Below are 288173 nucleotides of genomic sequence, written 5' to 3' on the forward strand. Positions count from 1 at the left end.
CTGTATGAAAATGTAAACTGATGTTTATGAAGTTTTTAGGGTAAACTCTCCTTCCACTTAAGCAATAGCAGGGAACTGCAGGATCTCCTAAATCTAAATAAAATTAAATCCTAATTTTTAATTTGAAAGAAATTAGTCTTTTACTTCATTCTGCTCAAAAACGCTCAAGATGTCTTTAGTGCCAAGAGAGGTAACACTAAACACCAACGATGCCTAAAGAAGACATTTAGTTCTAAAAATTAAATTTTTATTTTTTGTACATATTTCCTGTATTTTCTGTTTGTATCTTAATAAAATAGATTGAAAAATAAATATGGATGGACATTAAAACTTCTTAAACAAGAAGTCTGGTGGTGGTGGCCCAGAGATGGGGACTCGAGTTTCAGACTCGGACTCGAGTGCGACTTAAGTCGCACACACAGTGACTTCAGACTCGACTTGAGACTCGACCCTCAAAGACTTCAGACTCGACTCGGATTCGAGCCGCGCGACTCGTGAACAATGTTTATTTTTAGGAAACGATGAGCTCGCTGTCATAGCTCCCTCCGTTACCTACAACCTGCCCACGACGTAACACGTCACGTGACGTATCTGCTCCGCGCCGCGGCCGCGAACATACATGAATGCACCGGCCGCTGCTGTGGCATTCATCTGAAGCTTTGGGTAGTGAGTGCTGTGACGGATCCGCGGTTCGGCTGGCATGTGATTTGCGGATTAATATGCAATTTAAATAGGGTAAGTTTATCATTGTTTCTAAGGCTTGCAATTGTTTAAATGGTTAAACAATTTAACCGCAAAAAGGTGCTCAAGTGAGCAGATTTCTGTACGCACATGCGGTTAAGTGTGTCCGGTCCAGCTCCAGTCAGGTCCAGAGTTGCGCTACTTTGTGTCATACTGTGTAATCCATTAACATACATTTGCTGAATAGAGCAATGAAAAACAACGTAAAGTTTTTATCTGAAGCGACTGCTGCATCTTCTTCCTGAAGCGCTCCGCCTGTGTTTGAGCACGTGTTTAGTGCCCTCAGTAGTGTACATACAGAGAGAAGTGTTTCAAAAGTTAAGCCAACATAAAATCTTTCTTTTCTGGACAAGGCACATACATACACGCAAAATGATCTCACAGTATTATTTTTCTAATAAAACATTTTTGTTTATGTCTTAAGAAACCAATCTGGGCTTATTTGTTCTTAATAAAAAGACAGTAACCTCAATTAACCTACTTAAGTCTGTGTCATTTATGTTAATCAAACAACCCAAGACAAACAGAAAATCACTTCTATTGCTCAATAATAATAATAATAATATTTAATTTGTACAATAAAGACAGTGTTATTATCCATTTAATTTATGTACATAATGCTAATTTTAGACCTTACTTAATGTGCAACTATGTTCTTTTTTATAAATGTTTATAATTTCTTTATTTGTTATTAGAGTTTTATTTGTTACAACGAGACTTGAGACTTGACTTGGACTCGAGCCCAGAGACTTCAGACTTGACTTGGACTCAAGCTCAAAGACTTCAGACTTGACTTGGACTCGAGCTCAAAGACTTCAGACTTGACTCGGACTCGAGCTCAGAGACTTGTGAACATCTCTGTGGTGGCCTAAGACTTTTGCACAGTACTGTATATATAAAAATAATATAGTTATTATTAATGCATTTTGGTTGGCCACACTGCTGGTCAGTAGCACTTTTGTTTGATGTTTATTCAATCACACAATAAAACGTGAAAGTTCGATTAACTTAAAAAATTATTTCAACTTAAATTTTCCAATTAAAGTGTTACCAATTAAAGTATTTTTCACCAAAAAATTTAAGTTGATAAAGCTTTTGTTTAATAATTGTTACCAATTGAAGTAATTTTTAAGTAGGTCAAACTAAATTACATTAAAAAAATCAATTACCTGCAATCATTGACCATATTTGTTGACAGAGAAACAAAATATCAACTGTGTACCTCTTCAGCCCAAAATTATTAAAATCATAATTTTATTTCCCTATACCTAATGCATTACAGTGCCAAACATTGATTTTACAGTATTTGATTAATCCCCCAACATTCCGAATCTTTGACAATCACATTTATTATCAGTTTAATAATAATAATAGTGTTTTTTTTACCAATGTTTGGGGACACCCACTGAGATTTGTTTTACTTAGCCTCTTTTCAGTCCCTTCTCTCATCTGCTTATGATTTCCTGTAATGGTATTTGCATGAGGAATTAGATACCATCTTTCTAATTAAGCTCATAAGCATAATCGCATTGCTCCTATCAATTCTGCTGTATACATGAGTTCAAAAAGCACACCAATATCAGTGGAAAGAAGCATCACAAAGCCCAAACCCATAATGCTTATCTTGCATCTGATAACGTTTATGTGCACATGAGAATTGCAAAGGCGTGTGGTTAATGTCAACGGTTCATACTTATGTAAGTCGAATTTTATTGCCACCAATTGCAAGTAGCAATTTATGTTTAAATGCTGTCAGTGCGCTCCAACAACAATAAACAGATGAGATGGAAGGTAAGGCCTTTAAATGCAGAGGATTTTGATATTTTTAAGTTAAACCAATCACTTAGGCTGTCTAAAAGTCAATTTTGTACAAATTTGCATACATTTGTTATCAATACCTTAGATAAGGTGTACGTTTTGAGAGAACATTATACAAACAGTGCATGCAGCCATGTGGTATCGTTCAGTTCCAGTCCTTGATTGGTCAATAACTGTTTTTTATCATAAATTAAACCATTGTACAGTCCTTCCAGAAAAAAGCGGAGTTTTTTGTGATTGTTGCGGCATGTTTTCTTAAAAAATGCGATGGAATATGCGGGATATTTATGCAATTTATGCAATGGAATTGCAGGAATTTGTGAAAATTGCGGAACTTGCAAAAACTGTGGAAACTTGCAATGATGTTCAAGTCACATAATCACGTCACTTCATAACGTTCCCATGGCAATAGAGGACACGGCTGCGCTTTTGGGAAGTAAATGCAACATTTTTCAACTTTCTGCTAATATATATGTGACTTTTTGCTACGAAAATGCGGAGATTATGAAATCATGCAAGCCTCACATATTTTGTGCACGGAAATATGTAATTAATGCGGCGAAAGTGCGTCGTATTTGGAAAAAATGCAGCCCTGCATAAATATGCGGACTTTGGCTGATTATGCAATATATCGCGCGATCGCACAATCCCGTTTTTCTGGAGGGACTGCATAATACCCAACAATGTGTTACTGTAGAGCATCCTTAGCATGTAACATAAACAGTTCTTAAACATTTTGTCGGTCAGAGACTTTATTTGTTCCAGCTGAAGAAAGGCTTTTAGTGATTTTACTTAATAAATTGTAGGAATTTTTTTTTTCAGATTGAGAAATACTCACACCGGCCAGTATGGCACCAACAACAATGCAACGCTCAAAATTGCTTAAATCACATTTATTTCCCATTCTGACATTCAGTTTGGAGTTCAAGAGATTGCCTTGAAATAGACCAGGTGTTCCTAATAATCCTTTAGGTGAGTGAATATATAATACACAATAAGATAATACATACAAATATTTCTGATAGACCTTTTTTGGTCTGATTGATTTTTTCAGTGTGCAGACAATCCCTACAATTTATTGGACTCAACAAACTTTTTGGTTCCACACACCCGAGCAAATTTTCTCTATGTTTTGAAAGCATTCTATATCTGTTTGACTAAAGTGATTTTACTTCATGAAAGTTGCATTCATTCATGTTTTTTTTTTTTTTTTGCTTTAATATTTGTATCGTGTGGTAACCATTTTGAAAAAGCAATAAGGTCGAGACTAGTGCTGTATGGTGAATAACTCAGCATGGGGGAAGAGGTTGCAGCCTGCAATTGCCTTCAGCCGTGACTTATTCACTATACAGCACAGTCTCTCGTTCCTTATTGCTTACATAGCTTCTCAGGCTTTTATCAAGAGAACAGAAAAGTCTCTATTTGCTTTATATTTCATCTCATTACTGTCTTAGAGAAACAGCTGACATAGTAATAGATCTCATTTGTCATTTTTTCCAGCGAGTAAAGAGAAATTCATCTTCTTTGTATTCAACCCACCTCACTGTCAACTTCCTCAGAAAGCTGTGATTCAAGGAAATGCTTAATGTTAACCATGTACAGTTAATGTATTACTTGGGTAAACCCCTTGAGATGAACCCTCGTTTTCACAGTTTTACTACACCACCTAAGTTTGAGTTTAAATGGTGAGCAATGCACAAATATAAAAATGTCAATTTGGTGATATATTTTAGTCAATTATAATGCAAAAAAGTGGCATCATAAAACAAACGAAGCTACTGCACATGTACCTGTAAAACACTCTGGCTTTCACTTTTATTTACATACCACAGAAGGCGGATTTCTTTATGTGGAAATTACTTACACAAACAATTTCACCCACGATTGGTTTGTGTCTGGATTATCTATTTATTGGTTCATTATTTTTGTCTTCACGAATAGCACCTCGCCTAAATCTGGATTAGTTCAGTTTTGCATTTTTCCCATAAACTGTGTGTTGTCACTCAACAAGTTTTTCACAGCCGTTGAAAACTAGGCTATTAAAAATAAACAATCTGTTTATCTACCGTGTCACTGACAGTATTCTCTCAGTATTCATTAATCTATTATGTATTGAATAATGAAAAAGCTAGTCATCCAACAAAAAAGTGTCTTTTCTTGTTTTGGTTTGGGCTGTGATTTGAATTCTGAAAGTTTCATTACCGGTTATCAGAAAATGACACTTTTTCCACTGTAAAGTTTCATTCTGTGGTAGTGCTAAAGCTCTTTGTAAAGAAGCCTTCAAGCTAATCGAAAAATGGAAGCAAGCAAACACGGCAGTGAGTAATTTGAAAGATACTGCGACTCATTTCAGTTGACGAAAACATTTCACATGTTGCTTCTGCATTCATTTTGGTTTCTGTTCAGCTCTGCCCGCATCTCCCACCAGCATCTGTTGGTCTAATCCCTGTAGTTTAGTGCTGTTGTACTCAGTGTAATGTTAGCGCCCCGCCTGAGGAAATATCCTGTGTTTATTAATAATATCATTACAGAGGAGGAATAATTTGCTCCTGTAGCTCGACTGGCAGAGCACTGTGTTAGTAGAGCAATGGGTTCAATTTAAAGGTATATTCCACTTTCACAAAAAACTTTAATGGACCTCAACAGTTTCAGTGCAGCTTCAAAGGGCTCTAAACCATCCCAACCGAGGCATGAGACTCTAAACTAGCAAAACATCAAAATAAAAAATAAGTAGGCTACTTTTAACGCACAATTTCTCATCTTGCACTAGCCTTGTGATGCGCCAGCGTAACTTTATAATCACGTCGAAAGGTTGCGCATGATGTATGCAAATGTATTAACAAGATGTTTGCTGTATGTAACAAAAAATTTTTTATGGTCTAAAACGCGTGAATTCGCTTAGAGAACCTTTAAAGACATTACACCCCAATCACGCTGATAAGCCGCTTGAGTTTTTTATTATTATTTATTGATTATATTTAATTAAAATTTTCAGTATCAAATGGTCAAAAAATATTATAGTTTAAATAAGGATTGATTTTTTGTATTTCAGGCAAATTGATGCATTTTTAAGTCTTTTCTGTTACAGACTAAAAAACAATGTTAATAAAGTTATTCTTTGTTGTAAGTTGATCGATATTTCTTTTTTTGTGTTTTCTTTAATGTTAATAAGGATACAATGTTTTGCAGATGTGCAATTTTATAGATTATTTGATAAAAAAGTAAATGCAAAGTAAGAGTATCAAAATAAGAAGCATACAGTTACAAACATCTCTTTACGTACTATTTTGCACATGATTTCAAATGACCAATTTTATTGTTTTCTTCACATTTAAGGGGAAACTTTTCATTACCGCAATGTGCATGACTGGATTTGGGTTTGACATGGAAATATTTATAATTAAAAAATCTAAATAAATAAAAAGCTTCAGTGCATGTTATACTATAAACATTTACAGTAAAGAAACATGTGGTATTTGGTGATCATTGTTAAACGTAGAGACAATAATAAGGAATATAAATCTGTCCAAGAAAAAAAAATGTCATCCTCCACAACAATTTTCAATCATTGTTTAAGCCTTCAAGGAACTAACATTTTCAAAAAAATTGTTGGAAGGGACATAATTGACTGTGACACTCAAGATGGCTACCAGGTAAGCAGTTCTTATTTTTTCTCTCCAGATAAAAGTAGAATTTTTGTTGTCATAGTACCTAGACAACTTTTTAGTTCTCATTACCGAAACGTGAGTTCGTAAATGCATATATTTAATGTAATATCATGTTGCAGTTATGATAATTTTTGATAATGATAACCTAAAAAATGTAAATAATTCTATAGGAAATATTTTTTAAATCCTCTAAAAATAATGGTTATAGTAAGTTCAGACCTTAATCTTATATGTGCAAAAAAAAAAAAAAAAATTGGCTTCAAGGGCTTTTTAAAAATTCTGATGCTGGACACCTGGATTTCGTGAGAATCACCCATTACCGTTTCATTTGGTTCCTCTATTGTAACATGCACATTTTCTTCAATTTCAGTCTTCAATCTTTAATCTGTTAATTTAAATTTATTTTAATAACTTAATTTTATATTCTAACTCCAACCTTTAATCACTTATTTTTTAGATATATGATTCATTTTTGTTCATATTTTTGCACTGTAAAAAGATTTGTTTTGTCAACTAAGCTTAATAAAGTTTTAAGGTACGAGCACTTACTTTTTAAGTTGAACCAACAAATCTTTTTTGTTCTGTATATATTTTCTAAAACGTTTGGTTGCACAGTCTACAGAGACGACCAGAATAACATCTTGCAATGTGTTGTAAATGAAAAATAAAAAACGTGTACGTGACAAAAATCTTGAAAACTTGATAAAAATGTATACCTTGAATCCACTGTAAGCTGCTTTGGATAAAAGCATCAACCAAAAGCATAAATGTAATGTAATGTAAATGTAATTAAGCGTGCTCTTCAAAAACGTTAACAGGCGTTCTAACAGCAAGACAGCAACAACAAAAATATATCCACCCAGGACTCTTTGTACATTACGTTCATATTTTCATGCCTCTTTCCCTCAGGAATAAAGATTGACTTGAGATTGAATATTAAGCTGTTGGTTGAACACGTGTTATGTTCTCACAAAATGAAAGGATCATTTGTTATGAGTTTGAAAGCCGACGGCTTACGCAAGATCAGTAGAGAGAGACGACGCAATAAGAGGACAAAACAAATTTGTCTCCAAATTAATGACAAAAAAACACCATTTGCCTTTTCAGTGCTCAAGTGGACATAATTGTTGATACACGGAGAGCCGCGGTTCATTTTTCATATTTAGACATAATGTCTTTACCCGTCACCCTAGGAGAATTAGCTGGAGGATTTGGGGTACAAATTTTGCTCGTCTATGAGCCAAGCACGATGAGAAACAGGCATCAGTGACACCCCGCTTTAATCTTTCTGCCGATTAACTCCAGCGAAAAACATCCTCACCTGAAAACATCAGCTAGTTAAGGAAACTTTTTTCCTCCCCTTTTGCGGTTTGAAAATAGCTGATGCAAAATAATGAGTCTGGGTCTAATTAGCAAGAGCTACTTCCACAGCAGATAAACAAGTAAATGATTAAATCCGTTGATGGTCTTGTTGGATAGAGAGGGTTGCCGCATCAGACTCTTCCGATCTCTGTTGCCATGGAGACAGACGGTGACTGGATGTTTCTATCCATTCAGCACGTTCGTTGGATCGTTTTAGGTGATAGAGATACCTGACTGTGATGCTCATGAAGCTGAAAACAGAAAGGGTTTGAAGCTCAACATTCATTGCGGTGTTGAAACATCAGCATGGCGAGGGACTCTCTAATCAAATGATGTAGGGTGACATGCAGATTTTATTGAGAAACTGCTGTTTTTTTCTCAAGACCTCAAGCAAAACAGACAAAAGACAGAGCTGGATTGAGCTTATAGAACAGCAAAATTATTGGACAAAAGCTCCTGCATTACCATGTTTTGCATCTTTATTTTCGTCACTCGGTATGTCATATATGACACACATATAATTTTGACATCTATTATATTTTTCTTTTTTACAGTAGAGAAACAACATTGAGATGACACACTATTTGGTTTCTAAATTGAAGCTTTTGTTAAATAGTGGCATATAAATCTTTTTCAGTACCTTTTTAAATCAGCATCTCAGCCATAGTCACCTTTCTCGCATTTCTATTCACATCGTGTCGTCAGTAATTCGGTCCTTTAAATTTTTGTTGTCCGTAGTTGTCTCTGTAGTTCACAATGCAGTAAAATAGTTCCAAAATGAAGTCTTTTGATGGTTGGTCAACACAAATGGGGTCCCATCCCTATCAACACCAACAACGTGACGTTTCCGAAACGATTTTTGCATTCATCCAATCAGCTCTTGGGATACGTGTGGCAGGCCACACCTCCAAACCCACCAGAAAAATCTGGAGTTTGTAAACCATCACCCTGCTCCTGTCCTGAAGTTTCTCCAAAAGCGGACCGAACGTGTCGATTCCCCTGTCCTCCAGACAGAAGACTGGCGGTATACTGTGTGGTTTTCACCCCTGATCCCAGTACAGTCATAGAAATGACAGTTTTTGCTCTCCCGGGGCCCGTGCCTGATCCCAAGGCTGTCGTGTAGGTAACAAGGCTTTTGTGTTTGATTTGGCCCCCTGACATCAGTAAAGACTCTGAGCAACTAAGTGTCTGTGGCTCCTGTACCATCACGGAGGAGGTGGCAAGTGATTGGCTGGAATTTGCCACCGACTCCGCCTCAGTCTCAGGATTAATTACGTTGTAGCTGGAAGAAATTCCACCACCGTCGATCCCGCCTTCTTCTCCAGGCCCCTCCCCATAATCAGGTCCCTGAACAGATGGGATTATGGGTACAGAGTGAGCTCGGTATGAAGGAGAAAGAAAGGCCGTTCCCTGGTCGAGACGAGTGCATGGAACGTCGGTGCCATCCATCTTTTCTCCAGAATGGGCGGAGACAACGATTTGCATATTCATATTTAAACCGCTTTGTTGATTAGTTTTCAAGTTTGACTGGAACCTAAAGGCAACAGAGGAGAGAAAGAGAGAGAGAGAGGGAATCAGTAATTACACTTCACTTCATTTTTCTTGTAACCAATGAAAGGAAGTACTCAGCCACTGAGAACATAGGGAGAACAATTTATTTCGAAAACAATCACAGCAGTGATAAAATTATTTCGAGGTAGCGGGAATTTAGGATCTCAGTGTAATTATTTATAATCCTCAGCATGGGCTGTTTGCCTTGTGGTTGCATTAGCGTTCACTAAAGCTATTTTCCTCTTGTGACAGCCTTATCATAGATTTAAGCCATTCCCTTCGAAGCCTGTATACGCCTCGCGCAGACCTATGAGGTTATAAAAACTACACTGCGTATTGGCTGCGGTTTTGATCCGAAGGAAGTGGCTGCTTATCAAATCCGGCACACCTTGCAGTGACAGATAGAGAAACCAAAATATCTTACAGAGCTTTTGCTGGGACAGTGATGCCAGTGAGAGATATTGCTTTTTTCGAGAGATCTATAAACAAGAAGTTTATTACTGAGTAACTTTCATTTTAGTCAAAGTGTGGCCAGTTTGCATGTTTTTCCACCAATGAACAACTTGCATAAAATACCAACGCATCAAATTCAGCGTGTGGCCAGAAAACATACAACTAAATGAAACAAAGTGTCCTGTAATCAAATTCACTCCAGGTTTTCCATTTCTTTTTCCCCTCTCAATGGCAGAGAAACTCCACTCGCTTTGATAGACAAAAAACAGACAAAATTTGACTTCATAAACTTGTTTTTGGGTGATTTACGCGAAATTAGACTTATGAGGTCATGAAACATTTTGTTAATAAAAGTAAATGCTATCAAAATAAGAAGTATACAGTTACAAACATCTCTTCATGTACTATTTTGCACATGATTTCAATTGATATCATACAAACCAATTTTGTTGTTTTTCCACATTTAAGGGGAATTTTTTCATTACCGCAACGTGTCCATGACTGGATTTGGGTTCTTTGACGTGTAAATATTTATATTAAAAAATCTAAAAAATAAAAAGCTTCAGTGCATGATAAATTATAAACATTTACAGTAAAGAAACATGTGGTATTTAGTAATCATTGGTAAATGTAGAGACAATAATAAGGAATATAAATGTGTCCAAGAAAAATTTTCTCATCCTCCGCAACAATTTTCAATCATTGTTTAAGCCCTTAAGGAACTAACATAAAAAAAAATTGTTGGAAGGGACATAATTGACTCTGACACTCAAGATGGCTACCAGGTAAGCAGTTCTTATTTTATCTCTCCAGATAAAAGTTGAAATTTTGTTTGTCATAGTACCTAGACAACTTTTTAGTTCTCATTACCGACACACAAGTTTGTAAATGCATATATTTAATGTAATATCATGTTGCGGTAATGATAATTTTTGATAATGATAATCTAAAATATATAAATATTTCTATAGGAAATATTTTTTAAATCCTCTAAAAATAATGGTTATAGTAAGTTCAGACCTTAATCTTATATGTGCAAAAAAATTGGCTTCAAGGGCTTTTTAAAAAATTCTGATGCTGGACACCTTCTAAGTCTGGATTTCATGAGAATCACCCAATTTGGTCTACACCTAGTATTAAGTTGCGTTTTGGTCGACTGGATTACAAGTGCTAAATACAGGTATAAACGGGGTTTAAACTGTTTTGAGCTCGTCCACTTTCAAAAATGCATTTGACCAGATTGCTTTTGTAGTGAAGACGCTCATGTGCTCAAATGTATTCGAGCAGCCACAAAAGACCGCCTAAACCCTGTCTACTGACCTTATGTGTAATGTATTTCTAACAAGAAACCAAAATGTAGCTATTATTGCTAAAACGAAAATTATTGATCTATGCCTCTTTCATTTTTTGTTTCATTTTGCAAGCATGTTAAAGTTGCACAATCTTTTTTCTTTTATTGCTCTGAAATATAAAAGCACTTACATATACAGTACAGTACTGTGCAAACGTCTTAGGCCACCATCACCAGCCTTGTAGTTTTAGCAAAGTTTTAATGTCCATCCATCCATATTTTTTTGTACTCTTTTTATTAAGATACAAACAGAAAATACAGGAAATATGTACACAAAATTAAAAACAAATCAATTTTCAGAACTAAATGTCTTCTTCAGGCATCAGATCATTGATATGTACACTGAAAAAAAAACTTCTGGACTTTGGTTGAACACGATTAAATTAGGTTTCTTAAAATTAAATTAACATAAATTAACATTAACATAATTAAATTTCGTAGATCCAACATTTTTTAAGAATTTATTTTTTTTAGAAAACTTTTAGAAAAATTTAATCATGTGCAACTGGAGATTTTTTCAGTGTAAAAAGGATCAGCTTAATAAGCATAAGCTTCAGCCGATACCTTTTCGGTCGATCAATCATCTGAAGAGTTTGGTTTCAAAATGCAATAAACGCCATTTTTTTTTTTAAAAGTTACCCCCAAAATCAGTATTGTATCAGGTCAGTATTTAAAAGTAAATTCTTAATTTTACGCAAAATACAATATCCGCCGTGATATTCTGTCATCTTTTCTCTTTTTTCCCAAAACGCGATAAACGCCACTCCTCCTTCTCTGCAGAATGCAATAAATCCGCTCAACCAATCACAGCGCACCATTCCATGCATTGTAAACAAAAATGCCGGGCGTTGAATACACACAGAACTGCGCAGGACCAAAATATTTTACAGCTGATTGCTGTCAAAAAAGTTCAGCGACTACGTCCCAAGGATGACAGCAGCAATGACAGTGTTCTTAAGTAAGTGTTTTGATTAATGCCATTAATGTTTAATCAGTGTATACCACTAGTCAACTAAATGAATATAACATGGCAAAGATGAATGCACATTTATATATTGAATCAATAGATTTATACCATTAAAAAAACTCGTCATGGATTTATTGCATTTTGCAGAAAAAATAATCAGTTTTTATAATAAATCTTCGAAAATCAAATTACGGATTTAATTTTTTTATGTTATTAAAACCTAAAGATGCTATGTGAAAGTCTGTAACAGAAAATAGTAGTTTACACTACTTTCACTTTCTTGGTATAGAAAACACATTTTTACCGAAATTAGTCAAAATGGATTTATTGCGTTTTGAAACCAAACTCTTCATATGTATATGAAAATTTGCAGCATGTTTACTAACAACAAAACCAGCGGTACTCTTATATAATATTAGTGTGCATCAATTTTAATCCATCATTTTTCCAGCTCACTCATAGACCATCCCCTCGAAATAATCAGGACAGAAGCGGCCGAAAGTGGACAAACGAGACACCAGGTGTGAACTGGAATGTGTCTCTCTCATCCACCTGTGATCCAATCGACCAAAACGCATCTTAATACCAGGTGTAAACAGAACTAATTGTCATATAAACCACTGCAGTCTGTAACTTCTCGGCTCATTAAACACCATCCTGTCTTAAACTCTGACATTCATTGCAAGAGGTTAAAATCACTCTGGCTTCTAATGGGAAAAGTGAAATAAATAAGCCACACATACAATGTTACATTTTGTCACTTCCCCAAACCCCACTTCATCTACCACCGAGTTACTGTTATTGTTTTACATCAAAGACTGGGCTTAAATAATTGAGCCCCTTATCACAATGCATGGGTATTAAAAGTGTATTCTTAGCTGCAGGTTAATCCGGCAGATCTAAACAAATCTAAATACGACTGCAACGATGGCACACACAGTTACAATCCATATTTCACTTTTGACAGGTATTGCAGATATTCTTGTGCAACTGACAACATTCTGGGGGTCCTGCTGTCGTGGGAAGGGGGGCAAGCAAGCTCTGCATGCCCATCTTCTCCGTTCTCTCTCTCCTCACTTCTACTTTCATTAGTCTGGAGGGTGTCTCCATGGCAACAAGAGAGAGGTTCAGGGATGGTGTTGGTGTTTTAAGACTGTTACATCTGGAAATAGGTCAGTTCAGCCAAGCCCGTCTCTCTCTGGTCTAGCCAAGACTGATTTGGCTTGAGAAAGGTTGCGATAGGCTTGTTAATATTTAATCACAAACAATAAAAACTATAGCTGAATACTGTAGCTCCCTTTAGAGGTATAACCCACTAATTGTGCCTTAAGACATGTGCTTCAATTAAAAAAGGAAATCAAAAAGAGCAGGAGACACATTGGGACTAAAAAAAAACTTGTCTCTGTCAATGTTTAAGTTGGTATGTCCATAATCACAGTTCATTACAGTGTTTAAGAATGTAAATTATGAAAATGGGTCAAATATAGAGACAGTTTGGCAGTGAGTCCACAAGTCAATGTGAAGCTGAATAAAGTTAGAAATGGCAATAAAACATCTCTACTTACGACTACTTGCTCATAGCCTGTACTTAACTGAAGGACAGTATTTCTCCATAAGACCCATTTTTTAACCTACAGTGCTGTATATTATTTTCTGTTTTAACATATTAACATATATTTAACGTATTATGGTGTTTCCATCACTGGCATCTTTGGGTGCAGTTTATATGTTAACAAATGTTCACTTTTTTTTGTTTAATAGCATTTTGTGGAAATTACATTTTAAACGTCAGATTTTTCTATTGCTGTTATGTGCCACATGCCTGATTTTTGAAGATTGCTCACCTTAAAGATTCTGGCATGATCTCTTTGTCTTCTACCTCTTGGAGATGTTTGTAGGAATGAAGAGAATCTCTAGATCCTCCACTAAGATGATGGCCTGCTCTAGAGATGGGCGGCGTCCACCTTGAGACAACTCGATAATTGGTTGGCTTTTGTTTTGGGGCGGGGCTTGTCGACAGAGAGCAGCTTCTGTAAAAGGGTCAATGACATGAGGATGCTTCATAAATAGAAAAAAATCACATGCACAACGTTTATAGAAATCTTATAGTTTTATTTGTTAATACATCATTTTTGATAAACATTCCCTCAATTTTTGAACCGTTATTGAGACTCAGAAATATGTGACCCTGCCTTTTGTGATTTACCATTTTCTACAAAAATTGTCCTGCATAATATAAAGAACATTCTGTGAAAATATAACCTTGATATCTTAAAGGGCACATATTATACAAAATCCACTTTTACAAGGTGTTTGGACATAAACTTGAATGATATTCTATGGGAAGTGAGCGTAGGTGCGCTGTTTATGGTCACAGCACGCGTTTTTGAAGGAGCGCTGAGAGCGGAAAAGTTGCCGAAGTCATTCAGGTCTTTCCATTGTCTAATCGAATGAGGGGAGAGGTGGCCTTACATGCCTAGCAATATGAAAAGCCGCGTCACACTGCTCTTTTTAAAAAGGGCGGTGTGTCGCGCCTTGCATTTCCAAGCGTTTAAAGCGTGTTTGGTGTGATTAGCCCCTTAAACTGAATTTACAGCAGTGCTTCTCAAATAGTGGGGCGGGACCCCCAGGGGGGGCTCGAAGCGACACCGGGGGGGGGGGGCGCAAGACCCCAGGGAAAATATTTTTTCAGGGAGTGATTTTTTTGCACCGTCACTTAAAGACATTACACCCCAATCACGCTGATAAGCCGCTTGAGTTTTTTATTATTATTTATTGATTATATTTAATTTAATTTTTCAGTATCCAATGGTCAAAAAATATTATACTTTAAATAAGGATTGATTTTTTTTTTTTAGGCAAATTAATGCATTTTTAAGTCTTTTCTGTTACAGATTAAAAAACAATGTTATATAATGTTAATAAGGATACAATGTTTTGCAGATGTGCAATTTTATAGACAAATTATACTATATACAGTTACGGCGGAGAGTTGGGGGGGGGCGCAAAATGTTTACTTCTTCCCCGGGGGGGGGGGGGGGGGTGACAGAAAATAATTGAGAAGCACTGATTTACAGGAATTATATCTATTTATAACCGAAAAGGCTTACTATATGTTAGTAAGGGAGTGAGGGCAGTAGCTAACTTGCATTTAAAGTTACATGAATTAAAACAGTGCTTTTTGCTCCTACTCAAATAGCAGTCCCTCCAGAAAAATGTGATTATGCGATCGCATGATTCTATGCATAATCAGCCAAAGTCTGCATATTTATGCAGTGGCTGCATTTATTTAAATACGCCGCACTTTCGCCGTATAAATTGCGAATTTCTCGCAAAATATGCGGGATTTGCATGATTTCATAATCCTCGCAAAAAGTCATATATATCTTAGCAGAAAGTTGAAAAATGTTGCATTTACTTCACACATGCGCAGCCATGTCCCCTGTTGTCATGGGACTGTTAGGAAGTGACGTAATTATGCGACGTGAACATCTATGAAAAGGTGCAAACTGTTTTTGCAAGTTCCCGCAATTTTGGCAAGTTCCTGCAATTTCACTGCATAAAATTGCATAAATATCCCGCATATTCCATCGCATAAAAAAAACATGCCGCAAGATCAAGGATTTTTGTACGGTGGCCTCGAGGTGCAAAAATAAATTACAATGGTAAATTACTTATTTACAAGATTAAAAACAAATTTACAATTTTTTTTTACAAATTTACAAGTTTTTTAACAAATGTACAAGTTTTTTAACAAATTTACAATGAGTGAATAAATTTACAAGTTTTTGAAACAAATTGACAATGAGTGAACAAATTTTCCAAGTTTTTTTTAACAAATTTACGACGAGTGAACAAATTTACAAGTTTTTTTAACAAATTTACCATGAGTGAACAAATATACACGCTTTTTAACAAATATACAATGAGTGAACAAATGTACAAGTTTTATAACAAATTTACAATGAGTGAACAAATGTACAAGTTTTTTTTGTTCGCTCATTGCAAATTTGTTAAAAAACTTGTAATTTTGTTCGCTCATTGTAAATTTGTTTAAACACTTGTACTTTTGTTCGCTCATTGTAAATTTGTTTAAACACTTGTACTTTTGTTCGCTCATTGTAAATTTGTTTAAACACTTGTACTTTTGTTCGCTCATTGTAAATTTGTTAAAAAACTTGTAAATTGTTAAAAAAACTTGTAAATTTGTTAAAAAAACGTGTAAATTTGTTTTTAATCTTGTAAATAAGTAATTTCCATTGTTGTTTATTTTTGCCTTTCCAGGCCATGGTATTTTTGCCCGCAACAATCACAATCAATTTTTTTCTGGAAGGACTGAAATAGGAGCATTTTGGACATGCTATAACAAATGATCTCTGTGGTATTTTGAGCTGAACCTTCACAGACACATTCTAGGCACACCTGAGACTTATATTACATCATGTAAAAATGTGCATAATATGTGCCCTTTAAAGTAAAAAGAATCACAGATCATTTCAAAGCTATTATACGAATACTAGTATTGTTACTAATACATGCAGGCCCCATTTTTAGCTTCATAAATGTTAGTTGTCATGGCTGTTACCAGTTACACATATTATAACTCCTTTAAGTGCTGTTTATTATTTTTTTGACGTTGACATATGGTGCCATAATGAAAGCTGATAAAATTTCCCCGGCTGCTTTTATTATAGAGTAAAGTACAGATGTCAGAAGTTTTCCAATGAAAGTAAAGCTTAAGAAAGGTACCTGCAGCGCTTCCCCGCGGAGAGGCTGCAATTATGATTTGGTGGGGAGACTTTAGAGCTGCTGAGCACCACGCCGACCGCCTGTGGAGAAGAGGAACCCTGGGTTCTTCTGCACTGTAGTGACGAACAAAAAAATAAGAGATGTTTTTACAGGGAAGCTTAGCTGTAACTATATAGTGGATCACCCAATTATCATTTTATCTTCACTACATCCAGAAGTATGCAGACCCCCCTAGTAAATGTGGATACAGGTCTGTGAAATCAAGCATGAAGTCAATCTTTATGTTTATAGTATACCATAAAGAAATGGTTTGCTGAGTCTGGTCGATACGGGTATGAGCTTTGCTTTTAGGTATAATGCACATACTGTATCATTATCATGCAGCATTTAATATTATCCTCTCACTTGTACAGACAGATACACACACAATGTAGACACATTTAAAGGTTTTTGATTGTGCAGTGACAAAGACTAAATTAAAGGATCATTAACACAAAAGAAAGTCAGGATTGATGTTCACTTTGCGATATACAGATGCTCAGTAAAGGAACGCTTTTTTAATTAGACTTCACATCTACACGGCAGATTAAGTGAGACACACTTTGATTATTCTCCTCCTGACGACTTCTGCAGCAGTCGGGAATTAATCCCAGACAAGATTATATTAATGAATTCCAAGTTTTTTCTTGCAATCCCTTTTCCTCTCTTAAAATTAAAACCATTATCTTACACCAGCCAAGCACTTGGAGAGCACTCTGAAATAAGTACTCCATGCCCCCCAACGTTCCCTGACTTTTAAAAGGCAGCCGATAATTCAGTTATTCCAGTTAGCCAAATCTCCCTCCCACTTCCCGTCCTGTGAAACATCATTAAAATGACTTTAAACTAGTTTGAGGCCTTATTGCTGAAAAGGCATGTCCTTCCAACACTGCTACATCCTCGGGGACCTGTTAGCATTGTTCTTTTCTCCAGCAGCAAAATTGGATGATTTCTGACCACCCTTTCACTGCCTCAGTGGGGTGAAAAACTCAAGGAAGAAAATCAGAACAGCAGGCGGACATGGCACTGTAATTATAACAAAACCGAGCCTGACAAGGGAAGAAACAAGCAGAAATGAAATCTGAACTGAATATTTGGAAAATGTATTTTTTCCTCAGGCTCCTCAGGCTATTCTTTACTTAATATTTTAGTCTTTTGCTGTCATTTCAGCTGTCATCTTCAGGGTTTTGTAAGGAGCATGTAAGGGCTTTACATGTTTAGATTGGCATGTGTAATATAGACATTGTGTTACAACCCAATGTGGCCATGTTTCCAAAAGCATTTTTTAGCCAATGAGAAGTTATATTATGAGAAGATATGTCTAAAGTCCACTTAAGACATTCTGCTAACTATAAATAACTTTAATGATGGTAATCAAACCCCCATTGACTTCTATAGTAGGGAAAACTACTTTCTTACCATAATTTATCAAAATATGAACAGCTCAGATAAATGAGATGCAAAATGAGATATTGAGCGAATGCTCTTGGCTTGTATTATACATTCATCAAATACGTTTGCTTCAAATCTGCTTAATTCTGGTCTCAGGATATTAAAAAAATGCTTTGTTTGGCAGAATACGTTAAATGCCATTATGATTTTTCAGCAAAGTGCACGGAAGAAAAATTGGATGAACAACGGTGCAGATACATCACGGTGCAACAGTTTTTTTAACCCAGTTAAAGGGGATTTACCGATATAGGAAGTGGATTGGAGATTTATGCATGTACTTAGAGGGTTTTGCATTGAAAGGCATTTTAATTACTGACTAATAACCTTTTCAATACCATTAAAGGAAATTCGTGTTATAGTCACAAAGTTTTATTTATTCGTGTCCATGGCACAAAATTCAGCTTTTTTGTGCCTTGAGCACAAATATCTATTTTACGGAGCCCATAAGGGGACATGGAGAAAAAATTAAATAGAGTTAAGTTTCGCGTGTGCACGTGAAACTATCGCATGCGCACATGAAAGCGAAAGTTTTAGCTCTTCAGCTTTTTTGTGCCTTGAGCACAAATGTCTATTTTACGGAGCCCCTAAGGGGAACATGGAGAAAAAATTAAATACAGTTTAGTTTTGCGTGTGCACGTGAAACTATCGCATGTGCACGTGAAAGCAAAAGTTTCATGTGCGCACATGAAACTAAACTTAAAAAAAAATCTGCACATGAAGGTTTCGCGTGCATGAGCACATAAAGTTTCACGTGAGCATGCAAAAGTTTCACGCGAGCATGCGAAAGTTTCACGCGAGCACGCGAAAGTTTCCCGTGAGCACGCGAAAGTTTCCCGCGAGCACATGAAACTAAACTTTTGATTTTTTTTACTCCAATGTCACCTTAGGGGCTCGGTACTACTTTGTGTCATTCAGCACAAATTTATATAGTTTTTCATGTCTGTGGCACGACTTTCTTTTTCATGTCATTTTAGGTATTGTTTCCTCTTTTTTATCCTATTTTTAAATCATTGTCGCTTGGGGTTGGGGTTAGATTTGGGGTTAGGATGTACTTTTTTTGTATGGGTTTCTACATGTTTTTCTTCCGCTTTTAAAACTATTCTCGCCTGGAGTTGGGGTTTGGGTTAGGATGTCTAAAAATGTAACAGAAAGTGATTCTAAACCCAGCCCCAATCGACAATGGTAAGAAAATAGTAAAAAACAATGAGAAAACAATACATAAAAAGACACGAAAAGGTAAGTCGTGCCACCGACACGAAAAAGACATTCGTTCTCAAGGCACGAAAAAAAAGCTTAATTTCGTGCAATGGACATGAATAAATAAATCAAATTTTTCGTGACTATAACACGACTTGCCGTGAGCTGAGTCTGACCTAAACATAAGAGCCTGATAAAAAATGCTCAAAATAAAAACTCAAAAAAGTAAATGATGACAGAATTAAATTTTTATTAAACTATTTCTTTAAAAAAACAGTCTAATACTCTTATGATTGACAGTTGACAAGTAGTTGCAAAGTAAAATGTCTTAAGTGGACTACTGAAAAAGTATTACGGTGGTTGGGTCTGCCACGAGCATTGTCGTAGAAATAGAAACCAAATGCCATTTGTCACAGTTGGTAATGACAAAAATTCCGATTTTCATAGAAAACACCTGGTTAGGACACGGTGTAATGCGCAGCTGATCTCTGTGCCAACTCCATAGATGCATGCACTTGTCTTGCAGTAGAAACTGCTTATGATGTGAAAGTATCTGCCAAGGAAATGAAATGTAAACCACAGGGAATAATTGAGACTTGATTCCTCATTCTTATTGGATACATGCACAGGGGAATTTAAACTTTCATAGTCTGTATTGCGTGAGAATGAACCGCTAAGTGGCAGCAGAGAGAGAGAGAGAGAGAGTGCTAGTTTTGATAATGCAACTCTAGTCATTTAGTTATTAAGCATCTAGGTACTTGGCTGCTTTGACTGTTGCATCAGATAGATGCAGTGTTTACTCCCCGAGCTGCATGCAGCGTTATTTCTGTCAGCTTGAGGGATCTTCGGAGCAGGTGGGAAAGCAGTAAAGCTGTGGAGGGCATCATTCCTCCAGCAGCCTGCTGGCCGATTGTATTCATTACCGGTGACTGTTATGCACAGGGGATTTCATTTGAATCTCTATAACAACACATGTGGGTGGCTTGATGCCTGCCCATATAAGTACATTTGGCATGCATGGATGTAAGTTTTTCTTGGTAAGGCATCATAATGTGCACAGTCAGCACAAATACAGACATCATGCAAATTTGCACTCCGAGACATAAACAAACCAGCTGGAGGACGTTACCTTTTGAAGCTGTAAGGTTCTCTCGGTTCTGTGGCTGGATTTAGACATGAGATCTGAGGCGTTGACAGTACAGTCCCTCAGGTTGCGGATTTCGGTCAGATGTGCCCGATGCTTCTCTCTTTGCCTCCTGTAAAGTGTCAATACATTAAAATTACTGACTGGTGGAATTGCACCTCCTGTTTACTTGCACGTGCTGTCTGGGCAGTTTTAGCACAGATTCACTAAAGGAATTATGCAAATAGGTAACCGTGAAAACAAATTTCCAAAAATATACGCTTAATGCAAAGCACACAGCTTGCAACTTTCCAGCTTGCATGCTGGTTCTGAATGCAACGTTTGTGCATTAGGCACAATTGATTATAGGCCTAATTTACATTGAAAAAATGCAGCTTTTAACTCTGGGTTAAAAATTACACAATGCTACCCAACCACTGGATGTAATAACCTAGCATTGGGTAATTTTTAACCCAGCAGTATTTATTTAGCATTTTTAAGAGTGTTGGTGCACCTGGGTAAACTGGATTTTAGGTGGTATAGGTAAGAGCGGCTCAAATTTTTAGTACATTTGCTTGTTTTTGTCTTTGAGACAAGTCTTTGATTTCCTTTAACACAATCACATACCCACAGTTTCCTTCTAAATGCAAAACCAACTCAAACACGATTGTATTTCACTGTTATTCCAGACACCAAGGATGGTTTGGACTCACTTGTTTTTGCAGTAAAGAGCCATGCAAGCCACTCCCAGCAAGCTGATCCCCATGGCTATGCTGAAGATGGACAGAATCTGTCTTTGATAGGTCTCTCCACTCTCTAAAAAGACAGGAAAACACACACATTTTTTTCCTGCGGTAATTATTACAATGGAAGTATTGACCAAAGAACAGAATGTTGTGGAGGTAATTGCCTCATAGGTTGTTAGAAAAAGTCAATGCTACAAGCGTAATGGAAAATACTCCCAATGCAACATAATATGAATTTTTAGAGATGATTGGTAAGGGATTGTCTCATATACTAATTGGCTATTACTGTCAGTTCGGTATATTTAACTGCCACACAATAGCATGCAGACAGATGTGTGCACAATGGCATTTGATTTGATAATCGGAGACGGAGAGCACAGAGTCATGCAGGGAGCTGTGAGACTAATGCATGGGCAGGCATTCATGTGTGTCACGGCTCTAGCAGGCTTGATGTGTTCTTGCAGTAAATACTAATAGAATCTGGCCTACGAGTGTTTAACAGGAAACCAGCACCCTTGTCAAAATCTGGTGTTCATCCCTGCTGAAAAGACAGGCTATGCATGAGCATGCAAACTTAACTGGTAAAGGTATTTAAACAGTGATGCAGTACTATTGAAAAATCTTAGGTCCCTATGCCACCATTAGATTTATTGCTTTTGCAATAATATAATAACTATTTATAATTAGTTCTCAGTCTCTTTATTAAAATACAACTGGAAAATGCACGAAACGTGGATGCAGTATAAAAAAATAAATAAATACAATAATAAGATAAAGTGTCAAGTGTTTAGTGCGAGTACACTTGAGCAATAGCAGGAACCTGCAGGCTCTCTTAAAACTTAAATGAAATGAAACCTAAATTTTAATCTAATGAATTCAGGACTGCAGTCTCCACAAAAAAGATGTGTTTAGTGCCAAAAGAGATCACACTAAATACAGACTTTTGCCTTAAAGGATTAGTCAATTTTCTTTAAAAAAAAATCCAGAAAATGTACTCACCACCATGTCATCCAAAATGCTGAGGTCTTCCCTTGATCAGTCGAGAAGAAATTATGTTTTTTGAGGAAAACATTCCAGGATTTTTCTCATTTTAATGGACCCCAACACGTAACCGTTGAAACTGCAATTTTATACTGCATTAAAACAAAGGACTCTAAACTATCCCAAACGAGGCTTACGGGTCTTATCTAGCGAAAAGATAAAAAATATGCACTTTTAAACCACAACTTCTCATCTATCTCTGGTCCTGTGGCACGCCAGCGCGACCTCACTCAATACGTCATCACGTCAAAAGGTCACGGATGACGAATGCGAAACTACGCCCCAGTGTTTACAAGTGTGGAGAAAGAGGACCGTTCCGACGTTGTTGAATGTCAAATGATACTAATTAATGTCTTTGTGTCAGTATATTGTTTAAAATGGTCCGCAAATGTGCCTTTCATATATGTAACGCGTGACCTTTCAACCGTCATTACGCAATTACGTGAGGTCGCGCTGGCGCGTCACAGGACTGGAGATAGACGAGAAGTTCTGGTTTAAAAGTGCATATTTTTTATTTTTCTTGCCAAAAATGACAATCGTTTAGCTCGATAAGACCCGTATGCCTCGTTTGGGATCTTTTAAACTCAGTTGAAACTCCAATTTTAAACTGCATTAAAACAGTAATGTGTTGGGGTCCATTAAAGTCCATTAAAATGAGAAAAATCCTGGAATGTTTTCCTCAAAAAACATAATTTCTTCTCGACTGAACAAAGATAGACATCAACATTTTGAATGACATGGTGGTGAGTAAATTATCTGTTTTGTTTTTTAAGACAATGGGCTAATCCTTTAAGAAGCTTGTAGTATCGTAAAATAATTCTGATAATTCACTGACCCCCGTGTCATTCAAGATGCCTGGAGCGGTAGCTTTGTATAAGTCATGTGTGACCTTTCGACGTGATTACGTAATACGTAAAGTCACATTGGCGCATCACACAGTTAGTGCAAGACGAGAAGTTGTGAGTAACCTGTAAACGGTCCACTAAAATCCATTATATGGAGAAAAATCCTGCATGATCTTTCGAAGTGATTATGTAATACGTAAGGTCACACGGCTAGTGCAAGACGAGAAGTTGTGGGTGACCTATAAACAGTCCACTAAAGTCCATTATATGGAGAAAAATCCTGGAATGTTTTCCCTCAAAAAACTTAATTTCTTCTCGACTAAACAAAGAAAGACATAAACATCTTGGATGACATGGGGTCAGGTAAATTATCAGAATTTTTTTATGAAAGTGGAATATTCCTTTCATAAAGAGAGTTAAATATGGTTAGTCAATAAAACGTTACTACACTGGTGGTCAAAATATGTACCCCAGCTGTCTTGGGTCAGTACCATTTAACATTAGTCATGTAACAGTAGGCACAGATATGTATAAATTTGGTAACATAAAAAAATGATTCATTCAATTTACTAAATTTTTTTAAGGTAAGTGGTTGCAATCAATCAATTTATTTAAGCTACATATTTTTTTGTTTAAATGTAGCTTAAATAAATTAATTGCAACCACTTACCTTAAAAAATACAGAGCCTCTAAGGTGACATTGGAGTAAAAAATCTAAAGTTTAGTTTCATGTGCTCACGTGAAACTTTTGCGTGCTCACGTGAAACTTTCATGTGCTCGCATGAAACTTTTATGTGCTCACGTGAAACCTTCATGTGCAAATTTTTTTTTTAAAGTTTTGTTTCGTGTGCGCACCTGAAACTTTCGTGTGCAGACGTGAAACTTTCGCAAGCGATAGTTTCACGCGCGCACGCAAACTAAACTAAACTTTATTTAATTTTTTTCTCCATGTCCCCTTAGGGGCTCCGTAATTTTTTTTTAAATTGAATGAATCATTTTTTTTCAGTGTATCCCTGAGGTAGTAATATAAACTTCCTCGGCAGTGGTTGAGTGGTTCATGTAGGTTGTCTACAAATTCGGAAGGTTGGTGGTTCAATCCCGGCTCCACCAGACCAAGTGTCGAGGTGTCCATGAGCAAAACACCTAACCCCAGCTGCTCCCGACGAGCTGGATGGCGCCTTGCATGGCTGGCACCACCGTTGGTGTATGAATGGGTAAATGTGAGGCAAATTGTAAAGCGCTTTGGATGGCCGGTCATTTTACCATTTACCATATACTCTTTAGGTGCAAAGTAAAAAAGTACAAAAAACTAGTGGTGGCCTAAGATTTTCCGCATAATACTGCATGCTGAAGACCATAGCATCATACCCTCTCCTTCTTTTCTATGAAATAAAAAGCAGATCTACTGGGATACCAAGAAATTTAGCCCTTTGCTTGGTGGAGAGTGCCTGACTTCAGCAGATGGCTAGACTGAAATACTCTCTAGCCACAAATGCACAGAGATGTCCATTCATGCACACGTGCATCCCTTGTCTCTCTCCCAGACACGCATATAAACACACACATACACACATGCTCACTCCATAATAGCCACAACTGGACTCATTCACCATCCAGATTAAAATCACCCAAGCAGTCATTTCAGAAAAGCAGAAATGCATATCTGTTCCACCACAACTATCTCTCCTTTGACAGTGTTTGGCGAAACCTTGAAGCAAGACTAATGGAAAACTTCACAGGATTCACTCATACACTTAAATAAACGCTTCCAGTTGTCAAACACACGAGAGAAGATGGCAGGGTGTGGATGCATCAGGAAAGAAAGCCGGCAGAAAATCCTTTTTCACACCGGTTATATGTTGACGCTGCTTTTAGTGCCTGGACATTGTGGTTTGTCGAGCTAAAGGCAGCTATTTAGCCCTTTATCCCTAGAGTCGCTCTACTCAATGTGCAACGTCAGCCTGAAACACACCTCGGGCTCTCGCAATAATTAACAGCGACATACACAGCGAATAACCGCACACACGCTGGTACGAGCACAAACCGTCACACGGTCTGCATCACCTATACAGATGCTGCCCTGCGCCTTTACAACACATTTCTTTGCCTCTGTTTCCATGGAGACACAAGAACATTAGGTTTCTATGAGGAACACAGAGAAACGTGTGAGCTTGTATACATTAACGCTGGTCAAGAAGGAGGAGACGATATACGTGTGTTTGTGTTTGAGTGAGTGAGTGAGAGAGAGAGAGAGCGAGAGAGAGAGAATGATGGAGATGTGAGAGGATAAATGCTTGTTAAAGAAATGGACAATCAATGTCTTTTTCTTACCCATAAACTCGATGCCCGGTTCATCTGCTGCTTCAAGGCAAACACAAACAAGAGAAAAGTGGTTAAATAGCAGGAGAGAGAGAGAGAGAGAGATAAAGAAAGAAAGACAGAGATTTTATCATATAAAGTCAAATCGGTACAAATGTGCCCAAGTGGTCACTGGGGCAGTATCCTTTACCAAGGTCCTAATAGGTACCATTAGCAGCACATACAGTATGTATAGATTTGGTACCAATATGTACCTCTGAGGTATATAACCCCTTTAGTAATTTTTTGAAAGGGTACAGCCCCAGTGACAGCTAGGGAACATAATTTTTGACAGTGAACATTTCCACAACAAAGACATATCAAATCACTCCAGTAATATGGTAAAAAATAAAAAAGCAAGACCAGTTTGGTGTCAACTAAACCCGCCTGCTGTTCAGTAAGAGAATAAAGATTCTGCAGAGAAAAGATTCAAGAATAAAAATAGCTTGCTTTTGATTACCCGAGATACCAGCAGAAACAATGCCGAAGATATTGAGAGAGTTTAAAACATAAAGCACAAAGACTGTTAGCTGCCCGTAGACTAGATATTCCCTAGATGTTGTCAGGGGCTTTAGAAAAGTCTCTATGTCATCTTTTAATGCCCGAGAGTTTCATATAATTGTCTTTGCTACTACTTCTAAGATTTTATTAATTCATCCCAAGCCTCCGAACCGACATGACTCCTCTTTAAGGGCGCTTTCTCCAGCAGCGCACTGCGCAGGCAAATCTCCTTTCTAAATGTAGTCAATGTCTCTCTCCTCCATCCTAGCAAAGCCTCAGAACTGCTGGTTCTGATAAAGAGACGAACGCGCGTGCCTTTTTCATCTGAACAGTCCCCCTTTTCACGCCACTGAAATATAATCTCATTTAAATTAAAATGAAACCCTCACACTTAATTGCTTTTCTGACAGAGGTGGTCTAAGGTTTTTAAATAGAGTGCGGCTCGCCCGAAAACGATTATTTTAGTGGACACACTTAAGGAAAAGCAGAACTCAAACGCAGCGACAGAAAACCCTCTGTCAAATGATGAATTGTCACATAGCAGACACGATTTTTCAATGCTGTGGGTTTTGCATATATTCATGCGGTAGTTTAAGTATGATCTGTGGGAAAATAATGAGCCATAATCTCTTTTGTCTCTCATAGAGGCAATGGAGCAGTAATGTTAGACTGTGCCGCAGTTTTTAATGAGAACGCAAGGAATCAGGTCTTAGTCTGAATAAGTACTGTTTATCATTTAAATTCATGCTGAATTCGGGGTGAATAGGGACAGAACCCCTGGTTCCAATAAATCCAATTACGCAAATGTCTTTTCTTCTCCAGTAGTTTTTTTTAAATATTAACATGATCATATTTTCATTCTGGTAAATGAATGCAACTGAACACAGTATGGACCTACAATGCATACAGTCAAGAGATTGTATAGTTGTATATGTATATATACACTCACTTAAAGTATTATTAGGAACACCTGTACAATTTCTCATTGATGCAATTATCTAATCAACCAATCACATGGCAGTTGCTTCAATGCATTTAGGGGTTTGGTCCTGGTCAAGACAATTTCCTGAACTCCAAACTGAATGTCAAAATGGGAAAGAAAGGTGATTTAAGCAATTTTAAGCGTGGCATGGTTGTTGGTGCCAGACGGGCCGGTCTGAGTATTTCACAATCTGCTCAATTACTGGGATTTTCACGCACAACCATTTCTACGGTTTACAAAGAATGATGTGAAAAGGGAAAAACATCCAGTATGCGGCAGTCATGTGGGCGAAAATGCCTTGTTGATGCTAGAGGTCAGAGGAGAATGAGTCGACTGATTCAAGCTGATAGAAGAGCAACTTCAACTGAAATAACCACTCGTTACAACCGAGGTATGCAGCAAAGCATTTGTGAAGCTACAAGATGCACAACCCTACAACAGCAGAAAACCCCACCGGGTACCACTCATCTCCACTACAAATAGGAAAAAGATGCTACAATTTGCACGAGCTCACCAAAATTGGACAGTTGAAGACTGGAAAAATGTTGCGTGGTCGGATGAGTCTCGATTTCTGTTGAGATATTCAGGTGGTAGAGTCAGAATGTCCATCGCTTTATGACCACCATGTACCCATCCTCTGATGGCTACTTCCAGCAGGATAATACACTATGTCACAAAGCTCGAATAATTTCAAATTGGTTTGTTGAACATGACAATGAGTTCACTGTACTAAAATGTCCCCCACAGCCACCAGATCTCAACCCAATAGAGCATCTTTGGGATGTGGTGGAACGGGGGCTTCATGCCCTGGATGTGCATCCCACAAATCTCCAACTGCAAGATGCTATCTTCTAAATATGGGCCAACATTTCTAAAGAATGCTTTCAGCACCTTGTTCAATCAATGCCACGTAGAATTAAGTCAGTTCTGAAGGCGAAAGGGGGTTAAATCACAGTATTAGTTTGGTGTTCCTAAAAATCCTTTAGGTGAGTTTATGTATGTATGTACTTTATTTATGTATGGTTCTACACAGGTGCTACACAGGTTTTACATAAATGATGTTTAGCACTAAAAATGGTTCCCCATATGATAACGAGCCAGTGAACCACTTTTAGTGCTATTTAGCACCATTTTTTAGAGTGTAAAAACCATTTTAAAAATATTTCATAGATTTCTTTATTTTAATGCTTAAATTAACGTTAAAGAAGTATTGGATGCTTTAACAAATAAGACATTTAATGAATATGATAGAGACGCGCATCTGTATCTAAAATAAAACAGACAGGAGATTAAGTGATTGAGTTTTGGACTTCTCATTACATTTACATTAGGCATTAAGCAGACCCTTTCATATAGAAATTTTAAAAAGTGAGGAAGGAAAGCGTGAAGATTTGTCAGTATGTGCATCCTCTTAGCCTATATGTGTAGAAAAAATAAGTAGGCTATAATAATGTATGATATAATGTATATAATAATATAGATTATGTATAATAAATATATAAATAATATAAAATATTATAATCTAAAGTATAATAATGGAAAATCAACATTATTACACACATTATAATTATAGCCTAGTATTTGATTAAAGCGTATGTGATTATTGCACATGAGTGGTTTTAGGTTTTCTTGAATTTTTGCGTACATTTAGAAGAATTTTTTGAGACAAAAGTTTTTGTTGAATCACGATTTGTTCGTAAAAACATCCGTACGCACATCTCACGCACAAATTTGTGCATAGTTACGCATGCTTAGTAAACGAGACCCATTGTTTAGATAAATACTTATACTTTCTTCACAGGCAAATTGGTGGAAATGTTTAGTATATGTTATATGTTGTGTTGCCGAGACTTTAGTCATGTGCCTATAGAGAAATTGACTGTCAAAAACTAAATAACCCTGTGAAATATTCACTGGGGGTAAAAAGCGTGGCAACCATCCCCTTTCTTTTCTACGTGCATCGCTCCGAGGTTGTTTTAAATGCTAATGTAAGCAGAAATGTTGGTAATGCTCCTACCCGAGATCTTGCACAGTGTTTCTCCTCTGGGTCCATTGAATTTGTAGTGTGTTGTGCAGTCGTGTATGACTTTTTTAAAAACAGAGCACAGTTCTGTGGAACAAAAGGCCCAGGCTATGATCCAGAGTCTGGATCATATTCCTGCTGCCAGCGTTGCCTGGCCCATTCAGACCGCTGCTGACTCTGATTGCCCACAATAACTGCCACATTCATCCAGTCATAATCGCTGTGCTGTCATGAGCCACACACGCAAAGTCATTAAGCACGGATATGCATGCATTCCTCGAATCTTGGCAGCACGGCCCTGATGTACTGCTACTATAAAACAAGGCTGCCCATCCGTTGTCCCGTCACCTTTTGGGAGACATTTGCGTCATCGCAGAGGAATGTAAGAGCACTGCTAAGATGAATCAAACCCTTAATCTTTCTGTTAGTCGCAGGAATATAGGAAGGCTCTTTTGTGCGGCTTACTTACACATCCTAATGCTCGAGAGATAAATACCCAGGGTTCCCACACCTTAGCTAACTTCAAAATCAAGGCCCGTTCAAGGATATTCCAGGTCCAATACCCTCAAATTCAAGGACTAATGTGGGGACACGTTTCAAGTAAGAGCAAGGTTACATTATGTTACCTTTTAAGATACATTGTTACAGTTCCCTTTTGAGGGAAGTCGCACTGCATTACTCCGGTGACACTTTGTGGACGCCTCCAGTGGTAAGTGCGTCTGAAGGTGTATATCAAATTTAACCAATGGTGAGGCTTAATGACAAAGACAGGGTGACGTCGGGTGCCAGGAAGTATATCGCTATCTGAAATATTGCCAAAGACGGCGTTACAGGGACGCAGAAAGTATGGCAAGGGAGATGCAGTGTTGCGTTCCCTTCTCAGGGAACAACAGTTACATACGTAACCCGAGACATTTTCATGTGTCAAACGCAATTATGCAAAAAAGCATTTTGGTATGAATCAACATTTGCATACATGAGATATAAGCATTGAAATTGAACAGTTTAGCACGTGTGCTTAAAAAGTCTAAAATGTTATTATATTATCCTACACTACACAGGGAATAATATGGATTTTTCCAGAAAACTTCTTGCATAAAATTGATTCAAGCACTTTCAATTACCTTTATCTATGTATGTATATTTTCAAAAACTTCCCAGGGCCTTGAATTTTTCCCCACAGATTCACAAACTTTCAAGGATTTCAAGGACCTGTGGGAACCCTGCATACCAAAATGAGAGGGGGTGGAGTGCCCCTCGAGTCACTGGATAAACTCTGATTATCCTTAACCCTATAAAATGCTTCACCAACTACACACCGGGCCCTATTTTAACGATCTAAGCGCATTGTCTAAAGCGCACAGCGCAACGTCTAAATGGGCGTGTCCGAATTCACTTTTGCTAATTTAACGACGGAAAAAATGGTTTGTGCGGCGAGCGCATGGTCGAAAAGGGTTGGTCCTATTTTTTTAATGATTAATGGGAGTATTTTGGGCGTAACGTGCAATAAACCAATGAGAGTCTCAGTTCTCATCCCCTTTAAAAGCTAGTTGCGCTGGCCCTATGTCTAATCCCTATTTAGATGACGGACTTTGTAAACTGAAAAACTAAGCGGAGGAAAAAGATCACCAGTTTAAGATTAATGTTAAATAATTGTGTTGTTTTTCACTTGTATTGAAATTGTTATTTTTTCATTAAAACCTTTAAAACCCGTTTTCTTTAATTCATGGAAGTAAAAAAGCAGGCTTTTAATTGCTTTAAACGTATGGCTATTCAATATCATCAAAATAATTTGCAAGTATGTAAGGAAAGGTTTGTACTGTAAAAATACTTTATTTGTAACAAACAGGAGATAAAGAATTTACAAACGGCTCTCTGCAAGGTTCAGCACTTGGACAGCGTCACAAGATTTTTTAAGCATTACTTAAAAATGTTTCTCATCTCAACATACCCACAGGTACAGAGTCATCATATACAATAAATCCGTGAGGTAGCATTTAAAAAAAACATTTAAAAACAGATGCATTTGTTTAAAGCAAAGCATTTATTTACTTACCAGGCTACAGGTGAAGCTGCTCTTTGGGCCTTCTAAACGTCTCATAATTAGTCCTCATTTATGTCCAAGAGACTCAATAATAATCTTTTACATTCAATCCTTTAATCTTTCATATTTAAAAACGTTTTTGTGCTGCTGCGCATTCATGTAGTGGTAAGCAAACCCGCGTTGTCGCCGGGTGTAAGATAGAGCCCACCATATTCTTAAAAGCGCAGTGTGCCCCCTTTCTAATACTTTTAAATCCTTTCCCTGTCTTAGTTTAATGTGCAGATACAAAGTTTGTCTGTTCAATGGCAAAAGGTTAAGGGACACTTTTTGGAAAACAATCCTTACTCTCTGGTTTTGTTTAGCTCATGCACTTCAGACAAAATAAGCACACAGCATTTCTTATATTGAGCAGTGAGGTTTCTTTAAAAGCGGACCCGCAGCGTTTTACTCCATACCAGGAGCCGGGAAGACAAGGGGGGCATTTAAAGGCAATGCCCTTTGGAGCGTCTCTCATGTGGCAGTCAATATGGAGACAAATACATTGGTCGGCGGATGATTTGTGCTTGTGTGTTGAGTAGAGATAGATCCTAAAAAGCTCAAGGGACAAAAGACTATGTGACAGATAAAGCCAAGCCGCCCCCAGGGGGTGATTTGTGGCTCATTTGTTGGGTTAGATGAATAAAGATGCACTGGGCCACACACATCAGACTCAAGCCAAGAAGGAGGAAACAATCACTGGCCTCAACAGGGTGAAATAAAGACACATTGAAAGCATAATGGGCTATGAAAATGGGTGTAAATTGACATGAGATATCGAGCGTTGCGATTTCTTCTAGTGCTGGTATAAAGTTTGTTTTCATAGCAGGAACGGATTGCAAATCGAGTACGTTATCTGTATTAACCGGCTTATCTCTTTCAGCAGTATATTGGTGGATGACAAACTATATATAGTAAGTGAAGACTTCCCCCAGATTTACAAGATTTGCAGCAGCAGTGGTCTAAAATTGCTTTATTCGCTAAACCGTGTCAATAGGAGGGTGGAGAAGAAAGGAATAGCAGGATCATGTAGGTGTTTTCTTGAAGATGACAAAAGTAGGCTCTATCTTCGGGCATGCTGGGTAGCAGGATATGAATGCTCTCATTGAGAAAATCAGATAGGAAATAGGAGTATCTGGAACGTAAAGTGGGCCCTGGCAAAAAAGGCTACAGCAAGAACCCATTACCAGCAAATCAGTGGGGTCGACAACTCGAAAACGGCTCTAAATGGGAGTTTAGGTTGCCGTCGAATCACTCCATAAAAGCAAGACAATTCATACTTAGATTTATCTTGTGCTGAACGCTTCTTTTTGTCTCTCTCTCTCATTCAAAGGCTTCATAGCTCACGTCTTACTACAGTGCTTTCATATCAGTGTAATAGCTTTCTTGGAAAGTTGAGTCACAGGAGGGTTTATGTGCTTTGTGAGGGTTTTAAATCAAGATGTGTTCGCTCGTACAATAGACGCTTGACCAGTATAAGTGGTGGCAGGGAGGAATTTCACAAATCTCTCCAAAAACAATCCTTAAGAGAGAGCGAACGCCGAAAGCTAACTTCGCTTTGGTTGCTTGCATTTCACTTTACTGCCAACTGTCTCTGTTTAACCTAGGTCATACCCACAAATAAACCAAGGCTCATCTAACACAGAAATGGCTAATGATTTTAGCATCAACCTAAAATTAGCTAAGCAATTACTTTCGTGCAGGGACTCTAGTGGCAGGGGAAATGTTCTCCTTGTGAAAAATAGCCGTGCGAAAACATTTCGTTTCTGCTTTGAACCTCATTACAATCAGCGAAATGATTAACTTGCATTGTGTAGTATGTACACAATAAATTCAAACAGGTTTTGCATTATATTTGATAGACGGAATGAAATCATGCACTAAAAGAGTTAGAGATCAGCTTTCCTTGAGAGAAAATAGCATATGCAAATGCTTCTGATTACACGTACAAGCCGGTTTTCTCGAGAGTGTGCTATTGTAAGGGTGATGCCAATTTTAGCACTTACAGAAAGAGGTATAATTAACTACTTAAGCAATATGTGGTTCTGAGAAATTGGTGGAGAACTCTTAGACCTGCATGCTAAGAGACTCACCTGATGCTGGATAATACTAATCTTCTGTAACTAAGAGTAGATGATGCTCTCTCTGGGTAGTTCAAAAAGGGTTGCTGTATTCATGAGACACTTTGTAACCAAAAACATTATGTGCTTTCTGGTATCTTGCGTTTATTGATACCATACTGATGTCTATGCTTCCCCAGTGTAAACATTTTCTGATGCAATTATAAGAATACTTACTTGGGTCGGATAAGATGGAGTCCGTCTTTGGGACAAACTGGTCACAACGAAGTCCTCGATAGCCCTCTTTACACCTGCAGTGAAAAAAGAATGAAAACATATCATTAGAGAAATTCCAAGAAATATGTACAACAAAAATAAATAATTAAATTTTCAGGACTAAATGTCTTCTTTAGGCATTGTCAGTGTTAAGTGTGACCTCTCTTGGCACTAAACACATCTTGAGCGTTTTGGGCAGAATAAACTGAAAAGACTAATTTCTTTAAAATTAGAAATAAGGATTTAATTTTATTTAGGTTTAAGATATTTTGCATTTTCCTGCTATTGCTCAATTGGAATGGGAGTTTACCCTAAAAACTTGACACATCAGTTTACATTTTAATACAGTTTTTAATACTACATACACATTTCCTGAGTCGTCATATGGATTGAATCTCCTGCCTGACTTTATTCACGTAATAGCAACACTTTGCATAATAATCTCCGCCTACAGCCTTGTCCACGGGAGAAACGAAAACTGTGACCTGCCCACAGCTAGTTAGTGTGTAAACATCATATCACTCTGTGTTTTCAGTTTGTGTTGTTTTCACTACAAAAGGATGAAGATATATGAAGAATCTGTGGTTAAAATTACTTTTTCACTGAGGGATTTACTAGACGTTTAGCAATGAAAGATGGTTCAGTACCCACTTTATTTGGAACAACATGCTTCTCCTAACCACAACCTGTAAGTATGATTATAGCTACATACTTGCTTAAATGAGTGTAAAAATTTTTATTGCTTGGATTAATGATGAATGATGTCGTTGTTTAAACTCTTAAAGGGACAATAAGTAGGATTTCCCATCTAGTGGTGAAATTGTATTTTGCATTCAAACGAATAGTGCTCTCTAGCGCCTCGCTTTTCCAAATGCGTGTTGCAACTATGGTAGCCGTTATGTAATCACTGAACTCCTTGTCTCATGTTCTGAATGAAAACGCATTGTGGAAACGCGTTGATAGGCTAGTTCTTTTTGTCCCTCTCTGCTATTATAGTTTATCAGTATGGCGAAACGACATGGGAGCCTCCTTGGACTTACCCGTTCAATGTAAGTAAAGAGAAGAAATTCTAAACTTACAAAGAAGTCAGATCACTGGCAGAGGTCATTTGACACCAACGAGGACATATTCATGAATAAAGACATTGATTTTGATTAATAAAACACTTAAAACCCTACGTACTGTCCCTTTAACATACTGTCAGGGAGTCATGTTAGCAAGCGGCTAATGCATGCTCACTTACGGTTTTGCTATGACCTGGTTAGCTTACATAAATGCTTAAATGAGTGTAAAATGTTAGTTTATATTGTCATTTTTATTGCTTGGATTAATGATGAATGATGTGTATTGATGTCGATAATGTCTTTTCAGTAAATCATGTTAGCACTAGGTCAACACTATTGTTGGTCTGTGCCACTGATCTGTGGTCTGAAGTTAAACATGCTATTCTGGGTTTACACGATATCTACAAGATATCATCTGGATTTTGACATAATCCATTTGAAATAGGGTGTAGTGATTTGTAAATGACAATGGCTGTCGGGGAGCGGATCGATTAAATTATCTTGTATAGCGTGTCAGTGGACGATATCGACCCTTCACATCTTCCCGACAGAAATACAAGCATTGTTGCTTTATTCAGTTCTCCACATGTGTTCCATCACATGTGTAATGTTGACCAATAGGAGCACAGAATTTCTTACGCTTTTAAACATGGCAAAGCCAAAGAGAGATGGCCGTATTGTTTTAGGAGGTTTGTGGAGCTATGGCAACAATAATCCTGCCTTTGTGATTGTTTTTACTCTTTTGTTCTGGCTTTCAGATGACAACACGCACACTGTTAAAGACTCCAAACGATGATTGGTTGGGAAGCAACATGCAGTCTGACATTTCAAACATTTAAGAGTCAAAATCCGACATGAACAGACAAAAACATTGTGTTGTTCCATATTAGTTTGAAAAGATTAATCTGAAGTATTGCATGTCAAACTGCTGGGTACTTATGTTGCTGCTTGACATGTCATGTAAACCATCCCTGCTAGAGTACAGATCTGGCATTTCAAACAGGCATTGTAATATCGCGCTGATGTGTCGATCCATCATTGTCATTGGCACAGAGATGCAGACAGACTCATCATTAGGAATCAACACAAAATGTTATAAATTAACCTAATGGAGAAAAGAAGATGATACAAACGGAATAAATATGGACGTCTGGATGGCTCTGGCCAGAGCTCAGCGGCGCCTGCATTTGTTCAGATAACACAGTCTTAACATTAAAGTCACATCTAATTTGAGCTATGATTCCTTATGGAAAAGAAGGAATGATTCAGCTTGACTCTTACTTGGAAAGCTATTGTAAAACAACAGTGATCTTTGCAATGTGAGCCCTTGTGCAGAACCAACAGTTTCCCTCCAGCAAAACCTATACAATTGATTTTACACACCTGCTAATCTCTTTCTCTCTCATTTTCTTCCTCAGACTTTATGCTTTGCTTTTGTGTTTATTTTTTTTAAACCGACAGCCGCCGTCTTTCTCTCTTTGTAAATGCAAGTATAACAATCTTCAGATTTTCTAAGCACAGACTCATCTACGTTTACCAGCCTTTTTTTGCCAAATGCTTTGTTGAAAATTGCCCAATTCTGTGATCGCGTCTCCGATGCATAACTCTAACATTATTCTGACAAAGCATACCACCGTAATGATGGCTCACAAAATGAAAAACAAGCATACGGGCCGAGAACCTTCAAATAAGCCATTAAAGGAATGGTGTATCTAAAAATAACATTCCTGTTATCATTTACCTACAGTCATGTTCAAAGCCTGTATGGGCGAACACAATTTCTGAACACTATGGAAATCGCTTGTAAAATGTTGGGTTGTTTTAACCCATGGTTGGGCCAAATATGGACAAACCCAACTGATTTGTTTACATAAACCTATGCTGGATTGTTTTAACCCAAAATGCCGGCTTGTGTCAAACCAAATAGGTCAGGGGTGGGCATTCCTGGTCCTGGAGGGCAACTTACCTGCAACCGAGGGGCAACCTTTCGATCTCTCTGATGAAGCCAATACGGAAGTGACTTAAACTGCAATTCATCGACTGGCCGCTTAAGGCAGGCTCTAAAAAGGAGTCAATTCCCATAGACCTCCATGTTAAAATGCCCAACTTTGGAGAAAATAATTTTTACAGCCTGGTAAAAAAGTGTTTTTGGTTTATACAGCTAATTTTGCCCTTCGTGACAACTGTGAGGGGGGTGATTTTTTTGTAACTAATTTGTTTAAATTATATTAAGCCTTAAAGTTCTGCATAATTAAAGGAATATTCAATTTTCTTAAAAGAAAAATCCAGATAATTTACTCACCACAATGTCGTCCAAAATGTTGATGTCTTTCTTTGTTCAGTCGAGGAGAAATTATGTTTTTTGAGGAAAACATTGCAAGATTTTTCTCATTTTAATGGACTTTAATAGACACCAACAATTAATACTTAACTCAACACTTAACAGTTTTTTTTCAACAGAGTTTCAAAGGACTATAAACAATCCCAAACGAGGCATAAGGGTCTTATCTAGCAAAACGATTGTCATTTTTGACAATAAAAATAACAAATATCCACTTTTAAAGCACAACTTCTCGTTTAGATCCAGTCGTCATGCGCTAGCGTGACCCGACGCAATACGTCATCACGTCAAGAGGTCACAGAGGACGAACACGAAACTCTGCCCCAGTGTTTACAAGTGGGGTGAAAGAGAACCGTTCCTACGTTGTTGTATGTCAACTGATACTAATTAATGTCTTTGTGTCAGTTTATTGTTTACAATGGTCCGCAAATGTGCGTTTTATATATGTAACATGTACGTCACTACGCATTTACGTTAGGTCGCGCTGGACCGGACCTAAACGAAAAGTTGTGCTTTAAAAGTGTATATTTGTTATTTTTCTTGTCAAAAAATGACAATCGTTTTGCTAGATAAGACCCTTATGCCTCGTTTGGGATTGTTGATAGTCCTTTGAAACTCCGTTGAAAAAAACTGTTAAGTGTTGAGTTAAGTATTAAATGTTGGTGTCTATTAAAGTCCATTAAAATGAGAAAAATCCTGCAATGTTTTCCTCAAAAAACATAATTTCTTCTTGACTGAACAAAGAAAGACATCAACATTTTGCATGACATTGTGGTGAGTAAATTATCTGGATTTTTCTTTTAAGAAAATGGAATATTCCTTTAAGGGTGTGGCCACTTGAGTGATGGGTGAACTGCCAATGCTGTCACTAGAATCGAGCTAGGCGGGCGTGGTTTGAGCAACCACCTACCTCAGCTTCACCCATGTCCCGCCTCTTTACCCATTTTCGGCTATCCGCGAGTGATTCGTGATGACGCGCGGCCAAGATGGCGACACCAGACAACTCCTACTTTAGCTTCAAAAACGATCTTTAAAAACCAATGGGTGACGTCACAGACACTACACGTCTTTTTTAAAGTCTATGGCTCCAACCCTAATCAAACACACATGAAAAATGTAATCAAAAGCTGCAGGATTGCTTGGAAATGACATTCGTGTTTGATAAGGGTTAAAGCTAAACTTTGCAGGGCCCTCCAGGACCAGGAATGCCCACCCCTGATATAGGTCAAATATGGACATTTCCCGTTACCTCAAACCATTTGTTGGGTTTATCCGTATTTTTCCTAATCATGGGTTAAAACAACCCAGTTTTAGTGCGCACAATGAATGAGGCTTTCAAACTTCTGAAAAAAAAACACCATAATAGAATCATTTAAGCATTTCATATCTTTAATGCATGTGAATACTTGAGTGTAAACTTTTTATCAGTATATGTGTTGCTTAAATCATACCTATAGAGCTCCATTATTTGCCCTTTCTCTTCTTAGCACATTTATGAGAGAGTAGAGTTTGATTTGTGAACAAATGATTCCTTTGATTCAGATGCTTTTATGGCTTCACTCTCCATTCATTGTAATTGAAAAGTAACAATGCATAGAATTTCTTTCTCTGCGTTTCCACAAAAGAAAGATAGTCACACAGGTTTGAAACAGCATGAGGCAAAGTAAATGACAACTAAATGTTCATTTTCCGATGAACTGTCACTTTCACAGGATAAACTCGCTGACTGAATTGATGATGTTTCACCTGGCTTCTTCTGCAGTGTGTTCTGGCATCGATGTGACAGCTGCCAAGACTCTCTAGTGTTTGCGTGTGTTCTGGCTGAGTTAGAGAAGCGTGATTGAGGTTTATGAAATAGAAAGAGAACAGGCTAAGAAATGACTGAAGAGAGAGAAATACACGGGTAGACTGTAATTACAGTCAGGGAAGCAGGTAAGCCTCACCCGCCTCCCTCGTGCCAAGTTTGCTCACCGCCTGGTTAACATTGACTCACATGCTGACGGCAGGATGACGGCCGTGTCTGTCGACATTCTGTTTGTTTCTCCCTTTCCCCCTTTCCTGCTAGACGCCACAGTACAGCTTTTATGAGTATGTAGAGAAAACAAGACTGGCTTGATTCATCATTGTTTACTTGGTATTGGAGGAAAGGGATAAGGTTTGCCAATGCATGTGTGTTTTAATGAAGATCCAGGTGCCTACAGAGAAAACAACGTGGTAAACTAGATTTTCTGCATCTGCCTTTGCGAGTTTTCATTATCATTCAAGGACATGTAACTTGGAATCATTGATTGTGTCCCTGTTACATATCAGAGAGAGAGAGAGAGAGAGAGAGAGAGAGAGAGAGAGAGAGAGAGAGAATGAAAGAGGATATATATTCCCCTGAAGGAGACCAAGGCAATGCGCAGGACTTTCATTTGACTACAAGCCAGCTTGTTAATTAAAGCTTAATGTGTAATTTTTTCAGTGTTAAAACACTTAATGCTATCTCAGTTTAAAAGGACATTCACTTAAAAAACAAAAAGTCTTGTCTTGTACTCACCCTCAAGTTGTGAAGAGTACATTACTGTAACCGTACTGGTTATTGTAGTCTTTACATTATGTGTGTTTTATGTCATTTCAACTGTGAAAATAATTGTCATTAGGTTTGTATTTAGATAATTATTTTCATAATGCTATTTAAGGAAGTATACAGATAACATTTTTTAAAAGACGAATATTTGTGATACCAAAGATATTGAATATAACAAGATGTGGCACTGCTATTAGGGGACAATGCAACGCTCAATAAGAGCACTCTGGTGAGAAACAATCAAAACAATCATCAATCGATAAAGAATGAAGATTTATTGGGAGAGACACTTAGTTGAGACGTGTGCCAATCTGCGCCCCGAAAAGGCGTTTTTAGCATAATTTGAGCTAAAAGGGACACTCCACTTTCTTGAAAAATGCTCATTTTCCAGCTCCCCTAGAGTTAAACATTTAATTTTTACCGTTTTGGAATCCATTTAGCCAATCTTCGGGTCTGGCAGGACTACTTTTAGCATAGCTTAGCATAATCCATTAAATCTGATTAGACCATTAGCATCGCGCTAAAAAAACCCAGAGTTTCCATATTTTTCCTATTTAAAACTTGACTCTTCTGTAGTTACATCGTGTACGAAGACCGACGGAAAATTAAAAGTTGCAAATTTTCTAGGCAGATATGGCTAGGAACTATACTCTCATTCTTTTGTAGTAATCAAGGACTTTGCTGCTGTAACATGGCTGCAGGAGACGCAATGATATTACGCAGTGGCCGAAAACAGTCCCCTGCTATTGAAAGTTACCAAGGGGAATATTTTCAGGCGCTTCGTAATATCATTGTGCCTGCTGAAGCCAGAATGAGAGTATAGTTCCTAGCCATATCGGCCTAGAAAATCCCAACTTTTAATTTTCCGTCGGTCTTAGCACACGATGTAACTACAAAAGACTCAAGTTTTAAATAAGAAAAATATCTAAACTCTTTGGTTATTTTTTAGCTCGATGCTAATGATCTAATCAGATTTAATGGATTGGGCTAAGCTATGCTAAAACTGGTAGCGCCAGACCCGGAGATCCGCTAAATGGATTCCAAAATGGTAAAAACCAAATGGATAACTCTGGAGGAGCTGGAAAATGAGCATATTTTCAAAAAAGTGGAGTGTCCCTTTAAGAAACAAAATGTGTGGTACACTTGATGTAAGGTTTAATTGTTGGTCAGAAACATGTTGTTTAATTGAATTTTAGCATGCGATTTTAGAAATATCTGTATTATCCCATTCAAGTAGATAAAACTGAAATAACTGCTCAGAGGAGTTGCAAACATGGCCGCCTAGTGGCACGACTTTCTCAAAGCGAATTTGGCAATACTAACTGTTCAAATTGTGGGGTAGTAATTGTAGCATTATATTCAAAGTGCTCTTAAAGAGATAGTTCACCCAAAAATGAAAATTATGTTGTTATTGATTCAGCATATGGTTGTTATAGACCTTTATATTTTTTGTTTTGCTGACCCCAATAGAAATCAAGCAGGAAACATGAGCACCATTGACTTCCATAGTAGGAAAAACAAATACTATGGAAGTCAATGGTGCTCAAAAACACTTTTTTTTACAATCCTTATCTTCCTTTTTGTTCAGTACAACACAGAAATGTATACAGGTCTGCAACAACTTGAGGGTAAATGATGACAAAATTTTCATTTTTGGGTGAACTATCCCTTTAAGCAAATAATCATATCAGATTTTTCATAAGACCAACTGTAGGCCTATATTAGCAATATTAACTGCAAATATTATTGTCTGGAGGCTTGAATTTTGTGGTGCATTCATACTGCTATCACTGTAAGCAAGTTCATGCATCAAATTGTCCATATGATGTAAATAACTGTAAAAATATTTGTCTGCAAGATTGTATTCGTTTCTAATAAAAATCATGACTGATGATGACTACATTCCTTTTAAACCATTTCAACAAATAGACGGGCATCAGAAACACCTGCCATTTCATCTGAAAGCTGGTACCTACCTCGATGCTTGATGCTACCTATGAGATGCTGTATCAAGATTTCTGACTGAAACTGTGACACATTTAGTAAATTAGCATGACAGATGACAGGTATCATATGCCAGACATGCCATTTCAGATTACATGGAAATGGGCCAAAGAAAATGATATAAAAACAGGAAAATGATAATGTACATGAAAAATTTGTAATAATACCATAAAATGTAAATAAACTTCACATTTGCATTACTAACCGAGGAAATAGCAGCGAAAGGTCTGAAAGGTCCATAAGAGTCTATAACCCATGACCTTTGCTCTGCCACGGCAGTGCTCTATTAATTGACCTACAGGAAGACTATACAATTATATGCAAATGCAATTAAACTGAATAATAATTCAAAAGTTATAGGACATAAAAACACCATGTAAATATTAAAGTTGTCCACATGGTCTGATGGTCCCTTTGGGTGTAAAATGTTAAGTCAATGATAATGTTCCTCTTCACTGAAATGTTAATTGATGTGACAAGATAATTGAGTTAGTGAGCTGAAGTCGAAAAACAGGTTCATGAACAAATCATTCAGACATTTATTTGTTTGGCTTAGAAGACTAAGATAAAGTGTGCTGCAGTCATTTGCACCACTTTTATGTTGATTTTACACCCTTAACAACCCGCCACAGATACAACGGCTCAACCAATAACCTTGACTTTGGGTGGGCTACAGTATCTGTTTGTCTGGCCAGTGACAAACAGGCAGAGTCCTTTTTAAAAGCAATGATTATTTTTGCAACTTCGTTTGATGATGCTGCCAGCACAGGAATGGCACATTTCACCTTTAGTTAATGGATATAGATTAGAAATAAACAGGTGTGCTTTGTTTGTGCAAGAAAGCATGCTTGTGAGTGGGATGTGAGTGGTGGTTCTTTCCTCCTTGTCAAACAGCACCCACATAACAGACTGAGCTCATAGCTTGCATGTGGGTGCATATATATACCCACATTACACACCCACATATTGCACAAGCACACATTCACACAGAGTTACTGTCTCAAGATCTCGTGACACACTCCCCTCTATAAATAAGGGCCAGTCTGATGCTGACACCCATCAAAATTATTGATAAATGTAGAGGCCAGTATTGGTATCTCTCCAGCATCAGTGTCAAAGCGTGCTGTTCAAGATAAACTTGATTTCTATGTTATCATTCATCCAATACATACGCATATCTGTCCAGGCGCCTTGGTTTAGGGGTGGGAGCAGGCGAGTATAAAAAAAGAGTGATTTATTTATTGAATGACATTGACTGATGCCCACTTCGCCGTTCTGGATGTTTGTATGCGAGACAACCTTGCAGTGTTACCGTGTTGTTTAAATTCAGACCAACTCTTCAAAAAGGAAGGACGACTATCCAACTCGAAGGTAAATATTTAATCTATGCATATTTTAATTTGTATGTTTCTTCGAAATTAACCTACTGTACGACCTTGGTGTTCTTATTCTACCAGTTCAACTACAGGAACTGAAAGTGTACATGGATCATTATACAAAACAGATTGCATTATACAAAAACAATTACATTAAAGTCCCTGTAAAGTCAGATGTTAAATGTATTCACACCGCAAAAAAATGAGATATTAACCACCCAACTGAATTTGAATGATGGAAAAATGGCAAGTAAATGAAACAAGTTATGAAAATCTCTGCTTGAAGCGGTGGGGGCATGTCCGCTGTCAGAGCTGAAACCAAGCCCACACGTGGAAAACCTGTCATCTCGTTCAACTTTCAAATAGCGCTACAACCTGAATGGATGCTTGCGATTGTGTTAGGGGCGGGGCCATGCGTGGTTGCTCAAGTGTGTCATCGAGCCACTGTTTTTGGCCTGCCTTAAAGGGACAATAAGTAGGATTTTCCCCATCTAGTGGTGAAATTGTATTTTGCATTAAAACGAATAGTGCTCTCTAGCGCCTCACTTTTCCAAATGCGTGTTGCATCTACGGTAGCCGTTATGTAATAACTAATCTCCTTGTCTGTTTCAGCTAGTTCACGTGTTCTGAATGAAAACGCATTGTGGAAACGCGTTGGTAGGCTAGTGCTTTTTGTCCCTCTCTGCTATTACAGTTTATAAATTCGGCGAAAGGACATGAAAGCCTCCTTGGACTTACCCAATAAAGACATTGATTTTGATCAATAAAACACTTAAAACCCTACTTACTGTCCCTTTAAAAAATCCTGCGAAAAATCCTGTTTTTAACTCTGCAATTTATATCAAATTCAACCAATGTAAAAGCTTAAAGACAAAGACAAGGTGATGCTGGAGCGAGGAAATATATCGCTATCTGAAATATTGCTAAAGACGGCGTTATAGGGATGCAGGAAGTATGGCAAGGAAGACGCAGCGTCTCGTTCCCTTCTCACGGAACAACAGTTACATACGTAACCAGAGACGTTTTCATGTGTCAAACACAACTACACCAAAAAGCATTTTGGTATGAATCATCATTCGCATACAGAAGATATAAGCATTTAAAGCGAACAGTTTAGCACGTGTGCTTATAAAGTCTACAACCCCAAAACAGAAAAAGTTGGGACACAGTAGAAATTGTGGGTAAAAAAGGAATGGAATAATTTACAAATCTCATAAACTTATATTTTATTCACAGTAGAATATAGATAACACATCAAATGTTGAAAGCAAGACACTCCGAAATGTCATGCCAAATATTGGCTCTTCCCGGACTTCACTAGAGCCACACATTCCAAAAAAAGCTGGGACAGGCAGCAACAAGAGGCCAGAAAAATTAAATGTACATATAAGGAACAGCTGGAGGAGGACCAATGTTTAGGAATAGGAATGTTGTCCTATTCTTGTCTAATACAGACTTCTAGTTGCTTATCTGTCTTAGGTCTTCTTTGTCGCATCTTCCTCTTTATGATGCACCAAATCTTTTCTATGGATGAAAGATCTGGACTGCAGGTTGGCCATTTCAGTACTCAGATCCTTCTTCTACACAGTCTTGACGTTGTAATTGATGCAGTATGTGGTCTGGCATTGTCATGTTGGAAAATGCAAGGTCTTCCCTGAAAGAGACGACGTCTGAATGGGATCATATGTATCTAGAACTTGGATAAAACTTTCAGCATTGATGGTGCCTTTCCAGATGTGTAAGCTGCCCATGCCACACGTACTCATGCAACCCCAAACCATCAGAGATGCAAGTTTCTGAAAAGATCGCTAATAACAACTTGGGTTGTCATTGTCCTCTTTAGTCCGGATGAAATGGCATCCCAGTTTTTCAAAAAGAACTTCAAATTTTGATTCGTTGGACCACAGAACAGTTTTCCACTTTGCCAAAGTCCATTTTAAATGAGTCTTGCCCAGAGAAAACGCCTGTGCTTCTGGATCATGTTTATATATGGCTTCTTTTTTGACCTACAGAGTTTTAGCTGGCAACAGCGAATGACACGGTGGATTGTGTTCACTGACAATGTTTTCTGGAAGTATTCCAGAGCCCATGTTGTGATTTCCATTACAGTAGCATTCCTGTATGTGATGCAGTGTCGTCTAAGGGCCCGAAGATCACGGGCATCCAGTATGGTTTTCCGATCTTGACCCTTACGCACAGAGATTGTTCCAGATTCTCTGAATCTTTGGATGATATTATGTACTGTAGATGATGATAACTTCAATCTCATTGCAATTTTTCTCTGAGAAGCTCAGAAAACTATTTTTCGCTGCAGCATTGGGGGAATTGGTGATTCTCTGCCCATCTTGACCTCTGAGAGACACTGACACTCTGACAGGCTCTTTTTATACCCAATCATGTTGCCAATTGACCTAATAAGTTGCAAATTGGTCTTTCAACTGTTCCTTATATGTACATTAAAATTTTCTGGCCTCTTATTGCTACCTGTCCCAACTTTTTTTGGAATGTGTAGCTCTCATGAAATCCAAAATGATCCAATATTTGACATGACATTTCAAAATATCTTACTTTCAACATTTGATATGTTATCTATATTCTACTGTGAATAAAATATAAATTTATGAGATTTGTAAATTATTCCATTCCTTTTTTACTCACAATTTCTACATTGTCCCAACTTTTTCTGTTTTGGGGTTGTAGAATTGTATGATGTTATTCTACACTACACACAGTGGCGGCTCCAGAGATTTTCTGATGCAGGTGCTAGGGGGATGCTCAACACTTAAGAGAAGGTGCTTTACATTTTGGGGCGTTTCATTAAGGAGGTCGCATCGGACCACCCTTTATACACGCATACACGCCCGCATTAACTAGCCTATACTTGTCCCACGACTATGTAAAAGTATTTAACACAAGGGCTATAGAAACAACATACATAAGCTTGCCAATGTAAACCTCTGAAAATATTTCACAGATCTGTCACAGTCTAGCCCTGAATACAACGGAGCAGCAAACGCAGCAACAGACACTGTGCACACTTCGGCTCAGATCCCGAAATCACACAGCCAGTTACCAACACTAGTGATAAATCAGCATTGTTTCTATTGTTGGAGCATCATAGGGTGACCATACGTGTCATTCTTACCGGACCCGGACGCGTCCTATCCAGGATTTCGGGTGCATCTTCTGGAAGTCGTATTTGTCTGCCGCATACGTCATACATAGAGGATTATTATTATTATTACAGAAAAGCATCCGTTACATTTTAAGGTAAGAATTAAACTACGATTGTATATCTTATGTTTTTAACTGAATGGCGTATGCGGTCAACAAATACGACTTCCGAAAGACGCACCGAAATCCTGGACAGGACGCGTATGGGCACCCTATAGATGTAACAATGCATAGCCAAGATTTATTCTTCAAACACCAAATTAATTCAATTTGTACTAGCCAACAGAGGGGAAAATCAAGCACTTATCATAGACGTCTTCACAACAAAACAGCATCATCACTGATGTTGACGCAGTCAAGGGTCCTCATTCTCTCCGTATTTATAGCCAAAAGTGCCAGATTACTGGTCCTAGTGTGTCCACTGCAGTTCCTCGGGTAGTTTTTGGTGTATCCATTTTGGTGTATTTTACTCGGCTAAATTTCTAAACTCGCTTTCAAAAACAAATTGCCGTGCGTTAAGGTCAAAAGTTCACCGAGCGCTGCACCCATTGGCCAAAGAAGATCACATGTTTGGGCGTCATGATATTTTAGCGAAATATATGTTTTTAAATTATTATTTAACTCCCTTTTTTAACAATATGAAAACACTATTCAAACATGACATTAAAATATAAATATAAAAAATTACAGACATTTCTTGGGGGTGCTGGGCGGGTGCTATGGATATTATAGCCGGAGCTACAGCACCACCTAGCTCCTCCCTGGCGCCGCCACTGACTACACAGGGAATAATATGGATTTTTTTTTAAGAAAAACGTCTTGCATAAAATAGATTCAAGCACTTTTAATGACCTGTATCTATGTATGTATATTTTCAAAAACTTCCCAGGGCCTTGAATTATTCCCCCAGATTTACAAACTTTCAAGAATTTCAAGGACTCGTGGGAACCCTGACACTTACAAGTTTAATGAATGGGAGAGTTCAAGATATGCTCTTATATTATTATGTAACTTTTGGTTTAAGTGTGTGAGAAATATAAAAAAGGTACTTTCTTTAAATCACCTCCTTACCCGTTTCCTAGAAATACACATATATACACACACAAGAAGAACACAGCGAAAGATAAATGAGTCTTCTTTCCATAGCCATACATTTGCCTTGAGCTTGTCAAACTAAGAGTTTCCACCTTTCACACGCTTTTTAAAACCACAAAAGCCTGACTTGAAAATAAACCTATTAAAATGGTAATCACGGGTGAGCAGATAAGTCCCCCTAAAGCTTTAACTCAAGGATGCGCAAATATTCGACCGGGAGTTCGCTCGACGGCGCCATTGTGAAAGCGGAGCGCCGGTTCGAGATAAGAGAAAGCGCAGCGTCAAGTTACAAAACAGTCTGCGTGGAGCCTATCAACCCATGTGAGAAACAGTGACTGTTTGAAGGCCAATATTACAACATGAGGAAGGGGGGGAGACAAGAGGAGTTAGAGACATTGAAGGCCATCTTTACATGTGAGTGAGTTTGTAGTTTTGACACGGATGCAGGTGCACTAGGAGCATCTCTGATAAAAGGCCGATCACACTTCAGTAAATAAAGACGGCTCTGTTGTCGTTTCCCGAACAAACCATTCCTGCAAGATATCAGCGGGGATAATGGTCACACCTTGCATCCTGCTATTGTTTTTCAGCCAGCAATGATGAATTCAGGTAAATTTAGGCACACAAAACGTGCATATGTTCACTGAGATCATCTCACAGACGCGCCCACACGGACACATTGCCACGCTGCGTTTTCATCAAGCCAACGCATGCACGCGTGCGCAGTGAATCACGGCCACTTCACTGCATGTCTCTTTACAATAAAAGCATGAATATCTCATTTTTCATCAGATATGGTGAGATAATCCAATGAAGGCCGTGAGAGCGGCAGTCTGTCTCAGAGGTGTTTAAAAGCTTATCCTCCTTAATATCATTTACATGGCCCATCTGCAGTCAGGGCAATAAGTGTAATTCCGTTAAATTGCGATATTGTCTTTCCTATCATTTCTCACACCCGTTCTTTATATAAATATTATATATAGACTCTGGTTAATCCGTATAATCGCTTCTTTTTAATCAAGTCGCTTTGATGTATTCATCACTCTAGTTTATTTAATTTGCCATTTCCCTGAAGGGGTGAACAGAGGTGGACACTGATGGAATCAAAGGGCGGATGAGGGGCGCATGCGATCGCAGGAATTACATTATTTTGTGGTAACATTCACCATGGTAACTCGGCAGAAACGTGTGAAAGAAAGGGTGATGGGTATTGTTGCTATAGCGAGATGCTAAAGAATGTAGAAGACTCTGAGTCTCTTAAATCCCTGAACTGAGAGCATTTATATGAAAAATCGTTTTGAAAGATTCGAAGATTTCTTAAAAATCAATGCTTTTGATTAACAACTCATTATAGGGTTGCCTGCTCTTTGCACATTTTCCCCCATGGGAACACAGCAAGTTTCTTATTAATTCATTCTTATTAAAGTGAAGACTGCTATCGGCGATTTCACATCTGAATTTCAGATCTAAAGAACTTTTCAATGCCCAAGGCTGTATTGATCACATTAAGGACGCAATTAAATACATTCATATCTTTACTTGACAACATGTTTGATCAAACAGACAAATGCTTCATCAGTAGCAATCTTATCTGATGGACTCCTCTTTCATTAACTTCACACTGGAATTACATTTTTTTTAAACAACACTGGTTGCTAGGCTAATATGTTTTCTCTCATTACACAACGATTAAACAATGTCTTCAAACATGCCAAGCATCCCCAGGGAAGCGTTTAACGAAATTACAGGTTTGATAGAGAACCCAATATGTTAGCAGTATGTTAACAACAACCTTTTCTAAGCACCACAAGCTGCTATCAAGGCCATCTTGGCTGAAATTAACAGGTGGCTAAGAATTCGTAATGTTTCCGACGTGATGATGAAACTATAGACATGTGTACTTTGCTATTGCTGAACAGCTCCAACATGGACATATCAGGGTTCCCACACATTAGTTAACTTCAAATTCAAGGACCTTTCAAGGACTTTCCAGGTTCAATACCCTCAAATTCAAGGACTAAATGTGGGGACACATTTCAAGAGAGAGCAAGGTTACATCGTGTTACCTTTTAAGATACATCGTTACAGTTCCCTTTCGAGGGAACTTGTGTTGCGTCACTGCGGTAACACTTTGGGGACGCCTCCAGGGGTAAGTGCGTCTGAACGTGTATATCAAATTCAACCAATGGTGAGGCTTAACGACAAAGAAAGGGTGAGGCGGGAGCCAGGAAGTATATCGCTATCTGAAAAATTGCCAATGACGGCAAGGGAGAAGCAGCGTCTCATTCCTTCTCAGGGAACAACAGTTAAATACGTAACCTGAGACGTTTTCATGTGTCAAACACAACTATGCAAAAAGCATTTTAGTATGAATCAACATTCGCATACAGAAGATATAAGCATTTAAAGTGAACATTTTAGCATGTGTGCTTAAAAAGTCTAGAATATTTATGATATTATCCTACACTACACAGGGAATAATATTCCAGAAAACTTCTTGCATAAAATAGATTCAAGCACTTTTAATGACCTGTATCTATGCATGTATATTTTCAAAAACTTCCCATGGCCTTGAATTTTACCCCCAGATTCACAAACTTTCAAGGACCCGTGGGAACCCTGACATACTGTGACATACGTTTGTCATGTCAACATGAATTTTACCATCTTGTGTCTTAAAATTCGAATGGTATGCACACCCTGAGGAATGCTCAGAAAGTTTCTCTGAGTTTAATGACAGCTCCTCCCTCCGGTGTTTCAGAGCTTGCCCGCCAAGCTTTACGCGCACAACCCGGGCATCTCCTCATTTTCACTGGGGCTTGAACTAAAGTGACATGATGTAAACTGGAATGGCAGAAAGCGAGAGGTTTGAGGGTGATAATTTTAAATTTCCCCATCACCGCACATCTTGTGATGTGCAGAATATGCAGAACAGTGGGAAATGTCCAGAGGCAGGCTGATCTCGGTTCAGTCAGGAATATTAACAGCATGGAAATACTTTCCTGTGCGCTGGCTGAAAATGGCTATATCACGCAGGACAAACTGATGTGAGATAAAATAGGCCATATAAAGAATTTTCTCCCGTTTTTAAAATGTAGTGCAGGTATCCCCTTCTTGGTTGGTTGGGAAATATATTAATCAATTAAATGGGCCAAAGCCCCATTTTACAAACCTAGTCTGGTAATTTACAGCTCTTATGAAGGTCTGAAGATCAAACTAAGATATAGAGAATAAGATAATTTGCCACTATATCAACACGAACTATATAGAAAAAACGATTTTGGCTTTTTAAGTGGAAATGAGACAGGTCCGTTGATCACATCTGAAACATTTCCCAGGCACCGCTAACAAACCTGCCGTTCAGAGCAATTGTGTTTCCTCATGCGTGACGAATCACAAGAGCTTCGGGCGCTGGATTTTGGCAGCCATCAGCATTCGCATCTTTGCCTGATCAAACAATCCTCACATTTCCATGGCTGGCCCGGCGCTTCTATGCTTCCGTTTATCCGGCCAAGTGCAGAGTGTTTTTCGTGTGACCTTGATGCCAAAAACCGGATGCTCTTTGACGTTTCAAAATTGTTTTGCGTAAATAAAGACAGCGTTGCCTTTGTGAGCGACATTTGTGATTCTGACATTTGTCTGTGCAATGTTAATCCTGTCAACTACATTCAGGATGACTGAGCTCAAATAATTGAGATGAGATTGTGCTCGGAGGGACGAAAACTTGCAAGCGCCACACAAATACACAGACAGACCGTTTTTGAAGCAATGCTAGTGAAGACCTCTCATAGATGTAATTGTTTCATAATAAAATAATGATTATTGATTTAAATCAACTCATGCATAATACAAACATAATCACAAGTCAGTATTTATCATGGTAAATACTTTTTTGGTAAGGAAATTTGAACATTTGAGACTGGGGTGCTCTGATAGTTCAGCTGATGATGCTTGCTACACTGTAAAAAATGTCTGTAGAAATTACAGTTTTATTGGGTATTACTGGCAACTAGCAGCCAGTAACTTACTGTAGATTTTACATTGATGCTATTTACTGGCAACAGTTTGTTTAAAGTTAAATGAACATGAAACATTTTCAGTATTTATCTTCTACAGTAAGTTATTGGCAACCAGCTGCATAATTACAGCTAATTTTTTACAGTGTATGCTTCTCAATAAATTACGGTGAAATGCCACTACATCCAAAAGCCAGAGGGCGCTCTCGAGCAGAAACTCAATATGCACTGCAGACGAAGAACCATTATGCAGTGTTCACACCAGACGTGGTAGAGGTGGCAAGTGCGGGTGATTTACATGTTAAGTCAATGCAAAGACACAATTAGGCATCCTGTGGCACGGAAGGCGCGGCGCGGATGGTGTGTTCCGTGCAAATTGAGCGATGCCGAGGGAAACGCGAAGTGTTGAAAAATCTGAACTTCGGTGGATTTCTGCGCCGCGTTAACCAATCAGGACCTTGCTGTAGTAGTGACGTGATTACAGGAAGCAAACTGAGTCTCAGCAGAGTCGCAGAAGCCCCTCCCATAAAGCGAATTTCTGCCGGAATGTCTCGAATGACGTAAATTTCATGCGCACGAATGGAGCGAGTAAACTCAAATTTTTAAGCGTCCAACTACGCGTGAATAGCACGTTTCTGCCGTCTCTACCATGGCTGGTGTGAATGCACCATTACACACGCAGCTCCATGAAATGGCTTAAGCATATTTATATCACTGTTCTTCAAACCTTTTCAGGTATTCTCATGATAATAAAGAATATGTATAATATTATATTTGACGAGTGTTGCTTTTTCAAATCCATGTCATAAACGACTCAAACTAACTCTGATTTCAGATCGATAAAGACTTGCTGATCAAAAGCCGTAGTACATGAAATAGCTGTGAATAATATCGGGTGTGCAATTCAGAATAGCTCGGCCAGGTATTATCGTCGCATCCCTATTTGTGACCCAATCTGTAAAATCCAGGCTAAAGTCAAATTTTTAATTTAGGATCATAAAAGTTTGATTTTACTCATTACTTTTCAATCCTTGGTTTATATTAAAGATATCAAGGTTTTATTTTCACAGTATTTTATTTACATTATGATTTTATGTAGAAATACTAAATTACAAAAAATGACTTTAGCTGGGATTTCACAGACAATGTTACATTTAGCCCTTATAAGTATAGGCAATACACACACACATACACATACACACAAAAGCAGGCATTTCATAGACCTCTATTGCTTTTATACAAGACTAATGATATTTTCTATCCCCCACACCTAACCTCATATAAACTAAATTATTTGGCAATTTCTTACTAAAAAATATCACCTAAAATAATATTTGACATCTTTCCCTATATCTGTGAGGCCATTTTTAATACGTTTTCCCCTTACATAAAGCCAAACCTCCACACACACACATAAATTGAACTAGGTCATATGTACGCTATGGTAATGCTTTTATTAATCTTTGTGAAACACACACACGCGCGCACGCACACACTAAATGAAGGGTTGCCTTTGCCAGATTCAGGACACTACTGCTAGATCTGCCGGTGATGGATTAAGGTCCTCCCTCACAGAGATGTGCCAGTTTCTCTCTCGCTCTTTCTCTCTTCCCTCCACCTCCCCGGACCAGACGTGAGGGGCGGCCATCTTAAATCTTCCTGAGCCACAGCTGCAGCAGAGACTAAAGCCAGAGGCTTGTCACCAATCTGTACTGAGCACCGCAGCCGTGTGTCAAGGACAGGCTTTTGGGAGGAGAGAATGTGAGCTTAAAGAGCTCAGTAGTGGCTAAAATCCATAACCTGTTGCTATGCCATAATTCACAGCAGAATTCTCGAGATACAACACGAAAGGTAATATGCGCGTCATGGGTCACATTTGCTTGCACACAGAGCGTATTGAGAGCATGAGACTCTCAATGAGCCTCTGCGGTGGCTCACATTAGGAAACAAGGGACAGGCTTTTAAGATAATGAAATCTGAATCCAATCGATAGCAATTCAGAGTTGTCTTCGCTTTAATTCTGAGAACCTAACGGTGAATAAATATGAAAATATTGGTATGTTTACCAGATCGGTTAGGACATATTCATCACTGTCAGCCGAGGACAAGCATAAATCTATGAGGTTGTGAAACAAAGAGCATTTTGGGAGGTAGTTTTTCAAGTGCAATTTTGCTTTAATGAGCCTTCCATCCATGAATGTGCCTCAGTGACCATTTTTCATTTGTAAATGTGCTATAGATTCCTTCTGTCTCGCTGCCAAAGAGCTGTTTGTGTGTGTGTGTTTACGTTTGCTTCTCATTGCACTGTTATTTTCACACTTTCGAATATTTTCTGCTCCAGGCTATTGTCATGTTGTTGGATGACACTCATAATTGCGCTCTAATAAGCGTTCTGTCTGAGAATAATACAAATCAAATACTGTGATAATATGTAAATATTCCTCTTCAATCACCGGAGAAATAAATGAACTGTGATGAAAAACAGCGTAGGCTATTTATAGCAGCATATTGCTAAAACTAGCTTTTCAAGACGCATCACAGAAACATTCTATAGAAATAGGTAGAAATAGAAAACAGAAATGTATCTATTTTAGAAAACATGCTACCAACCAATCAAATTAAAGGGTTATGGTAGGTTGGTATCTATCTATCTATCTATCTATCTATCTATCTATCTATCTATCTATCTATCTATCTATCTATCTATCTATCTATCTATCTATCTATCTATCTATCTATCTATCTATCTATCTATCTATCTATCTATCTATCTATCTATCTATCTATCTATCTATCTATCTATCTATCCTCATTATCTATCTACTGTATATATCTATGTATTCTATTTATCTATCTTCAGTATCTATCTTCAGTATCTATCTATCTATCTATCTATCTATCTATCTATCTATCTATCTATCTATCTATCTATCTATCTATCTATCTATCTATCTATCTATCTATCTATCTATCTATCTATCTATCTATCTATCTACGGTATCTATCTACGGTATCTATCTACGGTATCTATCTACGGTATCTATCTATCTATCTTCATTATCTACTACAGTATCTATCTATCTATCTTCATTATCTATCTACGGTATCTATCTATCTATCTTCATTATCTATCTACGGTATCTATCTATCTATCTTCATTATCTATCTACGGTATCTATCAACGGTATCTATCTACGGTATCTATCTACGGTATCTATCTACGGTATCTATCTACGGTATCTATCTATCTATCTATCTATCTATCTATCTATCTATCTTCATTATCTATCTACGGTATCTATCTATCTACGGTATCTATCTATCTATCTATCTATCTATCTATCTATCTATCTATCTATCTATCTATCTATCTATCTATCTATCTATCTATCTATCTATCTATCTATCTATCTATCTATCTTCGGTATCTATCTACGGTATCTATCTGCGGTATCTATCTGCGGTATTTATCTGCGGTATCTATCTGCTGTATCTATCTGCGGTATCTATCTACGGTATGTATCTACGGTATGTATCTGCTGTATGTATCTGCTGTATCTGTCTACAGTATCTGCCTACGATATCTACCTATCCATCCATCCATCCATCCAACCATCCATCCATGTCTAGTTTGGGGCAATGCATCAATCTATCTATCCATCTAATCATCCATTCAAAAATGGATGTGTTCAAATGTTCAAATGTACACATTTTTTTGTGTTATTCTATCTATCTATCTATCTATCTATCTATCTATCTATCTATCTATCTATCTATCTATCTATCTATCTATCTATCTATCTATCTATCTATCTATCTATCTATCTATCTATCTATCTATCTATCTATCTATCTATCTATCTAGTATGTTTTTGTAAGCATCTAGTCACCCTATCACTATCACAATGGCCACTTTTCTTGTTAACATCTCGTTTGTGGGCTGAGCGACACTGTGTCTCATTGTCACTGTTCATTACCTCTGCATTTTCTGCGCCTGATGTGACACAGAGGTAACGCCCATCACAGAAAAACTCATCCCAGCTCCACAGGAAGCACACAGTCTTCTCCAGACTGCCTTTGCAGCACACAAAATAACAAACAAAGAAATAATACGGTTTGTTCGGTGGCTAGGATAAAATTGTGCGAAAAGCCCCGGGAACCCTGACATACTAATCCTTAATAAAAACTTAATTAATTATCTTCCCCAGTATTCTAGGCCTAGGTTTTTTATTGCAGGTAATAGAATTAATTCTACACACAAGAGCTTACCAGCAAGTGCACATATTTAATTTAAGGACTTATTGGAGATGGAAGAAAAAGTGGAGTTTAATATCAGCTGGGAGGCACTTCACAAATAGGGTATGGTTTCTCATTACTTTTCTTTTAAAAGTGTTAGAAGATAAAATTAATCTAGCATGAAAAGTTAACTTGCTGGTATTAACACACCAAATTTAAACGCCTGTCTCGCCTCAGAGTTCTTGACCATATTCCAAGAAAATGCGATAAAGCAAATATTTAGTAACACTTAGGGTTGAATTTGTTCAAGTGCACCTATTTCATTGCTAAAAAAATCAACGTTATATTGTGTAATTGGTATAATACAATGTGTTTGCGTGGTTTATGGTTAAAACACATTATTTTCCACATACTGTACATTTTTGTAGTTCCAGATTTCAATCTCTTCCTGAAACGCACGGATTTGAAAAGCTCTGTGTCCCTGATTGGCCTGAATTCCTCTGACGACGGAAATGTGACGCTCCTTACCATGTTTGAAAGATTCAGTCACAATGCAATGCCAACAGGAGTTAATTTACAGGCTATAAGTCCAAGCGCGAGGAATTATGATAATGTCGGTCTTGTCTACATCACCAATCCCAGGAGTAAACTGTTGCCTACAATCTATGTGTTTGTTGTAGTCCAAGAAAATAGATTTACATTGGAGACGATAACTCGCGTCTAGGGCTGTGCCGATACATTGTGTTCCCCATTAAAAAGACCTGCCTGAAATCGATTCTGAATCGCAAGGCTCCGATTTTGTGTTTCATACACAGCTTGTGCGTTTACTACGGCTCTGTGATCAGTAGGAAGTCCTTATCAATCTAAAATCACTATGAGTTAGAGTTGTTTATAACGTGCATTTAAAAAAGCAACACTCGTCAAACAATCATTCAAAATATTTTTATCATCATGAAAATACCTGAAACAATCTGAAGAACAGCGATATAAATATTCCTTTAGATATTTCCTGGAATAGTGTTTGGAATGCTACTTCTTCTGTGGCACAAATGGCGTTTCTACACGAGAGCGCCCACTGGCTTTTGGATGTGGCGGCATTTCACCTTAACTTATTCAAATTCATTCATTGAGAAAACGCGCATTTGCACGATTAATCGGCACAGACTCGCGTCATCGTTTACTTCGGAGTTTGTACCTTTTGCATATCGTTAACATGCACTAATAAACCCCTACACACCAAAGGAAACGTAAAAACGTAAAATCGGACAATAGGTGCTCTTTAACATTACTAAATAATCTTTTGTCGTTCGTTGTGCATTAACTCACAAATAAAAGTACAAAGTTGTACCACTGGGGCAATACCTTTAAAAAGGGCCAGCTTGTACCTTCGTGTACCTTTTCTTCCGAGTGTGTGTTAGCTAATGCATTAACAAATGTAAACAAATACAGTCTAATTGTAAACCGTTACCTCATAAATTTATGCAAAACCAATGTTTTCATTACATAACTAACCAGCCCCTCATGTCTAAACGCTTTGCAAATCAGTGTTTGTCTGGTCTCAGTTTGGAGGAGATTGAGGAAACATCTGATTAGAGCATCTGGCCACTGGCAATCAGACAGACAGGCAACTTTGCATTTCATTAAACATAATTAAGCCATCCTTTTAAGTTCTAGTGAAAACATTACGTTAATTTACCCTAAGCCCAATGGCCAGCACTTTTAATTCAAAGCGTGCCATAGCTCTATTTAACCAAATCGAATTTCAACAATGCATTGGGTCAGTGCTCCTTAATTGAGCTCCTCTGATGTAGCGCTCCATATTTTCTCTCTTGTTTTAACTCTGTATTCACTTTGGGCAGAGCTGACAAGTGGAATATACAACTGCGCAGTTTCTAGGTCACCAATCAAATGTAGCAAATTTGTCATATTGACCATTAACTGTTGTAGAAAAGGTCTACCAAATCAAGTTTTCAGTAACATTGCAAGATGCTTTTTGTGCATACAGTCAATTATGCAAAAAGGGGACATATAGTACCAAATACTAACATTGCTTTTTAAATGCAATCATTAAATGAGTAATTCTCACTGAGGACTGCTGCAGGTGTCTCTTACCATCTCCATATTACAGATAGACTCAGGGCAATAGTGTTCCAGCTAATAACTTTGTTTGATCACATACTGCTCAAGTATGCATTTCCAATCAGGTCTCTCCTTTCACGGCTTGCTTATAAACCTGATAAGTGCATACGATGGAATCTTAATCACTGATGTCCTTCTGAAAATGAGAAGCAGTCTGTGAAAATCAAATCTGATTGCACTCAGCAAACAAATACATAGCATGAGTACTGAACATAATCAAGATTAGCCTGAATACGTGACTTGTCTCTGCAGACATGTTTGCGCGTGTGACTCCAGCATTAAACGAATGCACCGGTGGAATATAGAATGATAGATAGGTGACCTTCTTCTAGCAATAACCACATAGCAATTTCCACATCAAGAGGTGAAGATAATCTGAGCACAACAAGGTGTAAAGATAAAAAAAACTAAATCCCTACTGCCTACGTTTTATTTCAGAGGCTATGGCGTTTCCGAGTAAAAACAGCTTTTTTTCCTTTAAAGAGCTGTAGGAGATGTCTGACATCCAAATGGCTCCCACCTGTTTCGTTTATATGATCATAAAGCCTTATCAGACTTGTTAAAAAGATGTGTTAATACTTTAAGTCATTACTAAGGAGGAAGCACAGCACTTCCAGCAAGATTACATCTATAGACTTCTGTTGTACTCCACCCTTTTGCAGTATCTCATTGACTGTAATATCGGCAGCTGTTTTATCTAAATTCAGTCTCATCATCAAATTAAACATACATTTGCAATTAACTAGGCATTAGGGGAGCATTTTATGGCACTTATTTTGTGATTTTACTACATTAATTACTTGAACTGTACTGTAGAGCACGGTTTTCCAATCAGGGGTGCGTTTCCTGAACAACGACGTAACTCGCTGCTATACCACCATAGTACGATGCATAGAAACTAACTACCTTGTCAAGACTGTTTCCTGAAAGCATAGTAACTTTATCGCACATTCATCGTTTGAACCATGTTGGTTCAACAACGTAGTTGATGATGTCACGTGGGAGGTGGAGTACTAATTAATCTGTGTAAATCGATTTAATGTCAGATTATTGCTTTAAATAACGTACAATGCATTGAAGACTGATTTTATTACAGTGATTTAGTTTTTTGTTGTTTTTTTCTTCTCCCAGGGATTCCCGAGGGTCTTAAAGCCGTAGAACTTAAATACAGCGCTTTAATTCTGTTTACAAACTTAAAGACATAAAATAAAGCTTGTATATATTTAGAATGATGGATATAGAATACACTACATGTTTTTTACTTATTTTGTTCAAAAGCATGATCAACGTAAGTCTAGATATTATAATAACAAGGAATAGGGTGGCCATTCGTGCCAGTTCCGCCGGACACGTCCCGAACATGTTTTCGGGTTCATTCTCCGGAAGTCGCGTTGGTCAACTGCATACGTCATCAAGGTTTAATATTTTGGGTTTAATCTCAAAAAAGCAACCGTTACATTTCAAGGTAAGAATGAAACTACAATGATGTATGTCTTAAAATAAATAAATCTTAATTTTCTAATGTATTTTAACTGAAATGTGAGAACCTCGATGACGTATATGCGGTCGAGCAACGTGACTTCCGGAGAACGAACGAAAACATGTTCTGGGACGTGTCTGGCGGAACTGGCACGAATGGCCACCCTAACAAGGAACTTTGCTTCTAACTACAGGTGAAGAGCTGTCGTTCAAACCACATAAGTTTGCAATGCAGCATGCAAATGTTTGTTCGAACTATGGTTTCAAGAAACACCAAATCATTGAACTTTGTCAGTAACGACCAAACTTACGTCAGTAGTTGGCTAATGATGCTTTTGGGAAACGCACCATTGGGGTTCGCTAAGCCCTGGTGGTTTGTGGGGGAATTGCAGGGGTGATGAAAAAATAATTAATTACAATAAATCATAAAAATATAAATAAATAATTTTAAAAGAAAAAATCGATATAAATAACTACTTACTAAAAAGAAATATATCTTATTTGATTATTCTGCCTGCATTTGACCATTACACATTACAGAACATATCTGAAAACTGACAACATGGACAGATACGTTTTATATGCCTATAAAAGAAAATTACCACACTGCAAAAATGCAGCATTTCTGTCAAATCAACATATATTTTATGCTACTTTAACATATAAAAACTTGTTGTTTAACTTAATTTTTAAAGTTATGTCAACTATTCATAGGTCAAAACTTAAAATAGTATATTGAATTGACTTGCAAAAAACCAACAGATAAAGGTTCAAGAGCAGGTAATAATAACATTTAAAACATTACTGATAAAAACTTTAAAACGGATGAAAAATGCAATGTTTTTGATGCGAAACATGCAAATTTGCTATTAAATATTTACTAAACATATCAGGGGGTATTTTACGTAAATAATTTAGGACAAGGGGGTTCGGCTGACAAAAAGTTTGAAAACCCCTGCTGTAGAAAACTGTACTGAACATCTATCCCCTACTGTGCCTCAAATCATGTGAATTTTAGGAGTTGGTTAATTCGTACAAAGTAAAGCGTAAAACCGTACAATAATTAGAAAAATGAATGATGCCCCACCCCACACAAATGTGGTGATACCCGTTTTGTACCCCTACTTACAAATTTGATCGTACGAATTCATACGAATTGGCCACTGCATAAAATACACATGAATTGTGTTGGAAAGACAGCTGCAAAAAGATAACCGCTTAAAGGGGCAATAAGTAGGATTTACCCCATCTAGTGGTGAAATTGTATTTTGCATTCAAACAAACAGTGCTTTCTAGCGCCTCCCCTTTCCAAATGTGTGTTGCAACTACGGTAGCCGTTGCAGCTGGTTCACGTGTTCTGAATGAAAACGTGTTGGTAGGCAAGTGCTTTTTGTCCCTCTCTGCTATTATAGTTTATCAATACGGTGGAACGATATGGATGCCTCCTTGGACTTACCCGTTCAATGTAAGTAAAGAGGAGAAATTCTAAGCTTACAAAGAAAAGTCGGATCACTGGCAGAGGTCATTTGACACCAACGAAGACATATTCATGAATAAAGACATTGATTTTGATTAATAAAACACTTAAAATCCTACTTATTGCCCATTTAAAGGTCCCCTGTGTAGATTCTAAGCAACATAGTGGTGAGATTGTGAATTGCAACCAATGCCTCAGTCCATAGCTCACCCCTCCCTATCGAAATGCATATAGAAACTATCCCAGACAGCAGACGACTCTGGGCCGGATCCGCTCAGGATCTGTGCCGAAGTCAACAGCTCTGCCGTTGATCCGGTGCGGATCCGGCCCAGAGTCATCTGCTGTCTATGATGGTAGCTGCCAAAGGACAAACACGTCTCTATAGTCTCGGACAGAGCTGTTTGTCCGTGTAGGGTAACTGTAGAAACATGGCTGCGCAAAATGGCGACTTCCACATGTAAGGGGACCCGCAGTGTATGTTGATTAAACTACTCATTCTAAGGTAATAATAACAATACAGTTTATTTTGTAAGGTCTTTATACACCACTGATAATATAGTTATGTATATTAGATTGCATTTCTGTCAAAATTTCCTTCAAAAAGTTACACAGTGCACCTTTAAATGGCTTTAATTGATGGCTTTAAATAAGCTGGCACTTAATTTTCTTTAATGTTTCTTTGTATCTAAATATCATTTTAATAGCTGACATGCATTTATGGGAAGTACAGTAGTGATGAAAAGGATCCTCCCTTATGTTTTGTTTTCAAAAAGGAATGGCTATTTGCTCCAAAGCAATGTGATTCACTCCCTTAAGCATTAATAGTACACCCTGCTTCCTGCGCTTTTTCCGTGTTTACCTTTTTTATACACTGTTTAGCTTTATTTCTCTATTTTGTTAGTCCTCTATTTCTTCTCAATTTTAATACTCTTTCTCGCTGCAGTGTCCTGCAATTTCCATTGTGCTGCTTTTCCCAAAGTCCCTGATCCAGATTCTTGGTAAACAGAGGTACAGTAAACAAACACAAGAATGCCATTAGGCACTGGCCTTTGCAAAGCACTCTGTTTGGAACGATTCGTTCAGTTTGCTTGCATTGCTTGAGTCACACACATACAAACAAACAAACACAGAAGAGAGTGACAGAGAAGCGGCTCATTAACGGTACACAGGTGACTCCGGCTGACCTTTCGCGAAACAGACGTCCCCTTACACGATTCCTGCAACTCATTTCCAGATCCATTTAAAGCAGCAGCAAGGTCACGTTCCAGCATCGCCATGGAGGATTTCAAATTGATTGATTAAAAACATGCCAACACACGGCAACCAACGGGGGAAAAGTCTGCCGTGCTAACATTGCTGGTCTTTCTGTTGGAAATCAAGGGAAGCAGTCCAGAAATTCCAAAGTGTGGAGAAAGGAATAACTCAGCGTGACTCTCTCCGCAGATTAATTCCTCAGCGAGCCTCGGCTCAAAGTGTCGGTCTAATGAGGTGTTCTGACCCCAGTCAGGTTTAATGGAATAATAAATGTATCAATGCTTTGAAACTCGCAAGGTCTCACACCGAAACACACACACAGATGCACAACGGAAAGGAACGGAGTCCTTTGCGCGTGTACGCGTTTCGCCCTCCATTCAGCACGGCCGTATTATTGCAAATTCGTGCATGCCGCGGATGAGGATCTTCTGATGGACAGTAGCGGAATACAAATTCATGCGCCGGCTCTTCATATTTTGCATCTGTATAAACAAAACATAAATCTTCGTTCCTCACAAGAACACGCCATTTTTCAGTGTTTGAGGTTGCGATTGTGGTTATTTTCGTTATGTGACAAGAGATACTTTATAAAAATGAAAAAAAAAAAACACGTTTATGTGATTTCTTAGGTCCTCTTGAAAGAACAATGAAAATTATTTATGATTGGCCTCTAGCAGTAGATCAATATTTCTTTTAATGCAGATGCATTGAAGATGTAGGAATATAGTTAAACACGATATGCCTGATACTAGTTGTGCAGTCAATCATTTTCATAGCAAGAATCTAACTATAGCAAGAATGAATAAAAAAATGTGTCATCTGAAATAAAAATAAATATGTGACCCTTTGCACCTACAGTAAAAGGGTCATATTAGTACTTCTTTGTGCATATTAGTATTACTCTAAGGTACATATTGGTACCAAATGTATACGCATCTTTTACTAAATGGTACATATTATGAATTTTTAAAGGGTACCGCCCCAGTGACAGCTTAGGGCCACTTTTTGACCACTTTTTAGACAGTGTACACATATGTACTAATTTAGTAGGCTTGACAGTTTTAAAATAATTAATTACGGTTAGTTTCACATTTCGTTGTCGTTACATATGCAAAGATCTAAAAACATCTGCAACAAAATGCAATGGGAATATAAACACCGAACTGAATGTGATTATTATATGTTAAAGTATTTTGCCGGTGTGAGTGATGGTGGGTGATATTTCACACTTGCTGAGCTTTGATGATAATTAAATTCTGCCTAGACAGCATATGACTTTACTTTTATTAAACGTCCCATCTGGGCTTGATGTATATTATGAATTATCCATTAAGATGGTCTTTTAAATGAGAGCTTAGCCGTAAGATTGAGGTATGTGTGTGTACACAGACACCTCCGATGGCGTGAGGGGATTTCGAAATCAGTTTAGAATAAAACAGTCAAATGGTCCAATTAGATTAAATTGGTTAACCGAATCAACGAAAAATGACACAGCATCTTTATTTATATACATTAACAAATTTTGACAGCCTTGGTGTTAATGTATTCATCTGTCTAATGAATTCGGTGAAGTTATAAGCGAGAGTTTTATGGTTTAGTTTTAGCAAATGACATCTAACAGTGTCTCTTATATAGACAATTTCATTTTCTGGCCTCTGTTGGTTAATGGTCTGACTAGTTGCTGAACTCTTGAACAAATACCTTGTGCTGTTTATTTTTAACCCATTCTCACTCCCCAAGGCGTCAAAATCTGAAGCATGTTCAAACGCCTTCAGCGTCAGTATGAAGACGCGAAGGGTGCCCCTATGCGTCACTATATAGACGAAATGGGAACTCCGTTGCTTTCATGCTAATCCCTCAGCGTGGGATATAGATGAAAGGGAATCCCGGAAGGTGATGCCGCCACATTATGCGACGATCGTCAGGATCATGCCGCTTCTGGACGATAACTACTCAATTTTTGTTCAACATTTTTTACCATTGTCGCTTGGGGTTGGGGTTAGAACGACTTTCTGTTACATAAAATTACACCCAAACCCAACTCTAACCCTAACCCCAAGCGACAATGGTTTAAAAATCAGAAGACAAAAAGTATAAACCAATACAGACATCCTAACCCCAAGTCTAACCCCAACCCCAAGCGACAATGGTTCAAAAATTGGAAAAAAATTGAGTAGCCACCGTCCAGAAGCGGCACGATCCTGCCGATCGTCGCATAACGTGACGGCATCCCCTTCCGGGATTTCTTTTCATCTATATCCGACGCTGAGGGATTAGCATGAAAGCAACGGAGCTCCCACCTCGTCGATACAGTGACGCATAGGGGCACCCCTCGCGTCCCCACACCGACGCTGAAGGCGCCCGAACATGCCCCAGACCTTGACGCCTTGGGGAGCGAGAATGTGTTGTTATTTTGCTTGTTATATAAATAAACTACGTTAAAAGAACTTGTTGTTATTGATTCTTAGCGGAGTTTACCGAAAGTTACGTGTGTTCCAGGAAAGTCGTTTGTTTATATTGTTACTGCTGAAACAGTCTATAACATTATTACATTATTGTTAGAATGTTTGATTCTGATTGGCCAGTTGCAATATTTTTTTATTCCGAGATTGCTACACAACAGAGGTTTGTGATATAGTCACGTTAATTTTTTATTTATTTATTCTTTCGTTTTTTTCGTGATATTATCACAAATTTCCGTGTTTTTCACGTATTGGTTACTCAACTGCTTTTTCCTAATTTCAAACCATTGTCGCTTCGTTTTAGGGTTAGATTTGGTGTTTGCATTAGAAGGTCACTTTGTGTATTGGATTATACTATTTTTTCTGATTAATTTTTTTATATGTCGCCTGGCGTTAGGATTAGGGCCGATTCACACCGGCTGCGTGGCGTATCTGTTGCATGTCAGTTGCGTGGCGGCTGCATCATGTTTTCTGTGTCTGTTCATACCAGAAGTGTGCCTGACGCAGTGCTGACCCGCTGCTGTTGCTATAGGTGACATATATTTTGCCTGGAAACGCTTCCAAGACGCTTGCGTGTGGCGTGAAAAAGTGGCGTCGGTCCTATTCCTAGCATGCACGCGTTTTCGTGAGATGTGCATGTCATGCAGGCGGTGTGAACTGTCAAACCTGCTAACATGGGAGCCTAAATAAAAACGGACACGCCACGCAGCCGGTGTGAATCGGCCCTTAGAGTTGGGTTTGGGTAAGGATGTGATTTTATGTAAATCTAACCCTAAACCGAAGCGACAATGGTAAGAAAATAGGACAAAACAGTTGAGTAACCAATATGTAATAATCACACGAAAACACAAATTCGTTAAACATTCACATAAAAACGCGGAAATTCGTGATAATATCATGAAAAAAAGAATCAAAAATGTACGTGACTTTATAATGAAATTCCGTCAGACTGGGCTGAAGATAACCTTTCAAAACTAATAACACACGGTAATCCGGATTCTGCAAATCATTTTAAAGGTAAAGTTTAATATTACAAATGATTAAACCAAATAGCATGTTCATGACATTTGAACGTCTTGTCTTATCTTAAATCTGAAAATAAATGGGGCTTCCTAGCGGAAGGTCTGCATTTGTTAAAAATGAGCAATAAAACATTTCAAATCAATATTTAATGTTCCTTACCTTACTTATGAGGTAAATAGCCATGTAATAAGCAGGATTATGTACAGGCAGCTGGTTGTTATCGTGAAATAAGACCTTTTAGTGTGATACAAGATCACTCCTGATCACTCTGTCAGGGCTTATTTCTGCAATAACAACAACCGGTTTCCTGTACATTATCCCTTCTTCAAATAACATTTCATTTTTTATTATATGATCCCTAAAACCTAAGACTCACTAGCAACCTCTCGACTTCATGACCTTAGTGTTGCCATCGTAATGACCCACCAATTAATGCGCATGAACACTTCTACATCTTACCATTTCACATCAGTAGTATCAATAACACCAATCCCTAAAGCCTCGCTCGAGTCCTCAAAAGAAAATTACAATTTCTGTTCCCATGTCACGCAATCCTGCTCATCTATTCCCTGCTTCATATTTTCGTCAGACAGTCTTATTTTCTACAGACCGAGTGAAGTCTCTTGGGTCGTGATTTCGTTGCCGAATCTTCTTTGATCTTGTTAACATCTGTCACTATAGACCACTTTTCAAAGTCTGCTGTACACCATTGCTGTTTGAGTCGAGAGAGGCCGAGCTTTAGACAGGCGTGTAACCTACACATCCTTCTACCTGGCTGCCCAAATGATACGCTGCGGCACTGCGATACAGGATATGAAGTATTGACAAAACGTCTACAGTTACTCCAGCCTCTGCTGGCCTTTCGGTTTCCTGTTCACCCTGAACCAAGTGAGCCTCCGCAGATACAGGCAGTCGGGCTACATGACGCTAATTTCACATGCAGAAGTAAAAGGTCATCAGTTGAAGAGATTGACAAGCCAGAGCAACATACTGTAGATGTATGGAGGCCGGCTGTGGGCATTATTAGTGTTATTACTATGAAGCTTATCCACTCTTGTAATTATGACAATTAACAGTTGCGATTACCAACAGCTTTATTTGGCATTATGGAGTGGAAACAAGGACGCTAAATTGGATAGATGATTATTGATAACTGCTCGTGGCGTGAGAACGGTCAAGGCGCCAAACCTCCATGATTATCTTTTAGCAGCATGAGAATTCATGTTTGTGAAAATTATCCATGCTGGGTATGAGAGGTTTGCTAATGATCAGAATAATGGACGCAAACTATGAATTCCTGCACACTGGAACAGTGGAAATGAATGAAACATTGTTTAAGCTATTATTTATGAGCTAAGTATAGTAAGGACCCATAAGAAAGAAAAATCACAGAGAACCAATCTCAGTTGTTTCTCATAGACGTCAGGAAGAATAAATGGAGAGCAAATGGAAACTTTTTTTCAGATGTTTCTTCTGATTGAAGGACCCAAAAATCTCAAAAATGTTTCCATTACAGTTTTAGAAAAGATCTCAACAATGTCACAAACTTAGCCAAGTCTAAAATCAAAAGTAAATATTATTAAAGATTTCAATATTTCTCATTGAATTAACCCAAATTCAGATTAGTTGAAAGATAGTTGAAAATTAAGCAGGAAACAGGAGTATGGCAGGCCGTTTTAACTTTTATTTGTGGAGTTCTTGATATTAACAATTCAATTTTCAATAGTTACAATGTTAATTCTTGATACCAACAATTCAATTCTTGATATTGGGAATTAACATTGTTACTAGTAGAAATGTAATTCTAGATATCAACAATTTAATTTGAATGGCAGTCTATGGTGACATTTCACTAGTGAAAATACAATATCAGGTGAAGAATTATCATTGTTACTAGTGGAAATGTAATTCTTGATATCAAGAACTGAATTGTTGATATCAATAACTTAATTGTTGATATCAAGAATTGAATTGTTGACATCAACAATTGCCATTGTAACTAGTAAAAATGTCATTTCTGATATCAAGAATTAAAATTTTAACTAGTGAAAATTAAACTGTTTATATCAAGAACTCAATAAATAAAAGTTAAAATGGCTTGCCATACAGGAGCACCATCGACTTTCATAATAGGAAAGAAAAATACTATGGAAGTCAATGGTGCCAAAACAGTTTTGTCACAACCATTGCTTAAAATATTAAAATATATTTGTTTATGTATACAGGTTTGGAAAAACTTAAAGGGGACATTTCACAAGGCTTTTTTAAGGGCGTTTTCACATCTGTAATTTGGTTCATTTGGTCCGGACCAAAAGCAAAAAATTATACATTGTAACTTTTTAGCAGATTTGGTTCCATTTCACACCACACTGATTGCTCTGATCCGCACCAATTGAAACGAACCAAAATTCTGTCATGTGATAAGATCAACATCACTCATTGGCCACATGTATTTGAACGTATTTGGTTCACGATTGGTCAGAATCAACGTGCGGCAAATTCCAACGGAACCCCCGGAAGTAAACAAAATAAGGATAATACAGCAGACACCATGGACAGACGGCTGCGCGCTGTAATTATGCTCCGTGGTTGTTATACATAGTTTGTATACAGCACTCTAGACAAACTGTTCATTTTCAGAATGAATCGCGGATGCGGCTTGAAAACAACGGTTTAATGCACTACAAACGGCGAAGACAAAAAATTTCAGAGGCTCCGCCCGCACCTCCTCGCAACTCCAGGTATGTCCGCGATTTGTCATTGTGCTAATATTGCTTATAGAAACGGTCAACAAACACTTCCTCATCTGATAATGCACTGCGCAGTTGACTACGCCAGCTGGTTTAGTCCAAAATGCGCAGTACTTTTGCAGTTAGGTCGGTTCGATCTCGGATCGTGTTCTCACCACAAACAAACCGCTCTAGAGTTCATTTGAAAGCGTACCGAGACCAGCTCCGCTTGTTTGGTCTGCTTTTGGTGCGCACCAGAGTTTGATTGCTGCATTCCCACCTGCCCAAACGAACTGCACCAACTAAGCAATCGAACTCTGGTACGATTCAATCGAACTAAACAAGGCAGGTGTGAAAACCCCCTTAGGCTACGTTTACACGGAAATGATCTGAAGAGAAAATGCAAAAGTGGCATTGCATTATCACTTTTTATTCCTCATTTATACGAGCGTTTTGGGGGGGGTCTGCGTGCATATGGTAACACAAAAGTTGTGGATTATTCGATGTAGTATGCACTCCAGGCAGCTAGGTGGCAACGTGAAGCACTGACACACAACAACCGTGAGCAGACTTTTGCTTTTTAGCCTTTAGACGTGATGGTAGAGCGTTTTTAAGATTTCCACTCTGGCGGGTGGTTTCACCGTTGTGTAAGCGAAAAATACATCTGATAAAATATTTTTATGTCTTCACCCTCGAGCGTTCTCGTGTAAACAGGGCCGAAGATGTAAAATAAATCTTCGGTGTCCCCAGATATAAATATCATACTAATAATTTATTATTGCAAGTTAAAATGGCCACTTTGTATGTGTGTGCAAAAATATGTCCTTTTGCTAAGTGGCAGTGGTGTGGTTGGATAGTGCAGATTAATGGGCGGTATTATCCCCTTCTGACATCACCAGGGGAGCCAAATTTCAATGACCTGTTTTTTTACATGCTTGTAGAGAATGGTTTACCAAAACTAAATTATGCTGGGTACAAAATCTTGCGAGACTTCAGAATAAGTATGGCGGATGATATGCAGGAATACATTTCAATGATAGTGTTTGGAATGATTTTCACGGAAAATTCAAGTAATAAAAAGAAAATGGTTTGGGTGAAGTCATGGAGACAGTTCACTTTGCATCAACTTCACTTTGTGCTGCGCCATGACTTCTTCCGTCTTCCATCATCTCGCTTTCTGACTGGATTTTGTTTCACTTCACATGATAATCTCAAGAGCGTGCGTTTGTCCTCGGGGTTCCCCCACACATCAGGATTTCTGATCGTAAATATTAAACATGTTTAATATTTACGATTGGCGATCGGGGCAGCTCCGACGTTCTTACAATCAGGTTCGGACACTCTTAACACACCTCACACCAAAGAAAAATCTGATAAGATAATCTGTAGAACCATCAAGATAATTGGGACATAGCTAGGATTGTCGAAAGGGGGGAAATCGGCACAAAATCAGCCTGATTATCTTTTGGTGTGTACCCAGCATTACTGGGTTGGTCTTACTCTTATTTTTATATTTTCTAGGTTGATAAAAGCACTGGGGACCCAATTATAGCACTTAAACATGAAAAAAGTCAAATGGTGAGTAAGGTAATTTTAATTATGGGTAAGTAATTTTCATTATTATGTGAACTATCTTAATGTTACAGCTCCACCTCTTAATGCATTTTATAAATTACCTCATTTATTTCACAGAAACAATTTTAGGAGAAACATCTGAGACTCAATTGATACTTGAACAAAACACAACCGAAATCTCCTAAGCTAGGAAAATGCGACCTCTGAGCAATACAAATTTTCTCTCGTAAATTGCAGGCGAATCAAGCGTATGCTACGACTAATTCTGTCAACCCAAAATATCATTATGCCCGAAAGCATATACGAGACAAGTTAAATAGGTCAACATTACCATGCATACGGAGTGCCGACGGAGGAAAACAAACAAACTAATCAAGACGAAAATATCTGTATGCACAAGGTCTATACTTATAAAATTATACTAAATTATACTAACAAGCCAGAGCTTGAAGACATATCCCTTCACAAACAAACACAAGAGCCCTTCCAGGCTGGCTTTTTCACGACGAGACCCAGCGACACCTCCAAAGAACATAATAGGTATTTCCCATGGCCTATGTCGGCTAATTATACAAACAACAAACAGCGCCATCATGTAATCTTTTGCTAAGCGAGGTCTGATGTGTAATAGCTTTGTCACATTAGCTAAAAGACCAGACACCCACCACAATTCTCTGATAGTAATTTTCTTTTTGTACACTAACATGGCTTCCGAAGCTGTACCTATTTTGCTGGAGATGTTAATTATTGGGCATGTCGCCTTGCAGGTTTACTCTCATTAAGAACTACTGGCTCTTGGTAATTTTGGGGGCTCACGAGAGCAGAGCTGAATCAGAAAAGCCAACTGCTGACTCTCTCCGTCTTCGCTTCTGACCATCTGCTCCAACGCAAGACATCTAAACTGAATTATTTACGACTGCAGCATTTCCAGATCAGACTGAGATATTGTTGGCGAGCCCATCAATGTTTAAACACATGCCACTGAACTTCCTCGTGTCTGGAGCATCGGTAGGGTCTAATTTTCACGGAGAGCTGTTGACACCATGGAGTAAAAACAACAGCACGGTGCGGAATATAAATTTTGCAGGACAGAGTCCGATGCTTGTCTTAGTCTCATCCATTGTTCCTTTGTAGAGCAGCTTAACACGTTGAACATCAGTCAAAGAGAATGAAAGATGCCATCTTTTGAAAAGATGAAAGGGGATTTACTGTTCTACTCTTATCTGCCAATTTTTTATTTATTGATTTTTGGTTTTGGTCTGTTTTGCTTTACATTATCAAGCAGAGTCGTCTTCTGTAGCATCCTCTGTGTATCCACCGCAGACACACATACATGCCCAGACCTACTCGCAAAGAAACAAACAAACAAAAAATGCTGACACTTTTCCCAATGCTTATCATTTGTAGCTGCAATGCTGGTGGACTGCTGGACAGGCAACAAGAGGAAGATTTGCTTAATGAGATCCCAGAATGGCTCATGGGTTCCTCTGCAGTGAAGAGGAAGGCAATCCTAAGTACATTATTGATTTAAGGACCCATTGGAAAGTTCCGTCCATCGTTTTGCATCATGCAACCTGACACCAGTCAAAGCATTTTAGCTCAATCTTCATTCAGATTACTGCTGGGTTGCTGTTTTTTTTTAGTCAATGGTACATTCATGATTTAGTCACCATTGACGTTTACTGGAATGGTTTCCGGACTAAAGGTATAACAACATTTATTATGGAACAAAATTCATTTTAAAGGAATAGTTCTCCCTACAATGCATATAAGCCCATATTTGGTCACTTTCAACTTCAAGCGAGGTGTATATGACTTCCAAGTTGGTGTTATATTATATTAAACAATATCTTGGTTTTTTTAGCTTAGTGATGGCATTAGATAATGCTCCATATTTAAGGGTTCAGTAGCCTGGCTAACACCAGACCAGTTTCCATATGCTCATTTTCTCATATTTTAGGCATGGTTTATGAATGCCCAGAGCCGTTTATTGGGCGCTACGAATGTCTATCAAATGTGTCTGTATGTAGCTCATAGCCAATTATTTCAACTATAGTAGATGACGTATGTAGAGAGACATAAATTCAAACGTAAACGACTTTTATCGGTTTAGGTGCACACAGCTGAAAGCTATGCAACTAAACCAGTATCTGTATATTGATATTGAAAAGCAACACAAGTTTGTGGCACTCTGACAACCACAGTACAGGCATAATGACAAATGATATTAATAAATACCACTTACCATTTATAAGTCAATTGTACTTCGTCGACGACGATGCCTAGCAGGTTAGTCCTATAAAACTCTGTGGTTATCATGTCTTGCCATATCCAAACATCCTTCTTGGATATGAAATTGTTTAACGCCAAAAGTTGCTCTTTTTTAAATAAACTTGCGTTCAACACTACTTAGAACACTATCTAAGGCTGCATCGAAAAGTAACTTCGCGTCTGCTGCCGTGTTTGATAAACAAAACTGCTTTGGTGTGTCGCATAGACGTCATCATCGTCTTGCTGCCCCCTCCCCGTTCTGTGATTGGTTCCCTATTTCAGGGGCAAAAAAAGGGCCATAGTTTCCATGCTAGACTTGCAGCGTGAATAAATTTGCACGCAAGGCAGCATAGGGAAACCCAGGCTAAGAGTTCAGTTGATTCGTACCAGAGTTTGATAGCTCACTTGTTGTGGTTCGTTTGGGCAGGTGAGAATGCAGCAATCAAACTTGGGTGCGCACCAAAAGCGGACCAAACAAGCGGACGAGTTCAAATGAACTCTGGAGTGGATAGTTTGTGGTGAGAACGTGATTCGACCTCAAACTGACCTAACTGCAAAAAGTACTGCGCATTTTTAAACTAATCTAGCTGCGCTGTGGAATGAGGATGTGTTTGTATACGGTGAGCACGAGCAACAAAAGCCTGATGGCAGCTTGCGAACAAACTTCTCTGTTGGCAGTGCATTAAAACATTATTTTCGAAACAATATTTATTTTTGAAACGAATAGTTTGTCTAAAGTGGTGTATACAAACTATGTAGGCTATAGCGGCACAATGTCTGCTGTATTTTCCTTTTCTTTTGTTTACTTCCAAGATTCTGATGAAATTTCCCGCACATTGAATCCGACCAATCGAAAAGCAGTTTAGGAAATATGTTGAAAAACATGTGGCCACAGATGTCATATGACTGCATTTTGGTTCGTTTCAACTCTTTTAAAGGGGCCATGACATGAAAATCTAACTTTTTCCATGTTTAAGTGCTATGATTGGGTCCCCAGTGCTTCTATCAACCTAGAAAATGTGAAAAAGATCAACCCAGTAACTTAGATTTGGTAAACCATTCTCTACAAGCACATTAAAAAACAAGTCGTTGAAATTTGGCTCTCCTTATGATGTCAAAAGGAGCTCTTATTATAATAATACCGCCCCTTAATCTGCACTATCCAATCACAGCAATGCCATTTAGTGCAGAGAAAAAGAGAGCGAGAAAATAATTCACAACACAATTGAGTTTCAATTGCAACAAACCGCTCATTTGCATTTAAAAGGACACACCCAAAACGGCACATTTTTGCACACACCTACAAATTTTAACATACTATAATAAATTATTTATATGGAATTTTGAGCTAAAGCTTCACATATGTCCTCTGGGGACACCAAAGATTTATTTGACATCTTAAAAAAGTTTTGTGCCATGCCCCTTTAACCAAAGCAATCAGTGTGGTGTGAAAAGGAACCAAAACTTCTAAAAAAGCTACAATGTATCATTTTTTGCCTTTGGTTGGGACCAAATGAACCGAACTACAGATGTGAAAGCTCCCAAAAGTGCAACCATCCATCAAAAACTAATCCATACAGTTATTAAATGTCTTCTCAGGCAAAGCAATGGGTTTTTGTAATGCTGGGTAAGAGGACCTGGTTAGATGTTTGGGTACTTCTGCCTGACCTCAATGCTCTCATGAACACGTACAAGCGTAGTTTAAAAAGTTTGAAATATAAATGTTTCCTTAAATTTGATGGATGCTCTTTTTGGAGCTTTAAAGCAACACTATGTAGTTTTTTACCTTTAAATAATGTCTCTAAAATTATTTCAGTGATAGAACAACTTTTAACTGGACAAATTGTACTGTTGCTGCAACCTGAGCAGCCTCCTAGCTGCTACAAGCACACTCTGAAAGTGGCGGTGGAGGGTAGAGCACACAGCCCCGCCCCTCCCCCTGCCTGCAGAAGAGTGTCTGATACCAGGCACTGTTGTGCTTTTCAACCACATGGGGGAGCCGTAAGTCACTTTTAAATGGAAACTACATAGTGTTGCTTTAAAAAATGGGGCACTATTAAATGGGGCTAGATATTATTCAATACAAGTCTGACTTTTGGCTGCACGAAGAAAGTCATACAGAACTAGGAATGCACGAGGGTAGGAAAAATATTGGCTACTCATTTTTTGCGTAAACTATTCCTTTAAACACGTGCCTATCAGCATGCAATAGCAATCTATGTTTGTATATTTAGATATTAAAACCAAGTCCCACCAAAAATGTGTATTTAAATATTTTAGGATGGCTTCAAAAGCAGCAAATACTGTTACAGCAGTTTTATGTATATGTAATTTGTTACTACAATCTTGCTGTAGCTTATCCAGTAAAGCATACTGCTAGAAATGACAAAGCCTGGTACGATTTGCAGTTAATCACAAACTTATGTAGGCATGAATGGTATATGGTGGGCTGGGCTCCGACATATTGCACAGCTCCTGTTCCTCTCCAATCCTAAATAATTTTCTGTCACATCATGCAGAAATAAAACTGTAAAGGCCAAAAAATATGATTATAACCATATAACCATAAATAAATATAAAGAAAAGCCTGAATGCACGATAAGCCATTGAAGATATAAAAAACATATGCAGATTATTTTCTCTTCTAGTTTATTTGAGAAGGCCAAAGCCTTTCTTGAAGCCAAATCCTCTAATTCAACCTCACTTTAAAGTCCAGATAATTACCCACCCCATGTTTAGATCTATGACAGCCGTCCTCTTAGGCCACAACTGCTCAGTGGCAATAATAATGAAGCGTCAATCAGAAATAAGGTAGCGCGAGCTGAGGAAGTGGTTTTATTTATGAACACTGCACTCCTAGTGCTACTGCGTCTTTAATTTAATAACGCCACACACTTGACAACACTCATGCATCAGGCATTACATCACCATTTATCAAAGCCACATTACCCCCGCTGTCCAGATGCCAGACACAGGGGGAGATACAGAGACAGGAAAGAGGAGCGAGCGAGTGCCAGAAACAGACACATGGAGAGGCAAAGCCATCTAAAGCACTTTATTGCATAACCATGGGTGACAGGCAAAGATGAGACTTTATATAATCTGATGGATCCAGGATGAAGGAGGATTTACTCTTCTGCTTAAACATGAGAAACTGAGCATGTCCCACAATAGTGACAGACCACAGAGACAGTCTCTTTTCAATGTCACCCCACCCCTTTTATGCCATGGGCATCATTTTGAGACAAGGAAAAATGCAAAGAGGTTCCCTAGGGGTAACCTGGATGGAACCAGACATAGGACTAAAACAAAATTTTTGTGGGAAAGAATCTTAACAGCCTGTCTGTACCATAGAAAGGTCCCTGAGAGGATTCCCCCAATTCTCGAATAACTTGTGCCACTTGTGTGACCAGAGAGGAAATACAAATATAATGAGAGTTTCAGAGTTTCACAAACACTTCCACCATCTGCTACTTTACTTAGACAAACAGTCCAACCACAAACTCATTTTTGCCCCAAATAAATGTTATTGTACTGTAGGTTTGTGTAGTAGTTTCTGTGGGGGGTTTTGTGTGTGTTTAAAGTTTACATTTATGTATTTGGCAGATGCTTTTATCCAAAGTATTACATTTAGCACACTTAAATTTGGCAGTCCTAAAATGTACTATATAGGTACCTGTACAGACATGTATACATTTGGTACCAATATGTACTGTTGAGTTACTAATATGAACTCTTTAAGTATAAGCAGTGTTGGGAAAAGTTACTTAGTTACTTTTCATGGAAAGTAATGCTTACGTTACTTTTTAGTTACTTTTGCGTTACTTTTTCTTGGCTGAGGCTTGATCTCTTTCAGGACTTTTTTTATTGTTTTTTATGACTGAAAAGTTCTGCATTCAGAAATTGCATACCGTATTTTCCAGACAATAAGCCGCACTGGAGTATAAGCCGTATTATTCAAAAATGCATAATTAAGACGAAATAACATATATATGTCCCAGTGGACTATACATCGCGTTTATTTAGAAAATTATTTCACAAAATCCAAGCCGAAGAATAGACATTTAATCTGGAAAGGCAAGTTATTCAACTAAACAATAGCAGACAGAACAGCAGGCTGAATAGATGTCTGAACATTAACGTAATATTATTAGTTATTTAAATGATAAGTCATAGCATACAGAACTTACCTGGAAGTCTAAATTAACCAAACAAGCCAACTAGCGTGAAGTTCGCAGACTCGTCATTCTGCATCACTGAATCCATTGAATTACATAAATACAGGAGCAGCATATAGCGGACTCTTGCGGCTGTAGACGGTAATGATGTATCTTGCCTCATAAATGTCAAAATTAATTCATACTGATTTACAAGGCGCACCTGACTATAAAACGCACCACCAGCCAAGTTATAAAAAAACGCGGCTTATAGTCCGAAAAATACGGTATTTCATCAAAAAAACAATGTCGAGCTCTGGCCTGCCATCTCAGTTTCTGACTCAAACTGTTCCCTCACAGGCGTGTACACATAGAGAGGATAATGTGACTATGTTTAGTATAATTCAGTACATAATTTTTTTTTATCAAATTAATTAAACTAAAAAAGTAACTGTTATTACTTTTTTGAAAAAGTAACTCAAATATTTATGTGTACATTTAAAATGTAATGCGTTACTTTACTCGTTACTTCAGAAAAGTAATATATATTACGTAATGCACGTTACTTGTAATGCGTTACCCCCAACACTGGGTACAAAAATGAATTTTTTTTAAAGGGTACCACCCCAGTGACAGCTTTTTTTATTTCTGAGAGTGCATTGTATGCGTGCAAGCAACAGATTACTGTATATAACATTGTAATGCCCACACTGGATGTGTTGCATTGAGCTGTGACAAATCCCCAACAGTAACTTGAATATAATGGATTCTATTGTCCTGACGTGTCGCTCACATCCTTTCTAAAAACAGTGTTACAGTGCTCTACAAGCTATGTCTTTTTTTCGGTATTTGGTATTGAACCCACGACCTTGTGTATTGCGAACGTTTACTATGTTTAAAGTGTTTAAAGTGGATTTTTGGGTGCTTCCTCCGTTTAAACTTATTATAAAATGAAAATGCCTTTGCAGAACACACTGCAAAAACAGTTTAACTTAATGTTAGGAAAACTCATTTCCAATATGTGGAATCATTGTCCGCAATTGAATTAAGTTCAGCTGAAGAATGATTTTTTTTTGAGTACTTCATTAGTATTCATTAAGATAATTCTCTCTCTCTTGTTCTCCACATGAGCACATTTATCTAACACTCCCTGTTTTCCAAACCATAAAATATTGTTGTGACCTTACCCCACCATTAAAATTCAATCGACAATTTAGTCAATTATTTCCCACCAATCCTTGCCCATCTCTGCTCTGTTGTCTTTAATGAAAATGTAACCTCAGTGTCACACTGTCAATGCCACGCCCCCCAAAACTACAAGTGATGAAAAATCTATCAGCTCCTGTAAAGGGATAGTTCACCCAAAAATGAAAACCATACTGCCCTACAAAGCCAACGTGCAGTAACTAAAAATTGAGTTAAGGGTTGAAATGGGCTTTTTGAGATCTGTTGTGTCTTGTGACAAAGTCTCCTGGTTCAATTTTGTCCCATTTCAGGGAAATGTGTGTGCCAAAATTGCATGTTTGACTGGCTGGTGTAAAAACTTTAAGGGCATTTCTCTGAGTTTCAGTGTTTGGGTTACTGCACTTAGCTTTTGGAGGAATAGTAGGAAAACAAATATTATGGAAGTATTGTGAAAAAATTATGTATTGGGATGCAAGTTAAAGGAAATTACAAATATCACATTACAAAAAGGAAATCAAGCCTACTACAGCAGAAAAGCCCTTACTTTTGGATCAATGCTAAGTGAGCACTTCCCCAAACTCACCAAACCCTTCAAAATTTTACTGGGTGACATTTATATGTAGGCTAGAAACGTCTAAAAACCTTGACTGTACTGAGCTGAAAGGTAAAAAATATTACCCCTGTGATTTCTGTCAAATGAAGAACATTCCCCCATAAATGTTTACAGAGCACATTGGCACATGCAGATTTATAGGGAGAATAATAGGTCTCTGCGTTCAAGACAAACTCCCTATCCTGAATCGATCTCAGACTTACCTCTCCATAATGGGAGACAGTGTTACTAATAGGCTGTAATAAAGTAACTCGGTGCCACTACTAAAATCTTTGCATTTAGTCTTGGCGTCGATTCGGTGTCTCGATATAATTCCGAATTAATGGCCACCTATGGATCATGACCTGTGAAAACAAAAGCCCATGACTTTAGAGGCAGCATAAATATGGGGTGGTTTTACAACTGCATATTAACCGTGACAAGCCATTAAACGCGTAAAATTTCCCATGTGAACAAAAAGCACGACTGTTTGCCGTTGTTGGCCCCTCGTATTAAGAAAATTCCTTTAGAGGTGGGATTTTACGCAAGGGAAGATCTATGATTTTGCTTGGGCTGAAGCATTAAAGCTCACATAACACACACTGTTTCTGCAATTCTGATATTAATCTGGAGTACCTATAGAGTACTATTACATCCAAGATTAGCTTTACCGATTCTTTCCGATAACGTACGAAAAATGAAGAAGGAGGAGTTACTACCGCGGGAGGAGTGAGTACAAGTAATGCAACACTATACAATACTGTTTAACTTATGATTCACTACATGTTCGTGTTATTTATATAATATGCACACGCCTATTTCCAACATAAGACAGAAGTCTTACCTCCCGGATGGGAGTTTTTGATGAAATCCGGCGCATCAAACACACAAGCAAAACTCCGCCGCTACCTCGGATAATAAACTATATCCATGTTTCCATAAGGCTGGCTTTTTTCTCCTTACATCCAAAAACACACTTTTTCTTTCGTGCCTTTGTTGAGTTTTGAAATTAAACAAAGCTTGTCGCGTGATGTGATGTTTTTAAGTTCTAGCGTCTACCACTGATTGACGGGTGGACGGGGTCAATAAGTGATACGTATAGAAACCCCTGAAACGTCAGCTGGACTCTTAATTGAAAAAAACTTTCCGAACCTTCTACCTGGTAAAGTGCATTCGGCACAGAAATACTCTGTAACACGCCCAACTGCTTTTTTGACACTTTGCCTACGTTTCGCATTAGGAAACAACTCTTAAACAGTGTTAATAAGTCAGAATGCATGAAATACCATTGAACCACCCCTTTAAAATAATTAAAATCTCAGGAAATCATATAATGGAGAAAAATATTTATAGCTTTTCCTGGAGAATTTGCTGGATGGCTACAGAAAATAAAATCATTTGCATATTCTTGCGCTATCTATAACCTTCCCTTGTTTTAGATTAATGTAACATGTTTAATTATGGTTTCTGTGTGCCAGAGGGTGTGTTGAAACTGTGAACGCTTTGGATTATGAAAACTTTTTATAAACCTTTAGCTTCTGAACAATGAACGGCTTCGGCACAGTTTACACACATAGAGAATTAACATGCCTAATGCATTTGTCTGCCTTCAAAGCTTTGCTTTGCAAGAAATAAACAAAAAATGCATTCAAGGATTTGGGAATAAACACCGGCTTTTCAAAAGACCCTCGTTTATAAATGGCAAATGATCTGCTACGGTACAGCAAACATCAAAGTAAACAGCTTTTTTACTACCAATGAAATACCTCTTTCAGGTTTGACACCGAACGGGAATTGGGTTTTTATGTCCCTTTGGCTGTGATCACCAATGTATAACACCTCTGATGTCTCCTCCCTCCACCTCACTGCAAAACTCATAGAGCTACTTCTGAGAAATCGGAGTCCTTTTTGCTCCAAAGCAACACATTAGACTGAACAGTTCATTACCAAATGGAAATTGATGCTGCCACGGCCACTTGCAGCTTTCAGGGTAAAATTCCTTTTCTGGTATGAAAAATAACAGAGAAAAGGAAAACACATTGCTGTGGAATATTGATGAGACTCATTTGTTTCAGGAATACATACATTTGTCCTCAAATTGATATTGAAAACCTGATTCTTCCCAGGCTGCTGGGAACTTGGAGAGACTGTACTTGGGCATTCTGAAGAAGCAGCGGCTATGTAACAATCACAAGCGATAATTCAGACCAAATAAGATTGCCTCTTATCTCGTCTCCCTTCCATATTGATTTGCAGGAGGAAATGAGAAACAAGCCAAATCTGGTCTCATAGACACACCACGAGGCTCTTATTCATGGGTGTCCTCTCTCCAACAGAGGATAACGGAACACAAACACACCAGTGACAAATCAACCAATTACGTGACGTGAGATCATATCGCACATGCAAGGTCTCATTCATAAACATTGGTGATCTTCACCTTTATGCCAGTGCATTAGAATGTACTGGGGGAAGAAAGATCGGTGGCAAAGGTCTCCAAACCCAACCAGATTTCGTGCAGTGCAAGTATTAATTTCCGAATTAAAGATCTAGCGGTCTGGAACTGCTGTCATTTGGTGATCCGACCACCCACAATATATAATACATAAAAATAACACTCATATACAAGAAAAAGCAAGCGGGAAAGATATGCTTGGCATCATGACCGCAAGCACTATCCTTTAGCTATTAGACAGAGCATAAGGCCATTGTGGTCAATTTTGGAGGACAGATGTTCTGAATTGAAAGTGTCATCAGTCAACGACATCCTATTACATAGTTTTGAATAGCTTGTTAGAACTCTAATTCTATTTCACAGCAGTGACGGTCGGTGATTTCTCTTCTGAGGGGTGCAAATTCAAAATATGTATTTAAAGTGTCATGGGTGTTGCTATATATGTGTTCAATGCGTCATGTTAACCTATGCATCATACGTCATGTCAAAATGCGTGCCTGCTGCACACACGTCGAATGGGTTTGTGATAAAGAGATGCTCAAGTTCACAAAAGACAGTAACTTAACACTAAACTCTGATTACAAATGAGATTAAGCGAGTATCTGGAAAAGGTGAGCGTCTCTTTTATCATAAACCCCTTCAAAGCGTCTGCAGCAGGCACGTATTTTGACATGACGCATGATGCACATAGGTTCACATGATGCGACAAACACAATACAGGCTAACTACATGTTTTGACGAGCTTCGCATAATGTGCCCTCAAAAAAGTCACCGGTCGCCAGTTTTTCATAGTATAGTAAAGCCCACAGCCGAAGGCAAAAATTGCAACAAAAACTTTACACAGACCCTATACGCATAAGAAAATGACTATACTTTGACCTTAAGTTCATATTTAATTTAAAGAGACATGGTTTTATTCCACGATGACAGTAAAATAATACTGTATGTCAGGACTAAAAACTTAATAAATATAATTGAAGAGCTAGAAGCAAGACCCTCTCCATCTGACATGATTTCTTGCAAAATAGGCATTTTTTAATCAGACCCTTCTGCCAACAAAGCAGTATTTCTGAATGGCCTGAGGCTTGGATTAAGCGGATTTAATGAACTTACTGTATAAAATATGTCTTGAGCATTCAGTTAATATCATTATCTCATTTTTGACAGCTGCCGTTTAGAGGCTTTTGCATCAGAGCTCCTCAATTATTTTTGTATACCTTCATATATTTTCCCATTCAGTCTCACTTTCACTAGGAAAAAAATTAAATGTGGCATTCTGGAAACTAGATTAAAAGTTAGCGGGATCGGTCAGGCCTGCAAGAAAGTCAGTACAAGCAGAAAATCATTACATAGTACACACAATGAATTAGAAATGGGAGCAGGATTAAATAAGCAGACCTCTACCGGGTGGTCATAACAGGCACCAACAGGCTAACACATAGAGAATCATAGAAGAAGGGCTCTTGTTTGAGTTGAGTACCCATAGACATATAAGAAATAACAAGATCGTTCATTGGCCACTTTGGTAATCTGCTGCGATAGCTCAGCAGCGGTGCCATATTAGCGAGAGCAAGAGTACACTGCAAAAAATTATTTTCAAGACAAAAAGTTCTTAGTATTTTTGTGTTGTTTTCAGTAAAAATATCTAAAAATTCTTAAATTAAGATGCTTTTTCTTGATGCGCAAAACGACCCAAGAAAATTAGTCTAGTTTTTAAACCAAAAATATCAAAATTAAGTGATCTTGTGCATAAAACAAGCAAAAAAATAAAAAATCCGCCAATGGGGCAAGCAAAAAATCTTCAACATTTTTCTCAAACACTAAATTCAAGAAAAATTTGCTTACCCCATTGGCAGATTTTTTTGCTTGTTTTATGAAAAAAATCACTTAAATTTGATATCTTTGGTCTAAAAACTAGACTTATTTTCTTGGGTCGTTTTGCACATCAAGAAAAAGCATCTTAATTTAAGAATTTTTAGATATTTTTACTGAAAACAAGACAAAAATACTAAGAATTTTTTTCTTGAAAATCATTTTTTTGCAGTGTGCCTGCAAACAAATGAGTAAATGCGGGAGCTATAAAACAACAACTTTTACACTTTTCAATCGATATCACTTTTTGTATTGTTAACCCCAACTAGTTTTCTTGTGCTTTTAACAAAATCAGCAAATCCAAATCAAAGAATGTCAGTCTACATTTTTATCACCAGTTGCTATGAGATCAAGAGAAGTTGCCACCACTAATATAGCAGCGCCATTGTCCCACAATCCAGCAGCCAACGCGCGGTCTAGTTATGTCTCTATGCTTGTACCTAAAAATTAGTTTCAAATTCACACATTCACATTAGCTAATATAAGGTAATGTGAAACCAAAACTTCCTCTTTAGTTTGATTATTTATAGCCAACGCGCTTCGCTCCTCAGACTGCAATTCTGCCTCACACATTCTGCCAGGGTTTGGGAACCAAGCGGGCTCGTTTGCATATATTTGCATGTAATTAGCACATCAAACCTTCAAACTTGAAAGGGACGCCTTGTCAAAAAGTATTTTGCATCTATCTCTCTCTCTTCCCTGCATCTCTCTCTCACACACACGCAAAATCTCAGGCTCTATTACGAATGTGTGATTAGAAGAACAATTAGATGAGTTAAAGCTTTCTAAACCTCTGGAATTATACCAGAGTTTGGATATTTGTTTCTGCGACTTTGTATACAAGATATGATTCTTGGTGTGTGAGTGTGTGTGTGTGTGTGTGTGTCTCAAAGTTCCCGTCATGTTGCTTTAGTCGCGTTTTTCACCAATTATGAAAGTCAGTGAGATGATGATACAATGCCATTGACTCAGTGAATTGCATTAATTACGTTTAACAATGATTATGTCAACATGCATCAGTCAAGCTTTTGAGTCACAAGCAAACATCCACTGAGGCATAAAACAAGTGCCCAAACAATTAATGAATTAAATTAATGAACTGGTCTTAGTATGCATACCGTAGCTACCTCGCTGTAAACTGGTTTTAAAAATACCCAATTAGCTTATTTTTTCTTTTATATTATGTCTGTTTCACTATGGCGTGCAATTTTATGCAGCATGAAATGTCTTGGTTTTATATTCAGTTTCAGTATTTACAACAATGTTCTTTTTGCTAATGCTGAATAATTATTCAGACATTAACAGAGATTATACATAGACATTAAGCATTATTATTCATTACAATATTTAAATGCGGCACGCAGTAAGGGAGACCAGGGAGTGTTGTAACACCGTCAGTTTAACCAATCAGAATTTAACCAATAGATATCAGACATGTCCATCATCCTACTCTCCTGAGGTGACAGTACAAGTGTGATTCTGCATAATAATATTAAAGATATATGGGATAAAAACTATTCTGAGGTAACAATAAAAATTCATGTACACTGTAAAAAAGGATTTGTTGGTTCAACTTAAAAAAGTAAGTTACCTGGTTGCCTTAAAACATTGAGTTAATTTAACTTAAAAAAAGTTGTGTAAAAATTGTTGTGTTAACTACACTGTAAAAAATACTTTGCTGCCTTAAAATTTTTTGTTGAATCGGCTCGGATTTGCAAGTCATTTCAACTTACTATTATTTATCTTGACTAGAGATGAGTTGTTATAACTATAGGTGAGTTCTTATAACTTTTCTCAACTATATTTTGTAAGTTGTGACAACTGATCTCTGTTGACATGACTTGTAAATCTGAGTTGATTTAACAAAAAAATTTAAAAGGCAGCAAAGTATTTTTTACAGTGTAATATTATTATGTTGAATTAACTTAAATTTTTAAGGCAACGTAACTAGAGGTTGAGCCTAAGTTGAGCCATTTTTTATAGGTATCTGTTTTGACACAGTTTACTTTCTTTCATTAGTAAAATATACATTTACGAATGTTATATCAAAATAAACACTAGTCTCAAAACAAGCCTAGTGAAAGGTAAAAGTTCCTTACCCAGAATGCATCTGGCACACCTGTCGTACATCTTTCAAGAAAAACTCTACCTAATTTAATTAAAGCAATAAAACAAAGCAAAAAAATAAAAATGCTATATTGCATTTGTCTATGAAGTTGTACCTGGTATATATAATATTGTGATAGCCAGGGCTAAAACTCCCAGTTCAACCATTCGTGCACAGTGAATCAGCTTTTGCCTTATAAGACGATGTCTTCTTTACTGCCCACCGATGGATAAAGCACTGCACTGAATTCTGCTTTATTACACATTGTAAAATACTTGTAGAGGTGATGGAAGTGTCCTTGGTTGATCTTGAGAGGCCGCTGTGCTGAAATCTCTGCATTCTGCAGCATAAAAGCTGACCTCCGTCACCCAGGGCTCTTAAAGGTCTGCTCGACTGCGCCCACCTGATGCGATTATCAAATGTTTATTTGTCTTTACTCTCATTGTTAGTGCACTTAGAATGATTAACTACGTCAAGCTTTCTCGCTGACACCTCGTGTCACTCGGGGGAGAGAAGCACGCTCTCCTTGCTCCCCCTGATGTCTCTTTCCATCACTCGCTTTCTCAATCCTCTCCATTTAAATCAAATTCAATCCAGAGAGCTCTCCATCTGCCGTGATGGCCACTATACAATAACAACTATGGCAACAGTAAAACAGACAACAAATAAATAAAAACGGCAATAAAAGGAAGAGATATTTAAAGTACGGTTTAACCTGACATAAAACACAATAAGATGAAGTTTCTTTATGTGGGTGGTATTTCACGACCCTCTTCCTCTGTCTTTTATGATATTGCTGCCTCTCTCTCTCGTTTTCAGTCTCTCTGTATTTGTCCCTGGTTCTATATCTGGCATTTCGGGGTTAACTTACTAAGAATGAATAGCACCAATGCATTTTTTTTGTAGCTCTACTGGGAAAGCTTGATGATAGCAACACCAGAGGCATACTGTAGGTCCGATCCAAAAGAATGCATGGACTGTAAAATGTTTACTCCAAATGCACTGTAAGTTGCCAGTTGCATAAAATGAAATCTGGAAAGATATTTGATAGCCTACATTGTTTTGAGGGCGGTTCAGATGACAACACAAACACGGCCGCAAAATCGAAAGTTGTTCTAAAAGTTTTTAATCTAAATCATGGGTCTTTAATGGGGGTCCAGGGAGGTACTAATTGGGGTCCTCCAAATATTAAAATTAGGCATTAAAGTGCACTTATTTCATTGCTAAAAATAACATTATTTTGTGTATTCGGTATAATACAATGTGTTTGCGTGGTTTATGCTTAAAAAGACATTTATTTCCACATGCTGTACATTTTTGTAGCTCCAGATTTAACCCTCCTCCTGAAATGCATTGATTTTGTACAAAACTCATCAATTTGAAAAGCTCTGTGTCCCTGATTGGCCAGCTAATCTTTACCTTGCTGTGAGTCCGAAGAGGGAGGAATTACGATAATGTCGGTCTTTTGTACATCTCCAATAACAGTAAGTAAACGGTTGCCTACAATCCATGTGTTTGTTGTAGTCCAAGAAAAGAGATTTACGTTGAAAACGATAACTCGCGTCATCGTTTACTTTGGGGTTTGTACATTTTGCATATCGTTAACATGTACTAATACACTTATGCTGCGTTCACACCAGCCGAGGTAGAGGCATCAAGCGCGAGTGATTTCAATGTTAAGTCAATGTTAAGATGCGTAGACGCACATCTGGAGGTCTCGCGGCGAGAATGAGGCATTAGCGCGGCGCGGTAGACAAGATTCCGCCACATTCGTGCGTCAAGTTTGCGCGAGTGACGTTAATTGAGCATTGCCGCTGGAAATGAGTGAGTTGAAAAATTTGAACTTTGGTGGAAAAACGCGCCGCGTTAACCATTCAGGAGCTTGCTCTAATAGTGACATGATTACAGGAAGTGAGTCGCAGAAGCCCCTCCCATGACACGAATTTCCACATTAATGTCTCGATGAATAGAATTTCACGCGCGAATGAAGTGAGTACACTAAAAATGTACAAGCGTCCAACTACGAGCGGTAGTCACGAATTTGATGCCTCAAACGCATCTGGTGTAAATCCACAGTTACACACCAGAGGAAATGTAAAATTGCAAAGATGCATTAATAGTCTAAAAATAAAAATGTAACACTTAAAATAAAAAGCATAATGTTCCCAAAATAAATTATATTTAGTTGCATTACAAATTGTATGTAGTATGACAAAAATTATTCTTTTATTATCTTTGCAACGTAACCATCATAACAAAGTATGTATTATAAATAATAATGACCCCATGATTTCATACATGTACTGGGGGTCCCTGCTCATCGTCTCTATCCATTAAAGGAATAGTCCATTTTCTCAAAAGAAAAATCCAGACAATCCATTCACCACCACGCCATCCAAAATGTTGATATCTTTCTCTGTTCAGTAGAAAAGAAATTATGTTTTTTGAGGAAAACATTGCAGGATTTTTCTTATTTTAATGGACTTCAATAGATCCCCACACTTAATACTTAACTCAACACTAAACAGTTTTTTCAACGGAGTTTAAAAGGACTATAAACGATCCCAAACGAGGCATAAGGGTCTTATCTAGCAAAAACGATTGTCATTTTTGACAAGAAAAATAAAAAATATACACTTTTAAACCACAATTTCTCGTCTAGGTCCGGTCCTCAAAGCACAGGGCGACCTTACCCAATACGTCATGACGTCAAGAGGTCACAGAGGACGAACGCAAAACTCCACCCCAGTGTTTACAAGTGTGTTGAAAGAGGACCGTTCCGACGTTGTTGTATGTCAAATGATACTAATTAATGTCTTTGTGTCAGTTTATTGTTTAAAATGGTCCGCAAATGTGCGTTTTATATATGTAACACGTGGCCTCCCTACGTCACTACGCATTTACGTTAGGTCGCACAGGACCTGACCTAGACAAAAAGATGTGGTTTAAAAGTACATTTTTTTTATTTTTCTTGTCAAAAATGACAATCATTTCGCTAGATAAGACCCTTATGCCTCCTTTGGGATCGTTTAGTGTCCTTTGAAACTCCATTGAAAAAAACTGTTAAGTGTTGAGTTAAGTATTAAGTGTTGGGCTCTATTAAAGTCCATTAAAATGAGAAAAATCCTGCAATGTTTTCCTCAAAAAACATAATTTCTTCTCGACTGAACAAAGAAAGAGATCAACATTTTGGATGACATGGTGGTGAGTAAATTATCTGGATTTTTCTTTTAAGAAAATGGACTATTCCTTTAAGGGGTTCTTTGCCTGAAGACCTCTGATTTAAATTGTTTCATGTAAAAGATATTTCTTCTGAGAAAAAGACACAGAAATGACTCCACTGGATTGACAGAAAAGATCTCGATGTCAAAAACTAAAATCAGATTTTACCAAGCCTGCAATAAAAACTCAATATTATGTCATGATTTGATGAACAACTCCTTCCATCATTGATTAAAAATGTACATAGCATAAATCACATCTTTTTTTAGATGAAATTCCAATTACTGCCTGCTTTCATGGGTGGTAACAGAGCAGTGTTAACTGCGGCACACAAATAAATTGAAGTGAGTTTTGTGAATAAGGCACAATTTATAATGAGCCTAATCTGCATAGTTGTGTTTGCACTCAAAATGATGACAATGAGTTAACTCAAATACTAAACATGCAGCGCAATTTTTCTATATTCAGCTCCTGTATAAACAGAATCTGATTGGTTGGTTAATAAGAAACAGGTTTTTCTGCTAAAACACAATGCAGGAAAGTGGTTTAACAGTTTAGTGAATTTGCCCCACAGAGAGATATCAAATCACCTGACCACCACTTAAATCCGCGGTGCGAAATTCTTGACACGCAAAGCCCCTTTATCCGAATAGGCAGATACACGTGTCTGTGTTTAAACATGCATGCATCAATTAAACAGCGCTGAACTGCCAGTCCACTATGTAATCCCCTTAAACACCCAGAATGAAACATTCACAGATGTTCATTCCTTATACCAGCTGAGCAGCCAAACGGGAAGGACAGGACCAGCAGGCGCGCTGTCTGCATTCGGATTTAGCCTTCAGAGTTTCTGCAACCTGACATGCTGTGCGCGAGCCAACAGAATTTGTTTCGTATGATCTGTTCCATTATCTCGACAAATCCGTATTTTACACCATACTCATAAACTTGCCTTTCATTGTCACTTTGCATTACGCTATGTTTTGTCAAGATCCCTTTAAGGCAAATCATTTCACTTGGCGGCCAAATTGCAACAGCCCTTGGGCAGCTATGTACTCCAGCCAGGGTAGACGCCATATTTAATTTTATACTTATGAAAACAAGGCTGTTTTTAAGGTTAGACATACAGTTTACTTAATGGCCTGTGCCACGGTCAATGTTTTGTAGACTTGAAATGTGTCTATTTGAAAAAACCCAAAGGGGGAAACCCTGTAAAATAAAAACTGGTTATGAATATTAGATGCGACATAGGACCTATAAGACGATAAAAAGTATTGAACACATTGTATCTATCTCTTAAAGCCTTGTTTTTATTTATGTCAAATTAAATATGTTCTCATCTCTGTCAACAATCAGTTTATTATTTAATTAAACAACAGCCAAGTACAGCTTCTGTCTACTTGACGAAATACTAAAATCTCCAAAACTGTTTGTTATGATATTTTTCAAAAACATCCTTCAAATCATGATGATTAAATGTACATTTCTTTTACATTTTACACTTGCATATTAGCAAATGCTTTTATCTTAAGTGCATTATTAGCTTTCTAATATATCAGTATGTGTGTTTTCTAGGAATCAAACGCATGACCTTTTACGCTGCACTGAAAAAGTTGGCTCAACTTAATAAGTAAGTTACAAGTTTGTCTTTTTTAGTTAAAAAGCACCTATTGTCCGATTCATGTTTTTACATTTCCTTTGGTGTGTACTGTCAAAAATAAAGGTACAAAGCTGTCACTGGGGCAATACCCTTTAAAAAAGGTCCTAATATGTACCATGTAGGAACAAACATGTATCTTTGAACTGGCAATATGTACCTTTGAAGTACTAATATGCACTTTTTGGGTACAAAGGTGTACCTTTTTGAAAGGTTACTGTCCCAGTGGCAACTTTTGTACCTTTATTTCTAAAAGTGTGTAAGTGTGTATGAGTAAATGTCAACTATATGCAAAAGGTACAAAACCCTAAGTAAACAATGACGCAAGTTATCGTCACCAATGTAAATCTCTTTTTTTGGACTACAAAAAATACATGGATTGTAGGCAACAATTTACTTCATGGGATTGGTGATGTAGAAAAGACCGACATTATCATAATTTCTCCCACTTTGGACTCTCAGCCTGTAAGTTAACTCCTGTTAGCAACCGAATCTTTCAAACATGGTAACAAGCGTCACGTTTCCGGCTGACATCAGAGGTATTCAGGCCAATCACGTACAGATTATCTGGCCAATCAGGGACATAGAGCTTTTCAAAACCGTGCGTTTCAGGAAGAGAGTGAAATCTGGAGCTACAAAAATGTACGGTATGTGGAAAATAAAGTGTTTTTAACCATAAACCACGCAAACACATTGTATTATACCAAATACACAAAATAACATTGTTTTTTAGCAATGAAATAGGTGCTCTTTAACCAATATTTTTAAGTCGAATTACCTCAAAATTTTAAAGCAACCAGATAACTTCCCTTTTTGATTCAACAACTATTTTGTTACAATGTGTTAATGTAAAGCTCTGCGCTAGAGGATTTATCTTCTTATATTACATCACACACAAATATAAAATAATGCTTTCATCAAATAAGGTGGGAATTGAATTCCCACAGCTGCCATTTTGGGAATTGAGTTTGTATTCATGACAACGGATTAATGAATTTATTTACGCACACCATAATTAGTATTACTATTATAGCATTACTGTTGCATGCGGGTTTGATTTCTGCAGAGCTAAGGCTTTCTATACCCATTGGCATAAATACTGTTCATCAGAAGTCGACAGATACTTTTTGGGCATTGGAGAGGGTGTGAGCACCTCCCTTAGGCCAAAGAGAGAGTGAGGATACAGCGTTCTGGATTAACGCTGTCTGCTCACGTCTGACAGCTCTCTGACAATATAATTACAGACCGGTCCACCAAGAGAGAGAGAGAGCGAGAGAAAGGTTGATGAAAAACTTTTACTAGAGGATAACGTCATCACTTATATGATTCATTTTGTCAAGTCATATCCTTTTAATACTGTACCTCTTTCCGTGATCCTACTCCTACAGTATATATATATTTATTGCTCGTCTTAGGCAAAGTGTGATTTTTCTTACAGTATCGTGATACACGTTAAGTTTATAAATCATAACACCTCAATACTCTCTGTTCTGCCTGAATGTATAAAAATAAACATAGCATGCCTTAAAAATTTCTTTTTTTAATTAACAGCTATAATATTATACCAATGTACACATAATGAATATAGGCACCTAATATTACGAGAGACTGAGTTGTCAAATTGCCTCCATTCTCTCTTAATAAAGGCAATAAGGGTGATGGAAAACAATTTCCTAGTGTGCACAGCAGTTGATATTGGCGGCACCCTCTCTATGCTTTGAACATTAAATGAGAACTAGGTTATATTACTATTGCACTCGAAAACAGTCCTACAGTATACTATCCTTGTGCATCTAATAAACAGGAAATATCTGTAACCATGGCAATGATTGTGAACAACAATCCCATTAGTGTGACTGATAAGAGGCCAAGTGGAAAAAAGGGAATTAAAGAGAGAAAATGAGCAAGAGAAATAACTGTAATAATCAAGGTAAAATCTCCTGATTGCATTTACCGGCAGCTGTACTGCACATTAGCCCATGTTAAGCCCCTTTGCCTGAGGTACCACTGGTTATTTTAAAACACTTAAAAAGCATTATTACATCTGAGTGATGAGGAGGAGTGGGCAGGCCTGTCAGAATAAAAAGGGGCTTGGGGAGATGTAAACAAAACCTCTGTTAGAAAAAAGACAGATATCTCTTTATCAATCTGCAGGTTCTCCATCACAGCCTGTAGCCTGAACGCTCCCAGATTTACAGCTCTTTCCCCGAGGATCTCCAGATGAATCCCAAGCAGCTTTGGATTTTTTACGCATCAGACAGTACGTTAATTAATGACAGATTCTTTTATCCCCTGCATCACACTTCCCTGAATCAGCACCTCATGTCTGAACGAGTTGCGTGCATCAAATTCTCCAGCTTAAGGTATTTAGACAATCCAAACATGGCATATAAGCATTCTAATTATACTCTTGAAATGCTGTCTTTTCAAATGACCACTGCACTTGCCAACATCTTTAAAACAGACGACGTCGTTTGGCACGATTCGCTTCAACATCTTTCATTATCTCTTGGTATTTCAGTGACTTTCGACATACGTTCATGCAATCCATGAGAATGTAGACATTCACAGCAGTCTTTGTTTCCCTGCATATGCTAGTGGATTAACTAAATCAAGCAATAAGCCACGAGATGTCATGCAATTGGGGGTTTTGTGCTTAAGAAAGTCCCCTACCCATGATAAATTTACCATAAAGCACAGCCCTGAATTTATATGCTGTATTATACTGCATAATATGCATTTATCCGCACTTTACAGTGCATCTCATTTGAGCAAAGATGAAATTAGGGTTGAAACTAATAATTAAGCAGTGTCATGCAAGCAAAAGTTGTGTTTATGCCAAGGCTTTGAACCGGTTCATGGAACAAAAAGGAAAACCAGAAACTTTTGATGTTTTGCAAGGAATAGAAACGAAACCAGAAACTTTCAAACCGGTTTGAAATAAATAATGGTAACCGGTTAATACCGTTATTTTTTTTAGTTCTTTGACAATAGAGACAGAGCGCAGTTATGCAAATTTGAAAACCACGCCCACCGGGGGGAAAGCAATCCAACCGTCTCCATTGACTTTGTATTGCGAGAAGCCGCCTCCTTGTCATTTCTGGCTTATAACAAAAAACTGAATAATGCCTAAAAGCTGCTGTGTGACAATATGTACAGCTAACAAGCCAAAGAACCCAGAAATAAGTTTTTATAAGCTGTAGAGCCGTAAAACCCAGTCTTTAAGGAGAATAAAGTGGATCGCCGACTACGTTTTCCCCTAGTGGACGCAGTTCTACTAATAGAAGTACTATGAAAAGTTGCCTGTTTCCATTTTTGTGTCTTTAAACGCTCGTTTTTTGGGGTCGACAGCTTATAAAAACTTATTTACAGATTAAACTTAAAAACAGAGTAATACCTAAAAGCTGCTGTGTGACAAGGTGTACATCTAACACGCCAAAAAAACAAACAAATAGGTTTTTATAAGCTGTCGACCTCAAAAAATGACCGTTTAGACACAGAAATGGAAACTTTTCATAGTACTCCTATTAGTAAAACTGCGTCCAATAGGGGGAAACGTAGTCGGCGATCCACTTTATTCTCCTTAAAGGCTGGGTTTTACGGCTCGACAGCTTATAAAAACTAATTTCTGGGTTCTTTGGCTTGTTAGCTGTACATATTGTCACAAAGCAGCTTTTAGGCATTATTCTGTTTTTTGTTATAAGCCACAAATAACAAGGAGGCGGCCTCTTGCAATACAAAGTCAATGGAGACAGTTTGAATTGTTTTCCCCCCGGTGGGCATGGTTTTCAAGTTATGACGCGCTGCGCTCTGTCTCTATATGACTCGGTGATTTTCACTTCCGGTAATCGTTGACTCATTGGAGAAACGAGAAGCTTGCCACCAGCAAGTAGCCTACTCAAGCCCAAGTCTCTAATGCTCAATCATAAGAGGTAAATATTGTAGCCTACCAAGTATCTCAAGATGTTTGTTTTTTTACTAAATAGTGGTGTAACGGATCGCAGTTGATCCGTGATCCACCTTTCGGCTCGCATGCAATTCACGGATTAATACGCAAATTTAAATAGGGTGAAAGTTGATCATGTGCATGTGTTTCAAAGGCTTGCAAATGTTAACATGTAAGTGATTTTAAACAATTTAACTGCAAAAAGGCGCTAAAGTGTCTGTAGTCCATTAAAATACATTTGGCGAATAAAGCATTGAAAAACAACGTTATTTTTACTTTATGTGGAGCGACTGTTTATGCTGCATCTTCTTCCCCAAGCGCTGTTTGGAATTTGTCCTCCATCTGTATTTGTGTGCGTGTTTAAGTGAACTCAACAAATGTAGGCATGTCAGAATTCAACCCATTGTCACAAAATTACGTACCTATTGTCACATAATTTCGTGAGTATTTTCCGTAACACTGACATGTTTTTCAGCCTTTTTTCGGACGATATGCACATCAAGAGGTATTGCACAGCAATATAAATGGTCATTTTAAGACACTTCACAATAAGATTTGTACTGTCAATACATTATGTGAAAAATCATTGTAGATTATACGTTGAAAACTTAATTCTGTGCTGTGTTAACCATCAAATTTGGACTAATACTGTAACATCTATGACTAACAATGATGTTTGAACATCACATATAAACTTACATAATGAAATAAACGATGTCATCAAACGCAACATTTATAAGACTTGATTACCTTATCCGTCAACGTGATTTCTCGTTCGCGTCTGATTGATGGCCAATCAGCGGTTGAGTTAAAGACTACAAATCCCATAAATCCACGCTGCTTCAGAGCATCATTAAACAACGTCATTTGATGTTATTGTGTTTTGGCGCCATCTAGTGGTAAAAATTCTACGTATTCCACTTTTAATGAAAAAAAAAGGTATAAACCAATACCAAAAGTGATATCCTAACGCAAACACCAAATCTAACCCTAAATCGAAGTGTTTTTGAGTTGAGTAACAAATACGTGACAGTGACACGTTCACAGAAATACGTGACATGTTCGCGCAAAAAGGCGGAAAAACGTGTCAGTGTCACGGAAAACACTTACAAAATTATGTGACTATAGGTACGTAATTTCGTGATACAGGGTTGCAGAATTACAGTTATGCCGCTTACATAATGAAGCATTTCTTTATGTTTGATGACAAGATAGACTTTATATATTATGTAAAATTATGTAGACTAATAATTTAGGTTTAATGTCCAACTGATCAGCCTACTTATTTGTATGTCCCACAGCTGACATGGAATGTTATTAACCGGTTCGGGAACTTTAATTTTTGTTCTAACCGGTTCAGAAACGTTAAATTTAGGGTTGAACCGAAAACTGGAAACGTTAAAATACTGTTTTTTTTTTGTTTGGAACGAACCAATTGGAAAAAATCTGGTTCAAAGCCCTGGTTTATACTAAATATCTGCTCTTGAAATGTGCAAAACTAACAACTGTCCATTGGGTAACAGCTAATCTGGCAAAAGAAACAAAGACAATTGAGAATCTCAGAATTATATTGTGGTTTTGTGGAACAACACACATTTTCGCTTGGCATCTGACACACATTCACACATAGACACACCTGCAATGTCTGTGCACGCCTGCCACTGTTTCGATGATGAAGCACTCTCCCTCATTCAGGCAGAAGGCCATCTCTTGACTGTCTTGGCAGGGCTTGAAGAATTCGGAGCGTACGGTGGAGGTTGTGGGGGCAACTGCGTGTGAAAGAGACACAGGAGGGGAGCGAGAAAATGAGGGGGAAGAGAGAGAAACAGAAAGAGATTAATCAAGATTAAACAAGATTAATCAAATGAATCACACTGTAATAATCCATCTATTTCCATAATGTCCATTGCGGTGTTATTTCTCTATATTACATTATTGATGCTAATCAGATAACACGTTCAAGTGTGATGGTATCATAATGACTCAATTGATTAGTAATGAGATCCTGTAAAGACTACATAATCTAGAATGCATATATAGAGGAGAAAAATTTTATGATACATGCAGTTACAGTCAATAAACCTAATGTAATGAGAAACGGTTTCTACACAAATTATGCACACATATCGGCACTGTTTAGTGGAAACCTCATATCTTATTTTTTCATATATCATTACTATTGCTCACCCTTTATGTCTTTGTGTAGGTTTTGCAAATATTTAACCAACATACTGTATGTATTAAAAGCCTCTGACTAAACCTCGTAACAAAGGATACAAACTTTCTGTGCCAATACCACATACGCCTAAAGGCCGTTTCACACGGTACGCGGCAACCGCGAGTGTTTAGTTCTTTTTCAATAGGAGACGCGAGGAAAGCGTCAAAACGGGGGGCGGTTTCAGATGTGAAGCGGAGTTGGTCCACACGCCTTGCTCGTGCACCCAAAATTCTGTCCCTTCTTCGGACATGGTACTTCTTGAAAGGCGCCGTTGAAGATAAACATATTTGCACTAAATGCTGCACAAAACGCTTCCAATACAAGAGAAAAGCTGAAGCCGCGCGCGATTTTGCTGCTTGCCGCGTATCGTGTGAAATGGCCATTATTCAGTCCGCCGCAATGTTGATTCCAAACCGAGGCTGTGAGGGATGGACGTCCAGAGCGTGCGCTTTAAACCTTGTTTTGTACCACGATGCTGGTCATTAAGCCATCAAAACACAAAAAATACATTGTTTTAAAAATTGCACAGGACAAAAACCTCAGAAAATGTGGATTGTTAATACTTAAAGGGACATATTACCTAATTTGAGATTAGAGTAGTGCATTGTGTAGGGGTGCGCAGGGCAAAAACTAACGCAAGGTTAGTTGTAACACGGACCGTTTACATAGTTTTTTCCATATTGATTTCACGCTGCCAAAAGACAATCTCCCGCAAATTATTGGAAATTGTATAATGTATAATGTTTTTCCAGAGAGTTATTGATGAACAAGTGTTTTGGTGGCATGTAAGTAAATTTTCATCATTTTTTTTGTTTCTAAGTTCGGTGTGTAAGATACCAAATCCGATGCTATGTCATATTAGTCAGTGTCTTGTTGACTAAAACTAAAATAGCATCGTTTTGAAAATGTCTGCAATGTCCTTAGCAACTTTTTTGGTGGGCTTGAAAATATGTTGACCCAGTGGGGTTAATTGTAACGCTGTGTTACAACTAACCCCTCAGCACTTACGATATGAAAACCGCTAACGTTAGCGTAATTCTTACCGTTGTTATGAATAGGCTGCACACGAATGATTGCTGGCTGCCAACAAAATAAATGTGCGGGTCTTATAAAAAATCATGTGTCAAATTTATTTTTGTTCATATCTTTAATATTGATTGAATAAGGTCACGTCAAAGATTAAAATCATAATGAGATGAATGGCTAAAATCAGACTTTGATGCTCATTATCTCAGAATTAGATTTTGAAACTGTAGTATGGTTATTACAGACTGGGTCACATATAAAAAAAATTTTTTTGTCATAATTGTGCTGCTTTTTCTCACATATTTAGACATTTGTATCCATTTATAATTGAACTATTGTTATAAAAGGGCTGGATGAATGAATGCAGTGTGGATACCTGTCTATTATAGACATATATATATATAAACAATATCCACTTCAAGTATATAGACAAAATAGTATAGAAATATTTGCCTGCAAACTTAATTTTTAGCTAGTGTTACAACTAACCCCCTGCCTGTTACAATGAACCCCACCTATGGGGTAAGTTGTAAAGTTTGCACTTCTGTCACGTTTGGTGTAATTGTCCAAGAATGGTAAGTACTAGAAACAAACGGCAAATGTTCATTTGTAACAGAGATGTGTGTGTTGCTTTTGTAAAAATATAATTTATCAAACTCAAATATTTTTTGAATGGTTGAGCCAAAACCAAAAAGCTTTAGGTTGTGCCCCGCTCTCCCCTACATATTATCTGTTTTGGATATTAGCCTGCTAGCTAATCGCTAATTTCTCATTTTGTAATCATGTTTACTTTTCTTTAAACACCAATATAGTGCAACAATACAATATTTTATGACAACAACTATGCATACTTTTGCGCAAATGTTATTTAGTTAGAAATGAATCCTGCTTTTGTTGATTACAGTCAATATGCTTAAAATACTTAAAGGAAAAAAGTTTTTAACGTATTCATGCCGTGCGTTTTTTCTAATCTGTACAAATTGGAATGATATACTTCGTTATAGGACTATATTAGTTTTAAAAAGAAAAGTAAGCATGCTTACAACATTCAAATTTAGTGATTAGCCAATAGGCTAATAACAGATCAGATTTTATGTACATATTGCGCTGCTCTTATCTCAAAATTAGCTCATATGTCCCAATCCAAGATTTCTGAGGTTCATTGTCCTTTGGGAATTTGTATATTTACGTAATTTCTATGTTTTGATGGCTAAACAACCAGCATCCCAGTACAAAAATAAGTTTAAAGCGCACAATCCGGACGTCCATACCTCTCAGCCTCGTTTTGGAATCAACATGGCGCCAGGCTAAATTAAGCGTATTAGATTACTTAGAATGTCATATATTGATACCAATAGATAGAAATGATTTAGCTTTTCTACTTGTTTAAAATATCATGTTGTAAAAGCTAGAAGTGAAAGGGAGGTATTTGCTAATGTATGGTAACCCATACTTGGAATGTGGCATCTGCATGTAACCCATCCAGTGAATACTGCTCGTTTGATTTCCAAGATATAATCTGCCTTGATCATCGGCTGTTTTGAACAATCGGCCGATGTCCGATTTATTAATGATTATAGGCCGATATATGTGCACAACTCCTTTGGATTCTCAAACTGTCAGTAACTCCACCACACTACACTCACTACTAACGCTATGCGATAGCTTTTTTCATAATACACTTTTTGATACTTTTGGAGCTTTGGTGTTACCGACTTTGCATATAAATAATTTAATCTATAAAGACATCAATATTCTTGGCCTATCTTTATGGAAAATAAAAATGCAAATTCCTGCTAAAAGTTGTAAACTTTAAAGAGTACACAAGCATATTAAACATGAACTAAATGCCATAACACTTAAATTTTGATTCCATGTGGTCTTTATCTCTATGGGACTGCTACGTATTGGCTGCTTAATGTCTTTAAATTAAAGCAATTTATGAACAAAAATAACACGCTTACTCAAAGCCGCAGCTTAATGCATCCACATGCTGGTCCAAATTAAATTGCCTACATTAGCACCTTTACTACTCAAATAGCAGCAATGATTCACATACAAAACACAGCACTTCTCGGGAAGCATGCCGTTTATAGTAGGCAGGCAAACAGAGCATGCACCTTTTAATCTGGATGAGAACAGAGCTAGTCCGATGAATATGGTTCCTCTGACCCTTTCCAGTCTGCCTGACTTCAGCATCCATATGAACATCTCCTGAATACAAAAGCAGGGCCTGCAGCAAAACTGCTACGCAATCGTGCCGCCACCAGCCATGTCCATAAGTAGAAAACACAATGCATTGAAAGCATTCACGCATGCACCAGCATACAGCCCATAATCTCTCAGGCATCTGCCACAAGATGAAATAAAGCACAAACTTTCATAAGCACGGCGAAGATGAAGGCCGCATCTGTAGTCAACAGCTGCCGGCAGCATCCGCGCTTGGGTGAAAAAACTAAACAAAACGTGGCAACCCAAATAGCATCAGACACCTGCAGTAACACAGGAAAGGTCAAATCAATCTGTTGTTCTCACATATTGATGGATAAATCTCTGGTCACTGGTGCGGAAGACGATGACGGATTGGAAAATTGTTAAAACGAGAAAAACAGAACAAAGACGCGCTTCAAACGTTCACGAGAAGGCCGCGATGGATGACTCCATTACGAGGAGTCACGCGGAAGCCAAAAGCAAGCGCTTAGCACCATAAACAACACAATAACGGTGCAGAATTCCTGATCTCAGACTGCAACACAGTGTGTTTTTCATATCCTCTCGGTCAAGTGTCTATAGAAACGGGGGCTTTATGACTTCAGATAAATCATCTCAAAGGCATTGATCAAACAGCCATTGATCTGCACATTTTGTTGTTAAAACTGAGGATTCCATTCGGTAGCTTATTAGTCTCATTTTTCTTCAAAGTGGCGTTTCAAACCCGACTGGTATACTGCTTCAAACCGGCCAGTCGATGGGCAATCAGCAGTGTTTACTGTGTGACCCAGGGCTACTTATGAACCTGATCTCTCTCCGCTAAAGCCGATCGTAAAACCTGACACATTGAGCCCGTCTGCAAGCAGGGAGCGCTAAACATGCTTTTTTATAACAATTGCATGGGACCGTATTAAAAAAGCAATACGTAAACGGGGTATGTTTTCGACGGGATGGCGGAGGAGCGTTTCAATCGATGCCATGGGATTCAGAAGAGCTATTAGCAATCAGCGTCATTTTAGGAGCGATCATTGACGAGTTTATTCAATCAAAGGTGGTAAACGCATGCGGAGACAGCAATGAGGCGCAGCAACCCACAATCCCTGCTTTATTCCTTTGTTTGCTATTGACAGATTATTGAAACAGAACGGAAATCGAGCACGTGGGCGACGACCCCCACCATCTAGACTAATGAAGTATTCAGGCAAGTAATGATTTTCACTACCCACAATGGGCTTTGGTGTAAAGACCAAAGTTTTACACACCGGCAGATGTACTACAAAATTGAATGAAGATGACTATTCAAACCCAATGTGAAATTCATTCATTTGTTAGTTTACCTCACCAGTAGGGACCATTGTACGAGAAGCAGGGGCGTAGCCACGAGGGGGCCTGGGTGGGCCTTGGCCCCCTCATTTACATATCCGCCCCCTCAGATTTCCAATGGCTTAAAATAAAATAAGAAAATGTTGATTTCTTAGTCTGACTGATAGATTGACCAATCAAAATGCTGCACTGTGAAATGCAGCTGTTTTTAAACTTGATTGGATTAGCTTATGTCATGTGTTGTTGTGCGTAACTTATGCTGTCATCTTCGCATGAGAGTTCATTATGCTGGCGCGCAAAGGCGCGTTAAGCCGTTTTATTTATAGGTTTTAAGCTATTGCCCCCTCATTTTAAGATGGGACCCCCCAAAAATAAAATTCTAGCTACGCCCCTGACGAGAAGCGAGTGAATTTGCACCGCGGGACCGCACACATCAGACGGTAAGGTTGCAGGGGCGGCTGGCTGATGCACCACGTGATAATTGCTCAGCTTCTGGTTCGTTACTTAATGATAAATCCCCCTCTAGTTATTCCCAAAATGGTTTGTCATAGCATTTGATTCATCCTGGTTGCTTCAAAATTAGCTGATTTTCTTTTTAAAAAAAGCAATCTGTAGTCCCTTGATAAGTTCAATGAAAAAGTCTTTCAGCAATTCCAAATTGAATCAGTAATTCCCCCATAGGTTAAAAATTGGACAAAACAAGATGCGTTCACGCTCTACGACAACGTGACAAGGTATAAACGTATTTTTGTGTCTGTGGTTTACAGTAGCTATACATTAGGGACAAGGTCTTTATCTGGAAAAAGGATTCATAAATAAAATCAATGCTGTAAAAAACATTCTCAATATGCAATCCTTGTTTAATTGGTTGCTTTATTCTGTTGTTATTATAATTAGCTTTTTATATAACAACAGCAGTCTGTGGTGTGTCCTCATTTAAATAGGTAGGTAAAACCAAATGTCCCCACAGCGATACTAAAACCTCGAATCACCTGGATCGTGGGGCTCAGCCAATTGCCCCCATGAGAAAACAGTTCCAAAAACACAGTAAATATTGCCTTAATGAAATCTAAAAATGCAAAAACGTTTGTGTGAGGGTTTAAGAGGTAGAGGATGGAGCTGAAAAGTGAATATGTGTGCGTTTGCGTGCCACTTTTTCCAACATTAACCTTATTTAATCTTATATAAGTGCTAAGTAGCTTTGGAAAAAGAAACGGTTGTTCCAATAGCCAGCGCGACATGATTACAATCCCATGCATTATGTAACGTATGTACTGCAGCGGTTCAACAGCGAAAACAATCAACCAATTTAGACATCTTAGCACTCCTACATCCCTGATTTAAAATTCCCTAGTGTTCTCATTCAGCCTCAAATCCCAAGCCCTTTAAAACACACAAGAGATGAAAAGAAAGGCGTATTCAATATTCCAAAGGCATCTCTTTTAATAACACGCATGTTGTTGGCAACCCATGCACATCCATGTGTGAAAACACACGTCACCACAGAGACGGCCATGCGCATTTACATTTGTAACGTTTTTCTGAAAGCCTTCCCCGTAATCACCCCACTCATTAGCGTGCTTATGCAGTAGCTAATCTCTGGAGAGACACCAGAATGAGAAGAGCACTTCTGTGTTGTTTACTGCGCTGCACATCAAACACTGCACACACACAGAGCGGGAAGGTCTTTTGGGAACCACGGGCTTAGTTTTCCCATCATGCACTACTGCCCACTGGCCGGCTGCTCTCTTCTGAGAATCTGTGTCTGACCGATGAGAGTTTAGAGCTTACACCACCGTAAAACCCTAGCTATAATGGCTAGTGGTAGGATGCATATTTTGAATAATGCATGCCCATATATTAGAATAAATTAGGTAAGTAACAGTATCTGCTCTTCACTAATAAGAAAATATAGATGTAAGGAAAATAGTTATTGGATCCTGGCTGTTTATTACACTGTGGGCATTTTCTCACCCACAGTTAAACTTAACACAATATATCACCACTTGAATTTTTCATTCTTTACTGGGGAAAAATGTGTTTTAAAGTACTGTAAACAAAAACAAGATGCAATTTATTATTTTATTATTATTATTGTTTGAATAATACTATTGTTTTTGCATATGATACATACAAATAGAGTCTACTGAAGCACAATAGATTTATTATTATTTACCTGCAATATTTCAAAGTTTTTAAAGGCATAATATGTCATTTTCTCCTCTAGAGGTTGCTAAACAACAACAATGGCCACAGCTGACTTTATTAAAGAGTGTGGAATGATGGGAGTTGAAGTTTTCACCTCCAGTATCGATAGGAATTAGAGGCGTCATGCCCATTCAAACTGAGGGGCACATGCCCCCTCGGTTTTTGGAGCCAAATGGATTTTGCATGCAACCTCAAAATCAAAGAAGCGTCCATTCATCTGTTACTTGTCTTTTAATCTCTTTAACATGCACAATATTATCAATTCTGTGCTGCATCCTTGTCACTTTTTAGAGATTTTTGCCATTTTGATAGTGTTTTGATCATGTTACATTAATTTATTCTGGCGGCAGGTGCTGCAGTCAGCGCAGCTGCAGACGTCATCAGCGTCTTAGCGTGCCCACGAGCTTTGCTGTTGCTGCTGCATTTGGCTATCTGAGCAATTAAAATGTGTACAAAAAAGCTCACAACATTTCCAAACCCCAGTACGGTAATGTGCAGTTAACCTCCTCTGTGTAGAAAATGTATGGTTTAGCCTAAAATGTGACCGTCTCGATGTTATATAGTACAGATTTCTAGATTCATCTTCTTGGTACAACGCCAAAGTTCACCAAAGTTTACGGGGGCGCGGAATAACACATGCTCACATATGCTCACAAAATGCATTAATGACACAATTAAACAAGTCATTAAACTAAACGTAAATAAACAAAACATGCCGTTTCAGATGTAAATATGATGCCAATATGTCATAATTCTGATTGAATAGTATTTGATATAAAAGTTAGTCAACACTTTTATTTTGGAGGTTTTTGCATGAAGGCAGGGGCGCTCAGATTGTTAGAAATGTAAGTGCCATGGAAAAGACTGAACGCTCTATAATATTTCGATTCATGTCTGTGTATGCACAAATTTCTGTGAACTGTGCCCCCTTAAAAGAAAATGGTCCATGACGCCCCTGATGTTTCATGGATGATGTATTAAAATAAACTGTTCCATTACAATTAGGACTGTCTAAATTAATTAACGCAAATTCATTTTAACGGCACAAATTTTATTAACTCATTCCCCATAAGCCATTTTTGTGATTTTCACAAAAGTTTCACAAAATTCCTCTAAAAATATATAAACATACAAATATATCTAATGAAAGAACATACCCTCTGCTGAAATAATAGCATTTTTTTGTGAAGGAATTTTGTTAGAGATCAGATTCAGAACGATAATCAAAACATACACAGAGTTTAAAAATAGTAAATAACGTTTTGGCTTCAGCTTTTCATAAATTGGGTAAGCCATCTATTGGACAATCGCGGTATTGCAGATTACCATAAGAATACATTTTTTATGCAAATGTTTTCTCTTAATTGATGAGATAACTCGTCAATGGCGGGGAAAGAGTTAATGTGCGATTAACGCAACACACAATTTCTGTTTGACACTTGGTCTAGCCTCTAGCCCATAGTTGGATAGAAACGCAGCTTTAGACCGTAAATGTGACCCGTGCTGTATAAATGAGTTGAGGTTTTGATAAAAATAAGAACATTAACTCTTTCCCCGCCATTGACGAGATAACTTGTCAATTAAGAGAAAACGCTTCCCTACCAATGACGAGAATTTCCGGCTTTCCGGAATACCGCTATTATCCACCAGGTGGCGCACTTTCACAACTTATTCAACCCGGAAATAGTGAAAGAGAAAGAACCCCGTGTATGTTTTAAAGATCGCTCTTCATCTGATCTCTATCAAAAGACCTTCACAAAAATGGAATTATCTCAGCTTTTTGCTCAAAATTGGGTGGTTTTGAAGAAACCTACCCATGTTTGAGAGGTGATAAAAAGAGAACTAAAGAAGGTAGGATGAAACGTTTTTTTTAAATCAGAGGGTCTATTCTTTCATTTGATATGTTGTTTGTTTATATATTTAAAGAAGAACATTTTCTGGAAGGCATTAAACTTTTATGAAAATCTTGAAAAATGCTGGCGCTGGCTGGCACCTTTTTAAAAAACGCTGGCGGGGAAAGAGTTAAGAAAACATTAAGCCGTCGTCTAGCGATCCATAAATGCTTAACTAATAAACAAAGGATGGTTGTCCATCCACTTGCGCATCTGAAATTTTTGTTTCAGTTTTAAAACATGCAGGAATGAGAAAATAAAGTGCAGGACTTGCTTGCTGTAAAAAAATAAGGTGACCATGATATCACCAAGTAAGATGTGATCCTGGATCAACACCACTGTTGGTCCTGGATCATCATTTTAATTAACCGATCAGATTGCAGGATTAGGATTAGTGTGTATGTTAGATTTAGATTTAGGATTGGGTCAGGGGCTTTTAAGGAATACTCCTCAAACTACTATTTCACACTATTTTGAGGGTTTAAAAATGGTTAGGGTTTGAGTTAAGGGTAGGTTGGGGTATCTTTGACTAAAACGTTGATCCAGGATCAACAAAAAATGTTTATCCAGGATCACATCTTACTTGGTGAAATCACGGCGACCTAAAAATAATTATTAAGAAATATAAAGTTTGGCACCTGATTGATGTAAAAAGAGTTATTAAGAGCGACAGGATGCGAGAACGATCTTGCTTATGCTGACTGACACATCTAATGTGCGTGCACACAGACGCATGAGTGCCCGACCCCGATATATACACATCTTCACAGAATTGCAGTTTTAAAAATATCCGTTTTGACAAGAATTCATGCTTGTCTTAAGTGAATGTCTGGTTAACTGTTCAGGAAAAAATCTGATGTGTAACATTATATTAAATCTGCATTACAGTTTAAATCTTAAAGCCATCTATGTCAATGCCAATTAAACAATAAAAGAAAAAAAGTTTGACATATATTAATATTGTTTTTAACTTTATGTGTGCCAAATCCATTAGTTTTACCAGTGGTTTTAAATAGGACATATCCTGAAAATCTGACGTTTTACATAAGTGCTATATATTTGGGTCCCTAGTGCTTCTATCAACTTAGAAAATATGAAAAAGAACAATTCAGTAAATTAGTTTTAGTAAACTATTTTCTGCAAGCATGTGGAAAAATAGGTAATTGAAATTTGGCTCCCCCTGTGATGTCAGACAGGGGATACCGCCCTTTAATCTGCATTATCTAACCACCAGCGCTGCCATTTAGTGCTGAGATCAGCTTATTGCATTTAAAAGCACCTTTTTTTTTCACACCTACAATTTTAAGTAAGGCGCGGAGCGGAGGGTCTTGTATCACACTGAAGAGGCTTATTTCCCAATAACTACCGGCTGCCTCTACATTATCCCGCTTATTACACGGCTACTTGCCACATAAGAAAAAAAACTGGACATGAATATGAATTTGAAACATTTTATGGGCATATCTGTTTTAAATTAACATTTTTATCCTTCCGCGAAACTTTGCACAGATGCATAAAATGACCGTAATACCTTATTAAGATCCTCTGCTTCATACTTGTCTGTCTCCATTTTTTCTCTTTTAGCCAGTCTTTGAGAAGTTTTAATACCCATTCTGTTTTTTTTGTGTGTTGGCTTCGTAGCTGTCATGCTCTATTTTGTCAAGTTCAGTCTCAGTAAGCTCTCTGTGTCTTGTCGTGGTTGTTCAGTGTTTGTCACAAGATGGCGCCAAACAGTAATATTTATTGATGTCCGGCTATGCGTTATTATATTGGAGCGGTTATTATTTGAAAAGAACAAACCTGCAAATGTCTCAACTGACCAATCAGAATCAAGCATTCCAGAAAGCCGTGTAATAACATGCGATAATAAATTATCTATATGGTATTTTGAGCTAAAACTTCACATACATACTCTGGGGATTTATTTTACAACTTTAGGTCTGGATGCGGTAATTTCGTTTTTTCATACCTTTTTTTTTTTAGAAAAATGTGCTTGGATTTTTCTCAAAATAACTAGATGACTCTGTCAACTTCAAACAGATGTAGCTTTTTCATGTTTTGTCAGATTCAAACAAATTGGGCATTGATGTGAAGTTTTTTAATAGAGAATGTTATAAAAATATGAAAAATAAATTTGAACATTTTCACAAGTACTACTCATAACACATGCATTTTGCATTCTAAAATTTAACTGAATAAAAAATATTTGCCCCTACACTAACATGGACATTATGATTAAAGGTTTTTAATTGCATATTTCACTAAATACATGTAATATAAAATAACACATTATTTAATCAATCACTTATTAAATTTTATTTATTTACTATAACTTTAATATTACAGTGCACTTTTTACCTTGTTTTTACCTGGTGTAAGGTTACCTCACACGTTACTTGCGAAAAATAGCCAGATTACGTATTTTTTCCTCCAACACTGTTTATCACTGTACAAGTTGATTTATCTATGTACAGATTTCACTCTGTGCAGGTCATGACACCTGCCCAAAGGGTTCACGTTCATGTTCACCTTTGATGTGACCCACCTTGCATCTCACCATTCACGCTCACCCATTGGGGCCTGCTGTCATGGACAAATGAAGGTTAGCGGGAGGGATCTGTGCTTAAAATCGCATGCCTTTACTGTCAACCGAACGGTGGCCTACGAGTGCTTCTGCTTACTGATGGCTCATGATGGCAGTACACACCGACATCTGTCACACAGTAAAAGCTTCCTGTCTTTCAGCGGTCAGGATGACAGGCCCTTGGGGCAACTTTCTATGCTCTGAACTTACATGCTTTGGAGCCATTGCTCTGGGGCTTTTAAATGTGTGGGTCCAAAAAGAAGCAGAAAGCCAAACTCGCACTAGGAGACATGAAAAATGGAGATAAATGAAGATCGTTGATGAGAGTGGTTATTTGATGCAGCAAGTATATAGATCTATTAACGCCTTTAGTTACGCGAGTGGATTTTTACTGTGTCCTTTGCGCATTTTCATTATGCTAAACAAGTTAAAAGCTTTCACCTATGAATTACAGTGCAGATTTAAAAGATGATTTACTTGCAGGCATAATGGAGGCAGAAAGCGCTACAGGGCCTCAGTTTGATAAGATACGACAGTCATTTTTGGACATGGATGTGGGACATTTTAATCTGCTCACAGAAGCATGAAATGAACATTTTCTTTTCTCTTTAAAGTGGCCTATACTACCATTTTTCATTTAGATGCAGTTTAGACGCCTAAAATGACAGCGTGTTTGAGGCCAGCAAAAATGCAGCAATTCACATAATGGATTGGCGCGCCAGCGCAGCACCTTCGGATATCACACGATTGAAGTTTTGGCGTAAACAGTGATTTTTTTCGAGCTGCGCTTGCATCGACTTCATCACAATGGATCTCCTGGATGGTTTGAAAGTGAGGGGTCTGAAGTAGCTTATTTATCGAGGGGGGACAAATGAGGCCGAACATTAAGGAAGAAAATTGCATGAATTGAATGAAAACATCACCCACTGCCTCAGATAACAGCAGAATGAACTGCACTGTATAAAGTGAATGATTTTTATATTAAATGAACAATAGTCCTTTCTGTACTACCATATTGTTCATAACTAGCATGCACTACATGGCATGTTGCAAAGTATACACCACTAAATTCAGTAAAGACAAATCTTAATGCAGTATGCAAATACATAAAAGAAGTATCGGTCTCGAGACCGGTCTCAAGACCACTTTTTAAAGGTCTTGGAATCGACCACATTTTTACTCGGTCTGTCTCGGTCTCAGACAAAGAAGACTCTGAATTTTATTTCAAGACCGGTCAAGACCACAACTGATGGCACATCACAAATTTATTTTTTATCATTAATTTAATGCAGTTTATTCAGGTTTGGCATATAATGTCGCCATTGTTTAAGCATTGTTTAGGTTTCTTCCAATGACAATTTTTCTAATTTTATTACTAAAAACACCTGCATTGTGTTAAAGGAATATTCCATTTTCTTAAAAGAAAAATCCAGATAATTTACTAACCACCATGTCATCCAAAATGTTGATGTCTTTCTTTGTTCAGTCGAGAAGAAATTATGTTTTTTTGAGGAAAACATTGCAGGATTTTTCTCATTTTAATGGACTTTAATAGACACCAACAATTAACACTTAACTCAACACGTAACAGTTTTTTTCAACGGTGTTTCAAAGGACTATAAACAATCCCAAACGAGGCATAAGGGTCTTATCTAGCAAAACGATTGTCATTTTTGACAAGAAAAATAACAAATATACACTTTTAAAGCACAACTCCTCGTCCAGATCCGGTCGTGATGCACCAGGTGACCCCACGCAATACGTCATGACGTCAAGAGGTCACAGAAGACGAACGCGAAACTCCGCCCCAATGTATACAAGTGTGTTGAAAGAGGACCGTTCCTACGTTGTTGTATGTCAACTGATACTAATTAATGTCTTTGTATCAGTTTATTGTTTACAATGGTCCGCAAATGTGCGTTTTATATATGTAACACGTGACCTCCCTACGTCACTACACATTTACGTTAGGTCGCGGTGGACCGGACCTAGACAAAAAGTTGTGGTTTAAAAGAGCATATTTTTTATTTTTCTTGTCAAAAATGACAATCTTTTCGCTAGATAAGACCCTTATGCCTCGTTTGGGATTGTTTATAGTCCTTTGAAACTCCGATGAAAAAAACTGTTAAGTGTTGAGTTAAGTATTAAGTGTTGGGCTCTATTAAAGTCCATTAAAATGAGAAAAATCCTGGAATGTTTTCCTCAAAAAACATAATTTCTTCTTGACTGAACAAAGAAAGACATCAACATTTTGGATGACATGGTGGTGAGTAAATTATCTGGATTTTTCTTTTAAGAAAATGGAATATTCCTTTAAGTGGATGGCAAGCCATGGAAAGACTTGGTCTCGGCTGTCTTGGTATTGACTTGGTCTCGACCCTTTAAAGTCTTGGTCTTGTCTTGGTCTTGGCCTGTCTTGGTCATGACTTGGTCTCGGTTTAGGTGGTCTTGACTACAACACTAGCTTTGTGGTTTGGGGAAGACCTTTCACTATCCGCTTTTTAAGTCTGACGTCACAAGACACTGCTTCCGTGTCCAAATGCTCTATCAGATGCTTGAGAAGACAACAAAAAATACTAATACAGACTCACGGTGAGCTTTAAAACTATGTAAAATCATGATACTATCTCCATACTGAAGTCCTTGATGACAATACAGCATTTTATCTTTAATGAATCATTAAAATGTTGGTGTCCGGGATGCCTTGAGCCTGGAGAATATAGTGTACAGCGTGAGTTTATAAAAGCTTAGCCTAAATGTGTGCTATAAATAAACAGACTGTAGTCTCTCTCTCTTTAAATTGTAGTCTCTCTTGAGATCAGTGAAGGCTTGGACCCAGAAACTGTATTTTTACGTCACAACTTAACAACTTAACTCTAATAATAATAGCAGGCACATAATGTATGGGCATGGTGTTTGGGTCTACACACTTTTGGCATTACAGTACATATTACAGCAGTAAATATACTTTTTAAAAAAAGTCATAAAGTGCTTCATAACTACATGATCATATACGAAAAAGAGATTACTGAAGGAAGTGAAAGTTAAGAAAAGTTGAACGTGTCTAGACAGATGTCTTCCCCTGAGAGAAAAAAGAGACTATCTTTAAATCCCCTGTGATCAGAAGACAGATAAAACTTAAGAGAGATTAATGCCAGAAACGAAAACCATTACCGCCCCGAACAGAAGAAATCAGTCAGAATAAATTGATGAAAAGTCTACAATCTGTAGGTAAGGCGAACAGACTTATCCCAGCACTTCCTCTAGAAACAACAAAAGCCGTGATTGAACAAAGTGTGTCTGACTAAATTAAAGTGACAATTAAGACAAAACTTGTGGCCTGCAGGAGTTAAATAAGACTCCAGTGGTTTACTGTCACTGTTACAATGTAATCAAAGTCAGTGGCGTTTCCTCTGAGGCGGCGGAAAAATTGGATGAATAAATAATTTACAATACATAAAATAAACAATGTGACCCTGTCTGTGAAATTTTGATTAAAGTATCATAATCTAATTATGAGTTTAGGAACATTAAAGAAAAAACAACAAAAAAGATAAAATGTGTTACATATTCCTGTAATTGATAGATTGCGAGATACAGTACATTAATTTTCATTTATAATCATAAAATTAATGATTTCAAATACTGACAGTGTTGGGTCGGGTTGTTTCAACCAAAAATCCTGGGTTGTTTTAACCCGTGGTTGGGTCAAATATAATAATTTTCTGTCTTAATTTAAAAAGCACCTACTGTATTGTCCAATTCACGTTTTTACATTTCCTTTGGTGTGTAAGTGTGTATTAGTAAATGTTATCGATATGCAAAAGGTACAAATCCCAAAGTAAACAATGACGCAAGTTATCGTCTCCAAATCTCTTTTCTTGGACTACAACAAACACACGGATTGTAAGCAAGAGTTTACTTCCTGGGATTGGTAATGTAGCCAAGACCGACATTATCATAATTCCTCCCACTTCGGACATACAGCCTATAAGTTAACTCCTGTTAGCATTGCGTTGTGCACAAATCTTTTAAACATGATAAGGAGCGTCAGACACAAAAAAAATTATTCATTCAATGTACTCAATTTTTTTAAGGTAAGTGGTTGCAATCAATTTATTTAAGCTACATTTAAACAACAACAAAAAAATTGAGTAAATTAAATGAATAATTTTTTCAGTGCATTTCCGGCTGATGTCAGAGGTATTCAGGCCAATCACACAGCACTTTTCAAATCCGTGCGTTTCAGGAAGAGAGAGAAATCTGGACCTAAAATGTACGGTATGTGGAAAATAATAAAGCAATGAGCTGCTTCGCGCCGTGCCTAACAACGCCCCTTAGCTGTTATAAAATGCACTGGTAACCCACTGCTTCTTGGGGCTTATTGCTTTTATAAAACGGTTACTTCATATGGATAGCAGGAATTCATAAAAAAAACACAAGTTGTAATTATATTAGTACAAATATTACTCTTCCACCAAACAGAATCAAGTGTGTCTGCAACAGAGCACAGTTCCCAAGCAACACAGACGCAGCAAAGACATAATGAAAATATGATTAAAGACTGTGATGTTTATTTTTATAAATCAACATTCATCTAATTTATACATTAACATTTATATCGTGCAACTGTAGAAGTGATGATCAAATATGCTTGGAAGCAATATGCTTAACTCTTTCCCATTCAGCATTTAAAAAAAAGTTGCCACCCCGTTTTAGTTTGATGCCTTCCAGAAAAATGATATTCTTTAAATAAACATAGGGCCTAAAATATATCAAATGAAAGAACAGACACTCCGCTTTAAAAAAAAAAAGTTTCATCCTTCCTTCATTTATTCTCTTATCAACTCTCAAATTTTCAGCTAAAACCTGAGATAAATGCAATTATCTGATCAGTGGGGTTACCGGGATATTTTATCACGGCTTAGAATGCGTTTCAACCAATCAGAATGAAGAACAAGAACGGGCCGTTTTATAATGTGTTTTTTGAACCATAAACCACGCAAACACATTGTATTATGTCAAATACACAAAATAACATAGTTTTTAGAAATGAAACAGGTTCACTTTAACCCAGTCCATTTTTGACCCACCCAGCATTTTTGAGTGTATTTTACATAAAAACTACCAGAAGTTGGCTTCCTTAACACTGATTTTAATCTTTGATTTGTATCATGGCCTTAGTTAATTTTTAAAGATATCAAGGTTATATTTTCACACAATGTTCTTTACATTATGTAGGAAGGCTTCAGCTGATTTTTCACAACCTAAGTCATAAATTATTACTGTGTAGTTATGAATTACTAATTGTTATCACTGTCCAACTGTCAATGTATAGGAGGACTAGAAAATATCAGCAAAAAGTCGCATGAGAGCATCTGTCGCTGTTATTGGCTCATTTCCCTGTCAATAATACCCCGCCTTTTTTGCCCGCAAGTCAACAGGCCGGTAAATGGGGCTGAATCAGGCAGACTAGTGGAAATGAATGGACTAATTACAAAGTTAACAACTCATCCACTTGGACATCAGCACTTACACTCATGTCGCGATCTAAATGAACTTGAAATGAAACAAACTGAGCTGTGGGGCTTAGTGAGTCGGCTCAGTTTATCACGATTGCTGTGATCATCACGGTCACCGAGGTTTATTTGACTACAGTGAATTTTAATAATCATAAGAGCTAAAGAACAGTTCACTAATAAAATATACACAAAATATGGTTGTTACTGTGCTACTGTATTCCCTTGAACACCAGTGATCAAAACATAACATCTGCAATGGCCTGACAGGGAAAGAACCTAAGTGGTTTTAGTAAGATGGTAATTAAGCAGGATGTCTCGTATGCATTAGCAGAATATAAAAGGGGAATTATGTACTTTCACATCGCCTATGACAGTCCATAAATGACTTTAAACGCACTGCTTGAAAAATATTATATGAATTATTAAGCCTTCCATTCATAAAGCAATTCACAAGTTTAAAAAAGCTCAAAAATAACAATAAGTGGTCCGTAACGTGACTAATGTGGAGGTATAAATGGCTCTAACAATCCATCTAAGACCTACATCTAAGAAAAGATGAATGTGGTAGTGTTAATAGGCTCCAAAATATTCTTAAATATCCAAAAAAAACAGTTTGATTAGCTTAGTTGCTTTTCTAATGGTGGATTTTAATTTAAATGTGTGAGAGAAAAGGACAGATATGGCGCCAAACAAATTATCAATCAAGTCAAGATTAAACCAAATGCCCATATCCTCTACTCTAGAATAGGTAGCATCAACGCTATAAAAAATAGACAACAAGCCATAAAACTCCAATTTTGATATCCTGGGGTCTTTAAATCTACAGCACGCAAAGGGAAATGGATGCAAGGAGATGTACAGTAGAGCTAAGTGCTATACAATTCTCTCTATGTGTCAACAAAAGCCATTAATTGATATTTTATAGCGTATTATACTAGCAATGTACCGATATCCTGCAGCAGGAACAAGAGCAGTAAAATTTTCCAGAGATCCGGATTACACACCATTGTCTTTTATGGGCACGCGGCAACAAAACCAGGACCCTTTAGCCCCCCAAAGTCCCCTGATGTACTGCAGATTTGGCCAGTTATTCATCATTTGATCTGCTCAAATCGTCCTGCCTCCCACACTCTCAAAGCGTCAAACTGATTCATGTATTCATTATCCACTCCGGAGGATGCATGCCTAAGCTCACGCTCTCTCTTTCTCTTATGGTCTCTATATCTTTGCTATTCTTATTTCTCGTCTTCCTCCTCCTCCTCATCTTTCTCTATCTCTCTCACGCGCAGCCGCTTTATGTTTCTGCTTGCTCTCGAGTTTCTCTATAAGGGGAGGATTTATAATGAGCCATCTCTTAGAAGATGCGACAGATAAGAGTTTTTTTGGAAATGCAATCGAAGAGCTACACCGGGTACTGTAGTGAAGTCTTATCTTTTCTTTCAAGTGCATTGTGGGCGGAGCTTCCACTGTAGCTCGCTGCAGAAAAGGCCACATGGTACACAATCTCACGGGGTGTTTGACCAGAGTAACCTTGAGGATAAGAGAACAGCTGCAGGGCTAATCCAGGGTGGAGGGGAGTCTCCTTTGAGTTGGGTGTCCTCTTGCATCTTCTGTCTCGTACAAGTGCACCACACACACCTTAACTCCAGTGCTGGAGAGGAAGTGTAGCTCTGTCAGCTTCACTGTGAGCACGGCTATATTTAACAGCCAATGAAATATTTATCCACAGGCTGAGATAGAGGATTTGCAGAGGCAGCAGGGGGGAGGGAGTCAGGGTGAAGGTGAGGGGTCCGGATCCACACAAAAATCATGTGTCAATGCACCAAAGTGAACGTCACAAACAAATAACTAGTTTGCTGGGGTTTTTGGTTGTTTTTGTGCTGGATTCTGTAATATAAGTCAAATGTTAAATAGTAAAAAGGTTAATTGTCAGTAACAAATTGTCACTGGGGCATTATTTAAAAAAATCCTATTATGTACAATTTAGGAACAAAAATGTATACATTTGGTACCATTATGTACATTTGAGGTACTATTATGCACGCTTTGGTACTAATATAGTAGGGATGCACCGAATGTTCGGCAACCAAAATTATTCGAACGAAAACTCATTTTCGGTGTCCGGCCAAACAAGTGAAAAGGCTGAATAAATTTTACAATGTGGTGACGTGATTAAATAGTAACCAGCAAAGTGAGAGACGAGCAAATGTAGCAAACATCTTGGTAAAAGCATTTTAAAGTGTCAGAGAAAGACGCGAAAACATCACTACAATTTTACAACATCACTATAATTAGAAATCAAGACATCCTGAACACCATGCAGCGTATGAGAAAGAAACGGTGCCGGTGATCCTTGGTATCTCCTGAATGCCCAAGCATGGAGAACGAGAGACATTAGCTATTTAACTCATGTCATAGCATGGCGAAGAGTGTCAGCAGTATGTAATAAAAACTTCCTAAAACCAGTAAAGTCCTAAAATGACAAACATGCTTATATTAAATGTAGGGAATCTAATTTAGAAAAATGCTAACGGTAGCTGATTAGCAATGAAATCACGATCCCACCCTCCATTTAAATCGCCATCCAAAGTCACGCCTCTTTCAAAACACATGAACACGTACAGATCAGACGTCCACATCTCATGTCTCATTCACCAGTAAGAAAACTTTGCAGTTCAAAGTGAATAACATTACCAAAATAACCAACATAAGAATTAGTTAAAGCACACTTTTGGTTGTGTAGACGTAGTAACTATATCGTTATGCTAATCCATAAACGAACACAAATTTCATAAGCAACACAATGTTTCATCAAAGTAGAATATCTGAATCCATCTCAATACAACCTACCTTACCAAAATAAACAGTGCAACGACCCTTTCAGACCCTTTGCCTCCTGCAGCTGTTTGCGTCTCTTGGTAAAGCAGTAAAGTTACGGCTGTTAATTTGGGTTTTTGCTCTTTGCTGATCCAGGCAGTTTTTGCTATTGTTAAAAAAAGATGTCTTTCGTTTTGTGGCTCCTGTGCAGGTTGTCAATTCAGCAGAAAAGTTTGCCATTCTCCCTCTGTTTACAGACGGGAGGTGAGTGTACGTGAACGTATGGTGTCTGCGTGAACAGGCTGTGCGGTGGCATTCAAATTACGCTTAAGGAGGAAGGACAAAAAAGGCAACGTCCATTAGGACCGAGAGCTATGATTGGTTGAACATTTTTTGGTCATACGCCTTTCACAGATTACATACATTTCTACAAATACATTTAAACAACTTTATAGTGATTGCTATCATGATGTGAGGAGACTTTTAAACAGCATAACTAAACATGTTTCTGGATCAAATCAGATACCCTGCTTTGTCATCTCCAGTCAATCTTGCCGCCTTATGCTTGTGCTTGACCGTGCATGCAGGCGAGTGTCCACTGCTCAACATACAGTGCTATATAAGCGTTGCTGCAAGAATATTCAGTATTCAGCCTTCAGCTGAGTCCAAGAATTTTCCTTTCGGGGCATTCCTACAATATATACCTTTAGTGATCATAAACCCTATGTCTGGGCGGCACAGTGGTTTAGTGCGTAGCACTGTTGCCTCACCGCAAGAAGGTCCCAGTTCGAGCCCTGGCTAGGTCAGGTGATCTTTTTTGTGTGTAGTTTGCATGTTTACTGCAGTTACTCTGGTTTTCTCCAACAGGCCAAACACATGCAGGTTAGGTGAAATGCCAAAATGACCCTCCTTAAAGGGTTGTGTCATTTAACTTATGCAGTTGTCCCTGTCTCGTCCTCGAACCCAAGGACACTGAGACAAACAGACTGTCGTAGAGGTCAACACACCACTGATCTACTGGCCGTCCTTCAACGTGATGCCCAGCCGATGCCTGACCAATGACCACCAACAGAACGCGTTTAATCTCCTTATCCGTTTACATACCATTTACATCCCATATAAATATATATATATATATATATACAGTCGATATATCTCTCAGCGTTTTTTTCCTCCTAGGACTTTTTTCCTCCTAGGACTTTTTTCCTTCCTGGCTAAAAAAATTCGGGAGGTTTTTCTCCTATGGTTTTTTCAACCCCGGGGAGTCAGCCGACATTGGCTTAATTTCATAGCCACTGTATTTTTCTACTTATATTGTCTGTCTATTTTTCGGTGTTTTCCCCTGCTTCTATTAATGTAAAGCTGCTTTGAAACAATTACAAATTGTGAAAAGCGCTAAATAAATAAAATTGAATTGAATAGTTTATTTTGTGTATGAATTAAACAGTTATCGCCATGAATATAGCCATAGATGCTGTAATGGTGTTAAGAATAAATAAACAAACAGACATAAACCCAAACTACAACAATGTTGACAGGAACATGTCCTACTTAGGAAAATGACATCCCGCTTGACTCAATGCGTCTCTTTTAAATTCATGAAATCAGGTTTAAGATGAGTAATGTTCACTGTGTACCAACAAATGACATGACCTAGATCTTAAGCATAAAAAACAAAATCAAATTATGTTTGAAAGCACAAAAAGTGAAGCTGAATAGCAGGGTCTGCTCAACTGGCAGCCCTCGGCCAAATTCGGTCGTCAATCATTTTAATGTGGCCCTCTGATTGATTTTTATAATATCGCTCTGCCTCCTGGTACATTAGAACAGTCTTTTCACAAAATTCAGTTCAGAAGCACTCAGCAGTTTTTAATTAGTGATCTGCAGTTCACATTAAAGCCAGAGATTTTTCTAGATATACTGGAAACACAGCAGCTAATAGAGCGATACATCAGCTCATGGCTGTGATGAAACAATGTCTTACTTAATAAAAAATAAAAAAATCAATGATGAAAATATGACCTTCATCGACCACTACTACTAAACCTGCAACCCTCCAGCAATCTGACTATGTTTGATACATGCTTACAACATCAAATCATGCTTATTCTGCACTCACCAATGATTAGCTGCTCAAATATCTTAAACGGCTCAAGTGTACAAATATTTTACAATATTCACAAAATCAATACTGTATATGGATATATTTTGCATCACAAAATTATTAATATACTGTGACTCAAAACATTTTAATATACTGTACAGTACTGTGCATCACAATATTGTGAATATATTGTGAATCTAAATATTTATGTTTAGGCATCCAATCAGTCTTTCAGGATCTCTCCAAAGCTATTAAGCCACGCCCCTAGCAACCATTTTGGGCACCCTAGCAACATCTCCCATAGACTGCCATTATAAAATGCCCAGATGGATATCTTTGCATCACACTGTCATAGAGACATGGTGGTGGGCTCATTTTACTCAGGCATCTAATCAGTCTTTCAGGATCCTTACAGAGTTATTAAGCCACGCCCCTAGCAACCAAATATGAACACCCTAGCAACAGTACAAACAAAGCCTTATATCTTCACATCAGAACATCGTAGAGACACGGGAGTTGGACTGTTTTACTTGTTGCTTGGAGTGTAATTACTATGGGATGCCAATTTTCTCCCTAGCAACCAAATTTAGTACCCTTGCAATCGAATAAACAAAGCGTTATATCTCCGCATCAGAACATCGTAGAGAAACGGGGGTTGGACCGTTTTACTTGTGACTTGGAGTATAATCACTAGTGGATCACATTTTTTCCCTAGCAACCAAATACAGTACCATAGCAACAAAAGTATAAAAAGTAAAAAGTAGAAAAGCCTTATATCTCCGCATCAGACATCGTAGAGACACAGGGGTGGGTCTTTTAAACGTGTTTGCTTCATATTAAATCATGCTAGCTTCTTGCTAAATCATGCTAGCTTTATGCTAAATCATGCTAAATAATGCTAGCTTCATGCTAACTTCATGCTAAATCATGCTAGCTTCATGCTAAATCATGCTAACTTCATGTTTAATCATGTTTGCTTCATATTTAAACATACTAACAGACAGATTGCCTACTAAACTAAACTTCTGTCATTTTTTAAACCTTTTAAACTTTCAGGCCAGGCTTTTTCAAGCCAACATAAAGTTTGTCTTCAAACTTTAATATCTAGTTTTAATTACTGTAATTTTTTGGCTCAGTGTATTGTGGCTATATTGTGAACCAAAACATTTCTAATACACTGTACAGTACTGTGTATCACAATATTGTGAATCTAAATATTTTTAATTACTGTACAGTTTTCTTTTGTCTCGGTATATTGTGAACCAAAACATTTCTAATATGCTGTACAGTACACTGCAGTATTGTGTTTCTCGGTATATTGTGGACCAAAGCATTGTGAATATACAGTACCGTGCATCACAATACTGTGAATATATTGTGAATCTAAATATTTTTATATACTGTACAGTATTTTCCATCTCAATATTGTGAATATATTGTGGACCAAAATATTTAAAGTATACTGTACAGTACTGTGCATCACAATATGTTGACTATTGTAAATCAAAATATTTTTATATACTGTACAGTATTTTGTGTCTCAGTATATTGTGCATATATTGTAAATCAAAACATTTTGAATATACTTTACAGTATTGTGCAACATATTATGTGAATATATTATAAATCTCAATATTTTTACATACTGTACAGTATTTTCAATTTTTATATTGTTAATTTATTGTGAATCAAAATATTTTTTGAGTATACTGTACAGTACTGTGCATCACAAAATTTTGACTATATTGTGAATCAAAATATTTGTATATACTGTACAGTATTTTTGTGTCTCTGTATATTGTGAATATATTGTGAATCTGAAAATTTTGAATATATTGTTTAGTACAGTGCAACAAGGTATTGTGAATATATTGTGAATCGAATTTTTTACATATATACTGTACTGTGCATCACAATATTGTGACTATATTGTGATTCAAAATATTTTTATATACTGGACAGAATTTTATGTCTCGATATATTGTGGCAATATATCGTGAGCCAAAATATTTGTAATATACTGTACAGTACTGTGCATCACAATTTGTGAATACATTGTGGTGCAAAATATTGTCAATATACTGTACAGTATTTTGTGTCTCAATATATTGTGAATCAAAACATTTTAAATATACTGTAAGGTACTGTGTGTCACAATATTATGAATAAAATGTGAATTAAAACATTTTGAATATGCTGTACAGTATTTTGCATCTAAATATTATGAATCTATTGTAAAATCAAAACATTTTGAATATACAGTATTACGCATCACAATATTGTGAATATAAATAATTTTTATATACTGCACAGTATTTTGTGCTTTGGTATATTGTGAATATATTGTGAATCAAAACATTTTGAATATACTGTACAGTACAGTGCAACACAATATTGTAAATATATTGTGAATCAAAATATTTGAACAAACTGTACAGTATTTTTCATCTCAATATTGTGAATAAATTGTCATTAAAAATATTTGCAGTGTTTTATGTCTCAGTATATTGTGAAATATTGTGAATTAAAACATTTTAAATATACTCTGTACAGTACTGTGCATCACGATTTGGGAATACATTGTGATACAAAATATTTTCAATATACTGTACAGTATTTTGTGCCTCAATATATTGTGAATCAAAACATTTTGAAAATATTGTACAGCATTTTGCGTCTCAATATTATCAATATATTGCAAACAAAATTTTTTTTTACCACACTGTGTTGTGCATCGCAATATCGTGAACATAGTGGAGAAAAGTTTAAAGTCACGATACCGTGAATATATCGTGATACCGAATTATAATTTATACCAAACTTTTAATGTAATTATGAAAGTGTAAATCATTACTCGCAGATTAATAAGCTCTAAGTGACTAAAAATCACTGCAATAAGAAAACCTCATATCCTCTCCTCTTTCCTCTTATTGGAAGTTCCTATAAAGGTGATACTTTCTGCTAGTCAATGAAAACGAAGCGAGGAGAGAAACCAGAGTAGGAAAATAACAGGGCGGCATGTCACAGGTTTAGGTGCGATATGGTTATTTATTTTTCTGCCTGTAGCTGTCTCTCTCCATTTTCTCTTAGAGCGCTGGACAAATCAGAGAAGCAGATTTTTTTTCTTTTCAACTTCCCTCTGGAGTGAAATGTGATTCAGATGTGGCTAGTGAGGCAGAGTGTGCACTGCGTGTGTGTGTATGTGCGATGGAGCAAGCAGGGTGTGATGTACTGCTAGCAGGTGGCCTGGTTTTAGTATGCATGAGAGCAGGATGGAGACCAGGGTATATGCATGCCAGTCTCTAAGTCTCTCTCTTCCTGTTTCTTTTTCCTTTGGCTCTGATCGGAGCATATGTCCTGAACGTGGGCACTCGGGGCGCATATTAGGACCCAGTGACACATAAACCTGATGCAAGACTGACCGCACTGACCCCTTTTCTGCTCCGGACGACTGTGTCAAGTTCTGCTGTTTGTTTGTGTGCACTTATGTGTGTTTGTGTCAGCTTAGCTCCCAAGCCACTTATGATACGCAGATTAGTTAGTCAAATTAGAAGAATAAATGGATATGAGTACAGCTTCACCCACTCTCAATAAGTGTGGTTTAATAGGTGGGTTGTCAGTAATAGCCAGGGGAGTGTGGTGGTTGCGGACCCATAAAACACAAAGGTGGCATTTTATGCATGCCTTCCTCAATGAATAGGAAAACGACATAATTTCTGTACAGGCCAAGTAATGTAATTGTGTCTGTGTGATTTAATAATTGATGACACAAAATAACGTAATACATTGACAGTCCTAAATAAAACAGTTAAAATTGACATAAATAAGCAGATGAGCATCGATCAGTGTTCTTCCATTAAAAAAAATGCAACTTATTTGCTTTAGACAGACCCAAGTTGCAACACTAAATATGACTCAACAAACATAAGTACTGCCAGGTCTATGGACTCCAGAAAAGAGGATTACAAGAATAAAACCCAGCACACCCTCCTCCTGCACAAACTGGGCTGATCCAATCATCCCGCCACACACTAAACAAGCAAGGGGTCATGCTCTTGGTCTCCTTGGAGTCTCCATCATGGGAACCCTGGTGCTTATGGTTCGGAGTGACACAGATTCTGGACGTTTGTGATCCTGTTTAACCTCTGTGCCCTGCCAAGTGCCAGGCTCCCTGCCTGTTTAGTATGCAGACCTGTGACATTCATCTAACCACTGAGAAAGAAAGATGGAGTGCTGCCAGGCAAAGCAGGGGAGAGAGGAGAACAGTAGGGAGGGAGGACAGAACAGAGCAGAGAGAGGGGGATAGTGGAGAAGACGAGTAAGGATGAAAGAAGAGGTGAAAAAGCTGAACAGAGGAGAGGAGGAAAGGTATGACAAAGGAGAGGTGAATAAAGTAGAGAAAAAGAGAGAAGAGAGGAGGATAGGAGAATAGAGTAGAGGTGCGCAGGGCAAAAACTAACGCGGGGTTAGTTGTAACACGGACTGTTTACATTGTTGCACAAGGTTGATCGTTTTGCTTTTCCGTTTTTTTAACGCTGCCAAAAGACGATCTCCCGCAAATTATTGGAAATGTATAATGTTTTTACAGAAAGTTATTGATGAACAAGTGTTTTGGTGGCATGTAAGTAATTTTTTCATTATATGTTTTTTTTTCGGATTCTAAGTTGGGTGTGTAAGATACCAAATCCAATGAATGTCATATTAATCAGTGTCTTGTTGCCTAAAACATAGCATCATTTTAAAATAGTTCAGAAGCGATTAGCAACTTTTTTGGTGGGCTTAAAATATTTTGATCAGGCATGGTTGAAGGAGCATTATGTAGCTTATTAATTAAAAAAATCTTTAAGATAGAGTTTTTATTTGTATATTTATGAGACAACCATAATGTAATAGAAAGAATGACACCTTGACTGTCCTCCACGATTGTCTCTATCAGCCTGTAGGCTCTTTTGTGTGTGGAGGAGTCAGGTCTGAATTGGCGCAAAATGTCACGTCATGCGCGTGCTCGTCTACTTGGGTGTTCCATATAGACGCGTACGGCAGCCAATAGTAAACAGCGGCAATCGCTAGCATGTTTCAAATGGACTCTGCAGATGGAAAGAAGCGACCAACCTCCAGCACAATCCAGGCACTCACGGAAACTCCTTGTACATGTAAGTAAAAAAAATCCTTATCTAGTGCGGCCAAAATAGAGCGTGACCGGCGTTGGGGCAAAGACAAACATCGGATTGGCATTTAAATCTTGGAGTGAGCTCCGGTCAGTGCTGGGTATGAAAACAGACCCCGAGCTGGCTTTCTTTTTACTCCAAAGGTAAGACATAGTTACAGGGCATCTGTAATATATTATTTTATTGTTTTTGTGGTGTAATGCTAACGATAGCATTGTTTTTGTGGTGTAATGCTATTGATAGCATGTAGCACAGGACCGTTTCAAAAGTTACTTTCTTATATGAATTATCTTAATTCAGAGCACGAGTGCATTAAGATTGTGAGTGTCTGGAGTGTGTTTTACAGTGTAGTGTTACAAAACTTTTAGAAGTAGACTTCAGTTGAAAATATAAAGTAGCAACATTTTACTAAAATATGGTCTGTCAAACAATAACTTTACAGTACTGTAACTTTTCTGTAAACACGCTGGTAAATCTCAATGAGCTGTCTGTGGTTGCTACGGCAACTCTGGTTGTTGTGGTCGTGCGAGTGTGCCCACCGAGAACGAGCATGAGACTGGATGCAGTTTCTATAACGGCCACTGGTGTCAGTAACGGTTAGAAATTTCAGAACCTACGCAATGCCCCTTTAATTGTAACACTGTGTTACAGTACTTACCCCTTCAGTTCTTACGATATAAAAGCCAGCGTTAGCGTAATTCTTGACGTTGTTTTAAAAAGGCTACACACAAATGATTGCTGGCTGGCAACACATTAAATGTGCCTGTCTTATCAAAAATCGTGTGTCAAATGTATTTTTGTTAATATCTTTAATATTGATGAATAAGGTCACGTCAAAGATTGAAATCATAATGAAATGAATGACTAAAATCAGACTTTGATGCTCATTATCTCAGAATTTAATTTTGAAACTGTAGTATGGTTAATACAGACTGGGTCACATATAAAAATAATGTTTTGTCATAATTATGCTACTTTTTCTCACATATTTAGACTTTTGTATTCATTTATAATTGAACTATTGTTAGAAAAGGGCTGGATGAATGAATACAGTGTGGATACCTGTCTATTATAGACATATCTATATAAACAATATCCACTTCATGTATATAGACAAAACAGTATTGAAATATTTGCCTGAAAACTTAATTTTAGAAGGAGAGAAAAAGATAGTAAAGAATAGCATAGATGTATGGAGAAAAGGAGGGTCGAGAAGAGCAGAAAGGTAGAAGAGAGAAAGAGAGGAAGAAGAGAGAAAGAAGGAGAAAAGAGCAGGGGAATAAGGAGGCAAGACAAGAAAGGAGTGCAGAGGAGATGAGGAAGGTGCGGAAAGAGGAGCAGAATGGGGAGGAAAGGAGAAGAAAAGAGAGGAGAAGATCAGATGGGAGCAGAGATGAATAGAGCAAAAAGGAGATGTAAAAAGAATGGAGATCAGAGCAAAGGGGAGAGGAGGAGAAAAAATAGAGCAGAGGAGAAGAAGGAATGGCCTTATTTCAGTGATCACTTTCTCTCGCCGTATAACTCGCTCCCTGCCCTCTTCCCCTGCATGAGATTTTCATTAACCAACCGGCCCATGATTTACGAGCAAAAGCCCAGCTGGAGGTGGGAGGGGGGGTGCAGCCCGTGTGCATATTCCCTTCTCCAAACACAATTCCTCTGCTCAAACGCACACGGATGCACTTCTAAAAACATGCAGAGAAAAACATCTGAAATGTGTCTTCCGCATAAATTGCTCTTATGCAGTGGGCAGCATCAATTACGCTTTTGGATTAAGAACCGAAGATAAAGATGAAATTGAAGGAATTGGAGTACATTGATAAAATAGTCCCAGTGAGTGACCCACTTTAAACTATTTTTTTTAAGAAGTGTTTTATTTGTGATCATGTCTCCTTGCCAACACCAAAATAAAGAATGAAATGGACAAAACAACTCTCGGTTTTACAGGAAGAGCCACGCTGCTGTAAATAAATACACACCATTGGAGAGCCAGTGTACTGTAGTTATGTCTGGCCATGTTGGGGCACTTAAATCGAAGGTGTTCAAGGTTTGGTTGGTTAGTTTTGGCAGTTGGCCCCCGCTGGTAAACACTGCAACTGCAGCATGTTGCAATATTTTATGAGAAAAACAAACAGAAGCATTATTTCCAAGTGCTACCAGTGGCTAACAAAATATACAATTCATTTCTGTCAGATAAATGTGTTGGACAGAAGCCAGAGGAAAGTGAATGTTTCCTGTTTTCAAATATTTAAATGTATATTTATTATTAAATCACACTGCATATCATTCGAGATGATATGTGAATTTTGAGATTTATGTGACCCTCTCTGCAAACTAAAGTCTGATAATCTAACTGCGAGACTGAAAGCATCAAAAGTTTGATTTCAATCCTTGATTTCACTTTAATTTCAATCTTTGACATAGTCTAGTCCAGTGGTCACCAACCCTTTACGCCCAAGATCCCCAACCTCGGTCTTGACGAAAGGAAAGATCTACCTATCAAAGGGCCTCCAACGTGAGGCGTTTAATTTAGGCTATATATAGTTGAATTACATAAAATGCATGGATCCAATTTTCAAATGCAAAGAAAACTAAAAACTAAATAATATTTAAAGTTTCCAATTCCTGTGTAGCAAAATTAGGGTGTAACAGTGATTGATTGATAATAATGAGAAACAAAGTAAAAATTTCAACTATGTATCTCATAATAATGAAAAGCTTTCTCAGAATTACAACTTAACATGCGCAATGTAAAGTAAGACTTTAGTAAGACTTCTTAAATCATTTACAGTAGATCAGATATGTAATTTTTTATCAGAATCGGTCCATTCCACTGTACTTCATTGTCTCTGTTGAAATACAAGTTGTAATGTTTTCAAATATCATTATAGTCGTATCTTGTTATCACTGACAGAGCTGCTTATCATTCGGCTACTATATGTGAAGTACATATAAAATATGTGTGTATATAAAATAAGGGAAAAGCGTGTCATGGTGTCGTGACGAGAATATGAATCCTGTCAAATTATCACTCATTCATTCACCAATTTACACTATAAGCGCTGCGCAAGGTGGTGGTCCGTGGCCACGTGCATGCTCTGCTCACGCTTGCAGTGAAGTGAAACTAATTGATGATTTTTCTATTGAATGCCGAGTTCGGAATATTTGACTTTGGTTCATAAAAGCAATAAAGCAGCTGACTGGAAGCAGGGCAAATTGGTCAGCAGGCTGCCGGGAATTGTCGCAGTGATCGCGATGGCCATTGACCAACTTATTTTTTCTCTTACTTGCGGGATCTCTCGGGGAAGTGTCAAAGATCGACCGATCGATCGATCACGATCGACGTGTTGCCGATCACTGGCCTAGTCAATATTATGTAGGATGACTTTATAAAACCGTAATTAACAAAAAAATGACTTTAGCTGGTTTAACACTGCATCATATGAATAAAAACACCTTGCGTTCCCACTATTGAAAACCTATTATGGTTGACCACTGGCAGAGAGTGTGAGAAGTTAAAGAAAGAGGAAAAAGTGTAGTAAATAAGAAAACGAGACATAAAGAAGAGAAAACGTCCTGGAAGGACATTTAGCCGCGGCAGACAAAATGTTGTTTTAGACTGATGGGCCTGTTTTTCAAAATGTTTTTCTCCAGAGCACAGCACTCTTACTAGACATATTTATCAAAAATGTTTTGCTCTGAGGCATGTTGTGATTTTCGCAAAGCCAGCTCAGCACTCGAACAAAAAACATCATTTTGGCTGTTGGAAGGTGCGTGAGCGACAAGTATATATGCCAGGGAGAATGTGTGCCTGCTTCACCCCAACATTCCTGAGAAAACTAATCGAGATAATTAGCTTCTGCATTTTTAAAACTCACACCTGAAGTAGGTGTTTCCTTTAGTTTGCCATGCTTTGAGGCTGGGAAGGTAACCCAGTCTATTCTGCTTTGGTAATTATATGTACCATTTAGGTACTGTACAGGGGTGCGTTTCCTGAACAACGACGTAACTCGCTGCTAATATGATGCATAGTTGGAGAAACTAACTACCTAGTCAAGACTGTTTCCCAAAAACATAGTAACTTTGTTGCACATTTGTCGTTTGAAGCAAGTTGGTTTGACAACATAGTTGATAATGTCGGATGTGAGGTGGAGTAATAATTGATCTGTTTAAATCAATTTAATGTCAGATTATTGCTGTAAATAACTTACATTGCATCGAGAGACTGGTTTTGTTATTGTGATTTATTTCTTGGTTGTTTAATTTTAAGATATTTAATTCATGTGCAAGTTTCCTCTTACGTCACTCCCAAGGATTCTCAAGGATGCACCTGCGCAGTTTTCAAATGCAGCGCTTTCATTCTGTTTACAAACTTATAGATGTAAAATCAAATTTGTATATATTTAGATTGGATATAGAATGCACTACATGTTTTTTGCTTATTTTGTTTAAAAGCATGGTCAATGTATGTCTACATATTAGGGATGCACCGATAGGATTTTTTGGGCCGTTACCGATTCCGATTTAAACAGACAACTTCTGGCCGATACCGATACCGATATTAAACACTTGTATACAATACTATACAGTTGGTCTATTAGCTCATTTATTTCTGCATTAAATAATTTTTACTGAACATGGATTGGATCTAATTAACATTCAACTGACCAACATAATAAGAGAGGCACAAATTAAGCTAAAACAAATATAATAAGACAGCATGACAACCTTCAAAGGTGGTTTTTGCTATTCAGCATTTATTTTATTAACAACATCAACACATTTTTTACATATAATGGATTTCTTTATGCAGTTAATTAATAAACAATCGGTATCGGCCTTTCTCGTGCTATTGCTGATATGCCGATGGTTTCAAATTCATCAAAAATCGGCCGATAAATATCGGTGGCCGATACATCGGTGCATCACTACTACATATTATAATAACAAGAAACTATGCTTCTAACCACAGGTAAAGAGCTGTCGTTCGTTTGAACGATGCGGGAAACACCAAATCGTTGAACTTTGTCATTAACGACGAAACTTACCACAGTAGTTGGCTAACAATGCTTTTGGGAAACGCACACCTGACCAGTGTTGGGGGTAGCGCATTACAAGTAACGTGCATTACGTAATAATATTACTTTTCTGAAGTAACGACTAATGTAACGCATTACTTTATAAATGTACACTTTATAAATGTACATTAATATTTCAGTTACTTTTTTAAAAGTAATGTGAGTTACTTTTCAGTTTAATTAATTAGATGTTAAAATAACAATGTACTGCACTAAACTGAATGTATTAAAGTAAAATTACACAATCTATGCGTGAACAGTTTCAGTCAGAATTGGAGATGGCAGACCAGAGCTTGATATTTTTGCGATGGAAAATGCAATTTCTGACTTCTTAGTCATAAAAGGCACCTGCAAAGTAAGAAAAAGTAACGCAAAAGTAACGTAAGCATAACTTTCCATGAAAAGCAACTAAGTAAAGCAATTATTTACTTTTTTGGGGAGTATCTTAATATTGTAAAGCATTACCTTTAAAAGTAACTTTCCCTAACACTGCCCCTGACTGTCTACATTTGTTACCAATATGTACTAATAGGCATTTTTTGTTACTAGTATGTATGGTGCTACTCTAAAAAAATCCTATCAGAGTTTTAATTTGTAAATATGTAGCATATATGAATGTGACAGTTTTATCCAAAATGACTTACAGTGCATTACATGGTATGCATTTAATCAGTCTGTGTTCCGAGGGATCAAACCCATGACATTTCCGCTGCTTACGCAATGCTCTACTAATTGAGCTACAGGAACATACAAATAAATGTTAGATTCATAACACGCTGACAAATGTATTATAGATGTGCCACTGTTCCAACATTTAGCAGTAATTTATAACTATTAAGCTATCACTGATGCATTTGTGATTCATTTGTGATCGTGATCACACCGACAGGCTTCAGTTTTGGGAGATTACAATAAATCAAACTACTTAACAAGAATTGAAAACAAACTCATTTGACTTAAAAATCTCTTCAGTTTTCTTTTGTGCACAATTGTAGTTTCACTAATTTGTTTTTGGCAAAATCTTTTTTTTTCTAGTTTTATCTTCGAAATTGTTTTAGATGACAACAATAAATTCGCACCCGACACAATCTTGTCATAGTTGCTTCTTAGTAGCTTGTGAGATCCATTTGCATTTATGTAAATATGTATTATTTACCATACTTGCATTTTCTGTTTTGTAAGTACTGAGAATTGCACTTGAGACGTTCGGCTTAATTTATTCTCGCATTAGTTAATTAAAGGCGCAAACGGTGCAATTGTGTGTTTATCTTCCATCAGTTTGGGTTCGTGGGTGATAATCACCAAATGAGCCTAGTGCTCTTGTTTTCCTAACTAATGCCCCCTTTCATTTTCTCTTTTATACACCCTCTTTTACTCCGTGTTTCCACTTTTCTCCTACCGTTTCTCTTTCTATCTGAAAATCGTAAGTGTCGCCGGATTTGAGCGGGCTTTACTGCAGCCATCACTTCATAGCTGAACTCACAGCAGTAGCCGTCGGTGATGGCGTTTTTATTTCTACCTCTATCTGATAGGCTACACTCCACTGCAGCCAATTCATATAATTAACCTGCCAGCAGGATCAACCTGAGTTGGACTTTGCTGTCCAATCTCATATTGAACTCAAACATTCTCACGGCTTCATCCAACCAGAGAAAGACCCGTTTAATTCCGGACCGGTTCCTTTCATCTCTGCAGCTACATGCATCGTTGAGCAATTAATCTATTAGTCAATAATCCAATAATCTATTACTTTTGGTCACTATCTTTTTTAATGCCACCTTTGGTGTTTCCTTTGCTCATTTTAATGCATCGTTAAATAGTGCTTGCTCAATAGGCTGAAACGAGAAAAAAATTGTTCAATTACTATTGGCGAAACTCTCTATCTTTCTAACTACAGACTTAAACTCGGTTTCATTTGTTCATTATAATATATCAGACGAGCAGTGTGTAATCTTCTATGCAAATAAAGCTTGGAGAGAAACATTTGAACAAAAACTATAAAATAAGCTATTCTTTAATTTCAACAAAACGTTTAAACACTTTAACCAACTGTGATTATTTATATAATATATAAAAATATAATATAACTTTATTAACATCTTAGGTAAAATTGTATTTCATAATTGTCCTGTTTTCTTCGATTTCCTTTTCTATCCACTTGTTAGTTTTTGATATAAGTATATTGTTTCCAGGTCAAAGCCTCCACTCATTTCAATGGAGGATATTATTTAATCAGCCGTTTATGAGCACTACTTAGTCATATCACACATTTAAGCAACCTTTTTCTAAACAGTGTACATGGTAGTCTCCAGGCTCACTGAATCACAAACAGCAATATATAAATAATTCATAAAGAATCCATGTCCATGATTTTGTTATGGAGATAAAATTAGGATCTGTTTTTTATGATAGTTTTGCATTATGATACGAGTGTATATTAGCGTGATTTTTTTGTAAGTTCCCGATGGCATTTGCGATCGTTGGACATGTAAGCGGTGCATGATGTCAGACTTAACAAGCGCATAGATCAGGGATGGGCAACCTGCGGCCCGAGGGCCGCACATGGCCCAGGGTAAATTCTAATACGGCCCGCTGGACCATATTATACATAATCAAATACTTTTAAAATGATTAATTTTTGTATTAGGATGTAAATGCTCCCAACCAGGAGGGGGCGCTAGGTCCCGCGGATCCTCACAGTAAGCATAGTCCCGTGTTTGGGCTTATGTGAAGAAGAGGTCTTCACGGAGTCCGAAAACCCAAGGTCCGACCCAAGACCCGATCAGGTTCGGGTCTAAAAGTTTCACGCATGCCTCGGACATGGGTCGGGTACAATAATTGGGTCTCGGGTTATTTAAAATGAATGTGTTTTTGCCGAACGGACCCGAGAGGCCCTGAACTCTCGCATGTGTGTGTCAATGTCCTTTTCAAATCTCTCCTCTGTTTGCAAGAGCGCTTGCGACATTGTGTGGCTGGCGATAGGTTAATTTTCATTCAGACAAACATGTAAGATATTTTTAAATGTAAATTTTAGCGGTTACATTGGTGTCATCATCATATAAACAAATGGAGCAGCTCACCAAATTTGTTGCGAGGCCACCGGGGCTGCAGACTGCACACACGTCAGTTTACATTCGGGTTAAAACCAATGGCACTGGTTTGGGTGACGGGTCGTACTCGGGCCAGAATTGCTCTCGGATTTGAAAGGTAAAATCGCTTCCTGTAATCACATTACTGCCAGAGCAAGCTCCTGATTGGTTAACGTGTCCCAAAAATACGCCAAATGTCAGAATTCGCCCGGAACGCGCCATCGCACCGCAGGATGCCTATTCACGTTTTTGCATTGACTTAACATGTAAATAATTTGCGCTTGCCTCCTCTTCCGCAATCTGGTGTGAATGCACCATTATGAGTAGATTATTTCTTAGAATACAAGCAAAATAAAGTAATTTTTTTATATTATGCACAGCTATTTCATGGTTTTTGGTTTTTGATCAGTAAGTTGTTTATAACATGCATTTGAAAAAGCAACACTCGACAAACTTAATCATTATACATATTCCTTATTATCATGAAAATACCTGAATTTTTTTGACAAACAGCAATATAAATATATGCTTGAGCCATTTAGTGGATCTGCGTGTGTATGGTTCTTCATCTGTGGCACATATTGAGTTTCTGCATGAGAGCGCCCTCTGGCTTTTGGATGTAGCAGCATTTTACCATAATTCATTGAGAAGCATATAGCAATCCTCATCAGCCAATATATCAGTGCACCCCTAAATATAAGTAAATTGCCTAAGTTCAAATCATAGCTAAGGCGTATAAACTATTACACTGAGCTAACATTACTGTGTAAAATTAATTTATAAAATGTTAGCTACAGATCCTCGAATTCTCATTGAGATCTTCTCTTCGCACAGTGGTGATCCATGCTCGCCATCTTCCATCGTCTTTAGGAAACCAAAACATTTTTATTTTCGACAATGTATTTGTTTTCAGAATGCTTAACAAACACAGACTGGATGTTAACGTGTTGCAGGCTGTAACCGTGGCAACACTTGTACGTCCAATTAAACCGTCTATACTGCATTTTGTTGTCTCAACAATAGTTCTTAATTTTTAATTTCTGCATAATTGTAAAAAGCAGTATAGAAACAAATTTGTATTTAAACAAAACTTTCTCATGCTTACAAACATTACTAAGGATCACACACAGTACAACATGGTACTTGCATTTGGAGGTGGGATTGTCTGTCAGTCCAACCAATTAAAGATGAGGGACTGGTTGTAATACACTTGTGCTATTTTTGCAATTCTGCTCGCTGATGCCGGAGCTTTCGCGGAAATTGCACACTTCACCTTTAAATACTTCCTTCTCATTGGACCAAGATAAGATCATAATCCAGGACCCATTCAGGCTAGCTTAAATTGGAACGGGGATGTGATTGTTTGTAATAGGAATGGTGCGCTCTGGAGCGTACACAAGCACCTACATGAGAAGATTTGTCTGCACTATAAGAATGCAGACCGCCACGGCAGACAAAGAGTGACAGGCGTGAGGGGACATGCCACAACCCAGACGTGTACGGGACAGGCAACAGAGGCGGGAAATTAGCGAGTGAAAACAGATCCAATGAGCCGTGAAGGAGCTTCTTTTCTCTTTCTCTGGCAGTAAATGAAGCTCTCCTTCAACCTAACTCACAAGCAGTCAGAAGGCCCCGGGGCACAGGAGGACTGATGAATGAAATTGACCTGACAGTCTGACCAACAGGAAACCAGAAGTGGGCCTCTGTAGAGACGCATTTGTTTGTATGGCCATGTTTATTCTATCAGTGGATTGTCACGAGAAGCTTCCCCTATTGAAACATCAGTAAGAGCGACTAATAAACATGAGGGCTTTCCATCTAATAGCACTCATGGGGGAAACGAAACTTAAATGCAGCTGGAAACCCGAGTGAATTGCCTGCGCATGCGTATAAACCCAAGCAATTACACAATCAAAAACCTAATCTGTACCTGAATGCGCACGATCCACTTAAATCTCTCAAAGTGGAAAAATGCACGGCTGTGCACTTATGCACACAATCATGCGTGCTTTCTGCAGCAAACAGTTTGCTCATTTGCCGTGGCTGATTGGCTATTACGCGCTGCAACCATCATCATTGGGCTGACAGGAGGGAAGCACCAAATACCAACAATTTAGGAATGAAAGCAGTTTATATCTTTCTCCTCATCATCATCATAATAATTGTAGCTATGATTGCTGTAACAATAACCTTTCGGGGCAAATGTGAGGGGGGCATAGTGCATGTTTAATAACTTCCAAAGGGAATTTGGTTAACCTCAGTAGCTATCACACAAAATTTGCATCTATTTCTATAGTGCTGAAGTGAAAGTGACGTAATGTATGGTAACCCATACTTGGACTGTGACGAATGCTTTTAAAGCAACACCCCAGTCAAATATCAAAATTACCCCATGATTTACTCACCCTCAAGTAACCCAAGATAAACATGTCCATTATCTATTAGACGAACACATTTGGAGTTATTTTACTAAATTTCCTTGCTCTTACATGCTTTATAATGGTTGGATCAGGGAACAACTTCTGACTTTAACCCCAAAAAAGTGCATTCATCCTTCACAGAGGTCATCCAATGGGTTCATAAAGGTTGATGTGTCGGTAATCTATGTGATTTTGTAAGACAAATATCCATATTTTAAACGTATCCATATTTATAAACTATCATAACTGCTTCTGGTAATGACACCATCTCTGTACTGTCCCAGTGACAGCTAAGGATTGTTTTCTGAGCTTTTTTCTGACATTGTAGCACTAATAAGCAGGTATGTGTATCTTTAAAAAAATATCAGATTGTAAACAGCTCCATACAGGTACATGCCAGTGTCAGCGAGTTATATAGGGACAACAAATCCAGACTGGTCTCACTGTTAATACGTTGTATTGACACGTAACTTAAAAAAACAAAAAATATATTTTTTGTATGTTTAAATAGACATTAAAACGTACAATGTAGATGTATTTATAACATTTAAACGTAGCATTATTAAATTTCAACAGCTAAAAAATGTAAAACATTAACGTATCTTTCATTCCATAAAGATTGCTGTATAATTTCCCTTTAACCATTTTAGCAACATGTTACCACCTTAACCCTACCCCAAACCTTATCCTAAACCCAAACCTTACCCCAAACCCTACTCTAAACCCTTTTATACAAAATGTTTAAATATGCAATGTATTCTATTATGCGACGTAACAGACAGATATGTTTAGGAACCTTTTAGTAACAATATAGCATTCAAAAGATATTTTACGCCACTAAAGTCCTACGCAAAACAGTTTATTAAAATAATTTAACGTTACTGTTACAAAAAGCATAACAGACAGACAAGTGTAATCACAACAACTTATTTATTGCGAATATTAAAATCAGTACCAAAAGTAGTTAAAATGACGATGTGCTGTAAAGTAAAGAGAAGTATTAAAGTTATAAATCCAAAAGAACGTTAATCCGGCTTCCCTCTGTCACGGCGCATTTTTTTATTTCAAACGTTAAACGTACACCAACGGAAACGGAAATGACGCAAACGTGTCACGTGGCATGCAAAGAGCCAATGAGCTGTTGATATCACTGCCGTAAAGCAATGTGTCGTAAAGCTTCTTGAGGCGCGATATTTAAATTCAAATTTATATTAGCCTAGCTATAACGAACGCGCAATCTGACTTTACGGATCAGGATCGCTGGATGAATGGTTGAATTTGGATCTGTTCCTTGCAATCGTATGAATTTTTAAGATTTTTTGTGAATTTATGTTGTATTTTGGTGTAATTATTGCTTGGAAGTAATAATAACAACGTATTGCATAGAGGACAGCATAGAAGAAAACGCGTTTTTGTGTGTCATGGCAAACAAACTAAATATTTTTAAAAAAGTTAAATAAATACAGAAATGTTATTCATTTTAAAGTTTTAAAATGTTCAATTCTCTGAATATCATAAACATTTTATTAGATAAATGGTTAAACTGTCTTAAATAAATAAGCGGGAAAATATGACTGAAAACATGTCATTAATATGAGCAAGAAACGGCAATGCCCGCAATTTTAATATTTATGAATAGTAATAACTTACGTACAAATTTGTAAGTTTGTAAAGCTGTAAATACGTAAACAATGTACGTATTAGTCGATATTATACGTTTTAGTGTGTTTTAAACGTAAGTAAATGTACGTGTGGTACAACCACACTGAAACGTAAAAATACACACGTATTCTCATGAGATCACGTTGACAAATCAAGATGGCCTACTCAGAAGATTTACACCTTGTCATTCAGCTTGACATCCTCTTCGTCAATATTCACCTCCGGACACAACATTTTTTGTTTCTTAATATTTTATTTTCACCTTTGCTTCTTTCATTTTGTTCTCTTTGTTTCTCTGTCTTTTACTCCCACTGGCAGTGAACTCTGCACATTCTGTTCGACTGAATATTGAGCGATAATGCGTAAAAGGAGCTTTTCTGCCATTTCCAGAAGGCCTGAATGGTGGGTTTCCGTCTGGCAGATTTGTGACACATGGTAGAGACAGTAAAGTGTTGGCAGTTAATGACACTGGACATTCAGCATGTGCATGGGTGTTTGAGTATCTCCGCAGGGCTCTGACAGTAATAACCTAATGGTTGTTATATCCTGGAGGATACAGACAGCAGCTCCCTCTTTATGTAAGCAACAGAGGGCCACTCAGCTCATGGTAAATGTTTCTATCTTTCACATGTTGTTTTTATGATATACAGGCTGCAAAATTGAAAAAAGAAGCAATCTTTTGAAGATAATACACATACTAATTTGTCGGAAAAGCTATTTCTTGCATTTGTTAAAAATAGATAATAGAATAGCAATTCTCTATACGCCTCTGAACGATCGTGTAACTTTGCATTGCAGCCTCCTCATGATGAATCACTTTGCACCTCATTTGTTGGTCACTCTTGATAAATATCTGTGTAATGAATAAATGTAAATGCAATAAAATCAAATTCTGATGTATTTTTATGTTTTTGACCTTTAAAAAGATAATCACTCACCATTTAATTCGCAAAATCTGGTGTGCAGCAATTACATGTTTACTTATTTAATAAAAAGTGCTGTTATCTCAGAAGCCCTGGACTACACTAAGTCTCTAATCACCAAAGCCCAACTCCACGTTTTGACTATCTTTGTGTGGCACTGTGAGACAATGTATGTGCGCTGGCTGACCAGTATTACTGGATAAGTACCTTGAGTTTATGACTGCAACCAAATCAAAGACAGACTCCTCTGAGTCAACTGGAACGCCTCTGTGGACAGGTCCCAGATCAGCAGAAACAGCTGTTTAAGCCACAGAATAACAGTGCTTACTAGGCTGGATTACTTTGCATCCCAAAGGTGCGGATTTGAGGCTTTGTATGAGGACATACCAAATCCTTACTGGATTTTCAGGACAATACAGTATGTGGTGTTCATCTTTTTCTCAACTTGTAAATTCCTTGTGCAATACACAGCAGAGGAAATAACCTGCCCGCAAAAAAAAAAAGGTGCTGACTAGTAGATACGGTAAATTAACCAAAGTTTTTGCCATTTCAGAAATGCACTTTTTATCTGTGTCTCCCATAAAGGCTTTTCATATACTGTAGGTAAAAGCAAGAAAATAAAGAGCTGATATTTGTCACTTCGAAGAATGCATGGCTGATTTCGATACAGATATTTGTCACTTCAACACACATGATGATGGAATGTTTACCTTGTAATGCAATGTAAGTCACTTTGGATATAAGAGTCTGCCAAATGCATAAATGTAAAATATGTAATTTTGACTATGTATTTATATTTAAAGACAAATAAAGACAAATACATGCATTAAGGTAAACCTGTGTGGAAAAAAACATTTCAAAAAGTACACCTTTGCACCTAAAGGGCCCTGTCTTGCACCCAGCGCAATTGACTTTGTCAGTGACGCATGTATCATTCGTATTTTGCACTGGCGCACAGCAGGTTTTTCCCTCCACAGACGCACTTCGGCAAACTAGGGAATGAACTTGCGCTCCCTGGGCGGTTCAGCCCAAAAAAGGAGGCGTGTTCCGGCACAAACCATCCCTGGTGCTATTTTGCAGTTTCAAAAAAATAATTGAGCCACTGACTAGAAAAAACTAGTCTACAGTCAGTGGCGCGTTGCGCATTGTTCATTATCCTATTTTAAGGGCGCATGCTTGACCACAATAGCGTGCACAACGCGCACACACTTTGCTTATCTAATCTACACAGATGCAACCGTTATTTTTGCAAATCATAAATTGTTACAATAAAAAATATTAACACATGAGATAAGGGAAATCATTGTGGTGATAGTTTTTATTTATTTTGTGTGGAAAAAATTATCATGCAAATAACGATTAAAATATCTTCATAAGTTTGTTGTGTGGCTGAATTACGTTTATTTTATGTAAAATGTTTTCATAAGAAACCTTAATGTATGTGAACTTGATTTGTAAGTGTACTTTGGGGTTGGACTGCTTGCGTTTCTTGGCTTTCAGCGGTGAGGGTGGACGCAGCGAAGTCATCTGCTGGCGTCAGGTCATGTGTAGAGGCAGATCCACCTCCCGTTACACGGTGTGCCCGATTTATGCTGGCCAGCTTGGGATTCCCCATCTCCTGATATCATTGTAGCGCTTGCGGCGCAACGTCCTGGGGATGCCAGCTGATGAGACAATTGTGGCTATTTCCTCCCACGCCTGTTTAACCGACGCTGGTTTGGGCGGGTTTCTCCCATCCCCATACAAAACAACTTCTCTGTCTTTGACTGCTCTTACAAGAACGTCTGTCTCCTCGGCTGTGAACCGCTCCTGGCGTGTGCCTGGTAAATTCGTCATAATAATAGCAACCCGCCATGGAACTTGCGCCCTTGCGTTTAAAGGGAATGTTGGATAGCGTTCTGATTGGTTTATTTGACGTTACGCCCAAACCACACCTATGAATAATGAATCTACTTAAGACCAACCCCTTATTGATTTGCGCCTGGCGCAAGAGGTATTTCTTCGCACTTGCATTTCAGATCGTTAAAATAGGGTCCAAAGAGTTCATATTAGTACCTCAGAAGTACATATTAGAAGTGTTGGTGAAGCTACGTTTGTTAAAAAAGCTACAAGCTACTTATCAGTAAAACTACAGCTAAGCTACCTATCTTAAAAAGTAAAGAAAATGATTTGAGGTTTAAAACAATGTAATGCAATACTGTATTATTTTAGTTTGTGAACTACTCAAAAGGCTACTCAAATATTTACCTCAAACTGACTGTCTTTAAAACTTACAATGAATACACTAAACGACGCAGACAGACAAATCTTTGGTTTGTAAAGATTACATACTGTACAAATGTATAAGATCTACTGTTTGCTCCTTTAAGGGACAAGACATATATGGCCATGAGCAATTAATCTCCACATCTCCAGATTCTGCCGTCATTGCCTTGCTCCATCACGGACATTATAAATATAAGTGCGTCGATGTTACTCCTGCACATTCTGTGAAAAATTATCAGCTGATCTCCGCAAGGACGCGTGACAAAACAATAGATCTCAGTAATTAATAATATGAGTTTGTGATCTAATATGAAGAGAAGAAGACGCTGCTGTGTTCTGTACACTGCTAAAAGGCATGGAGGCAACGGTCGCGCACTACACCGCTACTTGCTGGAAAAAGTTCAAGTTATTGGTTTAAACCAATAAAAATGCTGATCAACCAATCAAAATAAGGCACACTTATTAAACACTGGAAAAATCAGGTCTAAGGGGACTTTAAAGTAAATGAACTACTGTCAAGCTACAGAAAAATGTAGTTAAGTTAGTATAGTCACTACTTGTAGTTACCTACTCCCAAACACTGCATATTAGTACTGTACTGCTGAATTGGTACCAAATGTATACATATCTGTACCTAAATGGTACATATTAGGAATGGTACGTAAAGTATTCTGCCCCAGTGATAGCTAGATAGGATTTTTGGTCCATTTTTTCTGACAATATAGTCAAAGGTGCAGTGTGTAATTTTTAGAAGGATCTTTTGACAGAAATCCAAAATAATAAACAAAACTATATAATCAGATATGTATAAAGACCTTTCATAATGAACCATTTTGTGTTTATTACCTTAGAACGAGACCTTTTTATCTACATACACCGAGAGTCCCCTTACATGGAAGTCGCCATTTTGTGCTGCCATTTTTCTACAGAAGCCCTTAACGGACAATTTTTTTTACTAAGTTCACTGAAAAAAAATATTCATTGAATTTAATAAATTTTTTTAAGGTAAGTGGTTGCAATCAATTTATTTAAGCTACATTAAACAAAAGTTTTATATTTTATTTTACTTTACTAATCTTTTTTGTTTAAATGTAGCTTAAAAAAATTGATTGCAACCACTTACCTTAAAAAAATGTATTAAATTCAATGAATCATTTTTTTCAGTGTTGTCTCCGACAATGACATGTTTGTCCGGTGGTGGCTACCGTAGCTTCTCCATGTGTTTCAAAAGCGAGGGGTGAGCCGTGGACTAAGCCGTTGATTGCAATTCGGAACTTTACCACTAGATGCCGCTAAAATTTACACACTGCACCTTTAACCGCTGCATCATCAAATTATTTTCAATGAACAACAATCTTTATTTTTGCTATCAAGTATCGCTTATTAACAACATTAACTCATATCTGGCATTACATAGTCCCTTCAGAAAAACGCGATTATGCGATCGCATAGAGACAGAGCGCAGTTATGCAAATTTGAAAACCACGCCCACCGGGGGGGGGAAGCAATCCAACCGTCTCCATTGACTTTGTATTGCGAGAAGCCGCCTCCTTGTCATTTCTGGCTTATAACAAAAAACTGAATAATGCCTAAAAGATGCTGTGTGACAATATGTACAGCTAACAAGCCAAAGAACCCAGAAATAAGTTTTTATAAGCTGTCGAGCCGTAAAACCCAGCCTTTAAGGAGAATAAAGTGGATCGCCGACTACGTTTCCCCCTAGTGGATGCAGTTCTACTAATAGAAGTACTATGAAAAGTTGCCTGTATCCATTTTTGTGTCTTTAAACGCTCGTTTTTTGGGGTCGACAGCTTATAAAAACGTATTTACAAATTAAACTTAAAAACAGAATAATACCTAAAAGCTGCTGTGTGACAAGGTGTACATCTAATAAGCCAAAAAAAAACAAATACGTTTTTATAAGCTGTCGACTTAAAAAAAAAACGAGCGTTTAAAGACACAGAAATGGAAACGGGCAACTTTTCATAGTACTCCTATTAGTAAAACTGCGTCCAATAGGGGGGAACGTAGTCGGCGATCGACTTTATTCTCCTTAAAGGCTGGGTTTTACGTCTCGACAGCTTATAAAAACTTATTTCTGGGTTCTTTGGCTTGTTAGCTGTACATATTGTCACACAGCAGCTTTTAGGCATTATTCTGTTTTTTGTTATAAGCCAGAAATGACAAGGAGGCGGCTTCTCGCAATACAAAGTCAATGGAGACGGTTGGATTGCTTTCCCCCCTGGTGGGCGTGGTTTTCAGGTTATGACGCGCTGCGCTCTGTCTCTATGATTCAACGCAAAGTCCAGCCAAAGTCCGCATATTTATGCGGGGGAAGCATTTTTTTCCAAATACGCCGCACTTTCACAGCATAAATTGCAGAGGTCTGTGCGCAAAATATGCGGGGCTTGCATGATTTCATAATCTCCACATTTTTATAGCAAAAAATCACATATATTTTAGCACAAAGTTAAAAAATGTTGCATTTACCTCACACAAGCGCATGTCTCCTGTTTCTATGGGAACGTTATGAAGTGACGTGATTATGTGACATGAACATCATTGAAAAGCTGCAAAAGCTGCAAACAGTGTTCCCGCAGTTTTTGCAAGTTCCCGCAATTTCATTGCATAAAAATTCTGCATATTCCCGCAACAATCACAAAAAATCTGCGTTTTTCTGGAAGGACTGATCACAGAACTCCAGTTAAAAAATAAACTATAAGTTTGTTATTTCAGCCTTCATTATAGCCAATATACCCATGCTTTTAAATTGATCAAAAACTGCCCAATAAATATCAACAGTCGATGCATTGGTGCATCTTTGAGTTATTCTGGCATAAAATGATTTGCTCTCTCTACATTTTTTTCTACAGTAGTTCATAACAAAAATGTCTTTTGACAATTCAAATAAAACTGTTGTTGTTTTAGTCTAGTTCACCTTGAGCTTTTAGAGATAAAATATACAGTTGTTAATACAAAGGAGTCCTATAGGGAAATAACAGGAAACAAGACTCAATGCAATTCCTGTTTGACTCATGCACACCAATCCAGCTTCATTTCTCTCTAATAACTGCTCATCAGATGTGCTCCCTATCCATCAGGGAAGCATCACGCCTCAGTAGTCCTTGACTGAAAACTTCATTAATTTGAAATTAACAGTCATCTAACATTTTTTATTTTTAACCAGAATGAACTGGTGAGACTCATCGCCTTACAGTCCTGAATTGCAGTGCAAGTGATTTCAAAATGCAAAAAAGCAGATTGAAAAGTAAACGTAATAATCCAAGCTACAGTATTGATTTATCATAGGCAGTTACGTGGTCACCTCTAAAAAGGAAAATAATAAAGAAAGCCTGCTGGTGTTATTACACTGTATGCATTTCATATGTGTATTGTATGGTGAAGGGAGCAGATGCTGTTCATGTGGGTGTTTGTTTATGACATTTTTACCTGAGCTCAGAGATACTTTTCTTAGACCGTGTATTTTTTACAATCGGCAGGGGGTGAAAATAATTTCTATCCGGTAACAATCTTCACACTTCTGCCGAACTGAGTCACTACGCAGCATCCCACAGCTCTCCAACCACATGCTGGGACAAAGTATGGATTTTGTCAAAACATTTGACATTGTGCTGATGGTTGTGCCAGTGACAAATAATCAAACACAGCTGTCATCTGCTTTCTGATGTGACTACCTGATTTCTACCCGTCAAATGTCAAGGCAAGCTACACATCTCACTCATAAGATATCTAGCCAAGCGTCTTTGTTGTCGTTCTGATGTTATGGTTAATATGTATTTTGTGTGACAACTAGCATTCAGGGCCGTGATATGAGCTTGTTTGGGTCTTTTGTAACACCACTGTAAACTGTGATTATAGCCTCTGGCTAAGAGCCAATCAAGCCAAGTGCTTCCAGTCTGCCAGCAGACACCATCTTAGCCAATCACAAGCCTGCTTTTCAGCAAACAGTTTTATCAGAGTAAGAAACTGCGTTCACTGAAGGGTTGCTATTTTGGGCTTTGAAGGAAAAAGAGCCAAAAAATAAAGGAAGGAATAAGATTAAATTTCATTGTATGGAAAGAAGACCAGAGAAAAAATGATGAGTGTGCCAAAAGAGTAGAGGGAGAGAGAGGTGGGGGGCAAGTAAAAAAGAGAAGTAGAGACGAAGGAAGACAAAAATAGGGAAAGATAAGACGGAAATCAAAGACAGAGTGAGAGTGAGAGAGAGAGATAAGGAGAGAGGAGGAGAGAAAGTCACACGTATTGCTGAATCTCTCGCCAGTCCTTTGGGTGAAGAATTACAAGCAGGCACTGCAGGGCACAAGTGACTTCCTAACCACTTTAATAAACTGAGGAGAGTGCGATTGCACAGTTAGATTGTCTGTCAGTGTGTTAATGAGAAACAAGGCTTTATCAGTCAGCTACTCATGAACTTCCCGGACACATTAGGGTAGTAAACCTATAATCACCAATCTAGGTCCACTTTAATAACACAAACAAGCCACCTTCTCAGCATCACTTTCATTCACCTTTAAACAAAAACCCTACACTTTTCATCTTATTTTCATTGTAAGTGTTTGCCAAATGCTTAGAGCTGTCAAAATTAATGTGCAAAATCATTTTAACGCCACTCATTTTATTAATGCAGATTAACGCAACACGCAATTTCTGTTTGACCCTTGGTCTTGCCCATAGCTGGATGAATTAAGATGCAGCAAGTGACCCGTGCTGTCTAAATGAATCTGAGGTTTTCATAAAAATAAGGACATTAGGCTCTCGTCTAGCAAATCCAATGCACTAAATGGTCTAAAACCTCTAAAATTATCTATATTTGTACGTTTTCTGAGAGTTGTACCGTCCTGAATGCATAATCTAAAGCAAATATGCGTCTACATCCACTTGTTCGTATTTTCATTTCGGTTTAAAATGCATGAATCTGGGGGGGGATCAAGGCCATTGGAAGTTTTTGAAAATATTATATACATAGATACAGGTCATTGAAAGTGCTTGAATCTATTTTACGCAAGAATTTTTCTGGAAAAAAAATAATTTTATTCCCTGTGTAGTATAGGATAATATAAAAAATCCAGACTTTTTAAGCACAAGTGCTAAACTGTTCGCTTTAAATGCTTAAAGCTTCTGTATGCCAATGTTGATTCATACCAAAATGCTTTTTTAGTTGTGTTTGACACATGAAAACGTTTCAGGTTACGTATGTAACTGTTGTTCCCTGAGAAGGGAACCAGACGCTGTGTCTCTCTTTCCATACTTCCTGCATCCCTGTAATGCCATATTTGGCAATATTTCAGATAGCGATATACTTCCTGGCTCCCGCGTCACCCTGTCTTTGTCATTAAGCCTCACCATTGGTTGAATTTGATATACACATTCAGATGCACTTGGAGGCATCCCCAAACTGTCAACGCAGTGACTCAGCGGAAACAATGCATCCTAAAAGGTAACACGATGTAACCTTGCTCTCACTTGAAATGTGTCCCCACATTAAGTCTTTGAGGGTATTGGACCTGGAAAGTCCTTTAAAGGTCCTTGAATTTGAAGTTAACTAAGGTGTGGGAACCCTGTATTAAGAGCGACAAGACTCAAAAGTGATCTTCCTCATGCTGACACCTGAAGCGTATGCATGTGCGAGTTTATTTGTTTTGACAAGAATTCACGCAGGTAGGACCTATAATCTGTTATATCTGAAGTGAATGTTTGATTAACTGTTGAGGAAAAATATCTGATGTTTAACATTATATTAAACCCTTGCATTGCAGTAGATCGTAAAGCTGTCTGCCTCAATGTCAAAATCAAACAATGAAAGAAAGGTAGAACAGATAAAAATGTGTGATTAATTTGCGATTAATCGCGAGTTAACTCATAAGATCATGCGATTAATCTAGATGAAATATTTGAATCTATTGACAGCCCTAGCTTAAATATAAATGTAAATTTATGAGAACTAAATATTTTCATATTGGTGGATAAGGGATCATCAAAAGTTTGCAAAATACAAATAAAGAACCCACATTAATTGGTAGCAACATTCGAATATCATTTCGTAATGACAAGCAACATGTCACACCACCTAGAGGGCGCTTAACTTTAAAACATAATTATATAGATCAATGTTACCCAATCTTGGTCCTCGAGTTCCCCCTTCCACATATTTAAAACACCGGATTTTACTCATCAGCTTGTTTGGGAAACAAGTTGGCTGCATCCGAAAGCTCTAAAATGCCGCCTTCGGAGGCAGCATTCCAAGGCATCAGGCACGTCCGAATCCAACGTTAGGTTTACTTCCTGTCTCCTGAGATAACTTCATTGTCCTGTCCCACAATTTTATGCGTGGGCATGCACAGGGAATGTGATTGGTCAAGCCTGGTCGAGTTCAAAAAAATTAAATGGCGGCGAAAAAGGAGCACAAATTTAGTGCAAATAAAGTTATATTTTTACACCTTTTAATTGCATTAGTATTGCAGCTTTCAAATATGGGATTAGTTATCACAATGCGCTCTCTGTTTATATTTAAAACAGAATTCCACTACGCTGCCTATGAAGGCTGTCCGAATACGTTTGTCTGAGCTGCCTTCATGCCTCCGAAGTCATTGCCTTATGAGGCAGCGAGGCAACAAGTCAGCTGCATTTGGCACGCAGCCATTAACTATTCAGGAATGAGGCTGATAAGTTGATTCAGGTGTTTTAAATAAGAGTGTACACAAAGACCAGGATTAGAAAGCACTGCTATAGACCATAATAAGCTGCTTACATAATCAAGGTTTTTGTAAGAGGACAGGCTTTAACAAACAGTTTTGGAAATGATATTCATTCTCCAATTCTAATAAAACCTCAAAAGAGTGCTTATTACGTCTAGTTCACCTTGAATTTTAAACAGCAAACCTTAAAGTTGTTAACACAAAGCTTTTAATTACATGTAAAGTAATTGAACCCACATACATAGCTAGAGGCATCACCAAGATGGCTGCAACATGAGCTGACTTTCTTTAATAAGGCTTTGTTTTCTAAGGTCTATAATTATCTCTCAGACACTTTGAAGGGCAGCCGTGACAGAACAGCGTCCAATGCGTATTTTTGGATTTGCTCATTGGGGTGAACTCTCCCACACCTCCAACCCAGAACTCCTGAAGCGTCAGCACTGAAACAGGTTTTAGGAACATTATTCCTGCAACAGGGAATTGAGGTAGGCTATGTAAAGCACAGCCGGGTCTTGCGTCAAGCTGCTCAGACGTACAACGCAATCCCACTGAGATAGAAGAATGGTGCATGAAGGCATGTGGCTAAATCACCATATTATTCCCTGAACATGCTTGTTTGATTGGTGGACCTATTTGAATACAAATAGCTATTTAACATTTTTGGCCACATATTCCGCGTTCATGTTTAGCTCATCCTTTGTGCATTTTACTAAGCGACCTCGTTTTATTTCCATTGTGCTTAATTTGGTGCATCTCAGGAGGTTCAATTCACACCCCATCAACACGAACAAGTACACTGTCAGAATTTTTTTTCAACGTATGTACCCAAGCTGTGCCTGTCAAAAAGTACACTAAAGAGTTCATATTAGTATCTCAAAGATACATATTGGTACCAAATGTTTACATACATGTACTTAATAGTACAAATGATAAAGGACCTTTATGCCCCAGTGACAGATGGGGTACATATTTTGACCCTTTTTTCTAACAGGGTACCTCCTAACATGCAGATCAATTAGCCAAACAAGTCTAATTCTACCTGACCGTGGCAGGCTGGCACTCATATTTACATGCATGATGCTCTCTCGTACCCATCTGACCTACAACCGATCCCACAATCTTTGTGCAGGAAGTCATGGTTGGGGTGAGGGCCTGGGGGTGAGATGGATCAGAGGGCGGGGTTGGGGGTTAGGAATGAAAGCGAAAATGAATCTTGTCAGCCTGACAAAGCCAAAGTTGGAAGGTGAGAGCCTCTTAATTCATTTTCCGCACCACCTCTGCCTGCCCTTGTGTTTTCAACGCTGGGTTCGAAAATGGAAGGTGGCAGACTATGAGCAAGAACAGGCTAGGAAGAAGGCTAATCGGCCAGCACTTCCTAGATCTAGCTTCTCAATCTCCCTTAGGGCCAAAAACAAGCCCAGACCTCCATTAAAAATATATTTGCATATGTATACAGTATGTATACAGTATACACATGCATGCACATATATATTTTACACCAAGATATATATATATTTATATATCAGACTAATGCTCACAGTGCAGATGCAAAGCAGCGGGTGGTTGATGACTTATAGGCAGATCTGGCAGCTTGGCTCTTTTCTCCACTGCTCCATTGAGTTACTCATGTGAAACTTCAGCTCAATCAGGAGAATACGCTGAATGCAGAAACAATCACCATTAATCACCACTCTGCCGGCTCAGGGTGAGTTTCCAATTAGCATCTGGGCGCTGGTTTTCAAGCCACCAATATCCCAGCATGCCTTGTTTGTCTTTCCCCTTACACATTTATACAGCTTCGGGCCACGTGCAGTCGCAAAAGTGCGTTCGAGTTTATTTATGAGTGCGGACGGCGGGCGCGTGGCCCTCCAGGACCTGGGACAACTTCTCAAACTCATTTGGCTGCTGATGGTGAAATTAATGACCCAGTAGCAAGTCATCAAAGTGCCAATCAACTGATGGTAAGAGAAAACACAACGCTTGTTTTTTTTTTTACAAGTATCTAATAAAACCACTTTCAATGTGCCATAAAACAATATACCATTACTTATAATAAACCATAAACATTCATTGCTTTATTATTCATTCGAAATAAACTGCAATTGAGCAGAACGGTTTATGAAGATTGGCGTGCAATGGGCTTTCCGTGGCGCTTTTGTTACTCTGACTGTGGTGGAGTTGAAGGAAGATTCGCTAAGCTGAATAGAAGTGCGCTGTCTCTGTTTGGTGCTGAATGGCATAATGTACTGCGCTGTGCCCAATCTAGTGTTCTGGATGGAGTTGCTTATTGTCCGGGTATATATCCGTGTGCGAGCACACACAATAACCATTCAGACCGCAGGTCTCAGCTGGGCTTTCCACTCTGGTCCCTCTTTATCTCCTCCAGTGTAAAGTCTATCATTGACATGAATGGCATCGCGAGTACGGTCACTTCAATTTGCTTCAGATAAAGCCTAACTATCGCACAAGCTGGGACTATGAGAGGCTCAGTTGACCCTGTCAGTCAGAAGGGATCTTCCAGTCAAACACAGCAAAGCCAAAACTCAGAATCTATCCTCACTGTTAGTTTAGCTTATGAAAACATCCCCCTGTAATCTTTGTGATTACGCAGCGCTGAATTACAGCATATGATCATGCATTAAAGCGAGCCAGCACTTCCCCCCTAACAACATAATGCTATGAAAGCCATTCCAATGTTGTTAAGTTATAAAGATGGAGAGCATTCTTAAGTGGTAGATAAAATAGAGAGCCGTTGCCATGGAGAACAACCTTGTAATGTCGCATGCAGGTGCCTGATGTTTTCCCTCTTGCCGAGACCACGGGATGCCAGAAAAAAGAATTCGATGCAAAGTCAGTGAAGGACTTCACCCAAGATAAGACGTTTCATGACATGATTTATACAATGATGGAGTGGAAATTTGCTCTAGGCAAGAGCACAACTGCAACACATAGTGAATAATAAAGATAGCGTTATGTTTGGGTTTCTGAAAATAAGACAAAATGGGTTGTGAGTGAGAAAGATAAAGTGAAACATCCACATTCCTCAGCGAGAAAATAACAAAACAATGCACATAAAGCCAAGAAAGACTAGATCTAAAAGGAATATCAAACAAAAACAGCTTTACACCGACACTGTATCTGTATTGTGTTAACCTTAGCAAAACAGCACTCTCTCAATAGAAACCAATGGCTTCCTGTTTTCCATATATGGGCATACAAAATGATTATGCACTAAGTGCAAATATAGAGATATTTTCTATATACACTAAGTAAAAATATTAGCACTTTCTCTAGCAATATGCTATTTACAGTAGGTGAAAATAAGTTTTATTTAATTAATAAATGATTAAATTGGTTTAAGTGTAACTAGTAATTAGATGCTATTTATATTGGCAGATATTATACAGACCTTAGTATTTTTATAGATTAACAGAATGGAATAATAACAGTGTGTAAATGATTATTATACTGTACTGTATTATTAAAATGGATGCTGCATTAGTGAGGGAATAAAAACACTGTACACCGACCCCTAACCCTTCCAAATAAATACTTTTATTCTTAATAAACACATGTTATGCACTTTATTTCCACTTTTTACATTTTTTCTTAATTTTTCTTAAAAATAATTGCCTTTTCGATGTGATATGTGACAGGAAAAGGGAGAAAAGCAAGGGCGACAAAAGGCAAATTTGAACCAGCGTCAACGCGTCAAAAGCGCCACATGCTCTACTGCCTGCGCTAATGAAGTCATTGATTTCAACACATCTTTTGGATGACACATCTTAGCATTTGCCAATAAGAGACGCTATATATGATTAAATGATTAACAGGCAGAAAGCATTCTGATTGGCTAAACAAAGAATCAGCCCACATCATTATTATGGTTTGCAGTTTACAGGAGTCTTGGGCTTATAGCTACATCATTGATATTTAAGGTGACCTACTTCATATCTGGCCGATAAAATAAAAGTTTTCTGCATTTCATTTCACAAAAATTTACTTACAGTACTCTAAGACCTTAGAGAGGTGCTGCCTATTGGCTGAAATGTTTGTACATTGTGAATGGTTAGGTCTTAGGTTTTGTTTGATTGCAAGGTCAAACGTATACAAAAGAGAATTCTTGACAAGGATTTAACAGGACACTCCACTTTTTTGGAAAATGTGCTCATTTTCCAGCTCCCCTAGAGTTAAACAATTGATTTTTACCGTTTTGGAATCTATTCAGCTGATCTCTGGGTCTGGCGCTACCACTGTTAGCATAGCTTAGCATAATCCATTGAATCTGACAGACCATTAGCATTGCGCTAAAAAATAACCAAAGAGTTTCGATATTTTTATTGTATACAATGATATTACGCAGCAGACGAAAATAGTCCCCTTAGTATCTTTCAATAGCAGGGAATTATTTTAGGGCACTACGTAATATCATTGCGCATCCTGCAGCCATGTTACAGCAGCAAAGTCCTTGATTATTACGCCAGAATGAGAGTATAGTTCCTAGTCATATCTGCCTAGAAAATCACAACTTTTAATCTTCTGTCCGTCTTAGTACACAATGTAACTACAGAAGAGTCAAGTTTTAAATAGGAAAAATATATTGAAACTCTTTCGTTATTTTTTTGCGCAATGCCAAATGTCTAATCAGATTCAATGGATTGTGCTAAGCTATGCTAAAAGTGGTAGCGCCAGACCCAGAGATCAGCATGGATTTAAATGGATTCCAAATGGTAAAAATCAAATATTTAACTCTAGGGGAGCTGAAAAATGAGCATATTTTCAAAAAAAGTGGAGTGTCCCTAAAGTTCTTCCTTCCTGGTCAACTGGGTTAAGTTGAGCCATTGTAAAGCTACAATGTGTATATTTTACTTACTTAAAAATAAGACTTGATTTATAACTATTCTAATTATGTGACCTTTAAAAGCAATGTGCTGTTAATAAACTCATTAACTCATCAATTATGTGTATACAAATAGCATTGAGTAAACAACATGTCTAAATGTTTACCAGTTTGCTTTTGATTTACTCACAACAGTGTTTTCTTCATAGCTTGTATAAGTAGTACTACAGAAAGTAACCACCATAATAAAAAGCCTTAAGTTTAGGGTGTTAAAGGTGCGTTGTGTTTTCCGTAGAGACCACCAGTGCCTTAGAGGGACCAATGTGCCCTGGGCCAGTTGACCGCTGTCAACACTCTGCCTGAAATCAGACGGGCAGTACGCCGAAAAAGATTAAAGATCACGCACTAACGCTGTTAGTGCACGCACCAGCCAACATGCACATTCACATGTCCACTATAAACACATATCTGACTGGAGGCGACAGAGTGCGATACAGACGGAGAAAAATGTCACATGGTTACTGCCTAACAGTGTTCACTCATACGCACATGCTAGGATGCTTGCTCTGTCTGATGAAATCTGCCCCAGGGTTCAGACGGGCACCAGCCAGCTTGAGTCACTTGTCTGTTTCTCTGTCTGTGTATCTATCTCTCTGTCTCTGTATCTGTAGATCTATCTTAGGGATCACACTGGAAATAAGTCTTTGGGCTTTATTGTGTTATCCCTGACTAGTATTTTAATGTATGACTCAGAGCACTCTTTCATATTTTATATTTAAGTGGTCAAATAAAATCACTCAATCAATGTGTCTATCTCTCTGTCTGTATATCTATCTGTCTGTCTCTATGTCTGGGTATCTATCTGTCTGTCTTTCTCTCTGTATATCTATCTGTCTGTCTCTCTGTCTGTGTATTTATCTTTATGTCTTTGTCTGTGTATCTATCTGTTTGTATCTCTGTCTGTATATCTGTCTGTCTGTCTCTCTGTCTTTATATCTATCTGCCTGCTTGTCTCTGTCTGTATATCTATTTGTCTTTCTGTCTGCATATCTATCTGTCTGTATATCTATCTGTCTGTCTCACTCTTTGTCTGTGTATATATCCGTCTGCCTCTCTGTCTGTATATCAATCTGCCTGTCTCTTTGTCTGTGTATCTATCTATCTGTCTGTCTCTCTGTTTGTATATCTACCTGTCTGTGTATATATCTGTCTGTCTTTTTGTCTGTGTATCTATCTGTCTGTCTGTCTGAATGTCTGTCTGTTTGTATGTCTATCTGTCTTTCTCTGTCTTTCTCTGTCTGTCTCTCTCTTTGACTGTGTATATATCTGTCTGTCTCTCTATTTGTATATCTATCTGTCTGTCTCGTTGTCTGTATATCTATCTGTCTGTCTCTTTGTCTGTGTATTTATCTGTCTGTCTGTCTCTCTGTTTGTATATCTATCTGTCTGTCTCTTTGTCTGTGTATCTATCTGTCTGTCTGTCTGTCTGTCTGTCTGTCTCTCTGTTTGTATATCTATCTGTCTGTATCTTTGTCTGTGTTTATCTGTCTGTCTCTCTATTTGTATATCTATCTGTCTGTTTTTTTTGTCTGTGTAACTATCTGTCTGTCTGTATCTCTGTTTGAATATCTATCTGTCTGTCTCTTTGTCTGTGTATCTATCTGTCTGTCTGTCTGTCTGTCTCTCTGTTTGTATATCTATCTATCTGTCTGTCTCTCTGTGCATCTATCTGTATGTCTGTCTCTATTTCTGTGTATCTGTCTGCCTGTCTCTATCTATCTATCTGTCTGTCTGTCTGTGTGTCTGTCTGTCTGTCTGTCTGCCTGTCTGTCTGTCTGTCTGTCTGTCTGTCTGTCTGTCTTTCTGTCTATCTATCTATATATCTATCTGCCTATCTATCTATCTATCTATCTATCTGCCTATCTATCTATCTGCCTATCTATCTAACTATCTATCTATCTATCTATCTATCTATCTATCTACCCTGAAAAATCCAGCTAAGACCAGCATAAGCTGGTAGCTGGTTTTAGCTGGTTTAAGGTGGTCATGCTGGTGGGCCAGCTGGTCTTCCAGCCTAAGCAGCTATCTCCAGCTAGACCAGCTTAAAAGGTGACCAAAACACAGCTAGACCAGCTTGCTACACCAGCAAAACCAGCTTTCTACACCAGCAAAACCAGCTAAAACCAAGCTGGAGACCAGCTAAAACCAGCTCACCAGCTTATGCTGGTCTTAGCTGGATTTTTCAGTAGGTATCTATCTATCTATCTATCTATCTATCTATCTATCTATCTATCTATCTATCTATCTATCTATCTATCTATCTATCTATCTATCTATCTATCTATCTATCTATCTATCTATCTATCTATCTATCTATCTAATCTCTGTCTGTATATCTATCTGTCTTACTGATATCAGACTGTATTGTGATGAAACTTATGACACCCATGTCTGTCATTTATCTGTCTGTGCTTGTATCTATCTGTCTGTACACCCATAGTTCTTCAGTGCCAGAATATATAAAAAAAACCCTTCTGTGTCAAGGAGTATAAAACACTCATTTATAAATTTATAACACTGCTATTGCTCACGGTTTCATGTGCATTCATTGCTAGTGAAATGAGCCCTGAGCACTCTTGGTGAAGTGGGCTGTTCAAACTGGACTTGCCTCCGCTCACCTGAGAGACTCTTGACACAAATGTCATTTTTTGATTGCTTGTTGTTTTTGCAGCCGCTTATTTAGGCACCTCTGTGGTTTGCCCCAGACAAACAGTATCACAGAGGCCTAAATCTACAGCTGATACATTGTACGCTTGTATGTGTCAACCAGCACAGCCAACACACACACAAAAAAATAAAGAAACAGCTCCCAGACCGAATGCAATATGTCAGCTAAACCTCCAGCACTGTGAAAAACAAAGCATGTCAACCATACGTTTCCCATTATGTCTTGGCTTCACCTTCCGCATACAAAACCATTTTTTCAAGTCTTATAGGGGCGATGGCTGTGTAGACATGAAAAAGCTCTTTATTAATCGATTTATTTATCTTTCATTTAAAAATTAAAACATTAGTTTCACTTAACAATGGGGTCAGGGACTCTTCACACAAGGCACCAACATTCTAATCAAAAACACTATCCATTCTCCTATATGGTCGGTTGTACTCTGCATGTCAACACTTGTCTGAATCATTGACAATGCTGTTTCGCATCAATACGTGCAAGTGACCACTGTGGATGCAGGTGGCGAAGCCTCGAAAACAAGGTTTCAGTGACATCAGAGCTTGACGTCAATCCAACATTGGGTGTTGATGTCAACCCGGTTATCATTTCCAACCTAAACGCAACATCTGCCCGAAGTCAGAGCTTGACGTCAGGCCAACATTGGGTATTGACGTCAACTCGATTTTCATTTCCAACCGAAATGGAACGTCTGCCCAACGTTGTCTTCCTGACGTTATACTTGCGTCTATTGCAAACACCACTGCCACAAAATTTTATTTGGAAAAGGGTTTATGGATTTAAGCAATATGCTATACTGAATGGGCTGCATTCGAAAGCTGTGGCAGCTGACTTGTTGTCTAGCTGCCTCATGAAGCAAAAACTTTGGCGGCATTAAGGCAGCTCTGGAAAACTCATTCGGACAGCCTTCATAGGCAGCGTAATGGAATTCTGTTTGACATATAAACAGAGAGCGCCTTTGTGATAACTTATCCCATATTTTAATGGGATCTTGCTAGAAATGGAATCAAAAGGTATAAAAAGAGAATATTATTTATTTACACTAAATTTGGGCTCCAGCCACTTTCTTGGCCGCCATTTTATTATTTCGAACTCGACCAGGCTCGACCAATCACATTCCCCGTGCACGCCCAGGCATAGAATTGTGGGACAAGAAAATGAAGGTATTGTTGCCTTCCTAGAGCTTTCATACACATCCATGGTGTAATGCTTTATCAAGAACTGATTTAACTTATTTTCCTTGACTAATAATTAAATTAACAAATAAAATAAAGGGCCAATATGGCATCTATTTAAATCTCTGGTTACGACATCCACCAACAGGGGCTAGCAGGGCCATGCTAAGCAGAAAAACCTTGACCCCTTGCTCTTCATTTACAATACAGAATGTAAGTGTAGGCATGGGTGATGTTTACATGCAGTAGGCTATAGACACCTACATATAGCAGACAAATGTATACAAGTGGGATTTGTATGTATGAGATGTCTGCGTTGAAAAAAGAACATGATTGTGTTTCTCTGAAGCCCTTCAGCATTTCTTTGTTACTGACATTTGTTTCTTCTTTTGTTAAAAAGTACAGCACTTTTCAATCATTTCTGTGTGTGCTGTCATCCTGGTCCTGCTATCTGTCGTTTATTATAGTCAAAGGGGATGGAAAATCACAGTTCCTCTCCAAATAACTCAGTCCCATAAAGCTATAAATAAATGATGTAGATGTACACTTTCACTGTCCCCTACAGTGGTGCACATCCATGCGTGATTAGAGAGGGATGCGAGAGCGACCTGCCCCGGGGCTGATAGATACCGCCGATTCACACAAAGATCGATGGTCGATCGCAGAAACATGTCATGGACAAAAATTTATCACGGATTCTAGCGTGAGGGCCGATACATATCACTCTGCATTTCAATTAGCCGTCCAGAGTCTGAAGGTTGGGAAGGGGTGTTGGGGTGCCGTGACTCTACTTCTGACAGCCATCCTCCTAAAAAACCTGGAACACGTCAAATGACCTTCAACCTGACAGAAAGACAACACCGATGATACAGGACACTCGGTATCACAGAGAGTGAGGAAGGAAAGGATTAGTTTACTCTTTTGGTGGATGTTTATCTGTAAAGCAGTAAAATTGTGATGTTCCACCTTGCGTTGAGCAAAAACAATTATTGCTGGATAGCAGGAAAAGATTTAGACAGGATGGCAGACTAAAAAAATGTGTTGTGGTTCTGTAAACAAAGAGCAGCATGCATAAACCGGTAGCAGAGTTGCTTTACAAAGGAACGAAATATACTTTTAACATTTCTGTTTGTCTTTTTCCCAAATAAATACATCACCCAGACAAAGTCTGTTGTGTGAGCTACTTCCTGAGTTAATTTCAGTGACACTAGGAAAAAGGCCAAGTTATATTGTTGCAAAACCTATGCAAGGGATGCAGCAGTCTGCCACATTCAGTTATAACAAGAAAGCAATTAGAGAAGTAATGTTGGATAAACTTGCTTGCCAAACCAGTCAGTTGAGGAAAAAATAGACCCGCCAGGTTTCATAATAAAGCATTTTGTTTCTAGACTCCCAGGTGCATCACTTCACATCAGTTGTAAATAATTGTGAGTCAGTTCAAGTCTATAATTGAGCAATGATCACAGACTCATGCACAGTCAACAGTCAAAACTTGAGGAGTTTCTTTTTTATACAGACATAGAAGTAGTTTGAAAACTTTACCGTAAATAGAGGTGCATCACTTAAAAATGTTAGGGGTGTAACGATTCATCAAGTAATTTGAATACAACAAATCGTAGAGGCAAATTATTAGGCTTTGAGGCTTCGTTTAGTCCATTTAATTACAGACGGAGCACTTTGTTTCCCCACGGACCATTATTACTGACGCACCCTATCACACGCGCAATGCAGGCGTAACTGAGACAAGAGCTGCTTCTTCTTTTTGTGTGTGAGAGAAGGTTTATGTTAATCAATGGATCTATTTGACTTTGTTTTTGCTCTTAAATCTTGAGTTCATCATATATTTCAAACCTCATTATATTTTTGCAGCGTAATTCAGGCATAAGTCGTGATATGGATAAGTCTGCATTTTAAAATGTGTCATCTGCTCGTGCTGTGCGTCTCCTCAGTGAATAAGTTTCGCGGTTTCACATACTACACGTGTGACACCCGTGGATTTATCATATGAGTAAGTAGACATAAACCTAACCTCCAGAGCTGCTCAAAGAGTTTATTTAATGAATTCATTTTGATAAAAGCGCAGGCCTATCCAAGTGTTCTATCCTAAGTGGCAAAGTGCCAAAATAAAAGTCTGTAATATGTCTGTAACTTAAAAATCAGAATGAAAAACACTTATTTACCAAAGTTCTGCATATTACTACCAAATTAAACAGTTTAAAAAGCGTAATATACCTAAAAAAATATATATATATATATATATTAGGTATATTACGCTTTTTAAACTGTTTAATTTGGTAGTAATATGTAGAACTTTGGTAAATAAGTGTTTTTCATTCTGATTTTTAAGTTACAGACATATTACAGACTTTTATTTTGGCACTTTGCCACTTAGGATAGAACACACTGTTTTGTGTTAAACTATTTAACACATTATGTGTTATTTTTAACACATTATGTGTCATTTCGTGTTGATTTTGAGTTCATATAAATAAAAGGAACAACACAAGATGTGTTAAAACAACACAAAGTGTGTTGTTCTAAAAATAACACAGAGATGTGTTAAATTAAGGACAACACACTAGATGTGTTGTCCTTAACTAGACACAAGATGTGTTAATTTAACACATTCGTTTTAAGAGTGTATATATATATATATATATGAAGAGTTTCGTTGCAAAACGAGATAACCACCGTTTTTTTAATTGTTCAGAAATCTCGTTTTTTGGTTGTGCATTCCAATTAATTTCAATTCAAATGCAGTTGGTTTGCTTTGATTTAAACCTTCATAACTTAAAAAATACAGCTAAGTAGCACCATAAAACAAAATAATAACATGATAACATAATAATTAACATGTTTTGACAAAAATTATAAAAAATGGATTTATCTCGTTTTGCAACGAAACACTTCATATATATATATATATATATATATATATATATATATATATATATATATATATATATATATATATATATATATATATATATATATATATATTTAAACAGTATACAAATTATACTATACTTTACAGGAATTTAAATAAATAAATTTAATATATTACACTTTTAATGCCACAGTATTATTTAATTTGGACAAATTCACTATTTTTAAAAAGGTAAATTAGAACAGAAATTATTAAAAAATACAACTGATTTTGGTTATATTTAAATATATATTACATTGATGTCATTTGTCAGTTACCTGACCTGTCTATTTATGTAATGAACTTCACTTTTATACTTTTTGGCAGCCAATTTTTATTGACTGAAAAAAATACTCAATTACTAAAATTATTGATAGTTCCAGCCCTAAAAATGTTAAGTAGGATTTTAGTGAGGGCACTAAATACCTACAGGTCATAGGACTGAAATGTTGTCGATTAAAGATGTTATTTTATTTGCAAGGTTAAATAGAGTGGGATTTTTTCTCTTTTTTCATATATATTGGGAATCGCTATTATGTTGACTATGCAGGTGTGCTAGATTATGAGTGCAGGGGCGTAGCCATCATTTCAAAAGGGGGACAAAATGTCTAGTGTTATACCTGTTTTTTTTTCAGTTAACCCTTGTGGAATTGACAGGTTTTATTTTTTATATATTTTTTTGGCTTTATATGCTTTATGATTATATATGATTAATATACATGATAAATTAAGATCATTCTTTCAGATTACTTGATTGAATTATATTATGTAGAATTGGAGTTAAACATGCTGTAAACGCTGTAAAATCTCACTATCAACATTATCTTATTTGAAGGGTTTTGATAAGATACTTGTTAAAACTAACAAGAGTTATAAAAGAGTTAAAAAAATAAACAGAAATAAGTGAACGTTTGTCCATGCAACTATTTTTTCCCTATAATTTGAACAAATCGAAACATCTATGAATGTTGGATACAGCGCGGGACCGCAGATGTGAGCTAGGGCATGTGATGATGACAATTGATTGACTGATTGCCATGGAAACGTGAACGTTATGTATAGACACTCTTGTCTCTTTGAATTTTAAAATCATTCTGCATGTACTGTATATACATTGCTCCATTAAAACCTCAACATGTCGTGAACACAACTCTCCAATAAAAGGTGGGACGAATTTACTTTTTATAATCTACGCCCCGAATGAGTGCATTTAAAAATTGTTTATAGGTTGTACTAGGTTGTTGAATTTGACTTTCTGACACTGTCAGAAAAAATTGTCAAAATATGTACCCCGGTTGTTACTGGGGCAGTACCCAGCTTTGCACCTGAAGTGTTCATATTAGTACCTCAGAGGTACATACACAATGTAACAGGTGTATGATATTACAGTATGTTTAAACTAATATTCATATTTGAATTTCTGCATCTTTAAGGTGGAACAGCCATTTTAAGTTTACTTGGCAGAGCATGCTTTGTTAAGTAATTGAATCAGTACATTATTTAAAAACCTCTTTAACTTTTTATTTTATTTTATTTTATATTTGGCCAACATTTTCTTTTTACATACTGACCACTTATATTTTATATTTTTACAAATATTATTATATATAAATATATATATTTATATAATATATAAATATTATTAAATATTATTTTAAAAGTCTCTATAGCTAAATTGGTAGAGCACGGTATTAGCAACGCAAAAGGTCACGAGATTGATCGCAGGAAATGCACTGGTCATTTGGTAAAATCATCTACCAAATGCATGTATGTGACCCTGGATCACAAAACCAGTAATAAGGGTAATTTTTTTGACATTGAGAGTTTTACATCATCTGAAAGTTGACTAAATAAGCGTTCAATTGATTTATGATTTGTTAGGATATAGGACAATATGTGGCAGAGATACAACAATAAAAAATGTAAATAATGAAAATTTTGAAAATGTAAAAGATTTACTTAGCAACTGCATCCACACACACAAATAATGTTTTGATATGAAGAGTTCGTTGCCAAACGAGATAAATCCATTTTTTTTTAGTGAAAACATGTTTATTATTATGTTATCATGTTATTATTTTGTTTTATGATGCTACTTAGCTGCATTTTTTAAGTTATGAAGGTTTAAATAAAAAAAACCAACTGCAGTTGAATTGATATTAATTGGAATGCACAACCAAAAAACGAGATTTCTCAACAATTAAAAAACGGATTTATCTCGTTTTGCAACGAAACTTTTCATATATTTACAGTAAATTAACAACATATCTTCATGGAACATGATCTTTACCTAAAATTAATGATTTTTTCATAAAAGAAAAATCAATGTATTGTTGGCTATTGCTACAAATTTACCCATGCTACTTTAATGGTCCAGGTTCACATATGTAAAGGTAAAAAGCATTTTAATTGTATATTATGCTTTTTTCCAAAGTGACTTACAGTGCATTCAACACACATCTTTTATCAGTATTTCAATTAAACCCACAACCTGTTGCGTGCTAACACAATGCTCCACCAACTGCTATACAGGAACTAACAAATTAAAGCAGCTTAACAAATTTGTAGGCTGTCTAAAAAAATACTACTGGATGTGGATGCTTGGCTATCCCATAAGGCTACAGAGGCCAAAGTGCCATCGGATTACACTTGAAACACAATGATTCAAAATACCAAGTAGGAGCATTTTATAAACTGCAAAAAAAGACATATGCTATCAATGAATAAGTTCCTTATAAAATTTAAAGCATACTAGTGTAAGTGTAAGTACAGAAATTTTAAATGTGTCCCAGAATAAACCCAATTGTCGGAGTACTGATGCAGAAGTCATCTCCTGTGATCTCAGATCAGATGAGCTTCATTCCTCCCCCTCCCTAGTCCACACGTTCAATAATGACTTCCACCATCCCCATGGAGCAACATAACACAACCATACAGCCAAAGCAAATGAGGTGAGAGAGAGAGAGAGAGAGGATGAAATCAGAAAAAAGTATGATAACTGTTGTGATATTAATAAAGTCTTTGTTAGCAGGAAGTGCAGAGAGAGAGAGAGAGAGAGAGAGAGAGAGAGAGTGAAAGCAGACAGGTAACTCCATGGGACTCAGTGTGAGGGGGCGCTATTAATGAATGTGTAGGCTGAGTAAGACACTTAAATTAGAACAAGAATGAAGGTGTTGAATATGTCGTCAGCAATGAGCAGGGGGTCGTTCAGCCTGGCATTAAGCGCTTGAATTATGCGTGAAATTTTACTCCTTAAAACAAATCACGTCAATTCTTTCGGATCAGCTCTGATCTGCTCACCACGTCTATTTCAGCCCTCATGTAGTGCGATGCTAGGATGCTTAAAGAAATATCCAAATCCTTACACGTAAAACAGAAAATCTTTTATAAATGTACCACAGTTATTATTTACTAAAAATCAGTGTTTGACATCCTGGTTACAAGACATTTGAAATCCGAAAGGAAAAGGTATACACCCCATATTCTTCCAAATCCGTGTGCTGCTATGTTATATAGGCCTACACAAAGATTTTCATGCCATATGATAGCTTTATGCAAGACATTTATTGCAGATAAACCACAGCCGCCATGCTCTGAAATCTAATTTTCCATCGTATATATTTGAACCGCTGTGTCGTATTTGGTTATGGCACATGCAAGAACCAATTGCGCTTTCAATCTGACACACCATTTTTTAATCTGAATGACATTTCAGAGTTTAGATTTAAAATACAATGTGCTCCTGTCACAGAGCTATCTAATGGCTTCAGAAGCCTTGAATTATAGATTTATGCTTTCATTAGACTTTCATTATATACTGTACATGACAGATGAGTAAAAACTTGTCAAAACTTCAAAAAGAAAAATATCAGTATGCAGGCTTGTAGCAACATCAGAGGAAATAATGACATATATCTGTTTTGTTTTTTTGTGGGTGAACTATTCCTTTAACCAGATCACTATGCCCCTGAGGCAGCAACAAATGACGTCAGGCGGGTCTGGGTCTGCTTTTGAAGATGCCACTTTCAAGTCACATAGCAGGATCTATCTCTAGCCGGGGCCACAGCTGGACTTTTCATGGTCCTCCTTGTGGGAATACTTCTCACCATAGGATGGATGATTTTCAGACCTGGAGGGGTGAAATTGTGGATCCAGCCGTGCCTTCCAGTGTCATGAAAATGGATTCCTCGCCGTGCACCTTTATTTGTGGCAGCTGCTAGAACATACCCTGACCTCTCCCTCCAAGGCCACGGGCTTAATCTTTGATCCCTGGAGCTGACTCTATTATTCATTTTTCCTTTTTCTTTCATTACCCACCAGTCCCTCGCTCACTCCCTCAGCAGAATTTTCTCATTTTATGTGCTTCTGTCTCTGCGGTCATGTGGCCGGTGGAGATGCCGGGTCTGACATGCTCCGGTATGTGCGGACATGGACGTGCACTGCGGCGCTGGTGGACTTAGATGATGACAGGGGAAGATAAAGGGGAAGTGACAGGAAATAACAAAATAAGAGTCAAGGCGGGTATAGCCAGGGGTCTTCGACGTGTCCGCTATGGAGGACCACAAGAGTCATGCAAAATGTAATAAAGAACTTCAATATTTAATAATTCCCTTGACAATAAAAATAGCAATTAATAGATTTGTCCAAAATTTCATTAATTCATCTATAAATAAATAGACAAAGTTACAAAAAAAATCATTATGTAACATTTTATTAGGCAATAAAAAGTGAGATTATAAAAATAACGTAGAAATGAAATATTAATCCATTAATAAATGGTTCAAAGTAATATAACAATTTACAAAAACAACATAAAACACTCAATAAGTTCATCATTTTAAATTGCATTCATAAATTCTTAATTAAATAATGGAATTTCAAAATGTATTTCTAAAAGCAATTTAGAAAGAGAAATAAATAACTGGATTTATAAATTGAACTACAAATACAGGTTTTAATTAGGAATTTAAAAGGGCATTTCCGTTTAACATTTCTGTTTTCATTTCCTGATGGTTCTCCTTATTCTTTTCGCTATTCGATTTGCTTTTCGTTTTAGCCTCTCTATTTAGCTTTTCCGTGACTCTTTGGGTCCTTGCAAATGGTCAAATGAGAAATGCTAATTAGCTATGGCCAGGCGGATGTAACAAGCTCGCTGATTGGCTCTGATTGTACGTCATGCGCAGATATATAGATCTCCGGATGAGGACCCAAAGAGTCACGGAAAAGCTAAATAGAGAGGCTAAAACGAAAAGCAAATCGAATAGCAAAAAGAATAAGGAGAACCATTGGGAAATGAAAACAGAAATGTTAAATGGAAATGCCCTTTTAAATGCCTAATTTAAACCTGTATATGTAGTTCAATTTATAAATCCAGTTATTTATTTCTCTTTTTAAATCGCTTTTTTAAATACATTTAGAAATTCCATTATTTAATTAAGAATTTATAAATGCAATTTAAAATGAGTTGTTTTATGTTGTTTTTGTAAATTGTTATATTACTTTGAACTATTTATTAATGGATTAATATTTCATTTCCACGTTATTTTTATAATCTCACTTTTTATTGCCTAATAAAATGTTACAATGATTTTTTTTTTGGAACTTTGTCTATTTATTTATATATGAATTAATGACATTTTTAACAAATCTATTAATTGCTATTTTTATTGTCCAGGTAGTTATTAAATATTGAAGTTCTTTATTACATTTTGCATGACCCTTGTGGTCCTCCATAGTCCGCACACGGACAAACATGCAGGTTTGTGGCATAACTCACGTGTATCAGTGGCGAAAAATATGGGAACGCCTTGCACTACCTTCGGTAAATAAAAGCATGGAAAATGAGGAACTAAATTAGAAATTAATGAAATGCTACATACAATACAAATTCATCTGCAGCATATTTTTCGCATAGATGTAAATGAATGTACTACACTTTCTATAGCTATATAAAAGATTGGTACTTCATCACTTTCTGATTAATCCATGTTTTTAATAACCACTATTTAGTGGGCGGCACAGTTGCCTTATAGCAAGAAGGTCCCCAGCTGGGTCCGGAGGTCTTTCTGCATTGAGTTTACAAGTTCTCCCTATGCAAGCGTGGGTTCACTCTGGATACTCCGGTTTCCTCCCACAGTCCAAAAACAAGGCAGGCTAAGTAAACAGGAGATGCCATATATCCCTTCCTCCAACGTGCGTGTATAAATTAGCATCGCTGTGTGAAGAACCTTTATTTATAAAGTGTTTCTGCCTGTGTTGAAGTGCTTTCTGTCTAAACAGTCACATTTATCAACCCGAGATTTTACATGATGCGATACTGTGTGCGTTCTCGGGGTTCAGAGGACAAGTGGTTTGTTTTTGGGAGAGGTGGCGGGTTAATGGAGTGAATGAGGTGTGACAATGAGATGGAGCAGCTTGATAGCAAAGCTTACATGTGTGGATTCATCCGTCAAGTGAATGCTGAACATTAAAACGACCACAGGTTAGCATTTTTACTCACTAAAGCGAAAACACCCAACCATTTTTTTAAGCAATTGTGAGTAAAATGAATGCACTAAATTTTCCTATTTTGTTAATATTTTTCAGAGCCTCGATTGTTTTATGCATTTACGATAAAAATAACAATTTCAACGCGCTGTCAGTCATTCATCAACACGTCCTGGATATGGCAGGTGGAAGCCTCACAACAAAGCAGATGTCCTCGTGCCCGTTCTCAAGACCCCACAGCTATGTATTCAATCTGACATTTGAAACAGGTTGCTATTCATAACCTGTCACGGCTCAATCGTACAGCTGACAACAGACCCACGCCATCCCGAATGGAAAGAATGGGCTCCCAAAACACAAGTAGGAGGAACAAGGAGGAAATATGCAGGGGTGGAGACAAGGGCATCCTCCTCATTATCTTGCCATTGTCTAAAGTTGCGTGGGGTGTTTCTTTCGACACTTTGCCGGATGCTATTTCTGTTTAGTTAACAAATCCACCTCACAGCAGCCAGAGAGCAGCAGTTCATTTAAGTCTCAGTCCGCGTGTCCTCGAGAAGACAGATGTTTGAGGGAAATTTGAGTGAAAGATGATCATTTTCTTTTAATGGACTCAGAATGTGATTTCCAAGAACACGGCGTACGGCATAAAAAATACTTTTTAACATTGCACACCGGCGTATGCGAAAAATGGTCTCCGGTGCTCAGCCCAATACTATTTGGCAAATGGACACAATAATTATCCTTCTTAATTCACTCAGCGAATGAGATATATAATTGCATCTCTTATTAAAAATACAACTGAATGTAACAAGCTAAAGCACTAGAAAGAAAAGCACCTAAGTGTACCGTACGTTCTCTGCCCATTTGATTAAAGTTTCAGATTTCGTACCTGGTTTTTATAGGGTGAGGCGTGCAATGGTAAAATTGCATCCTATTAACACTTCCCGCCATACGCAAAAGTATATTTAGCACATTAATCTTGACTATTTGAAATGTAATAGGACTGTGAACAGATAAAGAACACTACATGAAATTACATGTTCATGCGCTTCTCTGTATAGCAATATTAAAATGGATGTTGGACAAAACTGTTGCCCAATACGTTTCAAAGGCCGATACATAATCAAATCACATGACGGCGAGCCATTAAATATCAAAGACAAAGAAGCGTATAAATAATTTCTGCTCGTTTGTTATGATTGTTCCCCATTATGTATGCGCATATAATTACAGAGTCCCATGTAACGATGTCCATAACATTCCATCACCTCGACGAAGCCAAGCCTATATCGCAATAATCGTTAATTAATCACATAGTCATTATCTATTGCAAACCGAGGCTGCGATCTAACCCCTCTCCCTTTCATGTCTTTGTTTAAGAGAGAGGTACTGTAATCATTTGAAATTGCCACACAGAAATGGCTTTAAGAGTGAGTAATGTAAGAAATCTTATTTGGGGAGAAAATGTCTCTTAATTCTCCCCTTAGTCCTGCTATTCGTCTCAGTCAATGACACTGCTGTTTGAGAACAACACTCTCTTTATACTGCCTTGAAGTAAGGTGTTTGTTGCCAAGAATTAATGCTACACGTTATCAAATCCTCAACCAGTGGTGTATCCGAAATCGCTCTTTCACTATATTCCTCTATAGCGAATGACATCTGAGCCCACTTTATGGTAAGATTATGAATATGAGTAATGAGTAATAAGAGTATGAATGAATATGAGTGAGCGATTTCGGACCCTGCGTGGGATGTACAGTACTGTCACAGAGATCGGTCTTAAACGTAATGTTCACTCTATTAGATGTGGATTCTTGGATTGTACTGTAAAATGGTAAAGTTTATTTTCTCACTGTTGTCACATTTGTCACTATTTATTGTATTTGTTAATAATAAAGAGAACAGAATACCTGCTTTTATGTTTATTTACTATATTTAAGTATTATATGTATTATGTAAGCAATTATGTATTTGAGGTTTGCTGAATCTTGAATAAAGTCACAGTTAAGGGGCATTATTAGGCACAACGCGACCAATCAGAATCAAGGAATGGAACAAACTGATGTGCACTGCAAAAAATGACTTGTTTTTTTCTTGTTTTTAATACAAATATCAAAAAATTCTTAAATTAAGATGGCATTTTCTTGATGAGCAAAATGACCTAAGAAAATAGGTCTAGTTTTTAGACAAAAAAAAAAACACAAAATTTAAGTGAATTTGTGCTTAAAACAAGCAAAAAAGCTGCCAATTGGGTATGACTTTTTTTAACTTTTCCTAAACACTTAATTCAAGAAAAAAAAATCAAGAAAAATGTTTTACCCCATTGACAGATTTTTTTTGCTTGTCGTATAAGCAAAGTTTTTAGACAAAAAAAACATAAAATTTAAGTGAATTTGTGCTTAAAACAAGCAAAAAAGCTGCCAATTGGGTAAGAAAAAAATTTAACGTTTTTCTTAAACACATAATTCAAGAAAAAAATCAAGAAAAATGTCTTACCCCATTGACAGATTTTTTTGTGCTTGTTTTAAGCAGAGTTTTTAGACAAAAAACTCACTGACAGATTTTTTTTAGCTTGTCTTAAGCACAGTTTTTAAACATAAAAAAACATAAAATTTAAGTGAATTTGTGCTTAAAACAAGAAAAATAAATTATCTGCCAATTGGGTAAGAAAAAATGTTTGACACTTTTTTCTTAAATACTTAATTAAAGAATAAAAATCAAGATAAAGGTCTTTTTTTATTTTTATTTATTTATTTTTTGCTTGTCTTAAGCACAGTGTTTAAACAAGAAACATAAAATTTAAGTGAATTTGTGCTTAAAACAAGCAAAAAATCTGCCAATTGGGTAAGAAAAATGTTTGGAACTTTTTTCTTAAATACTTAATTCAAGAAAAAAATCAAGATAAAGGTCTTACCCCATTGACAGATTCTTATTTTTATTTTTTTTGGTTGTTTTAAGCACAGTTTTTAGACAAAAAACATAACATTTAATTGAATTTGTGCTTAAAACAAGCAAAAAAATCTGCCATTTGGGTAAGTAAAATGTTTTGAACTTTTTCTTAAACTCTTAATTTAAGAAAAAAATCAAGATAAAGGTCTTACTAGATTGACAGAGTTTTTTTTTTTTTTGCTAGTCTTAAGCACAAATTGACATAAATTGTATATATTTTTTCCATAAAACTAAACTTACATTTTGCTCATCAAAAATATATATCTTGATTTATAAATCTTTAGATATTTGTACTGAAAACAAGACAAAAATACTAAGTAAGAAAGTCATTTTTTGCAGTATAAAAACTTAAAACACTGTCTATCACATTTATTTATAAAAAGCATTACATAACTGTCAACAAGAACAAACACTAGTGTATAAACATAAAGCACAGTACATTGGTTATGTTAAGTGTCAATATCCTCTGGCATAATCCATTTACACTTTAGTCTCGCATTGTATCATTGAAAATACAATGAGTCTACAATAGTTGTACAAGTGCATTATGGGTAAAAAAGAGTAGAAAATGAAGTTGTTCACTTATGCTATTCACTTAGGTTCCGGGCATCACTACAAAGCTACTATATAGGAGATTTGGGCACAGCTCAAGAGATTTACTAGAAATGAAATAATAATGGTATATAGAGAAACAGCAGAAGAGAAATAGAGAACATAAATATATACATGGTATAAATATGTATTCACAAAAACTTTATTCTTTATGTGTGTGAGTCTTCAAAACAAAAAAGACAGAATTCTGTTTCTCAAAAGCCATGAAAATCCAAGGGAGGCTCATTTGTCAGCAGAATTGGTTGTCCATTACGCTCTCTGAATACTGAAGTACTGTGTGCAGTATTTATGTTGTGCTCCAGGCAAAATACCTTTAGTCCTTAAATATATTCAAATGTCCGGGTAGCCAGCATAGACTAATACAATGTGTTTTGGGGGGCAACAACCCTGGCCAAAATCAGATATCCAGAGTATGAATAAGCTCAGGGACTGAATGTGGCACACAAGGTATAAATAAAAACATGGCCATGTAGCTGTTCAAAAAGTTATGCCAATAAAAACGAAAAGGCAATACTCTTGTTTTGTGTTAAGCAAACCAGCCAATAGCATGCTAATGTTGGAAATTTCTATAGAAATGTTGATTGCTTTTAAATACAGCTGTAATCAGTCTAAGCTAATTGTGATTGTGTTAGACAGCTCAGAGATGCTAATTCACAGCACAGCTGTATAATTTAATAGGCTTGACCCATGGGGTCATTGCCGCCAAGCGGATCGCTTGTTGCCATCGCTGTACAAACGTGAAGGCTCCTACATCTACAGGACTCCAACCAGTAGAGTTCATTATCAAAATCAGGCATCAACACAATCCTTCAACATGCCAAGGCCTTGGGGGAAATAACACTCTTTGATCTCACAGTCATTATCATCTATTCACACTTCCCCTTTTCTTCATCAAGCCATCAAGTTAGACAGCTCACCCCCCTCCAAAAACCCACCATGCTACCCTCTCGACGACCATTAAAGCATTTGATCCTTCCATGGAGAATAAGATTCTGTGCTAAATTTCTCCCTTTCCTTTTCTGATTTCACCCCGACTGAGTCTGGCTTTGCTTTTTGAAGGAACTGTAAAAATGTTATGGCAAATGACCTGAAATGTACTTTGTGTGGTAAAATAACTGGTTCTATTTAAAATGATGAGGTTAAAATCATTACTAAACTTGCGTAATTCAACCTGAACACACCTGGTTACACCAAGGAAAGTAGTTTGTAGATTCATAAAAATAACAGTGCCATAGAAAAACAATTTTTGGTTCTCCAAAAAACATTTAACTCAAAGAATCATTTCTTTCTAGCATGTTTATAGTCTGAAGAGCACTATTCCACAATGAAGATTATGTTGTGAAAAAGAAAAGTTCTGTGGATGTTAAAGCGATACTACAGCCAAATATCAAAATATCCCATGATTTACTCAACCTCAAGCCATTCGCGATACATATGTCCATCATCTTTTAGACTAACAAATTTGGATTTATTTTAGTAAATGTCCTTGCTTTTCCAAGCTTTATAAGAAACAGGAATCAGGGAACACGTTTTGACATTAAACCCCCAAAAAGTGCATTCATCCAAAAGTAATCCACACTGCTCAAATTAGTTTAAAATATGGATTTTTTTATAAAGTCACATCGATTACCCACAGTAGACCATTAGTAAGCCCTTGGAGCCATGTGGATTACCTTTGTGAAGGATAAATGCAGTTTTGAGGGGTTTAAAATCAATCAGAAGTTGTTCCCTGATCCCTGTTTTCTACCATTATAAAGCTTGAAAGAGCAAGGACATTTACTAAAATAACTCTGAACAAATGTGTTCGTCTGAAAGATGATGGACATATGTATCTCAGATTGCTTGAGGTTGAGTAAATCATTGGGTAATTTTGATATTTGGCTGGAATCTTTGTGAAACGATATGACCAGAAAATGAAAATTTTAGCAATCTTTATTTTTAAGAGTGTAGGCTCAGATGTGACAATGAAAGCATATGTTAACTTTTTCTCTAATATCTAATATTTACAACCCTAGGATTTGCTTTTATTATTACCTTCTTTGAAAGGGTCATGAATATTAATGTTGAGCTCTGCTCTGATTGGCTGTTTTAAAGAGCAGTTTCTTTCAGTAGCTTTGTGTGCGTGTAAACAAACCTTATGTTTGCGCGTGTATCAGAAAAATATACAGAAATTGAGGAATAATCAACAGTTTGGAGGTGTTAATGGATGTTTCTGAGTGGTAAGTTTGTGTTTTTTCAGTATGGACCTGCAAAACATCAATTGTAGAACTTCAGCCTAAACGCTAGCATACAGTATAGGAGTTATTCGATCTACGTCATCAATGTTTGCGGCGGCCATGTTGTTGACATAGAAACCATGACAACTGTCAGTCTGTCAATTGACAAGCGGGGCAGCGTTGGTATTATCCATGGTATTATAGATGTAATTTTTTTTTAAACAGCGCAATGGTGTGTGGTGTAATACACGACTGTTCTAACAATAGCAATAAGAACCCCGGATTTAGTTTTTATGCGATACGGACTGTCAGAAAACATGAAAGGAAGGAGACAGAGGAGTTGAACCAGCGAAGGAGAGACTCCCAACAGCAAAGTCTGTCCCCATTATTTTACCACAGGTAACGTTAGGGATATATGCCTCACAGCAAAGTCTGTCCCCCTCATTTTATCACATGTAGAAAACGTTTAAGTTTTTAGATAACTTAACGTCACCTCACAGAAAAGTCTGTCCCCATAATTTGATCACATATGGTTAGCTGTAAGCAGTGGCTGAAACTGCTCTTTCAAATAAGCTGCCATAAATTGAGACAGTTATTCAATTAGTATTAATAACTATATGAACATAATAGGTCTGGCATAGATACTAGGTAGGGAATTAATTATAACGATAACTATAAGAAATATAGTTTTGAAAATCGTTTTATATTAAAGAGAATAGCGGAGCTCACACCAAAACTATAACGATACAGATACAATGAACGACATCGTTGGGATCATTTTCTGAGCGATTTTTCCCACCTGATGAAGAATAAACCATTGATAGCCAAATCTATTTGAACTTTCTTTAAGTGCACAACCACTTAAAATGACAGTGAAGCTCATTGCTGAGGTCTAACTTATAACATAAAATTACCTACAGTTGCTGTGAAAATTGACAACGTAATGCTTTTTATTCTATTACATTAACTAACTTTTAACTGTTATTGCAAAAGGTAAGAGATTACACAAACTATTAGATTCACTGTTTAGAGTTACGCGAAATGCAGCGTGTGAAGGACATCTCCAAAAGTTTTTATTACAAGCAATATTAAAGGCAAGTGATTGCACGAGTCCCGTGAGCAAATTAGCATAAACGTATTGTTTTGTGATGTGGACGCTAATATAGTTATCGTTATAGTTAACTTTATAGTTATTGTTATAATGTGAACGGCCCTTTAGCGCTTGTTTAATGTATGCAGATACTGTATGAATGATATAGTTATAAATATCCGGATAAGTTACGGCTGGCAATAAGGACGGATCTTTACTTAAAGGCGGAGTCCATGATGTTTGAAAGCCAATGTTGATATTTGAAATCCCCTAAACAAACACGTCCCCACCCCAATAGAATCTGGACCTTCTATTGATAGACCCGCCCCACACATACGCAACCCGGCAAGGATGTCGGTTAGTAGACACGCTCCTTACTGCTGATTGGCTATAAGTGTGTTTTGGTAGTCGGCCCGTCTCCTTTTCCAAAGCGTTTTTCAAACATCGTGGACTCCGCCTTTAAATCTTCTAAGGCAATATTTGAGTTTTGTCTGCAGAACACACTGAAAATGATCATTAAATCATTGAGCTTAACTTCATCATGATCATCACTTTTAATTTCACAACACAACTAGGAATGCAAGGGCGAATGTCACAATTTCTAGCGGAAAACAACTTAATGTCAGTCTGTTTCTTACATGAAGCCATTATGTAGCTTCATAAGTCATGCAGACCACGCTTAATTATACTTTTAAGCTTCACCTTTGGTGTTCCATGTTAGACTAAAGGTCATACAGGTATGGAGAACATGAGGGTGATTAAAATGACAAATATTCGGTTTTGAATGAACTGTTCCTTTAAAATAACAATCGGCTGTATTCATTTTGGCAGTGTGGCGGGATCAAAGGTTTTGCTTTTAATGGGAATAAAACACACTGAGAGAGAAATGCAAGCAAATGAAGTCGGTAGATGAGCACAGTATTTGTTAATGAGATGGGACTCACAGCACGACACAGAAATCCAGCCCCTACAGATGGAAAGCACTGACGCTCGAGGGAACCGACTGGCTAATACTAATTAGCATTATGTAAGACTAAATAAATACTGGTTTCTGGGAACAAAGCAAAGAAACCTTGAACGTTAATTATCTCTTATTTCAAATGTTTAAATATCACAAACGCATTCACGGAAACAATAGCTCAAATTGTACATGAAGAAAGATGTTGAACAATAATACTTTAAATAAATAAATATATATAAATCATGACTATTCAAATGTTCTAAAACCTAGTGGCATAGCAACCATTAGGAAGAATATTCGGAAAATCGCTTACCAAAGCAGGTACGATGCTTTAAAATATTAATTACATGAAACAGCCTAATTAATATTCATGAGTTGTATAATTGAGTCCCTCCTACATTTGTAATCATATCTTTTCTCATTTGAAGTGTGAGTGTTAGCAAGCATGAAAAGTGTTTCTTTTCGTGCTTAAACTTTAAAGTCTGCCAAATCTCTTATCTCACATGAACACGAGGAAGGAGGGGAACACTAATTCCCCCTCTATCTGATGACATAAACACGGTTCATCTGACACACTTCAGAAGTCACTGCAGCAGGTTTGCCGAACGCACAGATACGCACATGCATGTATATAAGCCCTTGTCACAACTTTTGCGAGGCTCCTCCCATGATCTCGGGCACATCAGTTCACACAAATCTGCTTATCCTAATGCACCTATGACACTGTCAGCAGTCATACACCTCAAAGCTGCCCACAGTGCATTGAGGATACTATCAGTAAGCCGCTCTAATTGAACGTGGGTGATACGTATGACAAATGTAAGCTAGCTGCCTTCCTGTATATATGCACGGACGTGTTGGCGTTGCCAGCAGGGACAATGTCGGATCTGCTACGCTCTGTGCTTTTCTGATGGAATTATTATTGTTAGTCATACGCGGACAGTCAATGCTCAGACAGGCGGAGCGGTTGATTTGTGAATAAGACTTAAATGAGAAAACCCGCTGAACTTTGTTAACCTGCGTGCTTGCCGTCGAACTGTGTAATATGGCCCACTACATCAGGGCTAAGTAAGCTGGCAAACATCCATCGGCCTGGAGTCACTCAAGCATGTGTTTCTCAGGTCCTTCCCTGACGTTTGAGAAACAATGTGTCACCGCTTCACAGACACTTCATCAATGCAAAATACAGAGATGATGCTGTGCCCCACAACTTGTCTTCACTGCCAGTGAAAGAGCATCACAAACAAACAGCTGATTTGATTTAGCTGGAAAAATAGAGAATCCCCCGCTTCAGACCCTTGGGAACCCCTCTTTACTTGTCTGCCCTTTTCTGCTTGAGTGACGGATGGAGGCTTCTCTTTGTTGGGGTGAATGGGACGGTCCATTTATTTAAGCTTGTCCATGGGCAAACATACATTGTGACACATTCTGATTACTTCATATTGACTACTTGGGCATCTTGACAGAATACAAAACAGATGAGCAGGAACAACACTCTGGGGAGTCTCATTTTATGAAAGGCTATGAAAAAACAGCAGCACGGTGAAAAGACGAAAAATACGAGATCTCCATCCAGACAAGCCTGTCCTCAAAACACCAAACACTCACTTTTTATTACTGCAAAATGAAAGAAAATAGATAGCGTATGAAATAAAAATACTACTGCTTGCAAGGCACTAAAAGTGAAAGGGTTCAAATTTGTAGGTAAACTTAAGTTTCATACTTTGGTATCCTACAGTCCTAGTGTGCAGTTTGTACAAATAATGAAACGGGTGTCTGAGTATTTCATTAAATCATAATTGTATTTTTTCAGCTTACAGCAAAGTATAAAAGTCCAATAAAAAAAAAAAAATCCCAGGTTTTCAATGTGGTAACAAGGTTCTGAAGCAGGATTCTGATTTTTACAAAAAAATTATGTGTTAATACTAAAATGATGTTGGTGTACACTGTAAAAAAAATGAAGCTAAAACAACTTGATTTTGCAAGTCAATTCAACCTACTATTTTAAGTCTTGACCTTTTTGACACTTTCTAGAGAAAATAAACCTGCAAATGTATTATCACTTTGAATGAAATAAGACTTTGTTCAAAAGTAAATAATAATAATAATGCAACTGTGTTTGCATATTGTCTCTGACAAAAGTCATCATACTTTCTTTTCGGCTGGCATTTTGGTTGATTAGGTTCACTGTCTGTCTTGGCTTTCCCTGCTGGTTCTCTCCAGTTTTCTTTCTATTCTGTGTCACCTATATCACCTATATCACCTATTCACACTAAAGCTTTTTCCGCTTCAATTAACATTTTGGCTTTAATTCGATGTTCTAGGCTATGGTTCCACGTAGTGTTGTAGTCAAGACCACCTAAACCAACCCAAATCATGATCAAGACCAAGACAGGCCGAGACCGAGACAAGACCAAGACTTTAAAGGGTCGAGACCAAGTCAAGACCAAGACAGGTCGAGACCAAGTCAAGACCAAGACCAGTGCAAGTCACTGCATTAAAACATTTTTGATAAAATGTGGAATATGCATATGATTAGGCACTTCTTTTCTGTGTGCATGCGTGCGTGCGTGCGTGTGTGTGCGTGTGTGTGTGTGTGTGTGTGTATGCCATCAGGGAAGTTGATAAAATAATCAAAGGCATTGCAGATATGTGGGAATTTATCTTTGTCTATAAGCAAATAAAAGTGCAAACACTAAAGAGCTGAAATCAACTTAAACATTTAATCTGAACTGTCTTTCCATGGCGTGCCATCCACTTAACACAATGCAAGTGTTTTTAGTAATAAAATTAGAAAAATTGTCATTGGGAGAAACTTAAACAATGCTTAAACAATGCCAGCATCATATGCCAAACCTGAATAAACTGCATAAAATGAATGATAAAAAATAAAGTTGTGATCTGCCATCAGTTGTGGTCTTGACCGGTCTTGAAATAAAATTCTGAGTCCTCTTTGTCCGAGAACGAGACGAGACCGAGTAAAAATGTGGTCGATTCCAAGACGAGACCAAGACCTTTAAAAAGTGGTCTTGAGACCAGTCTCAAAAACTACAACACTACTTACACATGCTATTCTCTTCACAATCTGATGTTGTTTTAAGTTAGGCTTATATTTAAATGTGTCGTTTTGAGTGTATGGTCAATAAATAAAGGAATTAATAGAGATGGGCACAAAAATGACCAATTTCCTTCCGTTGTCACGGCCCACTTGTAATGTTCCTATACCCCACCAGTGGGGCCCGCCCCACACTTTGAGAACCTTAACTCTTTCCCCGCCAATGACGAGATTTTCCGTCTTTCCGCAATACCGCTTTTATCCACCAGGTGGCGCAACTTATACAACCCGGAAGTATTGCCCTCTGACAAGCTGCTGCATGTCCGTGTCTGTTTTAAAGATTGCTCTGAATGGGATCTCTATGAAAAGTCCGTCACAAAAATGGAATTATCTCTGCTTTTTGCTCAAAATGTGGTGTTTTTGCAGAAACCTACCCATATTCAAAAGCTGATTACAAAAGAACTACTCAAGGTAGGATGAAACGGTTTTTTTTGTTTGAAAGCAGAGGGTCTGTTCTTTCATTTGGTATATTGTATGTTTATATATCTGAAGAAGAACATTTTCTGGAAGGCATTAAACTTTGGTGAAAATCGTGAAAAACGCTGGCGCTGCTGGCAACTTTTTAAAAAAATGGTTGCGGTGAAAGAGTTAAAGTAACATAAAAATATCTGTTTTGACAAAAATGCTTCATTTTACAGTGTATTTTTAAAGCATATTTAAATTTGTTCTACTCTAAATCATCAGGTGTATCTTTATGGTGCCGGAAGTTAGTCTGAAATACATTTTCTGAAAAATGTCTACATGCTAAGCAAGACAAATGTATTTGGTTTCAGACACAGATGCAGTTGAAATATAAAGATCATATTTGGCCCTATTTATGAAATCCAGGATAAGTTCTCAATCAATTTTGAGATTATGGGAATTGAAGTTTGTTTTTAATCATTAATTTCACGTCAATTTAAATCTCTGACATGACGTTACTCAATATTAAATATATCAAGATTATATTTTCACAGAATGTTCTTTATGTAATGATTTTACACAGAAAATAGTAAATCACAAAAAAGCCTTTAGTTGGGTTTTCAAAGACTGGATAAAGGATAAACAAATGCAAGAACAAAAAGCTTTTTAAAGGTGCAGTGTGTAAATTTTAGTAGTATCTAGTGATGAGGCTGCGAATTGCAACCAACGGCTCAGTCCACTGCTCACCCCTCGCTTTTGAAACGCATAGAGAAGCTACGGTAGCCGCCACTGAAAAAAAATGTTATTGTCGGAGACAACTTAGTAAAAAAAGTTTGTCCGTTAAGGGCACAAAATGGCGACTTCCACGTAAGGGGACCCTCTGTGTATGTAAATAAAAACGTCTCATTCTAAGGTAATAAAAACATAACGGTTCATTATAAAAAGGTCTTTATACACCCTGATAATATAGTTTTGTATATTATTTTGCATTTCTGTCAAGAGATCCTTCTAAAAGTTAAACACTGAACCTTTAATTCTATCAATTCAACTTATAAATGCACATACCTGTGTATCAAATCTACAACGTTATAAACGTTTCAAGCTAAATTAAATTACAAATGCATGTGAAAAACATAAAAAAGCTAATATCAACACGGCACTCACCTTAAAAGAACTGTAGTTAAACAAAAGAATAAAATGCTGTATGCATTATGATCATTATATCTGTTACAATCTTACCTTAAAAATAAACCTCATTAGCGTCAGAATAAATACTTCATAAATCACATGGTGACATTACAATGAAACGGTAACTCAGATCCTTCATCTTTCCATTATAGCTTGCTTTGAAAAACCTATACATGCACAGGTGAATGCCCAGTCTACTTCAAATATGATTGTGGATTTTCCAAAGAGGACCACCCATGTGCTCCAACACTCCCAGTCACTCACTGAAATATTAAATTATGAATCCAGTGCCTGTGAAAAATGACATTAAAGATCGGTCCAGACATGCTTAAGGGGTGCACTCTGGTCTTTAAACTGACAGTAATTGGTAGTCCACAGTGTAACACACAACCGTGCACGTGTACTGAGGCTAAACTATTTAACTATTAAACTATAAAGTTGAGCGGGAATATTAAACTCCTGTGTATTCGGATCAGTTCCACGCCTGTGGTCCATCTCAGCATGTGTTTTATATCATGTGAATGAGTTATGTCGTGCACTCTCAGTAGAAAAATCTCTAGTATAGTGGTTACTCGGGACGAAAATGCATTATTCAGCTGTACCTACAATATAGATACTCAAGTATATAGATACGCTCTTTGCTGACATTCTCGCGAATCCACCTCGTAACTGCACTCATAAACGCACAGACACGCACACACTCCCTATTTTTCTTTAAAATGGCTGACTGCACTGTCATATGGATTACCTCTTTAGATTGTTGAAGGCATACCAAGCAATTCCTGAGGCAGCACCCTATGGGACTCCATTAAACTCTAAAACTTGGAGTTACATAACCTTTTAAAGAGCCAAGTGCTTATTTAAAGCATGTAAGGTTGAGTTCACATTGAGCACCCCTTCACCAAAGGGAGAAAGGGCCAGTTGCAGAGGGCAACAGAATTGCTCTGATGTAATGTCACGTCAAATATCTGTGGCCCTCTCCGCTCACTCGGAATCGAGCTGCATTGCGTTCTGGGTTACCATGCAAAATCGTGATTGGATTGAAGAGGGGATACAGCTACCGACACTCAATAGTCTCATACTCAACTAATCTGGCGGACTAACAAGCTTTTAATTGGCCTTCTCTTTCAGATGGAATGAGTTCCCAGCCATGAAATCAAATGCATTTAATCAGGCTAAGAGAGTTAACGTACTGTAGATTGTTTCATTATACTATTAACATCTGCGTTTAACATTCTCAGCGGATGCTGAACCAGACTTTAGCCTGAGGTGCATATAGAACACGCGCACAACACAACCGTTGCGTAAGCAGCCAGGAAGGATCAGTGGAAGTACTGTCTCACAGTGTTTCCTAGAAATAAGAAACGAAAAACCATGCTAACAACGTACCAGTTTGTTACATAAATGTTATGCGATGGTGGTTTTATTTGTGGGTGGGTACATGCACGATGCTTCAAAAGTTAAGGGTCACTTTTCTTTTTTCCAAATTTTACAATAATAGCAAACTCATCAAAACTGAAATAAGATAAATATACATGTATGCATTTCTTTTCTCCAAGGAACAAGGTATACATTTTTTATCAGTATGTCTGTTCGCAATGCTCTATATCACTGAGCAATACAAGAGCATTTAACTATGGGAATTTTGTTTGCATCCAAAATGTGATATTTTAGCATCTTCAAAGTAGCCATCCTTTGCCTAGTATCTTCAAAATCCTACTTTTGGGATTTTATCAAGCAGCTTTGTGAGGTCTCACGCCCTCCCACCCTTAAAGCTCCCATAACACATGCTGTTTCTGCTAATCTGACGTTAATCTTGAGTATCTGTAGAGTAGTATTCATCCTTCATATCTCAGAGTTTTTAGTTTTATCAGATTTATAACAGACAGATCAGCTCCACAGATAGTGTTCCGGAAAAATACAAGATCCTTGAGAAGGAGAGTCACGAGTAAGCAACACATGCAAAACATTATCTCACTCAGAGTCCTGCAACGGGTCGGGTACCCGCGGATAGTCGGATACCCACATAAAAGTGTCTAAAACGGGTGGATTGTGACATTCCTAAATTCACGGGCCGATAATTAACTCCGTGTGGGCGGGTAATAGTGCTAATGAAAATATGTGCAATATTTGTATGTCTAAATTACCATTACACGCGCAACATATGACATTTGACCCATCACGTCACCACCAGTGCGACAGTGTGCGACCTTTGTTGATGCTTCTTGTAGCCTACACTGTAAAACCTAACAGTTAACTTAACTCAAACCATTTAGGTAAACCGGTTGCATTAGGCCATTTAAGTTTTAAAACACATAAATTTAAGTACTGTGAACTTGAGTCATTTGCAATAATGCACTTATATTTAAGTAGTGTAAACTTAAATATAAGTGCATAACTGCATATGACTTAATTTGTTTAAGTTCACAGTACTTAAATGTATGTGTTTTAAAACTAATGCAACCGGTTTACTTAAATGGTTTGAGTTGAGTGTTTACAGTGTAGTTGGAGCGAGCGTTACAGGAGTTGCATGAAGTTTTGCAGTTGATAGCCGGAAGCTGGGAACGTCTTCTCTTAGAACAGTGTTTCCCAATCCTGGTCCTCGAGGCCCCCCTGACAGAAAGTTTTAGATGTCTCCTTATTTAAAACACCTGATTCAACTTATCGGCCTACTTCAAAAAACGATAAACACGTCTCCCTAACGAGCTGATAAGTTAAATCAGGTGTGTTAAATAAGGAGACATCTAAAACTTTCTGTCAGGGGGGCCTCGAGGACCAGGATTGGGAAACACTGTCTTAGAAAGCATTTCGAGACGAGATTTGTAGGAGCACAGCAGGGGTTGTGTAGGTAGGTTGTATTTTTTCTTGTTCTTTTTTCATTAATAGGTCTATTTGTGTATAGTTATCAGGTTCCATAGCTTATTTAGGTGCTGTTGGTAGGCTACTTGAATGGCGCAAAACAAAGCGCACTGTAGCCTGTTTCATTAGCCCATTTATGACGCTGTTTTGATTTTGAGAGAGGTATGAGATAAAAATAACATTTTAATTAGAATGATTTTTGTGTGTGACTTATGCGTGTGCAGGTTGGGTAACGGGCCAAATATTAATTGGTCTGGGCGGGGGTGGATTTAATTTTGATATTAATCTTGTTGTATCTAGTGCTAAACTTTGCGGGTACGGGCGGGAGCGGGTCTCCAAAAATGGACCCGTGCAGGACTCTGATCTCACTATCTCTGGATAACTTATGATTGACTACATGTTCATGTCATTTACATTATATGCACTTACGCGCCGATTTAACAAAACACAAACATTTGATGCAATTTTACTAACCTCCTGCGACTCATGACCCGGTTGGGACCATACCGTTTCAACGAAATCCAGCTTTAAACAAACACACACACACAACTCCGCTGCTACCCTGGAAAAACAAACTGTATACATTGTTTCCATAGGGTTGGGTTCATGGGAGGCTAAATCATCTTAATTTTCCCTCACAAACAACAACAACACATTTCTTCGGTGACGTTGATTTCGTGTCATGCGCTATTCCAGTTAAAGGGATAGTTCACTTTAAAATGAAAATTCTGTCATCATTTACTCATCCTCATGTTGTTCTAAACCTGTATGAATTTCTTTTTTCTGATGAACCCAAAAGATGATATTTTGAGAAATGATGATAAACACCTAGCAGTAAGTGACCATTGACTAGTAGGAAAAAAATATTTTGGAAGTATTGTAATAAATGACAAAAAATATATATTGATAAATGATGGTGAGCACACAGTTGACGTTACCCATTAAATTCCATCATATTTTTTTATTTCTACTATGGAGGTCAACGCTCGCTGTCTGCTGTGTGTTTGCCATCATTTCTCAAGGTAACTTTTGTGGTCATCAGAAAAAAGATTCATGCAGGTTTACAACGGCGTGAGGATGAGTAAATGATGACAGAATTTTCATTTTAAAGTGAACTATCTCTTTAAAGTGCCCATATAAGGACTTCCACTGTACTTCCTGCAGTGAAATTCTCCATACTGTAAGTATGAATCTTTCATGTTTGATAAAAGCGAGGTACGAACCCTGGTGAAGTGCATTTGGCACAGAAATACTTTGTCACACATCCAACTGCTTTTTTGACACTTTGCCTATGTTTAACCGTGTTGCTAAGACAGAATGCAAAATATAGCTTTAACCCCCCACACACACACATTTCAAATTCCCAGTGCATGCAGTGATCTCGGTTGACACCAGTGCCTTTCGGATCTGAAGAAGGTACGATTTTGAGGACCATGAGGATCATTAAAGCAACACTATGTAGTTTTTATGTAAAAATGACTTACAGCTCCCCCATGTGGTTGAAAAGTGCAACAGTGCCTTGTATCAGACACTCTTCTGCTGGCAGGGGGAGGGGCGGGGCTGTGTTTCCTACCCTCAACCGCCACTTTCAGAGTGTGCTTGTAGCAGCTAGGAGGCTGCTCAGGTTGCAGCAACAGTACAATTTGTCCAGTTAAAAGTTGTTCTATCACTGAAATAATTTTAGAGACATTATTTAAAGGTAAAAAAACTACATAGTGTTGCTTTAAAACAGTATTGAGAGAATTTCTATTGTGTGCTCTTATTGGCTCCCTTTTCTTCATTATTTGGTCCAGGTAATCCATTTAAACAGTTTTTAATGAAAAATCAACACAAACTCGGCACACTTAAAAAAACGATTGGTGCGTAGAAAAAATGGTCCAACAACTCAAATCCAAAATATAAATGATGCAATCCCGCACACTATGAATACTTTCTAAATATTTATTAACACAAGCAATGTTTCGGTCCACTGATCAGCATGCCCGATGAAGGTCAGTCAGCCGAAACATTGTTTGTTGTTAATAAATATTTAGCAAGTATTGATATTGTGTGATATTGTTTTTTAGTTTTCTAATGAACAAAATTAATATGTTGGCACAATTATAGTCTTGTCTACAAAACTAATTGTAAACATTTAGGGACAAATTTACTAACAGCCCGTGCCAGTGCAAACTCCTCTTTTGCTATACTGTAAGGATTTACTAAAGACACACAAAGCATGAACAAAAAACATGTGATAAATTGTGTTTGTAATTGTGGAAATAAAATGCACCTGTGTAATTTAATGTGTACCTTGTCATTAAATAACCCACACTATTATAAAAAAGGTACAAAACCTTTTTGTCACTGGGAGGGTACCTAATATGGTCCTAATATGTACCATTTGAAGGTACAAATATCTACCTTTAAGGTATGAAAGGTATCATGCTAGTAAGAACTTTTGTCCCTTCATGTAACTTTACTTCTATTTATGCTCTCGGGCTAATTTGCCCCATTTAGTAAATCCATCAAGTGTTTATTTCCTTGGGTTGGACTAAGCAAATGCAGATATTTGAATGGATGTTAACAAAAAGAAAAAATGCTTTTTACTTACAACAATCAAAACAACTTAACCATCAAATATTTCATTTTTGTAAATAGCATTCATATTCGCTTCTGCACTCATATAAACCTTTACCGAAAGAAGAAAAATTATCACCTCATTCCACAAGAAACAAAACTGCACAAACATGATTAGCTATGCAGATGATGACAGTCTGACTCTTCACCTCGGGCTATGAAAATGCAACCTTCTGACTCGCACACAATGGCATCATCGGGACGTTAAATGTAATTTCTTCCCTTGGAAGGTCGTGAATTGCAGATGTAACATTAATGTCACGTTTCAAATTCCTTTTAAATCATTTCCAGTCTGTCTTGCATGCAGTGATCTCTGTTGACACCAGAGCCTTTCGGATCTGAAGAAGGTACGATGGTGAGGATCACGCACCTTGACTGTTTCTTCCTGCCTCTGTGAACATCAGCTCGATTGCTGACGAGAGATGTGTAGGAGAGCGAAAGAACGTCAGAGGATCACTGACTCATTCCCGTTCCCTGTGATCCATAGAAACAGCTGTGCACAGCGACACACGCTTCTGCACGACGTACTGTACCTCCAGATTTAGAGATACGGAGAAATGGAGCGTGTACCCGAGAGAGCTATGAGTGAGGCAGCGGCCCGTGCAGAACGTTGCCACTTTGGGTCGCAGATGACCAGGTCTGCCATCGAATACAGGGAGGGGTAATACTTAATGTAAGTTTTTAATGACTGGTAGGGATTTCTGTGAATTCTCAGACATGTGCAGTCGCTGTTTTAACTGAACGCCAAGGGAAATTATATAATCACTGATTTTTAAGGGTGCTTAAGCTAATTGCACATTTTAGGTGGGTTAAGATGAAAGATGGGTGTGCTGAGGTGAGATTCCTGGAATTGCAATTACTTTAAGTCTGCCTACTTCTCAGTTGCATCTGTCACATTTTACATGTTTCCCTGCAGGATGTTATGGTTTCATACACGCTCAATGCATTTGCATCTTCAGCTAACTAAAATCCGAAGTGAGTCGACACGGAAAAGCACTTTAAATCTGGTTTACCCCTGATGGCCCTGAGAAAGCTTGGGGTCAAGCAAAAACGCTTGCCAGGTTTTAATTGTCAGCAATATAAATAATTCTGTCTGTGGTGTGGTTTATACACTCACCTAAAGGATTATTAGGAACACCTGTTCAATTTCTTATTAATGCAATGATGTATTTGTGTGGGGGATTGGAAGTTCTTGGCACACTTTAGGTCCCTTAGTGCCAATTTGGCATTGTTTAAATGCCACGGCCTACCTGAGCATTGTTTCTGATCATGTCCATCCCTTTATGACCACCATGTACCCATCCTCTAATGGCTATTTCCAGCAGGATAATGCACCATGTCACAAAGCTCGAATCATTTCAAATTGGTTTCTTGAACATGACAATGAGTTAACTGTACTAAAATGTCCCCCACAGTCACCAGATCTCAACCCAATAGAGCATCTTTGGGATGTGGTGGTGGAACGGGAGTTTCGTGCCCTGGATGTGCATCCCACAAATCTCCATCAACTGCAAGATGCTATCCTATCAATATGGGCCAACATTTCTAAAAAATGCTTTCAGCACCTTGTTGAATCAATGCCACGCAGCTCTGAAGGTGAAAGGGGGTCAAACCACAGTATTAGTATGGTGTTCCTAATAATCCTTTAGGTGAGTGTATTTTGTTACTTGTGGTATGGCCTACATAATGAAACATGTATGTTTTAAGGGATAGTTTACATATTTACCTCTAGCATTGTACTTTGGCTAAAATTCGGCTGTTTTTAACAACAGTACCCTGCCTGTATTATTTTCCCAAAACATCAAAGATTATTCCCCGTGACATCAGCATGCATGCATAAATCCGTTAGAATAATCTTTTTAAATCGTTCAACGCCTGAGGCTGTCCCTGTGACGCACTAATAAGTGCATGTGTGCGCAAGAGCGGCGCCCTATGATGGTACGTGTGACGCTTGTAGGGTTTCTTGTCATTAGCTTTAACTGTGAAGTTTTGAAAAATTGAACAACATGAGCCTTTTGTAACAGATTTTCCTTTAAACTAGCTGACTATGAATTTGTAATGCATGCTGTTTAATTTAAGAAACGCCAAAAAACAAAAAGCAACAAATAAATTATTACATACGTGCATAAATAATAAAAAACACAGAAATGAGAACACTGATAGTCTATAAGATGGCCTCCTGCAGTATTTATGTCTGTAGGCAACATGGTGGCTCTTTAACCAGACCTCCACTTAAAGTCAGCAAACCCAATGACCCCAACAGTGAGATGTCATTATATAGCCACAGAAATGGCATGAGACGTCTCTCGTTGTAGATCCCAAGGAAAAAGGTCAGGTTATCACCAGGAAGGCTGAAGCATGAAGACTCTCTATCATGTACACTCTCTCTCTCTCTCCTTTGAGCTTTCTGAGATCATAGATGACAGAAGTAGATTTTCTTTCATCATAGATATAAAATATACAGTAGCATAGTTTGTATTGATCTGCAGATATTGCTTGATATTTTCTTCTGAATAATTTTTTTGTTTACTACAACAATAATGTATTTGGCAGATGCTTAGCGATTTCAAGTTATACATTTAATATGAGTATGTGCATCCCAGGGATACCACGACCTTGCCATTACGAGCTCCATGCTCTACCATACGAGCTACAGATAAGCAACCTTCAAATATAAGTGTTGGCAGATCACAATCAAATATTTTGCAGTACATTGGAGAACAAACCAAAAACAAGCTCTGCGCTAGAGTGAAGTTGTAAATGTCACAGTCGCTTTCATGAATACGATATTGTGAAGTATCAACCTTTAGTGTAACTGATTAATGCAACTCTTCAGCTCTCGGCCATTATTTCACCTCGCTGTTTACGTTTCGCATCCTTGCGTTAATCACTCCTGTGACCGAAGGCTGTTTTTGTTATATAGAAATGACATAAACATTCCCCGAATTGGTTTTATTTCAACTAAGCAAAAACCTATGCGATAGCTATGTTGCACAAAATCCATTTACTTTTATAAAATGGACGCGTTTATTATGATAACAGACATAAAACCGGCATTTCGACATTTACTGTCCATGCATTAGTGTAATCATGTATTACTGTGATGTCGTAACAATATTTTCCCATCTACTTAATGGGTAGGAGAGCTAACGGCCTCCACGGGGAGCGATGAAACAACATGTTACGAGAAAAAAAAAGGCTTTTCTTGCAAGCAGTGTGAGAAAAACACTCACTTGTCAATCATAAGATCAAACCGAACTGCCAGCCAGCTGAGTCGTACCATTTATTTCCACTCGTATGCCAATGAATTGTATCTTTGGATATTATTCTAATTACACAGCTCGGTCTCTAATGCTCCTCAACAATGGATCACAGAGCATGATTGTGTCTAGCTTTTAACCGCCACCGTGCAATAATGACAGTGTGAAATCAAGGGTGGCCCAGAGCTAAGATAATGCATATTCTTTTCCCGGGGTGGAAAGGATAAATTGGAGCACGTGGACCTTTCGCCTCGGCAGGCTTGGGAGACTTCAGGATGGAAATGAGGCGAGAGTCATTTGTTGGACGATCCTGCCCACTGCAGCACGACGACATGCTGCAATCAGCCAATGAAAAGCCCCCATTATGTCCCGCTATTACCACGGCACAATAGCAGGTATTATCAGCCGTACAAACGATTGGGTTTGACTGACGAGCAGGTGTGGGGAAACTGGTAGTGATGGTTGTAGCTGAGCAATAGAGGGGGACGCAATAATGTGGCATTTGTCATTTCTTCCAGTGTGTCAGTCTGACTTTACCCCGCTAGCGTATACACATATCTCTGTGAATTTAGCGTTACAGTGCGCAGCTGTGCCCGGGCCGGCTGATTAAATAGCTTTGTATTAGTGGTCCATATCAAACGGCCCTGTCTGCACCTGTTAGTGGCTCCAGCTTTGGAGTTTAAACGTTCAGTGTTGCAGGATCCAGAATAGGCTCATAACCTCTGCAAGTACCTGTTATAATTGCATACTGATTATCATTACCACCCCTGCCATTACGGCACCACGAGAGCCATTAGCAGGCTGCCCGACGCCATTTCTGTCAGATCCTGTTCCCTTTGTTCAACTTCTTTTGTCGCTAACTCAAACCATTGACAGGCTCCAGTGACTGGGTGAGAAGCAGTGCCATACTGTTTGGAAAGTTGGAACGGTTTTGCTATGTAATATGTTCCATTTGCAAGCGTTAACATATGGTTAATTCCTGTCACCTTTACGGAATTTCATGGTAGGCAGATTGCGATGCAACTCATCTCCCGTTTCGAATCCTCACTTTGTGCCCCAACTGACTCTTACGGAATGGCACAACCCCTCATCCCGAAACAATTTTTGCAGTTAGGGCCGCCAAACAATCAGACCGGCGGAGCTAATTCTAGATTAGATAAAACGATCGGTCGTGTTTGTTTACTGAGAAGAAGCACCCGGAGACTCTCCGACAGGGAGATTCAATTTAGACCCAGTAAAGGCACCCAATCTTGGCGCCTAAATTGACATTATTTGTTTTGCATTGCCTGCAAGCGTGCAGAATATTATCGGCTCTTAGCGGGCTCGGAGCAGCCCGAGAGTCAGACAGGTGTCTGATTCTTTTCCAGTTCACAGGTTTGTGCTCATAAGATATTCCTTTAAGCGGGCCTTCAAGAAAGCCAGCACCTGCTGCTCTTTTTTATTTAATCTCCGCTCAGCTCTCGGGTAAAACCTCATTTTTGGAAACGTTCAAGAAGTAAACGCCGGAGCCATTTTATCTTAGTAACTGTGACTCATAAAACAAACAGGGTTTGACATGTTTTTTTAAACAATTCTTGAACATCTACAGTCTCTTTAAGATTAATGCTTCAAGTTTGTTGTCTTCAAGGGCTTTATATATTTACGAGTGATGCATGGTAATATATCTCTATTAATTTACAACCTAACACCTAAAATGCGCATGATCTCAAACAGACACTGTAAAAATATATCACCTACTATACCAACTACAGATACATATATACACAGAGACACACATATACATATACACTCCCCTAAAGGATTATTAGGAACACCTGTTCAATTTTTTATTAATGCAATGGTGTAATGGTGTGGGGGATGTTTTCTTGGCACACTTAAGGCCCCTTAGTGCCAATTGGGCATCGTTTAAATGGTACGGCCTACCTGAGCATTGTTTCTGACCCTGTCCATCACTTTATGACCACCATGTACCCATCCTCTGATGGCTTCTTCCAGCAGGATAATGCACCATGTCACAAAGCTCGACTCATTTCAAATTGGTTTCTTGAACATGACAATGAGTTCACTGAACTAAAATGGTCCCCACAGTCACCAGATCTCAACCCAACAGAGCATCTTTGGGATGTGGTGGTGGAACGGGAGCTTCGTGCCCTGGATGTGCATCCCACAAATTTCCATCAACTGCAAGATGCTATCCTATCAACATGGGCCAACATTTCTAAAGAATGCTCTCAGCACCTTGTTAAATCAATGCCACATAAAATTAAGGCAGTTCTGAAGGCTAAAGGGGTCAAACACAGTATTAGTATGGTGTTCCTAATAATCCTTTAGGTGAGTGTACATATACCTATACATATAATACTTATTAGATCCATGCCCTATACAAAGAGACACACAGCATACTCTCAGAAATACAGGTACAAAAGCTGTCACTGGGACAGTATCCTTTTAAAAAGTACACCTTTGTACCCAAAGAGTGCATATTAGTACCTCAAACGTACATAATGGTACTTCAAAGATACGTATTGGTACATCAAAGCAACAAATTTGTACCTAGATGGTACGTATTAGAACCTTTTGAAAGGATACTGCCCCATTGACAGCTTTTGTACCTTTATTTTTGACAGGAACTACACTGAATATGATTTACTGAACTGTCTACTTCCTATGGTGAATGCACAGATGAAAGCAGGATCACCCCTGTCTTGACATATACACGTACAGATCACTCAGCCTGTCTGCCAGCATGCACCTTTTGCACTACTGTACATTCCTATAAAGAAATAAGAAACTTAATTTCGCCTTAAAATAATACAGTCCTCCATTCACAAGCCATTAGACCAGAAAAAGATCACACAGAGCTGAGGATGAAGTCGTACTAATTCAAACTCAGATCTCTCAATGTGTTTAAAGATTTATGGACAGCCATTAGCTTTCCCAAACAGTTCTAATGCTTTATCTTAGTGAGGCCATCTTAGGATGAAAATGGACCCACAATACTGCACATCATTTCACTTTGCCTGCCCCCTAAAAAGGCTTGAACTGCTAAAACCTATAAAGATCACGGAGAGGACACATGAAAGGCGCACCACGCTGACGTGTGGCACGAGTGTTTCGAGTAAGCGTCACACTCAATAGATAATTGATTCTATAGGGGACCCTGCTGGGAGGTGATGCCCTTCACCAAAGCTGTCAATCAAGCACGATCAAAGCTCAGTGACCCCCAAATGCACCATAAATGCCTTCCTCTCCGAGTCACTAGATATTGTAGAGCCGAAATGTCCATCCGCTCTACACCAGAGGGTACAACACGTTGACATAATGTGTTGCTTGCATAATGAATTCGCAGAATATGCTGAATAGGCTTTCCCATAGGAGAATAATTAATCACGGATTATTATACTATACTGAAATTTTATTCTTTGCCCTTTCGGAGACCAATTTTATAGATAACTCGTCGCTTTTCAAGTAATATTTCATTCAAAAATGGTAAGATGTGGAATAGCATGGGGAGGTAAATTACCAAAAAATTCCTTTTTTAGCTCGACCGTCTATCTGGACGAGACTTGCGTAGATTTTTGTGCAAACTGCAGGGTCGAACTCTGCATGCGCGCTCCCTGCTACGATCTTTCAACCACACACAGACAGCGAGCTATACATCACAGAAATTGCAACAAATGATACTTGCAAATGCAGAAACACCCGAGGCTTCCACTGAGCTCATGCATGTTCATTTACACACACGCACTGCCAAGTCTCCTGGCCGCTTTCGATCTGATGGAACATTTATTGGAAACGTTCACACTGGACCGAGTCTTCAATACAGCATTCACAGACGGCGAAGGGAGGAAAAATCACCTGCTCGGGCTGTGGTATTACAGCATAATTGGCTCTTAAAGTCCAAGAAACAATGCAACTCCAATTGACCGCTTTTCTGTACTCTACATCTCTCATGCGCACACAAAAACACATAAAAACCCAAACACTGTAGCACTTCATTCTCAGCCTCGAATTTCAGCACTGGACAGCTCCCGGTCTCCCAAAGCACTACAGATTTCCATTGTTTCAGCACCACTGACATTATACAGCTCTCTTCGTGTTAACAGCTATTGGCAAAGAAAGGATCTTGTCCCCTTGTTCTCTTTTCAATTGCAGACGGACCTGATGTTTACACACCTCCTGTAAGCGAAAGCAGGTCAAAAGGAGAGACTAGTGGGCAAAGAACAATGCTATTGCTTTCTTAAAACGCAGACCTCTTGATTTTTAAGTGAATTTCTGAGCGCAGGTAGGGCACAGGGCTTTGGCATCATACTGCACACTTTTTAGCTGACGCTGAAGTAAGTCTCTTGCCACCGGCAGCACATTAAGAAATCCTAGCTACATCTACTTTATCTTCCATACTGGATGATTCTTGTTACCATATGGCACTTTCCACAAATACAGCACAGCCTGGGCCCTGTCTACAGCATAGCAGGAAGTAAATAATCTTAATGTCTTAATTTTTACAAATGTTGTAAAAAAAAGGTAAAATAATAAAAAGTATGATGATTATATACTGTACTACAAAACCAACATACTGTATGGGGACCTTTAGTTTAGTCTCTATTAAGTGACAGCTTAATTTAGACAAAATGTAACCATTCTGATGTCATTTTTTTGTTGTTATTGTTTTACTTTCATTTATTTTAATATGAATGTTAATATAAAAAGAATGGTTCACCCAAATCTAAAAATGTATTTATCCATACGTCTGATGCATATGGAACACTTTTCTGGAAACACTTAAAGGGTTAGTCCATTTTCTTAATAAAAAATCCAGATAATTTACTTACCACCATGTCGTCCAAAATGTTGATGTTTTTCTTTGTTCAGTCGAGAAGAAACCATGTTCCCTGAGGAAAACATTTCAGGATTTCTCCCATCCCAATGGACTTCAATGGACCCCAACACGTAACAGCCTCAATGCAGTTCAAAATTGCAGTTTCAAAGGACGATCTCAAAGGAGGCATAAGGGTCTTATCTAGCGAAACGACTGTCATTTTTGGCAAGAAAAATAAAAATAGGTTCTTTTAAATCACAACTTCTCTTCTTCATCTGTTCGTGTGACGTGCCAGCGCGGCCTAACGTAATTGCGTAATGACGTTGAAAGGTCACGCGTTACATATATGAAATGCACATTTGCAGACAATTTTAAACAATAAACTGACACAGAGGTATTAATTATTATCATTCGACATAAAACAACGTCGGAACGGTCCTCTTTCTCCACACTTGTAAACACTGAGGCGTAGTTTCGCATACGTCATCTGTGACCTCTTGACGTGATGGCGTATTACATGAGAAGTTGTGGTTTAAAAGTGCATATTATTATTTTTCTTGCCAAAAATTACAATCTTTTCTCTAGATAAGACCCTTATGCCTGGTTTGAGATCGTTTAGAGTCCTTTAAAACTGCAATTTTAAACTGCATTAAAACTGTTAAGTGTTGGGGTCCATTAAAGTCCATTAAAATGAGAAAAATCCTGAAATGTTTTCCTCAAAAAACATAATTTCTTCTCGACTGAACAAAGAAAGACATCAACATTTTGGATGACATGGTGGTGAGAAAATTATCTGGATTTTTTTAAAGAAAATTAACTAATCCTTTAAGCAGATTTCGCCCTGTGATTGGTTGAATTATACAGGACTTCCAGGAGATGTGTGTGTCGCAATCTTTAGCGGTCAATCCAGGAAACAACACAAAAGCATATGCTTAATCAAGATGAAATAAGCACTGCATGTTTAAAAGTATGCAAGGTATTTTAACGTGTTTGCTAGTTATTATAAACTTTAGAGACGGTCGTAAAGGATACTTTTTGCACAGCGGTCTGTTATTGTGGTGACATCTCCAAGCCTCTAAACATGACGTGGTAAAAGCAAAATGTGATTGGCTGCTTTACGTGTCATGCATATGCCCTTTTACGCAGTCCTTGGCCATTCAAAGCGGCCATGGTTCCTTGACCTTCAGTAGAAAGGGTCTGGTTACGCAAGACTAATGACTTCCTTAGCTGAATACAAGCAAATTTTACAATAAAATGTCATTGTAGTATCTTCTTATATGGGGGTCAACATGGCAAAGCTCCAAAAAGCACATCCATCCATTAATAAAGTAATCCAAATGACTCAGTGGGTTAAAATGTAAAATACTGTATGTTAATATTAAAGGTGAAAAATCATGAAAATCTTACTTTTTTCATGTTTAAGTGCTATAAACGGGTCCCCATTTTGCTTGTATTACCCTAGAAAATGTGAAAAAGAACAACCCAGTAACTACGTTTTAGTAATTGAAATTTGGTTCCCCTTGGCGCCACTTAATCTGCACTATCCAACCACGGCACTGCCATTTATGGTGCTTTTCCATTGCAAAGTACTCCATGTTTGGTTTGGGTCAGGTCGGGTACAGCTTGGATAGCTTTTCCATCGAGTTTAGTAACACTTCGGAGTGGGAGGGGTTATAGGCGTGTTGTTATATTTGTGCTGCCTACTGCTGTGACATGTAAGAGTGTCGTTGTACATTCCCATACATTAATTTATTTCTCAGTCCGCCACAAAATTAAAATTGACCACCACAAATAGATGTTTGCACATCGCGTTTCTCACTACCTCTGTCTCACATGACAGTTTCTGTAAACACCCGTGGCATCGGTCACGACCCAAACCAAACCGTGGGGTACTATGCAAAAGAAAAAGGCCATTAGTGTAGAGATCAGCTAATTTGCATTTTAAAGGACACGCCCAAAAACGGCACATTTTTACTCACAAATGATCTATTTTGAGCTAAAACTTCACGTACGTACTCTGGGGACAGAAAAAAATTTAAATCTTAAAAAAGTCTTGTGAAATGTCCCCTTTAAGCTTAATAGTGATCTCTCCAATATTTATCCATGGCAACATACAGATAAGCACAGTAAATTTAAATATCGTAATTACATCGATTTCATTTACATTTATGCATCTGGCTTAAAACCAACTTACAGTGTATTACAAGGTATAGATTTATTATCATAAAAATTTCATAAAACCCTGAGCCAGAGACAAGAACCAGCAGCTTGGGGTTTGTCTGATGTTCCAAACCAAAAGAAATTCACCATGGGAAAGACACAACAAGAAAAGATAAAAAGTCAAAATAACAATAAAAATGAAATCAGATCGGAAACGAGTCAAGGGGGTTAAAGACATACATGAGAGGACAGAAACCAGAGGGATGCCATTCCGATCCTGTCCCTTCTGAAAGAGTAAGCGAGAGGGATGCAGAGAAACAGCCGACACATGGGAAGTTAGAAGATACACTTTACTCAGCACAAAGCCCCAGGGTTTTAGGACCAGCAGTAAATGGAGAGTGACATTTTAAACAGTATGCATAATGAATAAACCCAAGCATGGAGAAAAACAGAACCGAGGCGTAGCTCCACAGCTGCCACCCAGCCAGTGATCGAATGAGCGTGTGTGGCCAGACTTAAATACGCTTTTAACGCTGCCAAGGTAGTACGCAGAGAGATTTAATTCACTGTGTTAGACAGAATATATCACTTTGATCTCAGGACTAAGAGGAACGTGGACTGTGGCATTCCTTTGTGTCTGAAGCACAGTGCCGGTCAAATCAGACCATCAGGCACAATGGCCTCTGAAGTGCTCTCCAGATTACACATGAGTAGCAGAGAGCATTTTGTGATATGGCCTGTTATGATTCTCTTATTGACTATAAGAGGACCGAGTGCCGATCACATCAGCTCCTCCCGACCAGCAGGGGGAGATAGCGAGCGGTTTAATATCACATCCTCGACATGCATCATTCAGGCGTCATCCGCTGCTAAGCAGACCTCACAAAGGCAGACATGTGGAGGGGCTAATCCTCTTAAACTAGATTTATGAAAAAGCAAGCATGCTGCAAACATATCATATAGCAACCAATTCCACATATGTCTGATGTGTAGTCAAGTCTTAAGCATCTGGTCGGCAAAAGCAGAATCAAATTATACAGAAAGTGTGTGGGAAAGATAAACAGATCTAATGGAGCACCAAGAAAATGCGACAAACAAGACCTGGGGTGAAATCTGGGACAGGGCATCCCCTCTTCTGTTTGAGTCAGCATCCCCTGTCTCTACAGTATACTGCTGGTGGAAAAAGGAGTATGAGACTTTAATACATTTGATATAAAATATTCAAGCCTCATGCATTAATCTGCCATTCCCCTTAGGCTCTGAGAACAATGTTTGCCTCATGCAGTTCTTAGATGACAAAAGCAAGAACTCCACCTGCTTCTACTAAAGAAGTCTGGAGACATCTCGGCGACTTGCTCGGCTGGTACATGACCTGCTACCTTTTTGCTCACATAAGCACTATTTCTTCGTGAAAAATCACATAAATGATCTCTTCAAAAACGCGTCAAACAGAACAAATGGAGACTTTGGCTGAAGTCTGCTTCACAGATGTTTTTCGTGAGAAACAGACTGCAGTAATCTCACATCTCTCTCGCTCTCTCTTATAGAGTTTCAGAAGCTGTCACAAAATGTGCTCAGTGCCATTTTACTTTTGATAGGACATAAAGTGATAAAGATGCGATGAGAAGTTTCAGATTTTAGAACAACTTTCCTATATGCGAACCAGGTCTGTACCCGCAGACCCCCTATTTAGAGGACAGGTCTAAAATCTGCCCCCCATTACCTCCAAAACAGTGCAACAAAGGAAAACAGGAATCAGGAAAGGACCACGAACCTTGAAATTGGGTCACCTTAAGTGTTAAATTGGCTTTCGCCGCCATCACAATGATCTTATTTTATTCAAACATAGATGCTTGTCTCCTGTGTGTACTGTAAATGTAGACCAACTGATTACAGCTCCTACCTATCCACAATGAGAAATGACACCGAGCACCCAGAGCCATGGCCAAAAGCAGAGCAGACTGCTGTAGCCCTGGAGGAGTCGAGAGCTGGCTTATCTAGGGCACCAGATTCACAGCTGGCCCCATCTGGACAAACAAGCATTGCAATCTCCTTCCACCTCAACCCTCCAAACACACACGCGCGAATGCAATCGTGACATAATCTACACACACGCAGCATTTATTGAACAGCAAACGTACACATCAGCTGCTGAAGATTAGACACTGCAGCAGACCCCCGTGTTTTTCTTTCAGATGCACCTCCAGCCATCGAAGGGTTCGCCCTGGGCCTGACCTAAAGCAAGATGAAGCTTGTCTGAACCGCGCACAAACAAAGAGAATATATTTAGTACAATACCCTCTCCGTACCCAGACATGTAAAAGGCAGGCTCATTTCGCCTCTCTCCCACACACCCATTCTCTCTTCAAAAGTCATATCGAGACGTATTGGCAATCTAGCCAATCTTCTAGCAATCTAGCACAACAAGCGTCTCCGAGAGGCCTTTGACATTAAGCATTGAGAGGCAAGCATCGCGCCCCTTACCTCTATTATAAACATACTGCCTGCGGCTGTTTTGCTGCTCTCAGGACAGACTGAGCTCCTGACAGAACAAAATCATCCATTGCTACAGCTCATGTCATACAGAGCACGCTCAGCATAAAAAGGCCTGTGACTGGCAAGCTGAAAACATCACCTCATGCAGACAACTACAGCTGCCAGAGCTGATGATTCGAAACCAACACCCAAGGTGCCAAAAAGGCTTCAAATGTCTTTTTTAGGTAAGTTAGAGAACGTGAGTTAGTAGTTGGTTTGTTCAGGGAGTGAAAGGATTAGTTCACTCAATAATTTAAAAAATGTATGTTAATTGACGCACCCTCTGGTGTTTGGTTTCAGTTTTGTACACTCTAAATTCTGATGTTTTTTTTATTTTTTAAATATGCTCATTTTCCAGCTCCTCTAGAGTTAAACATTTGAATTTTACCATTTTGGAATCCGTTCAGCTGATCTTCGGGTCTGGTGCTACTACTTTTAGCATAGCTTAGCACAATCCATTGAATCTAATTAGACCATTAGCATCGCGCAAAAAAATAACCAGAGTTTCGATATTTTTCCTATTTAAAACTTGACTCTTCTGTAGTTACATTGTGTACTGACGGAAAATTAAAAGTTGCTATTTTCTAGGCAGATATGGCTAGGAACTATACTCTCATTCTGGCGTAATAATCAGGGACTTTGCTGACATAATAACATGGCTGCAGCAGGTGTAGTGATATTAGGCACTGCCCGAAAATAGTCCCCTTGGTTACTTTCAATAGCAGCAACTTTAAATTTTCCGTCGGTCTAAGTACACGATGTAACTACAGAAGAGTCCAGTTTTAAATAGGAAACATATTGAAACTCTTTGGTTATTTTTTTAGCGCAATGCTAATGGTCTAATCAGATTCAATGGATTATGCTAAGCTATGCTAAAAGTGGTAACTCCAGACCCGGAGATCGACTGAATGGATTCCAAAATGGTAAAAATCAAATGTTTAACTCTAGGGGAGCTGGAAAATTAGCATATTTAAAAAAAGTGGAGTGTCTCTTTAAGGAACAGTAATGTACCCAAAAAGGTACAACATTGTATATCTGCACAAAATTAGGGTACCACCTCAGCGACCTCAAAGAGGTCTACAATTTTAGGTAAAAATCTTCTTTTTACTGTTCTACTGAAGGAACACCTACATTTGGGTGGCCTGAGGGTGAGTTAACTAACAGGAAATATTATTATGGGGTGAACTAATGCTTGAATATTTGGTTTGAATCTAATTGTGAAGACGGTAATCTAATCCTTACTCGTAAGCAATACAGATAGATTCTGAAGTAAATGTCTGACATGACATGTTTTAAATTACATCATTTTGCAATGGCATCTTTTTTATTTTAATAAAAATATCAGACTATATTTATCTATATTAATATTTTGCTCCACTTGTGAAGTATACCTTGTATTAATCCACCAAAATCCAAACACGGGTAATAAAATCACTTTGCCTTTTGATGTTTATGTATGGTAGTTCCACCGAGACGCTCAGTTTTTTCTAATCTCTAGACATGTTTGACACAAATATGCACAAAACACAGCAAAGTAATTTGATTGTCGTAGGAACAAAGTATATTTTTAATATAAAATAATGCGAAATGACACACGCAGCTTGGCAGGTAGCGAGTGTGAGCTTTGACGTGGGAGAGCCCATTTTGTTACTTTTTACTTTGTGTAAAAAAATACATTTAATAATAAAAGGTAAAAATAAATATACTGGTAAGAAATATTTATGGCCAGTAACTTTTCACAATTGGCAGATGAGTGTGGCAAAAACTTTATTGTACACCCAGTGTATACTGCTCCTGAATATAAAGTATCTTAAATACGAATAGATCTTGCCTTTAAAAAGGAGCTGTAGGCCTGAAAGGGAAACCCATCCATTTAACTGTGACTTTCAAATCTCAAAGCTATATCTCTCCTTAATCTTTATTATTCCCTCTGAGCGTTGCTAGCCCGGCCAGTCGGATGGAAGGGTGAACTGCACTGTTGCCGTTTCTAAGTAAGGAGGAGAGTCACTCACAATGGATACATTAACTGTTTTCCCATGCAGATGGCTGAACGATTTCTGGAGGGGAAACACACACACACACACACACACACACACACATACACTAAGGTGGGGAATGTGTGGGAAAGGCCACCAGCCTTGATTTGACTTCAAAATGCTAGCAAAAGCACATCTTATCATATTCCTGCAGAGCAATGTGCCACGCTGGGATCAAAGTGCTTCTGTTTAATGTTGAAGGCCCCGTATGCACAGCCCTCGGTGAAAACTGGAAAGCGGTCCTGCAAATATTTGCAGAAATGTGCATGTTTGACAAGGTGAAAGGAGAGGAACTCTTGTCGGCTTTAATAAAAGTGCGAGATGAACGGCAGGGACATGTAAGCATCAGTTCTGCAACTCTCGGTGTGACTTTAGTATACAGTACTTCAGTGTGTGGTATATACAGTATGGTGATGGCAGGTGGAAAAAATTCTGGCTATATACTGCATGCATACAAACTCACACTTACAGTAGTTAAAATTTCATTTTTTTTTTTTTTTTGGTGATGTCTTATCTCGTATAGGGAATTAATTGATTCAAGACCACCACTTGAGCCACCCCAAAGGATAAAAGGACCCTGCGGTCAAATATATTCATGACTAGATGAAAGTAAAAATGAACTTGCTTTGGATTCAACTCCTTTGGTCTTTACATAAGAGGCAAAATTCTTGCAAACCACCTTAAAACTAGTAAAGTGCCACCCAGATGCTGATAGAAAATATGAGTGGCACACAAATGCTTCATGACGCAAGCATGAATGCAGCAATGGAGCTGTACACTTCAAACCCGCGTCATCTCAGCTGCGTGGTCAATCTCTCCACTCACACATGCTGTCAACACAGCATTAGACTTGCCAGAAACAACAAAGCCCAGCGATGCATAAGGCGCATGGTGAGTCATTTACATAAGATAAACATTGACCCACTCACTAGTCAACTATTTGATTACTTTTAAAATTACGAAAGAGCACTGAAGCACACAAAAATAGCAATTAAACATACACATTTGCATTTACACAGGCATTTTAATTCGAAATTAATGCATTTTACGAGAATGTCAGAGTCGAACCAAGTTGTATAGTTGCAGTTGCAGTTGCATTAACAGGCTTCCAACCATAATGCACGTACGCAGCATGCGAGAACCTTATGGCAGCCGCAGCGCAATAAATCTGCCGTCTGAAATCTTTAAGTAATGACATCTGGGCAGCGCCTCAAGGGAAGCTAAATGCAATTGCAGAGATTTTTTGCAGTACACTACCCGGTAAAGGTTAATAAGCAAGCTGAATTAATGACAGCTGCCAAAAGCAGCTCAAAACCATGCCGCTACTGTATAAGCAAACACCTCACGTCACTTTCAAAAATAAAGAGAATGCATAAAACACACTCCAAACGTCCCAGAGGAAAACAGCATTGCTCCGAGTTTGCTCAATAGAGTTCTCAGTTATGTTTCATTTTCATTTGTCGCAGAGTTTTTTTTTTAAATTGCAATGAAAATACAGAAATAAGACTATTTTTTACTTCAACCTATGGTACAATGTCAGAAGAAATGGTAAGAAAAATGGTCCCTAGCTGTCACTGGGGCAGGATTCTTTCAAAAATACATCTAAAGAGTTCGTATTAGTACCTCTGAGGTAAATATTGGTACCAAATATATACATATTTGTACCTAAATAGTAAATATGATATGCGACCTTATGGCGCATTTCCATTGCATGGTGCCCCACGGTTTGGTTTGGTTTGGGTCGGGTCAGCTCACCTCACTTTGGCGTGGTTAGCTTTTCCATCGAGTTTAGTATCACTTTGCAGTGGGAGGGATTATAGGCGTGTCGTTATATTTGCGCTGCCTGCTGTGACATCATACAAGTGAGAGCGTCCTTGTATATTCCCATACAGTTATTTATTTCTCAGTCCGCCACAAAATTAAAATTGACTACCACAAACAGATGTTTGCACATCGCGTTTATCACTATACCTCTGTCTCACATGACAGTTTCTGTACAAACACCCACGGCGTCAGCCGACGGCACTCCGCGGAGCCTCAGTTAGGTTGCATTTAAGCATAATGCTGACGTGCTCGTCGCAAATGTTCCGAAACAAACTGCAAGTCTGGAAAAAACTGTTATGGTGTCACTGATTCTCAACCTGTGGATGTTTTTCATTGCTAACTGGGAGTTCGGGAACTTATAGCAGAGCACAGATGACAACATATTTGCTTGAGACAGCGCAAGCTAGCATTGAGGTAAAGCTTATCTTTTACATTATAGCGATGACGTGACGATTCTATCAGACCAATCAGTGATCTACAGTGTTTTCGCGTCACGTTTGGTATCAGCTCGGGTCGCTTGCAACCCCAACCGAGGTGGTACGAAAAAAAGTATCGGATACTACGTACTGCACCCAATGGAAAAGCTCCCAAAAGTAAGCTGACCCGACCCAAACTAAACCAAACCGTGGGGTATTATGCAATGGAAAAGCGCCATTATACTACAAATCCAGCCATAAGGGTCAATTTTTTTAAATTGAGATTTATATATCATGGAATTATACTGTATATGTAGTCACATTAGGGACTTTTTAAAGGGTACTACCCCAATAACACTATTAGCACAGCTTAGAAAATTTGGAAAAATAAAAATGGGGGAGTTCAATGGTATTTCATGCATTCTGACTTATTAACACAGTTTAAGAGTTGTTTCCTCATGCTAAACAAATGCAAAGTGTCAAAAAAGCTGTTGGATGTGTTACAGAGTATTTCTGTGCTGAACGAACTTTTTTTGATAAGGGTGCGTAAGTGCATATTATATAAACGACACGAACATGTAGTAAATCATAAGTTATCCAATCAGTGTCTTACAAAGTGTTGACTCGGAGTCGCTCCTCCCGCAGCTGGTAACTCCTTCCAAATTGTTTCGTACGTTATCAGAAAGACTCTGTAAAGCTAAGTCTTTTATGAATCTGATAAAACTAACGATTCTTTGGAAAAATGAAGGTTGTAATAAATTATCAGTAGAATATTGCACGCCTCTTAGCCAATCAGATTCGAGAACCAGAAAGAACTGTTGTATAATACTCTATAGGTACTCAAGATTAACATCAGATACACAGAAACAGCGTGTGTTATGGGCGCATTAAATGAAATTATGGTGGTTCATATTGCATGTACTTGTTTGTGATATCCTGAAACTTGCTGATAAGGTTACTGGGCCTTTTCTCAGTAGAAACATTAGAGAAGCATGAGACTTAGAGTCTGTCCCATTTGCTCTTCATGAAAGCTCATTGCTGTTTAAGATAAAGAACAAAATGTATAGAAGCTTTTAACCCCCCCCCCCCCCCCCAAAAAAATAAAACAATACAGTAGAGAATAAAGAAGTAAACAGTCCTCGTTTCTGGAACAACAAATCCTACCAGAAGGTACATTTGTAACTGAAGGTAAATGAACAAACTCTATGTCACGCACAGTAAAACACTGGAGGTAGAGCATCACTCCGGAGCATGTCTGCGTCAAAGTACATCCTTTGTGTTTTATCACCGTGCTATTTTTATTCACTTTGTTGCATGTTCACATCAAACGCATTCCCTGCGCCAACCTTCCTTTCCGTAGGCTCGTGACAGGTGCTTTAAGAGATGCCGGGTATTGTTTGTGTATAACTCAACTATCAATGATTTAATATTTCACATCAAATAAAAAGAAAGAGATGTTGCGAGGAGAAGATTCTCAGCAGAGCATCCTATTTTATAATTCACGCTGTTGTCTGACAGGTTGAGAAGACCTCCGTGTTGACTTGAGTCGACTACATTTCTCACTCTCGTTATTCAGGAGACGTTCAAAGTTTGCTTTGGGGTGTGACCGGGATATGCTGGCGTTACAGATCACAACTGGAGGAACAGAGGAAATGACGGAAGATTAGAGGAGCGTTAAGTGTTGGCTTTTTATCTCCCCGAGTGTGTTTACATTATCCTGCCGAATAGGCTTTTATCATGCAGGGATGGCATATATTTGCTTCTGTCCTGGACATCTCTCCTCATATCCACTAGGCATACATACAGTACACAATCATGCACTTACACACAATGATAGAAGACACACACACACAGGCTCACATGCATTGACCTAATAGCTTTTATACTGAGCTTATGCAATATTTATCCTCTAACCGCATATATTTAAATGTATATACATGTATATTAAAGATAAATCCAAAAAGCTTACAACAAATACTACTTTAGGCGGCATATTCTTGCATGTTTCACACTGGCACGCACACACATACATAATAAATGCACAATTTCAGACAATTTTCGAGACAATGCATCTTCTAGCAAAAGTAATCAATGTATGATTACAATGTTTGCAGCCTCATTTCTGATGGGTTCATAACTCATTTCATTATTTTCTCTACTCGTTTAAAATGTTTTTTACAGTTTCCATCCTTATGCTAAAATCATTCTATGCTTATTTACGCACACATATTAAACTCCTTCACAAATGAATGCTCGGTAGTATCACCCTGATATTGTTGATATTATAATTAATAGTATTTCGGTTTGGATGTGTAATTTATTAAATGCCTTTAGAGGCTTTCTGCATATAAAAGCTCAATGTTAGAGACAAATCTTGATTACATATACTAAAAAAAAAAGATTTGTTGGTTCAACTTAACTTCCCCGCCAGCATTTTTTTTTTTAAAGTTGCCAGCCAGCGCCAGCATTTTTTTATGATTTGTACAAAAGTTTGATGCCTTCCAGAAAATGTTTTTCATTAAATATATAAACATACAATATATCAAATGAAAGAACAGACCCACTGCTTTAAAAAGCACTAAAAAGTTAAGTTACCTGTTTGCCTTAAAATTTTTAGTTAATTTAATTTTTTTGAAAATATGCTCATTTTCCAGCTCCCCGATATTACGCAGTGCCGAAAATAGTCCCCTGCTATTGAAAGTAACCAAGGGAATTATTTTCAGGCAGTGCGTAATATCACTATGCCTGCTGCAGCCATGTTACATCAGCAAAGTCATTAATTATTAAGCCAGTTTGAGAGTATAGTTCCTAGCCATTCCTGCCTAGAAAATCGCAACTTTTAATTTTCCGTCAGTCTTAGTACACAATGTAACTACAGAAGAGTCAAATTTTAAATAGGAAAAATATCGAAACTCTGGTTATTTTTTGCGCGATGCTAATGGTCTAATCAGGTTCTATTGATTATGCTAAGCTATGCTAAAAGTGCTAGCGCCAAACCCCGAGATCAGCTGAATGGATTCCAAAACGGTAAAAATCAAATGTTTAACTCTAGAGGAGCTGGAAAATTAGCATATTTTCAAAAAAAGTGGAATGTCCCTTTAACTTAAAAATATTAGTTGACACAACATTATTGCACAACTTTTTTTATTTAACTAATAATTTTAAGGCAACCAGGTAACTTACTTTTTTTAGTTGAACCAACAAATCTTTTTTACAGCGCACACAAAAACAGTTCAGAACATGTGAGGTCAATCAGGCCACATCCCCATCAGAACTTGACTTAAAAAACAGATAAGGACCCTAAAGCAATACACAGTACATTCAGGGATCAGTTAAGCTATTTGTCTCCAGTCAATGTGGATGAAGGGGAGAACCAGCGAGAGCCTGCAGATCTCCATCAGAAAGAGTTCATCTGACAGCGGCCCTCCCAGCAGTCCGGTGAGCCAAGTCCAGTGAAGCCTCCATCCATAAACGCGTACATCATCATTATTCTTCGTGTACTTTAGTACTTCTGTCATCGTGGGCGTTTTGATGTACAGTATAACAGCAGGTGGAGAAACCCTAAATCTCACATCCATCTACTTATCTATCCATTCCGGGTCAAATTGATAACTTGGATGCTTCACATATACGTAATTCAATACAGAGGATATGCAATAACTGAATGTAATCCACTTTACTCTGCCACAGCAATATGCAATAATGTCATGTCATATCTTGTTATGGGACAAGATGTGCATTTCGGCCCATCCATTCATTCATGGATAGCAGAGGCCATAAGAGACCAAATACGAGAGTGCGGCACACACATATCTGTGTGGTTTCATAAGGAGAGAGAGAGACATCTGGGCAGGTGTGAAGCATGGTGTGTTTAAGGACACATCAGTCACATTGGATACATCATTTCGGCATTAACCCCATTAAACGGAAAAACGAGTACAGGGTTCCCACACCTTAGTTAACTTTAAATTCAAAGATCTTTCAAGGACTTTCCAGGTCCAATACCCTCAAATTCAAGGAGTTAATGTGGGGATGCATTTCAAGTGAGAGCAAGGTTACATCGTGTTACCTTTTAAAATACATTGTTACAGTTCCCTTTCGAGGGAACTCACGCTGCGTCACTGCGGTGACACTTTGGGGACGCCTCCAATGGTAAGTGCGTCTGAATGTGTATATCAAATTCAACCAATTGTGAGGCTTAACGACAAAGACAGGGTGACGCGGGAACCAGAAAGTATATCTATATATAACTATAAGTATGCAGGAAGTATGGCAAAGGAGATGCAGCGTCTCGTTCCCTTCTCAGGGATCAACATTACATACGAAAAGTCAAACACAACTATGCAAAAAAGCATTTTGGTATGAATCAACATTTGCATACAGAAGATATAAGCATTTAAAGCGAACAGTTTAGCACGTGTGTTTAAAAGGCTAGACATTTTCTGATATTATACTACACTACACAAGGAATAATACAGATTTGTTTCCAGAAAACCTCTTGCATAAAATGATTCAAGCACTTTCAATGACCTGTATCTATGTATGTATATTTTCAATAACTTCCCAGGGCCTTGAATTATTTCCCTCAGATTCACAAACTTTCAGGAACCCTGGAGTACCCAGCGTCTGTTATGTATATTGTGGGTGCTCATCCTCTATGTGGGATGCTTGAGGGGTATGATTATGTCTCCAATGCATGGCACGTATTTTACAGTCATCAAATAATTTAGCTTTAAATCTGCTTAATCCCAGCTTTAGGCTATTCAGAAATACTGCTTTGTTGGCAGAATCCATTTAGAGTCTAATAAAACAGCTAATTTACAAGAGAACCTGTCAGATGCACTTAGAGGATTTTGCATTTGATCTCTTCATATTGTATATAAATAACTACTTCGTCAGGTATATGGATTATTTTAGGGATACCTGACTTTACTGCATGGTGCTTAACCTGCTTCATTAGAAAGAAAATGCTAATCAACTCCAACAAAAATGTCTACCCTAGTCCACATGAGCACCAAACCTGCATAAAACCCAACCAACCCCAACATCAAAATGCTATGTTATCCATTTCAGTAGACAAACTTCAACTCTATTAGCAAACATGCTCAAACTACTGCTCTGGATCAGGATTTAATTCCATTTCATCTGTGGATTACCAGGGGTTAAAGAAAGTTCCGCATCGGAGCATCACAGCAGTTTCAGAGTAAATGGAAACAAGCAGCTTGTGGCATTCTGTGTTTGTTGTTTGTCATCCTATGATGTCATATGGGTTACAGTCTAGCTTTATCCCATGCTGAAAGATTGCATTGTGGTTAAAAAACATCCGAATATCGTTTCCCGTGGTGTTCCGAACGGGACATCCCCAGCACATTTTAATAGAAGCCTCATTAATCATTCAAGCTTTCTGTCACATGCGTTCTACATGTTTCTCTTTCTGTGCATTAATATTTCAGTCTGCTCGGCGACATCCGTCCCCCAAACTTCCCAGCGGACATTTTGTTCACATAAATCACACAGTGACATTAAAGAAGCCTAAGATGGCCTTCGCTGCCACTTACTGCAAATACACATCGGGGCGCATCAATCTCGCCCCCTCTCTACAGTCGAGAGAGAGAGAGCGTAGTGCTCACGGCACACTAAAATGTCAGAAAACAAAACAAGGCCACTCCTGAGAGAAATGTTTGTTAATGCACAGTTACACACGGACCAAAAGGACAACTCGAAGTCCATTGAAAATGTCACGTCACATCTTGAAGATGAAAAAAATCATCTAATATACAAGACGGAGGCTGCAGAGTATGGTACTTTATTTTGGAACGGCCTGGGAAGTATCATTACTTTTCCGGGAAGACTGAGAAGTACCACCCGGAGGTTTGTCTCTTACTCTTTGAGCCTCCAGCCTTGCGATTGGTTGTTAATGAACATGTGACCATCCCACCGCTGGTATCTGGGGAAAGCGATGTGGCTGCATCAGCTGGATCTGCGCTCCTTTCGTCCCGGGAAAAAGACCTTGTTGACCTCCCTCGAGACTGCACTAAATGGATCTCTGACTTTCTAACCATTAGTCCCAATGTATGATTATATGGTACACCTTCCCCACTGGAGCTCCAGAGGTTGAAGTACACAGTGCACTTGAGTGCATACTATATGTTGGCGCGTCAAAATTATTAATCGCGGTTCTCTTCCATGGCTTTCCACCTAGGAAGGGATTTTCTGGTTACTTTATTTTACGGGCTTTAGGCTGACAGCGATCTCGCGCCTCTGTCCCGATGCTGCCTCCCTTTCATACCTGACAAAATCGGCTCAAGCATGCCGGCTTCTTACTGTGGCGCAAAAAGGTGTGCTTGGAATCACAATGACGCGTCTGTGAAGAAGGCAGATAGCCAGCTGCATATAGAGCACCAGACGCCCACTGACTCCTTACACAGGAAGTAATGAGGCTTGGCTCCAGACCAATCCCTCCCTTCTAACATAGAAAGGACACAGAGACAATCACACACACACATGCAGGAAGCTCAGGCACGAGCAAGGAAAATAATAAATGGATAAACAAGGAGAGATGGTGATGGAGGAGGAAAGAGAACCAGGGATAATATCATACAGTAGTAGGAAGTGTAAAGGAAGTTGACGCGCAGTCTGAAGATAAGGACAAGACGACCAGATCATGTTACAGTGCTGCGGCTAATGGACGGCTATGTGCCATCCTTCAGAACAATGGAATAATAACATAGACATGAATGAGACATTGTCCAGTACGCTCTCACTGGGGGAAGTTCAAATGATGTTATAATCTCTGATTCAGTTAGGGTCCTATAGAATACGTGATACAGTTTCACCCAATTACAATTTGAAAACTAATTAAATATGAGATCATTTTGCATTCACAAAGCCTAAAAGATCCTCAAAGTTCAAGCATGGATGTACTGTCTGTATCAGATTTGTATTGTCTTATTATTTTGCATTATGTAACACAGTACTTTACAGTACAGAGGGTGAAAACAACAAGCAACAGAAAATTTTATGTCATACCAAAACCAGCTAACAAAAGCATATACTGCTAGAAAAAAATGGCTGTCACTGGGGTGGGACCATTTCAAAAAGTACATCTTTGTACCTAAAGACTTCATATTAGTACCTCAGAGGTATATACAGTACTGGTACCAAAGAGTGCATACTGTATTAGACCTCAAATGTACATATTGGTACCAAATGTATACATGGGTGATTCTCACGAAACCATTGAAACACCACGGCACTAATGATTTTAGCTTTAAAATGTGTAATATAGTAACATTAAAAAGCATCAGAATTAACACAATACTGTCTTCTACTATGCACAATGTGTGATTTCAACATAAGAATTTATAATTGTAAATTTTATCTCATTTTCTGCTAAAATTCTCATTACCGCAATGTGTCCGGCTGTGTTTGAACATGCGTTATGTTGTAATTTAATCAAATTAACACAAAAATATTAAGAAAAAAAATGGATGTTTTGCTAGACTACTTTAGATGACAGAAAAAATATTTACTGAATATTCATGTATAATAATAATGAAGAAAAATTAGGAAAATTATGTGTCCATGCCTGATGTTCTCATCCTCCGCAACACTTTTTGAGAACAGTTTAAGCACACATACAGAATTTTAATAAAGTTTGATTTTGAGTGACCAAGCACATGGACCAGTTACTTCAAGATGGCTACCAGGTAAGATCATTTTTTTACAGTTAATTTGAAATATTGTCTTGTCAGAATGCTTACACGACATTTTGATTATCATTACCACAACAGATGCTTATTAAATGTTAATTTAATTAATAGAAGCATAATACTTTGATTTTAAATGCATGTGCAGAATCTCCAAATTATGTTCTTTCAGGTTTGTCATGTCATTTTGAAAATATGTTAGTGTTGATGTTTTCTGACTGTTGCGGTAATGAGATTTTTTTAGGACAAATTTTTTAAATTATGTTACAAAAAGTGTTAAATGATAAGTAAACGTTTTTAAATTAATGTTCCCATTTACTCCAGACTTTGTTTTTCAATGTCTGGTGGGGAAAAAAAGTAAATTTAAGCAATTTTTACATTTTCATGCTTGACATTTTTAAAACCAAGTTTTCGTGAGAATTACCCACATATATGTACCTAAATGGTATATCTTTTTGAAAGATACTGCCCCATGTGATCATTTCATTTTGACCAGTCTGTAATCCTAAACTTTTGACCAGCAGTTTATATCGCTTTCTTATACTCGCTTGTTTTTGCTAATATCTGCATTACGCCGGTTGCACACACCAAACGTGTCAGCAGCGTGTAGGCGTAGCATAAGCAGCGCATGAGGAGAGCGTTTGTGCTTTCACACTGGCTATACTGGTGGTTAGCTGCACGATACGCGCTGCAAGTGAAAAAATCTCAACCTCTTCGAGATGTTTTTTTACTGTCAGTGTAATTTATATAACAGTGATTTGTTAAAGATAAAGGTTCACAGATTGACACAAGATAATAAGAAAGATTCATTTAGTGCAGGGCAATGAGTGAATGACATTCTTCTGGCAACAGTATTTTTTTGAATATTTGTTTCTTTAAAATGTTAAAAAGTGAGCGTTTAAAACACAACAGGCTTTACATTCATGGTTTAATGGTAAAATGTCCCTTTTTTCACGTCAATCCACAAGCATTTAAAGGAGCCATGTCACAAGACTTTTTTAAAGATGTAAAATAAATCTTTGGTGTCCCCAGAGTACACATGTGAAGGTTTTGCTCAAAATACCATATAGATTATTTATTATAACATGTTCAAATTGACACTTTGTAGGTCTGAGCAAAAATGTGGCGTTTTGGGTGTGTCCTTTAAAATGCAAATAAGCTGATGAAATTCAAACACTGATCGCAATGATGGTGGTTTGTTGCAATTGAAACTCAATTGTGCTGTCAATATTTTTTCTCTTTCTCTCTGCACTAAATGGCAGTGCTGTGGTTGGATAGTGCAGATTAAGGGGCAGTATTGTTATAATAAGAACTCCTTATGACATCATAAGAAAAGAAAAATTTCAATGACCTAATTTTCCAGGTGCTTGCAGAGAATGGTTTACCAAAACTAAGTTACTGGGTTCATCTTTTTCACATTTTCTAGGTTGATAGAAGCACTGGGAACCCAATTATAGCACTTTAACAGGGAAAAAGTCAGATTTTCATGCCAAGGCCCCTTTAAACTATAAACAATGCACTGTCACTTTAATTGAGCGCGAGGAGCGCAGCAAAACTAAGACCTGGTGCTGAAACGATCGCTGCACTGCTACTTGTAACAAGCGAGACAATGAGTACAATCCAAATGCAGAAGTTTATTAAAAACAACCAGGCAAACAAGACAAAAGGGTAATCCAAAGCAGTAATCCAATAAACCGGCAAAAAGGTCATAACATGAAACATGAACATGGAGGCAATAGCTATGAAAGCTCGGTAGGCAGATATACTGACAATACTTCGCAATCTGATAAAGAAAATGGCAAATAGAGGGTATGCACGTGACGTCACCTTCGGCGAAAGTGACTGCGGTTTCGTTTTTTTTAATGGTCTGACTAGTTGCTAAACTGATCTCTTGAACAAATGCCTCGTCGAAAATAACAAATGTTTTGGTTTTCTAGGTAATCTATGTGTAGTTTTTTTTTTTTTTGCTTGTTATATAAATAAACTACGTTTAAAGTATTTTATGGAGTTTAACGGAAGTTACGACAGCCGCTTGTTTATGTTGTTACTGCTGAAACCGTCTATACACTGAAAGGAAATGGAAGTAGAAGTAGAATGTGTGTCTATAGTCCAGTTGGGGAGAGGGTGCCACCTGGTGGTGGGATGAATGGTACACTCCCATTCATTACACTACTTCAGCGCCCCTTTGCTGCACGAGTACACACTCCATACGCTTGCAGTATAAAAGCTCTAACTTGTTAACATGGGCACCAAGACAAAATGCTACTCACGCATACGGGTGTGAAACCGGTTTACACAATGATATTGTTGGGTTGGTCTAAAGTAAGTTTATCCCTCTGGCAGTCTTTCTTTTTCCTAAAAAGGTTTCCTAAAAATATTTGTGTGAAATATAAAACAAAAAAATATTGATTCTTAACATCATATTAAATATTTATACACCACTATAACATATTGCAATACTTTGAAAAAGGTTTTTCCCCTCATCCCCATACTGCCATGGTTCCATGCGCCCCAACCACCCCCCCCCCCCCTTGAGTACTGTGCATTCCTTCGCGCTAGGGTGGTCCTTATTTTTTAACTTTTAAAAATTCATGCTCTCACCGCACCAATATGTTTGAATAAATAAATAAATAATTGGGCAACATTTTTTCAATATTAATTAATATTTAGAGGTTGCTCAAGACCTTTGCGGTTTAACACATTCGCGTATTATGTGATACTTTGTGCTAGCATGTATAATTGTTTAATATTATATACTTATGGCATCAATGGACTTATTTGACCATGCTTCATGCAATTAAAACTCCTGTTTTAGTTGTGATATGTCTTTCAAAGCAAGAAAGCTTCAATGTGAATGAAGCACAATAGACAATATACACTGAAACAATGGCGCAAGCAACACGAAGCAAGTCTGGTATACGGTTACTCGGATCAGAAGAGACTGAAATAACTGGAACACAGTTACCCTCCAAGAAGTTTTATGTGTGTTGTGTGTTTTTAAATGGTACAGTTTCTGCAAAAATATGTTATTTTGGAAATATTCAAAGGCTTTGAGCAAACTCTAGATATAGTAGGAACAATTCAAAATTTTGCACAGTGTGTTTTTATTGATATCCTGACACATTTAAGGGGTGAGAGTTGAACATTTAAAGGGGCCATGGCATGAAAATCTGACTTTTTCCATGTTTAAGTGCTATGATTGGGTCCCCAGTGCTTCTATCAACCTAGAAAATGTGAAAAAGATCATCCCAGTAACTTAGTTTTGGTAAACCATTCTCTACAAGCACATGAAAAAATAGGTGTCATAAGGAGCTCTTATTATAATAATGCCACCCCTTAATCAGCACTATCCAAACACAGCACTGCCATTTAGTGCAGAGAAAAGCACAATTGAGTTTTAACTGCAACAAACCACCATCATTGTGATCAGTGTTTAAATTTCATCAGCTCATTTGCATTTTAAAGGACACACCCAAAACGGCACATTTTTGCACACACCTACGGCAATTTTAACATGCTTTAATAAATTATTTATATGATATTTTGAGCTAAAACTTCACATATGTGCTCTGGGGACACCAAAGATTTATTTGACATCTTAAAAAAGTCTTGTGCCATGGCCCCTTTAAAAAAAAAAAAAAAAACATTATAAGGACCACCCTACTTTGTGCGCCCCTCCCAAAGAAAATGTATGACATAAAACATTCTAAAACGTAAAATGTTAATTAAACAAAACATATTAAATTATACAATGTAGTGCCTTATTTTTCTAAGGTTTAATTACACAGAATTCATGATAAATTAATGTATTTTATAAAATGTCATAATATTGGGGCCCCCGCTGGCACAATCTTACGGCCCCCAGTTTGAGAACCACTGCCATACAGAACACAATCTGCCATTTCTACCCACAAAACAAATTCTGATCTGTTCAACAACAACAACACCTTTCCTGATTAATGCACATCTATTCCAAAAACAAAATCTGAACTCAAACCATCTCACCACAGTCCCATGTCGGGTTTCTTTAATATGAAGAAAAAATATTTGACGTAACAGCCTCGCAAGTTGCTTTACTCAACATTAATGGGGTAATTTGTCATAAAGACCTCAGTTTCCGTCCACTGTTCTCTGGCATGCATGCCAAAGAATGGTACACAGACACTGCCAACAAATTTATAAATGAAAAAGACAGCCATGTGTTCTGTAAGAACTCCGACCGTATCCTTCGTCTCTGCCCCGAGGTCTGGGGCTTCTCTTTGGCCCTTCACCCCTCCCTTATCAGCACTCGCCCGAGGCCGCTTTCAGCTCGAGAGCAAATTCACCACACTCAGAAACAGAGAATATGTTGTTTTAAATTATATATAAGCTTCTCTTTACACAAGCAGTTTGCTATGCTCTCGCTGTTGACAAGGGATTGGATGCAGCTTACGCATGCACACATAACAGTAAAAAAAACAAAAATAAAATTCAATAAAAGTCAGCCATGATGAGAATATCGCCCTGGGGCATAAAGATGCAGCTCTCAGTTTGTTTGTTTTCCTCATAAAACACAAGGAAGGTTAACTGCATAGATTCGTATTTGCAATAAACCTTTCAGTGATCTCCGAGATACAATTATTGAGGAATAAGTGGAAGCAGTAATGTGGAAATGCATTAAAGCAATATATACTATTGCCTTCTGGTTGAGGGGCTGTTTGAAGTCTCTGGGCTGGATGACATTCAAACTCTACGCCGGTAAATTGCATTTGACACACAAAATTGATGGCCTATTTTTAACACCTTGCTTTATAAATAAACACCATTCCGGATTTGATTAGAGGAATACATCGAATTAACATGCAGACTTATGCTAATTCCCATGCAGCTCACATACATACAGGCCTATTTCTATTTTGGGGACAATCTGGTAGGATAAGAAAGATGGTTGTTTTTCCATTCGTGGATTTAACATGAACCAATGTGCTGGAAGTCACTTTAGAATTCATGAGATTATCATCATACAGACATACATCGAATGCATGAAATCACAGACGCATATGTTACAATGCAAACACCATTTTCTATTTGCAACCCCTTCCGATCCAAAATCCCTGAAAGAAATCATAATACAAACTAGCACCGCTTCTTCGATTTTATTTTCTAGCGTGTGTGTGTAGTGTCATAGCGTGCAGCCACTGCCTCAAGTCTACCTGCCATACCTACTGCAGTCCTCATATCTTCACTTATCTAAATAGAATCTCCACCCTACGACCTGATCTCCACCGAGAGGACGAGAGCGGCACCCTCTCCAGCTATACACCTCCTCTATTGCCTCTCTCTCTATATCCTTCTGCATCTGTTACCTGTGAGGCAGCTTCAGATCAGACAGAATCCCTGTGCCTAATGATACACCAGACCTAGATGGAAAAAACATACTAATGGTATGGTAAAAAAGACCACACTGGGAGTTATTATTCCTGTAGAACACAGAGGAAGTGGGCAGATCTGTGTCCGTATTACAAAGAGCCGATGAAAATGAAGGGAAGAAAACATGTTCTCTCATTACCATGCAGAACTAATGAACTCAGAAGCGTGAGCACTATCACACTGCTCGGCTGCCTGTTTTGTAATACTGAGCGGATAGCTAGAATGTGTATCTACTCTATTTCGCATGAAGTTTGTATAAGGAAGCAAATTTAACAAACCTTATAGCGTGTGGCTCAAATCATGTCTTTTTCAAACTAGCCAATCACAAACGAAAGGACATTTGGGTCGTCACATGCACACGACCATAAAGAGTTTGCAGACCCACACTCATGCTTATAAATGATTACAAAATAGCACACTTACGTGTCCTAAACCGATGGTGTGGCCGAGTAGGCTTGGTGGCAGGGCCCTTGGAGGAGCGTCCGTGATTCCAGCGCTGCCCGGGCTTCGAAGGGGCCGCAAGGGTGGAGGTTGGGTGGGCTGCTTGGGTGGTAGTAGTGCTCACGGTTGACCCAGTACTAACGGTGGTCGTACTTGGTGGTTCGGCCCATGATGCGTTCTGTCCCACGCCTTCCCCATTGGCTTTTCTGACAGTGGTGCTGCGTGGGGTCACCTCCTTTCCTCCCGGTGGGACTGGATTGGTGGCTCGGGTGGTGGCGGTGGAGTTGGTCACTCGTGTCCCCACTCTGTTATGCAAGTGCGGGGCTCTGTTTCCCGGGCCTCCCCCTAACGCCCCACCACTTCCTCCACTGCTGCTACTGCTGCTGGCCGTGTGGTTGGAGGACTGCCCAATTCGAGTTCTTTGCACTGTTCCTGTGCCCTCAGCAGCCCGGGTGGCCGAACCAGGAGGCACAGAGGGCACTGCGGAAGTGGTTGATGTGGAGCCATCGGGGCCTTTGGGTAGGGCACTGGGTTTGGATAAGAAAATAGGGTCCTGTCCAATGCGATTGGCATCCACCAGGTCAGTCGGGACATAATCCTGTACCGAGCCCACCACAATCCATTTAAGAAGCATCAGGCTGAGGCCCAGGCCAACAAAACCCATCAGCAGGGGCACAACGCAGAGCCATGTTTGCTGGCGGGGCCACACCGCACAGGGGCCACAGCGGAGGGGCCCTGGGGCCCGGGGAGAGGCTTGTTCACCCCCGGGCTCCTCCAGGGTCATGGTCTCCATGGTGGCCCCTAGTGCCGTTCTTTCACTCATGCTTCTGGTGTTCAGGGCCCAGCCAGAAAGCAGTGCAAGCAGTGGGGGGAGCTGGGGAGGGATCCAAAACTGGGCATCTCATTAATATTCACACTCATCCACAAATACAGATACATGCAATATTAACTCATAAATTATACAGCAAACACTTGACTATACATAAACATGTAAATGTTAATCCTATACAATACAGCACAGCAAACCTTAACCGAAAAACACCAACAGTCACGTACACGAGCGCTCACTCATACACACACTCGGTCAGTAACCAAACAGGACTGGGTTTGGGGAGGGGGGAAGCAGGTTCTGTAACAAGCCTCTGTTTAGTTCAGCCTCTCTAGAACCGATGGTAATTCCCAAGATGCTCCATATAAATGCAATAATTAGAAGAAAAAAATAAGTTTGCGGGTGAAGACACGGATCTGTTGGTGTTTTGCCCGGAGTCAAATTTTCCTTGTAAATCCGCGAGTGACTGAGCGAGGGCAGCTCCCTGCTGCAGATCTTCTCTTCTCACAGCTGCATTAACGCGTCGGTCGTCGCGGCTGGCGCAGCCCTGCCTCTGTATGTGTGCGCGAGTGTGCGTCTGGGGAAGCTCAGGTAGCGGCAGAAGCACAGCTCCACTCCAGGAACTGATCTGCGTGCCTATCTCTCTCTCCCCCGACACAACGCTTCGTCCCTGGCTACGCGGCTCCAATCTTCCCTCTCGTCTTTCCAGCGGTGCTTCGACGGATACGGACAGCCGGTAATCCACACCACGGAAGAGAGCGGCAGAATGATGTACTGTGATCAGGCAGAGACCACTGGGAGGGTAAAATCCATCTGATCCCTTTCTCAATCCCTGCCCTCAGTTCTTCCCTTCTGACAGTGCACATCCGAAGCTCTGCCACACATCCATCATTGCACCAGAATTCAAAGGCAGTCCTGTCTCTGGTTTGCTACATTCCCACACTGAAAGACTCAGACCTTGGCAGTAATACAGGCATAGAGAATGCATGAGAAGCTCGAGAGAGAGAGAGAGAGCGGAAACGAGAGAGAGAGAGAGCGCAAGCGATAGAATGTACGACGGAGAGAGAGCAGAAGAGGAGGGAGAGAGAGAGAAAGAGTGTGTGTGGGTGAGCAGGGAGGGGTGGAAGAGAAAGCGCTGCTCTGAAAACTGATGCGGCTGCTTTACTAAGAGGCTGCAGTGTGTGTGTGGTTGTCTGCATGTGTGTCTGTGTGTTTTCTGCTTGGTGTGTGTTTTACAGATGGGTGTGAATGATACTAGTTTTACATTTCTTTAGGAGACGCTCTTTTTCTTTCATCTTATTTGTCTGCATAAGTCCAGACAGACGTCCACTGACTGTGTCTGTGCTTTCATCAGTATGTGTGAATAGACAGAAGAGTTTTTTTTTTTAAGAAAACGATCCGGCTGAGTTTTAGAGGCAGGATGGGTCGGAAGGTAAAAAGAGGAAGAATGGACAGAAGGCAACTGAAAGAAACTGCTTTAATAAAGCCAGCCAGCAGTATTTAAAACAAATGCAACAGTTAAAATCCCTCATTTAATCAACGTTAAAGCTTATATCAAAAGACGAAAAGATATTTATTTTGATTCATGCATTTGGCAGACAATTTGATCCAATGCGACGAACAGCCCAGCACACAATTTAGCATTTACAAAAAGTCTAATAGCAATCTAAACCCAACCCAGATGTCTAAGCTAAAAAAGGCCAAATTTGGGCTGTCAGTGTAAATGTAATAGTAACCCAGATGTCTAACCATAGCCCAAAACATATAAAATAAAATAATAAAAAACAAAACATATAAAATAAATTAATAAAAAACAAAACATATAGACGGTTTCATCGGACGCACGTGATACACGTCTGGATCCGAACTTTTCTTCCGGTTTCGTTTTTTTAATGGTCTGACTAGTTGCTAAACTGATCTCTTGAACAAATTCCTAGTCGAAAATAACAAATGTTTTGGTTTCCTAGGTAATCTGTGTGTTGTTTTTTTTGCTTGTTATATAAATAAACTATGTTTAAAGTACTTTGTTGTTATTTATTATTAGCGGAGTTTACCGAAAGTTACGTGCGGACCGCGACAGCCACTTGTTTATGTTGTTACTGCTGAAACCTTCTATATTATAAAATAATAAAAACAAAACATATAAAATAAAATAATAAAAAACAAAACATATAAAATAAATTAATAAAAAACAAAACATATATTATAAAATAATAAAAAAACAAAATATATAAAATAAAATATATAAAATAAAATAAAAAACAAATAAACCAAAACAATAAAAACAATACAATAAAAACAAAACAATAAAAAACTAAACAATAAAAACAAAACAAAAACTAAATAAAAAAAGGCTAAATTTGGGCTGTCAGTGAAAATGTAATAGATGTCTAACCATAAATAAAATAAAACCATAAATAAAATAAATAAACAAATTAATTCATTAAAATAAAATAAAATAAAATAAAATAAAATAAAATAAAATAAAATAAAATAAAATAAAATAAAATAAAATAAAATAAAATAAAATAAAATAAAATAAAATAAAATAAAAAACAAATAACCTTGTAATCACTGTTGACTTTGCTTACATGATGGAATATTATACATCTTGCAAGTATTTTGGCAAAAACGACATGTAACCAATTTTTTTTGGTCTAGAAGTGGGTTACTGGGGACTATAGGTTGAAATGGCGGCTATTGCTTGCTGGGAGTTAATAACAAGCTATACATTCAATCAGCCATATGAGTTCTCTAGGGAATTAAACCCATGACCTTAGCGCTGCTAACACAACACCCTACAGAAACAATGAGCTTAAGGAGCACAGCTGAAACATTTTAATGTTTATATAAAATTAAGCAATATTTAAACGTAAATAAATATTAGTATTTAAATTCAAACCTTATTTCGACCATATTCCTGGTCATCTCCCTCCTTAGCCAAATTTAAAACAGAATGCAAATAAGATCAAATATATTACAACTAATGTTTTGTCTATTTAACATTTACATGTGATTTTACTATAAATTCCCACACATTTGTGAAAGAAATGTACAGCCTTTTTAACTCATTAAAAGGTAAATTCGGTTCAGGCATTTCTCCAAGAACCTAAGAATCTGCTTGCACACATAACACCGCAATGCCAAAAAAGCAAAGCTTGTGAAGTTATTGTTATGGCAACCATTGCAATACGATTTGATGCAATATAAAATAAAGTTGTTACAGCTTTCCTTCCCTGCAATGTTATCCATCTGAAAACTACAAACGAAACCAGGGACGTTAGCCAGAAGTATCTTAAGGATACCTCATTTGAAATCATCGAGCCTTAGTTGAAACCAGGACATAGTTAAATTTTTTAGTGAATTGGAGAGACACGAGGACACACCTCATAAAACCGGGACGTCTTGTCACTTTACGCAACAACATTCGAGAAAGAACAGCCACACAACCACAGACACAGATCATTTGCCCCCAATACGCAGGAAGGTTAAAGCCCTCATTCAAGCACATCCCTTTGCAAACAATCAATAGGAACTTTTATCAGACTCTTTCCTCTGGGGGGCACTAGACTGTGAACAAACACCCACCACAGATTTGGTCACTCTCACGCTCAAATTGACAGGATTTGACTGACAGAGGGGCAAGACTCTGCTGAGCCAAGGACAATTAAATGTGTGGTGACCTCATGTAGCACCTCAGCTAATAAGGTAAGAAAAACAGGACAGTCTGAGAGTGTAGTGTGATAACAAGAAACATGGACCCCTTTGTCTGTGTCAACAGGGACACCAGGCAACGAAGAGAGATTGACAGGGCGAGAAAAAGAAAGGCAGGTTTATCAGATTACAAAAAAAGAGATGGTTTCAGGTGTGATTCCTTATATGTAAAATGCAAATATTTATATCATACATATACAGACTGATCTCACGGAAAGTCATTTTATAGTCATGCAAAATTTAAACATTTTATTCCATAGAATGTAAAAAAAGATGGACGACACCCGTTCGCTCTCTTCCATTGGTGAAAAGTGAAGCCGCCAGTGTCCTGATACGGCGCTGAAAACTTGGGTCTTGAGTCTGCGCAGTAGCGATTTCAGGATCAGTCCTGTGCAGTAGTGAGCAGAAAGTAAAGCAGCGAAATTAAGGCCCCGCCCTCGCTCTCTCAGAATGCGCATATCACAGCTGTCAATCATCAAGTGACACCACTGTTTTTATAGCATTAAATAACTAACTAAAAACTTATTTTTAAAAACACACTTGAATTTACATCAGCGTGATAAATACTACAGTAACTGACAAAAACCAGCTTCGGAAAAAAAGATAATTGAAGTGTAATTAAATTTAGTTTGTCTCAAGTCCCATTGAATAACATGGGGGATTTATGACCTATACTGGGACCAGTCACTGGGGGGGCGATCGAGACGTTTTGGCTTCACTTTTCAGGGCTTCAATGTGCGGCACGCTTGACTTATTCGTGTCCATGTCACAAAATGTAGCTTTTTTTCATGTCTTGAGCACAAATGTCTTTTTCCTGACACTCTTTTTCGTGAATTTCTATAAATAGTTTTTTGTGTGCGTTGCACAACTTTCTTTTTCGTTTCATTTTATGTATTGTTTTTTCATTGTCTTTTTCTATATTCTTACCATTGTCGCTTGGGGTTCTGTTACACTTATAGACATCCATACCCCAAATCTAACCCCAACTCAAGGTGAGAATAGTTTTAAAAGCGGAAGAAAAACATGTAGAAACCAATACATAAAAGTACATCCTAACCCAAACCCCAACTCCAACCCCAAGCGACAAAAAATAGGGGAAAAAAGAGAAAACAAACATAAAATGACACTAAAAAAAAAGTCGTGCCAGGAACACGAGGAACAATTTATAGAAATTCGTGCGTGACTATAACACTACTTTCCTTGAGATCATGTTGAATATATACTTTCACACTCATTGCAGGATTACAGCATTCAATAGCACAGAAATGTATTTCCACTCTGCAAAACAGCCGTAATTCACAGCGATCACTTTGAGCCTCTGCAAAAGAGACATAAACAGAGCGAAGTCAGGAGCAAAATATTCCCAATGTATCCGATCTCTCTTTTCTTCTGTGCAGAACAAAAGCAACCAACAGCACTAGAAACAGCATAAATGACAGAGTAAATAAATATCTATTTGTGAATCACCTCAAATGTTTTAATAATCCTAAAAAAATAATTAAATTGTTACAACCAGTGACAAAAAATGGAATGCTAAGGCATTCCTGACATTCCCGCTGGGTTAATATCTGTGCATAACAGTAATGTCTTTTTTCACAGGTCATTTTTTTAAATCTTTGGGAGTAGTTGACCTTAAATTCAACCGATTGTACGTTAATGGCGAGTCTCGCCAGGATAACATAATTGCATGCAGAAGACTGAAACTGATCCTGTCTGCTTAAAAGGATGACTTTTTTGCAATTACACTTGAGATACTAAGGACTGATATCCACCCACATTCTTTCCACACGTACACTCCAGCAATACGGAGCACAATATACTGGTGAAACGGTACATATTAGTCATATTTATTTATGCACAGTTTACTGCTTTTTACTATATTATTATTTTATAATTATACTTTTATACTATATTTTATTTCTATACTTATACAAATATATACTACATAAATATTTGATAAATCTACAGTATGAATATTTCATACGTACATAAAACATCTATCTGTCTGTCCATTTATTTTTATCTACCTATCCTTGGCCGATTTACCTCAAATTTGATGTCTACATATGTTAAAAAAAATTGTGGTAATATTTCAATATCGAGTGACACCAAACTACACTACACTCTAAAATGTGCTGGGTTGATTTAAACCATGACTGGGTCAAATATGGAAAAACACACCACCGGGTTACAAATTACTCTAGGTTGTAGGTAAAATCAACTGAGCATTGATTTATAACCTAACAGATGGGTTAGTCAATATTTGACCCAAACTGGGCTAATTAAAACTAATGTGTTAAAAACCGCACAATCAGTGGGATTTTTGAGACAACAGACTAAATGCATTGGCCCAAATTAGACACATCTCTGTGTTATTATTGAAACTAGTGTTGGGTGATGTGCCCCATTGTGAGGTCGTCCTATCGTCAGCCTGTGAGATTGCCTATACACGATAGTATTGGGGCGGGGCAATAGTTGAATCATTTATTTATTTGTTCATTTTTTTACTCATTTATGTTAAGCCACAGATTGGTGGACAAAAAAGAAGCGGATTTACTCTAAGGGCAACAATGTCACAACCTCAACCTTTTTAAAACTGATGCCATTAATCCCAGGCGCATTTCTGCATGTCAGGTAGCGAGGACAACAAACATGATTGTTTCCTCTTTCTTATGTAAACCTCGTGCATGCAATAGACAGCTGAAGAAGATGCTTATCTCAACCTAACACCAACTGTGACGTTACAGTCGAGATGTATACCCCCAATACTAAAGGGGACATTTCACATTTCAAGTCTTTTTAAGATAAATCTTTGGTGTCTCCAGAGTACATATGAGTTCTAGCTCAAAATAACCCATAGATAATTTATTATAGCATGTTAAAATTGGCACAGTGTAGGTGTAAGCAAAAATGTGCCGTTTTTGGGTGTGTCCTTTAAAATGCAAATGAGCTGATATCTGCACTAAATGCCAGTGCCGTGCTTGGATAGTGCAGATTAAGGGGCAGTATTATCCCCTTCTGACATTACAAGGGGAGCCAAATTTCAATGACCTATTTTTTCACATGCTTGCAAAGAATGGTGTACCAAAACTAAGTTACTGGGTTGTTCTTTATTACATTTTCTAGGTTAACAGAAGCACTGGGGACCCAATTATGGCACTTAAACATGAAAAAAGTCAGATTTTCATGAAATGTCCCGTTTAAACAACACATTAAATTAATTACAATGTTACAATGCTAAAAAAAACAAGTTGTGAATGCTGAGTAGCGCTGCGCTATATGCTAGTTAATGCTAAAGGGCTCGTTATAGTCGTGCGTAGGTCCTACAGCGTAGTAGCGACGGCGTAGGTTCCGCGTCGGTTTTCATTTATACTTCTGCGTCGTCGTCCGCGTCGACGTGCAAACACAGGCGCGACCGCTGGTAGGCAGTATCCACGCGTGTAACCACAGAAGCAGCACAAACGTGAAAGAAGAAGAAGCTTAGAAAGTTAACCCACAAATGAAGAAGAAACAGCAACTTGTTGTGTACAATTTGAGAAGACCAGCAATGATGGAAGTAAATAAACAGCGACTTTTGTTGCAGTTTGAGTTAAATCACTCCTCAACTTGGCTCATCTTTGTTTTCACCATCACAAACGGAAATACCTATGATGCAGTTTTTTTACCTGACAGGAGGAGTTCTGGTGGACCAATCACAGCGCTTGCGGTCCGCGTAGATCTGACGGATAGCCTACGGCGTAGAACCTACGCACGACTATAAATCGCCCTTAACATGTAGGCTGCTAGGTTCCACTATTGACGTTAAAGTTTTGCAGGTCCATATTGAAATACTCTTACCACTCTGAATAATTGATAATTACTCAAAATCTGTATCTTCATCTGATGCAGGCTCAAACATAAGGTCTGTTTACAAACACACTCACATAAAGCTACTCAAATGAGCTGCTCTGAGAAACAGCCAATCAGAACAGAGCTAAACATTTCTGTTCATGACCCTTTCATTCTGGGGACAAATCCTAAAGTTGTAAATGGACATGTAAAACTGTTACTTAATTTTTGCACTTAATAAATCAGAAATACTAAGCAAAAATTTGTTGGGAGAATCCATTAAGGAATTTAATTTACAAGAAAACATGTCAGTCGCACTTGAGAGAGTTTTGCATTTGAGCTCTTCAATTCCTCATCCACTCCTGTGTCTCTGCATCTTCAGAGAGTGCAGTAACCAAGACGCCTGTTAGTGACAGACTGTCACAGCAATAGTAATAGATGCCCGTCACTAAGGATTACGTCTCTCCCGAATTAAAAGAAGGACCTGGGCCGAGTAGCTCTTTTGAATGAAAGCTTTCCAGCCTCAGAAAGAGAGGGAGGGAGGAAGAGATGAGTGAAAACACTCCACATTAGAAACAAGACCTCGGACTTGAAAAGCCTGGCTGTACCCGCTGAGTGTTTCACAGTCAAGAATAAACACACAGCAAAATCCGTACACATTCAGATGTACAGAGCAATCATCGACACAAACAGAAGCAGAGAGGGGTTCTCTCAGACTGTGGTCTTTGGAAAGCCTAAGAAGCCCAGCTGGTGCTGGCGAGAGCTGCGTGAGGGAAAGATGTCCAGAAAAGACAATAGAAAGGAGGAATGCAATCTGCTGATAGGCAATAATATGCACAGACCATTCTCAACCAGAAGGGGTCAGGCATTTTCACATGTGATCAGTTCATCATTACTACCACAAAAATTACCACTTAATAATAGGGAGGAAAGAGTACTGAAAAATCATACTTAAAGGTCACGTTCCAGTTAGTGTGTAATGTTGCTAATAGCATAAATAATACCTGCAAAATGATAAAGCTGCCAGGCGAAATATTTTCTTTAACAGAATTCGTCTTTCAAAGCCCACGGCGAGCCCTCTACTTCCTGCTTTAATGACGTCAGTAAAACCGTTTTTTGCCTAACTCCGCCCACAGGAATATGTCAGTCACCAGCTTTGGCTCAAACGGCTCTGCTAAGCTAAGCTGCTTTCGAATCACAACACATTAAACAAACTACACAATCAGAACTTGATACGTATATCTGAAGAAGGGACTTCACAGAACAAGAAAGATATCAGCCCGTTTTGAGGACAGTGAAAACAGCATTATAGAGATAAGTAAATTGTGTGAAAAATACAGCGTTTTTTACACGTGAAACATGAACAGATGTTATATTGCCCACCATTAACACAATTAACACAGCTCCTTACCGTATATGAAAGATTAGCTCACAATGCAATACGCACAACCGGCGCAACGTCATATAATGTCTCTGAACAGGTTCACGCCCACTTTTGGGGGAAAACAAACTAGACTTCCCATTGACTTCCATACAAAATAGCGGAAAAAAGCAACGTTCGTACACACCCGGCAGGCGTTTATTAAACATGTTGAGTAATTATCTGTCCACCCTGCCTGCCATAGAGCGCGAAAGATACATTAACACATTTAATTTGGTCAATATAAAAACATGTCTCTTTCATTCTCACAGCGTCAAATTTGTGTAACAACACTTCCCATTGGCCAGAGGTGTCTTACCCGGACATTACTCGTACCTCATCGAGTCAACAGGGAAGCCAGTGAATGATTTTACTTCATATTTGAAAGTAACTTAGTATTTATATATTATGTCTTTATATTTAGAGTACTGAGTCCACTTTTCCGTCCAGTCATACAACTAACTAGCTTAGCGATATTTACAGCAATCACTGGATAGCGTTGTTACACACATTTGACGCTGTGAGAATGAAAGGGACATGTTTTTATATTGACCAAATTAAATGTGTAAATGTATCTTTCGCGCTCTATGGCAGGCAGGGTGGACAGATTGATTTCATAAGTTATTTACACCTGCCAGCTGTGTACGAACATTGCTTTGTTCCGCTATTAAGTCTATGAGAAGTCTGGTTTGTTTTCCCCCAAAAAGGGGCTGTGACGAAATTTACAGTCAAGTTCCCGGATGTGCCGTTAGTCCGTATGCTGACATGAGTTAATATCGTCTTTACTACCTTGTCAATACGAGCCGAATCTGATCCAGAAAATGCAGATGACCAAAGCCCACACCACCTTAAATTAAGTATCGTTTCTAGGAAAAAGTAGTGCTTTACATTTACAAGAGTATTTGTAATTCGTTACTTTACACGCCTGCTTAAAAAAATTATCCAGACAGAGAGACAGACACATAGATATATAGATCTATTAGTTATTTTGAGAGGCCTGTAAAAGCTTATTTTTTCAATGACCTGCAGCTCCACACTGCACACATAGGCCTCCGGTGACTTATCGACATGCAGCTGACCTGCCTCTATTTTTTTGGTCCACAGTTCTTGGGATGGATCTTCCCCAGAGAGCACGTTCATTGGGCCATAAATCCCTCTTATACTGAAAGGCGGCTCTATCTCTTTCCAAGTTAAGAAAGTCTATTTGTCTCCTCCATTCCTTCTTCCCTCACTGCACAGCCCCTCCCTCACCCTTTAATTTTTTCCTCTCGTCTTTCTCTGTCGGTACATCTTAACACTGATTCTCATTTTGATGCTCTTGACTCAGCTGGCCATAGTCTCTTGCTGAATTCTCTTTGATTCGGCTTTGACACATCCAATCCTCCCATAAGTCCTCCACAGTATGACTCTGTGCCTTTACAGCATCATTTTTATTATCCAACTGCGCTAAACAACTTAGCTATTGAAGTCTAATAGATCTTGCTTGGGAGTGAAATCATGCACTCCATGCGATTGGATCTGTAAGGCTGTGTCTGATTAAAATGATGGGTTTGCAAGATTTACAATTCCAAATGGTTTCTTGGTTACTACCATACTGTCTGCCTTTTAAAGCCATCTTATCTGAATCAAAACAGAAAGAAGAATACAGTGTTGCAGCATTGCACATTTTAACAGAGTTGTCCAGGCCATGGCAATTATGTATAATTAATTGTGACTTCAGGAGGTTTTAAATGCAAATGTCTGGCACTATCCTGGCACCACCTTAATGCGATCCTCTAATGCACTTTAAATACATAATGGATAAAAGAATCACTTTTATTATGCTGAACCAACAGTTACTTTCTAGTCCTGGATGAAATATGAGTTTATTTGTAATTACTCTTTCTAATCTTTTCTCCTACTCCGTTCGCCATATTAAATTTATTTTTTCATCAAAGTTCATTGCAATGCATTCTGGGATTGCCTTCTCCCATAATGAGATCCTATTTTAAAGAACACACTTCTGTGCTGTCGATGCATAGATAATGAAATTCATTGTCAGCAAATGAATTTGTAATAAATAAATGTTATCATTATAAATTATATAATTATATGCGAGTTCTGAATTGGGCTACTTTTAAACTGTTTCAGCAGATTGATGTTTTTCTTTGGGTTAGAAATAGTGTGAATAGTCATTGGGATGCTTTTGGACTGATTTTGAATGCCCATTGGGCTGGTTTTGCTAAGCAGATCTGGCAACCCTGACAGGACAAAGAAAGAAGCAAAAGCACAAACAAACGCTGGTTAATTTTAGGGATGCATAACGATTAATCGTGATTAATATATAGCAGAATAAAAGTTTTTGTTTACATGTATAATAATTATGTATATATAAATATGCACACATGCATGTATAATTTTAAGAAAAAAATATATATTTATATATTAAGTATTTCTACATAATATAAATGATACATAAATATACAAATGTATATACACATGTAAACATTTCTTAAATATAGACATGCATGTTTGTGCATTTATCTATACAAAGTTATTATACACTCATATGATGTAAACAATTTTTTCTGCTATAGATTAATCGCGATTAATCGTTATGCATAGTTAATTTTGTCCTTTAATATAAGTGAGTTTGTATTCGTTTAATCATTGTTGGGTTTGTATAAAAATAGTATGAACCACAAACTAAGCATTTGTTTTAAAGTATTAAAGTGGCTTATTTATTTTGTTAATTAGGAATAATGTTAATACTCATCAAGGTCCACAGTTGAGATTAAAATTAGTTTATTAATCTGTAGCACAATTTCCTCACAAGCACATCCCTGAAGACTCAATTCATTTGGTTTATTTTAGGGCTGTCAATAGATTAAAAAAATTAATCTAGATTAATCGCATGATTTCATGAGTTAACTGCGATTAATCGCAAATTAATCGCACATTTTTATCCATTCGAAATTTACCCTAATTTAACACTTTTCAGGTTTTTAATATTCTAATCATATATACATATATAGATGCTTTATGCAAATGTATGTTAACAACAGCCTGTTTACATTTTAACAGAATCACCAGCCATTGTTTTGTATATGAATTTTCCTTTCAGAAGATATTTCTTTCTCCATTTTTGTTTGCTGCTGCATCATTTGTGACCTGTGCTGGCAAGTTGAGTCGGAATTAGCAGATTTTAAAAAAATAGTTGTTCATATTTTGACATTCTCTATTAAAACATAGAACAATGCATGATTTGTTGAAATATAACAAAATATGACAGAACTATACGTGTTTGAAGTTGAAAGAGTCAAATTACCACAAACATTTCCACATCCATACATTATATTACAACATCAATACCTTAAAATCACTGGTAAAACTAATAGATTTAGCACACACAAAGCAAAAACATCATCAATGTATGTTCAACTTTTTTTCCTTTTGTTTGATTGACATTGAGACAAACTCCTTAAAATCTAAGTGATCTAATATAATGTTACACATCAGATAGTTTTACCCAACAGTTAACCAAACATTTACTTAAAACATAACAGATTATAGAGCCTACCTGCGTGAATTCTTATCAAAACAGATATTTGTAAAACTGTAATTTTGTGTAGATGTCTATATATCCGGGTCGCGCACTCGCGCTTCTGTGTGCACGCGCTCCAGATATCAGTCAGTCAGCGTGAGGGGATCGCTTTTGAGTCTTGTCGCTCTTAATAACTCTTTAACATTAATCAGGTACCGAACTTTATCTCTCTTAATGACTCTTTTAACATCAAGCAAGTCCTGCAGTCTATTTTCTAAGTCATGCATAAAAGCGAAACCAAAATGAATTGAGACGCATCTTTGTATTAGATTAAGCATTAGGAGGACGGTAACGTTACACCTCTCAGACGTATAAATAAAGATCATATCAGATGTCCAACGAGCATTTAGAGCATTGGATTTGGTAGACAATTTGCTTAATGTTCTTATTTCTATGAAAACCTTTTACTCATTTAGAGAGAGTCACATTTGTCTGCGTCTCTGTTCATTCAACTATGGGCTGGACCAAGGGTCAAACAGAAATTGCGCGTTGCGTTAATCTCCGTTAATAAAATTAGTGGCGTTAAAATGAATTTGCGTTAACGCGTTATTAACGCGTTAATTTTGACAGCCCTAGTTTATTTATATTTTCACCATTAAAGATATATTATACATTTTAAAGCTGCAAAAACCTTTATTTAAGGCATAAAATATCAAAATATGATATATTAGTACAACTCGGTACAGTGCAAAAAAATTACTTTTACTATTTTGGTCTTGTTTTATGTAAAAATATCTACAAATTCTTAAATCAAGATGTATTTTCTTGATGAGCAAAATGACCTAAAAAAATAAGTCTTGTTTTTAGACAAAAAAATATACAATTTAAGTAAATTTGTGCATAAAACAAGCACAATTATCTGCCAATGGTGTGAGAAAATTTAGCTTGAATTAAGTGTATAAGAAAAAAGAAAACTTATTTCAAGATTTTTTTCTTATCTCATTGGCATATATTTTTGCTTGTTTCAAGTAAATTCACTTAAATTGTATATTTTTTTGTCTAAAACTAGACTTATTTTCTTATTTTTCTTTCATTTTGCTCGTCAAGAAAATACATATTGATTTAAGAATTTTTAGATATTTCTACTGAAAACAAAACAAAAATACTATGTAAGAAAGTCATTTGAAGTCAATCAAAAAAATGATTTTCAAGAAAAAAAATTTAAGTATTTTTGTCTTGTTTTCAGTAAAAATATCAAAAAATTCTTAAATCAAGATGATTTTTCTTGATGAGCAAAACGAGTCTAGTTTTTAGACCAAAAATTAAAAATTTAAGTGATTTTGTGCATAAAACAAGCCAAGAAATCTCCCAATGGGGTAAGCAAAAAATCTTGAACATTTTTCTTAAACACTAAATTCAAGAAAAATTCAAGAAAAATTAGCTTACCCCATTGGCAGATTATTTATTTATTTTTTTGCTTGTTTTATGCACAAAATCACTTCAAATTTTAGATTTTTGGTCAAAAACTAGACTTATTTTCTTAGGTCATTTTGCTCATCAAGAAAATACATCTTGATTTAAGAATTTTTAGATATTTCTACTAAAAACAATACAAAAAATACTAAGTAAGAGAGTATTTTTTTGCAGTTTGTATGGCTTTTGAACTTTTATCCTAATTTAGTGCCTTATTCAGCTACAATAAGTGAAAAATCTAATTGAGTAAATATTCATGTTTTTATCTGATCGAAAAAATAATCGCCTGATTAATCGATTATAAAAATGATCAATAGTTGCAGTCCTAACAGACATTTATCTTTAAAACACAGATTAGGTTTTGAAATAAATGTGCAGGCTTTAAAAGAGACGAGGGGTGTAAAAGCAAACATCAAATTTCAATAATCCAATTATATTTAATGACATTACCTCAACATTGTAAGAACAGTATATTAAAATTCATAAAGGCTGGCACTCTGCCTGCTGTTCATAAAAGTTAAATGACATCGCACAAAAGATTTGATGTGTGCCACTGTTATGTTTTGATAAATGAACCTTATGTCTGAATGTGAACCGGGTATAATTCAATCATTCACAAAGCTGAAACAAGGAAGAATTTTATTCATGAGATGCCTTTGAGAATCATTTCATAAACAGGAAGACAGTTTTGCAATCTAATGACCATTGTTCCCTTTGTCAATGTTTCTGCGTGCATTGTTACGCTACTGTTATTTCTCTATGGAGCTGGTAAATTGTTCTTTTGTGATAATTGGCTAAAGGCACTCTAATATTTTGAACAGCATGCTTGAGTATAGGCGTCATTCTGTGTGCTTAAAGCATCCATTTATTCACTATTCAAACAGACATAATCATCCATTTATCATCACGGAAATGTGTTTTTAGTTGGATTTGGCTTTAGTTTTCGTTTCAACTTTGGCTGAAGGTGGTTTCATAGCTGTATGTGCAGAAGTAATTAATATATTATTGCTATCATTGCTCTTCGCCCCTTTGTGACCTCGCATTGGTCCCGAATTGATAAAGCCTCACGCAAATAGAGCATTTTAAGAACCAACAATCTATTGACTGTCTGTTTCTCTCTTACTCATCAAAAAGGCACCGGGCCAGACGTACGGCAGAGACAGAATTTGTATTCTTTTGAAAGTGGACCTGTTAGAATCTAGATGCCACAGAGAATGTGTTTGTACAGGCTGCAGTCAACAAACCCAAAACAAATACGATAGCAGCACGTTCACTTTTGCTGGAATGACACCAGTGGGAATCTAAACAGAGACTGCATGGGAGCACGCAGCACAAACATCAAAACTACATAGGGCACGAGGGTCAACTAGTCATTCAACAAACAAACGGTAAATTAGTGAGGTTAATTGGTTTTACTTATTTATTGTAATTGCCGTTTAGATGTTTTCAGAGCATGCTGACAACGTGCTGCGATTTAGCTGTAAAACATTTTGCGAGGTAAAGCCATCTCTGATAAGTCGATAGCGCAATAACACAACAGAAATAGACAGGCAGACAGATGTCTTTGCGTTTTAACAACAGCATGTCAGGTTAAAATAAACACACTGTAAGACCCCTGTGTTTGGTTTTAAATGTTCAAGCTGTAACATCGGTTTTATATATATATATATATATATATAATTTTTTTTTTATTCTAGATTAATCAAATGTTATAATTAAAAATTTTAGTTTTGCAGACATGGTATTTATTTGGTGTGCTGTCACTTTAATACCTACATGTCATGCATGGATCCGATATACTGTTGCACATGTGTTTTCTTTTCTGTATTGTTCACATTCACACAACAGACTACATTTATGAGGACAATTGTGGCATTTTGAAACAATTTTGTGTACATATAGAGAACTGTGCAAAAGTCTTAGGCCACCATGCCAGTATTGGTTGTTTTGCAATGTTATAATTGTTTCTCAGTCTCTTTAATAGAGAATACATCCAAAAAATACAGGAAATGTGTATTTAGTATTAAAAACTGTATAAAAATGTAACCTGATGTGTCAAGTTTTTAGGGTAAACTCCCCTTCCACTTGAGCAGTAGCAGGAAACTGCAGGATCTCTTAAACCTAAATAAAATTAAAGGGGCCATGGCATGAAAATCTGACTTTTTCCATGTTTAAGTGCTATGATTGGGTCCCCAGTGCTTCTATCAACCTAGAAAATGTGAAAAAAGATCAACCCAGTAACTTAGTTTTGGTAAACCATTCTCTACAAGCACATGAAAAAATAAGTCGTTGAAATTTTTATTCAGACCAATCACAAAGTACAGATTAGCTGACCAATCAGGGACAAAGAGCTTTTCAAATAAGTGCGTTTCAGGAAGAGAGTGAAATCTGGAGCTATAAAAATGTACGGTATGTGGAAAATAATGTGTTTTTTAACCATAAACCACGCAAAAACATTGTATTATACCAAATACACAAAATAACGTTGTTTCTAGCAATGAAATAGGTGCACTTTAAATTGAAGATCGATTAAAAATGACATTTGATGTTATCGACATGCCTTCATATTTTAACTTGCCAAGCTGATCTGTATTTTCTAATGGATAGGTATCAACCACTAAATAAACTCAAAACATCATTATAATATTTTTATATAAAATATCTTTATATTTTAGTGAACAATTTCTTTAAAGATAGACCAATCTTTAAAGATTTCCTTCATGCAATTCATAAGCAGTTGATCTTGAAAAACGCTGTTTTGCACACACACAACATCAACAGGAACACGAGTAGCATTCTTAAAAGGGGTGACTGATTATCCTCATAAAATCAAAGCCAAAACAAAAAAAAAATCATCTCAGAAGCCCTTCTGCGCAACTAGAAAGAGGCCGGCAGTATGAGTCTGCATACTGAATAGTACTCTAAAACCCCAACAGAACCAGCGCAGCCTAATGGACCAGAGAAATCAGCCCCATACCTCTGTTTACAGGAAATGAGAAAAAGACTCTAGCATATGCTTTGGCACTTCTGCCTCAATGTGCCGGATCAAAATGCAGATTCGCATTGCTTTTCCTTAATGTGGTGTGAATGAACGTACTATACAGTACTTGGTTTAGGCCATCTATGACATTTTAAACAGTTTAAGGCTGCTTATGCATTCATCAGGGTGGATTGGGAATCAACGTTTTCATTTTAAAATGCTCTTTGTAAACACTACTGCCTTAACATGTTTGTTCCAAAACTTGGGCAAAAGTGAGACTAAACAGCTTGTAATACAGGATGTTTTGCGTCCCGATCCACTTAAACTGGCACAAACGTGCAGAAAAACATGACAAACAAGTCTAGGTATATAGATGTAAACCCAAGAGCATAACCTCTGAGAGAGCACACAGACCCAAAGGACATAAGAGCATGCACACACACACCACACACACACACACAACCACACACATATCCTACAGTATGTACACACACAAACAAAACACTGCTGCTTATATGCCTCACATTGCTTGCTCTCAGTCAAAAAGCTTGTGATCTTCAATACAGAATTCTCCATGGTGCGGTAGTAGTTTTGCTTTGGTGTCTACCTATAAATTCTTTAGAGACACAGTTTACAAAACAAAATTTTATACTTGGATTTATTTCAGTCATAAAATACACTCACCTAAAGGATTATTATGAACACCTGTTCCATTTCTCATGAATGCAATTATCTTATCAACCAATCACATGGCAGTTTCTTCCATGCATTTAGGGGTGTGGTCCTGGTCAGGACAATCTCCTGAACTCCAAACTGAGTATCAAAATGGGAAAGAAATGTGATTTAAGCAATTTTGAGCGTGGCATGGTTGTTGGTGCCAGACGGGCCGGTCTGAGTATTTCACAATCTGCTCAGTTACTGGGATTTTCACGCACAACCATTTCTAGGGTTTACAAAGAATGGTGTGAAAAAGGAAAAACATCCAGTATACGGCAGTCCTGTGGGAGAAAATGTTTGTTGATGCTAGAGGCCAGAGGAGAATGGGCCGACTGATTCAAGCTGATAGAAGAGCAACTTTGACTGAAATAACCACTCGTTACAACCGAGGTATGCAGCAAAGCATTTATGAAGCCACAACACGCACAACCTTAAAGCGGGTGGGCTACAACAGCAGAAGACCCCACCGGGTACCACTCATCTCAACTACAAATAGGAAAAAGAGGCTACAATTTGCACGAGCTCACCAAAATTGGACAGTTGAAGACTGGAAAAATGTTGCCTGGTCTGATGAGTCTTGATTTCTGTTGAGACATTTCAGAATTTGGTGTAAACAGAATGAGAACATGGATGCATCATGTCTTGTATCCACTGTGCAGGCTGGTGGTGTAATGGTGTGGGGGGTGTTTTCTTGGCACACTTTAGGCCCCTTAGTGCCAATTGGGCATCGTTTAAATGCCACAGCCTACCTGAGCATTGTTTCTGACCATGTCCATCCCTTTATGACCACCATGTACCCATCCTCAGATGGCTACTTCCAGCAGGATAATGCACCATGTAACAAAGCTCGAATCATTTCAAAATAGTTTCTTGAACATGACAATGAGTTCACTGTACTAAAATGGCCCCCACAGTCACCAGATCTCAACCCAATTGAGCATCTTTGGGATGTGGTGGAATGGGAACTTGCCCTGGATGTGCATCCCACAAATCTATATCAACTGAATGATGCTATCCTATCAATATGGTCCAACATCTCTAAAGAATTTTTTTAGCACCTTGTTGAATTAATGCCATGTAGAATTAAGGCAGTTCTGAAGGTGAAAGGGGGTCAAACACAGTATTAGTATGGTGTTTCTAATAATCTTTTAGGTGAGTGTATATTTCTAATACTATTACAAGCCAAGAAAAATTTAAACACAAAAAAGTCAAGAACTGTTATTGATTTTTTTATTAACACGTGCAACTAATACTCAAATTCTGATTATTATTGGGTTTTCAAGTTACTGGTGTTCGCAGAATGATGTCATGTATTTCAGATATCTGCTCTAAAGTCTCTCTGCAGGCATCCTAATAACACGCTGATGTTATTGAATTAGACAGTGATTCAACGTGGCATTTCGCACATGCGTGTCCCTGCAGGCCCGCAACACAACCGCTGAGTGTGGGCATCCCTAATGCGTGCCACCAGCATCCACAAACACACACAAGCAGCAGTAACAAACAAATACACACACAAACATATGTCACAACTCTTAAACCTTTCATTTGAACAGGCTGACCGTCACCCCTGCTGTCGAGAGTTGCATTACTAAGTCAAAACAAAAGGTCAAGTAATACATCAACAGCTTCCGCTGTGAACTGGACGACAGAGAGTAGCACGCAAGCATCGGTGAAATGAATTGGATTTTGGCACAATTCACATTACAGCTGTGACAGATAAAGACTACGGGGGGCATTTGCCAAAATGACACCCAAATGTGCTTCGTGAGGAAGCTACTTCGGGGCGAGAGTGATACAATTTGTACCGTCATGAGACGGACGTGGTAAATAATGCATCGGCCTGCGAGGGAGAACTTTATAAATGAATAAAAGCCGCGCTGAGTGCTCGGAGTGGTCTCTGTGAAAATCTGTCACCTGTAATGAGACACGGAAACTCGCTTGTGCTAAACCACATCCGATGGTTTGGGTAACAGCAAATTGTGTGTGGTTGCTTCGGTGTGAAAAGTGCCTGATGAGAAAAGATCCAAAGTTGTTTATATGTTGAGCACGATTTCCTTGCCCTCGTATTGAAACTCACCATTTGGGTTCTTTTAAATTCTCATTGGTGACAAATGTCAAAATTACATTTTGTTGTAACGGTCCAACAAACAATTCAATGCGAGCAAATCCAAAACATTTTACTAGTTAAAAGAAAGAGACTACTTAAATTATTCTTCCAATTAAATGGCAAAGAAGAAACATTTAAAAAGTGTTAATGTGGGATCCTGAAACATTTCTGTTGATTACAAAGACCTTTCTAATCATAGGCTAAAGAAAAATCTCATTTTCTACACTGAAAATCAAACACAAAGTGCTTAATGCCTAATACGTATTGAAATTCCTTAAATTCATTGAGGTTAAGTGAGCATCCTGGTTCAAGAGCAGTATAATGATCTTAAATGTGCATTTCAAAGGGACAGTCATCACTTCAAATACCTTTCATAGTCTGCATGTTACTGAGAAAAGAACAGAGGGTTGTGTATTTAGTCTCCTAAGACTATCTGTCCTCATTTGCGAACTGTCCAATGGCAGTGCTCCACCTGAAAATCCACATCAGCCTCTTCTGACTCAGCCATTGCTCAACTGTGCCCCAGAATTTCACCATCCTGGAACATCAGCTTTGAAGCCAAGCTCTCACAGGACATCAAATAAGTGACACTGCAGAGCTGAGATTTAAAATCTGTGATGGTGGCTTACATAGAAGAAAGTTCAACAAGAAGAGAGTTCAACAAGAAATTCCAGGGTCCCTAAAAATGCAGTAGAGTTGTGCTGAACCAATCTGCATATTACATTTTTGCTCAGTTTCCACCAAGATCCCATAGGAGTCAACGTTCTGCATACTGTATGTATTTATTCAGTGCCCTAGATATTGAGAGGCCCCAACTACCAGACCACAATCACCTGCCCATCTGACGTGAATACACTCGGAGACAAAGTATTTTACATACTGTACAGCTGTATTGATGTTCCATTTACATTAATATAATTGCTTTAAATGTACTAAATTTTCGCAATTTTTTCACCATTGCATAAGTTACATTTTTAGAATGTGGTTTTTACTATATTTATTTCTCATTCTTTAATAATAGACCGTTTTAACATTCCTGTATGGTCACTTCATGCATTTTCTCTGATCAGATACCTACAGTGAGGAAAATAAGTATTTGAACGCCCTGCTATTTTGCAAGTTCTCCCACTTAGAAATCATGAAGGGGTCTGAAATTGTCATCGTAGGTGCATGTCCACCGTGTGAGACATAATCAAAAAAAAAATCCAGAAATCACAATTTATGATTTTTTTTAAAAACTATTTATTTGTATGATACAGCTCCAAATAAGTATTTGAACACCTGTCTATCTGCTAGAATTCTGCCCCTCAAAGACCTGTTAGTCTGCCTTTAAAATGTCCACCTCCACTCCATTTATTATCCTAAATTAGATGCATCTGTTTGAGGTTGTTAGCTGCATACACTGAAAAAAACAACTAGTAAAATTTACTTAAAAAAATCCTCGTAACAATTTGCACGAACTTTTTTTAAGTAAAATGTACTGCTTTTTTATAAGTAAAACTTACCTACTAAAATCAAATAAAATTTACTTAAAATTGCATGATAAAACATATGTTAAATAATTAATTAAATGTTACTTAATTATTTTATTTAGAAGTTAGATTTATTTTAATCGTTTAAGTAAAGTCTATTAGGTTTTTTTTAAATTGAAGCATTGCTGTCCTAATAATATTAAATAAATCGTATTTTCTGTTTGTTATTTTCTTTAACATATTAATATGGACATAGTTCTTTTAAGTGTTATAAATGGCATTATAACACACAATTCATGACTGACAACAAGTCAGTCATTGAATAAACTTGATTCGGAACAGAAACGTACACAAACTGTGTTTCTGACATGCTTTATCAGCACTGTGGAAAGAATTACAATACACTGTTCTGAACAGGGTTCATGTAAAGAAACACTGATCACCTGAACGGTGACTTCACAAAATTATTATTTACAACAAAACAACATCAATAATATAAGAGCTTAAACCTTTATGACATTTTGCTAAAAAATATTTAAGTAGTTAAAGTTCTTATCAGTTCTTATTCTGTGATAAAGCTTAAAAAATAAAAATATTCAGGCGCAAAGAATTGTGGGTATTCCTTACAACATGTGCAAATAAATGTAAGTACATTTTACTTAGATTTTTTTAGTGTAATGGATTTAATATTTTTAAGTAAAATGAACTAAGATAAGCTAAAGTTTTTGATAAAAATTTACTTAATTTTTTAGGACTATGTGCAGTGACTATAAAACAGTTAAATAATACAAGAAAATATCTAAAAAAAATGTACTATTCCCACACAGTTCATTTTTTACATGAATTAATTGTGTATTTATCATCATTTTACTTAGGAAAATCTAGTTCTCAATAAATGTTAATATTATTATGTAGAAATTATGAGAGTTAATCTAATAAATATTACTACACTAAAAAGTTCGTTTTTTCAGTGTAAAGACACCTGTCCACCCCATACAATCAGTAAGAATCCAACTACTAACATGGCCAAGACCAAAGAGCTGTCCAAAGACACTAGAGACAAAATTGTACACCTCCATAAGGCTGGAAAGGGCTACGGGAAATTGCCAAGCAGCTTGGTGAAAAAAAGGTCCACTGTTGGAGCGATCATTAGAAAATGGAAGAAGCTAAACATGACTGTCAATCTCCCTTGGACTGGGGCTCCATGCAAGATCTCACCTCATGTGGTCTCAATGATCCTAAGAAAGGTGAGAAATCAGCCCTGAACTACACGGGAGGAGCTGTTCAATGACCTGAAAAGAGCTGGGACCCCCGTTTCCAAAGTTACTGTTGGTAATACACCAAGACGTCCTGGTTTGAAATCATGCATGGCACGGAAGGTTCCCCTGCTTAAGCCAGCACATGTCCAGGCCCGTCTTAAGTTTGCAAATGACCATTTGGATGATCCAGAGGAGTCATGGGAGAAAGTCATGTGGTCAGATGAGATCAAAATAGAACTTTAGATAGAAGTACCAACCCAAGAACACCATCTGTGAAGCATGGGGATAGTAGCATTATGCTTTGGGGGTGGGGGGTTCTGCACATGGAACAGGGGGACTGCACTGTATTACAGAGAGGATGACCGGGGCCATGTATTGCAAAATTTTAGGTACAACCTCCTTCCCTCAGTTAGAGCACTAAAGATGGGTCGAGGCTGGGTCTTCCAACATGACAATGACCTGAAGCACACAGCTAGGATAACCATGGAGTGGCTCTGTAAAAAGCATAATCAAGGTTCTGCCGTGGCCTAGTCAGTCTCCAGACCTAAACCCAATAGAGAATCTTTGGAGGGAGCTCAAACTCCTTGTTTCTCAGCAACCGGACAGGAACCTGACTGATCTAGAAAAGATCTGTATGGAGTAGTGGGCCAAAATCCCTCATGCAGTGTGTGCAAACCTGGTGAAAAACTACAGGAAACATTTGACCTCTCATAATAAATTTACCATTTAAGCCAGAAGGAAAACCAAATATGTGCAAAACCACGCGTTTAAAATACCCCACCCTAATGTATAGCTTTCTGAGAGAGGTTTATAGCAATCTTCTAAGGCATTACAGACCCAACCAAAATGTTGTTATCTACATGTCACATCACCTAACAAGGATAAATATACCACATTTAATCATTGTCAGCTTTAAGATATTTGACAGTTTAGGTGTGCATTTCACAGAAAAATAATCAACACCTGTAGAACATTTCTCAACCAATATAGCATTCAAAACAGGCATGTGGTATAAATTAAATTATACAAACTATTGCTGTTGGATGGAAGCCTGATTTTTGTAAGGTTTAATTACACAGAATTTATGATAAATTAATGTATTTTAAAAGGAAAGACTTTTTCCATGTTAAAGTGCTATAGTTGGGTCCCCAGTGCTTCTATCAAACTAGAAAATGTGAAAAAGATCAACCCAGTAACTTAGTTTTGGTAAACCATTCTCTGAAAGCATGTTAAAAAATGGGTCATTGAAATGTGGCTCCCCTTGTGATGTCAGAAGGGGATAATACCGCCTCTTAATGTGCACCATCCAACCACGGCACTGCTATTTAGTGCAGAGATCAACTTATTTGCATTTTAAAGGACAGACCCAAAAATGGCAAATTTTTGCTCACACCTACAAAGTGGCAATTTTAACATGCTATAATAAATTATCTATGTGGTATTTTGAGCTAGAACTTCACATAGACACTCTAGGGACACCAAAGACTTATTTGACATCTTAAAAAAGTCTTGGAATGTCCCCTTTAAAAATGTAATAAAACCGTGGCCCCCAAGGCCCCAGTTTGATAACCACTGGTTAAAACTGTTAAGCGTCGCCGTACTGAACACGGGACACCCAAGTTTGCATTAATATTGTTAATGTTAATTTTAATCTATCACTACAAATTATATATCGTTGGAAAGGTCTAAGCCTCCAGAATAGACATTTCAACGGTGTTTTATAAAATAAATTATTTAGGGAGAGTAATTGATTCATTTATGAAGAGAGTGTGCCTCAAAACATTTATTTTCTGCTAAATGTCACTGTCCCACCAGCAGGACGCCTATATTTACTTCAATGTTTGCATATGAATTCTTATCTAATCACGACAAACTGTATATTGTTTGAAAGCTCCAAGAGTGTAGATTTAACTCAATAGGGTGGGGTGATGCTTAAAAGGTTAAGGTATTCTGATTTTTAATGATAAAACTTGTAGTGCTGTATGTATTTGCATCCTTCTCTGACACTTTTAAATGCTTCCACTGACATGTCTGCTGCATTTATAAAGTGTGTGCGCCCTCTCATTCTACCCTGGTTGCTATTTCATCACATCCTCAAAAACCTCATTGTTCGAAAATAGTTATTCAGTCGTTTTACTTGTTCTGCCAAAACACAAAAATGTTTAATGTTTAAAATAATTTTCGGTTGTCGAACAGTCGGTGTCTCCCTACACTTGACAGCTTCTAAAGAAAATATATGCCAATCAGTTAACAACACATTTAAAATGAACTCCCTGCACTTCTCTAAAGAAGATGTCTAATTAAATGCCATTCAATGATAATTAGTTAATCAGAGGCAGATGCTTAAAAACAGTTTGGTTTATAAAACAAGCTAGAGTACATTTAAACTTGTAATAATAACCAACAAAATCTACATTCATATGCTGTATTAAAATGAGAACCACAGACAAAAGATGCACTAATCTAATCATTTTTCCTTAAGTCAAAAAACGGCAAAACTTCACAAATGTAATACATCTCTTTGCCCCGGGGAAAGTGGCTCCCTGTGGCAATAAAAATGTCAGAACACAACAGTGTATATGTCTGCTTAACACAGAACAAATGTGTGTTTGAGCAGAACACTTTATATTTCACATATATAGGCCTACAATGAAGTAATACCAACTGTACACCTAAATAAAAACGGCAATGACTCTGTAGATCTGTCAAGAGCTTGATCTCTGTGTGCTTAATGGCAAGAAAAATTCTTTAAAAGACTCGGGCACAAGGCTGCATCTAACTTTGTTATGCCTGACAGATATGGGCCGCCCGAAATTGAAAGTCCAAAACTTTCTAAAAAAAAAAAGAATGCCCTTTCTGGACACTTGCTGAATTGAGTTACACTCGTATAAAAACCACAACCTAAGCTCAGTTAGCTGTAAAACATCAGTCAAAGCCTACAGTGAGATTTTATTAAATGCCAAGCACTCCAGTTACTCTGGCTGTTCACCCAAAAATGAACATTCTGTCATCATCTACACACTCGCATGTCTTTCCAAATCCCTATGACTTTCTCTCTTACAATACATGAATTTTGAAGCTTTTAGTTTTCCATACAATAAGAGTTGGGCTGTAAGTCCGTAATGCTTTGTATTTACCTTTATTTTTTATTTACTAGTGCTGCACAATTAATCGCATCGCAATCGCAATGTCAGCCTGTGCGATTATATGACAGCAAAATGTTGCAATTATATTAAATAAATAAAGGTGTCGACTTGTTAACACAAACTTTCTGATAACAGTTTGATGATTTTCCTTGCCGTTTAAAAAAAGAAAGAAAAACGAACAAAAAAGGCAGTGCACGTGTGGCATGCACGTGTGTGGTGTGCATCGTCACTTATACCAGAGCGAAGATGGATGCAGAGGAGGTTGACAGTGATCTGGTAGCTAAAAAAAAACCTCTATGTCTGTTGTATGGCGGTATTTTGGATTTAGGATTACTGACACTGAGCAGTTGCTACATCACGTGGCAATACGAAAACATTTCTAGTTTTACAAATACACATTTTAACATTATCACTAAACTGTGTGTGGATTTTCCTTAAAACCCATCAAGTTGACTCATGATACCACTATAATCGCAATCGCACATCGCAATATTAGCACCAATAACCGCAATGGGAAAAATTACCCAAATCGTGCAGCCCTATTATTTACCTATATTTGTATTTACCTTTAAGCAGATGCAGGGCTCTACCCTAACATTTTGCACTGGTTGCACTGGTGCGCCTTTTTTTCTTAGGTGCACCAGCACAAAAGTTAGGTGCACCCAAATTTTTGACTGCATTGCATTTAACACCGCAGTTTTACAAGCGCCCATGGTGGTTAAATGTAGAGTATATAAATTAACATGTATTTTATAATTTTCATGCTGTGATTCTTTTTCCCTTATAGCCTATTGCTTTTATGTTTGTTCTTATATCTATTTGCTAAAAAATAATTTTATTGCATTGCTTTGTTCCTATCTTTCATTGTAGTTTTAATGTTGTGTGCAGGATTTGCCATGCTGGAAACACAAAATAAGTAGGGCTGTCAAAAGATTAATCGCGGTTAATCGCATCTAGAATAAAAGTTTGTGTTTACATAACATATGTGTGTGTACTGTGTATAATTATTATTTATATATAAAAACACACACAATCATGTATATGTTTAAGAAAAATTTGATATATTTATATATAAAATATTTAAATATATTTATAATATAAATTATATACATCTATATACAGTATATAAATGTAAATATTTCTTAATTATATACATGAATGTGGGTGTATTTTTATATACATAATATTTACACACAGTACACACACATATGATGTGTAAACACAAACTTTTATTTTGGATGCGATTAATCGTGATTAATCTTTTGACAGCCCTAAAAATAAGTTATATATTTATAACGACATGCAAGTAAAAACATACAAGACGCATAGCTACTAGTAAAGGAAACAGAGACTGAAAACATGAAATCTGTATATTTAATGCCGGGTAAGTTTGTTGGCTAATGATGATTTTCAACAAGACAATGCAGTGATTATGAGGTGGTGTTATTTCTTAGATTAATTTCTGTGTAAATGAGTACAAGAGCCCACAATAGATTTATTTAACTGATTTGGCAGTAGAGAATTCAGTATTTATGAGATATTAGTCGATATAGTGGTAATATGTAAATGTGTTTCAGTGCTTCATGTACAGTATTTAGGCTCTCCACAAACGCGGCTCATCATAGTTATGGGGGAGGTAGAGGTCCACCCTTCACTATCTGATTGGTTTAGACCACGGTGTATGTGTGTGTGTGTAATGTACATCTGTTGTTGAACCAGAAGACTTTCGAATTGCGGAGACTTTTTTCACTTGAACGGATGGTCGCACTGGTGCAACCTCAGATTTTATTAAGTTGCACCATTGAAAAATTAGGTCGCATGTGTGACCAAATTGGTCCCACTTTCGAGCCCTGAGATGCTGTTATCCAAAGCAACTCACAATGCATTTAAAACATACACGTGATCAGTCTGTGCGTTCCCTGGGAAACGCACAACCTTGGTATTTCTAGAACCATGAATGCTTTAACAACTGAGCTATAGGAACGGCAGGGTTTAGATAAGATTTATAGATTTTTGCAGCGCTCTTTAAAAACAATTTTGAATCATCAACCGAATAACAAAATGATTGTTGTGAAAATCAACACGATCTTTGTTAAAAAAAACTAAATGCAAAAACCATTTGAAATGAGCCTGAGCACCTGGCTTTTTGCGATTGATTAATGGCATCCCTCATTTGATCTTTTATCTTCTCTCCCATCAATGAAAATCATTGCTATTATCATGAGTAATGCACAATAGCAGCATGAGTTTTATTTTTGCACAATTGCTGTCAGGAGGTTGAATTTTTTTCTATTAGTGTCCTATGTGTAAATGTTCCCAGCTGTGATAACAGTTATGTGGAAAAGGTTTTGTGATCAAATTCAAAGTAAAAGTCTTTGATAAACAATTTATATCAAACTAGGATAATTTTTATTAAGCATTCATTTACTAAACTTTCGACGGCAATATGGCTAAATCTTTTCTAACACAGATAAGAAAGTGACACACATAACAGTATCGTCATTTTCGATGATTAGTTGTAACGTTTGTACAGCAGTCAATGCAGCAATAAATAAAATAAAAGGTAGCTGGAAACAGGAAAAAGTCTCATAAAAGACTAGATGACTATGTCCTATGAGAGAGGCCATATGAAGAATGGAGAATTCCTGTTTGATCTACAGAAAGAAAATTGAGGCTTCATCTTTCATCTGAGTCTTAGTGTGACAAAAATTCTCGCATGAAAATGACTAAATTATGAGTCGCAAACACTGAATACATTTGATGAAACTCATCCAGCTTTCATGATTCTCAATAAAATCCTACAATCACTGAAAGCCTTTATGAAACAGGCTGGATGCAAATGATTTGCTCAAAAATTTGTCACCTCATAAAAAGAAGTGGTTTTGTGTGTGTGTGTGTGTGTGTGTGTGTGTGTGTGTGTGTGTGTGTGTGTGTGTGTGTGTGTGTGTGTGTGTGTGTGTGTGTGTGTGTGTGTGTGTGTGCGTGTGTGTTCGTGTGTGTGTGTTTTGTTTCAATCAAAACTGGTTCAAACTGGTTGATCTGCATATATTGCTATAAACAACATGGCTTTACTGGTCCCCCAGTCAAACCAGCACCAAAGCAGCACTAATCATCATAAAACAGTTTGGTCAAACATGAAAATTCATTCGTTTTTTGTTGAATGCAATCTCTAAAAAATGTAAGCGCTTTCAGAAAATTAGGGGGCAGAGACACAGAGCCAATCTAAACGGTAGCTATATTTGTCTATTCACATTATGTAGCCAAGTACCAGTGAGTGGTAAAGAGTTTACATGGGTGGGGTTAATGTAGTTTGGCAAAATACTTCTCATTGCTGTATTTCGCTGGTTCAGCAGATATTTTCTCTGCACTGCTGCCTGTCAATTTAGAGAGTGGTTCAACAGAGGAATATAAATCAAAGTCCCTTCAAGGCAAGTCAGTATATTGGCGGCCATCTCTGTAACATTGCCAGGCTGCTATTTTTTATCTAGGCAACAGGCATGCAGTACAACTCTTATCTGCTAACATTTATCTAAATGCCAAAATCTTCAAAACTGTTGGGCAAGCACAGGTTTTAATAACATACACGTATTTAATACATTAACTCTTTCCCCGCCATTGACGAGATATCTCGTCAATTAAGAGAAAACGCTTCCCCGCCAATGACGAGATTTTCCGTCTTTCCGCAATACCGCTTTTATCCACTTCCGCAACTTTTAAACCCGGAAGTATTGCCCTATGGCAAGCAGCTGCATGTCCGTGACTATTTTAAAGATCGCTCTGAATGGGATCTCTATGAAAAGTCCGTCACAAAAATGGAATTATCTCTGCTTTTTGCTCAAAATGTGGTGTTTTTGCAGAAACCTACCCATATTCAAAAGCCGATTACAAAAGAACCACTAAAGGGAGGAAGAAACGTTTTTTTTTTGTTTGAAAGCAGAGGGTCTGTTCTTTCATTTGGTATATTGTATGTTTATATATTCAAAGAAGAACATTTTCTGGAAGGCATTAAACTTTGTTGAAAATCATGAAAAACGCTGGCGCTGGCTGTAAAATTTTTTTAAAAACGCTGGCGGTGAAAGAGTTAAATGTATAATAATTATATTAATTAATATTAATAAATGTTTATTATTAGTGTTAATTCAGTAAGTCATAAAAATGTCAAATTTTACAAATCAGTCCCTCCAGGAAAACGCGATTATGCGATCGCATGATTTAATGCATAATCAATATTTATTCAGGGGAAGCATTTTTTTTTTAATATGCCGCACTTTCGCAGCATAAATTGCAGATTTGCAGATGTGGGCCATTGCGGGGCTTGCATGATTTCATAATCCCCAAAAATCACATATATCTTAGCATAAAGTTGAAAAATGTTGCATTTACCTCACACAAGCACAGCCATGTTCCCTGTTGCCATGGGAACGTTATGAAGTGACATGACTATGTGCCGTGAACATTATTGAGTACGTTTCCATGCACAGAATAAGCGGATAACTATCAAAAATCTGCTTATTACAGAAAACTGTTTTCATGCGTTTACATGCAAATCAATAAGCCGGCTATGCAGACAAATGCGTTTAAAGGGAATTAAAGAATTATCAGTTTTCTCGCAGGCAGTGACGTCACCACCTATAGTACACAATAGTCGTTCAAAAAGTCAACGGCAAATCTGTCTTAAGCTGTACTGTTGTATCTCTTCTCTTGTCTGCAGAACCTGTTAATGTAACATGAGCTTCTATTTAAACAGTTTCTCTGCCAACTGCTTTAGTCGAGCGGAGACTTTTTAGCGTTACGTTGCGCTTACTTCCGCGTGTGACGTTTATCTTTCACACGCGGAGACATGAGCTCATGGACAAAACCGTGAGAAAGCCGGTTAAGGTGTTTACATGCCACGCGAAATCGGCGTAATGAGCTAAAAACTACCGGTTTTTGCTTACGCCGTTTATGGGCTTTCCCCGATAAAGGAAAACCGTTTTACGCATTTACATGACCCAACACATTATCAGTTTATTAAGCATAATCGGCGTAAGACTGTGCATGTAAACGCACTCATTGAAAAGCTGCAAAAGCTGCAACAGTTTTTGCAAGTTCCCACAGTTTTTGCATAAATATCCTGCATATTCCATCGCATTTTTTTTTTAAGAAAGTGTGCCGCAAGATCAAGGATTTTTGCCCGCAAAAATCACAAAAAACACGTGTTTTTCTGGAAGGACTGACAAATGAAAACATTATACAGAAACATGAGATGCTAAAGCCTGAAGTATAGTTTAGTTTTTATGCGTTCGCGAGGGTATGCGTACTGTGCGTGTGGCGCAAATTTAGTCAGAATAGTACAGATTGTTTTAACCGATTGTTTTAACCGCTTATACTTTCTACGCGTAGGTCGCATACACGCATACAGGAGTATGTAGTATGTTGCCCAAGAAAAGCATTGCAATTTGTCACAATGTGCATGCACTGAACATCTGTGTAAGCGCATGAGTCACATAAAGAATGCATTGCAAAAACCTGTGCGCTCGAACGTGCCTGTACGCTCACGTTCACATAAAACAAACTATACTCCAGGCTTAAGGCATTTACACTGCAGCGCTTGATGTCCAGTTCCGATTTGCCAACTAAACTGAACAAAATTATAAATACAAGACTTTTGTATTAGCCCCCATTTTTCATGAGCTGAACTCAAAGATCTGTTTTCATGTAAAGGCCTATTTCTCTTAAATATTGTTCACAAATCTGTCTAAACCTGTGTTAGTGAGCACCTCCCCTTTTTCCGAGATATTCCATCCACCTCACAGGTGTGGCATATCAAGATGCTGATCAGACAGCATGATTATTGCACAGGTGTGCCGCTTGCTATAATAAAAGGCCACTCTACAATGTGCAGTTTTATCACACAGCACAACGCCACAGATGTCGCAAGTTTTGAAAGAGCGTTCAATTGGCATGCTGACTGCAGGAATGTCCACCAGAGCTGTTGACCGTGAATTGATTGTTAATTTCTCTACCATAAGCCGTCTCCAGTGGCATTTTAGAGAATTTGGCAGTACATACAACCGGCCTCACAACTGCAGACCACATGTAACCACACCAGCCCAGGACCTTCACATCCAGCATCTTCACCTCAAGATCATCTACCCGGACAGCTGCTGCTACCATCGGTTTGCATAACCAAAGAATTTCTGCACAAACTGTCAGAAACCATCCCAGGGAAGCTCATTTCATCGGGGTCTCGACCTGACTGCAGTTGGCTGTCGTAACCGACTTGAGTGGGTAAATACTTGCATTCGATGGTGTCTGGCACTTCTGATCAACTGCGTGAGGCAAGTAGTGGTCACACCAGATACTGACTGGTTTTCAGACCACCAACACAGTAAAACTGCACATTTTAGAGTGTCCTTTTATTGTGGCCAGCCTAAGGCACACCTGTGCAATATTCATCACGTCTTATCAACATCTTGATATGCCACACCTTTGAGGTAGATGGATTATCTCTGTTTATCGCCTAAACTGTTCCAGAGACTGTTCCATCTGCCACATGGGAGAAACATGAGTCCCTTGAACCATGTCGGCAAACTTTACATGTATGTGTGCGTATTGAGACAAAAAAACATCACTGATATATGTCTGGGAAACCCCCCCATAGTGTAATTGCAGCCTAATATTCCATTCTGTACAACTGCAACTGGTAGCAATACTGATATGAATCTTACAGGAATATGTGCCTACCATCCATACCATTTCAGACAACGAATCGAGCTCAACAAATTTGAAAGAACACAAATAAATGTATGATATTTATGAGTCTGACTGTTTGGTTTTCCAATTCCCTCATATTAAACTGTCACAAAACATCAAAGTGACTATCCGGCCTTTACACGCTATTCATCAACCTGATTGACAGTAAACACAGTCACAAATGAAGGGACACACACAAGCCATTCAGAGCTCCACAGTACTCATCATGAGCATCCCACAGCCTGCACAATACATGTTTTCCCAACCATACCGTCCAGGCGTGCTGTGTGTTTGTTATTGAGTTTACTGTTCACAAAACTAGCGAGACAGTGTTAGCAAATAATTGTCTCTTTGTTTTCAAGGCCCAGTTTATCAATGACACATCTGCTTTTCGTAAAAGAAGAGGCTCGGATAACAGTCTCCCAGCAGGTTTCTTACATATGCTAACATTGATTAGAGTAGTTGAGGAAAAAAAGCCAGCGGGGTGGTGGTGGTCAATGTGGCAGAACAAGTGGCTAAATCAATTCCTGTCCCTTCTGCCAAACGTAAAAGCCAAGACATCACCAAATCCCTTAGAAGAATGTTGTATCCATCACTCGCTTTTACATTTACCTCAGCTCTCGGTCAATGCGCTTTCTCACTCATGTGGATCTGATCGACGGGTAAATGTCCTTCAGCTTCTACTACTAAAGCAAGCGTTCATGAAATGTGTTTCCAAGAACACCATGACTAGTAACTTGTACATTTCTTATATTTGTTTATCTATATTGTTTTTATAAAAAATAATGTAATAATGGGCAAATATGCCCATTTTTATAAGATGCATTATATATACTGTGCCTAGAACGTGACATTTCAGCTCAAAATACCCCACAGATAATTTATTATAGCATGTACAAAATGCACCTATTTGGGTAGGAGCAAAAATGCGCCGTTTTAAGGTCTGTACCTTTAAATGCAAACGAGCTACTGCTCCTTACTCCCTTGCTAAAAGATACAGAGAGCGCTTTTAGTTAAAATAGATCTGATTCCTGTGTACACAGTCTGAGACAATAGTATCTCACTACTAAGAATGGCAATAGTGTACAACTCCCTGAGGATGGAAACTATGGTAATGCAGGGCTGTCAGTTGTGGGTGGGGCTATTTCAGTGTGATGTCACATTAACTAGATGTTTTGGATGTTTGGAACCATGCCAAACCATGGCTGCAGCAGGCCCAATGATATTATGCAGCACTTAAAAAAGAGCCCTTGGTAACTTTCAATAGCAGGGGACTATTTTTGTGCACTGCGTATATCATTGCGCCTGCTGCAGCTATGGTACGGCAGCAAAGTCCTTGATTATAATGCCAGAATGAGAGTATAGTTCCTAGACATATTGGCTTAGAAAAATCTCAACTTTTAATTTTCCGTCGGCCTTAGTACATAATGTAACATAAAAAGTCAAGTTTTAAATAGGAAAAATATCAAAACTCTTTGGTTATTTTTAAGTGTTTGCTAATGGTCTAATCAGATTCAATGGATTATGCTAAGCTATGCTAAAAGTTTTACCGCCAGACCCGGAGATCAGCTGAATGGATTCCAAAACTGTAAAAATCAAATGTTTAACTTTAGGGGAGCTGGAAGATTTGTATATTTTCAAAAAAGTGGAGTATCCCTTTAAAAAATGCAAAAGTTTTCTGGGTCAGGGTGTCTATGTAAAGTCCTCATTAATACACCTTTTAAAGTTTGTGTGCGTATGTGTTTACTTTAGGGAGGATTAGATGTAGGCTTGTTTCTCCCTAGAGTAAACACATCCTTTCAGTATGAGGGTCATTGAAACCATATGGCACCGTAGATGCTACAGATGTCACCGTTTGTTGTTGGGCACAGAGGAAATTTCCCCAAACTGTTAACTTTTAAAGCAATAGAATGAACAGGACTTGACTTTTGAGCAAGCTGATAAGCAGATCTTTATGTTGAGTGTCATATTATCCATTTTGCTGTCATCACATCATTAGTGTTGCACCTTCTACACCGCAATGGCGTCCAACAAACACATGTACCCATTAAAGAAGGCCAGGACGTGCTTTACCAATTTTTACAGCTTTTCCTTTGTTGGTATCATACGTAACATAAAGTACACTTCAGTTTAGGCATACGGCCGAGATGTTTGCGTCTGCTCAACAAACAAACACACGAAGTAAGGGACATGTCCTTGAAAATTCATGAGTTCTGCACCAGTTCACCCTTCTCGAATTGGTAACAAGTTTCGAAGGAGAATGAAAAAGTAATTGATTTTTACTCTCGTTTGATCAGACAAGTTCAACGCTCAGACCTCCATTTAGATTCCCACAGACCTTACAAAATCATTACATTAAACAAATTGCTTGAAACTTAAATAACCAGCCGTGAAATAACCAAGACTTTCATTTATTTAGTCCATGTGTAAATTACTTTTTCAACTCGTTACAAAAGAAACGACAATGTTTTGCATGAGATATCCCTTTCGTCCTACAGGCCGTTTCATTGCATGCCGTGAGAAGCAATTTTCTCAATAAGACAGAAGGAAGGAACATTGAACGCAACTGAGTAATGACTCACATTAGCGGCCATACCAGCAGATTGTTTTTATCCAAGCGTCTTCATCTGATGCCCCCCTGCCGCCATGAGGATCTGCTTGAACTGCAGCCACCCTGATCCAAGCATCATTCACCTCTACTGAATCAATCTCTTATATGCGACCCTGGACCACAAGACCATTAATAAGTAGCATGGGTATATTTATAGCAATAGCCAACAATACATAGTAGTATGGGTCAAATTGATGCCAAAAATTATTAGGATATTTAAGGCACACTCCACTTTTTTGGAAATATGCACATTTGATTTTTACCATTTTGGAATCCATTCAGCTGATCTCCGGGTCACTTTTAGCATAGTTTAGCACAGTCCATTGAATCTGATTAGACCATTAGCATCGCACTCAAAAAAGACTATAAGAGTTTCAATATTTTTCCTATTTAAAACTTGACTCTTTTACATGTAGTTACATTGTGTACTAAGACCGACAGAAAATGAAAAGTTGCGATTTTCTAGGCAGATATGGTTAGGAACTATACTGTTATTCTGGCGTAATAATCAAGGATTTTGCTGCCGTAACATTACGCAGCAGCCGAAAATAGCCCCATTAGTATCTTTCAATAGCAGGGGACTATTTTCGGGCACTACGTAATATAATTGGAGCTGGAAAATTAGCATATTTTCAAAAAAAGTGGAGTGTCCATGTTCCATAGACATATTATGTAAATTCCCTTCCATAAATATATCAAAAATGTATTTATCATTAGTAATATGTGTTGCTAGGGACTTCATTTGGACAACTTTAAAAGAACAACTTTTTTACACCCTCAGATTCCAGATTTTCAAATAGTTGTATCTTGGCCAAATATTTCAAAGTATCATGAATTATTTATTCAGCTTTTGGGTGATGTATAAACTCAATTTCAGAGAATTGACCCTTGTGGTTTTGTGGTCTGGGGTCACATAGTCTCTTAGGCCAGTGTTTCACAATCCTGTGCTGCGTACGAAACCGCCTACTTCCATACTATATAGTAAGTGAAAAGCAGTAGATGAGGAGATTAGTATGTTAAAATTCATAATATTCCAAAAACAGTATGCAAAACGTACCGGATGACCTACTACTTCTGGTTAGATTTTGAAGTCACTGACACTTCACTATCCCATGATGTCCTGTGAGAGGAGTTATCCAACGAAGAAGAAGAGGCATCGTCATATTGGGAAATGGCAGAAAGTGGTGATGCGGCTGTATTCGCGCTGGCATAGATATATACTCTAGATGTCGCCTTGACTATGGCAGTTCATTGGAGCAAATGCGCCAAATTAAGCCGCAATCTTGAAACAGAGGAGCCCCTCCTCTTTAATGCATCAGCGTCAATGTAGGCAAAGGTGATAATGGAAAATAAAATCACCATAAATCTCATTAATGAGGGGTTTTATTGTTCGTTCCAATGGTCAGACATGTAAAGTTTTGATATTAGGAAAATCTAACATCCATACGCAGCACAAAAGTCCGGCATCGTCCATGAATTCAAAGTACAGGCGGAGATAGCAGCGTTACCTAGCTACTTCCTATGAGAAGACCCCTGTTCCAAGATGTCGGCGGTTTCGACACATGCTTAGATCCCCAAGGCGACATCTAGTGTATATATCTATGTCGCGCTGGTATGACATGACGTGATGTCACGTGATGTATCAACATGGCGGATGTAGTTTGTCCGAATCTCATTCATACTACCAGGATTCATACTATACAGTACCTACCATTTAAACGGTCAGTAGGTATCTCATTCAGTATGTACTGTCACAGTATGCGGTTTCGAACGCAGCCCTGGTCTTCAATTACCCCCTCCCAGAATGATTTAGATGTCTCCTCCTTATTTAACACACCTGATTTAACTCATCAGCCTGTTAGGTAAATGTGTTAACCATTCTGGAAGAAGGTTGATGAGTTCATTTAGGTCTCTTAAATAAGGAGACATCTAAAACTTTCTGAGAGGTGGTACTTGAGGACCAGGATTGGGAAGCGCTCTCTTAGGTCAGGTCTTCGGTGGTCATTTTGCAATCCCCACAACCAACTAAATCAAACTCAACTCAAACTTTTCTTAAGCTCACATCATGCTTAGAAAAAAACTGGTTGGTGCATCCAATGCCAATGCACTCAAATTAAACTAGTAACATTTCTGATCTCACACTTTCAGCATTACACTCTAAAAATACTGTGTTGTTTCAACCCACCGAGCAAAACATGGACAAACCCAACTATTGGTTTAAATTAACCTAGAAAATGCCCATACTATCCATGGGTTGAACCCAGCATTGTGCTTTAAAACAACTCATCATAGGTCAATTTAAACCCAACAGTTAAGTTTGTCGATATTTTACCAAACCATCCTTTTAAACAACTCGGTTTAGCTGCAATGACACAAAGTCAAACTACACGGACTGTCTTAAAAAACAAACGAATGGCTCATTAATTTGAAACGAGGGACTTTCTTTACAGCCACCAATTTGAACGTTCTGACTTCTCCCATTCATTTAAGTTGGCTCACCTTTGCTGTACTGTCTCAGGTCAACCACTACGTTCAATACTCACTGGACCAAAGCAAGCGCTGGGGTCTTGCAATTATAGGTCAAGATCAAAGTAGCTTTTCACTTCTCATGCCTTTATTTATTTTTTCAGCTTAAGCTTTAAGTGCGTTTTTATGACAGATGATTCACTTCCATTGTGTGAACTGCTGAGAAGCCAGAGTTGGGTGTAGGATCTGCATAAAGCTTTAATGTCCCTCTGTAACCCTTGAACATATAATCCATAACTGTGGCCTGTGCATTCATCCATTCAAATCCCTAAGGCAACACCACCGAACATACTGCTACATTTCTACTGTATGTGATTCGGAAGCATATGTGTCTGTGTGGCATTGTGCTAATCCTCCCACACTTTGACATTTTGCACAATGGAGGTTCTTCCTTGAACATGCTGAGCCGGAGCCTGATATACGATTCAGACACAGCTTGGATTAATAACAGCTTCCCGATGATGTTGCAATATCATGTAATTGTAAATTCTGTTACCTGTTCGTATTCACAATCTAAAGTTTCATTTATAGTTGACTGTTACTCTCTTTACTGTCTTTGGCAGTGTTGGCGTTGGCAGTACATAGGTCATGGGTTTGATTCCAGGGAACACACATACTGTGTAATTGATTAAATGCAATACAAGTCGGATGGATAAAAGCAAATGAATAAATGTAAAATGTTATGTAAATGTAGTCTCAATACAGAGAAGACATCAGGGTCGTTATGCCTTGCTGGTAAACAGCATATGTTGCGATGTAGACGCTGGGGTCCTTGAGCTCCTATCAGCCTTTTTGACTTATTTAACCAGTAAGGCTTCAAACACAGCAAAATATCTACATTTATCTACAATCAACATATGCTTTACATTTTATTGTTTGTGCATTACGGTACATTGGTATCGAAGCCATTATTTTGGCAGTGCAAATGCTTTACAAACTAAGATGTAGCTAGTTTTGCAGTAAAATTATTTTGATTTGAAATACTGAGACACATATTAAGTGTTGTTCTTAAAGTATAGCAAAATTTTATTGCAACATTTTTAAATGAATTAGTTTTATTTCCTAACCCTTTACCCTTCTAGCATTTAGTATTTTTTAATCTTGTTCTAAGAATAAACTTCACTTAATTCAGCAATTTTTTCTGGCTAAAACTGGCTTGTTTTATCTCATTTTACAATAATGAGGAAAAAACAGCTTGCTATAATAAAATCATATTTTATAAACTCTACAAAAATGGTTCAGGAAGTTACAAAAGTTGTCACTGGGGTGGTACCTTTTTAAAAAGTACACATTGGTACCTTAGAGGCACATACTGCTATCTTAAAGGTACATAGAGTATCTCTACCAATCATGAATTTTTAAAAAGGTACCGTCCCAGTGACAACTTTTGTACCTTTTTTCTGAGAGTGTAGGTGGGTGTATGCCATTTTTCCGAGATGCGTCCTGGTCAGGATTTCGGATGCGTATTTCAGATGTCGTATTTTTTGACCGCATACGTCATCGAGGTTCTTACATATCGTTTTAAAACAAAAAATCGTTGTAGTTTCTTACCTTGAAATGTAAAGGTTGCTTTAATTTCGAAAACTTCGATGATGTATGCGGTCGACCAATGCAACCTTCAAAAGACGCACCCGGGTGATTCTTGCAAAATTAGACTTATGAGGTGTAATGAAACTTTTTGATAAAAAAGTAAGAGTATCAAAATAAGAAGCATACAGTTATAAACATCTCTTCACGTACTATTTTGCACATGATTTCAAATTACATCATACAAACCAATTTTGTTGTTTTTTCCACATTTAAGGGGAACATTTTCATTACCGAAACGTGTCCATGACAGGATTTGGGTTCTTTGACATGGAAATATTTACAATAAAAAAATCTAAAAAATAAAAAGCTTCAGTGCATGTTATACTATAAACATTTACAGTGAAGAAACATGTGGTATTTGGTGATCATCAGTAAATGTAGAGACAATAATAAGGAATATAGATGTGTCCAAGACCAATTTTCTCATCCTCCGCAACAATTTTCAATCATTGTTTAAGCCCTCAAGGAACTAACATTTTCAAAATTGTTGGACAGGACATAATTGACTGTGACACTCAAAATGTCTAGCAGGTAAGCAGTTCTTATTTTTTTCCCTCCAGATAAAAGTTGAAATTTTGCAACTTTTTTAGTTCTCATTACCGAAAAATGAGTTTGTATATATATTGAATGTATCATATTGCGTTAATGATAATTTTTGATAATGATAATCTAAAAAATTGAAATAATTCTATAGGAAATATGTTTTAAATACTCTAAAAATAATGGTTATAGTAAGTTCAGACCTTAATCTTATATGTGCAAAAAAATTGGCTTCAAGGGCTTTTTTAAAAAAAATCTGATGCTGGACACCTTTTAAGTCTGGATTTCGTGAGGGTTTGTTATTAACAGTATGTCTTTAATATAGTAATTTGAAACATCTCAGTATGACGGCCCTGTTGGATTGTGCGTGTAAACATCATACAGTAGCAATAGAGGAATGTAAGACTATAAGAAAAGAATAACAGTGTTTGAAGAGCAGAAGATAAGATACAGCGCTCTGCTGGAGATTAAGCATACCTCCTACAGTAACCTTGAAACACAGAGTACCACTGACTCCGCGTCTACACTTTGAGATCTGCTGGAGCTACAAATCAAATTACTGTGCTGGGGGGCTGACAGCAAAATTGTCTGTCTTCTCTCTCTTTATTGCCAAGAGCAAACCCCCAATAGGTTATAATGACAGCAAATTAAGGCAGAGGAAGAGAGACACTAGAGGGAAAAGGCATATTTATCTCTCCTGTCTCTTTTCTCTCCAGGCCTCTTTGCAAGGGACTGATTTGTTCTTTATAGTCTTCTTTTCAGACATGCATGCAGGCTAATAAAGCCTATTGGCTTTTATTGATCCACCCTGGGATATTGTCGATCCGTGTATGTATCCTTTTCGCTGACGTTTGATGTGATCGGATGGGAGTCGTGGATTGTGGCACATTCATCAGACGGACTATCCGCGCTCTGTTATCGCGGCGCACGTCTGCTATGCGAACCTGTGCGAAATCTAATTTTCTGCATTTTAGAGATGTATGGGGAAAAACAAGAGTTGATAAACAGCTTTCCGAAAGGCTGATAAAACACATTAAATTCATTCGAGCTGAAACACTGCTCTCGGTAGGGTTTATGATATCATATCCTCCGTGTTAAGAAAAAACTCCAGCTTTCTACGATTGCCGATTGACCCTTTCTGCGCTCCACACACAGCCTGTTGTTACTAATACTACCCCAGCAGAAATAAGTCCGGCGGTCCGAAGTGCAACGCTCATCAACATTAGTGCCCCTCTGCGACCTCCAAACATTCCTCAAAAACACACACCAGAATAACACAGCCGCCGTGCTGGTGTAAATGTCAGTTTTTGGCATATCTGTGCTGTTGACGCTTTGTTTGTGTCCATCTTTTTGTAGCGTAGCACTATTTCAATCACACTAGTTCCCTTCTTTCATCTGACTCCCCCGACCCTGCGGCCATCCTGCCACTCACCTTCCAAAATTACTTTTGCACAAGTGAGGAAAAGAAAACTCCTGGTTTGTCCCCTGACACTAAAGAGCAGATTCAAAATACACCATGCACCTGTTCCTGCAGGCTGCATGCGCTAAAATTGGGGGAAAAAAGTAGAGGTAGACCTGTGCGCCATTTCAGAAAAATTAGCCATAAAAAAGACCAGACGACAGCACCAGTCCCGTAGCGTCAAAGGTTACCGATTCGCAGTTAACGGGGTGAAAATCAATTACATGCCTGGTTCACCTAATTGATATCTACCACAGCATGAAGATAACGTCCAACGTATTATATTTGTATTGAGCTTCGGTTAAAAGCCTATTTATATTCAAGAAGGTGAGAAAATTTTGATAGGAGGCACAACCTGCAGCTCCAAAGGTAGATTGAATTAAACTGTTTATTTAGAGTGCAATGCCGATGACTGGGGGGTGTACATACTGTATGAGCCTGCGAGGACTTATTACAATGCAGTATTATTAAAACCCAGCAGACCTACAACGCCGAATATCAGAGTGCTTTCCAACACAATGTTCGTTCCAAAGCCTCGGAATCCTATTTTTACCCATGGGGTCAAGATAAAGGATAGACGCCTATAATACCCCGTCACCCTTTAGGATATACAGTAGAAAAACTGTCACTCTTTCTCCTTGTCTCCGGCAGAGATGGTATTGACCTCTCTTCAAAGCCCAGAATAGCAGTGGGGTTACTGCGATCATAATCAATACAGCTGCAGAAAGATATGACATTTTTCCTTGATTGAACATGATAAGAGCTACCAGCGATCCAGCCATCGGATCACAAGTGGGTCATGTGATCTGCGTGAAGAATGACACTGTCTTGGTAAAAACTAGCTTATATCCTCACACTTCCTGCAAGATTTACTTGCCAATGTAAAGATCTGCTGTTGAACTTACTGCAATTTGCCCACTCTATAGATATGTAAGGAATTCACCTCTGAGGGCGCTGTGATAGTGAAAGCATATACACGTGAAATTTCATTAAACAGACCCCGTGTTTTCATTTGCTAGAAACGCTGCTCTTCCTTATCAGCAGATTACTTATGAATGGGCCCTTTTCTTCGTCCATCAATCCTGGGAGCTTTCACCTATGCTTGGAGATCGTGGGGCCAGAAATAAGAGAGTGGGCATGACTATACAATTACATTTTATTCTCCATCCAGGGTAGAGGAAAAAACGTTGTGGCCTCTAAATCCCATTATCATTGTCGGGGAATTTATGGCACGCGTTTAGGATGAGCCAAGAAGATTGGAGGTGCTTGAGTGCGGCTGAGATTTGAAAAATTTTCAGAGTATTACTTTAGAGAGCTGATCGATGGCACTCCAAGAGGGACGCAGCGAAGTAATGCAGCTACTTGGACACATGTAGGGTCTGCGCTAGGATCAGAAGGCCGGTGTGATGAACCATTATGCTCTCTTCAGATCGCCGGCCTTCAACCTTTAATAAAAAGTCTATTTGGCTTCTACCAGGGCTCGCTGTGAGGCAGTGAATGAAATGATTGGCAAGATAGATTTAGTAGGATTGGAAATTATCATGTGACAAATGTAGCTTAGTTTTATAAAGAGAGCAAATGTTTAATCCAGGTGATGTTGTATGTTCTGAAGGATCAAGTAAGGTCAATGTTTGTTCCATGTCCACAAATCATTAAAATGGGAAAGCCATTGGGCGTTTGGCAAAGTGTCAGCGGGAGGGAAAGAGAGATGAATGGTGCAAAGAGAATGAGAGAAAGATTTATGCATGACTAAATCAATTGTGAATGCAAATGTGCTGAATAGCATACTTACACGACCTAGAGAGAAGTCCAAGGCACCCATTATGCAATTATGATTCACCAGAAAAATTCTGATTGAAGAACCTGAACACCAGCGTTGCCTTGGGCTCCTACAAACCCAACAAGAAAAAAAGCAAGCATCTCTTTAACAAACAAGAAAAACATTAAATGGCAAACTTCCAAGCAAGCCAGTCCACCTCCACTAAATACTATGACAGTAACATCTCTTTCTTCATTATATTAAAATATTGTTTTATGTTAGGTTTAGTGCGTTTTTATGCAATTACACAGCATGAACTTTAAAAGAGATTAGTCAAACACGGTTTTATACACCATGCATTTGACTTTCACCTGAAATCTCCGTTCAAAACTGCTGAGACAGAAGCCTTAAAACTGCATTCTAAGCTAATGAAACATTTACTAACATTTTCATGGCTGAGGAGAGTGGAGGCAGTTCATCTATGCGATACTTATCAGCTGAACAAATCTGTTTCCAATACGCTGTGTCTAGGCTGTTTAGAACATTGGGTGGGGGGGTGTTTGTTTTTTGGTTAAAAATAACAGGCCAGCTGCTACATACAGTGTTCCTCAGCACAAGTGAGAAAATGTGGTTTAGACCATATTTTTTAATTTACAGCCACCCCAAAAACACAGTAAGGGTACAGGGAGACAATTTTGCCTCACAATATATAATAACATTTTACATGTATAAATCTTAAAATTATGAATAGGCCTGAGAAAAGAGATGTGTTTTCAGATTATAAATTGTGCATTAAAAGCGAGCCCTACAGTGATTTTAAATGCGTGCAGATTGCTTATGAAAAGATATGCCGTCTTTTCCATACAACACTACTTTAACTTCATGACTCATCCTGGATTACGGATCAACTACGATCTACACTCACCTAAAGGATTATTAGGAACACCTGTTTAATTTCTCATTAATGCAATGGTGTAATGGTGTGGGGGATGTTTTCTTGGCACACTTTAGGCCCCTTAGACCCCAATTGGGCATTGTTTAAGTGCCACGGCCTACCTGATCATTGTTTCTGACCATTTCCATCCCTTTATGACCACCATGTACCCTGGTACTCTGATGGCTACTTCCAGCAGGATAATGCACAATGTCACAAAGCGCGAATCATTTCAAATTGGTTTCTTGAACATGACAATGAGTTCACTGTACTAAAATGGCCCCCACATTCACCAGATCTCAACCAATAGAGCATCTTTGGGATGTGGTGGAACGGGAGCTTCGTGCCCTGGATGTGCATCCCACAAATCTCTATCAACCACAAGATGCTATCCTATCAATATGGGCCAACATTTCTAAAGAATGCTTTCAGCACCTTGTTGAATCAATGCCACGTAGAATTAAGGCAGTTCTGAAGGCGAAAGGGGGTCAAATACAGTAATAGTATGGTGTTCCTAATAATCCTTTAGGTGAGTGTAACATAGCCTTGCTAATGGTTACAAAACAAAACAAAAATTCCCATAATAATTAGCTACCTTTAAAACTTTGTCAGAATCGATACAGGTATCTATGCACGCATCACCAGAAGTACATGACGATGTATTGCCAAATCGATATTTTGAACACAGCCCTAAACAGTACTGTATATCAGAGTGTACAACTGAAGTTAACCTATCATCATTATTGACCTCACATGATGTCATCTGTCCGTCATAAGAGAAGACAGGCTGCAGTATTACCAAAGGGAATTAATTGACTGACATATTATAATGAACAATTTTGCCCAAGGACTCTAGTAGGCTCATATTTATACATTTTAAATGCAAAACCTGGCTTAAGACATAAGTAAACAATTTTGCAGACCGCTGCTAACGAGCAAAACAACACAATAAATCATTAACAGAAACCTACCTCAGAAAACCATAATAATCTCCATGAAACATCAATTACTCATGTATTTTAATGAGGACGATGGACTATTGATAAAGAGAGGAGCTGCGAAACCGTTGAAAAAAATGTTAGGTTTATACTCACGATTTTGGCCTTTAAACAGAGGCCTCCTGCAGGCTTCACCCCTGATGGTCACATCGATTGGAAGCAGGCGTCCAACAACCGGCTGATATGAAAGATGTGTTATTGGGGCTCTCAACCTGAAGGGCAAAGCGTATGTGAAATAAAAGCCTTGAAGACCATATTTACTAGGCCTCATTCTGAAAATATAAAACACCAACTCTGTACTCTTTTTACAAGACTGTGATAGACATTAATATCAACACATGAAACTATTGCAGGGGCGAGCTACTTCAGGCTCGCGCACAACATGTGGTGGAGAGACTATTCATTACTGGCCCATTTTTCATTGAGACACAAACACAACTATGGATTTATCAGCTATGTATGGACTCCTCGATCTTTCAAGGAGAGAGAATTGATTTATTAGTAGCTATTGAAATGTCCTGTGCATTCATTCTTAACAGGGAGGTCAAGATGTTAGAACAATTCACAGAAAAGTGTGCCCATTACAAAAAAAGATTTATAATCATTAGCAGATGCATTATTGCACTGCAGAATCGATATGAAGGAATGTTTATAATAACTATATGGCACTGTATTGTTAAGAGTGGGAAGAGCACACTACAGGCAAGTTCACGCTGCACCAGATCATTTGATTTGCTACCATCTTGATCCCATCAACTGCATGTTTCATATTCAGTTAACATTAGGAAGAATAATGACTTAATAATGAAATGTTGAAAATGTCAGAGTTGTGGCCTTAGCATTAGCCCACACTCCATCATCGCACTGAGCCAAACATAATACTGTACACCTGAAGACAGCATCTGCCAGCATTCCCATTCATCTCAGCAGCATCTCAGTTGTTCGCTATTTAAATGTTTCCTGGAAATGTTTCTATCTCATCAGAATGCACGGCTACTTTTGAATGAACATGAAAGGAGAAACACTTTGCCTACATAATGAAAACAAAAATTGTAGAAAATGTGTAAGGACGTGCATATGCGTATATAGTACAAAGCGACTCAAACAAACAATTAAAGCCTTTCAAGGATTTGATGTCACTATGGTGGTAAAATCCGGTGATGATTTAATTAAAGCACTCATGAAAGAAGCACAGAAAAAATAAAAACTTAAACCGCTTTTTCATCAGCATACCAAATCGCTGTGTAACCGTTTATTCTGTGCCCATCTGAGTGAGCCGGAAAGGTTATGCTTTCATTTTCCAATGTGGGACTTATAGTAGCATCCTTTGGAATGTAATACAATTGCGTCAGTCGTTGCCTTGGTAACGCAAGAGATAGAGATGGTATGCAATGTAAATAGTGAGCATTTTATGTGGATGATCTTATATTTTTGTTTTAAAGACTACTTTCACCTAAGAAACTTGTAGCCAGACAACAGAAAAGTGACCAATCCTGGGGTGCGTTTTCCAAACAATGACGCAACTCGCTGCTGAACCACCATAGTATGATGCATAGTTGGGGACCTTGTCACGACAGTTTCCCGAAAGCATACACTGTAAAACATTTCTGTAGAAATTACAGTATTAATGGGTATTACTGGCAACTAGCTGCCAGTAACTTACTGTAGATTTTACATTTATGTTATTTATTGGCAACAGTTTATTCAAGGTTAAATGAACATAAAACATTTTCAGTCTTTATCTTCTACAATAAGTTACAGGCAAATTAGCTGCGCAAATTCAAAATATCACCCTGTAGCCCAAGACAGCTTGCCCACTGAAGCTAAGCAGGGCTGAGCCTGGTCAGTACTTGGATGGGAGACCACCTGGGAAAGCAATGCTGAGCGGTGATGTCACACGCATACAGGGGCGGTCACACTAGACTATATTTTTCATAAGTGGCGGCTCAAAATATGTGTTTGTTGCGTCATGTGAACCATGTGCATCACGTGTTTTGTCAAAATAAGTGCCTGCTGCACAAGCGTCAAAACTGTTTATGATAAAAGAGACGCTCACGTTCACAAAATACATGCAAGACACTCCCTTAAAAGTAAACTCTGATTACGCATTAGATTATGCTAGTATCTGGCAAACGTGATGGTCTCTTTTATCATAAACCCTTTAGACGCATCTGCAGCAGGCACTTATTTTGAAAAGACAAGTGATGCACATAGGATCACTCGACACGCAGAACACATATTTTGAAATTAAAAACAACACACATGATGGGCTACATACATGTTGTGACGAACTTCGCATCACCCTCGAAAAAAAGAAGTCACCGGCCGCCACTGTTTTTTATACATTATTGTGAATATGGGCAGGGAGCGTTTCATCAAAAGGTCTTTGGCTTCGTCCATCTTTGCTTTTCCGTAGAAAGGTCACGCTGTGACGTACCAGTTAACTACTTGTGTCATATCTCCATGTGATACAAATTCACAGGTCAGATTTCACAAGACAGCGAAACAAGAAATATCTTCGCATTAGCTTATTTTTTCGCATTCACATGCACCTAGTGTAGTGTGGTCGACCCCATTAGACAACCATGATGAGAACGGTTTGGCCAGAAGATAAAAAAGCACTATTTTGAGGCAAACTATATATTTATATATAAAAACCGATGCTATTATTACTCATTTCCGTTAAGTGAAGCATAATGTCAGCAAACTAGATTAGATCTTGCCAGATAAAAAAAACTGTAAAAGTTTTGTAATCAACAATCAGATTGTCAGCAAACAGACTGTAGGTGGTCGTGGGTGGGCCGTCTGGGACCGATATTATAGCCAAACCTTGACTCGCAGCATTGAGCTCAGATGATGCGACTCTGAGTCCGTCTCGTGTCATTTCCTGTTTCAGCTCTCCCCAGTTTCCTCTACTCCTTTATCAATAAAACGACTAAAACTTCTTTTTCCACTGTAGTAGCTGTGAATAGTTTCCACTATTTGAGTTTACAATTGGGTTAATATTCCACCCTGCCCCAATATCCTTCTGGTGAGGACACAAGAAAGAAAATCATTTGATGTTTTAGCGCCTTATTTTCTCTTTTTCAGCAATACAGTACAGAGCGACTCGAAGCCAGGCCTGCATGAGATAAGCTAAGCCATTGAACACTGCTAAATGTGATGCCTGTGTAATGACCTCGCTCTCTCTCTTTCTGTCTGGATTAAATTCAGGTTAAGGGAGCAAGCATACAAATGACCAGCCAGGCAGTATTCAGATTTACATTTTTCATTTCTCTCTATCACTGCGGCACATTGCAATATTTGCTTGGTCAAATACAGACCGATTGGTCACACGTCAACGGGTCCACGCAGACACACAAACGCTCTGAAGAAATGTTTCCAGGCCTTTGCTGGTCTTCAAGACTTCAACAGATTATCTTCAAAAGAGGTCGTAAAAGAGCATCTCCCCAGGTTGAGAAGTGCTTTGCAAACATAATAAAAGCTCACCGATATTTTCATTTGCCGCCTGATAAAAAAGGAGCCTTCAGGATGGAGGCACGTTTCTTATTTGCCTCCTCCAGCTATGAAATGAAATGATCCCGCAAGGTGATAAATGACTAAATCAGTGGATACTGCCTCGTGTTTATTTCACCTTAATCTTCCTCTTGCCTTTTATATCACATAGCAAAAGATACAGTTATTTGTTTTGACATTTCGATATTTATGTCGTACCATTAAAGTAAACGCCTTATTAGGAATTCACAGTCAGCTTTACATGAAATCCTGAACTTAACCTGAGCTTAAAGGTGTTATGTGTTTTTTTAGCAGCATGTAGTGGTGAGATAGCGAATTGCAACCAACCTCAATTTCGAAACACAATGAGAAGTAGCTGCCACAGGACAAACACGCCATTGCCTGAGACAACGTACGGACAAAACACGCTCTATAGAACAGTTTGTCCGTTTAGGGCTTCTGTACACTACAAAAAATTATTTTGTGGCTTAATAAATGTAACTAAATTAACTGAGTAAATTCTATTTAAAAAAATAAATTCTTGTTTTTTAACCAAATTTGAGTAAAAATAACATAAAAAAGGTGCGTAATTCTAAATGAACACATTATTAAGTAAATTCAACAAAATTTGATCATGTACAATTTGTAAAAAGGAAATTAACTAAATAATTTTATGTTGAAACGAATTATTTTAGTAAATATAAGTAACTAGGCAGTGTATCATTTTTGCCTCCACTTTTTTTAAATAAGTTTTACATGGAATTTTAAGCAATTGCTTAAAAAAGCTAATTTAAAGCTTAAATTGCTTACAATTCCATGTACAACTTACCTAAAAAATGCAATTGCTTAAAATTCCATGTAAAACTTCCTTAAAAAAATTGCAATTGCTTAAAATTCCATGTAAAACTTTCTTAAAAATTGCAATTGCTTAATATTCCATGTAAAACTTCCTAAAAAAATTGCAATTACTTAAAATTCCATGTAAAACGTCCTTTAAAAATTGCAATAGCTTAAAATTCCATGTAAAACTTCCTTAAAAAATTGCAATTGCTTAAAATTCCATGTAAAACTTCCTTAAATTTTTGCAATTACTTAAAATTCCATGTAAAACTTCCTTAAAAATTGTGATTGCTTAAAATTCCATGTCAACTTCCTTAAAAAATGCAATTGCTTAAAATTCCATGTAAAACTTCCTTTAAAAAATTGCAATTGCTTAAAATTCCATGTAAAAATTCCTTAAAAAAATTGCAATTGCTTAAAATTCCATGTAAAACATCCTTAAAAAATTGCAATTGCTTAAAATTCCATGTAAAACTTCCTTAAAAAATTGCAATTGCTTAAAATTCCATGTAAAACTTACTTAAAAATTTGCAATTGCTTAAAATTCCATGTAAAACTTACTTAAAAAAATTGCAATTGCTTAAAATTCCATATAAAACTTCCTTAAAAGATATGTTTGTGTGTCTGCGTTTTCTCAATTTTTTAAAATTCCATGTAACACTTACTTAAAAAATGGATGCAAAAATGGTGCACTATATTTACATTTTTTTAGTACATCCAGCATGTTTTTTTTTTCAGTAGAAACATGGCAACAACTATCATGTAAGGCGACCGGTGTATGTAGAAAAAATGGCTAATTCTAAAATAATAAAAACAAAACAGTTCATTATGTAAGGTCTTATACACCACTGATAATATATTTATGTATATTATATTGCATTTCTATCAGGAGATCCTACTAAAAGTTACACATTGCACCTTTAAACAACATCCACCAATTCATGAAGAACCAGATACATATTCTTAAAAAGCATGTGTTACCAAAAATAGCCTGGAGATCACCGAGTCTGCAGTCCCATGGTAATAGCACATGTGACAGGATAGCTAACTCAGTGTGATAGCACCATGCCTCTCAGATGAGTGGGAGAGATCCCTTCTTTAATGAGAGGCCATGATGTCCATCTCGCCGACTGACAGAGTCTGCACTGATCCGGAGCTGTTAAATGAGAAAACGCTTGGTGTGACAGCATTCGCCTGCCATCCCTACACAGAAGATGATGAATATGCAGGGCAGAAGGCTCTTATAAATAGCATACTCTGACTCAGTGTCTCCTAATTACTGTTGGCAACCATCAGATTTTTTAGTTCTATGTATTTTTTCTGTTTTCGCTATTGTTTTTATTATTTTCTGCCCAGTGCTTTTTGGCCACCTCTGGCTGCTTTGGCAAGACACACAAACGTATCTCAGACAGTATTGTATCGACATGGGATTATGCAACAATGCTTTGCAGATAAAGTCCATAAAATCACAAACAACTACAGTATGTAATACCTTGAATCTTTCTCCTAGACATCAATGTGATTAAACTGAAAGCAAATTTGGCTGTGGATCCTCCGCTTCTCGGATGTTTCCCCTGAGAAATGAATCAGAAATGTCAGTAATCGCACAGTGTCTCGTCTAGAGTTTCAGATCTTAGATTTGGCAAGTCTACAACCAAACTTATAAATGTAAATGTTACCAAATTATTATTATTCAAGCTATGCTATCCACATTCAATTCACAGCTCAATATTATTAAAGGTCATGTTCTTCCTGATCCCATTTTTCAAAATTTAGTTAGTGTGTAATGTTGCTATAATAGCATAAATAATACCTGTAAAATGATAAAGCTTAAAGTTCACTGCCAGGTGATATATTTTCTTTAACAGAGTTCCTCTTTCAAAGCCTACAACGAACGGCCGGTTTGGACTACAGCCCTCTACTTCCTGCTTTAATGATGTCACTATAATGCTGCGTTCACACCAGCCACGGTAGATGCGTCAAGCGCAAGTGATTTTTAATGTTAAGTCAATGTGAAGACGCAATCACACGTGTCTGGAGGTCTCGCGGTGTGAATGAGTCAATTAGCGTGGCACACTAGACACGATTCCACCTCATTTGCGTATTGACGTGATTACAGGAAGCGAGCTGAGTCGCAGAAGCCCCTCCCATGACTTCAATTTCCGCCTGTATGTCTCAATGACTAGAATTTCACGCGCGACTTTTACACGCAAATGAAGCGAGTAAACTGAAAATGTTCAAGCGGCAAACTAGACGCGAATTTGACGCCTCAAACGCAGCTGGTGAGAACCCACGGTAAGAGTTTTTGACTAAACTCCGCCCACAGGAATACGTCAGTCACCAGCTGCTCAAACGGCACTGCTAAGCTAAGCTGCTGTCGAATCACAACACACTAAACAAACTACACAATGAAGTATTTCTGAAGGAGGGACTTCATAGAGCAAGGAAGACATCAGCAGTTTTGAGGACAGTGAAAACAGCGCTATACAGATGAGTAAATTGTGTGAAAAATACCACTTTTTACACGTAAAACATCAACACATGTTATTTTGTGCACTGTAAACACAATCAAAGCTTCAAAAACACAGAAAGAATGGGACCTTTAAAGGGACAGTTCAAATTGTTCCAATTCTGTATCTTTGTTCTGCTGAACAAAAACAAAGATATTTTTAAAAATGTTAAAGGGTTAGTTCAGCAAAATGAAAATTCTGTCATCATTTCCTCACCCTCAAGTCGTTACAAACCTTTATAAATGTCTTTTTTTTGCTGAACACATCATATTTTGAGCAATGTTTGTAACCAAACCATTTTTGAGTACCAATAAATATCATAGTATTTTTCTTTCCTACTATGGAAGTCAATGGTGCTCCTGTTATTGCTTAATTACAAATATCTTCTTTGTGTTCAACAAAAAAATATTTTTTTTAAATAACTTACAGGTTCGAAACAACTTGAGAGTCATTGAATTTTTTATCTTTGGTTAATTATACCTTTAATAACCAAACAGATGTGGGGCACCACTCGCTTCTATAGAATGTTTTCCTATTATGGACGTCAATGGTGCCCCAGATCTGGGGTGCGTTTCCCAAAAGCATCGTTAGCCAACGAACATCGTAAGTTCCATCGTTACTAACATCGTTTAACGATTTAGTGTTTCCCGAAACCATCGTTCAAACGAACATTCGCAAACTGCATCGCTAACTTGTGTCGTTGGAACGACAGCTCTTCACCTGTCATTAGAAGCATCGTTCCTTGTTATTATCATATGTAGACTTACTTTGATCATGCTTTTGAACAAAATAAGCAAAAAACATTAAATACAGTCTATATCCATCATTCTAAATATATTACAATTTTATTTTACGTCTTTACATTTGTAAACAGAATGAAAGCGCTGCATTTGAAAACTTCAAGACCCTGAGGAATCCCTGGGAGGAGTGACGTAAGAGAGAACTTGCGCGTGAATTAAATATCTTGAAAATAAACAACAGATAACTAAATCACGATAACAAAATCAGTATTCCGATGCAATATATGTTATTTACAGCAATAATCTGACATTAAATTCATCTGCACAGATTAATTAGTACTTCACCTCCCACGTGACATCACCAACTATGTTGTTAAACCAACATGGTTCAAACGACGAATGTGCGACAAAGTTACTATGCTTTCGGGAAACAGTCGTGAGAAGCTATAGGTCGTTTCTCCAATGATGCATCGTACTATGGTCGTTCAGCAACGAGTTACGTTGTTGTTTGGGAAACGCACCCCTGCTTGGTTACAAACATTCTTTAAATTAAACATTCTTGTATTTAGCAGAACAAAGAAATGTATACAAGTTAGAAACAACTCAAGGGTGAAAAAATGATAAAAGAATTTTCATTTACTTTTAACTACCCCTTTAATGTAATACGGCTGTCTCAAGTGTGTCTAGCTCTCCTAGGAATTTTGCATAAAAATGTTTGAGGAAAAAGTTGTTACCTAGCTAAAAGATAAATGAGAACTCCATTAAGAGAAAGCGCTTGCTATCTCTTTATACTCTCTGTATCTCTCTCTCTCTCTCTCACTCGGTTATTTTCGTTCCAACTATCCACTATCTGTTTTTTTTCGCTGTATCTCTATCCTCTCTGTTGGCTAGGGCTTCAGGCATTTCACATAGCCGGATCACTCATTGTTTTCCTCCAGGAATGAGCTGTGTATCCTTAATGACTGGTCTGCTCTAAACCCTGAACTCCCTGTTGTGTTTAGGGACACCACAAGGGCCGTGTTATTTTAGCAGAACGCTTTTACAGCTTTACTTTTAAAGCCTTGCTGCTGTGTCTGGACCATTTCCTCCCAGCTTGTGACCTACAGCCCAAGTTTGGCAAAGTCTGCACAATTCTACGCTGGCAACTCCAACATACAAGGCGTTACCGCATTACTGATTGCGATCAATAAATCGTGGCTGTGACCGTGACTTTGCATATATTTAGGCATGGAATTCATTACTACCTTTCTATTATCAAATGATTTGGGTCGATACTTCAGTGGCCACTTCATCATAAAATATTTATGCTGTCAAATGTTTTATGTCGAAAATGATGCTGCCCGACATTTGGCACGAGCGGATCCTGAAACTGACAGTGATTAATAACTGTACTGTGAACTGTGACACCTGCGTCCCGTAATATGTTCTCTATCGACTGACTGGATAAAAACTGCATTTATCACAGCACATCAATTTGCCTACGTTTTTATAATATACCTTGACACAGTAATATTGGTAGTTTTCTACTAGCCTAGATTTTATATAAAAATGAAAACATCCTTCTAACTTCAGTGAGCCTCAGCAAAGCAACCTATTGATTTTAAGCACTTATATGACAGAGGTACGGGTGTATTGGGCATCCCCGAAAACCCAAGAGTGCGGAGGGTCCTGACCCTTGCAGGTTCCCCTCCAGCAATATAAGCCAATTATATTATGTTGTTGAAATGAATGTGCAGAAAGACTTTACTCTGCAAAACTATATCAAAGATCACTTTACATTTATAAATATTTGGAAAGATGCTGTTGAGATTTTGCCAATCCAACACCTTATTAGTGAAACAGACATCTCACTTACAGTACTGTATGGCCCGACCCAGCACTGGGTGGAGGGTAAACCCCATGTTCCCATACAGTAACTACTTTTTTTTAAAGAATAAGAATATGCTGTCCTCAGGCATAAATTAAGTCTCATAACGCTTGATGAGGGATGCAGTCTAGAGGGAAAACTAAAGTGCATGAGAAGCGTGAAAAGATTTTTCCATTTCCTCTCTCCTTGGGGGCACTATTCTCCCATTTCGATTTCTAAACCGTGCCTCCCTTTGATGCCAAGTGTTAGATTTATGGCGATATAGGAGCAGGAAAGAGGTCAGCCAGGGTGCTAAGACGAGGCAGACAGGTGCATCCTGGGAGCTGGCTGGTGCGTCGCGGAATACAGGGAGTTGGGCGAGAAATGAGGCTAATGGAAGGAGAGAAAGACGGATAAAACCCACTTTCGCAAACACAGATTTAGCAAATTGGGGTTTGAGAGATAGGTGTGTTATGGTACACGTGCCATTTAACCCCAAATATGTAGTTGCTAGGTTACAACCGAAACATTGCAGCCTCGATTGTGTTTTGAAGCTCATTTATGTCGAGACTCAGAACCACCACCCACCCACACACACACACACATGCTCACACGTGCACACATTTCACACAACAAAACACATCGCCTTGCACAAAGCCACAAAAAAACTGTCGGTAGCACTGTTGCCAAAGCATTGTTCAGAAATTCCTACGCTCGCTTTTCTTTCACTCGCTTTATGCCATCTGCTTCGACACCTTAAATTCCACCATCTAATGGTTAAACAACCTTTCACATCACAAAGATGCTAATGAACCTGTATCCCCACTCCCTGTGGTACAGAAAACAGTCAAATGGATCTTCAATGAAAACAAGCATCGTCAGCAAGAGATGAACATTTCTTAGATGAGACCTGTGTTGTTTATCCTAGCTGTGATTGACATAATTACACCCCAGAGCTCGGAGAGACAGAGCAGGGTAATGCTATAATGTGCACCTGACAATGGTGATTCATGCACTCATTTAGCCTTTCATCATTAGCTGGCGCATCAGCAGAAGGTGGACACAAAAGATGTTTTTATTTTTATTGTTAGGCACTCAAACAGTAGTAAAGAGGGTTGAAACCTCCGTTTTGAAATTGTAAGCTCTAATTACAGTAAATATTGTTTATAGTGATCTACACTCTAAAAATGATGGGTTATATTTAAGCATTAGGTCAAAATAGGACAAACCCAGCAGTTATGTTAAATTACCCCAGAAAATGTTTATATTTGACCCAACAATGGGTTTAAAACAACCCAGGATAGGTTAAATTGCAACCCAGCAGATTGGCCTTGTCCCTTTTTGACCCCAAAATGGTTTGAAAGTAACAGTATATTTTTTAAAGTACAAACTAGGTTAAAGTGTTTTTGAAAGTACAGAATTATGGGTTAAAATCAATACTGAAAATTCTGGATGCACTTGGGCGAAAATGAATAAAATAATTTAACAAAAGTTTTTGTTTAATTGTATTAATAATAAACTTTATTTTTAAATAATACTTTTATTTAAAACTATAACATCAAACCAATAAAATTATTAAACTTAAAAAGTAACACGCCAAAATTGGATAAAAAATAAAACATTATTCTTCATTTAGCTATATGCAACCGAATGAAATGTAAGATTTTTATCTAAATAATGTAAAGTTCTAGAAAAGTGAAATTATGCAGCAACCCAGTAGCCTAGTTAAAGAGCACCTATTGGACCTCCGTAAAAATTCCAGAGCAATTTACCTACTGTTTTTCGCCAAACTCAGAGGTCCTCTGAGAAATGTAATCCCGTCCGGATGCAAATGTCTGTGTTTGCCCACAATATCTTTTGCAGTTCTTGTCATGTTTTGGCCAATGTGATCTGCCGTAAGGTCTTACTAACGCGCATGTATTGTACTTTCTGAGTCCCGTTCATTTAGATATGGATGTTTTTATACATTAGGCGAAATAAAATAATTAAATCAAGACGAGCTGAATATCAAACACTGTTAAGACTGGCCACTGTTATTTCAGTATAAGATAAACTCAACCTTATTTTGTTAAACTCCGGAATGGTAATGTTAATTAATAAAGATAATAAATTGTACTTTAGTAGGATTTGTATAAGTTATTTTGATTTGTTAAAATTAAATGAATAAATTACGTGTTCTGTAATAATTTTACATTTAAAGCAAAATATCAAAACTTACAAACACACGTATCCAGCGCATGTGATCTTCTGCAACACCCAAATGCATGAAACAGACACTCCCATCTCTGGAATAGCCAGAGAATGTTAATCCCGTCCGAATCGGTACATAAAATCACAGACGTCCTGGGGGACATGTTGAAACTCAAATGTCGTTTGGAAAACTAATCCCGTCCGAATAGTGCTTAAGTGTGTATTAGTACATTAACGATATGCAAAAGGTACAAACCCCAAAGTAAACAATGACGCGAGTTATCGTCTCCAACGTAGAACTCTTTTCTTGTACCACAACTAACACACGGATTGTAGGCAACAGTTTACTTAATGGTATTGGTGATGTAGACAAGACAATATCATAATAACACCCGCTTCGGACTCACAGCCTGTAAGTTAACTCCTGTTAGCATTGCATTGTGACCGAATCTTTCAAACATGTTAAGGAGCGTCACATTTCCAGCTGACTTCAGAGGTATTTTGGCCAATCACAACGTACAGGTTAGCTGGCCAATCAGAGACACAGAGCTTTTTAAATCTGTGCGTTTCAGGAAGAGAGTGAAATCTGGAGCTACAAAAATGTACGGTATGTGGAAAATAATGTGTTTTAACCATAAACCACACAAACACATTGTGTTATACCAAATACACAAAATAACGTTGGTTTGTTTGCAATGAAATAGGTGCATTTTAATAATACAAGCAATTAAGGGCATGTTCATACTTGACATGTTTGAACTGATACTGTATGTGAACGCACTTGGTCCAGAGACAACGCAACAAACCCAAAACACTATGTAATATCACAAGGCTTGACCCTGATTTTACAGTGAAATGAGCGGTGTATGCAAAAACAAAACGAGCAGAGGGCAAACATGGAGCAACCTTGTGACCTTATCCTTAAACACATTAAGGTTCGTTATCTTTAGGTTCGCTGATAAAATGCCAGTTTGAACACGAAGCGAACCAGGACTTAATAAATTGTTTTCAGAACCAATGTATGAACACCCCCTAAAATACACCACTAGCAAATCGTCAGGGCCTAGAGAGGACCTAAACTTTATCATTTTAAAACCTTTAAATGTTATTTTTTTTAAAAAGTTCCCCCATTACAATCGCATCCCAGAACAATCGTCCGATGACATCAAAGTACCGCGAGAGCATTCAAAGCAAACAGAGCAGTCTAATCTAACGTTATTCGTGTTCACATACCTGCTGATTTGTCTGTACAGCGTCACAATACGTCCAACACATTCTGTGATTGGTGGTCCAGCTGTGAAATTACAGAGGGCCAGGCATTAGTAAATCAATGGGAGACTCATTTCAAGTGACAAAAAGAGCATTGGTTCAAGAGTCATGGTTCGCTAGTGAGATACACGCTCATTTATTAAAAACAACAGGCAGGACACAGCATGACAGTGAGCCTCTGCTCTGCGTCAACAGGCTTGAAAATAGGCTTCAGTGATGTCATCACCTGCACCTTGTCAGTCCAGCAAGAATTACTGAAAACTGTGCATTTATTTCTTTTGGATGAAAACAGATAATACAATTTTCAACCAAACTTTTTCAACAGCTAAAATTTTTGTGCATCCCTAGTTGTTTACATTATAGATAATATTATGTACGTACATACTCACTCATTGATTGTTTACGTTTAGCATTGCCCTCCCACACTGGATACAATAGTAATGGGCTTGAGGGACAAATAGAGTATAATAATAATAAACTACAGGTATGTTTTAGGAGCGACGACTAATGGGAGTGAAGCAGTGGAGTTAACATCACTATCTTTCATCAGATAGACGGATGACTTTTGATTATAACTGTTGCTAGGACAACCCGAATTAGGAACGGCACCTAAAGACCTCATTGAAAGAGACAAGCGACCCGCAGCGACAAAGTTCCTTGTTTCCCACATTTGACCCCATTATTTCCTATCTTGGAGTCACTACTAATGAGCTGAGGAATGGATTCAGGTGAATTTAAATTGGAAGAGTTGGAAAATGTGTAGTGTCCGTGTGCCTCCAGCAAAGTTGGGAAACACTTAGTTACACGTAACAGAAGGTCTGGGAACCTTGGCAGCTTTGAATGGCCAAAGACCGCCCAAGAGTCCATATGACTGACACGTAAAGCATCCAATTACGGTTCGTTTTGTACAGTGTCATGTAGGGGTGGAACGGTACACAGAAGTCCCGGTTCGGTTCGTACCTCGGTTCAGGCGTCACGGTTCGATACACTTTCGGTACAATGGAGGGAAAAGCAAAACACAAATGAAGAAGGCAATTTTTTTTAGTACTTAAGATAATCTTAAAAACATAGGTGTCCTTATTGGTGTTATTTTGAGATGTCATGAATAACTGAAATGCATTTAACATACTATCTCGTATTACAAAAATGTATACCACTTTAAGTAATCTTGTACTCACCTTTCAAACAAATATGGGTTCAAATGTATTACAAGTGTTACCTAAATACATTTTAAAATTACATTTTGGCCTTATTTCATATTAATCTACAAAAGAACAAAAAAATAGGCCTGTAGGATGCATTAATAGGTGTGTACGACTTCACGAGGCACTGCAAGAAACGACAAGTGGATGACGTCAGAGTAAAATCAAGCCTCCTCCACTCTGTTGCTGATGGCACTGCGTAAAGTTGAGCACACTTAAAAATAGCAGCTGAACTCGACAGAACTGCCCCGCGTATGCCTGCGCCTCGTCCATTAATTGTATATTAGCAGGACAATTTATCTCCTACTTCTCAGCGTGAGAAATACAAAGTGTGGCGTGTGAACTGACTGAAATGCGTGTGTATGAAATGTGTAGCTGTCACTAAAGAACCCGCGTATCTAACAGTAGTTCCGCATTACATTAATTACTTTGCACGCAAAATTCATGCACCGAACCGTGACCCCCGTACAGATTCGGTTCGAAACGAATACATGTACCGTTCCACCCCTAGTGTCATGTTTAAACTTAACTGTCACTGTTCTTCTAGAGCAGGTGTCTCCAACCCTGTTCCTGGTGAGCTACCATACTGCAAACTTCAGGTCCAACCCAGCTCCAACACACCTGTTTGTAATTATCAAGCAACCCTGAACAACTTGATTAGTTGGTTCACTTGTGTTTGATTGGGGTTGCAGTTAAAGGCCCTGTTTACACGTACATGGGTATTTTTAAAAACTGAGAGATTTACCTTCGTTTGTGCCCCTCGTTTACACGCAAACGGAGAACTCGCCTCTGAAACCGATTTTTTAAATACTCCGGCCAGAGTGGAGATCTTAAAAATCTATGGTTGCATGGTTGCATGTAAACTGAGACAAACGGATGTTTAAGCAGGCAACGTCACAGAGTATGCGCCAGAGCTCGCACCTACGTCAAAAGTGCGACCTATGTTTACATGTAACTGCTACTCTGAACGCTTCCAAGATCACATTATGTTCGTGCAAACTCGTTTCGTGTGTTTGTATTTGCAAATACAGTTACTTCATTATGTCGAGGAGCAGAGACGAGTGCTCGGAGGTCACCAATTTTACGCGTGTTCGACTTCATGCGGCGCTGCAAGAACGGAAAGGCGGTTGATGTCAACGTACCGCGAGAGCGAGTTGAGAATTCACACGTAGAGGTCCAATTTCGAATCGCTCTCGCGGTACTTTGAAGTCATCGAACACCTACCGCAACAACTCCTCCCTCCAACACAAGAACCAGTCCGCGTCACCACTAGCGCTGCCGGTGATTGGCTTACGTGGGCTTGAGCTTCTCTTGACGGCATATATGCACGGGTACGTGTAAATGAACACTTTTCTGAAAACTGACATGTGCACAATATTATTTTGGAAACCGGAGAGGTTGAAATGTCTGTTTATGAAAATAGCTGCCCAAAATCTGCAGGACGGCTCACGAGGAGCAGAGTTGGAGAACACCTAGGTTTACTTTAATATTTCGGATGTAAATGTTTATTGAATCATGACAAACTATATATTGTTGGAAAGGTCTAGGCCTCTAGAATACAGATATCATATATTTATTTAATAAAATAAATTATGTTGAGAGAGTAATTGTTTAATTTATGAAAAGGGTGTGCCTCAAAACATTGATAATCCTGCCAAATATCTCTGTCCCACCAGTGGGATGCCTACTTTACAATACTTTTGCATATAAATTCTTATCTAATCATGACAAACTATATTTCGTTGGAAAGGTCTAAGAGGGTCCTTTTTATTTGTCATCATAATTTTGGGAAAAGAGTGACAAAGTGCAAGTCATTTTCTAAAAGGTCACGGGCCCCCAAGCGGGCCCACATTGTTTTTACATATTTATAATACTAATACCCTATCCTAAACCTAAAAATCTTGACAAACTATATATTTTTGTAAACCTGTAGTTTTTATATATCATCACAATTTTCAGAAAATTATGACATCATAAAATTTCTAAAATGTCACGGGCCTCAGGTGGGCCCAATTTGTTTTTACATATAGCACTAATGATACCCTGTTCTAAACCTAAACAATCTTGACAAACTATACATCATTGGAAAGCTCTAAGTGTGTAGTTTTCATATTTCATCACCATTTTGGGGAAAAAAATTATGTAGTGAGAATTAATTTCTAAAAGGTCACGAGCCTTCATGTAGGCCCAATTTGTTTATGCATATTTATAACATTAATACCCTACTCTAAACCTAAAAAAATCTTGATAAACTATATATCACAGGAAAGCTCTCAGAATGTAGTTTTCATATTTCAAGGTCATCTGATGTTAGAAATAATGTTGTGACAGGTTTTTGTTACATGACCCTGCCATAGGAATGTATATTAATTTATATATTCATAGGAGGGTTTTTTTCCCCTCCTAGGACTTTTCGCCCACAGGGTTTTCTCCTAGGGGTTTTTTTCAACCCCTGTGGAGTCTGCTGACATTGGCTTAACTTACCCTCTTACATAGGTTACAGTTTATTTCTGCATGTATTAATGTAAAGCTGCTTTGAAACAATTAAACAATTGTGAAAAACGCTATATAAATAAAATTTGAATTATATCCTAGTATAAATCTACAAAAATGTTGACAAAATATATATCATTGGAAAGCTCTAACAATGTAGTTTTCATATTTCAAAAATTTTAATACGTAATAATACGTAACAGTAATAATAATGCAGTGAAAGTAATTTATTAATTTGTGACAAGAGTATGCAGCAAACCGTTGACACCTATTGGCCGTTGTTGGTAAAACCACTAAAAGTGTGACACAAACCTCATTTTTTGTGATTTTAACTTGAAAATAGGATCCCAACTACTTGAGACATATGGGGCCCTATTTTAACGATCTGAAACGCAAGTGCGAAGCGCAGAGCGCAAGTGACTTTGTGGGCGGATCTTGGGCGCTGTTGCTATTTTCACGGCGGGAGAAATAAGTCTTGCGCCGGGCGCAAATCAATAAGGGGTTGGTCTGAAGTAGGTTCATTATTCATAGGTGTGGTTTGGGCGTAACGTCAAATAAACCAATCAGAACGCTATGCAACATTCCCTTTAAATGCAAGGGCGCAAGTTCCATGGCGGGTTGCTATTATTATGACGGATTTACCAGGCGCACGCCAGGAGCGGTTCACAGCCGAGGAGACCGACGTTCTTGTAAGAGCAGTCAAAGACAGAGAAGTTGTTTTGTATGAGGATAGGAGAAACCCGCCCGAATCAGCGTCGCGGTTAAACAGGCGTGAGAGGAAATAGCCGCAATTGTCTCATCAGCTGCGCCAGGCACTACAATGATGTCAGGAGACGGGGGGATCCCAAGCTTGCCAGCATAAATCGGGCACGCCGGGCACACAGGAGGACATCGCTGCGTCCACCCTCACAGCTGAAGGGGTTTGGGGGCTTTGAAATCGGACACAAGAAACGCAAGGTCCAACCCCAAAGTACACTTACAAATCAAGTTCATATACATAAAGGTTTCTTATGAAAACATTTTAATTATTATTTAGATAAAATAAACGTAATACAGCCACACAACAAACTTATGAAAATATTTTAATCATTATTTGCATGATTATTGTTTAACGCTGCCACACAAAATAAATAAAAACTATCACCACAATGCTCACCACTATGATTTCCCTTATCTCATGTGTTAATATTTTTTATTGTAACAATTTATGATGATTTCCCTTATCTTATATTTTTTATTGTAACAATTTATGATTTGCAAAAATAACTGTTGCATCTGTGTAGATTAGATAAGCAATGCGCGTTGTGCACGCTATACATTATGGTCAAGCATGCGCCCTTAAAATAGCATAATGAACCACGCGCAACGCGCCACTGACTTTAGACTAGTTTTTTTTGGTTAGTAGCGCAATTGTTTTTTGAAACTGCAAAATAGCATAAGAGATGGTTTGCGCCGGAGCACGCCTCCTTTTTTGCGCTGAACCGCCCAGGGAGCGCAAGTTCATTCCCTAGTTTGCCGACGTGCGTCTGTGGAGGGAAAAACCCGCTGTGCGCCGGTGCAAAATACGAAATGATACATGCGTCACTGACAAAGTCAATTGCGCTGCGTGCAAGATAGGGCCCATGGTCTCATGTTTACATTATTACTTTTGTGAAATATTCACATTTTCTTACATTTAGCAAATTAATATGTTATTGCATTATTTTTAATTATTAAAATACACTTAAACAATTTTAACTTGAAATTAGGATCCCAACTACTTGAGACATATGGCCTCATGTTTACATTATTACTTTTGTGAAATATTCACATTTACTTACATTTAGCAAATTAATATGTTATTGCATTATTTTTAATTATTAAAATACATTTAAAACAAGACCAAGATTACGCTTCTATACCAAAAATGCTGGAGTTATATTAATTTGAAGGTGCACATCAACGCCAAACCCCCCCCCCCCCCAAAAGGGGTGGGTGACAGTAAAGTGGTTAAGGGCCTGGAGATGTCACCACAATAACAGACCGATGTGCAACAACCATTACTCACGAACATCTCTAGTTTTTATTATTAAGTTAAGTTTATAACAACATAGCAAACAAGTTAAGATACGTTGCATACTTCTAAACATGCAGCATTTATTTTATCTTGATGAAGCATATTGTCACCGATGTAAACATGAAAGCTTTCTTGTTCGATTAGACGGCTTTGTGTTGTTTCTCAGGCGGACCATAAAAAGATCCACCACAACACACACACACATCTCCCGGAACTCCTGTAAAATTAAACCAATCAGAGGATGACTTAAACATCCGCCAAAGTGTTTCCAGAAAAGTGCTCCATATGCATCAGACATTCAGCCAACGGTCCGTAGGCGTGACATCTGAGGCTGAGACTAGGAAACACTTAGCTTTGCCAATTTAGTGACTTTATTGCTAGATTTAGCAACATCAAACACTTCTACAATCATTTTTTTTATGTTCTCAGGGACAAATCAAGCAAGAGCTGTGTCACCAATACTGCCCCGCAAGCACGACACAAACAGCCACGTCATGAAGCGACATTTAGCGACTCTCCAAACAGGCTTCTTTAGCTACTTTTCATTGAAAATAGTTTGCAACACTGGAAACAATGTGGAAAATAGGGTAACGTTTGAAAAGCGTGCTTGAAGTGTCATATTTTTTCGCAGTTCAATTCTGTGATTCTAGTGGCACATAAATGACACACTTCACCTCAGGAGAAATTGCAGTCAGGCAGACACAAATGGAAAGGCTAGCAGACAAAAACAAGTCAATTTCTGATCCACTAAACAGTTGCTCTCACACAGTTATGGCGTCCGTAAATGTACTCGCATTGAATTGTTCTGATAAATCTGACAGCTTGAACGAGTGCCGGGATATGAGAGAGGAGGGAATCCCTGTGGACATGCAGATGGATTATGTAAAAACACAATTCAGACAGATGTTAGAAGTCTCACGAAAATGCCAGATTGTCTTTGAACATTCTGGATACGTCTCTCCACTTTCTGATCAAATCCAAAGTGAACGGGATATGTCAAGCACCGAATGGATCTTGTCCGCAACCTCAATATTTCAGCTCAAATGAGAACTACGCAATCCAGATTTCCCTCTGCAAACACTATATAGGCATTATACACACGCCTACTATGCCCGACAGTGCTGAAACGCTGCGACAGCAAGCTCTCGTTTCTTATTCATGCATCCCTGGCTCCAGACCGGAGCTGGATTGAGTGATGAAGTATACTCCACCCTCTCCAGCTTGTATAGGAGACAACAAGCTGCTCCCAGCTATTAACTCTATTAAAAGGATGTCCAGATTGTCATTGACATTACAGAGTCTCTCACTCAATTTGGTGAGTGAATCACACCAACTGACAGTTAATTGATGTTACATTTCCATATTGTGCACATCTGTGCTGTAATTGCCAGCATTTCTAACCAAATTAGTGAAGATTGCTGATTTATAGTACGTTTTTCCCTAGTGTACAACACACCACTTACAAGGGCTTTAATTAATGTTCCTGCAGTTCCGATGAAAAAAACCTTTTCCAAAGCAATCGACATCCCTCTTTCCTTATTTTGCAACTCTATCACTCCATTCAAACATCTCTCCACTGGAACCCGAACCATTTTCATACCAGGCACCACTCCAAGATAAGCATACCCATCAATCTTAAGCACTAGTATTAAATTAGAGGTGAACAGCTATAAGTGAGGGAAATATTCACAACAGTAAGTGTACGTCATACAGTCTATACTCTGAGTGCGTTGAACGGTGGTTTGATTGACACCTAATGACTGACAAGGTAGGGAGGACATGCACTTACTTAAGTGGCACGTTGTAGTTACTGTGCCAAGCTTGTCTAATTTCAGTGACCAGAAATGTTAAACCTATCCATCCTGCAAAATACTATGACAAATTGTGAAAAATTATTTTTGGACTATTTTTACAGCATTACAGGAGTAATTTCACTTCAACTAAATGATGTTCTTAGCTTTTAGTTTCGCTGTGTTGACTGCATTGTCAAGCTTAACCTTCAACCCTTTAAACTTTATTAAAGAGCACCTATTATCCAATTCACGATTTTACCTTTAGTGTGTAAGTGTGTGTTAGCACACGTTAACGATATTCAAAAGGTACAAATCCCAAAGTAAACGATGACGTGAGTTCCAACTTAAAACTCTTTTCTTGGACTACAAAGAACACAAGGATTGTAGGCAACAGTTTACTTCCTCGGCATGCTGATACGGACACGGCAAACATTATCATAATTCCGCTTGCTTCTGACTCACAGCCTGTAAGTAGCCTATGTTTTCATATTTAAAGAATTTACTACTGACTAAACCATGATTCAAACTAGGGCTGCACGATAAATCGCATGTGTTTTAGAGCTGCAACTAACGACTATTTCTTCTGTCGACTAATCTAGCGATTATTTTTCCGATTAGTCGACTACTCTAACGATTTTTTTTTTTTATTAATAATATAGTGTTCTTTTTTTTTGATTAGCTATTTAATCTGTTGGATAATCTGTTTTTCTACTCTCTGTCTGATCTGACAGTCTCATTGTTTGTTTTATTGTATTTTAACACAACTGAATGCTATTTTCACATATTATCTGTTCTGTTGTCAGACATATAGGGGCGGTTTCCCAGACAGGGATTAGACTAGTCCTAGACTAAAATAAATATAAGAGCTGTCCAAACTGAAAACATCTTGCACTGACATATCTTAAAATACATCAGTGCCCTTAGTAATGTTTTTAGTAAGGCATGTTTGTTTAAACTAATTATATTTCCTAATTAAACTAAGGTCTAGTCCTGGCTTAAGCTAATCTCTGTCCAGGAAACCACCCCAAAGACTATTAAAATAGTGACTAAACATGACGCAATAACCTTGTGTTTAATCCAACCAAGTTACTAAAATCTTGATTCATAAACGCGACATCGCAGACAATTAGGCGCAAATTAAAAAATTGCCATTACACAGAGTTACTACAGAAGGCATGCGCGGGCATAGGAGAGAGAGAGTTCGCGCACAAGCACATAGAGAACCAGTGTGTGTGGGAAATCACTGCTAACCTTTCATGATAAACTCGAATCAGTGGTCTTCTCTGTCAGTAACATCTGACGTTTACGTGAAAATGCAAGTACATAGAGGATTCCGCATGGAAAACACAGCCAACTTTTAATTCTTTCACTCCGTGTCATGTATGAGAGGCGCTGTCTAGGGGCTTCACACAGAGAGAAAGAGAGAGCGTGTGCGCGCACAAGAGAGGCACCACCGAGCGCTTACAACAGTAAATGAAGCCGTTTTAAATGAAAATAAAAATGTAAATGTTGCGGCCATTGTTGATTTTGTGGCGCACACAAACAAATCAATGTATTTGAAACACTGCCCAGAGCAGAAGCCGCCATTACGCGAGATGAATGTAAACAGTGTGACGCGTCGACGCATTTTACGCATGTCGACGTACTTTCGTAGTCGACGTAATCTATGACGTCGACACGTCGTTGCAGCACTAATGTGTTTGTCACGCGCATCTCGTCAGTAATGCCGGTTCCTTGATTAGTATTAAATCGCCATCAGATGTTTTCAGATGGAGCAGCTTTAACTACACAGAGCCGTAGTTCATTGACAATCGGGGCAATTGCGCATCAATTATTGCGGATGTATCGCCTGCAATATGTATGCAATATGGCCCAGCTTGTCAGTGAACTACGGCTCTGTGCAGTTAATGTCGCGCCATCTGAAAGCAGCTGATGGTGATTTAATACTAATCAAGGAACCGGCATTACTGACGTGATGCGCGTGGTATCGCATGCGATTTATCGTGCAGCCCTAATTCAAACGCAAGTTTTGTGCCATGTAGAGTAGCGCTTGTTGTTTGTCGTTTCTACGATCACAAATGCAGACATGGTTTTAATCTTGTAGCAATCCTTACCTTACCAATCAGTTACGTCCTCTGCATTTTCTGGATCAGATTCAGCTCGTATTAATAAGGTAATAAAGACGATATTTACTCCTGTCAGTATTGCATTGGGAGCTTCCAAACATGGTAAGGAGCATCACATTTTAGGCCAATCACAACGTAATGGTAAGCTGGCCAATCAGAGGAGGAGCTTTGTACAAAATCAACTCATTTCAGGAGGGCAGGGCATAGAGGAGAAACAATAATGTACGATGTGTGGAAAATGATGTTTTTTTAACCATAAACCACACAAACACATTGTATTACACCAAATACATTATTTTAGCAATGTAATAGCTGGAGACTGGAGACCTCCACATAGGGATATGAACTTTAAAAGTGTGTGGGGGGGCTCCAAAAGGGGACGGGTATGTTTAGGCGTGTCCTGTCTGTCTGTCTGTCTCTCTCTCTCTCAATGGGGTGAAGCCATACCCTTTTTTGGAGCTCCCAGCTCATTTCCTGCCCCCTATCTGAGATCTCCAGGCTGCAGTTATTTGGTGTGTTCAACTTCATTCGGCAGTACGCAGATGAGTGGCATACTTCTTAAGCAGAAATTGCTCTCAAAATGCTCTTGGAGTACTTTGATGTCATAGGCCAAACGCTCTGCACACCGTCCCATGATGTAGACTTGAGATCTACAGGCTGTAGCTATTTGGTGTTTTGACTTCTTGAGCCCCTCTTTTCATCATCGATGATGTTAAACAAACCTATACCACACGCACGTGTGTACGCACACCTATATGAGTGGCCCCTTCCCTTTTTAAAATAGCCAACAGCATTTAGTTTATCCCTGTCTGTGGCAGGTTGCATAAACTTTTAAGACTAAAAGTTAGTCATGTATTATTTTCTTCAAGATCATATGATTTTTTTGTTTTTATCATCTAAATCAAACTTTTGTACATTATAGTGATCTTTAATGCTATGCATACTAAAAGCCAAAAAAAAGATTTTGTGGGGACTTTAATTAATTGTATTACATTTGTTTCTACATCTTAAGTACAAAAAAAAACAGCATTCCATCTCAAACTAGCAAGACCAGGGGTTTCCAACATGGTGCCCAAAGCACATTCTATTAATAGTCTCACATTCATTAATAGGCTTGGTTTACTATGGGAGGGGGTGGCTTCTGGGGCTCAAGCCCCGAATGTTTTGTCAAAAGCCCGGAATCTTTTCAGATCTGTAAAAATGAATTCATCCAGTACGCTAGGTGGCGGCGTTCAGCTTTAAACACTCCAGTCCCCCTCCCCCACTCCAGGCAACAAATGAGAGATTGAAGTTGAAGGCAAATTAATATGCTTAATCTCCCCACAGTAAACGCATTTTCAAAGTGTTTATTATTACAGTGCCTTTGTTATTACTGTAAAAGTGTATATTAATAGTTATTTGATGTAAATACTGTTCAATAGCGTCAACTAATGTGTTATCTGCATGGCTAATGGCTACTGTTAGCGCTCTCATCTAGTCTGCCTGCTTTGCTGCACACTCACTGTCATTGGTAACTCACTGTCATCCCTGCTGGAAAAAACAGCTAATACCAGCTTAACCCTCTGGGGTCGGACCCTTTTTGGACACAGTCAGAGGTTCTGACATGCTCTCACATTTGGTCTTTTTTCAGTTGCTTTAAAACACATTAATGGCTAATATCACATAACACTGTATTCAGCACAAACTGTGCTATAATAATATGTAAGATAAATGTATGTACATGTTTGTATTTTTAAGTAAATGATGTTTATGCGTGGTTAGTAAAAAAAAGAAAACATCAAGTTGCTGAAATAAGGCCAAGAAACACATCCTAAACATTTGTTAACAAGCAAAAAAGTTATCTACTCTTGTAGAGTAGAGAATTTGCTACAAAAAGATGTAAAAACCATTTAACCCACTCATTCACATGAAAAAATACATTGATTTAACTTTTGTAAGACACTTTTTGCTGTGTAAAGGCAATATGCAAGGGAGGGTCAATGGTCATGAATATTGATGTGTTTCACACGTGAGGAGACCCAACCCCCTAATGGCTCAGTGAGGAATGTTGGGACAAAAGAACTGTGACTGTGGGGAGACTTAAAGAGAAAATCTTTTGCTTGTAGTTTAAAAAAAAATAGGTTAAAATAAAGTACAAAATACTTTTTTAGTAAAATAAAAGTCTTATAGGGTTGCAAAAAATGCTAAAAACATGAACAATACAATAGATTTAAGAAGCTTTATTGTAATAATAAATGAAGAAGCTTCATTGTAATTATAAATAATAAAGTAACAATATGTATACATGTAACAATATTCTATATGACCAGTACAATATGGCTCTAATTAAAAGAAAAGGATTCTAAATGTCAGCTGTGAAAGTTTGGTGTGCATCTAAAAATACTTCCAAATATTAAAAAATAAGGTATACATTTGTAAACCATCACACACTGTAACTCTTTGGGAATGGAGTTAAATGTTGTCGTCCCATTGTTCAAAACGTGCGAGTACCAGACGAAGTTGGTGTTGCAGACACATTCCTGAAAACATATCTTAATTAATATCATGTATTTTCAAAGTACAAAGCAACACATCAGTATTACTAATATTGAGAACTTTTTTTAATAATTAATAGGGGTGACCCCGAATAGTTGAAGATTCGATGCATCGGAGAAGCCGGATTTGACTACCAATCTCACAGTCGTTTCTACATTTAAAAGACAAAGCTGGCAATTCTGGCAATACTTTCGTTTTTTATTAATTTCTTTATTTTATTTATAAATCACTCTGGGTTATCTGATGTATCTATTTGGCTTGTGTTTTGTTTTCGTGCACTTGAGGCATTTTGCACATTTGTTCTGCACGTTGTTACTTCTGACCTTATTTTATTTAAAAAATGTATTTATTATAAACGTAAATTCTGATATAATTTAAGTCTGTACATTTTGGATTGTTTTTCGTTCTATCGATGTTGCGCTATTTCGTTCTGGCCATGTTTGCGCATGCTCTGCGTCTCATATTTAGAAGTTCATCGAACTAAACATTACAAAACGGATGTTTTTCGACGGGTATAAGTTTTAAAATGTATTTAAAACCGAGTGGTTATCTATTATGGTCGGTGTTCACTTTCAAATGATAGCAAAGAGATTCCTGAAATAATATCATCAGGTCTTTCTGTATCTAAAGTGAATACAGAGATGATCAAAGTCAAAGCAAGCAAGCATTTCTGTGCTAAACAATAACGCGTAGTGTCTATAAAATCATTAATTTCAGGGTTTATCTTGTTAAAAATTAACGTTTAATGAATTGTATACAAAGCTTAGTTTTTATCATTTACAGTAACAATCACAAATGATTTGTCATTTGTCTTTTTTTTGGTCATGGCTTTGACGCGCTTAATCTCCAAATTAAATAAAAATACTAAATTGTAGCCGGGGTTTCCAAGGCAGGATCACCTTTGTTATTTTTTAGGTTTAGTTCTCAAAATGTTTTTTTGTGTGATGTTCTGTAGATCGTGGCATTAAAATGTTATGAGGAATAATTAAACAAATGTTGCCTTACATTTTACCTTAAAAAAAAAAAAAAATATATATATATATATATATATATATATAAATGCATCCACAGTCAAATATATACTGTTATATAACTCAGGCAGTAAAGCAGAAAATAATTGGGTACAGAGATGCGCTGTATATGTTTGTTAACGGGCCATTACCGGACATATTTATAGCTAAAAATTAACATGACATATCTCCGGGCACATTTACAGCACATCAATACTAGGCTAAATCGAAACATTTACACCCGAACAGATACATGCATATTTGCGCATGATGACAATCTCCGGGCACATTTACTGTTATCATGTAAGCAACATGTCAGTAATACAAATATTGTGAATGCATAAGTTCTATGTTTATGCGTAGTTTTATGCATTATAAAAAAAATCAAGCAACACATCAGTAATACTAATATTGAGAAGAGAAAAGCCGGTAAATGTAACTTACACTTTATGAATTTCGGGTTCGTTTCTGCATGCCCCCGTGCGAGTAAATGACGATGAAGCCACGTTACTAAAAAAAAAAAAACATTATTTGTATCATGTATTTTCGGAAAATACAGATATGTTTATATATATACATCTTGTATTTTCCAAATTACTACGCAAAACATCAGTAAAAGTCTACTAATAAAACAGAAAAGCCCGCAAATGTGACTTACCCAGTATGAATGTCCGCCGCATTTCTGCAAATGCCCGCTGAAGAGGAGAGTGATGCTGCCACACAAAAGTTTTTAATAATTAATATAATGTATTCTTCACAGTAACAAACTTATAAAGCAATACTAAGGCGGTAAAGCATAGTTGAGATAAGATAATTGGGTACATAGATGCGGTATATCTTTGTTAACGGGCCATTACCGGACATATTTATGGCTAAACATTAACACATTACGTATCTCCGGACACATTTACGGGACATCGATACTACATCGATACATTTACACCCGAACAGATAGTCGCGTAAACAAGACTTGTTGAGGCATAAACACACTAGTCAAAATATATTCTAAATAGTGATATTGTTTTATGACATATTGAATATTTACACCATACAATCATACTGTTTAACGCATGACATATCTTCGGGCTCATTTACAGCACAATGTTACACCCGAGCAAATAAAGAAGCCTTATTGATAAGTCGGCATGGACACTATAGTTATAGTAGTGATATTGCTTTATAACATATTCACATTACACTAATCAGCATACGGTTTAATGTAAGAACTATAATTTTAATGTAAACAAGTTGGCAATTACGAGACGTTTCTATAAAGTCATTATGAATATCTGCGTGCAAATAGTCAGTATACAGTATATAAAAGTTTACATCACACAACATTTCAACAAATGTAGGTAAAACTTACTCTTCAGAAATTTTATCCTCAGCTGGATCAAGTCGCTCTTCAAAATACAAACGTTCATCGTCGGAGTCCTGCTCTTCGTCTGAAGAAACAGTGAACTCTTCCTCGCTGTCCAGGAGCATCTGTATAGCTTCCTCACCTGTAAAGCGTGTCATCTTCCCAGCGCGTTGATAAGTGAATGAAACTATCAAAACTCGCTGCTTCTTAAAGCATTGTTTGGGGGCGTTGATCTTGTTTGCATAGCCCGCATCAGGTAATTTCCATATGAATGGCGCGCACATGGTAGGTGGGATTACATTAGCGCTAATGAGGTCGAGCCAGAAAAACTGTACCTCTCTTTACTTACATGTTGATTACACAAACAGATAATGAGTTCTTCAGATTTTAATTACATCATGTAAAAGTAGACATTTCAGGCTTTCTTTAGACATATGTATCATGTTCGTGTGACAAGTATTGGCGGAGTTATCAGTTCATGTTTGAAACGTGTTTGAGGAAAATGGTCAAGGAGACAGAGATGTCGAAATGCACTCCCTGTTTATTTTCTTTATTTGCCAAAAGCACACAGTTTTGTTGTTATTATGAAGGCACTCACATTAAAGTAGAGACTTCACAGTTTCGAATGATGTATTACATTTATGTGTATGATTATGAATGACGGAGTATTTTAAGTGGATGTCACAGGAAACAGGAAAAAATGCGTCAAAACGCGGCCCCGCGTTTTTGGACCCCAGGGGGTTAAGCTGGTAGCTGGTTTAAGCTGGTCCAAGCTGGTCATTAGCTGGTCCAAGCTGGTCATTAGCTGGTCCAAGCTGGTCATCAGCTGGTCCAAGCTGGTCATCAGCTGGTCCAAGCTGGTCATCAGCTGGTCCAAGCTGGTCATCAGCTGGTCCACCAGCTCAGCCAAGCTGGTCCACCAGCTCGAACAGGTCCCCACCAGCTCAGCAAGCTGGTCCACCAGCTCGACCAGGTCCCCACCAGCTCAGCCGGGTCCCCACCAGCTCAGCAAGCTGGTCCACCAGCTCGACCTGATCCCCACCAGTTTGACCAGGTCCCCGCCAGCACACCCAAGCTGGTCCATGTCCCCACCATATATAATAGGTCGCCGTGATTTCACCAAGTAAGATGTGATCCCGGATTCAAGACATCAACAAAAGGAAAAAAAAGTTCAAAAAAGTCAAGACAGCAACAAAAAATAAGTTTAATAATTCTGTTACTGTAACTTTCTGTTTGCTCTGCTAAACTGTAAAACCCAACAGTGTAAGTCACTAAACGAAATGAGTTTATTCAACTTATTGTTTTTAAAAAAGTTAATTTCACTTAAAGGGGACAAAGAATGAAAAACCATTTTAACCTTGTCTTTGTTGAATAATGGTAGTCTATCCGCATTCACAAACTTACAAAAAGTGCTAGACATTCTAAACATCTCAGTCTCATAGAAATTCCTCTTTTAGAAATGTCAGCCAGAAAACAGCGCAATCTGAAAAACTGATGCTTATGACATCACAGGCATCTAACTGCCCCTCCACTTAAAAATAATTGGCTACATTTTTTGAGTGGCAGCAAAGTCAGCCAATCAGTAATGAGATAGCAAGTTAAGCCAGTAGGGGGAGCCAAATAGGTGCAAAACCACTTGTTTAAAATCCCTCACCCCGATAGAGCTATCTGAGAGAGGTTTTTAGGAAGCTTCTAAAGCAGGGAGCTACACTGCGACCAAAATGGTCGCATATGCGACCTTTTGAACTGCCGTTGCGACCCTAATTTTTAATGGGTCGCAAATGTGCTACCTAATGTTTTAGACAATATGCTATGATTTACTATGAGCATTTATTAAAACATAAATGTGGATTTTAAGAATACGTTTTATAACGTGCTCTGAGCCATCAACACGTTGGCTTCATTTTGCGTGAAAGCACGTCGTGTCTCTCCCCATCAGTGTGCGTTTGCGTGCTCAGCTGTTTCTCAATGAATTGGGTGCGACGCGACGCGACGCAAGCGCAGTGTCTTCCATGTTTCTGAACTTGAGCAGAGGTCTTTCTTCACTGAGGACGCGGGACCCGCGCGGTTCCGGGTTTATATTTTAAATGGTCTGTCGGGTCCGGTTAGGTCCTAGTTTAATTACTTTGGGTCCCAAGTCTGATTAATATTGAGTTTATAACCCGAGTCGATCGGAAAACGGCCATGATCGCTACCGCGCTAAAGCTCGAGTGCAGTTTAGCGTGCCTTCGGTTTCTATGGCGATGGTTCTTGTTACGACCACGCGCTGCGTTTTCTTTCTCACATGTTTTTAATAATCTTATTATTAATAAACCATATCTTTTCTAAAACCATATCCATATTAAGTTTGCACAGATTGTAGCAAAAAAAAGCTGTGCTAATGTCAAGTCCATTGCACTAAACGAGCAAAGCAATGTAAAGTTTGTCATCGGGACAGCAAGTAGATTTGAAATTAAAATAAGTGGAATAATATTATTGAAATAATAAGTGGATTAAGCTTTTTAAATCGGCAAGAGAGAAATAGAAAGATAGAGCAGAAGCAGTAAACGTGCCTATTTAATAGAAATTATTACCATTATAACATCAGTCATAACATCAGTCACATTTATAATCTATAGACCTGAACTGTCTATTAATATACTGTACATAGTATTGTATTATATTGAGTTTGATAAAAGGGGTCTAATTGCTTCATATATCAGTGCAAAAACAGTAAGTGTTTTCGTGGTGCTTTGACAAACAGTGTCAGCTTGTTAATGGCAAAGAAAGTTTGGGGTGGTTAGATTAATGAAATATAATGTGAAATTAATATTAATTTTCAATAAATCAAAGTATTGTGTTGTGTCACACATTATTAGTTCTTCGTCACATGTATAGTAGACCATTGTTTGTCAGTGGGTAATGATTGCCCTTTTTACCGGTTACCACCACCAAGTAAATTTCAGATCTGTGGGAAACACTGACTGCAACGTTTAAGAAAACAAGGCGGCATGTGGTTTAAAAGATGGCAAGTAAAATAAAAAGCATATCTCTATGCAATACAGTTTCATTATTGTTCATTATTATCCAGAGCGCCTTAATATAACTTGAAAAAAATATGTGCGACCAAATCATATTTTGCGCCAGTAACTGAAAAAGTTGGTAGCGCAAGTGCCACCAGTGGAAAAGGTTAGTGTAGTTCCCTGTAAAGCATTACAGACCCAAACAAAAAAATTTTGTCTACATGTCACATCAGAGAACAAGGATAAATATCCCGTTCAATCATTCTATGTCACCTTTAATAAAAACTGTGATATGAACTCAAAAACTGCAAATGATTAACCATAACTTAAAGGAATAGTCTACTCATTTTCAATATTAAAATATGTTATTACCTTAACTAAGAATTGTTGATACAACCCTCTATCATCTGTGTGCATGCACGTAAGCGCTGGAGCGCGCTGCGACGCTTCGATAGCATTTAGCTTAGCCCCATTCATTCAATGGTACCATTTAGAGATAAAGTTAGAAGTGACCAAACACATCAACGTTTTTCCTATTTAAGACGAGTAGTTATACGAGCAAGTTTGGTGGTACAAAATAAAACGTAGCGCTTTTCTAAGCGGATTTAAAAGAGGAGAGGGAGGGTGTTACTGCGCCGAGTCGAAGTACTCCCATAAGTGCAATTACGCCATACAATATAGTTCCTCTTTTAAATCCGCTTATTAACGTGCAGACTGGAACAATGCAAATATCAAAGAGGCTTGTGTTTGTTGTGTTCACTTCATTTGAGGTAAGTCATAATTTTTCAGCCCTGTTAGATTACATTATAAAGCCTGGATGGTATGAACAGTTTGACCCCATGCTGCGCGCGCACCCGATAGTCATTCAATGTTTACAAACTTTGAAGGGGTCTATACCAGAATCACACATTCTCCCTCTCTCACACACCTGAAGTAAATAATGGCTTTAATTTTGACAAGCGCCCATCCCCCACATCTATCACAGAGTTTCACAGAGCAACAGCAGCCAGGACACAGACAGCTAACAGGTAAACTCTGGCTGTTTCTCAATTCCAAGAACGCAAAGAACGGACTTGCGTCCTCGTGGAGATCGGTCTTGCCAGGCGACCTTGGAAGAACGAACTCGGAAGTTTTGCCGCAATGACTTCTGGGGCGTTAAGCGATTTCAGCAAGTCTGCACTCGATGCATCCTCGATATCAAGAACACATC

The 288173-nt window shown here is 37.9% G+C and overlaps 1 protein-coding gene and 1 long non-coding RNA gene across 4 annotated transcripts; both read right to left on the minus strand.

The window, feature by feature from the left end:
• Positions 1-7905: 7905 nt before the first annotated feature.
• Positions 7906-212844, minus strand: nrg3b (neuregulin 3b). 3 transcript variants are annotated; one of them, XM_073867021.1, is made up of 9 exons: positions 210856-212844; positions 94497-94629; positions 33345-33418; positions 25435-25464; positions 21185-21287; positions 20478-20604; positions 16661-16773; positions 13756-13941; positions 7906-9123 (listed from the first exon to the last, which is right to left on the minus strand). In XM_073867021.1, exons 1-9 carry the CDS (start codon positions 211694-211696, stop codon positions 8463-8465), a joined length of 2268 nt encoding a protein of 755 aa, XP_073723122.1. In that variant the 5' UTR covers positions 211697-212844; the 3' UTR covers positions 7906-8462. The 3 variants fall into 3 exon arrangements, with proteins under 3 accessions (XP_073723122.1, XP_073723123.1, XP_073723124.1); XM_073867022.1 differs by having other exon boundaries at positions 25435-25461; positions 210856-212843; XM_073867023.1 differs by lacking the exon at positions 25435-25464.
• A 68463-nt stretch (positions 212845-281307) lies between these two features.
• LOC129432706 (uncharacterized) lies at positions 281308-283393 on the minus strand. Its single transcript, XR_012369123.1, has 3 exons — positions 283260-283393; positions 283046-283111; positions 281308-281575 (listed from the first exon to the last, which is right to left on the minus strand). It is a non-coding gene; the product is annotated as an uncharacterized lncRNA (long non-coding RNA).
• Between the last annotated feature and the right edge of the window lie 4780 nt (positions 283394-288173).

This window comes from Misgurnus anguillicaudatus, chromosome 4, assembly GCF_027580225.2.
Source record: "Misgurnus anguillicaudatus chromosome 4, ASM2758022v2, whole genome shotgun sequence".
In the NCBI taxonomy this organism is placed as follows: Eukaryota; Metazoa; Chordata; class Actinopteri; order Cypriniformes; family Cobitidae; genus Misgurnus; species Misgurnus anguillicaudatus.

Bases quoted from the DNA above. Each gene is read 5' to 3' on its own strand.
- nrg3b (XM_073867021.1), bottom strand. From the start codon at position 211,696: ATGAGTGAAAGAACGGCACTAGGGGCCACCATGGAGACCATGACCCTG. The intron at 20,605-21,184 runs GTGAGTCCAAAC...GACACTTTACAG, and splicing joins GCTCTTTACTGCAAAAACAA to GAGGCAAAGAGAGAAGCATC. The intron at 13,942-16,660 runs GTACCTTTCTTA...ACCCTTTTACAG, and splicing joins TCCGCGGGGAAGCGCTGCAG to AAGCTGCTCTCTGTCGACAA.